Here is a 288,358-nt window from a genome sequence, read left to right as displayed (position 1 = left end):
CTACTACGTGCGAGATGCCGCACGGAATGGACAGGAGGTAGCACATGTAGCTGCCAAGCGCCGCCCTCAGACAGCCTGGAAGCGAGCCGAGTTCCGCTGCGTGCTCACTGTCATCTTGGGCAAGTCGCTTTGACTCTTCCCGCCTCGGTTTTCTCACCTGTAAAGTGAGGATAATGACAACAGAGTTACGTGAGCATGGAATGAAACAATCCACGTGAAATACTTTTCTCAGGGCCTAGCACCCGGTACACACGGGGTAACACGAATACTTAGGAATTAAACAACTGAGAGGGGTAGCCTCTCTTCCCAAGTAGCTAGGACATCGTAAGTGACAGTAACAAGAAGCAAAATGTTCCACACATCAAAAGAACAGAACAAACGAAGTGCAAATGGGGCTTCAGCAACCAAAGGTCACCAAACAGCTGGAGAGGACAGGGTCACAGCAGGGGTGTCCACCCGCAGCCTGTGGGCTGCCTGCGGCCCAGAATGGCTGTGAATGTGGCCCAACACCAAATCGTAAATTTACTTAAAACATGATGAGATTTTCTTGTGATTACGTGTCACAGTGTATTTAATGTGCAGCCCAAGACAACCCTTCTCCTTCTGCTGTGGCCCAGAGAGGCCAGAAGTCTGCACAGCCCTGGCAAAGGACAGGAGAGTAGTTCAAGGGCAATCAAGGAGGCAGAGGACACCTGGAAGGAACAGCGGACCCCGAGGTGCCGAGGTGGGGGGGTCCTGGGGCCGGGCTGTTCAGTGAGTAGGGTGTGTGGGGAGGGGCCATGACATAGACAGCCAGAAATGCACCAAGAGGACCCTGCCGTTCCAGCTGGGGGTTTGGAGGTTAGATGGGGCATCAAAAAGTTTACTGAATGAGACTTTTACCTGAAAGCTGATGGTTTGTTTTTTGTTTTTTAGATTTAGGATCCAAAATCATTTCGACTTAAACAATATCTTAAATTCTTGGGGAGTCACTGATCTTTTTGATCCACGCAAAGCTAACTTGACGGGAATTTCAGGGAACAACAGCTCTTCTGTGGTTTTTGACATTGTGTTAAACATCACAGGAAGCTTTAGCCCTGGCTGGTGTAGCTCAGTGGATTGAGCGCGGGCTGCGAACCAAAGCATCACAGGTTCTATTCCCAGTCAGGGTACATGCCTGGGTTGCAGGCCACGGCCCCCAGCAACCACACATTGATGTTTCTCTCTCTCTCTCTATCTCCCTCCATTCCCTCTCTAAAAATAAATAAATAAAATCTTTTAAAAAAAATCATAGGAAGCTTTACCGTATATTGATTAAGGGATTCTCCCTGTTTCAACAGAGCCTTCAGGGGTGATCGGACAGAGCCAACGTTACTTAGAAGAACCCACAAAGTGCTTCGCATTCCCTAGGATGGTGAGTGCCTTAGAACAGTGCGATTTGGGTCAGACTTTGTGTGTGGAGGAGCAGCATTTCTTGAGCCCCCTGAGCGCTGTAGTCAGAGGCCACATTCTGAGCGAGGTCAGCGACCACAGAACAGCACGAGGCACCCCGACTCTGCCCGTCCTGACCAGGGGGCAGCCGGAGACACAGGAGCCCCGACACAGCTCTGCACTCCGACCTCCCTCGGGCCGGCCAGCCTCACTGTCCCCCTCTGCTTCTCCTCCCTCCCTGCCTGTCCCTATTCCGTCCTCTCCCAACGAGCTAACCTTGGTGCGTCCCCACATCCATCCAACTTCCTGGCTTCAAATTACGCGAGCAGCTGCGACCTTGCTCTCAAGTTTTCTCCTTCTCGGAGCCCGTATTGAATTCCTCATTAAACACACATGCTACTACCAACCAGGAGGAGCTGTGTTTGCCTGTATCTGAGAGGGGACTTACAACAAATATTAAGAGAGAGTGGAATGCCAGAGCCTTAGGTTCCAGAATTCTCTCAGGAGACCATCAGCTAAACTATTGCCAATGCCAAAGGCCCCCCCCCCCCCGCCCCCCGGTTCACTCTGCTCCAGACAGTCGTACAGGGTCTGTACGAAAATGACACGCAGCACGCATTTTCATTGGCCTCAACAGGCTCCTTGCCCGATGAGCTTGAGAATCTCTCTTTTGAATTCCAGAGCCTCGTGGCACAGAGAAGTCTTCTAACTCTTTGCTCGGAATCTCCCTCCTTACGCAGCCCCAGGAAATACGGGGGTTGGTCTACAAGGGAACTCTTGGACTGCGGATGTGACCAGACTAGCTGACCAGTTGACTTACCAAATGCAACACAGGAGGAAGACTCCATTCGAGAGCGTTTAAAATCCACCGACGCGGTACTCATTTCCTAAGCGTGCGCAGAGATAAGCAAGGCCACCGTCACGTGCGTGGGCACAGCGCCTCTCACAGGGCTGGGCACGCAGTGCATGCCCGATAAATATGCACTTGGTGGAATGACCAAGCCAGACACTTTCCCTGCTGATACAGGCATAACCGACCCCACAGAAGTCTAGAGGGCGAGGAAAGAGGAACGGATGAAGAGCCTGCGTGCACTCTGTCTTTAATATTGTGCAAACTCCAACCACAGAGTCTTCTTGCGACCCTGGAGCTCAGCCATGGCATCCCTGCTGGTGACGGCAATACCGTGTGACTTCAGACTGTTGCAGTTCAGATCTTTGGGGCCATTCTTGACCTTTTCTTCCATGTCACTACCATGCGATTCATCACTATGACTCAGTGATTATTTCTTCCTAATTCTTAAACATCTCTGCCTTCGTGTCCTGGAAGAATGTCTTAAATGCCATCAGTCCTGTGTCCTCAACAGGACTGAACTTAACTCCCACCATGCAGCTCTGCTATTGATAAAGACTTTTCAAAGTTTTTAAGCTCTTCTGGCAGGATCTAATAATCAACCTACTTTAAAAAGAACTGTTTTGCCCTGGCTGGCGTAGCTCAGTGGATTGAGCACAGGCTGAGAACCAAAGTGTCGCAGGTTCAATTCCCAGTCAGGGTACATGCCTGGGTTGCAGGCCATGACCCCCGGTAACCGCACATTAATGTTTCTCTCTCTCTTTCTCCCTCCCTTCCCTCTCTAAAAATAAATAAATAAAATCTTTAAAAAAACTGTTTTGATACCTAACCTCTTCTATTATAATGCAGTTAAAGTCTACTGGTATTTGTTTAAATCAGGAGATATATAGGCTCATGGATCTGGCTTACTAAATAATCATTGATCAGTTACCATACGCCAAATGAGAAGTTTGCATTTATGTTTCTTGCTAATAAAACACACCAGCCTTACCATCTTCTATCATAAAGTTTTGTTCATCTAATGTAGAGGTCACCAAACGATAGCCCAACACCTGTTTTTATAAATAAGGTTTTACTGAAACACAGCCTCTCCCACTTCTTCACAAATTAGCTACGGCAGCTTTCTTGCTACAAGGACAGAATGGAGCAGTTGCCACAGACACCGCAGGGCCAGCAGTGGCTAAACTGTTTAATAGCTGGCCCTTTAGAGATAAAGTTCGCCAGCTAAAATATTGCTTCCCAGCGGCCCTTCTTTAACTGTAATCGAGAGACTAGACACGTCTGGGCCCAAGTGGGCTATTGACTTAATTCTGGAGACATGGCCACTGAATCCAACAAACATTTCCAGCATTCCAAGGATGGGCGAGCTACCACCCACCTCACCTCTGACTTGTGCAAATGAAACTCTGCAACGTACAGCAAGACATCAGCAGGGAGCTCACCAGAGGGCGAGCGATCAGATAGCGCTACCCACCCCCACACAATGAACAAGAGGTTACCGTTCAGCTGCGTGCTCGTGATGGAGGCTCCGCAGCCACGGGAGACCCTGGTCTTTTCCTTTCCATTTGGTTCCAAAGCCCCAAATCATTTTACTCAAGCTCCCCTTCCCCATTCAAAAGTCACTCCTCCCTTCCTGCACGTCCTTAAATCCTTTTTTGCTGCCCGAAGAGCTTGCTCAATATCACGTCAAGGCCCTACTGAGGCCAGAAGGTGGTTCTTCTCCCCAAACGTCCACGGTGCTGTATTTCATGAGCTTTTAAGAGTAATTCCAGTGCTGTGCACACTAAAGACACCCTCCAGAGACACACTTTTTGAGCAATTCCACTTCCTATAGGATCTGCAGGCTTGATTCAAGCCCATGCTCCCTAATCCAAGAAATCCTCACTGTGCCCAAACTTGAAACTTTAAAAAACTATTTGATTCGTGGCTTTGATAAGGGAGTAATTCGTTTCCAATCTCTGCTCACCTGGAAGTGCAAGCTTCCCGTTACTGTGGCATAAACGAGCACATCAGCCCCAGCTGCTCGGCTGTGCCGTGACGTTGACTCAGGTCACACCTGAGGGCTGCTCAGAACGGCAGCGGGTCAGTCCCCATCCCAAGAAAACCAACGAGCAACCATCCACAGATGAGTCCCCATTACAGAAATCCCTGCGCCCGGGGGTGAGGCTGAATGAAGCGCTCTCTGAAACACGGAGACTGAAGACTCCATTGGAAGGAGAAAAGGAATGGCCACCGCTGGGGACATCCCCCTCCTCCAGGCTGATGTGGCACAGCAGCCACAGCGGCCCCAGGGCCTGGGGACTCGCCAGGGGAGACGCCAGCCCAGGGCCGACAGCCAGCTCACCTGAAGTCGCAGGGTGCTCCTGGACAAGCCCACGCAGCTCCTGCCCGACAGGGACCACTGGGGGTCCAACAGAGACAGAGAAGGCGGGGGACCCGCATCTCGGCAGAGCATGCTCCTGCTCACAGGGAGCCTCCGCAAAGGCTCCAGCCAGCAGCAGTGCTCATCGGCGGAGTGGAGCCAGTGGCCTGGTCCGGCCAGAGAGGCCGGTTGGCAGTTCTGCCTGGTTTGGATCCCCAGGCCATGAGCCATTCTGCTACCCCACTGAGGCAGGGAAGCAAATTCATGGGCACACACACCACTGAGCATAGCTTCCAGTCCCAGCCAGCAGGGACACTTGGCCAGAGAGCCCAGATAGCCGAGAAACCCACCCGACAGCCCCATTTGGGCAGAGAGTCGAGCCAGCGGCCCTGCACAACTGCTGAGCATAGAGCCTGGCCCTGCATAACCAGGGAGCCTGAGCAGTAACCCTGGAAAACTGCTTACTTAAATGCACAGATACCAGAGCAAGGAATCCAAGACTCATGGGGAATCAGGAAAACGATACCACCAAAAGAAAACAATAAATAAAGCTCCAGTAACTACCCTAAGTAAATAGAGACTTGTGCACTAACAAAGAATTCAGAATACTTCTCCTGAAGTAGATCAGTAAACAACAAGAATACACAAAGAAACTAAAAAAGGCTAGGAAGATAATACACAAACAAAATGAGAAGGTGAGTCAATGAAAGAAATAGAAACTATCAGTAAAAAAGAAACACAGCCCTGGCCAGTGTGGCTCAGTTGGTCAGACCATCGTCCCGTAACCTAAAGGCTGCAGGTTTGATTCCCAGTCCAGGCACGTACCTAGGTTGCGGATTCGATCCCCCGGTCCGGGCGCATACGATCCCCAGTCCGGGTGTGTACGGGAGGCAACCATTCGATGCTTCTGTCTCGCATCAATGTTTTTCTCTCTCCCTTCCTCTCTCCCTTCTTCTCTCTCTAAAAGCAATGAAAAAATGTCCTCAGGTGAAGATTTAAAAAAAAATTTTTTTTAAACCCCTGAAATTCTAAAGCTGAAGAATACAGTACTTCCACGGAAGAACTCAAAAGAGAGTGTAAACAGCGGAGCCAACCAAGCAGAGGAGAGAATCACTAGAGTAGAAGAGAAATTATTTGAACATTTTACCCCAAGGAACAAAATGAACATGAGAGCGGAGAGACTGTATGGGAGGGAGCTGGGGACATCCGTAAAAACAAACAACATTTGCATATGGGAATCCCAGAAGGAGAAGAGAAAGGGAAAGAGAAAGGAAGTCTATTTAGAGCAAGAATGGCTGGAAACCTCTCAAGTTTGGGATGAGAAATGGGTTTCCAGATGCTTCAGGCTAAAAGGATCCCAAACAGGTTGAACTAAAACAAGGGCCACACCCAGAGACATTATACCTAAATTGTCAAAGGTCAAAGACAAAGAAAGAACTTTGAAAGCAGTGGAAGAGAAGAAACAAATTACATACTAGGGAACCCCCATAAGATCGGTGAATTTTTCAACAGAATAGGAGAGAATGAGGTGTTCTAGTCAAAAATTTGAAAGGAAAAAATGCCAGCCAAGACTACTGTAGCCAGCAAAGCTGTCTGTCACAAGCGAAAGGAGAGATAAAGACATTCATGAACCAATAAAGGATATGGGAGTTCATCACCAGGAGAACTGCCTTACAAGACATGCTAAAGAACATTCTTCAAGCTGAAACTTGAAAATGCTAACATTATGAAAACAGATGAATGTGCTAAAAATCACTGTTAATGGTAGATAGGTGGTCAAAACCCAATTCTCTAATACTGTAATGGTGGTGCATCATTAGTTAGCACTAACCAGCAAATCCAGTAAAGCTGCAGGATACAAAGTCCACATCCATACACCACTTGTGCTTCTATACACTAACAATGAACTACCTAAAAAAAAATCCCACTTACAATTGTATCAAAAAACACTCTTAGGAATAGGTTTAACCAAAAGATAAAAAATTTCTACACTGACAACACATTGATAAAAGAAATTGAAGAAGACACAAATAAATAAAAGGATATCCTGTTCATGAGTTGGAAGAATTGATCTTATTAACTGTCTATACCAAATCAATCCTCAGATTCAACATAGTTCCTATCAAAATCCCAACAGCATTTTTCACAGAAGTAAAAAAAATAAAACCCTATAATTTGTATGAAACGACAAAAGACCCTGAATAACCAAAGCAACCCTAAGAAAGAACAAAGATGGAGGCATTACACTTCCTGATCTCAAACTATGTTACAAAACTATGGTAATCAAAACAATCTGGTACTGTTATAAAAGCAGATATATAGATAGATGGAACAGAACCAAGACCCCTGTAATAAATTCATGCACAGTCCATGAATATTTGACAAGAGAGCCAAGACTACTCAATGGGGAAAGATAGTCTCCCATAAATGATGTTGGGAAAACTAGATATTCACATGCAAAAAAATGAAACTGGACCCCTATCCTACCCTACTCATAAAAGCTAACTCAAAAATGCATTAAAGATGTAAACATCTGAAGCCATAAAATTCCTAGAAGAAAATATTGGGAAAAAAGTTCCTTGAAAATGTTATTGACAATGATTTTTTTTGGATATCATACCAAAAGCACAAGCAACAAATGCAAAAATCAATAAGTGGGGCTACATCAAATGAAAAGTTTCTTCACAACAAAAAAAAGTAATTGATAAAATGAAAAGGCAACCTACGAAATGGAAGACAATATTTGCAAACCACATATCTGTTAAGGGGCTAATATCCAAAATATATAAAAGGAGCTTACACAACTCAATAGGAAATAACAACAATCATCCAATTAAAAATGAGCAATGAACCTGAATAGACATTTTTCCAAAGAAGATATTCAAGTGGCCAACAGGTATATGAACAGGTCACTAACCACCAATGAAATGCAAATCAAAACCACAATGAGACATCACCTCCCGTCTGTCAGGATGTCTATTATGGAAAAGACCAGACAGGACAAGTGCTGGAGAGGATGCAGAGAAACCCTGTGGGTGAGAGTGGAAATCGGCACAGCCACTACAGAAAACCGTGTGGAGGTTTCTCTCAAAATTAAAAATAGAACTACTGTACGATCCTGCAATCCCACTTCGGGGCCCACAGCTAGAGGAAATGCAGTCACCACCTCGACACATCTGCACCCCATCTTCATAGCAGCAGGGCTTACATACAGCTGGGACAAGGAGAAAGACCCACGTGTCCACGGACAGATGAACGGATAGAGGAGTTGCGGTGTGTGTACACGGTGAAGTATTATCCGGCCGTAAGAAAGAGCAAAAGGCTGCCGTGGACGACGACATGGGCAAACTGAGTGAAGTCAAGTCAGAGAGAAAAAGGCAAGTACTGGATGTCATTCATATGTGGAACCTAAAGAAAAGAAACTAAACTCACAGAAACAGAGTAGATTGGTATTTGCCAGGGGCAGCGGGGGGGGGGGGGGGGGGCGGGGGCGGGTGGAAATGGGGGAAGGTGCTGGCGGGGGGGGGCACGTTTCCAGGGTAAGTTCTGGGACGTAGCGTGTGTAGCACGGTGGCTCCATCCTGCGTATCTGAAAGTCGCTGAAAGGGTAGATCCTAACAGTTCAACACAAGGGCCCTGGCCGGTGTGGCTCAGTTGGTTGGAGCTTGTCCACACCCCAAAAAGGCTGCAGGTCTGATCCCCAGTGGGGGTGCACACGGGAGACAACCCATCAGTGTTTCTCTCTCACATCAGTGTGTTTTTTTCTTCCCCTTCTTCCCTCCCTCCCTCTCTCTCTCTCTCTCAAAGCAATAAAAAAAAACGTCCTTGGGTGAGGATTAAAGAAAATTAATACACGAGAAAATCGTAACTATGTGAGATGATGGATGTCTTCACTAATCTCATTGGGGTAATCATATCTCACATCATTATACTGTACACCTTAAACTTGCACCAAGTTATAGCAGCTGTATCTCGGTAGACCCTGAGGAAGAACGGTGCAGGGAATGGAGAACAATGGAGAGAGCAGCCAACCACAGCCCGGAGCCAGGGGCCAGGGGCCAGGTCAGCTTCCTTCAGGCACACTATGTGTGCCCCCTGGGCCGGGGCCTCCGTGACGCACACTCTCCATCTTCACAGCTTTTTACAGTTAAAAAGAGGAGAAAAATAACCAGACACGACCTCTGGCAACAACTTTCTAAAAGGCCACGGACTCTGCCAACAGTGAGTCATAATAATTTAAATACAGAAGACACAGCGGAGGGTGTATTTACTCTACTTTAGGAGCTGCAGACCCAAGGTGGCGACAGCGATTTACGATTTGCAATCTCGTGTTTGCACAATGTCATGGTATAAAGACTCTTAAACCTTTTTATACAATGTTTAAAAGATTTTGTTTATTAATTTATTGTTAGAGAGAGGGAGAGAAACACAGATCGGCTGCCTCTCGCAGGCCCCCAACCCGAGACCTGGCCCGCGACCCAGGCGTGTGCCCTGACGGGGAATCAAACCCGGCGACCTTTCTCAGCATGTGGGATGCTGCCCAGCCCCCTGGAGAGTCAGGGCGAGACTCTCACACCTTTAGGGAGTGCGACCACCCACACACACAGAGTGGTGGTCTCCAGTGACAGAGGAGAAGGGGCACTGGCACAATCAGTCGGGTGAGACTTGGCCAAGGCCCACCCCGCCCGGAGCCCCGGAGTCTGCAGACACGGCCGGCACCTCCTTACAGGTGAAACCGGACTCAAGCCCGGGAAGGCAGCTGTTTGTACGGGGACGTGAAACCCTTGTGCAATGCGAAGGGCCTGATATTCATTCGTCCAGTGTTCACTGGACGCGAGCGGCATGACCCTCGTCGAGCGACATATGAAGTCCCTGGAAGTACTGAAACAACTTCTGACTCCAGAGAGTGACAGTCTAAAAAGTGAGGTCAACATGAAAACGTGTCAGACGACGACGTTATGGAGGCAGAGTGGAGGTTATGCCAGGAGGGAGAGTGAGGAAGACACTCACCCCTTTGCTTTGGGTAATGAAATGTAATACAGGAGAGAATGGGTTTACGGCGAGCTACAGCTTCCCACAGCACGCTCCCCAGAGAACCAATCTGGTCAACTTGGAGAAGGGACATGGGGGGGTGGGTCCCCGATTAACCACCACATACTCTAGTCCTGTTGGGATTCACTCCCAACATCAGCGAATGAGCAGCTTGGAGAAGTCCGCCACGAAACACAAAGGCACAAAGCGACCTGGCTCGCACTTCCCGCCTCGAATACACCAGGGAGCCCTGTCACAGAGTAGCTAGCGCCCATAAAGAACCTCGGGGGCAGATTTCGGGAAAGGAGGTTGCCTGGCCTCAGTGGTACCAAGAAGCTGCTCCCGCTGCGGGAGAGGATGCGCCCAAAGCCGGGAGAACCCCCCTGTGCCTGCCCCCCATCAGCTGGCGTCCTGAGCTGCCATTTCAGCAGCTGCTGAACAGAAGTGTCCAGGCATCCGTCACTCAAGGTCAAGGAAGAAGGAAAACGCACGCCTACAGACGACTCCTGAATCCTTACTTCGAGTGTACATGTTGTTCTTCTCAAATGTTAGCTCTCACCGGAGATAAAATTTAAGAGACGCGGATGCTGGAGCCCGAGTCTGGGCCTGCAGCTGTGCCAGCACTCAACGGCAATGACTGGCCCGGCCCCGCAGTGTGGCAGCGAAGAGTTCTGTCTCAAGAAATGGGAATGGCTGGGCCCAGCCAACCGAGGACTCACACTCATACCAGCTGGTCCCATTGCTCACAGCGGGCCAAGGCGCTCAGATTCTGACACAACCCCTTTACTGTGTTTCATTACTTACTGCATTCACTAAGGTATTTACTGTATTAATTATAACCCTCTGCTCATTTAGTGAACACTTATCTAAAATGTTCAGATGCCATGCCAGATAGTGACAAAGCCACAGATGACTAGGAAAGCCTCATGACCACCCAAGAAGCCTTTTTTACCCCCCAGGTCAAGAAGATCCCGCAGAAAGAGACCAGCTGCTTGACTGATCAGGCTCGTCCCTGGTTTTAGGGCCAGGGATGCCAGGTGCATGTTTCCTTCGATTTTCCCTTTCTCTGGCCCCCTCTGGCCCCCTTCCCTGATGCTGGAAAAACGACTGTTCCTCACGGAGTTCAGCCAATGCATCACGCCCCGTGTGCACCCAGTTCACTCGGTGGACGAAAGGCTGCAGACCCTGCGCTGTGGGCTGGTTTTATTCTCTCCTGCCATTCACATGCCATCTCCTGGTATGGGCATACAAACGCCAAACGACCTCCCTCTGGTCTACAATGAACACAGAAACGTCTTCCAAACACGCCTGCGTCAGAAGGACCCCTACCACAGGGGCCTCTCCCTCCGCGGCCTGCGGGAGCGGGCTAGAATGCCTCCTGGAAGGCGCCTGTTCACGGGAAGGCGTGTGCCCGACTCTACCATGTGTGTGACCGCAGGGGATAACGGCCCACTCTAGCACGAAAGGGCGGGACTGAGTCATTTCTCAAGGCTTCCCTAGTTCTAAAGATTCTTAGCTGTCAGTCCTCATTGTGTCAAGGAATTGATGGAGTCGTGGAGTTGTCTCAAAATGACTCGTGGTAAAGTTGCATTGATCTGGTAACTCCCTCCACTCACTACACCCCTCTCTGCCAGGCTTACCTCTGAAACCGTGGCCACACCACTGCCACAGTCCTAGTCCCGCCCTCTCATGGTCTCTGCAGATCCCTAGCCCAGGGAGCAAGTCACCTGCAGAGCCAGAGGCACCTCGGCACACGGAGTGCAGCCCTGCGGCGTCAGACACACTTTCCACACTGAACTACGCCGTCAAAAGCCCGCAGTGCAAACCGGCCACTCAGGCCTTCACAAGTGGCCCTCGGAGAGCAGCCCAGGGCGGCACTCAAGAGAAAGCATCTCAGAAGCTGAACATGCACATTCCTGTGCTCCTGCATCTGCGCTTGTAACACGTGCCTACACCGCCCAAGTGTTAGAGACACTACCTACCTGACGAAAAGATGACAATCTGGGCTGGAAATTGTTTCTGAAAATAACTATTGGAAAATGGGGCTCTGAATGTTAACTGGGGATTTCTACATCATTTATTAAATTGGAGGTTTGGAAAGTTTAACTAAACTATTGCACCTTCAGAATTTTCCAATAAGCTCTCTCTAGTGATACAGCAAGCGACGTTAAGGATGTGGCAAAGCACATGCTTTCTCTAAGAAGTGTACTCAAATCCCTAAACCTAATGCATCAAAAATGCAATAAGCAATTCACAGGTTTACTTCCTAGGGCCAAGATGGCTCCTCTGCTTCTGCAGTGACCCACAAGGCCAAGGTCAGGTGTCCGAGGAAGGCACCAGGGCACCTGCAGCCACAAGGTGTGTCCCTAAGGGGAGCTCAGCGGCCCAAGCAGCCCACCGGGGCTGCTGTGTCTGCCTTTGTTCGATTTAGCCAGTTCGACCTCCCCACTTCTAAAACTTCCCCTTTAAACCCCGGGTCCGGGCTTGGTAGAGCAGCAACAGAGGAATGTTAATAGAGAACCAAGTTTTTGAAAAAGGACGGGAGAAAAGAGACATCCATTTTGAAAAGGGCTCGTACTGCCAACCCCATAAGCAAGGAAATAGGGTCATTCTGAAAATTTCCTTCAGTTAAATATTCCACAAAATATTTAGACAGACAAGTCTTGCTAAGCGTACCTTTTTAGTTTCCCCGTTTCACTCCACTGACTCTCGATGAAATATTAGGATGCTTTTATTCACCAAAAGTGAAGCGGTACAACGGACTTCATACCCAATTTTAATAGATGCTTCTAGTTGCCTTTCCTGCAGCTGTTGTTGCTAAAAAGGTCTCCGATTGTTTTTAAAGCAGATTGACCATTCCTCCTTTTTCTGAGAACACAGGTATTACTGGGTGGCTTTTATTTAATAGACGAAGCATCTCTCAGTGTCTCTCTAGCAACAAGGGCTCCACTGTGCACTGCGGCCTGAACCCAGCGCTGCCCCCGCTAGTCCCTGCGAAGCCTCAGAAGCTCCCCCCGCGCCGGGCGGTGCATCCTGAGCAAGGGGAACGTTTGAAAACTGAAAGGCAACCTGGTGTCCTCTGCGGGGTTCCCCCCTCCCTGTCAGCTCAGTTGTAGTTGCTGCACATTTTTAGAATTCAGGTTTCTACTTCTGGGGAAAGTTAGAAACATCATGAAAAGTAAAATCCATGATAAATCTTGACTTTTGCCAGTTGTTGGCAAATTCTGTTGTCAGGGTAGGATGAAAGGTACTTCCTTTGGGCCACTGAGTATCCAAGAGGTCCTCCGACTCTTGGCAACCCTAACGGCCTGGCGAATGCACCTGGATTTCTACCGTCTTTCTGCTGATCTCTCTCGAGCTTGCTAAAATCACACAGAAATCAAATGCTTGCCCTTGTTCATTTTACTTCCCACTACGCCACCTCATCTTAATCCCCCGAAATGGTATGGTACTGGCACATCCTTAGCACATCAGAAGCAGCAGAGGTCCTTGAGCATCAACAACATTGAACCTTTAAACTATTTAAACTATTTAAACTATTCCTCCTCGTGTCCCCCCTCCCCCTCTGATAATTATTTATCAGCCCAGGAAGGAAAAGAGATTCTCAGTAAAGAGTTGTTGGCAAGTTTAAACAATGTGTTAAAAAAAAGAAATAGGATGGAACAAGACTTAATAAAATCAAGCAAAAGTGGATCTACTTTAACTAAACATCAGGCATTGTTTTTATTTATGGAGAGAAAAAAAGTCAAAAGTTAGAATAATGAAAATTATGCATAGGCTTTACACAAATTTTTAAGGAAATACTGTCAACATCATTTTATCTGAGAATCATTTGCAGATTGCTGTTTACTTGTGCTAGAAATCAAAGGAACGCTTTTGTGACAAAAAGAATGAAAATGGTCATTCACTAGGAAATCATCTATTTGGGGATTATTTGGGGAGAAAAGGTCCATCGACAGAGTATGTCCTGCTAGTCATCCTCCCAGCCCCATATATATTAGATGAAAATGTCACCTATCACTCCAAACAGGCAGAGAGCCCTCTCTGAGAAAGAATCCATGTCAAAACTGAAAGATGACAAAATGACAGGTTCTACTCCCCGGAGAGACAGCAATCCATTTGAACGGAAAGGTCAGTGCCAAAAGCCGACAGCCAATCAAGGTCGATGGTAGTTAAGAGAGAACAATTTCTTGTTCGGAACCCGACTGCCTCCAAGCGACGGAGAGCCTCACTGCAGCAGTGCGGGCCACACGGCAGTCTCCACGGCGGGCGGGCGTCTGCGGAGCTGCCCCAGCACACAGACAAGGGAAGCGGAGGCCAGTCCAGAGCCAGGGCCACCACCCGCCGCGCCTCCAAACATCGCCCCTGCGAGTTCGTCTGCCTTTCTGGGGGGGACCCGCCCACGTCGCCCAGAGCAAAGGGGGCGCCCTTCCGGGGACAGGTGCTGAAGAGATAGATACAGATGCGTCTCAGCCTTCAGTACACTGAGCTGATCAATCTCACCAATAAAGGCAAATGATGACTCGATCAATGGACAAATGAGACACAGGAGACCGTGAAGGAAAACTACCTTCATCTCAAGAGTTAGCTGTTGGAAAGTACCATTTGTCCAGCCTGGTCACCCAGTGACCGAAAGGGCCCAAAAGACCTGGTTACTTCCCTCAAATAGCCTCCCCTTCTCCTTCGCTTATAAGAATGCTACAGTATTTCACTAACTGAACTAATATGCCTGGCTTCTTAACACAGACACGGAATATTAAGCTTGAGTTTCAACAGGTTTCCAACCTTGCGACCAGGTTTTGGGATGAGGGCGTGGAGCGTGGTGGCAGAGACTGAGGACAAAAAGAACAGGCTGAACAGACTGCTTCTCCCCAACTCCCTCTGGGGCTCATCCCCCGAAATGGATGAAAGATCAAGGGTCTCAAGGATTACCAACCACCTCACGAGCAACCTTCCAAACGGAAGACTGGTAAGGAAGGCCACTGAAGTATCGGACTAGACCGAATCCCTTTCCTAATCATTCTTAAGCGTGAACTTTGAATGACTTGTAATGTAATCCCTCCCATTACTCTCAGAATCTAAGTATGCATATAATTTAAGACCAGACAAGAGATTCTGGATTTCGTGCAGCTCTTGCTGAATGCAGCAATGTGACTGCAGGTAACCACCTTAACAGTTCCATCTACTAAATGGTATCCTGCTTCCCTGACAGGTGTTGTTCGGGAGAGAAAAGAAAAGGCTTCAAGTGCTACGTACGAAAATGCTACGTGACATTTCATATTCTTCCCTTTCTCAACAGGCTCTGTCTTCAGTACTGGGGCCGTGCCACGCGCCCTGGACTAAAACGTATTCTCTCCCCACTTTCATCTATGATTTCCTGCATGAAAAGTTAAATTTCCTCTTGCGATACCCCTTGAAATGTAAAGTGTCCTGCTACAGTGTAAAAAGATAAGGGTATGTCATTTTCAAATGTTATGAACCTAAAAATACTTCAAATTTACTATAACTTTATAAATTTATCTCACCCACATAATCTAAGTCTGTTTTAACCTCCCTTCTCTCACTACCGGTCACCCCACGCACGACAAGGCACAGCAGTGAGAACATGGACAGTGAGTGAGTCGGGTCACGGGGTCACGTCCTCAGAAAGGGCGCACGAAGCCATGTTACTGAGCTGAGGGTGGACAAGGGACAGTGGGGGTGTTCCCCGGTCCCGGGTAGTCGGGGGGTAATGCAAACGAGCAGTCATCTTATAAATGTGTTTCCTTTCCATTTAGCTCCTGAATAAAACGGGGAGCTTAAAGGCGAGAACAGCAGAGCAGAACAGAGAGACCCCTCTGGAGCCCCCAGTTTGTTATGGGACTTCCGGAAGCCCGGCACCGGACTGCTGAAGGCTAGATGTTTCGGAGGAGAACGGGTGATGCGCCCCAAACTGACAGCTCCCCAACTCGGGGCCATCCACAGTCCTGGTGAGAAAGGAACAGGGGTTGAAGAAAAGTAAGGAGACCAAATAATGTCCAAAGGTGTCTGCTTTTTAAGCATCTGCCTATCCCAACAGACATTGTTTCCGTTGCCTCGGCGGAAACAGGAGGATGTTGTGTGACCAACAAAAACTAAGAACATAGAGTAAAAAGACAACGCAGACCATGTACCATGTAATTACAGTTAGGGTTAACAAGTACGAACTTCAAGTGGTGTTATTTTTCCAATGCTAAAAAGCAAAGCTTTTAAAATTCCATTATCTCCAGATGGTTTTAAACGATTACTTTAAATGTGACTATTTCCTAAACCACACAAGAGTAAAATAGAGCATTTATTGATGGAATAACAAAAGTGCTTTTCTTAAATATTCTTCAAAATACATTTGTACAACTTACAATAATATATCCAAAATAACTGTATATACAAAACATTACCTAGTTTTAATGTATGTGCTTTTTTCCCCAAAAATTACAAAGTAACTTCTTTTTTATTTTTTTTTTTTGGCAAAGTTCAACCTTAACAGAGGTGACAATTTTAAAGGTTGGTTTAAGAAAATAGAACCTGAGGGAAATTGACACGCAAGAGTCAATGACAAGCAAGAGATTTGGAGGAATATTTTTAGTTTGTTAAATAAAAATTTTTTTAGAGTGATACTTTTCACATTACAAAAATAAACAAAAATGAAGAAAAGGTCACTGTAAAATGATGAGAAAAGGATCTGCAGACTTGCTCTTAGTATCTCAAATAGCCAACAATGCATGTCAAAAAATGAATGCAAAATCACAACAGTCTTGTATTTACTTTGTATTTGGAGAAGATATAGTGAAATAAGTGGCCACATTCTGTTTCCTTTTAATTGCTATTAATATGGTTGATCTGATTGGCTCTTCGATGAATTTCATCCAGGAAGTTCTCCAGTTGTTCTATTAGCATTCTTTTTTTAAACCTGTGTAAAAAAAATAATAGCACTCTCAATTTCTTGTTAACAGATGAAGCTATGTATCAGTATAATGTTTTTGTTAAAAGAAAACTGCCTTGGCAAGATTTTTCAACGTGAAATGAAAATTAAAAATCAACAACTGTATATGTAAAATCTGCTGGAAGAAAGAGGTTACTCCTTCCACAATCAAAAAGAGAAAGGAAAACAACCTAATGTATACAAGGATTACTAACATCCCAGCAAAATCAGGGCTCCCAGAGCAGTGGGGGCTCCAGTCACTGCTGCTTACTTAGGCTCTTTGAAAGCCGAACGTTAAAAGGAATGTGAACCAGGTACGAACCCAACTCCCCCACAAAGTGTTAGACGACACGAACGCGGGGCAGTGGCACCTAAAAACTGTGGTGTCCTCCTATCACACTCTGAAAGCTAGCAAATCAACGATCAGACATCTTTAGTACAGAATAAGGCCAACAGCTCAAGTTCAAGTTGCAACTTGAAATTTTTTTCTGTTAACAAATATAGCACACTAAAATTGCATTCATCTGCATACGTACTAATGCTGCTGATGCTTTCCAGAATATCCCAAAACACCGCCTAATCTATGCCCACTTCCTCTTTGCTTGTGACCACCATATTACACAACTCTAAAACAGGGATTTTTAACCTTTTTTAGCTCATGGTGCACATAAACCAATGGTTAAAATCCTGTGGCACATTAAAAAATAGTTTTTGGCCACCTGACAAAAAAAATAGGTGTTAATTTTGATTCATTCACACCAGACAGCTATTGTCGTGTCGGCTGATGTCATTCTTTTATCTGACAATCTAAGGGAAAAGAGGTCAGCGTCTCTGACCGAACAGGCGGGCGCTGCGTGTTTTACCCCAGCTGAAAGCTGCTGCTTTGAAAGACGACAGAGGCACAGCGAAGGCACCAGGAATATAACTAAATCCACGAAGACGTCTGAGCTGACAGCATGTTACACTAAGAGCAGAGTATGTTAAATATACAAAACAGACGATATGAAAAGTTATCACCTCCTTCAAAGGGGCCTAAGCTCCAGCGCCCCGCCAGCCCACACGGAATTAACTGTCCGATGGAAAACAAACTTTAAGTGTAGCGTGGAAGAAACTGGAGGACCAGAGAAGGGTCTATTTGGAAGGTCAGATAAGATAAACCCTAGGATTCCTTAAAATGCTAAAAATCTTAAAGGAAAAATAAAAACTAATTTTTGTATTCACTAAACTCATGAAACTTTCCAGTTAAGCACACTATGGAGTTACCATTCATAATCCTGACCCACATTCCCTGTACTAGAACACATAATCCTGGGCAGCTGAGGCAGGCAGAGTACGGCCAGTCTGTCCAGCTCTGGTCCTCTTAATCACGTGCTTTCCCACGTACAAAGGAACTGCGCTCAACTGTTGCCTTTCAGGTCACCAGTTCGATTCTCAGGGCACGTGCCTGGGTTGTGGGCCAGGTCCCGGGCGCGGGGGCGTGTGGGAAGCAGCTGGTCCGGGCATCTCTCACATACTGACCTTCCTCTCCCTCTTCCTCCCTCCCCTCCCCTCTCTCTAAAAAGTAAATAAAATCTTTAAAAAATAAATAAATAAAATATTGCCTTTCAAAATGAGTGATTATTTCTAATCACTCATTAATATGCAGAGCAGCCCAAATATAAAAAGGAGAAAAATTAAAGACCATAAAATACAAAGACACCAAAGCCAGAGTAGGAAACAGAGAATTATGCAAGTAGGTATAACGTGCAGGAAGAAAAGGTTTGATTTCTAAAGAATTTCTTCCAATAAACTGGAACAGGGAGAAGTGCTGTTTTACCCGTACACATACAACTCAACAGACACTGTGAAATACTGACCATAACGTTCACAGACTATTTACCTGGATGCTTCTTTAATGACGTTTTGTAAAAATATTAGTCTTGTTTGTAAACTGCCTTGCACGTGCTTCAGTAAAGTGAAGATTCTTTCGTATTCTTAAAACAAGAGAGGCAAGAAGAAAAATTAAGTGTCCTTCCTTTGCATTCTTAATATTTTTCTGCTGCAGTTTACAAGTCGTACTAAGACAAAACAAAAACATCCTACGTCAAGTTTTCACGGCTCATGGAAGACTTTCTAATGCATATACACAATGCGTCACACGACAACAAGATAAAATAACTTGTCGAACACTGCTTTTTTGGTAAAAGTTCCCACTACGGAATCGAGCTTAGAAGGGTGACTACACAGCATTTCGGTAGTGCCGCTAAAAAGCGAGAAGCAAGTGGCCTTCACAAAACCCTACCCCTGTCATTTAAACTCTGAACTGCAGCTACCGTGCAGAATGGGGGGCGAGGGTGGGGAGCATGGGAGACACGGAACCGCTGGAGAGCCCCACCTCAGTGTCCGGTCTCACGTACACCTCCCCGGCACTGCAAGGGCCCAACTGGCAAGGACGGAGTCTGCGCCCCGTCCCGGCCCGTGGGGCGGGGCCTGCCCCCACCTCCGGCATGGACGCCGGCAATCCTGGAATTATCCCGCGGAGTTCTTTGTGCTCGGCTCGTGGGTAGCTTTCCTAACTTCAGTTTTTTGACCTAAACACATCCCTGGTCACTGCCACGGCTTCAATCTTAAACACAGGGCTGGGCTGCTACCGCACAGCCGCAGGTGCTGGCTGGAGGAACACGCGGGACTCTGGGCCCCCCCATGACGGCAGCGCCCTGGATGCAGCAGGGCGTCAGCGTCCGCCACGGCACAGAGTCAAACCTCACACGGCTTACACGTTGTTCCAGGCTGATCTGGAATCGCGTGTTTTCAGCTAATCTGACTTTTTTTTGTGAGCACACACAGAAATTAAATCTGGGGTTTGTGTCTAATGGTACGTACTTCTTCCTGGCTTCCGAATCTCTTTCATTATCTGTGCTTTGAGTTCAGTGTTGACCTCCTCGTGGCTCCGGCAGTGCCCCAGCTTCTTCCCCTTGCTGAGCGAGGAGGCCGGCGCGTTCTCTTCGGGGCACTGGACTTTACTCCTCGGCTCCTCGTGATTTTCCAAAAACCCGCCGACGGCGAGGTCGTTAGTTCCTAAATGATCGTGACCGAGGGCCTCCGTGTGGTTGGTCGGCCGCTCCAGTAAACCGGCTGGGGAAGATGCTGCAAACTCAGCATCCATAGCATTTGCTGTGGCGTCCGATGAGAGTTGGTCGGCCACGTGATTCTCAACCACGTCGTCTACTGTCGAGTCGTTACTAGCTTCTGGAACTAAAAACGGAGATAAGAAGAAAAAACTCTGAGACAATTTCAAAGCACAGAGCAATGAAGACTTCAAAGAATATTACTGCAGAAAACCACAAGTGATCTCCTTGACGGATGCAAATTAACAAATAACGTGATGTGATTCTTAAGCTTTGGTAAAGATGTGGTGGATTCAATGTGAAACATTCACAGTATGTACACAATCTATACAATTTCTGTCCTTAGGGAGGAAAAAAGCTAAAAGCCAAATTCACTTTCACTTCTCTGTCTTACTCTACGGCAACTTTGCTGAACGAGCAGGGTGTCATGGTTCGGGGAGATGCGCAGGACTGAGATTACCGTGCTCGCCCTCTCTCCAGCCCATGCTCGCCCTCTCCCCGGCCCTGGCTCGTGCCAGCCAGCCCCCACTGCCTCAGACCTCTGTCGCCACAAGGAGGCAGAAGCACAGGCGGCGAGTTTAAAACGCCCCAGGTTCTCCAGGGAACAGCCCGCCAAGCAGGCCTTTCACGGCACGCCCTCCTCTTGCCCACACTCACCCGCCTGGTAATGCGGGACCAGCCGGTGTCCGCGTCAGCCCACCGGGCAACTGGACTTCAAGCCTGCCACCTTGCCCCTTCACAGGAGATGGCTGAACTTGCTCCCCACCCCCAGAAAGCAGCTGAATTCTAAGTTCCATGACGCTCACCACACCTCTAGGACAACAGCTGGGTACATCTCCACTTCCCCCACTTACCGCCCCAAATGGACTCATCCCCACAGACCCCCGACTCCCCCATCAAGTCTGTTCCAGGACAGGCAAGCCTCACTGTCTGGTACAGCTTCTCTTTAACTGGAACGGCCTTCCTGCCAAGACTCCGCTCCCCTCCGCAGACTGGAACAGAAACTGCCCTCTCTAACGCTCTCCGTGAAGGTGGACTCACCGATCCCCCGCCGCCCAGCGCCACCTCAAGACCCTACCTCCACGCACTCCTGGACCAACCCCCGCTCCAGACTCTGCGGCCCCTCCGAGTCACTTCACTCCTCCTCTCCCCACACCACGGCCGCTAAGGGTCCCCAGGCACGTCGGTGTGGTCACGGTGTCTCCAGAACCCAGGTCGCAGACTCCCTCCCACCCCATGCCCTCAGGACAGCATTCTGGGGCCTTACTACTCAAACAGCGTGGTCCGTGGGCCAGGCGCACCAGCGCCACCAGACGCCTTGCAAGAAACGCTCACCGAAGCTCTACTTCAGCCCGCCCAGTGGGAACCTTCTCATCCACCCTTCAGCGCTGCTTCAAACAACGTCCTCGTCAAGGGCCTTGGCCCCACAGACCAAGTCGAACCCTCAGCACCAAACCTGCCCACAACACACTTGACTTCCCTTCTGTGCAGCTCACCACACTTCTAATGAGGCGTTCCATGGCCTTCTGTCCTCGCGCCTTGTAAGTGACAGCAGAAGTCCCTGTCCCGGCCACAGCCCCCGCCCCCCCCCCAGTGCCTGGTGCTGTCTGAAACAGCACAGGTCTTTAGCAGTGAGTTGCTGCACTACACTGGCCTTGAATTTGACAATGCCATTTTAAAAAGACTTTGAAAGACTTAAGATGTGCAAATACTTTAGATCACGACTGCTAATAAAGCATAATGAACATATGGAATGTTCTACAAACACGCATTAAAAAGACACAAAGACAATTACATGCCAATTCAGAATACACAGGTGTTCTCCCGCTGTTCCGGGACAGGACAGAAACACCCGACTCTTACTTTTATGAAGAGGGAGGGGTTTGACGAGGTCTGGCTGTGCCTGGGCCGCGGGGGCGGGCGGCCCTTTCCCCCCGATGTGGTTGTTCACGACCGGGTTCTGCTGCCGGCCTCGCAGCAGCGGGGACATGCAGCGGCGCCGTTTGGGGATCCCCTGCATGTTGGGCTCTCCGGGCCGTTTGTGTTTATTCTGCGGTCCGGCCACAAACTCGTCGGCTTCGTCTATCATCATACCCTGCAACGGAAGGTAAGATTCCCCTGGGTTTACATGCAGCTTTTACTGGCACAACTAGTTCCAATTCCCATCACAGCAACTAGATCTAACTATGCTGACATTTATTAGATGCTCTACCGGGGAAACGGCTTTAGCTTACTTAAGTTAAGTTAGGAACTTTTAAGCCCACAGTACCTAGCACAAACGAATTATATAGTGGAACACTTCCATATGTAATACAATTATTTAATGGAAAACTTACCTTTTTATCCAGCTTAAAGGGGTTGCCAAATGTATGCAACCTTCGAGGCTGATCAGGATCGAGCTCCCTCAGCGGAGAAGGTACTTGCTTGAGGTATTCCTGGTAGTTCCCCATCTGTGCTATAGGAACGCTGTGCACTTGATCTTTCCAAACAAACACAGCAACAACAAACGTTAGCGTCACTAATCCCTGTTACAGTTAGCACCTATCTTCTTTTTTATGATTTTTAAAAAATATTTTATTTCTTTTACTTTTAGAGAGAGAGGAAGGGAGAGAGAAAGAAAGGGAGAGAAGCATGGATGTGTGGTCGCCTCTCACACGCCCCCTACTGGGGACCTGGCTCACACACAGGCACATGCCCTGACTGGGAATCCAACCAGTGACCTTTCGGTTTGTGGGCCAGAGCGCCATCCACTGAGCCACGGCAGCCAGGGCAGCACATATCTTCTTATATATGAAAGCTACCTGGTGTCATTCTAGGCAGTCTTCCCTTACCACATACTCTAAACTAATTTGTTGCCTTTATAAATATAGTGACACAAGAATCTTTGAAAATTTTAAAATAAAATGAAAAATCACTGATTTTATCTCTAAAAACAAAAATATTGCATCTAATTACAGTGCACGGAATCATCAGTATGTGTCATCTTACCATGAAAAGGAATGCTTCTTCTCCTCTATTCCAAATATACAAAACTTAATTATAGCAGAATTTACAGAGAAGAGAAATCACATACATAACCCTTTAATATACGGGTACAGTTGGAACGCTTACATCAGAGAGCGCAAGGGTTACATTCTCCTCTGACTTGATCTGTAGTAGGTGCCAATGAGGGGGCTGAAGGAAATGGCAGGATGTGACAGCTATTGGCCACCCAGAGTTACACCATCGGATATCAGCATATCGTTTAAGAAAATAACTACATGTGTAGTTATTGGCCATCAGATATCTGCACATCTCAAGAACATAACTACACGTGTGAATGGATGAAAAGCCAAGGAAGAAAAGCCAAGGAAGAAAACCCAGCGGCTGACAAAGGCCATTACTCTGGGGAACGGAGTCAGGGGCGAGAGTGCCGGGGAAAGCAGTGCAGCCTCGGGGACGACTTTTTACTCCTTTGTTCGAGTTCACAATGAGGGTGCCACACTGCCACAATTCCTTCCGAGTTACAGCACTGTTATTACGTTTCAATGCTAAGAAGAAATTTACAAAAGAAACGCCAATATGAGAACGGTGATCTAACCTTCATCCTGCCCTTTAAGAAACCTGCGGGTGCTCTTCATCAGATTAAATCTCATTCTTGTCAAGTGATCCAAAAGATTCCGTCTTGGTATGTCGTATGCATTTCTGAATGTCTGTGGCTTTAAGTCCTATTGAAAACATTCAAAAACAAACAGAATTAGGAAACTAACTGTCTAGCCTGCAGCATAGGTTTGAAAAAAAGATATGTAAGTTAACAAATTTAGCTTAAAAACAGAATAGAGGTATGATGTCATCTTAATGTGCTATTTTGAGAACCAAAAGATAAAATACTGGTAGTGAATTCAACCAAATAATCTTAAGCTCACATCTAACTCAAGATTTTATTATATAATTCTGGCTAAAAGAAATAAATACCCCAATTTTTCAAGGTTTGTTTTTAAAGCTTTGCTATGTAATTGACACACCATACACCTGCCTACGTAACCACGCGGTTCAGTGAGTGTCAGTGAGTTCACGGCTGTGCCGCCATCACCACGACCCAATTCCAGACCCTCCCGGCCTCCCGGAGAGTCCTCGTGCCCGTCCGCAGCCGGTCCCTAGTGCCGGCCCCAGGCAGCGGCCCACCTGCTTCCCGTCTCCGCGCGGCCCACCTTACACAGGAAATCTGGCAATATCTAACACTGTGCATCTGGCGTCCTTCCCTGGGCACGATGTTTCTGAGACGCATCTATGTTGTTCATGTGCCAGGAGACTATTCCTTTTTATTGTATAAAGTGGTATTCCATTATATGGATACACCGTACCTCTCATCTATCTGTCTTTGACAAACACTGGATTGTTTTCAGTTTGGGGGGACTATGAATAATGCCGTTATTACATATGTTTTCATTTCTCTTGGGCAGATACACACAATTGCTGGTTACATAGCAAGTATGTATTCACCTTCTTAAGAAACTGCCCACTATTTCCCATCAGCAACGTGGGAGTTCCAGCTACTCTCCATCCTCACCAATACTTTGTATTTTTCAGTCTTTTAACTTTCAGCCATTCCAGTGGCTGTAAAGTGGGGTCTCGTTATGGTTTTAATTTCCATTTTCTTAGTGGCCAATAAGGTTGACCATCTTTTCATGTGCCTGTTCAAGTTTGTATATCTTATTTGGTGAAGTATCTGTTCAAATATTTGCCCATTTTTTTTTAATGGGGGTACTTGTCTCTTTGTTATTGAGCTGTATTAAGTTCCTTATGTATTTTGATATTAAGTTCTTTATTCAATATATGCTTTTCTCCCAGGCTTATGACGTCCTAAAGTTTCTTTTGAATTAAAAAATTTTAATTTTAATGAAGTTTGATTTATCAAGTGCTTTCTGTTCTGTATTTTAGAACTCTTCAGTGATCCATGACCCAAGGTGATGTTGATTTTCTGCAGTTTTCTTTAGTTTACAGTTCTAGATCTTACATTTAAGACCACGATCACTTCAAGTGCTGTTACATAAGGGCCAGGATCCTACTTCTGAATATGGACACCCACTGCTTGTTGAGAAGACTGTATTCATACCCTCTGAGTCACCTTGGCACCTGTGTTAAACAGTGACCGACTCTCTGTGTGTGAGGGTCTACCTCTAGATGGCACTCCGTTCCAAAGGCCTGTGCGGTCACCCTGGTGCCGACAACAGAGAGTGTCCGTCACTACAGTTTTAACACTGACTTTTAAAGTTAGATCGTGCAAACTGTCCAATTATATTCTTTCCCAAAACTGTTCTAGCTATCCTAGTACCTTCACACTCCCATGTAAATTTTAGAGTCAGGTTGTCGGGTTTTACAAAAAGGCTTCTGAAATAAAGATCTGTTTAATGATGAGTGTTCACATCAAGTGTCCCAGGACCACAGCATGCACCCCAGGTGGAAAGCGTCAAACCGCGGTGACGCCACCAAGCTGCATGACTGTTCGCAATCTCTAAGCCTCTGCTTATTCACTTATAAAGTGAATGGGTTGGTTTACTTTGTATCAGCACATCCACTCATTCACTCACCATGGACAATGTCTATTTTCATCCTGAAATTCAAAAATTCAATGATAGTGCGAGATAATGGTCGTTACTCTGCAGAGGTATAAAAGTACCTCCAAAAGTCTGGACGAACTGAGTTTCCGTTAACAGAAAATGTGATCTCTATTCAACAACATAACAACAGAATATAACTGGGGCAGTCTTAAATTCGAGTAACCGTTACCTTGTTGAGCAGAGCAACCTGGAACCCAGTGTATTCTTTCATGTTCAGGTCCAGCAGCCTGTGAGGGACGTCCTCTGAAATCCCCTGCAGCAGCTGCTGAAAATCTTTCCTGTAGGCCATCGACAAACCGTGCGACCGGCTTCGGACTTTAATTCCAGTTTCCTGCACCACTTTCTTGCCCACAGACCCGATGACTCGATCAGATTCTATTTTGGCCTAAAGTAAAAACAAACAAGAACTGCCTTGATGTAATCTAAATTGGTAACCTAAATTCTGTAGCTTTGGTCCTCTATAAGTTAAATATTTGTATATTTTAAAAATATGTAAGAAATGAAAATCACGAGTGGCATACTTTATGTCAAGTACTTGGTAAATTAAACATAGTTTGAACAATGTCTTATGATTTTAAATTATTACAATTCTAACCTTTTGGAGCGGGGCAAACAAATACAACTCTAATGGTAAATACCCACTACACTTAAACCATGAAATGTAAAGATACCCTAAATGAAAATATGCATTTCTAATTCAGAGCTGATAGAAAATTAGAAAAATCCTCTCATCGATATTTACTTAAAGACATTAGCATATAAATACATGTTCACAGATATGGCAAATAATGATGCCGTTTTTCACTGGAAAGCAGGTAGCATATATTTTGACTCTTTCCACCTGCATTTCAATTAGCAGTTAAGTATACACGGCGGCAGCACCGGGAAAATGATGTATCTTGTACAACTTTAATAACTTGGCAGTCAGTTCAAGTGTACACTGCTTAACCACCATAGTGTCTGCTAAGGTGATTAATGCCCAAAATGACAAAATTCAATGTCTCTTACAAATATTTCAAAAGAAATTCCCATTTTGAAAAAAAAATCGATAGGTTTTAAGAGAAAGCAAAAGGAACTGGCATTTTTTCTAAGAAAAAACAACTTTCTAACAAATTTCTCAAAAGAAAACAAAGAATGTTCACAAACTGGAAGTCTATGAAGCCATTTCATAAACTAGGAATTATTATTTGAAGTTAACATTTCAAAACATAGCATACTGTGCAATTGTGTTAATATATGATACATGTGGCTTTAAAATGTAATATACCAATAAAATGGAACTCTATTAGAACCATCAAGAACATCTGGCCTGTTAACCATCTTAGCCAAAACCATTCCAAACACACGAAGGCCTCTACTTCCCAACGTTACCTGCTGACTCAGTTTTTTGAGGTATGAAATGACACTGTAGCTGAGGCCGTACTCCATGCTGTCTGCTATGAGGTTGGGTGCCCCCATCATTCGAACAGCTTTCTTCAAAGGCTATGGGCAGGAAAGAAAACGCCTCTTGTCAAAAATGTCAGGCTAGACGTACTATGTCAGTTTTTAAAACTTCTCCCCGCCCCCAATTTCCCCTTTTCTGCAGTAAGAGTAATATCACATCTGTATTTCAGTCAACTGTCTGTCAGTGGTATGAAAGGCAGTTTGAAAGTGTTGAAAGGGATTAGAAGCTAGAATAGTAACACCCAGGGCAAGACAGGTGAAGACCCAGTCTCCTCGGAGATAGTGGGTTGGGAAGAAAAGGGCAGGAGGTGCATTGCAGAGGCGGATTTGGTAGAACTTGGGTAGTAACTCCAACGGAGTCCAAGAAGGGAGGAGATTCCCGCTTCGGGTTAACGGCACGGGCTGTGGCTCGGCCCCGCACTAGCTTTGGGACCCCGTGGTCTTGGGTTCTGTAGCCTCTCTGTGCCTCAGCTTCTGATTTGTAAAATGAGAGTAACAGTGTCTACCTCGTAGGGTTGTCATGGGATTAAATGAATTAGTATATGGAAAGCACTTATAAAAGAATCTGGCACGCAGTAAGCATTCAGAAGGTATTAATCATGACAATCACCATTAGCTGAGCTGCAAGGAAACAGAAGGAAAAATAAAGGGGGAAGAAGAACAGTCTAATATGTACTGTGGATGTGGTGTAATGAAACAATATTTAATTGTAAGGAGAGACCAATGGAGAACCACTTTGGACAATGACAAGCATCACCGGCAGGAGTGTCCAGCGCGCATGAATGGGACAGGGACAGAAAAAGGATGATATTCACTGACATATCAGAAAGTGGGTGAGCACTCGTGTGAAACTAGAATCAACTCCCAGAGATGTCACATCTCTGGTATTTCACATCCGTGCAGCTCTCTGGCTAAGTCCTCCAGGTTTCTATGAAATATAAATGAGTCAACATATGTAACATTTCATATTCGAAGTGCTTCTTCCTTTCACTCTTACATGGCAGGCATTATGTGCTAGACGCTCATACAATTTATCTCTTAAAACTGTAAAATATGATTTTTAAAGCTCAAGAAATTAATGTTCTTATAAGGGGCCATTTATGAAGATCAGTCATAGTCAAATGCTGAACTGGTTCTTGAATCAAAGGCAGAAGTAATGTCTCAAAGTGCTTTCAGTGTGGATCTTTCTGTTAAATTCCTTTTCATAAAATAAAGTAGTGAACTTACTAATATACACGTTACCGGTCTTATCTACTACGATAAACTAGATTTTAAGTAATCAGAAAATTCATGCCTTTAAAAATATAGGGTTCTCTGTGAATATACACTTATGTGCCTAAGAACATATTTCTGAAGACTTAGAAAATAATGCAACAAAAATGATTTTGAACCATTAGAGAGAAATAATTCTGAAACGGCAATTTAAAAAGATAAAGATAGTGCAAGGGCTGAGATGAAAAGCCTACATTCAAAACAGGCTGCCTGGGACTGAATGCCAGCCCCCATATATTAGCACTGCAACCCTGGACCACACAACTTATCTTTTAGTGCCTTCGTGTCCTCATCTATGGAACAGGGACAATGACCATTTCTACCTCCTAGGATTACTACATAAATGAAATTACTACGTTAATACATGTAACGTGCATAAGATCATAGTAGGCATAGGGTAGGCACTGTCTATACTCAAAATCACCATTATTTTGCAAATCATTGAAACATTTCTTTCCTATTACATCTACACTGGCCATGTGTACACACAATTTTCATGACATTTAACCTGTAATGGCAAAAAAACAGGAATACTTACAATAAACTATAAGCATAATATAAAACTTTATAACAAGTGCTATTTTTAACAATAATATTCTTACCCCAAGGTAGTAGGGAGGCATTGTCTTCAAATAACTTTCAAACGACTGTCTCCATTTCAGTGTTGGTTTTGCTTTATGCACTTTAAACAAGTCATCTATAAATGTATAATGCAAACAAACTATCATCACTCATTTTCACAGATAAAAATCAGGGCAGATAAGTTTCTTATTTGTGAGAGGAAGAGTAACATGAGATACAAGCTTTTAACAAAATAAAAGTGGTAAAATTTTGGGTTCTGTAATTTTCAATCAGTAATACCATTTCAAAAATGAAAAGATGCCAATTATGGTCTAAATTTCAGGTAAGGACAAAAGTGGAATCGGGAAACACGAAGAAAAACTACACCCTTTCTAGACCTAGACACGAGACAGGTTCCAGGACAGAAGCAGCGCATATACAGAGCTTTCTATAAATATATCTACTAATACTGTGACTGTAACTTTCAAATCTGAGGAGGCTCCATAAAGGAAAAGTAGCCTTTTCCAGCAGTACTCAAAAATTACAGCCCGATGGTGCCCAGAAACTAACTTCAGGCTATCATGTTATTTTGGAACAAACTCATTCAGGAAACATCTGCCAGGTGGAAATGTGCACTGAGCCCAGGAGAAGGCGACGGGGTGACTCACCTAAAAGGGGAAGGAGGACAGGGTAATTGTAAGGCATCACAAAGAGGTTGACACAGTTCAGCGCTGTACTGGCTTTCAAGTAACCAAACGGGTGACCCAGTTCACTGTATTTCGCACTATTGCTCACATATACCTGTTAAAAAGGAGTGATTAAAATTTCCTATTTTTATGGAAATTTTAAGGTTAAAATCTTTACAGATTATATAAACCATTGACTCAATCTCACTTTTTAAGCAACACGGAACTTAGGTAACTGATCAGCTCACCTGCCAGCACGTTTGAGGAGATTTCCTTTCCAGGATAAACTGAGTCAGGGGGGAAGGTTCCAACTCGTATTTGTCAAAAGGCAATTTGTCAATAACCATCGGTTCACAGTCTGTACAGGAAAACTTCACTATGGGATGAGACGTACGAGGTGGCTAGAGGGGAAAGTCTCATTAGTCTTCATGCAAAGTACCAGAGACAAACTCATCTTCAGTATCGACTACCAAAACGAGCTCTAACTAGCAAAACTAGTTTTGCTAGTTAGAGCTCAGTTTACTGGGCAAAGCAACTTTAACTGAAAAATCTTGGAAATGTAAAGCTTAAATTATTTACTATTCAAAAGAAAGACAAAGCACTTCAAAATGAAAATCTCTTTAGGTTTAAAATATAAATTTTTGGAATTAAGTACTCATTTCCATATCCAAGGAACACAGAGAAACCTTCAGTTTTAAGTACTCACTTGTAGCAATTTAATTTCTTAGATAGTGGCTTCCAAACGGATCGATCATACACCTTGGTCAGTAAAGGTCAGTAAAAGGTGTTGAATGTACAGTAAGCAGGACATCACGTATTTAAACATTATTTGTAAGTCTGGGACAGGCGCCAGGCAGAAGGCGTGTGTCCTGGGCAGATCTGACTGGCCCCACCCTCCTCCACTCGGTCCTCTGCCTCCGGCCAGGGGGGCGAGGGGAGCGCTGGGGACGTGGTGATTCCCAGCCTGCGATCCTGAATCGTGACCTAACTACTAATACTGGTTGGAAAGCGGAAAATAAATAAAGAAAACCTCACCGATCCGAGACTGGTGAAGACAATGTGAGCCATCGGGAAATAATTTGAATTCCACAGCTATAAAGGGTTGTCAGCCCCAGCGACTCTGCGCGCTGGCGGCCCCGCGTCCGCTCCCTGCCCGCACGCCTACGACAGCTGCTGCACGTGCCCCGGGCCCCCAGAGGCCCCACACCACAAAACCTATTCTAACCACCTGGATGTCATCCTTCAGACCCTGCCCTTGCCCTCCCCATGCAACTGTCACAAAGACCAGGTGAAACGATCCCACAGACTCGAAGGCACCGAGCAGAGGACACACACGGCAGGTGCGCAGGGCTCAGTTCCCGCCCTGTCGGCGCTCAGCGTCCGTCTCTCCGGAAACGTGTCTCCACTTCCTACCACGCCGGTCCACGCCTTCATTCCCAGGCTACACCGGCATAACCGCTTCTTTCTTATTCGTCTCCCTAACCAAGTAGCCCCCTCTAATCCCATGGCCATCAAACTTAATATAAAAGTTGATTCGGTGCTTAGTTGTCTTTAACTTCATTTAAAACAATTTTGTTAAGACTGTCTTTTGGCAGCTGTCATATCAGTGTGCATTTTAAAAAACATATCAAAATTGGTGAATTTTTGTGTAGCCATTTTAATGTTGGAAGATGGAAGAAAATACACGTTTTCGGGATACTATGCTTTATTATTTCAAGAACGGTAAAAATGCGACTGAAATGCAGAAAGAGGTTTGTGCAGTGTGTAGAGAAGGAGCTATGACTGATCGAATGTGTCAGAAGTGGTTTCTCAGGTTTGTGCTGGAGATTTCGCTGGGTGATGCTCCATGGCCTGGCAGACCTGCTGAGGCTGACAGCGATCGGATTGATACATTAATTGACACCAATCTATGTTAGACCATGTGGGAGATATCCAATATATTCAAAATATCCAAATCAATGGAAGTTATTGGTGCAAATTAAAAATGTGTTTTATATTTTGTGGAAAAAACCACATGGATGTCTTGGCCAGCCCAATAATTATGCTATCTAAAATTATTTGGTAAAAGTAATAAACAATCACCTAAAAATAGGGTCCAAACTCTTAATATGATACACAAAAATCTTTGATGGTCTGGTCCATACCCACCTTTCAACCACCACACCGTGTGCGCCCTGTGCCCTAGCTACGCCAAACTACTTGCCATTGCTCAAACAGACCATCATCTTTCATGGCCCCAAATTTCATATGTTATGCCTGACTGCTTTATTATTTCCTCTCTTGCATATTGCAAATAAGGTTTTGAAGTCTGAACCGGCAAATTATCAACCACAAAAAGACTTCCTCCCTGACACCCCTTCCCGCCCTGTATCCCAAGCATACACCAGGCAGTTAGGTACCACTTCCCCGTGGGAGGGTTCTGCTCTGCCCCTCGATTACAGTTTACACGCTGTACTCTACTACGTTTCTTCTATTTCTGACCTTCCCATAAATGGTAACGTCCAACAGGGTGAGCAAATGTTTTACTCAACTTGTGCCATTCACCTCGTGCTCCTGTGAACCCAGCATGTACCTAACACACAGCTTATCGCATCAGTCCATGGAACTCGCTCCTTTTCTGGATGAACACACTGAGGTCCAAGAGGAAAAAGGAGGGGGAAGGAGTCCTCTGGAACTTGGCAAAGACACTCTGAATTCATTGTTTCATTACTCCCCCAAACAATCCTATGGGATAGGAGCTACTATCATCCTTTAACAGATGGAAAATTAAGGCATAGAGAAGGTAATTAACCTAAGGTACATAACTAATCATTGGTAGAGCCACGATTCAAATTCAGAATCAGTCTCTAATAAATGACCCTTAAATTTCAATATTATTACTTATCTGAAATAGTTATTCATAAAAATGTCATTTCCCCTCTAATATCCTTCAGTTACTAAATTTTGCCAGTTCTTTCCAATATTATCTTTCTTATGACTCTCTTCCATTATCTCAATCCAAACTCTTAATATGTCTTATGTAACCATAATAGCCCAACAGGAAACCTGCTTACCTTCCAACACATCTCCTACTTTTGCTGCACATAACCACCACCAGATTAACTTTCCTAAAGCAGCACTCTATAAAAATGCCTTCAGTTATTCTTTGAGCTCCAGTGAAAAAAGCTTAAATTCCTTAACCTTGCATTTAAAATCATGAACAATTTGGTTCATTTACTAGTACTCTCAATATTCTATATGTTATGACACACCTATACTCAGCTACTTGCTAGTCCCCTAAATATACCTTGTTCTTTTTTACTTCCACATTTTTTTTCTCATTCATTTCCTCCTCCCACTGAAATCCTACCCACACTTAAAATCCTCTATGGCTTGTAACAATTTACAATAGACAACTAGAGTAATATTAATAGATAATGCTTGTGATATTGATTTTGAATTTCTATTATGATTAGACAAAGTACCATACATACTACTGAGGGTATTAAATAAAGACAATCAAAAAGAATACCAATAAAGCAATATTTCATACAACTATGGTATCTGTTCTGTAAGAGTCGGAAAAGCTCCAGAAGAGAAAGTAAAATGAACAAAGAACCTGACTTTCTCTGTAAGGCCAGACTAAAAAACTGTGACAGTTCAATCAGAGCAAATAGAAAATGAATAAAGAAGATACTGATATTTATTAACCTTAATTTTAAATTAACCCCAAATGAATAAAGGAAATATCACTTTATAGATGTTATATAGATTAAAAGTAACTATTATCCTGAAAAATTGATATAGGTTTAAAGTATAAAAGATGTCAAATAGGACGCAGTTTAATCTGTCAGTGATATCTGGGTTTTAAGTGGTATCTGCCTGACACCTGAAATACAATCTTGTCTTCTAAGGGTGGGATGTCATCTCTCCCACAAAATTGCCCAGGGTGTCCTCATGTACTGGAAAAAATACTGATGTGAAAGGACATGTAGTAACAAGATTAAGTAGGTAATCTTGTATAATTTTACCCTATTGTCAGAAAAACTACACAGTGAACACCGATAATTCCCCACAACCTTTCAACAAGCTTTACTGTTTCCGAAAAATAATTCATAGGCAAGACCAGAAAGCCATTTCTATCTTAAACCTCCAGACTGATGGAAAATATAACTAAAACCATGCAAGTCAACATAAATTTGTAAAACTAAATCCTAAAAGACTGCAGGCAAATGGTCAAAATGACTGTGTAAGCCTTCATTTAAATTATAAATTGTGTCCCTGGGACAAATCTTCACGTTGTATTATGTTTAGAGTCCAAAGAGAACTCATGAAACATTTATGATTCTGTACCCAGACGCTAAAAAAAAAACAACAAAAACCCATAAGCAAGTATTAGTTCCAAAGGGACCAGGTGCCTTTTTCCCATTACTACATAATGAACAATCCAGTATACTAAAGCAATTAATAGCTTATCACAACACTTTGAACACTGTAATTTCTGTAAATCAGCCACATATTTAATTGAAAGTAATACTTAACACTAATATAAAAAGCAGATAAATGGTTACTATTACAAAGTCACAGTCTGTCTGGTACTTACTAATGTTGGTGAATTCTGATCTGGCCAAAAAGACTCTGGAACCGGCCAATGACCTATAGGAACCCCCGTTTTAGGATTTGGTCTGACATATATGAGTTTGTGACAGCTATGCCAAGGCTGGGATCCGAAAGGTCTTGATATATCTGGCTGCCCATCTACAGCGAAGAAATTAAGACAAAAAAAAAAAAAGCATATATCATTAAGGAGAAAAAGCATCATCAAAAGTTTAGTGATATCTATTATTACTTAACTTAATAAAAATGTCCTAATACTCGTTCAATTCTGAACTTTCCTATTTTCCTTAAATGGTAGAATACCATCATGACCGCTTAACATCTAGATCAGATTAAATTTCACTAGAGAGTAAAGCCTGCAAACGCCAACCATGAGTTCAACAGCTGAAGAGAGGTTCCACAGCATCCTTTTCTTGTCCAATCAGAATATGTAAAACATACTTTATGGTAAATAATTGTTTAATGAATAATACGCTTCTCCCACCAGATTATAAGGGCAAACACTTAATTTCTTCATCACTGTGCTTGGCTTAGTAAATACTACGTAAGTATTGCTAAATGAATAATCATTTCAACTAAAGCCTAATAACTTAAAAAAAAATGAATAAGCAAATCCTGAATTGAAGTGCCTATCCTTTATCTGAAATAATTCTATCAAAATAGCAACTCTCTTCAAGTAAACATTTATTTAGCACCCAACTCTAAACCAAACAATAAAATAATCTAAAAATAAGTACATTCCATGCTTAACTATTCAATTAAAAGAAAATGTTTAAAGAAAAAGCAGAAACAGGGAGACAATTTACATAATCTTGCCACCTTCTGCTCCTTGCCTATAATCCCCCGCTGAGGGCACCCAATTTTCCATCTCCATGGCCCCTCTCTCTCCCACTCTGGTGGGTCGCCTCTGCCAAATGTCAGTACCGGCCTTCTAATTCTTGCTGCCCGCTGCATCCTACAGCGCAGAAGGTCTGGGTCTAAGAGCTGTCCATTGGCTCTAACGCAACTCCTTAAACACTCTGACATAAACAGTTCATGATCACAGAGTGTTAGAGCATAGCCAGGTGGAGCTGAGCTAGAGATGAGTAATCAAGCTTCACAGTAAAGGCTGGGTCCTCGTTTCTGGAACCACATAAACTGTTTGTTTTGGTCTAGTTTGGTCCTTAGAAAAGATATAGCTAGGCAACTAAATAAACACACTTGTGAATTCAGACAAATGGGGGAAGCATATATATCCTAGTCAGGGCACATGCCTGGGTCGTGGGCCAGGTCCCCAGGAGGAGGCACATGAGAGGCAACCACATATTGATGTTTCTCTCCCTCTCTTTCTCCCTCCTATCCCCTCTGTCTAGAAATAAATTTTAAAAACCTTAAAAAAAAAAAAGTGATGTTACTGAACCACTATCAGTTTACCTTAACTTTCCTAATTAATCTTCCCTCTTTACCAATAGCTGTTCTGTCATCTTAATAATCTGGTCTTGTCAGTCTTAAGGCAAAATCATACTTAGTTTTCCAATTCTAGTCAAATAACTGACACAACAAGTTCAGAATGCCTGTAATAAAAGTGCAACGATACCTTCTACCGGGGAAGGATCCGGTCCTGCCTTTTCGAAGTTTATGACCACCCCACTTTGCACCTTCTGCACCAAGGACTCCAGACACTGATTAAGCATTCTCGGAGAACACACGGAGTATGAGCGGCCTGAGATTTAAAAAAGAGAAAAGGTAAAATAAAGTCTGTTGCACAAAGTCCTACCTTTAGCAAGAAAGAATAATAGTGGCATTTCTGACAGTAATGATTAACAAAAGTTCAATGGTAAAGTTTGACTTACTGCATTATCTTATGGGAGAATAAACAAAACAGTTACTTTCAATAAGCCAACAATTCCATATAAATTTTTTCCAAATTGTCAGTAAATGGAAAATACAAATCTTGGTCTGAACAAATCACAATAAAAAAGGTCTTTTACTTATTTATGTATATTATATAAAATGTGATTTACATAAAATATACATTATCTATGTGTATTATAATATGATTTATATATAATATACATGATGTATGTGTATTATATAAAATATGATTTCAAAAATATATACATGAAAAACTATCTCTGGCTGTTATCCAATACAATTTATCTTTACTATACACACACAACATCTAGTATCTAACTGCCCCAAATCTTATCCCTGCTTCACAAAAGTATATTGTCAGTAAGATTAATGCTAAGCACATAGTAGATACTTAATTATTTAATTAGTCTGCTGATAGTTACTGCTTGTTTTAAATATTTGCATTTTAATACACAAAGGGTAGCATATGCTTTTCTAAATTTCATCTGTTTTACATACTTGAGAATCATCTATCTTAAGTAAATTTCCCTTCTGAATATTTTATGATCTATAGGATTTTTAGTTCAGAAGCATTAAAATGCTAGTGATAAAAAAATACCAATGAAAAGACCTCTTAAACAGAGAACTTCAATATATCTAGACCTGTGCGGACCTGAGGTGGCTGGCCACGTGCAGCTATTAAGAATTTGAAACGTGGCTAGTCCAAGTTGAGATGTATAGTAAATATAAAATATGTGCCAGATTTTGTAGACTTAATATGAAAATGATGTAAAATGTCAACAATTTTTAAATATAGACTTCACGTGGAAATAATATTTTATATATTGAATCAAGATATTAAAAATAATTTCACTTGTTTCTTTTTAATGTGACTACTATAACATTTATAAGTACACATTTAACTTATATCATATTTCTATTACATGTGCTTATGTAGAACAATACTGAAAACTTTAACAGCTAAAACAATCTTTAATAAAACACCTTACAACGTAATTTTTAATGAGCTCAACATGGAATTTTACAGATTCAACAATTCAACCAAACGCGGCTGTATCATTACCTCCAACATACCAAATTACTCACACCAATTTATACTTAACATGTGATTTGCTAAAGGCTACTCAGAAAAAAAACATTAAAAAGCAGTGGGATTCAAATCCTCAGAGTCAGCTTTACTGAGAAAAACAAGTATCACGTAACAAACACCTTACCCGTGTACGGTAATGATAGTAATCATAAAAACACCTACCAATTACCGAGCGTCTGTCTATGTGCCTGGCACTATTCTCATCACTTTATTGTATTTATTTATTAATCCTAGCAACAACGTGTGAGTTACTTTCTCCATTTTGCAAATAAGAAAACCAAAGCATGCAGAAGTTAAATAATTTAACTAAGGTGGTACAGTAGTACAAGGCAAGATTCAAACCTTTAGGGTATTAGAAACTTCAATCTGGGTATACTTTGTTCCCTGGAAGTCAGAGTATTAATTTGAAATCAATGTTTAAAACAGAATGTCTATATGGAGTCACAGTTATTTGAAAGAATTTGTCAGTTAAAACATTTCTTCTCAATTTAAACAGGTACATAAAATAATACATAAGAAGGCTGACCATCTTATCTTAACACACAAATGATGTAGAAGACTATATAAAGGCTGAATATCTTGTTTCATGCCACTTAAGCATATTCCCAAGAAGCCATTAAAAAAACAAAAGTTTTAATTGTGGCAATTCTCTCTACTCCCCTGACCTGTGTCATCAGTTCACTGACAGGAAAATGTAAGTAAATAAGTAATGATCTTAGTATGAAATAAGACTACTAACAAAGATGTTTAACAAAAATTAGAGAAAAGAGAATAAACTTGAGTGTGAATAAAATTAAGTCATCTGGCGAATAACAAAAACCCATTAGTTCTTTTGCAACTTAAAGAGAAACAGCAATTTTTGCCGTCTTTACATAGTGAGCCATATCCTATATAATGTGTCTCTTACGCTTTATGTCAAAACTCACCTCTAGGGATGCATGATACTTTGTCTAAAGCATAAAGTTTCTAGGACCACTAATTATATTTGTGTGAAAAGCACACACCTTTAAGTTAAGAAGCTGGCTCACTTGTGGTTGCATAGAGCACACACACACACACACACACACACACACACAATCAAACTAAATATAATGAGTCTGAAGGCAGTAAAGTGGGAAAAAAACCAACTTTCCCACAGAAGTCTACTATTTAGCATCTTAGTATAAGAAAGAAGAGACAAAAAGAACATTTCTAAACTTGGCAACAGTCCTTACAGAAGCTAAGGAAGTCAAACTGATTTAATGGAGAAAACTATTTTATGAAACGCTTTTGACCCTCCATACTCCCACCACCACGTCTATTAGACATTTTTTAATCTGGTACGTTCCCTCTGCTACCCGCCGCCCCCACCCCCGACCATTCACCCCCTTGTCCGGGCCCACTGGCCAGCCTCAGAACCACCCCAGGCCCCTCCTTCCCTCTCCGCGCTCATCCCTGGTTCTGCACTGCATCGGCTCCCCTCCCACCCCCACACCCAGCACTCTGGCCCCAAGCACTGCCATCCCCTACTAGTCCCCGCTGCCGTTCCTGCCACTTTACAGTGCATTTCCAACCAGCAGCTCAGTGATCTTTCAGGAACAGGGGTCAGATGTCGCCGCCTATAAAAAGCCCTCCAGTGGCTTCTCATCACACTAGAAAACAGCAAATATTTCTTATGCCCTAAAAGGCTATTTGAGCCCTGGCTGGCGTAGCTCAGTGGATTGAGCGCTGGCTGGGAACCAAAGCGTCGCAGGTTCAATTCCCAGTCAGGGTACATGCCTGGGTTGCAGGCCATGACCCCCAGCAACCGCACATTGATGTTTCTCTCTCTCTTTCTCCCTCCCTTCTCTCTCTAAAAATAAATAAATAAATAAAATCTTAAAAAAAAAAAAAAAAAGGCTATTTAATGTTTGGTCCTCACCCACCTCTCTACACCCGTCACTCTGCCCTTCCATGTCAGAGACAGCCACACCCGCCTTCCTGCTGCCCCAAACGCACTGGGCACGCCCCTGCCCCTACTCCCCGCCCTCTGCCCAGGTCTCTGTGTGGTTTCCTCCACTGCTCAGGTCTCAGCTCGCCTATTAGAGACCTACTGTGGTTACCACCTCGCCAATATATACAAATCCAGACTCACTTGTGTTATACACCCAAAACCAATGCAACACTGTATGTCAATTTTACATCAGCTGGGAAAAAAGGTGGGTCGATGGACATGCAGTAACAATAATTTTACTGGGATTAATATCTTTAAGACACACCAGGGATGATTTAATCCCTTTCAAACAAGTGACATTAACTTCAAGATTAGAAATATGCAAATGTAATTTATTTTAAGAACTGCTGTTTTATTTACTTCTTTACACAAGTCTCACAATCTCCAAGGATAAGCAGTATTTCAAACTGATTCAAACTGGGGCAAGCATAATCCCTAGGTTTGTGATAAAAAAGGGGGGCACCTCCTCAGAAGACTCTCAAAGAATACTCATTGTCTGCCTCAAGTTACTCTCTCTACCCTCACACTTCTTTCCCTTCACATTAAGGAGCACTCCTTAAAATAATACTTAGTCATTTCACATGCTTTTATGTCATCCAGTCCCACAATGTGAGCTGGCTGTTGCTCCTGTTGTATCCCGGCATCAGAAACAGTTACTTGGCATCGAGTGGGCACTCATAAACTACCTGACAGTCAAAGAAAAATGCTTGCAATGACAATTATATATTTGTTTAAAGAGCATACATAAAAAAATATAACAAAGTATTAATCAATTATTTTGGCAACACAGCAAAGTTCTTTCCAATTTTTCTTCAGCAAGTATAAGTTACAGTGGAAAAAATAAATGTATACACACTGCTCTTATTAAGTTTTAAACAACACAAAAATGCACAAGAATTATTAGCAGTGATTACATATTGCATAGTTCAGTGCCAACGGATATTAGCTTTCCTGCTCTTTCTACTTTTTTCATGTCTTATCCTCAAAACTTTCTTCAGTGAACAATAAAGAGAACATATTATCGAGATACATGAAAAGCATATGAGCAACTTCCCATTATTGCTTAGCAAGAGCATGAAAAGAGGCAAATTGTCTGGTACATCCGGAGAGACTCAGGATGTGTACTTGGGGAAGCTCCTAATTTCTTAACCAACTAAGGTTTCTGGGTCATTAGAAGAAATGACCAAGAATGACTCTGGAACCTTCACCCCGGAGGTGTTCCCTTCCAGGAACAAACAATGTAACGTTGGTGTACATCTGCCCAAAGGCAAGGACATGAACCACAACAGGACGTCTCCAGTTCTTTTCAGACCCTCTCTGTGCCACTCACTGCATTTCACATTCTGAATAGTCTTGATCCTAGAAGACAAAATGCTGTCCCATAACTTTACCACGATTCTAAGTTCGGTCTAACTACTTTATAGTAAGGCTTTCCAATGTGAGAATGTTTCAATTACAGACCCTTCTCAAGGCCCCTCTATAATCTGCTAAGTGAAAACCCTAGAGTTGAAAAAAAAAAGAAATAAAAATCATCATTTTAGCAAGTGGGTCAGTTCAAGGCTGAAAACTAGAATTCCCTGAATACAAAGATGTGCATCACCCACAGAAACAACTAGGACTATCACTGACAAATATTATCCACACGGAGAATCATTAGCAGTGAATCTTCAAGTTGGGATGACAGGTTTCCCTTTAAAAGTTTATGCACACATCTTTTTTGCTTTTAGATTAAATTGTGAAGGCATTATAAGAGTTCACCAAAAAGTGCTTCTATTAAATGGGAACATTTAAAAATAGAATACCAACTTCCTAACCTATCTACTTCGCACACCCTTTTTGTCTGTGAAGTTCGCAGAGTTCAGAAACTCATGGAATTTTAGAAGAAAAGCAACTACAATATCCAGCAGACCTTATACTTTCCTTTAACTTCCATAGCTGGCTATGACGGAATCTCAGGAGAGCACCAACTGTGTCTGGAGACCCTGCCACAGGTCCCTGACACAAGGGAATTAGCAGTGTGCCACACGCGGACCTTTTAGAGTCAAATTCTTTCAGTGAGAACTAAAATGCTCCGTGCAAACAAGAATACGGAGTCTGCCGTATTCACTGCCGAGGTCATGGAGCAGCGGCACGCAGTAGGGGCTCGACACATGTCTACACAAATTAATCCGCCTGTTAGCCAGTTCCCCATCAAAGACATTCTGTGCCTATCACGTATTCCGTTTCAATCGTGTTATTACTGCTCACTTGGCATAGGGACCGCCTGGCCTGGCTGGATACAACCTGGGCCTCCTCTCACCCATCCAGCTTCCCCTGTGCCTCTGGGGAAACCCACACTTACTACCAGGCTTTAACCATTACATGCACAATGGGCAACGAGATGACTCTCAAAACATTTTTCACAGAAAATAATTCTACATTTGTAAATCACTGACAAACTCTGTAGATAAGAACATAAGCTCAACAACTTCAAATACCAGCATTTTCTATGTAGAAAAAAAAAAACACTGCTCATTATGAGATCCAATAGTTTTCACATCCTGTTCAAATCAAATCACAGACCTTCATCGATGTAGTTTTAAAACCATGCATGTCTACTAATTACTGTTATCATAACTCGGCAAACACAAGCAAACACTGAGTTCCTGAAATGCACGTTTTTAAACCATGCCGATGACCGGCTCCGTCGCCGACTTGCTGCCGGCAGAAACTCACCGCCTGTCACTTCGCACATGGGTGTGATCGCAGAGTCATCTAGGGGCACGCCGGTCAGCTGCTCCGACTCCACAGACATGGTGCCCGGCAGGCGCAACACCAGCGCGAAGAGTCTCTGATCCCAGCGGAAAGGTTCCTTGGTCAGCTCACTCCCAGGCAAAGGAGAATTAAGAGGTAAGTGGAGCTGAAAGGGGGAAAAAAAAAAAAACGGTCAGATTTCCACACACTATGAAGGCCACATCAATCACACCTACGTTAAAACAACTCGAGTCGCTCATCACCCAGAAAACAGCTCAACAACGGAAGGGTGTGCGGGCACCGCTGAGCGGCACACGGGACCGCCACTTCAATTCTCTGAAGCTCTCCTCTGGAGCCCTCAATTGGAAAAAAACCTGCTGCTGTAATGCTTTTCAGGTTCTAATTCTACTTACCCCCAGCGGCTGGACTGCCTCCAAATGTATCATTTCATTTCATCTTAAAACAACACTTATTATTCCTATTTTCTAGTTTTTTAAAAAATGGGTCTCTGAAAAAATAAATGGATTTTAGCCCCCTGGGTCGAAGTCCGCACTTTTTCTATTACAGATAAGCAGCCTTAATTAAACACCTCTAACATCAAAAATTTAAATATGCCTCATTGTATACAAAAAGTATGTTTTATGAAATGCTTCCAAAGCATTTGCATAAAAGTAAATTTTGTCACTCTAATTGCATATCAAACGTATTAAAGATAATGATTCTTGCCACATCTGATTAAAAATAGAGGGTTTGGGGGCTTTTGCATTTGTTTTTTAATGGTTCTCCCCATCCCCATCAGATCTGCTAAATCAGAATCAAGGATTCTTAAAACTCTTAAAAAGCTTTTAAGTGACTCTAATGAGCACACCTACCTAGGGCCAACAGACAGTATGTGTTCTCAGGGTGTAAGGCAACAGGAGTAAAACAGCAAAAGGAAAGAAAAGGGGAAAGGAAAGAAAGGCTGACCCTGCCTCTAACTGAGTCTCTAGTCCTAGCGGTCCGTTTGCAGGGACGAATGGGGAAACGGGAGGCTTGCATTTACCGGGGAGCAGTCAGTGAGACCCAGCGGGGAGACATTCTGCAGAAACTGACGTGAGAAAGCGCAGGGGGGGTGGTGAGGGAGGCTGGGGGAACTGTCCTAGAACATAAGACAAAGCCATCAAAAGCAAAGATTTTTGAAACAACTGGGGAAATTTGAAATATATGTTACTGGAATTATTAACAATATTTTAAGTGTGATGATGATATGGTGCTTAGGAAAACTAAAATCTTTTAACACACAAAATTCTTAAAAATAAAAATAAAGCTCAGGATCACTGTACTCGGGAACTTACCTACATAAATACTAGAGTTTTCTTCAAATTACAGAACACACGTTAAAATGATCACTGGCAAACTCAATGCCAGAGTTTATGCTACTTTCTTCATAAAGACCTACTTGTATTGCTTGCAGCCTCTCTATTTCTCACCTCCAAGATTTCCGAACTTTAATAAAGTACGGACTGAAGTCATTCTACACGAACGGAAGACGGTTTCTTCGCTGACTCACATCAAACCACGGCAAGAAAACCAGATTCTGAGGAGGGAGCACCAAGTAAAGCCCTGCAAATGGTCACCGCTCTCCGAAAGGCCTGCGCCAAGACACCATGAATCCTTTTCCAAGATCGGCCAAGGTTTGGGGGCCATGGCCGGCCAGGAGTCATGAGCTCTTCCTCCAGCTCTGACCCTACTCCAGGCAGAAGTCAGAGCAATGAGGAAGGAAGGGTGCAGGAAATCTGGGCCAAGATGTTCTCTGAGGAAGGTTCTCAAACCTCCGAAACATCAACACACCAGTGGCACTGGCAGAAAAGAGTTCAACTGCTACTGCTTTGAGAAGTGATGAACACGTGGAGCTGCCTCAGGAACCCAGTGGGCGGCGGCACTGCCGGGACCTCACATGTAAGGTAAGTGGTGGGCAGAAAAATGACAGAGACCTCATGCTATAAACACACACACACACACATACACATACACGAACAACTAATCAGGTAATAATCTGACTCACACGAACAACTAATCAGGTAATAATGAAAATCTACAAGGCAGACAAACATACAATAAAATAATTGGCCTTTGGCTGTATCATGCAAGACCTGGAACATATTTCAAGTAAAATAAACAAAAAACCAGGAAGGATCACAAGCATATTTTACATATAGCTATATCAATTTTATAAACTTGCCACATTTTATTCATTTTTCTTTCTTTTATTACTTCCGAGTCCCATATCACCACTATCTCTCATCACCGAAGAGGAAGAGGAAGAGGAAGAGGAAGAATCCTCTACAGCTGAAATGTGCCCGTAAAACAGGAAGAAGTGATGGCAGGCAAACAGGGACAGGAAAAAAATTAAAAGCTTGAAGAAAAATATTCTTAGAAGGATTAAGTTACCCAAACTCTCAAGTCTACAGGTGAAATTCTAGCAAAATCTTACGATTAGAAGGGAAGGTCTCTCCGAATACATGGGCTTGGGAATCTAAGCAAACTGCAAATCAATCAATAAGAAAAACATAAAGTATTAGAAAAGTGTGCCTTAAAAATAGATAATTCCCAAATGTGAAATATGGGCAAAAAAAAAAAAACCCAAAGAATTCCATATGGCCTATAAGTATGTAGAAAGATGCTCAAATACACTATCATCAGATAATGTAAATTAAAAAATCAAAGGTGCCATTTCATGCCCACACCACTAGCAAAATTTAGAGCTGACTACACCAGGCGGTGACCAGTACACGTGTACAGGGCAGCGGGCACTCCCCACCACTCCTACACAGCCACTCTGGAGAACAACCTGATGTCTGGTCAGCTGCTCAGGAGCACAAACTAGGGTCCAGCAAGGCCACCTCTGGTTGCAGACGAACTGTCATGTATTTTCATAAGAGGTCACGTAAAGGAACACTATCTACAGCAGTATTTTAAATGGAGGAAAAATGGAAACAAACTAAAAGTCCAATAAGGGAATCAATAAACAAACCATGGTCTGTCCATAAACCAGAGTTAAAAACAAATAAACCAGATTTCCAAAATCCAACACACATCGATCTCAAAACAGTATTTTTTGGATAATACACCCTTCAAAACATCCCCGTCTGCACACATAAAAGAACATAAACCGTGACCGTGTAGCCGGATGAGTTCTGACAAGCCGAATGCCCCTGTGTAACTAGCACCTTCCTGATCGATGCCCCCTGAGCCCCTTCCCTTTTCCAAGTGAATAGTTGTGTCTGATTTTGAACTTTGTGTAAATGGAAATGCAGAGTTTGGTCTCTTTGGTTTATGGCTTCTTCCACTCAATGTAATGGGGTGAGACTCACCCACACCACTGCATGGAGCTGTAGGTTATCTGCTCCCATTACCGTACAGCTTGTGTGTGTGGTGGGGGAGAGCGGAGAATGAACTGTAATTTATCCATTTTTTATTGATAGGCATTTGGGTCGTTTCTAGTTTAGGTATATCATGCACAGCAACTATGAAATTATAGGACGCATCTTCACGGAACATATGCCCGCATCTCTGTGTTTCTGCTGGATGTGTACCTAGAAGCACTGTCACTGGGCTCACGGCGTCTGAATATATTTACTTTTATTACCGCCGGCTTTCCAAAGTGGCTGCACCAATTTATCCTCCAACCCGCAGGGTACAAGAACACCGGCTGCTCCGTATCTCCCTGCCCAGCACTCGGTATGGCTACCTCTCCCACCGCAGCCTTCCTGGGTGCGTGTAGTGGTGCCTCGGTGGGACCTGAACTTCCCTGAAGCCTAGGGAAGCTGAACATCTTGCGTATATTTCTTGGCCATTTTTGCTGGGCTGCTCTTTCATGGGGTGCCTATTAATTTCTGCCTGCTTTTAAAAAGATCCAGTTATCTTTTTCTTATTGACTTGAAGGAGTATTACTATATTCCAGATGAGTCCTTTGTTGGATATGAGCATTACAAATACCTCCTTCCACTGGGGGAGGCCCCCCGCTCTGAGCTGAGCCCTGAGAACTCCCAGACCGTCAGAGGCACCGGCAACAGAGGGCAGCCAGGGATCCTCTCCAGAGGCAAAGGAAAGGGGGATATTCCTACCCCACTAATCACGGAAGTGCTCGGGAAATGGGGAGAAATGCAAAGTTTTCTTGAGAAACATCACCCTGATAAAGAAGTAGCAAGCCACACAATAAATGTGTTCATTGACAACGCGATGTTTCGCTCCAGGAGAAAACAAACGTCCCTGGTTCAAGGCTCTAGTGAGCCGGAGGCCCCGTGAGCCTGGAGCGCGTGCTGTGGGAGCCAGGAGCCACAGGAGAGGGAACCCCTGCAGAGCAGCTGCCTGGGCTCCCCTTCCAAACAGTGACACGCGTCCCTCCCTCCTCTCCACAGTCAGTCATCAACTGCCCTCACAAAGGCAAGTTCTGGTGTGCACGTCAATTTTTATTTTTCACTGCGCATTTCATTTCCTTTTTGTTCCATTTACATGTTCCAGTCCTTTTTGTTTTCAAAGTGTTTATGTACAGATTAAACAGTATACCAGACATGTACTATATATAAGAAAGATGAAAACAGGGGATCATTTGGGGACCTGGAACAGGTTAATTCAATTTGCATGCTTTCTAATGGGAAAAATAATCCAGTTTTCAAACAAATCACTTCTCAAACAGCCTTTGGAATGAACTAAGTTCAAGAACCAAGGTTCCACTGTAATGTTAAAAAATTAGTCATTGACAACAGCCACACACTTACCATTAGATGGCAGACACTGCCCTAAGCCCTTCATGTACACTAATCCATTTACTCCACAGGCACCACCATAACTCCTACTTACAAACGATAAAAACTGAGGCACGGGCGGTTCGGTAACTTGCTGGAAGGTACATGGTCAATGAAGAGGAGACAGAATTGAAACCAAGTAACCCAGCCTCTGATTCTGTATTCTTTTTTAAGATTTTATTTATTTATTTTTAGAGAGAGAGGAAGGGAAGGGGAGATACGGAAGGAGAAAGAGAAGGAAAGAAACATCAATGTGTGGTTGCCTCTTGCGTGCCCCTTGCCAGGGACCTGGCCGGCAACCCAGCCACGTGCCCTGACTGGGAATCGAACCACGACCTTTGGTTCGCAGGCCGGCGCTTAATCCACCGAGCCACACCAGCCAGGGCTGAGTCTATATTCTTAAACAAGGCCTAACCGTTAATGAAACCATAATCTGCATTTTTAAAAATCAAGTGCTTAGATATTAATATAAAAAGAAACTAATTCTATTAAGTGGAAAAAAATCTTCATTATAAAAATAACCACTTTTAGAAAAAAACTGAAATCACTGCTTTCTGAATCAATCTGGTCATTTTAATGTTACGAACACTTCAGATTGCTTATTTGCTTTTATGAAGCACAGCCCCACGCTTTCGCCCCCTCGCGGGCCTCTCCCCCTTCTCAAGTGCATGGGCAATGACAACAGTAAACGCAGGCAGCAACAGCTAGCGCACTGGGTCCTTACGAGTGCCAAGCACCACTCTCTGATCTTTCACGTGATATTCATAACAAGCAGTGAGGCAGGTACTCCTCTCACCCCCATCTCAGGGGTAAGTTGTAGCACAGGGCGGTATGCCAGGAGACATCTGTTTGGGGAACACGTGCTCAGATGGCCCCTGCTCTATAGTCACGTTCAGAGCATCTAAGGGAGACCTACAGTTTGAAGAATTAGATAAATCATGTGTAATTCAGTAATATAATAATTACCCAGAATCACTGTATTATTGGTCTTCATTAGGGTTTTCATAAGATTATACTTGACAAAGCTTCAGTCTAAAGGACTAATAAAGCAAAGAAAATTATTGTTTATACTAAGTTTTATTTTCACTTGAATACAATTGGGGTTTTCTATCTTATTATTATTTTTTCTGTGCAACATGTTTAATTCAACCCGTTTTGTTCAGGGGAGTCACATTTCAGTGTGAATTACTATTGTTTCAAGAGTTCATTACTGTCCATTCTGAGAGAAATGCACTTTTTTACAGAAAATGGACATTTAGATTCATACTCACATTCGTATTCACAAAAGTGTCTTCTACCAGTCTGTACTGCTCAGTACACTCTATCTTATTATTTTTAATGATTAATTTTACGGATACCACCAGCCCAGGTATCTTAAGCAATTATCTTAACAGCTAACAGGAAAGGAAATGCAGCTCCAATTTAAATTTAGGAAGATTGTGCTCTTTCCTTTGGAGATCTCTCTTATTGCCCTTTTACCTTTAAGTCCTTCTTGAACTCCTCATTTAAAAAAGAAATTTTTTTCTCCATAGACATAAAAGACGATGGGCAGGTTAGGTCGGTGAAAACCCACTGTTTGTTACACCCGTATTTGCTGTGCATATAACAGTGCAATTTCCCCTTTATTTGGTTGTTTTATGTTTAATTATAATTCAGACCCTAATTATTTGTGACTTTGCTAAGAATAGACTAGGACTCAACTTAAATTTTAATTATTTAAGTTATTCACTGAGTGCCCATCATAAGCATGGCATTATTTCAGGGTTAATAAGGGTTACAGCAGGCCAAAGAAGATCTGAGATAATATTTTAGCTAGTCCACTTTAAGAGAAACTATTATGAAACCTCAGCTAATGAGGATTCTCATACAGTGTTACTTATTTTTTAAACTTGCAGAATGTAAAAAATAAATAAAAGTCAGCCAACAGCAAGAGAAGATTAAAGAAATTTATTTTTCAAATATCTTAACTCAGGAACCAGTTATTTCTCTGGGCACACAACCTAACTGGCTCCTGGGCAATGCTCACGCCAGGGCCCATCGTGAGACTCGGGTTGACTGATCTGTCCCACACTGAGGGGGGTCCCCCCTGCACTCGGGTGTCCTGCCAGTTTGTTCTGTGGGTGGAGAAATTCAAATTATACATCCTTTTTTACACACTTTTTAGTTCTTGATATGAGAGAGAGGGAGAGAGAAAAAAAAAACATCAGTTTGCTGTTCCACTCATTGATGCATTCATTGGTTGCTTCTTGCACGTGCCCTGACCAGGGATGCCCCCCTTTGCGTATCAGGATGGCGACTCTAGCCAACTGAGCAACCCGGCCATGGTCACTTTTAGTAATCATACCTCCCCTGTTTTAGTGACCTATTGTCTGGCTGCCTATCAGACCATGTTGAATTGAAAGAGTGCAAGGAGGGGAATCTGATTCTTTGCTTGTCCCCGCCACAGACAGTATGGGTATATTTGTCAAATGAGAGAACAAATAAGGCCCCTCCCATTCCCACAGCCTAAGGAAAGCACAAGAGTAAAAGGGGCAGATTAAGGGCAACAATCAGAGCACAAGCCCCCCCGCTGTGCCCCGCCAACAACAACTGTACCTCCCCCCCCCCCCCCACACACAGACAGATGTGGGTTCAGACACACAGATGCGGGTTCCGTGGCAACGTTTGTGAAACATCACAGAACATCACAGAACCAAACTGTCTCATCTCCAAGAGCTGGGAGTGCTAGTCTGCCCCATGTGTGTAGGCAGCTCATCCTTCCGGCCCCAGGACGTGCTCACACACAGAGGACACACAGACATGGGCTGCGAAGCCTGCCTGGCACCCAGAGCAAGAGTGGACAAACCACCTTCCCACAGGTCAAGCCCCAACAACTACTCCAGCTAACTCGGTGCACCATGCTCACCATGCTAATCTACCTGTGGACACACCTCCACTGTGGCCCACACAGAACATAACCTCATAAATTCTTCCCTGATTCACAGATAAAAAGGACATGACCGTACAGTTTTTGCAAAAAAAATTTTTTTAACTTCTCACACCAAGCCATCACACTTCTCCACAGTTTAAATGCACTCATACCAGTGAGCTTGGCACGGCATGAAAGAAGCAATTAGGCCATTATTAATATTCAATTTTCAATTGTTATCATGCGAGGCCTTTATAAAAATAAGAATGGGGATCACAAATCCAGCTTTAACACAGGAATGATTTAACACGAGGCCACACATCAGACACTGTAATTTCACACCTCCGAGAACACGTAAATGACCAGCGGCAGTACACTCGGTGGCACGGACAACAGCCAACGCCGCCCGAGGGGCAGAGGAATGCGGGGGTACCTGGGGGGTGAATGGGGCAGACTCACAGAGCAGCAGCATCTGAGCGAGTGTGAAGCATGAAAACTGTACTGAGAATCTAGAAACTCTTGCAGGTTAGAGGGAACATGCAAAATGAAGATCATGATAAAAAAGAAATAATAAAAAAACACTGGAATGAAAAACTAAATTAAAATTCAGGACTACTGGAAAGCAAATTGCAAAAAAGAGAAACTGAAGATTGTAAGAAAGCCTGTAAGGATGGGGAAGCTTTTCATATGCGGGAAGTAAAGGAGTGACATTCAGGGAGAGGAAGCGTGCAAGGAGAGGAACTGGAACCATTCAGGAAATTTGGGGTCGAGTTTAAAGAAAACACAGAGGAATGATAATGAGTTTTTCTTCATCTGCTAGTCTTTCCCTGGTCTTTGCCCTCTACTAAATCAACGCCCACTACAAGCCACGATGACCTTTTTTCGGTCCATGTGGTGGACGACACACGGCGTGGTTAACGTGTTCCAGGCCTACGTCTTACTGAACACAGGCCTCGCAGCTCTGCCGTCACCCCTTTCCGGAGCCAGCCGTCATGCACAGAAGCTTGAGCTGCACCATGACTGATGACAGGTCACTGGGAGAGACAGAAGCTACAGGGTCTAGAAGCAAGGTGCCCAGGCAACAGTGGGCGGCAATGCCCAAACAAGTGAGGCCATCCAGGGTGTTCCAGCCCCAGCCAAGCCCCCAGCTGAATGAAGCCAGCCCACAGAATCACGAGAAATAATAAACTGTTGTTACTTTAAGCCACTAAGATTTAGGGTGATTTGTTACACAGACTAAACTGAAGGAGTCATGAAAATGAGTAGAGATTTTTCAGATACGGCTTTCAAGGAGCACTCAAAACTATGTACCACTTTTCAGAAAGACCCTTTTCCTTTGGCTTTCACACTGAAATATTTTCATGGTTTTCCTCCCCTTCTCTGGCTGCTCCTCTCTCCGTATTCCACCCCAGCCTCACCCTGCAGTACCTGGCTGTTAAGTACTGCAGGTCCTCAGGGGTCAGGCTCAAGCTTTTGCCAACTCATAAACCCTCTAAGCTCTAAGCCCTCATCCCTCCTTCCCACAGCTTCAATTACTATCCATGCTCAGATAATTAAAAATTTTATACATCTAGCCTAGATCTTTCGAGTGTCAAAGATTCCCTTCCAAATGGCTCTGAGGTACCTGTAACGTGCTCTAAACTGAACTCATGATTTCCCCCACCCAAAGCGGTCCTCTCTCGGCATGCCCCGGCTCAATGAATGGCACCGCGCTCTACCCGGTTTTGTGAGAAGCCATCCTCCTTTTGCTTACAACCCCAAATGCAAGACGAGTCAGGAAATGAGGTTGCTTTAACCTGCTAAATATCTCCTGAAAGTTGCTTCTTTCTACCTCTTCTACCATCACCAACGTCTTGGCCAGTACAACATCCACTTGTCTCCCTCTCCTCCACACCCCTCCAGTTAAAAGCCCTGCTTTTGTATTAATGAATTACCTAGCAGACCTCAGAGCCCCTGTGTGGTGTCAAGCCCAACAGCCTTCCCTTCCACTTCTCACAATGAGTCCTCTCCTTTTGCTCCAAGTCACTTCAGCCTTCTTCCTCCCCTCCTTCTCAAACACACTCCCGGTGGGGAAAGAGCCTTCGTCCAGTCCCCGCCCACCCGGCGTGACCGCCCTTCCATGTTTTGTGCAGCGAATCCTACTCATCCCGTTAGATCTTAGCTTTCCACGACCTCCCGCCTGAGTCTGGAGCACCCTTATTGCAAGCTCCCGCAACACAGAGTCCTCCCTTTTGTTGCCTTTGTAACCACCTCAATTCCACTTTTATCTGTGTGATATTTTTATTAATGTTTGTCTTGTCAAAACTAGACCTATAGAGGCCTGCTCCTGCTTGTTTTCGCTTATCCTTGGATCTCAGAGCCTAGTACGGTGACGGGTTCGTAAGAGAAACGCAATAAATATGCTAAGTAACTACACAGACAGATGGATAATGAAGGTGACTGGCCAGGTTGTGAGGGATACTAAGGACGATGGAAAGCAATGAAACTCTGTCAACAGCAGAAAAATAGACTCAAGCAGCATGCTTTAAAATAGTTATTGCTGCAGTATGACAGATTGAAGGAAACTAAGACAAGTTGGGAAGCTAACATAATAATTTTAAAAAAGCACCAGTGTAACTGACAGCTAAAGGACTAGGAAGAAAAGGAAGAAACAGATTAATAAATGCAAAAAGCAAGGAATTGATACCAAAGACAATTACAGAGGAAAGAATATGTATGTCCCAAGGCCCTGGCGCTTTCTCTACCTCTAATGTTAGTGATGATTTAACGTGTCCGAGTGATGGCAAGGTCCTGTAATGTATGAAGAATGACTTTAAAAACAAAAAAACTATAAAGCTAAGCTCCAGATCATACACACTAGAAGAGTATATTTTCTTAAAAGTACAATAATGTTACAAATTCTAATGTATAACTACACATAATTATTAAATAATATCCCAAATTATTCAGAATCTAACATAAAACATTTAAACTAGAATAAATTATAAAGTATCAGGTCAGAAAATTAACTTAAAGCATGTCAGTAAAGAAACTTAAAAAAAATGTAGTAAAAGCTTTATGAACCACGTTGAGAGCCATTATTTTCTATGTACCTGAGAGCACTCAATGCACAAAAACACATCAACTCATTTCCACAGTGTTAATATGCAGGGTCCAGCACAAACGGTGCCTCCTTTTCGTTACAGTCTTTTATCACAAAACCATCAGCATGTCATTCTGGAACATAACAGTATCACACGCAAGCACACCACCTGACATTTTAGGTGAAATGCTCACATCAAAACTATACATCCTACACCCACATTATTTATCACCCTGCCAACCACACTCACGCTGGCGTTACTTCTGCCGGACCCTGTGTGTGTCCCTATCTTCTAGAAACAGACTGTAGACGATAAAAATAACAATAACCGTTGCTTATTTAAAGAGGTAGGAAGCAAAAGAAGCTTTAAGATTTCTTCACACCAAATATTGCCCCAAATCACGTAAAAGTTAAGGGTTTCGATTAGACATCCTACACTGAATCGTCTTATTTAACCCTCCAACAAACCTATTACTTATAACTTAGACTATAAGGTGTATCAATGTAATATATTGCTTTGCTTCCCCAAAATTTAACATTAAATGTACGTAAAAGTTTTCCCAACAGTAGCACCTTAATCACTCCCACAGCTGCACAGCTCCTGCTGCTGCACAACAGTCTCCCAGGATGGCAGTATCGCAGGCTTCGAATCTAGGTCTCCTCCTCACTAGGCCTCCTCCTCACTAGGTCTGGAGGTTCCCCTGAATCCCTCTTGGCCATTAGATGTTAAGCAGAACATCAGAGTCACATTTTATAGCCCGTGCTTGTGATCTTGACCTTTGGCACTTGGGATCTTTGGCGCTTTTAGTTTGAATACTGTAATTTCATGGTGCATCAAAGACTACTAGTATTTCATTTATATTTCTACTTGATTAACTTTAGAATACTCTTTTATTTTCTTAATTTCAACTATAAATTATTAGAGGCTAAAAAGGTTGCTGGGTGCTCCCCTTTAAGAGGTGGGCTTTGGGCAGATGTCTGGTTCCCCAGTAGGGGTTCCCCACACTCCATAACACAGTCACACTGCCGTCCCTCACACCTGGAAATTTTACCTCTCACCTCCAAAATCCGGCAATTTCAACTGCTTTTACTTGCACTGCCTATGGTACGTTAGCTGATCTAATGCCAAATCTTATTTTTGTTTGTTTGTTTCGATGCTAATTCATCGTAAAGTACTAATTTCCCTAATAAGACACATTCAGGGGTCCGAATTGGTCTTAAACTTCTGAGACTTCAGGTTACAAAGAGGTAACAATCAGATGTAAAGTGTGAACCATGTTTGCATTCTGATCCAAACAAAATAACTGTGAGACAAATAGGAAAACTGCGATATAAATTGAATAATAACATTATTTATTTGACCCTTTCAAAATCTGACTAAGCCATAAAGACAAATCACTCATGGAGAGAGAGAAACAGCAGATTAAGCAGTTTCCAGGGTGCAGTGAAATGCCAATGGAGCATGGGAGAACTTTTCTGGGGTGACAGATGTATTTCTTCTTCTTATTATTATTATTACTGTACTGTTCATAACATGTTTACATCTGTCAAAACTCATCAACTTTTACACCTAAAATTGCTATAGCTTGTTGTATATAAATTATAGCTAAACGAAAGGAACAATAGCGACAAAAGAAATACAAACTAGTGCAAATTTGGGGTACGGTGTATTTAATGGCAAAAAAGAGGGGAGAGGAAAAGCTCTGGAATACACATGCCACTTAATTTGGAGTCTGGTGCCTGCAAGTACTCTCTCTGCCTCCTCTCTAGGAGGGACTCTGTAAAGCCCCAGGTGAGAATCCTCACTCTCAGTCCTCTCCATGGAACAAAAAAGACGTGCATGTGCACACACACACACACGCACACTCTCGTGAGAGCACCAGACCTAAACCTCAGACAGATAATTAACCATGTTCCCTGCTCTCTCCCACTTAAGGCAACATTAGCAAAACCTAAGCACCAGAGTGGCTTCATTATGAAGGGTCCTTGGAAGCACTTTACATTCTTAACAATAATTTACGTGCCTGTCCCCCGCATTCTTTACTCCTTCCCACACGCCGAAATGCAGCTGTAGGGTCGCACTAGGATGTGTTGGAAAACCATTACCAGCCGTCCCAATAAAAGCAAAGGCAGAGCAACAAAGTAGAAGGAACCCAAGGGCCCAGGCAGCAGCTCAGGGCAGGCTCAGTCTTTGGTGTGTGAGAAAAAGAAGATTTCTATCTATTTTAAGCCATTATTGCTTTTGTCCCAACTACAGCTGCTGAACCAATATCCTAAAAAAAAAAAAAAATCATCCCTGCTTCTCAGAACCCTTGAAGGCCTAACTGACTAGATGCCTGTGAGCTTGTTTTGCTGTGCTGCAGAAAACGTGTACTCAAACGGTCACAGCATGTGCACTGAAGGCAGGGGAGCACACGTTCCAACCAAACTAACACTACACACAGTTGTGCCTCGGAAGATAGAGCCGGCACCGCCAGGGTCAGCTCCCACCTATGACAGATCTGACTGGCTAATACCGACGGGAAAAAGGCTTCAGGTAAAATTTTAACATTTTTGGTGAAACTGAGTGTGTATTTCTTAAATCTCCGTCCTCAAACATAACACAGCCTTAGCTCCTACTCACAGCAAATGACAAACAAACCGTACGTCTAAGTTCAGGCCCCGAGAGACTTGTTTCCTGCTTCCCCGCAGATTTAAACGCAGTCCTAAGACTCAGGATTCTGTCCTTTAAATTCCCGCCTCTCCCTTCAGTAAGCATAATCCTTAGTTGTTTTTCAGATTATTTCCAAAAAGAACAGTTTAAAATCCAAGCATACCCCAACTGAAATCACCTGGTCGAGAAAAGACACACGAAAGAATCGGCCTGTTCCCGAGTCTGCCGCCTGGGATTAGAGAAAACCAGCGCACTCACTGTTACGGCACCCTCGTGTTTTTGTCTAGTATAAAAGTTTTAATAAAAAGGAAGGTATGTATTCAATGCCACTAAACTGTCCACTTTAAAATGATTAATTTTATGTTATGTGAATTTCACTTTGATAAAAAAAATCCACAACCCTTGATGAAAGTCACGTTCTTTACGAACCCAGTTAAGGAAAATCCCAAGAGAGGACAAGAGAGATGAAGTAGGAGACAAAAGATAAATAATGATGGTGATGGGTGGATTCAGAGTCTGATATCCAGAGAGAAAAACAGAGACACAGGTGGGAAAAAAATTTTGTCAAAGAAGTAACATTTCTGAAACTTAAACGATATGCATGTTTACTGCATGGGGTGGGGGGGACAACAGGAGATGGGGGCGGGGATAGGGGTGCAGGGTCAGTGCCCCTAATCCCTACATCAAGTGATGACCAAATACCCAAGATCAAGAATTAAAATGGAACAAAAAGCCAAAGGAAAACAAAGCGAGTGTAAACCCAGGAGCCATGAGATACCTCAAGAAAGCATGCTCATGATGAACATCATGAAAGGGAAAAACTTTAAACCAACTACTTGAATTGGGAAATGAGGGGGTCGTCAGGGACCTGATTAAGAATGGTAGAATCGGAAGCCAGAGTGTAATTAAGGGCTAAACAGGAGGTAGGGCAGTAAAGGAGACACCAGAATCGATTTCTAAATTTGCTGTGAGAGGAAATACGGAAACTAAAGTCACTAAAGAGCAAAACAGGGTACGTGGGGGTAAAGATGTGAGTTTTCCTATTTGTTTTATTGCATTTATTTAGAATGGTTGCACCAGAGAGGTAGAGCTGCAGGACCAGAACATTCTCATCACCCAAAAAAGAAACCTCATACCCATCAGCATCACCGCTTACCCCCACAAGAGCTAACAGCCACTATTTCTGTTTCCATAGAATGCCTCTTCTGAATGGTTCATATAATAGAATTGCCCCGTAAGCCGCCTTTTCTATCTGGCTTCTTCCATTTAGCACGTCTTTGAGGTTCATCAAGCTCTTGTGTGTGTCAGAATTCCATTCCTTTTTAAGGCTGAATCATGATCCATTGCATGGATACTCCGCATTTTGTTTATCCAACAGTCAATGGACATTGGGTTGTTTCTACTTTTTAGCCATTAGAAAAATGCTGATACGATATTTATATGGGGCATGCTGTCATTTCTTTTGGTTACTTACTAAGGAGTGAGGAATGATTTTTGCATCATACGTTAAGTGTTTCACTTCTTGAAAAAACTGCCAAACTCTTTCCACAGCAGCCGTATTCCTTTACATGCCCCTCAGCGGTCTATCAGGGTTTCAGTTTCTCTACATTTCCAACACGTGTTCTTATCCATCTTCTTTATTATAGCCATTATGGGTGTGAGTGTGATCTCGCTGATTCGCATTCCCTTAATTACTAATGATGGTGAACTTCTTTTCATGTACTTATTGGCCATTTGCTTGTCTTCTTGGGAGAGGTATCTTTTTAAATCCTTTATCCATTTTTTAATTGGGTTACCTTTTATTGCTGTATTATAATACTTCTTTGTATATTCTATATTCTAGGTCCTAATCAGATATATGATTTGCAAATATTTCCTTATTGTTCCTGTATTTTCTTGATAATATCCTTTGAAACACAAATGTTTTTTCATTTACATGAAGTCAAATTATCTAATTTTTCTTCAGTTGTGCTTTGAGTATCGTCTCTAAAAAACTGCTGCCAAATCCAAGACAATGAAGGTTTTAACTCTCACGTTTAGTTGCTCACCCATTTTTATTTCATTCTGGTATATTCGGTGTCAGGTAGGAGTCCAGCCTCTTTCTCTTGCATATGGGCATTCATTATTCCTTCCCCATTAAACAGTCTTGGCTCCCTTGTTGAAAATCAGTCGACCATAAATGTGTGGATTTGTTTCTGGACTCTCAATCTTACCCACGGATCTACGAGTGTATGTTTATCCTTAGGCAGCACTACGCTTTTTTTTTATCCCACACTAGAGTGCAAAGAGCAACAGACTTGAAATAGAAAAAAATGGTCAAGCTCTACCTCTTTCTTGGGATTCAGCTACACTAAGATTCATTTTCCTTACTCTCGCTGAGTTGGAAACTGAGTTGTGAAATTACCTTATAAACAATAAAAAGTAACACAACTAAGTTTTATACATATTTTCTTAATGATTACGCTCAACCTCATAGATTATTCTGGCACCCAGGAATAGAAGACAGTAACCGAGTAAAGGCCACCACTACCTGTTCCTAAGGAACAGGGCCTGCCACACAGAAGGCCCTCAAGAAGTATTATTGAGTGAAACCAACCATTTTCCAACCGTTTTATATTCTCTTTTTTGTTTTCTATGACAGTTACGATTATGAAGGAACAATTTATAAATTTAAAATCACCACACTTCAGGTTCTTTAGCAATTATTTTCTTGAAAAATAATATCAAGTAAATTTCCCTTAGCATATTTCTAGCTGCTTAATATTATTATCCAATGTAAGCATTTAAGGTTCTCCTCATATGGTATTTAATATGGAAAGAATAATTAAAAAATTATTAAAGTCAAAGTGAATTCTATAAACTTGAGTAACAATTGGACTCACTTAGTTGGTGGTTCCTATAGTTATGCTTTATAGTCACAAAGTTTTAAGTTTTAAAAAACCACTTTTGGGGGGCTCTAGTAGTTTAAGATTATTATTTGCTCAGAGGAAAGGGCAACTGCTTGGCAACCAGAAATACGGAAATAATTTCTTTACGTTTCACTCCAACAGATTTTAAAGGTGAGGTCATTCTACTTTCTTAACAACTTAATTGAGGTATAATTACCTTCCATAAAAGTTACCCATTTAAAAAGTGTCCAGTTATTTTTAGTAGATTTAAAGCTATACAACCATCACCACCACCCAGGTGTAGAACACTTCCAGCAGCCAACGGGGTCCCTCCTGCCACCTGCAGGGGGTGCCCAGCCCACCCCCCCGGCAACCACTCATTCACCTTATGGACACTTCACAAAAGTGGCATCACACAGTATGTCTCGTGTGACATGTGGGCTTTTGCATCTAGCATAATGTTTCAGAGGTCCATCTGTGTTGTAACATATCAGTAGTTCATTCCTTTTTATCGCTAAATAGTATTCCAAGTTTCTTTATTTATGTCTGGTATAAAACAACTCACAAACAAGTGTGTCCTCCTTATAAGGAGGTACAAGAAATGAGTTGCCAAAAACATCCCCTCACTGTCCATTCCCCACCACTGCCGCTGCCTCTCCACAACCTAAATCTGATCATTTCAGTCTCTCCTGCAATCTCTTCCACGCTCCCGTCAGCCGGTAAGGGCAAGTCCAAGTTCCTCGGAAGGGCATACACAGTGGGCCACCTCGGTCTGCCCACTCTCACGTCTTGCTGCTGCGTTCCTGACCATTGCCAGCTATCAGCACCGAGGTAGATACAGTGCCCCCGGTCTCTTTCAGCACCTTTATGCCCTTGCACCCACCTACATCACAAACCTGAATTAATCTTTCCAAGATGAGACACCATTCCCCAGTGCCAGCCTGACCCTCTCAGCAGCTTGTGCTGGGTCATTTTACTTTTTACATCATTCCATTACTGATTCCCTAGCTTTCCAACTCGTGACCTCACCCCGCCTCTAACTTTGTGTCCAAATCACTGGTGTTCCCGTCAGGGTTTGTTCTACTAAACTGAGTACATTCTGACTGCTGGTACTCATCTGCTCAGTAAGGAAGACCAAACACATTCTAGAACTGCTGGTGGAAAGGACCCAACACCAGCAGTGTAACAATTTCAAGGTCTAGGCCAGTGGAGTATACAAAACGGTGTTCTCCAGCAGTCCACAAACTATGGCTCACCAGCCAAATCCAGCGCACAGCCTGTTTTGGCAAATAAAATTTTACTAAAGATCAGCACACTCATTAGTTTAAAATATCATCTATAGCTGCTTTTGCCTTACAGTGCAATTCAGTAGTTCCGACAGAGACCATATGGGCTGAAAGCCTAAAATATTTACTCTCTGGCCCTTTGAAAAATGTTTGCCAGCCCCCATACACATCATAATGCATGGTATAGAGGAAGAAGATATCAGAACCTCCTTTCTATAAGATTTTTCACTTCGTCTTTTTAAACTTTTTTGGTATGTTTTCTAATATTAATATAGCAGTGACAGATATAATTTCTAAATGCAAAATGTACTTATATTGAGGATGGTGCAAGCCCCTATTATTGTTTTTTTCTAATACTGGTGACTCAAAAAAAAGTCTAATAGGCCTTAGGACAGGTTTTAGATTTTGAAATTTTAGCAGTAAAGCTTATGGTACAAACAATTGGGTTCTATGAGTGCTTAAAGCACACAGAGAAGCATGGGATTAAACTTTTCTCCAAGCCAAGGTGCTCAAAACATCTCTAAAGAAATCTTTCATAGGGCAAAAAATGTTATTTAAATGATGCAGGCAGTCCAATAATCGTCAAATAGAATGCAAGAAAACATGACCTACATAAATCCAAACTGCTACACAGATGGCTGCTTTTTAACCCCGGGTTCTGAAGGGCCCAGGAAATAACCAGTTCCTCCCTTTATAGGTCCTAAGGTTAGGAGGGCAGTTTCTAGTAACTCCAAAGATGGGGTCTGATCATCATGAACCAGTTTATAAACTGAAGGTTATTCACCAACTGAACCTGGGTGTGGCAGGTCAGGGATGTCATCCATGTTGAATCAGTGTCCAACACGTAGTCACAGCCCCCAGAGAGAACTACACTCTACTCTGCTCACCTTCAAGGCTTTCTCTGAGGCCCTCCGAGATGACTAGCACCAGAGTTTTGAGGAAGGCTAGCCATCAGACAAGGCTTTTCCCCACGATCTGCCTGCTTGAAGTGACATCCAGGATCAGGTCGGTCCTGGATCCAGGAACCACGACCCTCCCTGAGGCACCAGTCACGTGGGACAGTCAGTGCACTTTGGCACTTCTCGAAAACCACTGGGCTGCTCCTTTAGCTGAAAGGAAAAAGAACATCAAAACCACAACAAACAAAACAGAGGGGGGAAAATCAGTAATTCAACCTGAAAAGACAGAGCGTGGGGAAAAATAAACCAAAACAGCCTTGTCTAGATCAAAATGTAGCCTTGCCTGGGTGTAAAAATCACAGCGTCAAAATACCTTCCAGTCACTGCATAGTCTATTCCTAATATACAAGTTTAAAATTTTTTAAATCTATTGTATAACACCGGGAAAGAACTGAAAGTGGAAATGACGTAAAAATAACTGTGGAACACAGCTAAGCAAGCATAACAAAGGCACTTACAGACAACCAGCAAGCAGCCTGTGGTGGGGGGGGTGAGGGGGTGGGGGGGGTGAGGGGGTGGGGGGGAGGGCCCGCATCAGGAGCCCGGGCACTCAGCCCCTTCAGGCTCAAACTGTAATCTCACTGAGAGAGGCAGGAAGTGCACCCAGCAGGCTGACTTGAACTCAGTTTAATTGGCAGAAAACTGCCAATGCAGTTAAAGCCAATCTACTACTATTCTTTTCTTTCTTTTTTTTTTTTTAAGTCAGTCACAGTGGAAGAGGAAGTGAGCCGTCAAAGAAATGGGTTCAGGAAACAAGTTACAGAGGCAAAACATGGGGCCTATGGAGCTCAGGAGAAAGGTCAAGATAAAGGTCAAGGTCACAGTAACAGGCCTGGTGGGGGGGGGGGGAACAGGAAGGATCAGGCTCCAGACAGGGAGCGTGTGCTCCTTCCTCCCTCCCCCTCCCTCCATCTCTCCCCCCCACCTTCTTAAATCACATACTTAAATTAAAATTAAAAACAAAAAAGGAATTAGTCTGGTACCCTCCTTAACTGACACTAGCACAAGGTGCCCCCACACGCAATGCTCTTAGCCCGGTGTTCTGGATTCCAACGTTCATGCTCGTTTGAAATAAGCAATTCTACATGTCCCCAGCACTGTGGCCTTCAATTTAAAAACTTAAAAGACCTGATAAATAGACAGTAAGGTAACTTAAGGTTTATTTACTCTGCTTCAAAATAAAAATTCTAACTATAGGAAACCAGAGATAAGATTCTACTTATTTCTGTTTGTAAATACAAAATATTCTAAGGCAAGAAAAAAAAAAACTCGGTGAAGTTATTGTTTTAAAAGTTGGCTCACAACTCCTTTAAAAACACTTGCACCCTAAAGACAGACACTTTGTCAAACATTTATTTTACAATCTTTCCTACTACTTACCCAGTATCCCCCACTCAGTTAAGACTGCCAACACAGATTCCCAAGTTGGAAACCTCAGAAGACTACCTACTAGACAGTCAGTTTGTTGTTGTTGTTGTTGTTTCACCTGTCTGAGAATATGATTAACCCCGTAAGCCACTGTCCCTGAGAAAACGTGCATACTCGCGGCCGGACAATGTCTGGGTGATATTTTAGGAAATTCACAGAACGCTCTGAAGCCCCCGCCTAGACCCTGGGTTCAAAACCTCTTGTCAGGAACAGCTTTGTTCTCCTGCCACCACCTTTAAAGACCTGACCGGCATGCCCACGGACTCTCTCAAACACCCGCCATCCTAGCCAGCACTAGCTGAGTTTTAGCACGCCCTATGTGTTTTCCAGAACTGTTGCGTGTAGTTTGCAAAAACTTCCCAGTTTACTATTCTTCGATCTATCTTCTTTCCCTTTGCTGGCAGCATAAGCTCATTAAGATGCAAATATGGTGGTGTTACCCCCCCTGCTTACCACATCCAGTACCTCCTCTGCAAACGTTACCCAGAGTCATGCTGTCTCCTGGGGGGGGGGGCATGTATCATGTGGCCTCCACCTACGTTTCAGGCGCTCCCTCCTCCCACCTACAACGTCTACACTTCACTCATGCGGTTCAGCCGCCCAGCCCAACACACCGTCTCCATGCCTTCACCCCCGTGCACTGTCCCTCTTCCTGCAGTGCCACGGCTCCGTCCTCTCCTCACCCCTCAAAACTAAGCTTCTCCCTTCACGCTCTCAGAACCCTGTTTGCTCGTGCCCCGAGGTTCCTCTCACTGCACAGCAGTAGCACAAGTGCTTGTTCACGTGCACATCCTCAGACCATACGCGAGAGTCTGCTAGGGTAGGGGCCTCGCTCAGTCCGCCTTTGTGCTCCCAGTGCCTAGAACGCGACAATACTAAACACAAGGGGGCGCACGCCAATTCTTACACACAACCAGTTACTATGCATCACAGGAAAAACTCCCGCTAAATTAATCTACACAGCCTTTTAAGCATTCAGAACAACTTGTTATGAAAGGGTATTTAAGCAGCAACTCTACAGAAAGCAAAAAAATTAAGTGCGACTATTACCAATTCTTTATAAGATGCCCTCACCTAAGTCAAGTATGTGTATATGTGTATGTGTACATGTGTGTGTGTGTGTACGTGTGTGTGTATAAAATAATGTCAGTTATGGACATCCAAACCAGGAATTAAGGCACAATAAGGACAACGCAATACTATGTATGTATTCCTTTGGATGGAAATTCCTAAGCCCGGGACAGCAAGCACGTGACAGATGAGAAGCACAAGTGACTCCCCTTCCTTACCCTCCCTTCCTCTACCTCATCTCGTGCTCTGGGTCTAAGAGTCACCCTCAACACCGCAGACCATGAGCAGTAACTACAGGCTGCAACCGGCACTGAAGTTAATGTTCCAAGGCTACCCGATAATGGGTTCTCAACCAGCCCAAACACAGTAAGAAGGCTGATACGAAATCTTGTATTTACAGAAGGCTGATTCCGTATCCCTTGGAAGTCCATTCTCAGATTTAACAATTCTAAAGGTCAAGGATTAATTTTCATCTTGACATATTTTGATGGCCTTGTAAGTCAAAACAGTTTTAACTTGTTTTGTTCAAGTTACTCATTTTTACATGTACTTTTTTTTGTAGTTTAAAAATATATATATATATATATATATATATATATTTGTAGGTACACTGTGCTCTAAAACTATGCCTTCCAAATCTGTGCATCAGAATCAACTGGGAAACTTCAAAAAATATAGATCCCCAGGTCCCTGTCCAGATCAATTGAATGAAAGTTTCCAGAATCAGAGCTGAGGCCTGTGTATTTTATAAAACACCTCAGGTGATTCTGATGCAGCCATTTGAAAACTGCTGTCCTAAATATCACAGTGGTTTATATATGGAGGAGCTCGGGTCACAAGAGTAATAGGAACGTGTCTACTAGAAACTTTCCTTACAGGTAGTGTGTCTCAGTGCTCGCTGGTTCTGACAGGTTGATAAATGCAGGGTAAAGATGATTCACCCTCTGAATAAAAACAATTTTGGTAGATCTGACCACAGATTTCTAGATAACAGATTAGTTATTGCAGTCACAGAGTTTCATTAAAGAGTAATCAGCCAGCATTTCTTTTTAATTATCCCACTGTAGTGTTTGTCATGAGGTAATCCTTAAGAACATTCCCTTACATATGACCTTGAAAAAATAAGAGTACTGCAAACATCAATTGCTGAAAATCCACTATAGATATTAAATTGAAATATTTCCTCAACTCCTTTTAATTGTGCATGTTTATTATACGTATTTTTCATATACTTATAATTGCGGATGCGTATTTTTCTCTAGTACAGCAGAAGCAATAAATCGGGGGTTGACAGAACAGGGCAAAAAATACAGGTTAAAAAATACAAATCATTTGCATGCAACAAATTCTTATTAAATGTTCTTAAGAAGTTGTACTGGTAGAGACTAGCATACAGAGCAATGCGGCACACGTGTGCAGAACAGCTGACCCACACGCCAGCAACACAAACACAGGGGCTAGTCTTGCTGCTGCTGCTGCTGCTGCTGAGCCCTGGTCCCATCCCCATGAACAGGCGCCACCACTCGGAGGCGGCGCGAAAACGCAGAGAAAACGCAGAAACACACTCGCTCACAGGGCTGCTGGGCACATTCTACCGCACTACAGCGATGTCCCTCAAGGTTCTGTAGGGGGCTTTTCAGAAAGAAAAAAGAAAGAGAAAGTACCCCGAAATTGTAGGAATACTAGAGGGAAAACTATTTTAAATATTTGTTTCAAAGACTTTACTGACACAATTCAAACGGTATTGACAGCTTCTGGCATGTCTTTTTAGTAGTTTTAATGAAACGCAAACACTTGGGGGAGGAGAGATGTGGTGTCGGAACTGTTCCAGACACTGGAAACAGACTGTCCTTTTAATCAGTACAGACCCCAAAGAGTTAAACAAAAATCATAATTATAGGTCCTAATCACAGATTATCCTTGCACAAGGTAAAGCTATTTACATTGCCCAGCATGATCCTGGAAAATCACTAATGCCAATCAACATCTCAGAGTCGGCGGAGGCTTCTGCATCAACTCGGAGAACTGAGAGGGTGCAAGACCCCCATTGGTAGCTACTTGACCATGAAGCTGAGATTACGTACTTTTCTTCTACACCACATGCCCTTTCTGAACATCTGCCAAGAAGTTATAAAAGTAGTTGTCCCAGTTTGTCTTAAAAAGCTGGGAAAAGCTCATTAAAGGCAGAACTTACAATGTCAAAAACCAATAGTTGTTTTTTTTTTACTGCAAATATTTTCTTTACAATGCTAACTTCCAGTGCAGTCATAACACTGATAGAGATGCAGAAAGATTCTCAGCATTTAGAAATCTCATATGTGAAAGATAATACTACTATTAGCACTTCCAAGGAAGAGAAAAATAACCGCTCCACTTCCTGGAATGCCATTCACCACCAGGAAGGAGCTGGCAGCACTTCTGCAGGCCCCTTTATTGAGCAACGCCGTTAGCTAGCCACGTGCTCCTGGAATCTCCAGTACTGAACAGTTTTCCATTGCAAAACAGCACCAGAGGGGATTGTTGCAAGAAACAAAGACCAGAAAAAAGTGGTTTTCAGCAACTCTAATTATAATTTAGTGAATTCTACCAAAACGTTTCACACATCCGTACATGGCACCATGATTATTTGACCACAGTATGTTTTTCAACATCGAAGATTACTACTAAGGAGAAAAACAGTCTAGTTTTCTCATGTACCAGAATTTAAAGTCCCATCTAACTCCTCATGAGCGAAAATACTGCAAACAACCAACTTTATCAAATAGCTGCATATAAGAAGAAAAAATATTTTTAAAATACACACGTGCTTTTCCAACACAGTCATCAGAAGTCCTAACAAGTGCTCAGAAACACAACACTAGAAACACACCCGACACCTCACACAATGGCCTGGACTTCATTAAACAAAGCCAAAAAGATAATAAGGACATGGATTCAAGTAAAACGATCACACACATCTCAAGATTATGGTCCTCAATCCAAAGCTGCCACTCTTCTAACCCTAACACACTGCTGTGAGAGGGGCTGTCACAGAGGAGACGGTATCCCTGCATCATTCTAACAAACAGGTTATAAGAAATTGGGTTATTCCGGCCAGTATAGTCTTAACCAGGTCAAGAGACAATATGGCACCAAGTTTTTCCATTAACTATTTTCTAGGCTTAAAACAACTTCATACCAGGCTTCTTTATAAATTTCACACGTGTAAACTATAAGCCACATCCTCTACCAGGTCATCCACGAGACCCTTGAACTTAATCAAAATTAAATGACTATAAAAATTCGCATTACACAGAATTGGACACACACACAAGATGGGTGGTATTAACCCTCCCCTCCCCCGCTAGTGCTGATACACTCAGTATGTATCTCTATTTCAGCATTCGTAAGCCATTTAACAGGCGAGCTCCCCATGAGACTGTGGACGTGAGTACTGGAAAGCCACCCTATTTGTCTTGGTTATCCTCACTGCCCTGGTCATCAGTCACTCAAGGTACTCTGCGTGAGCAGGAACGTGTCACTTCGCCACAAGTGCACAGAGAGCTGAAGTAAATGAAAAGGAAATCAGGTAAACAGAAGGTAGATTTTGAGAGCACACAAAAACAGAATCAGAGAGGCAGAAGATACATCAGGAAAAAAAGCACTGGTCTGAAGGGGCTGGAATGTCTTTGGAATTTAGACAAATTCTAATCCACATTCTGGCAACAGCAAATGTTATAACCTTTAGCACATCACTTTGCCTCCCCGGATCTCAATTTCCTCATTTCTAAAATAAATAGTATGACTAGATGAGCTCAAAGTTCCTTTTTACGCCATAAGGATGATTTTAAGGCACAGGAACACTTACTCCTGAAAAACAGCACTCACAGAACAGATATAATACGCCATGCGAGATCATGTGACTCTGGAGCAAAACGTATCACATGGGTGGAAGGCACAACTGTGCAAACAGTAACAGGTCTCATCAATGGCAGACACAGGCATCAAAAATTATATACACACATACCTAATACAAAAACTACTGACATTTTCACTCGTTCAATAAACCTGAACAAGAGTCAAGTTCTGCCGAAGGCAAAGGTTACGAGACCTGAAGAAAAACAGACATGAAGGCAAAACTCTGTCTGCTACTCCTGAGAAGGAATCAGCACAGACCACATGCAGCACACATGTGTGTGCACGACCGTGCACACCAACACAGACACAAAGGAGGGAAACAAGAAGCATCCTTATGCTTTTTATGAATTGAAAGGCTCTTTAAAATGAGTAACATAGGCCCTGGCTGGTGTAGCTCAGGGGATTGAGCACCAGCCTGCAAACCAAAGGGTCACTGGTTCAATTCCCAGTCAGGGCACATGCCTGGGTTGCAGGCCAGGTTCCCAGTGTGGGGTGTATGAGAGGCAACCACACATTGATCTTTCTCTCCCTTTCTTTCTCTCCCCCTTCCATTCTCTAAAAATAAATTTAAAAAAATTTTTTAAATCAAAATAAAAAAATAAAATGAGTAACATAGTTTAATTATTTGGACTAGAACAAACCAATGCTTCACAACATTTTAGCAAAAATTAAGCCGCAACAACATGCACATCAGGGGTACGTTGTCTCTCTGCCCCCGAAGGGGAGTCTTATTGGGACATGGAAAACCATGCATGCATAGGATCCAAGACTTTCCTAAACCATAAACCATAAACTCACAGACCTATGTTCCAACTACATAACCTAAATAAAACTTCGCCTTAAAACAAATAAGCACCCATTTATGATACAAACACTGAGCAAAGTGGGAGCAGAGGGAGCATACCTCAACACAATGGCCACGTATGAGAAACCTACTGCCAACATCACACTCATGGGCAAGAACTAAAAGCTTTCCCACTGAGATCAGGAACAAGACCAGGGTCACACTCGCACCACTGCTATTCAACACAGTACTGAGGCCCTAGCCACAGCGATCAGACAAGTAAAAGAAATGGGGGCATGCAAAGTAGGAAGGAGAAATAAAACTGTCATTATTTGCAGACAACATGATAGCGTACACAGAAAATCCTATAATCTCCACCAAAAAACTACCTGACCTAATTAAGTGATTTGGCAAAGTGGCAGAGTACAAAGTCAATATTCAGAAATCGATGGCACTTTAATCTACCTAAAGTTTTCAGCTCTAACTCCATGCATTACAGCCTAAATTCCCTCTAACTTCGACTGCTCACACAAAACCATTCTGGCTTTCTGCACCCCGGTCAAGGTCAGGCAATCACAATTCTTTACTGGCTCCAATGCTTCATGGTAAACATGTTCTTCTCCTTACAGCGCACCACGCACTCTCGCATACATCATTTCATTCAGTCTTCCAACAATCCTCCGCGGTAAGGCATGAACTACCCACCATCTTTACATCGTGGATGAGAGAGAGACTTAGAGGGGGCACAGCGTGCACGGGCAGAAAGCAGCTGAAGGTCGGCTAAAATCCACACATTCTTATTCCAAGTCCAATCTGCCCTCCACAATGTCACACATAACAAGTACTGCTAAAAACTACTGAACTTAAAAACTACACTTTTCCTACTTAGTCAAACCCTTTCTAAATATAATGAGAATTAAAGTTAAGATTCTAAAGCAAATACAAACAGCAAAGAGAGTAGTCTAAACCATCTCCCGTCTACAACATACTTTAAAAAATAAATATAATGTTCAAGAGCAGTTCAAAAACAATAAAAACAGCTTAAAGTTAAAGTAATTCTATTGTATTCACGCTATCACACCACACAAAACCAATTCTGCATAATGTTTGCTAATAGAAAATAGATAAGATTAATAACTATTATAGAACATTTGACTTGGAATAAAAATGTCCGAAGACCTTCCCTCTTCCTGGTCTTAACCTCCTCGCGGCTTTGCGATTCTCTAGTTCAGTAGGGCCCACAGCGGGGTGCGCGTGGCAACCCACTCAAGCGTGGGAAGAAATTATTAGAATTCTGTCCTCATTTTTTTAACCTGAAAATAAAGATTAATTTTACTAAATGTACTGTATGAGCTGATACCGTCACCCTCACATAAACTCAGAATTACACATATGATTGGGCTGGGGTAGGCTCCAAATTTTTTCACGGAAGGGACTAATACTGAAGAAAACTCAGAGACCCACTGCTACAGACACCAGAGAGGCAGGTGAGCACCAGGAGACAGGTGACTCTAGCCTGCGTCAAGGAGCCAAAGAGCACCCACTGAAGGGACTCGGTGTCCTGCAGCGCGTACAGACACAAAGATTTCTCAGCTTCATGTTCACAACCTGTGCCGACATAAACATAACTTACCTCGTCCTGGACCCCACTGGTGGTAGTCAGCTTGCTCCCGTCAGTGATTGTGATAATTATTGCTGGTTCCAAGAAAAAGGGGTTTCTTCCCTAATGTCAAAAAACAAATTAATTATATTAAGATCTATACATTAGCTTAAATTTTCTGAGTAAAAAATCAATTCTCAGAACAGTGCGTAAATCCCCCTCTTGTTGTTGAATTTTGCATGTGATATATAGCTTTGGTACATTAAAAAAATTAGGAGGAAACATAAACTAAACAGAAGATAACCTTAAAGGAATGTAATTAGGTAGATTTCCATTTCTTCCTACATTGTTTTAACTCACAGTGAGCATTTATATTTATGTAACTAAAAGGACTTATTTCTTAAAGGGGACTTAATAATTTAATAATTTCACATATTTAGATCTACAAAGTAAAAGAACAGAAAGATAATATTTTCGGAGAAACTTCTTTAAAAGGCAGGCAAAACAGCAGGCGAACATTACCACGTAATTCAATCTGTAACGTAATCAATGGTCCCACCAAGTGAGTAGGTGGATGGATGGAAGGGGTCTGGGAGCTGCTTCCATGCAAACACTAAGGCTACTCTGGGCTTAGCAAAATTAGTAACAGTCCAACATGAAACATTAAAATTAAGAAAGAACGTGACTTAAATTGCTCGGCGGAGGGTACACAAATAACAGCGGCAGTGACAATGGAACGCCAGGCATACAGCTCTCAAATGCTCCGCACCTACGGAGCGACAGCCAGCTTCCACTCACATCTCCGGTCCTGTCGTTCTCAAGCGATTCTGGGTGACCTATCTTCTGAGAGGCTCCTGTACACACATAAGCTTATCTTTTGCACACAAACGGCTCTCATTTGAGATATTAAGCACATTCTGTGCAAAACTGTAACCAAAGGGCAGAAGTTTCCAGAGGATAAACCTGGTGCTTGAAATCAGAGGCATCAAATTCTCAGCGACTAACCACGTCCAAGGACAGAATGAGGTTGTACTGCAGATGACGTGAAAGAGCACACAGGTTTTAACGTGCTCGTGAAGCACCTGATGAAATGCAGGTTCTGATTCAGGAGGTCTGACACGGAGTCTACTGCTCTACATTCTAACAAGACTGCAGGCTAGGAGGTGCCAATGTGCGCAGGCCACACTTAAGACCAGCAAGCATGGAAGGGTTTCACACACACGCAATACTCTATGGTTCTGTAATCCTCCCCTTACACACTTCTGCGAGTCTCGTCACTAGCATATCACAATACATGCTCAGTATCTGCTGAATTTACGGACACTTCTTACATACAGTAATTGTGATTATAACCCAATCATCATCAAGTGCTGGGGTGGAGGCCCTGCTACCGTTTCTTGACCAAGTTACACAACTTCTAAGTGACATATACATTTTTCAGACTAGTGTCCAGATGAAGAAAACTTCCTCTGGTCAAATTTTTAAAAATATGTTGGATATAACCTCCAGAAGATTTTGAATGCATGGTAGTATTCAAACGTTACAGAAGTCTTGCAGGAAAAAAAAACGAATTTACCTTCCCTCCTCCATTCATGGGAAACAGAATACATTTTTAGAAATGTTACACTATAATTACTCTCAAACCATTTACCCCCAACATAAATAATACATTCTAATAGTACAGGTATTCTCACGGATCTAGAAACAGGCAGTGCTCATACCCATCTCTCACCTCTGACTGGTTCCCTAGAGTGGAATGCTTTTCCTTTTCCCTGCCCACCACCCACCCAATTCTTCATCAGTCTTTAAGGCCCAGCCTAATTCTTCCTCTTTTTCCATGAAACCTTCCCGGATTATTCCAGCCTTAAATAATTAACACCCTTCCCCTCCTCCACATCCTAATAGTAGTAGTTTCCAAACCTAAGTTAAATAAATATGTTTATATTTTAAAAAATAGAATAAAATACAGATAAAGAGAATTTCTTCAAGTAAAATTGTTTTTGGAGTGGTTTCATGTAGTACATTTTGAATGCTACTTCCCCACAACATTTATCCTCACTCCTTAACAAATTATTTTTAATTTAAATATACAGCACCTTGCACAACAAAGTAATTCAATGCTACTAAACTCTACACTTTAAAATGGTTAAGATGGTAATTTTGTTGTGTTTCTACGACAAATTTTTAAAACTCCATCATCTTGTATTGTTCTTTTGTGTTTCAATACAGTGAAGGCAAGGACCTTGTCATATTTCTTCCTTAGCCCTAAGCACAAAATATTAAAGAACTGGGCACTTAAATATTCATTATTCACTAATTATACAGCCTAACAGAAACCTGCCCTGGTTCACAGGACCATTTACAATAGCTCAAACTTAAATAAGCTTCAAAAAATACAGAAATGCTACCTTTGCCTCAACGTAAATGGGTGCTGCCCACACGACTGGTGAACCCGCTAAGCTCCAAGGGCGCGCCACCCCCTCCTGTGTCTGCCCAGCCATCCCTGTCCATGCACGTTCATGCCTGTCACCCAAACACATCAGCACGAAATAAAATAGTATCACGTTCTTCAAAGGCTTTAAACTTTGGAAAATTCAGGTAAGATCAAAGGCAGAAAAAAGTAAAGAAAAGTACCACCGTTTCATTCCACCTATTTATGTGAGGTATTCTCAAATCTTTACCTTTAAGTGTAACTTCTTAAAATTTTTATTCTTAATAACTATGTTTATGAAGTTACTCAATTAGGAAACAGTCCATGCACCTATATTAGAGTTTCCCTCAGAACTCACCTTGGTCATAAAGTAATTGTAAACAAACTCTTGCTTAGTTACAAGACCTCGGAAAAGAGCTGAATAACCCCTGCTACAACAAAGACGGCCAGTAGAGGGACTGCAAGTTTACTGCTGCCATTAGCCAAAGTAAACTCAAGACCGCTTACTCTGAGAGCAGTGGTTCTTGACAAAGAAATCTGGATCTGTCACCAAAAATATAGTGCAAAGTATAATATCCTACCTCTAGAGCTATATGCTAATAGAAATCCTCTCATTCATAAAATTTGAGTTTAATATTGGTCAAAAGGCTCAAGTAAAAGTTTTTATAAAGTAAAAATGTTCACTTAAGTTCTGTCAATAATTTTAAAATATCAGTGTTAAACAATTCAATTAAGATTTATACCCGTAAGAAAACTTAAAGAATATAATTAAAATAAGTAGAACTTGCCCTGGCTGGCGTAGCTCAGTGGAGTGAGCGCAGGTTGCAAACCAAAGCATTGCAGGTTCGATTCCCAGTCAGGGCAGGGCACATGCCTGGGTTGCAGGCCACGGCCCCCAGCAACCGCACATTGATGTTTCTCTCTCTCTCTCCGCGCCCCCCTTCCCTCTCTAAAAATAAATAAATAAATCTTTAAAAAAACAAAAAGTAGAACTTATCCACTAGAACCTATTTCATTTTCGCACCAAAAAATACTCTTGAAGTGTTAAAACATTTTGCTAAAGTTTTGAAAATGTTAAAAATAAGGCTAATTTCTCTCCAAATATTAAACTAGTCTGATTTGCAGAATCAGAATTTTTTTTTTTAATCCTTACCTGAGGATATGTTCACTGATTTTTAAAGAGAGGAAACTCGAGTAAGAGAAACAGCAGTGTAAGAATGAAGTATCAACTGGTTGCCTCCCGTACACACTCCAAATGGGGATCGGACCTAGGTAGGTGCCCTGACCGGGGGTCAGACCCAAACCTTCTGGTGTACATGTGATGCTCCAACCAACTAGGCCACCCAGCCAGGGCACAAGGATCAGAATTTTTAATTTCACCCCCAAATTGTCAACAGACCGGGGGAGGGACATTTTACCATACCCTTAAACAGGTCTCAGCTATTATCTTCTGAAGCAAAAATAAGGCCACTGCGCATTCAGAAAACCTGTCATTGCCGCTCTGCTGTGGGACCAAAGGCTCCAGTTTTCCTCCCAGTCCTCTGAACAATCTCACGAGGATGGCATGGGCCTGTGTCAGCTGCACTCCCCCTGTGACTCACGGGTGGGGACGCGGGCACCGAAGGCCAGCAAGCATTCTGACGCCCCAGGGGCGACATCTTCGGTGAACCCACACCTGGTTCTCAGTGCCTGGCTATTTCGCTGTGTGCCGGGAAAGCTGCTGTGGTCAACAGCAATCAACAAAACACACCTAGGCTAAAGAGCATCTATCACCTGGCGAGGACATCAGAAACTTCTGAAACAACCAGCGCTTTTTCAATCTGAAACTCCCTTTCAAGTGAGTAACAGGAGCACCGCGCACAGAAGATGGGAAGGGCTGTCCTGAGAAACGCGAGCTACCCCACTGCAGCTCCGCACGCACGCCCTCCGCACGCCCTCCGCAGGACTGCGGGTGACACCTTTGTCAGGCTTAGGTTGCTGGATCGGATCTTCAGGTTGTCTTTATTTACCTGGTTGTGGAACCTACTGAAACAGTAAAAATGTGAAACGCTGCCTGCGTTACCTACCCTTATTTTCCTCTATTACCATAGATAATTAAGAGGTAACGATGACAAACCACCTCATATCCTTTTAGAAACTTTTTATATAATTTCATATAATTTTTCAAAATTCAGATCCTTTAAGGAAAATATAAAATATAGACATTTTAATATCAAACATAATATTCTTCTACTTTAAGCTTATTTCTAAAAAAGAAAAGAATCTGAGGATACGATTCACATCCAATGACTACTCATTAATGCTGATAATAATGAATGTTATTATTACAGCTACACATAATTGAGAAAATAAGCTTCTATCATACTCTGCAACAGAACTAAAACAACATTCTTTAGCTCAGTATTGCTAACTTTCCACATTTGCATACCACAGCCAGAATCTTTTTCAATACTGCTATTACCTATACTATTACTTACATACTTAATATTTTCCTTTAAATCAGCTCCATTGTTTTTATTTTAGCCTAAAACTATAGTAGTAAGATCTGTGAAATCGTAGTCCTAATCATATTTAATTATATCTTCTACTCAATAATTCCCTGTCATTAATACTGCTTAGCTACTTTTTGAAAGAATGGGGAGGTTCATTATATTACAGGGATAAATACACAACAAGTTAATTACATATTCCAAACAAAATATGGTAATATTTAAGTCAATAAAGACATGACAGGTATACATTTAAACCAATATTCCGAGGCCAAAATTACAAATTTTGTTTGTTTTAGAATTCAGCAAGAATTCAGTTAAGATCTCAAGCGATATGCTGTAAATGAGTCTTTCGACATAAAAACTCTAAAATACTCATCTTAAAAAATTCGTGCTGTTAACATAATACCTTTGACCCTACACAAAAGACCTCTGAAGGATACGCTACAAACCGACTAACCACGGCTGCCTCTGCAGAATGGACATGCGCGTCTGCATAACTTTCTACAAAGCTTAAAACTCTGAACCAGGGCAGTCACTACATATTCAAAACAAGTAATGTTCAAAACAAAAAAGTGATTAGTATCCAAAAATAAAAATTTAAAAACCTGCTAGTAATAAAACCTAGTATCTTAGAATATATTAAGGTCTATAACTATTTTTAAAATGTTAAAATTACACATTAAAAGAAATATACTTTTAGTTTCAAGCAGTTCCACTACGTAACTGTGTGCAAATACAGTTCCTTTACCTAGATATGTAATTTCTTATGTTAAAAAACAGCACTGCCCTGGCCATGTGGCTCAGTTGGTTGGAGCACTGTCCCACAAACGGAAAGGTTGCAGGTTTGATTCCAGGTCAGGGCACATACCCAGGTTGCGAGTTCAATCCCCCATCAGGGCGCATAAGGGAGGCAACCCATCGATGTTTCTCACATCAATGTTTCTTTCTTTCTCTCTTTCCCTTCCTCTCTAAACATATCCGCAGGTGAAGATTTTAAAAAGAAAAAAGAAAAAACAGCATTAAAAATAGATGGAAAATTAAGGCAAGCAAAATCAGGAGAGAATCTTATATATTCATTTTAACATAGTAACGAAGGAGCAATACCTAGAATTTAATTTAAATAATAAACCAAATAACATTGTAAGAAATACTAACTATAAGAACTTGAAAACTGTGTGAAAAAGATTAATGTTAAGGACACTCAGTACCTCGTAAGACTAAGTATACTGCATCAAAGGATAATCATGTAAATTCGACATATTTAAATAATTTCACAGAATTTGAGTTCTACATTTGAACTGGAATGTAAAATTTGAATAAAATTACTCTAACAAATATATAGCTGGTTATGGCAGTGTTTAAAACTATTAGCAGCCAAATAGTGTTTATATTGGCATAAAAAGAGTAATGAGGTTATCAGAAATATAATTTTACTTAAGAAATACTAACATTCTAGATAAAGAACTTAATATACTTATTATACTAATTGTATTGGGTAATATTAATTTGGGAAAATATTATTTCAGCAATGCATGTAATAATAAACATCTTAGAAACATGTCAAAAAAGCAAAAAAATAAAAGCCAAGATGAAGACATATTTTCAAAGATAAGTGAAGTCATATAGCATGATGCTGAATATTGATCTGACTACAATAAATCACATAGATCTGCCTGTTTTACCGAAATCAATCATCTAATTGGGTTGTTGTTACCACTAAACCCACAGATGTTACCTTTGCAAAAGTCTGGTTAGGTCACATCTTTAACCATTATGGTTACTTCCTTCTAAATACACCCGCACTACAAATATGAATACGCTCTCAAAAGAATCATGCACATACACAACAGCTGTCCTACAAAAAAGATGGCATTCGACCATAACATTCTACATAAGTATCCTCAGAAGAGCAATTGAAAATGAGCGGAAACTGCCTAATAAGTGCTGCATATCAGTGAAGTTAGCAATAAAGCATGCAATTTAATAAAGGGAAAAAACTAACGATAAGCACTCGGGAAAACTGAATCTATTGTCTCCCATATGCTACAGCTGAAGGCCAACCTGAAAATAATGTAATTAAATAAATCATAATGCGAGATTAATGTTAAGGGTCCCTATTTTGTAAAAAATATGGTTTTTCATTTTCTAGGAGAATGAGTGATAATCTAATTTCAGTAAGGTTTTTTAGAAAATATTTAAATTTCTCTAAATCCATTACATACATACATGTGTACATATATGTATATGCTCTCAATATGTGTGTCTATGTGTATCTATGTATAGATACACACGAGTAATGAGTTTCTAGAAATCTGTTCTTGCTAGATACCAATTCAAACATTTATCAATGCTTATGCTAAATACCTTCCCAAGTGTATACAGATTTAAAATTTTCATACATTACACTTTGGGGAAACAAAATACTATCCACATATTTGGAACTACTGTTAAAAAAATTTATATAAGCCTTCCTAAGTATACCTATAAATCCACCAAGGTTTTACCTTGGAAATGAACCTCATGAAAAAGCAGGTGTCATATATGGATGACTGCAAACTGTTACTTTTTAGATTGTGGCTATCACTCACCAAAATGGAAGCTCTAAGAACAGGACAAGTTAATTTTTTCATTGGATGTACGTTCAATAGAGAAATCTTGCTTGGCATCAACACCTTATCCATTATGGGTTAACAGTAAAATTTAGATATAAAGACCTTTACTCTTTCTGCTACCTGATTGCGGCCCAGTTTTCTAGAGGTAATTTCTTGGTTTTTCTTTCTAACTTACTGATTTGAGAAATGGGATTGACAACTTGACAACTGAAACCGCACAACAAAAGAAACTCATTTTACATTAGTTATTACCTGCAAAAGTACATCAATAATCAGGAACCATCACAGCTAAGGCATTACCAGGGGCCAAGGCATCATTCTGCTTATTCCTGATAATCCAAAATACTACACCCTGTCATTTTCTTTCAGACCTAGCCTTTGTAACATCAGCCACTGCGGTTTTTCAGAGCCAGCCCCTCACAGAACAGTGCATCCTCAACCATCTTCAATTCCAGTGATTACAAATAATTTATTGTCAAAAATAATAATAACCTGCCCTGGCTGGTATGGCTCAGTGGACTGAGCACTGGACCACAAACCAAAGGGTCGCCAGTTCAGTTCCCAGTCAGGGCACATGCCTGGGTTGCAGGCCAGGTCCCCAGTAGAGGGCGTGCAAGAGGCAACCACACAGTGATGTTTCTCTCCCTCTTTCTCCTTCCTTTACCCTCTGTCTAAAAAAATAAATAAAATCTTTAAAAATAATAATAATCTATTGTTTTGAAACTTTCGGAATAATTGTTTGGATGCTTCCAGTGTTTAAACTACAGAATACCTGGAAGGCCTTGTTGGCGTCTCCTAATACCTAATTAGGTTTACCAAATTTAAGACAAAAGGAAAGTATTCATTCAACATGCTAGCATCAATCCTGAAACTTACTAGTAATAAACTAATCACTTAACAGCTAATGCTACAATTACTTTTTCTCAAGTACAAAGAACTGTTTTTATTTCTACACTAAACTATTTTAGAAGATATGACTCTTCCAAGGGCCTTCATCAAGAGTCCCCTAGTTCATCTGGGCAAAACTACGGATTAAAAAATGTTGAAACATCATACCCTTTTAAGACACAGATTAAAAAAGCAAGTGTCTATAGAGAGTAGGCTGATATAAATTTGTCTGTTGGTACAACTAATCTTATTAATTATAAGTTAAAATACAGTTTACGAGCAAGTATCTCTCAAATATACCAACAAGCAAATTTAAAATCACATATACCCTAAGAAAGAAATATTGTCACATAACAACTCTTTAAAAGGCTTGTCCTATTATGTTTTCCCCATAATAAATATGCATTGCAAGCAACAGAAGGGATCTCACGTTTTCACACTGGACCTTTTGTTCTGCACAAAAACCACCTCCCTTCACCCTGTCCAAACCACCGGCAACGTGAATTTTACAACATAGTGCCACAAAGCCCTAGAAACGGATTTTGGGGAAAAGACTTCGGTAACACCAACAGGAAAATACTTTTGGAGCCATCTACAGGGATTCGATTTGAAACCAAAAATCATTGTATTCCCTATGGCAGGAAATTTTATTTTAGCTGGAACTATTAAATAGCTAATTCTAAGCTTCTTGTGATGGATTATGACTTTTTTCCCCTCAAAAATCTCAAATTAGAAAGCTTTAACCCTGTTACGTGTTTACCATACTATTGGGAATGATTATCATCATCATCATCATCTAAATTCCTACCACGTACCAAGCAGACACTTTGCTAGATAATCAACAAATATTATTTCTACACAGTCGAGCTTAGACTTGGGATTCCCGACAACAGTCTAAATAAAATTCTTGTAAAAATATATATGTCATTTCTAATTCCTATACAAAATTCCCGAGACCGGTAGCGTGGCCACTGGGCAAGGTGCTGGGACCGTGGGCACCCCAGCTCGTCAGTGCGGCGTCCGGCACGGCCGGTTCTGACGGGCAGCTCTTGCCGTACCGCGCTCGTGTTCCAAAACAAGCTGGGTGAGATCCTACTCTATGTAACCACAGTTCCGTTTCTTAAATTCAAATAAACATTCAAAAACATGGTAGTATGTGTTAAAATAATAAATTGTGTTGTACATCACTTAATCTTTACCACAATCCTGCAAGACAGACCCTTTTATCCCACTTTCTTATAGAGAAGCTAAGGCTGAGAGGCTTTGTCAGGAACTCATGCGCGGAGTGGGAATACACAGGGCCAAACAGGTCTTTCTGAATCTTAAAAACGCAGTGATTAGAGTATTTCAGAATTATCTCCTTTGAAAAGAAATATAAGTTAACTAATTACAAGACTGTCCGAAGTAAAAAGTTATAATTATAGTACTAATATTGGCTGGCACACTACAGTGACAAAGTCAATTAATTTTAATTAACTGACTAGGTTAATAGCCCTATGTTAACTAACTATATCTAAAACGTAATAAACTGAAATAAAATAAAATAAAAAATAAAAAAGTACAATTAAATATACACATATATTAGCATCTAGGCCTACTAATGGTAAAAAAAGGAAAGAAAAAATCTGTCAATCAACCTCCACATTTATGTTCTTGTATTTTTCCAAACAAGGGAGCGGGGAGAAAACTCAGCTGACTCTAACACCACGCACGTTAACAGGGCATTATAAGACCAAACACAATGCACTGGCAAAGGGAAACGCCTGGTTTTCAGAGGAAGCTCAAGGATGCCTATTTCATTAGAGAATTATAAACAAACTCCTCACAAAAGGACTCAGATCCACTGCTTACACCTTTAATTAAAATTTATTCTTCAATATTATCTAAATTACTAATAAAATCTGCATAACTATTCCATAACCAACTGCATTCTTTAAAATAGTTCAGAAATATAAAGAAGTTAAGCATTTAGCTTCGCTAGGCCTCACTTTCATCTATAAAATGAAAAAGATGGAGTGAACTTCTAACATCACTTTGAATTCTAAAGCCCTATGAAACAGTAATCACAAGAAACTACCTACAGAAAGTCCAATGAAAAGTTCTGTCAGTAGACACAAAAAATCCAATTTTTTTCAGGAGTGTAAATGTAATGATCATATGTGGAAATGAGAATATTTTGTTTATATCGGATTAAGTAAAATATATCATCAACACAAAAAGAAGTATATATAAAAATTCACCAAGTTTCACACTTAGGATGGGTATTAAGTTGTATCTCAATAAAAGGTTGGTGGAAGAGAGATCAGGGAATAAATATACCTAAAACAACCCCCCCCCCCCCAAAAAAAACCTTCAGTATTTTCTTTATGGTCTGGTGACCACACTTAAGCTAAGTAGGTTAATAATAAGGCTAACCAAAAATTAAGTTCATATAAGCAAATTTTCTTAATTAAAAAAATAACATGGCTGGTTTATGTAATCAACCAAAATAAATAAATAAAAAGTCCACCAAAACAACTTTGGGTGAAGGATTATAGGATTATGATGGTTAAAAATAACTTTAAATATTTAGGAAAACCTCAAGCTATAAAATACTGTGCAATCTCACTGAAGAAATCCATGACATGGGCATGGGCAAACTATCCTTTTAGCTAATTCTGACCACAAATGACCTTAATTCAAAATATTTGAGTATGTGAATTCTTTCATTCAAATATTAGATTTCTTACTGGCTTTTCAATTTTCAGTTGTACATGGTTTAATACATAGTTATTGACATCCTCTTTCATGTAGGGAAAATAAAATTCTCTTTGAAGAAATGGAACCTATTATTTTTGCCTTTTGTAGTTATTTCTTTTTAATAATTTCTAATTAGGAATGCAATAATGCCCTTATTCTTTTTCTATTTCTTTTGAAAGATCATGGCAGAGTGGTTTTGGATCCTTTAGAAAACAGACTTAGAGTGTAAAATTATGAAGAAAAATTAGGGCTAGTGTTTTCAAAGAAAATAAAATCTTTACATTTTTTAAGTTACTGCCTTTAAAATTAATGCCCAATGACAAATAAATCATATCCCTTTTATGCTACTCTGAGCTCAGTCAAACCTTATTAAAATATCCCTTGATTTGCCCAACAGATGTGCCCCTCAACGCTTCCCTGCAAATTGAACGTGTTTAAATCTCGATTTAAATGCACTAGGGGGAGCTCCCTATTTGAAAGAACGTTAAACCATGTGCTTTTGTCTCTTCAGGGTTTCTTTTCTAACTTTTATTCCTGCAAAACAATGACTTTCTGATTTACCTACTGAACTATTTACATCCAGCTTTCACTTAAATTTTTTTAAAAATACTATCCCTGTATTTTACCCCATGCTTATCAACTGCCATTATGACAACTCTGGCCAAGTTACAGTATTTACTTTTCACACTGCTTCTCCAAAAAGAACACAAAGCCAAAGAAAAAACATACACTTACTATACCACTAATAGATTTTAAACCATGTAATAAAAGTCAGCTTTAAATATCATCAGATCTTTAAAACTGTAATTTCAAATTTTAAGATGAAAAATGATGAAAAACTAAAGGTAAATAATCTGATGAAAAAAGTATGGTTTGTGTCTTACTGAGCAAACACTTCATAATTTTTAAAGTATATTGTACTCTATCACCCCATTTAACCCTCTTATTGATTCTTTAATAAGGGTACAATCACTTCATGATTGGCAATCTGGAATAGGAAGGGGGGGGGGGTGGTAAAGGGACTGCCTGCCCAATGATACAAAGTAATGCAAATGTTGTGGTCAGGGGCAGGGTTCCAATTTTCACATCCCTAGCCAACACCTTCTTTTACACAATCCAGTCAAGATGGAGAAAAAACATTTAAGCAAGTCTGACTGTGAAGTCCCCTATCAGCCAACACTAACTGCTGAAAACCATTTTAGGAGGCTTCGAAGACCAGGGGCTTGCTAGGACCTGAGTGGGGAAGGGACAGTCAACTAATGGGGCTGGGACTACATGTCCGCATGCAGAAGGAGGATGGAAACTTACTCTAAAAATACACAAAAAATTTACTCAAAATGAATTAAAAACTTAAATGTAAGACCTAAAAGTTCTAAAAGAGAATATAGAGGAAAAGCTTCAGAGACACTGGATTTGGTAATGGTCACTTAGATATGGCCCCAAAAGCACAGGCAACAAAAGAAAATATCAATACACTGGACTACATCAAAAACGAAAATTTCTGTGCACCAAAGGGCACAATCAATAGAATTGAAAAGGCAACCCTGGAATATGAGAAAGTATTTGCAAATTACCATATGTCATAAGGAATTAATATTCACAACATTTAAGAAACTCCTACAACTCAGAAAAAAATTTTCTTAAGTTAGCAAAGGTCTTGAATAGGCACTTCTCAAAAGCCAATATACCAAAGTCTAACCAGAATATGAAAAGATGCTCAACATAAAAATTAGGTAAATGCAAATAAACCAATGAGATACCACCTCACATCCCTTAGGATGACTAATACCAGAAAAACAGAAAGTAGTAAGTGTTGGCGAGGATGCGGAGAAACTGGAATTCTTGTGCACTGTGGAAATATTAAATAGTGCAACTTCTGTGGGGAACAGTATCACAGTTCCTCAAAAACAGATTTCATACATGACCCAACTGCACTTCAGGGTATATATTCGAAAGGACAGAAAGCAAGGCCTCTCACACCTGCACACCAGTCCACAGCAGCCCTCCCACAACATCCAAGGAAGAGGTGGAAGCAACCCAAGTGTCCGTCAACTAACCGGTAAGCAACGTGTGATATGTCCAATGAAATAGTATTCAGCCTTTAAAAGAAATGAAATACTGACACATGCTACACGTACTAATCTTGAGGATATCATGCTAAGTGAAATAAGCCAGTCACAAAAAGACAAATACAGCTGACCCTTGAAAGTGGGCTTGAACTGTGTGGGGTCCAATTATATGAAGTTTTTTTGTGTTTGTTTTAAATAAGTATGTACTCATCAGTACTAGTCTTTTCTTTAACATTCTTTCCCCTAGCTTACCCTATTGTAATAATACAGTATGCAACGCATATACCATACAAAATGTGTTGACTGTTATCAGTAATACTTCCAGTCAACCACAGGCTATTAGAAGTTAAGTTTCAGGGGAGTCAAAAATAGGGGTCAGTGTCCCTAAACCCAGTGTTGTTCAAGGGTCAACTGTTCTGTGAGATTCCACTTATAGGAGGTATCCCTAGAGTGGTCGAATTCATAGAAGAAGAATGGAGGCTGCCAAAGGCTGGGAGGAGGGAAAAGGAGGAATTACTGTTCAGTGGGCACAGAGTTTCAGGTTTGCAAGATGAAAACGTCCCGGAGATTGGCTGCACACAACTGGCATGTGTATATACCTAGCGTTACTAGACAAACACTGAAAAATGGTTAAGACTGTAAATTCGATGTTATATGTCTTTACCACAATTTTAAATTTAGGGAAAATATTCAGGGACTTAAAAATTTACCGAATACAATTCACCACTGTGCTTCCAGTCCATATTCAGCACAGTAGTGTGTTCAAGTATGATCTACTTTCTTTGGAAAAGCTGTCTATAGGTCAATAAATACCAAGCAGTGGTTAATACATTTGTTGGTAGCCTATGGGAAAACAAAAACCCAAATGGGAATCAAGCTTTCATTTCTTGACCCACCAATGTTAAAAGGAAGCCTGCGTTTGTACCACCTGAGTACTGCATGGATACGGCTTGGGTAAAGGACAGAAAAAGCAGCACGGTACTTCTAGAACTCTACCCGAATTTTCTGCTCAAGAATGAAAAGGTCTTTGTGGCAAAGAATAAAATTGGTTAAATTAGTCTCCCTAAAAGTCATTCTATTTGACCTTATTTAAAAGCCACCATTTTTCAATGAGTCAATACTTGGCACTGAAAATCCTCAAAAAAATTAAACATGCATTGTATCTCATTTTAGGGTACTGGCCAAGGATTATCTTTACAGAGAAGGTAGGACACAAAGTAGTAGGTCAGGTACCATTCTAAGTCCTGGAACCATCTAATCGGCACCAGCACTTTGGGTAGTAGGAGCCTGGCATCAGTCCAGTGACAAAAACGATGAATGACAGGCCGGAATAACATCAAGCATCTAAACCTAATGGAACCTAACTTCAACAAGGGGGCGGGGGGGACAACACTGAAAACAGTGACAGAAAACAGAACAATCTGGGACAAAATGAAAAATAAACCAATCTACATATAAAACTTTAATCAGACTCCTAAAACTTTAGATGTGCTCTAACTTTAGATATTAAGGCTGCTTCAGATTTTCAGTGGCTCTCAAAAGGTCCGCATTATTTTTGAAACTCTGGTGAACACATGTGAAAAAACATACACACACACACACACACACACACATATATCAAATTTAGCTGCAATAAGCAATTTAATGACGTGCTACTGTAATTAAGGGAAGACTGACTAGAAGCTACACATTGTTCCCATGACTGTAGAAATATCAGCACTGATTATCAAAATTAAATATTTATAAGGACTTCTTTTTGTGTGTGTGTGTTTTGTTTTGGGGTTTTGTGTTTTTCTGCAAAAATTTTTTAGTAGGATATTCAAACTGCTTGGGGGGAAAAAGTGCTTGGGGAAAACATTCACCAAGAATCATTCTTTGTTCTCTGATACTCTAACCTCACTGAGACCATGCAAATTCTGTAAGTATCCTAGCTAACATCTCAACGACGTTTTATATGTAAAGTGTGCTAATTTAGCAGATGCAATATAGGTATTAAAAATACATTTGCTTATGGAAAAATCACATATGTACCTATGTATGTGGGGGGAGCAGGGGATCGATACACACAGGCACCCACATTTAGATATTTAACAAAATTATTTAGAAACTTAAAAGGCTTTCAGATGCCCTATAAAATCAATATGCTTTCACCTAGCTCACCTTTTCTCATTTCCTTCAATTATTGTGATTGTTTGTAAGTATTTAGTACTGTGGGCTCCACAGATCCCAGTATAGAGCATGATCAAAGTGAAGTGTTTACATAAAAGCACTGAGGTTACAGAATAAAGGTACTCCACAGAAAACAGGCAGATAGAAAGTACTTTTAGAATAAAAAGAAAAGACATGAACTGAATTTAGTCTTAAACATCTGAGACATCCAAAATTCTTCGCAATTTATCCTTTCATTGAATTGTAAATGTATACTATCTAAATCAGTAAGAGAAAGTCTTAAGATGAAAAATATCTTCTGGAAAGATGTCGTCTTCTCACTAAACACTTTACTCAATCATTTTAATTTGGAAGCTGTGGCTTCTTCCTGAATTAGTGTAATGCTAGTGTCATTTTTTTTATGTGCCAATTCAGGACTTAAGCATTACTATTACTCCTGGCCTCCTTGCTTATTCATCAGAATAGCTGAGAAGTATTACCCCTCCCCATTCTTCAATTAATAAATCCTAAAGTGCAAAAGCCTCCTAATCTCCAGGCTCTTCTCTTGTTCAAAGTGGTAACGGCACAGCAGGACCACCTTCCACCTCAAACTTTCTGTAAGTTTTATCAGCAAGAACTTAAGAGACTTCCAGTGGAAGATGGCAACTGGGAAAAGGAAAATACAGGTGTAAATTACAAGTGCCCTCAGCCTCTCCACGATAATCATTTTTTCTAAGAAAGTATCCTAAGAAATATTTTTAATTAGCTTGTAGGAAGTGCATGTGTCTGTCTTCCTCACTTATGAAATGGGATGCAGAGAGATAGGAAATCATAAGTCCTGCCATAAACCTGACAATCTGACAACCAAAAAAGGACCCTAACCCTAACTAACCAAATAATGGCACATTTTAAATTTGTTTTTGAGCTGAAGGAAATTTAGACCAAAATCTGAATCAATGAAAGACTGTAGAGTACTACATATGACAAAGGACTATGAAAGGGAAAGAAATCCATTATTTTACAGAAACAAACTGAAAAATTCATGGTAAATCTGCCTAAATTACTGAGTTGCAAAATAAAGCAACACAGAAGGGGAAGACAAGAAGATTAATGTGCCAAGTTTACCTAATTAAACAAAGGAAGAACAATTAGATAAAAACAGAAACAAAGTGACTCTGAATTGCAACTACTTTAAATGTTGTATGGTTAAATTTCCCCTAAGAAGTAAAGTACACACATTTCTAAACCAAAGGAACAATTCAGTTTCTTTCTATATGAATCCACCACAAGTTGTACTAACATTACTCCCCCCTGAAATTTGTGAAACTCATTAAAACAGTGGCTCATGAAACTTGCAAAAAGAACAAAATGTATATCTAAATGTATCATTGTGATAAGTGCTTTGCACTACAGCATAAAAATTCAACTTTCGGTTTAATAGTCTTCTATGTGTAACATTACACACACATCTTTTATTTTCCAGGCCTGCAATCTCAGGAAGTTGTAACAGACTACCTTACATTCTTCCCCAGTGAACCACCATGTGATTTAAAGCTTTTGTCTCACCTTCTAATAGATAAAAGCAAGTGCAGTAGAGGGAGGAGGTGGCAAGGTGGGAGGTAAGGGAGTAAGAAACAGCCTCTTTTCCAAGGTTTTAGAGGAAAGTAAATGAAACCAACGAACTGGACCTGCCATTTAATTCAGGAACAAATTCAGGCTGCATAGTAGCATGTTGTGTAAGCTTCAAAAAAGCTGAGAAATTCTAATATATTTGGCCAATTATTGCACTCCAATGAAAGTCTTACCTTACAATATGGCTAGGTTAAATTAAACCCTGATACAACAAACAGAAGAATTTCCTCTAACATTTTTACTAATATAGAAATGAAGGCTACTATTTAACTAGTAAAGTACTGCAGACAAATTGCCTGTAGGTAACCAGAGAAATTTGAGTGAGTCTTTACCCTTTTGTGTGATGAGTGCAAAGTATTAAAACCAAATTCATGTCAACATTAGAGCAAAGAATTCAGTTTCTAATTCTGAATACAGGTACATTTTAAGAAGGAAAAAGGGCCATAAAACCATATATATACAGTATGGTCAGAGTTTCACTTTCATGTTATGTGTGTGTCTTACTTTACTCTGAAATGTTTTATACTTGTACTTCATGTCATATAGTTTTTGGACTGGACTGGGTTTTTCCACAAAAAGAAAAATCAACTTTTTTTCCACCTTAATGTTCAACCTACCTGCCCATAGTTGTCTATGCCAGTTACTAATCTATTTAAATTTAATAAATCAAAAGCTGTCCTTAGGGATTGGCCAAGAGTCGTAAGTCCTTCTGCCTGCAGGTTTTTCAGTTCATTCATAAACGTTGCATGGTTTTCTTTCCATCCGGCCTAAAAAGAGAAATGTAAGATTTTTTTTCCCCTCATATTTTAAAGGCATGTATACACGGACAACCTTTCCAATCTGTGGCTGCTCAAGGGGCTGTTTCACTTCCCACTACGGTGTGATTCACGTGTCGATACCTTACCACCGCTGCAGAAACTCCTCCAAAGGGGGCCAAGAACAACCCTGCAGCTTCCGACAGCCTAACTGCTTGCTAACTTCCCTGGGAAACCGACTCCCCTGACCTAATACCCAAAAGGTGGCGATGCAAAGTGCTCGTGGAAAACGGACGTGAGCAGGACTTCCGAAGTTAACCGACAGCTGCCCCTCGGACCCGCGGCCTCTCCGGGAGAAGCCGAAGCCCGAGCTCTGCAGCCCCCTCCCCGGCTCCCCTGGCTCCCCCGGCTCCCCCGGCCGGGTGGCCGGCTCGCCAGCCTCGGGCCGATTCCCCTTTAACGCCAGCCCGGGCTCGGCTGGCGGCGGCCGGGCCCGCTGTCACTCGGGCTAACTTGAATAAATATCCCCCACAGTTCATTGCTGCCGCTCCCGCCGCGGAGGGGAAATGTCGGCCATGTTGATCGCAGCGCCGCCGCCGCCGGGCCGGGCTGGGGAGGGGACGGCGGCGGCCCCGCGACTCCGCGCCGCGCCGGGACGCTTCGGGGCGGGGGAGGGGGTGGGAGTCCGTGGGGGAGAGGACCTCAGCGCCTAGAGCACGGCGGGTGGGGGAGGGGAGCATAATGAAGGGTGAATGGGGGGGTGGGGAGGGCAGCGAGGAAGGAACAGGGAAGGGAAGGGGGAGGGCGAGGGCTGTTACCTTGATAGCATAGGGCGGCTCTTCGAAAGTGACCAGCATATACCTGTCTCCTCTGCTGGCAGGATCCCGGGCCCGGAGCTGCGGGAGAGCGGGTGGGGGACGGGAGGAAGAACAGGGCCAGCGAGAGGGAAGCACACAGGCGAGGTTACAAGGCGGAGAAGGGGCGCCCAGCGGCCCGCAGCCCCCCCCCCACAGTACCGCACACGCAGCGGCCACCCCTCCACGCCGCCCCCCGACACACAGATCGGCTCCTCCACACCGCCCGGGGCCGAAGCCCGGGCCCGGGCCGAGCACGGCTCGCAGCGCCCGCCCGCCCGCGCGGTGGGGGAGGGGGTCCCCGAGCCCAGCAGCTCCCGCAGTCAGGTCCCCGACACCTCCGCCTCGCCGCCCCCGGCCGCGCTCCCCGCCACCCCTGCCGCCCGTGGGCTGCCTGGCCGGGGTCGCCGCCCGGGCTCGGTCAGTCGGTACCTTCATGAAGGTCTCTACCGCGCCTTTGGCCGTGTCCAGGTAGGTGGTGCCCAGATGGCTGCGCTGGTTCATAGAGGCAGACGTGTCTATCAGGAACAGTAAGATGGGCATAGTGCTGGCCGGGGACACCGGGGCCCGAGGTGGAAGAGAAAGAGGAGATGGTAGAGGTGGAGGCGCCGGTGGCAGCGACCGCCGCTACGCGGGGCGGGGGAAGCGCGGTCCCCGAGTGGAAAACACCGTCTGGGTCTTTCCTCCGGCTGCGGGGAGTTTCTCCCCCGATAGTTGAGAGGAAACTCCCAGACCCAGTCCTCCCCGTCGTACCCCCGTCTCCGCCTCCTCCTGCCTGCCTGCCCGCTGGGGCGGGCGCCCGGCCGTCTGTCGGTCGGTCCGTCCCCCCCGCCTCGGGGGTCCCGTCCCCGCTCCCGGTCCCTGTGTGTGTCCCAGCGGGAGACGGGCCTGGCTCCCCACCCCACCCCCGATGCAGGGAGTGGGGACCGGGGAGCTGACGAAGAGGGGAGTGGGCTAAAGGGAGATTGGCCCTGGGGCTGTTGGGAGAAGTTTCAGGGACTCCCTCCGCACCCCAGCAGTGTCACCACTTTCTCAGCCCCTCTCGCTACTGAAGCGCTTTTCTCTCTCACACTCCGGTTTTAACTCGGGCAGGGGCTGCAGAGGCACCGCCCCCTGACACGTCCTCGCGCCACGTGACGCACCGCTCCGCCGTCCCATTGGCCATTCCCTGGCCTCTCATTAGCATATTCAAACAGCTCAGGGTGAGGGCGAAGCTTGTAGGCCGGCTCCGGGAACTGTTAGTGAGCACGCGTGAAGGCGGGGAAGGCGGGAGCGCGCGGGAGCGAGCGTGAGGGTTAAGCAGGGCGGTCGGCAGACGCGGAGGCGGGCTTCGGGAAGGGGCGGGGACGACGGGCCGCGGAAGGATCGCGGGGTGGGGGCCGTAACCGCGTCGGCGCGCGCAGGCTGCGGCTGTGAGTCTGCGCGTCAGAGCCGCGGGACTCTCCTTGGCCGGTGGAGGTGACCGGGGTCGGGGAAGGGAAGTGGACGCTGGCCTCACCTTCCCTTCCGAGGTCGCTGTAGCAAACCCCTTTCCCCGGGGGGCGAGAGAGGCGGCGATCAGTTAAGGGTCAGACGCCCGGCCAGGGGAAGGAGGCACGCCCGCGGCCGGCGGAGGAGTTGCCGGGGCCTGGGAGGGCCGGCCCCCGCGTAGGCGGGCCGGGGGCGGGGGAAGGGAAGTGCGAGGTTGTTTATGACCGGGGACTCATCTCCGCGAGTCGCGCCGCTCCCTCCGGGGAGCGAGGTCGGGCGCTGCCCTCTCCCGTGCCGGCCTCTCTCGGCCTCGGGGGGGCAGCCTGCGGTGAAGGCCCGACCCCGAGCTGGTCGGGAGCCTTCTGGTCGGAGGACCTCCCAAAAAGGGAGCAAACCACCGTTTTTCTAACTCAGCCCTAAAATGGCTTTGGGGGGGCGGGCGGGAGTCTCGACAAACAGTTTGTGTCCCAGGTTAGTCTCAGAAATAACCCGTGTTACCCAAAGAAATACATTCCCAAACCATGTTTCCTGATGGCCGTAGGCCTATCCGGCTCAGAGCTAAAAGGGGCCTGAGCAAGCCAACATGGAATAGACTTTTAAAACGAAGAAACTAACTTCAGCTTGCTCAGGTGACCCAGAACGGGTCCCCGTAACCCTACCTGTCTCTGTCCTTTCACTCTTGATTGTCTCACGCTTGTCCAAATACTGCGCGAGGGACGAGGTTCTGGGTTACAACAAGCCCCACCACGCCTGAAGTCATGAATCCTAAGTGTCGAAGGAAAACGGTGTCCTCAAATACACTCGTTAAAAACCGAGGACCACCTGAAATACAAGTTGAATCAGGGACATATCATCCTTTATGAGATTAGGTATTTATGGGGCCTCTCCTACCAGCTTTGTATTTTAATTTCTTTTTTACTCTTTACGCTGGAATTCTTTATTATTTACCTACTGTTCTTTTTTTTAATTGTCCCTATTGACAGTAACGCAGGAGACGTGCCTTGTGGCAATTGAAATACTGAGTTTCATCACTTGGACTTTTTCTAATGTTTAAGACAACCTCTGAGTTTTTCGTGGTAATAGGGCTATTTCAGTAATATGCTGTATGTACCATAAAAGAATGGGACATTTTTAAGAAATTTGAACTACAGAATAAGATGAAATACAGGCTTTACTTACATCCAGTATTTGCTGAGGGTCAGTGGAGTTAAATTATTAAAGTATGGTCCCTGCCTTCAAAGAGTTTATGGTTTTTCTTTTTAAGAAAAATGTTATTTACTACAAGGCAGAAAGTGATTAGGTAGTAAGTAACTCAGAAAAGACAAAAAGTTATTACCCTGGAGACACACGAGACCATTTCCCAGGATCTTTCCCAGGATCGGCTGTGCCTTAAAAGCAATGCTTCTAAAACTGGGATTCAAGGCCTGGAGCCACAAGTCAGAGTCCTTCAATGCTGGAGAACATTTGTCTTTGTTTTAACAATAAACAGGTTGTTTGAGCAGTTCTAAAGACAAAAACTAGGCCTTCAAAGTGATCATTTGCAACTGAAAGACTTTCATGGAGTTGGTCTTGAGCTGTCCCTGTCAGCCCTCTTCCTACTGGCCCGTGGACCCCTGCCTGTGCAAAGATGCGTACCCTTGAGTCCCTGGGATGTGGTGGAGCCAGGAGATACAGCCCAGGAGAGCCAAGTCCAGTGAGCCAACCTGGAGCACACATCCAGAACCTATGCTTATGATGGCGCCTGGGGTCAAAGGCCAGGCCTCCAGTCCAGAAGCCCGGAAGCGCTTGGAGGGCAGGGCCCAGAGGCACAACAGCAAGGAAATCAGGACAAACGTAGCAAATCAAGAGGCAATCAGAAACCAGGAGCGTTGTGTTATCCCTAGACAAAATTGTGAAATAGGCCAAGTTTATTCTTAGTGGTTCTGGTTGGCAGTTAAGCTGTTGATTGATGGTGGCTTAAAGCAGTGGTTCTGGGCCAGGAGGTGCCCATCAGCACTACCTGTAGAGCAGAAACCCCATAATAAATGTCCCAAATCCCTGTACCCAGAGGAAAGTGATTCAATAGAATCAGTATGGGCCCTAGTTCATCTCATTTTTTAAAAAGCTCTTCAGATTGAAATAAAAAAAAATAAAAAATAAAAAATAAAAAAAAAAAAAAAAAAAGCTCTTCAGTTGAGGCTTACAAACAATGCCGATTAAAGTATAAAAACTATGTATGTATCTAGCATTTATTATTACCTTTAGAATTATTACATTTCTTAAACTCCTAAAATCTGCAAACTAAAGGGAAAAAAACTATAAATGTGACACCAATATAGTTAACAGTGGATTTGCATCATATGTTTATGTAAATTACTTGAATTCACCTATGTATTACAAAAAATAAAAAGAGAAAACTAAATAGTGCTGGAGATTCCCACTGTTCTCCATGGTGAGCTTAGGCCTTGGAGTAAAGCACGAGATGGGGAACATGAATTTGTTCTTCCCTCAATCTCTCTGATTCTAGCAAGATTGTGGTTGTGTTATGTGCAGGCTTATTTTTGTAAAGCATGGCTTCTAAATGCAAGCCAAGCATTTCATCAGATTTCAGCTGAAGAAACTGAGGTCTGCAATGCTGGGGGGAGAACTAGTTGGAGTCCTGTGTGCTAAGCCCTGGGCCACCACAGCCTAGGGGGGGTAGGTAAGACATTTCTGGGAGGCCATTGGTCAAAAGAGGTGAGTGGGAGAAAACTTGCTTTAAAATGCTGCCCAAATGCTAGGGCTCCAGTTTTCAAGGGAATGGATGAGTTACGCGAAACCTGAAAGAATAGGGACTACATTGTTGAAATGGAGCTATTCTAACAGAAATAAAAACGGATGAATTAGATGCAGTTGAGGAAGGCAACCACATGTGGACGTGGCCACAGGGAAGGTAAAGAGGGGCGTGGAGGGATGGAACTGACAGACCTTGGCGATATGGGTGGAGGCGGGCAGAATCATATCTTTTAGATTAAACCCATCCTGTGTCATATAAAGTGGGTATCATCCCACTACTGGTAATGACAAATTCTAATAAGAACCAGCAGTGTTTATTCAGTGATTTTCCAAATAGTCATTGAATCTCAAATGTGTGCAGGAGTGGGAATTTAGCAGTGAAGAAAACAGGAAGGAAAAGGCCTGTCCTTACGAAGTTTACATTCTAGCAGAAGAGGTGGACAAGGAGCTAAGTAAATTACATGGCATATTTACTCTAAGTGCTAAGGAGGAAAAATAAAGTGGGGAAAAGGTAACTAAAGTGTTGCAAAGGGAGAAGAGTTGCAGTTTTGGAGAAGAGGGAGGGCATCAACGAGAAAAAGGACACTGGAGACCTGAAAGAGGAGAGAGACAGCTGTGCGGACGTCTATGGAGAGACAGGTTTTATCCGTTTACTGACATTTAGCAAAACATCCGTGGTTTGAATGGCTGACACATACTAAAGTCTTATCTGTTGATACGTATTCTTTGCGGATAGTAATCTTATTCTTACAAATTTCAATAGTAAGTATTCTTTGAGGATAGATAGTACATACTTTATTAATAGCAGTAGTCTAATAATAAATATTCTTAGCCGATACAAGTTCTCCTTGATAGGCAGAACACCAATTATTCATTAAATATTATTGAGAGGTTTATTTATTTTAAAGTCAACAGGTATGTTTGTAGATTCTAAGGATTCAGTGTTAAATGAGGTAGACTTAATACCCTCAAATCATTGCAAGAGAAAATACAGGACTCAAAGTAGAATTTCAGATAATGCCTAATTTTTTAGTATATATACCAACTATTACATAGAACATACTTATAGTAATGTTACCAAATTTAACAGGGCATCCTGTATTTTAATTTGCTGAATCTGGCAATTCTAAGCCCTTACTGAATTTACAACCTAACCCCCTGAGGGCAGAGATTAGGAAATAAAATTAGCGTTCGGTGGACATACTGTATGGCCAGGGAAGCCCGAAAATGGAAAGCCCTGGAGCTACGTGTGTGGAGGGAGCCGGTCTGCCAACCAGGAACACCCACCCCTAATTAAGAGCAAGAAATAAACTTGTCGTATTTCAACCATGTGTGTCGGATGCGTTTGTACTACGGCCTCTTTGTTATTCCAGCTTAACCTAACTCAGTGTGTCTGTCCACGGGCCCACATTCACTCCAGAATCAAAAGTTGTCATGCACTACACCAACAACTAATTTAAAAAATAGGAAATAAAGGCAACAGAGAGGTAGGCCATACCCTAAACATGCTTGTACTGTAGCCATCATTCTAACCTGGCTTTAAACATGAGCAGCATGAGGGACATGAGATCACTCTAAGAAAACCACATGATTTGATGTTTTCCCCACACGAAGAACAGTGTATGTTATTTCTGGCTATTAAAATATTTTCAGTATTTTTTCTTTTAAACTTACTGAATATAAGTTATTGAATATAAAAACAAAGTGTTGAAGGCTCTGAGAATTATAAATAAGACATGATTTCTGACTTCAGAAAGTGTAGGGCCTAGTAGGGAAACTCGGGGTACATGATAATAGCCAACATGTAATCAGTGCCAAAAGGTAAGTGTAAATCGTTATGGAACTGAAGTGGGAAACTCAGACTGGAGAAGGGGAGAATAAATCAACTGGATAAAGAAGCATTTTCTTTCAAAGCTTTGTAATTCCCTAACTTTAAATATATTTAAAATGTTTAAGATTTTTCAAAACTGCAAGAATAACAAAAACAAAAGTCAATATCTCTACCCAGATAGCTACTGATAAACATTTATATTAAATAAAATTAGGGTCATTTAATATATTCTTTCCTATCCTGCCTCTTTTCTACTATTAATGTTACCATTTTTCATTAAATATTTTTTGAATAAGACTTTTAGTAAATGCATGATATTCCATCTTATGGATATATCGTCATTTATTCTCTTATTACTGGGTTTTTTAAAATTTCCCAGATGTTTTACTTTTGTAAATAATGATGCATGGAACAGCCCTCTAAGTAAATCTTTGCATTAATTCAGACACTATCGTTTGGACACTAGTTACTGCTCTGAGTGTCAGAGATACATCAGTGACCAAAAAGTCCCACATCCCGTCCCTAATGGGGAGGAGCAGAAAGAGATACTAACAATGGAAGTGACATATTATGTCAGATAGTGACAAGTGCTCTGGACAAAAATAGAGCAGAAAGAGGAATAAGAAGTGGTGGGGCCAGGTGTTTTCCTTCTAAACCTATACTATAGAAATAACCAAAACACGGAGTGGCACTCGATAAATGCCAAAAAACAGAGGTTCAGAAAACTGGGGAACTTTTACACAAGAGGGCAAGACAAGAAAGAGAAACCAAGATAATTAGGAGAGAAGAAGGTGGACAACCAAGGAACTCAACTTGCCAAAGCAGTTTCGGAACGGAGAATTTTTTTTTTTTAAATTACTGAAACATCAAAATGAAGCCTAAACAAAAGACATTCGATGAGAAAGCCTGGTTGACTTTCGTAAGGGTCTTGTTACTGGAACACAGAGACAAAAGAAACCATGTTAATTAGATCACCAGGGATTTTAGGAAATAACTGAAGGCGGAGACTATAAATTTTCCTTTCCGCACTAAAAAAGAGAATGGGTTGGTATTCCACGGGGCCAAAGAGGACCTTTACTGTAAGGGGAAGGAAAAACCTAAACATGTTTTTAGGTAGAGAAAGAGCAGGGGGAACCTAAAGACCTTGGAGAGGTGTGTCTGGTACGTCTCAGGGGCGGGCAGGGTCAGGGTAGAGGTCACAGGTGGGGAGTTGGTGGGGGAGGGGCAAGTAGGTGGAAGTTACACTCACCACCTCCCAAGGCCAAACTGGAATAACAGCTAGAACATGAAACAATGCCCTGGCTCAGGGCTCAGTGGATTGAGCGCTGGCCTGTGAACCAAAGGGTCACTGGTTTGGTTCCCAGTCAGGGTACATGCCTGTGTTGTGGGCCAGCCCCCAGGTTGGGCGCATGTGGGCACCTCATCAATTTTTCTCTTGCACATCAAAGTTTCTCTCCCTCTTGTCATTCCGTCCCCTCTCTCTAAAACTAAATAAATAAAATCTTTAAAATAGAGAACAATCAACCTGAATAACCAGCTAGACAGAAGTCTTAGAATCAGGGATTTGGAGAAGAAGCCACATGAAGACAGGCAGGAAGGGCGGAGATGCGGAAAGGGCGGACCCTGCTCCCACAGGCAAGCAGCCAAGACTCTGGAGGGACACTCAGCATCAAAGTTTCCACCTGAGGTGGGGGGGGGGGGGGGGGGGGGGGGGGCAGCTCCTTTCAAGGCTCCACAGCCCAGAGCACCAGCGGCAGAAGAGGTGCCCACATAATAACATCTGGCTGTGAAAATCAGCAAGGATTCCGTCCGCCTGGGAGAGACAAGGGTCTGCTAGAGATGCAGGCGCCCTCACGAAGGGTCAGTGCACAAAGTCTCATTTGCAGCCATTCGCCCTGGGCTCCCACAGGGGCAGGGCAGGGCCGCCCAGTCACAGGAGGCCAGGCTAGGGTTTGTGGCTCTCGGGCATGGATGGGGGGACAGCCACCGGATCCCCTGTGCTGAGTCCCTCTCCCACAGTGCAGACCCCCATCTTTCTTGGGTGGAGCACTCCCCTCCTTAGAACATCAGCCTGAGGGGCACAGCAGCCCCACCCTTCGGAACTCACACTCGCTGAGAAGTCCCCTGCCTCCGCCAAGGATTAGAGGTATAGAGAGACTGGGGGGGCAGGGGGGGGTGTCCATCAGGGACTGAGTTGTGTGGCTTCAGGCCAGGGCCATTTCCCCCGCACTTCCCTGAGAACCTGGCCCGTGCCTCTCCCCTCCACCCTCCCCTCCACCAGAGATCTGCTAGCCCCACCCTTGGGGCTGCTGGGGGGGAGGGAGGAAGAGGTGGGGATGCCACCCTCCCACCTCCTGGTGGTCCAGCTCTGCCCTGCCAAGCAGGCACCCCAGGAGTTCTGGGCATAGTCCAGGAAAGACAGTTGCGTGGCCCCGGAGCAAGGGCCACTCCCCCCAATTTCACCCAAGCCACCCCAGCATGGCAGTTTCACCAGCCCCACCCTCCCAACACCTGGCGCCCCTGCCCTTCCGAACTGGGACCCTCGGCAGAGTCCGGAGCAGGCTGACCGGCGTGGCTCTAGGACGGGGGCCGTCTTTCCCTCACATGCCCAGTCGATGCGGAGCCTTCCCTTCACGTGGCCACACTTGGGTCTGTGCCTGATAAACCACGCTGGCCTCACCCTGATGACTTTCTGAGGCCCTTTCCTACCACAAAGGTCTGCAGGCATCCGGCAGGTGGCAGCTGGACTTGGTGTACCCTGGGGCTCCTGCTGAGTGGCCCCAGACCCAGCACTGGCACCAAGTGTGAACCTCTATCAATCTGGTGAACGCCACTCGCCCTGTCTGGTGACTCACTAAGGACCTACCTCGTACAACTTGAGTGCCACCGTAGGCTTTCTCAGTGGCGGAGCTTAGCAACCAGGCAGAAGGCGAAGGCAGGCAGAGGTGGATCTCAGGGTGACTGGGGCCTTTGCTAACCTGTTTCAGAGTCACCACTGGTGGAAGCCGGCTTTGGCACACAGCTTGGTCCTTCCCACGCACACCCAGGCCCAGCAGAGGCGGCCACAAACCGTGGATCGCATTTCAGCCCCACACAGGTTGCTTGGGGCCAGACCCAGACAGTGTCTACCATTGACCAGCACCAGAGTTCCTCCCGAGAGCCCCCACAACCAGCGGCCAGCTTCAGACAGCATCGGAACAGGATCCAGTTCGCCCCACAAGCAGTGCATCCAAAGGGCGGTCTCGGCAGGCACCAGACCCTGCTGAGGTGAATTCCGCTTCACGTGCTCAGCACCTGCACGACAGCTGGTGTATTGTGATTAGGGGCGTTCTCACACCCAGCCTGAGGGTGGACCCCACACACAAACAAGCCAATAGCAGTCAGGACTCAATTATAACAAGAAGGTTTCCTTAACCCAACGAGGGAAATTTCTGGCGCACCCAGCTCAGGTGATCAAGGAGACTGCGCCACTGGGTCCCACAGGACACCTGCTCCATGAGGCCACCCTACCAAGACTGGGAGATGTGGCAAATCTGCCTAATACACAGAAACAAACACACAGAGACAGCCAACATGGAGAGACAACGAAGCATGCCTCACATGAAGGAACGGGAGAAACCTCCAGAAACAGAGCTAAGTGAGATAGAACCAATTTACCAGAGAATGTAAAAAAAAAAAAAAAATGGCTACAAGGATGCTCAAGGAACTTAGGGAGAACTCCAGCAGCATGAAAAAGAACACAGAACCCATAAAAAAAGACCCCAACAGAAATGAAGAACACAATATCTGAAATGAATACACTAGAAAGAATAAACGGTAGATTGAATGAAGCAGAGGATCGAATCCGCAGTTTGGAAGACAAGGTAGCAGAAAACACCCGATCAGGGCAGCAGAAAGAAAGAAGAATTTTTAAAAATGAGGCTATTTTAAGGAACCTTCGGGGCAATGTGCAGCTTGACATCATCTGCACCATGGGGTCCCAGAAGGAGGAGAGAGACGGCAAGGAACGGAAAGCCTATCTGAAGAAAGAGTGGCTGAACATTTCCCTAACTTGGTGAAGGAAAAACACATAAGCCCAGGAAGCACAGACAGTCCCAAGCAAGATCAACCCAGAGAAGCCCACACCAGGACACTTTATAATTGAAATGACAAAGGTTAAAGACAGAGAGCGAATCTTAAAAGCAGCAAGACAAACAGTTAGTTACCTGCAAGGGAGTGCCCATAAAATTTCAGCTGATTTCTCAACAGAAATATTTCAGGCCAGAAAGAATTGGCATGAGATATTCTAAGTAATGAACAGCAAGGACTTACAACCAACACTACTTTACCCAGCAAGATGAAGAAGGAGAAGAACATAGTGAAAAGAATAAAATGGCAATAAATATGTACCTATCAGTAATCACTTTAAATATAAATGGTTTAAGTGCTCCAATCAAAACACGTAGGATAGCTGAAAGGATAAGAAAACAAGACCCATCTCTATGCTGTCTACAAGAGACCCACCTCAAAAGATGCACACAGATTAAAAGTAAACAGGTAGAAAGAGATATTTCATGCAAATAGAAAGGAAAAATCAAAAGCTATAACAAGAGACACAGAAGAACACTTCATAATGATACAGGGATCAATCCAAGAAGAGGATAAAACCCCTGTACAGATTCATGTACCCAGCATAGGAGCACCGAAATACATAAAGCAAATCTTTTCTCTTTTTTAAATTCATTATGTAAAGCATATCTTGATGGCCATGAAGGGAGAGATTGCCAGTAATATAGTCATAGTGGGGACCTTTAGCATCCCATAGACATCAGTGTATAGGTCTTCCAGACAGAAAGTTAACAAGGAAGCAGTGAACTTAAATGACACACGAGATCAGATGGTTTAAAAATATCTTCAGAGCATGCATCCCAAAGCACCGGAATATACATTCTTTTCAGGTGCACATGGAATATTTTCTAGGATAGACCACATGTGAGGACACAAAACAAGTCTCAGGAAATCTAAGAAGATGGAAATCATATCGAACATCTCCTCTTACCATAATGATATGAAACTGGAAATCAATCACAAGAAAAAAAAACTGAAAAACACACAGAGACATGGACATTAAATCATACGTACAGCGAATGGGTTAACAAGGAGCTCAAGGAAGAAATCAAAGGACACTCTGATAAAAATGAAAAGGAGAACACAACCACCCAGAACCTATGGGACACAGCAAAGGCAGTCCTGAGAGGGAAATTCATAGCATTGCAGGCCTACCTCAGGACATTTAAAAATCTCAAGTAAGTAATTTAACGTTACACTTAAAGGAACTACAAAAAGAACAACAAAGCCCAAAGTGAGTAGAAAAGAAGGAAATAATAAAAATCAGAGCAGAAATAAATGAAATAGAGTCCAAAAAAATAATACAAAATAACAATAAAACCAAGAACTGGTTCTTTGAAAATATAAACAAGATGGACAAACCTTTAACCACACTCATCAAAAAGAGACAGAGAGAGTGAGAGAATTCAAATAAATATAATCGGGAATGAAATAAGAAAGAACAACTAACAGCACAGAAATATAAAGGATAGTACAAAAATATTATGGACAACTATATGTCAACGAATTATACAATCTGGATGAAATGGATAAATTTCTAGAAATGTATAATCTCCAAAACTGAATCAGGAGCAATCAAATCAAACCCACAATGAGATATCTATCTATCACCTCACACCTGTCAGAATGGCTGTCATCAATAAGTCAACAAACACCAAGTGCTGGCAGGGATGTCGAGAAAAGGGAATCCTTGTTCATTATTGGTGGGAATTTAGACTGGTGCCGCCACTGTGGAAAACAGTACGGAGTTTCCTCAAAAAATTAAAAATGTCTTCATGACCCATTGATTCCACTTCTGGGAATATATCTGAAGAAACCAAAAACACTACTCTGAAAGAATACATGCACCCTATGTTCACTGCAGTGTGATTTGCAATAGCCAGGATCTGGAAGCAGCCCAAGTGCCCATCAGAAGATGAATAGATTAAAAAAAAAAAAAAAAGCTGTGCTATATTTATACAATGGACTACACAGCCATAAACAAAGAAGGAAATCTTACCTTTTTTGACACCAGGGATGGACCCGGAGAGCATTATGCTAAGTGAAATAAGCCAGTCAGAGAAAGACAAATACCATATGATTTCACTTATATGTGCAATATAGTGAACAAAATAAAGAAACAAAATAGAAACAGGCTCATAAATACAGAGAGCAGCCTGACAGTTGCCAAAGGGGGGGAATTGGCGGGCTGAGTGAAAAAGAATGGATTAAGGGGGGGAAAAACCCAACAACCTCATAGAGACAGACAACTGGATGGTGATTCCCAGCAGGAAGCGGGGGTTGGAGGATGTGGAAGAGGGGAAGGCGGGATAAACGGAGACAGAAGATGACTTGACCTTGGGTGGTGGGCACACAGTACAATATACAGGGGTTATAGAACGGTACACTTGAAACCTATATAATTTTATTAACCACTGTTACCCCAATAAATTCACTAAAAATTTTTAGAACACCAAAGACATTTAACAATATGTTCATGAGACTACAGTCTGTTTTTACTGTCTTATGTTGTTTAATATTTTTTCAATTTTCTGTAATGAGCAAGCAAATTTTAAAACGCTAACTAAAATTAGTGTCTTACTTCAGTTCATTGAGTTATAATATTAACCTTAAATATTTTCTTTTGGTTACTTTTTTAATAAAAAAAAGAGAATTGAAAACTAAGCCTTTTGGGGCCGACACTCTTTTGGATAACAGACACTGAAAGTGTCCATGTTTCTTTTTTTTTTTTAATTTTATTTATTTACTTTTAGAGAGGGAAGGGAGGGGGAGAGAGAGAGAAACATCAATGTGTGGTTGCTGGGGGCCGTGGCCTGCAACCCAGGAATGTGCCCTGGCTGGGAATCGAACCTGCGACACTTGGGTTCCCAGCCTGTGCTCAATCCACTGAGCTACGCCAGCCAGGGCTCCATGTTTCTTTTATTACAGTCACATGCAAAGTCGTGTCTTTCTTGCTTTAACTGAACGCAGCATAGCCTGGTGGTGAGCACGTGGGCTCACGACTGCCCCCGCGAGTGTATGGACTCAGCTTTGCCTCTTCCAGCCCCCGACTGTAGGCGGCTGACTTACCCACTCTGACCTTCCGTGTGTTCCGAATCAGGGGTGATTACAGTATTCGCAATAAAAATCACTTATATTTTTATGAATGTAGAATATATTACTTAAATAGTTTTAAGTAATATTTTAAGTAATAAAAATAGATTACTTAAAAATGTAAGTACATTTTGTTATCGTTAATGCTATGATATACGATCAAATTGCTTTTGCTCTTTAAAAAAAAAAAGAGCATACTTGGGAACATCAAGGATGGAAAAGAAGGGACAGTGACTTCTCTGGGACCAGAGATACTGACCAGAATGTGAGCAGTGCCCAGCACGACAGTGCCCAGTGTGACGGTTAATTTTCTGTTTCAACTCGATGTGCCTCAGGGTGCCCAGGTATTTGGTCCCACATTTCCCTGGGTGTGTCTGGGAGCCTCTTTGGGGGTGGGGTTCACATGTGAATGGGCAGACTGAGTAAAGTACTTTAGGTGGCCCTCCCCAACGGGGTGGGCATGTGGGCGGGTCTCCTGCAATCAAAGGCTTAAATGGAACAGAGACATTCTTAGGGTAACCTCTCAGGAGTAAGAAGGAACTCCTTCTGTTCGAGGCCTTGAACTAGGTCTTTTCCTATGAGACCAAGACCGTGGCTCCTCTTGGGTCTCAACCCTTCCAGCTTTCACACTGGAACAGCCCCATCTGCTCTCCTGAGTCTGCAGTTCATCCACTGCAGATAGTGGGACTCTCAGCCTCCGTAACCGTGTGAGCCAATTGTCTCTCTCTCTCTCACTCACTCATTCATTGTTCCCCCCCCTCCATCCATATATGTGTATGTTGTTTCTACCAGTTCTGTTTTTCTGAAGAATCCTACTGAATACACCAGTACATAGTAAATACTTGAATGTATGTTGAATGACAGCGCCAATTACAGAGACATTTTGGAGGTGGAGAGGATGGAGACTGAGGTAGCCGTGTGGGAAATGGGTGGTTGCCCAAACTGCCTTGTGAGACTAGGAGCTAAGCCACCTGCTCTAGTAAAACCCTCTCAGTGGCTAATAAAGGGGAGTATGGACCAGCAAGCAGGTCACCGTGGCTCTTACCGGCAAAGATCCTGGCAGGCAGTGGTCAACCCCAAGGAGAGTCAACAGCATTCCGCTAACCACTTGGAGCTCTGAGTAAGGAATAGGATAGCAAGTAACGTCAAGAAATGGGAGGAAAACAAACATGGTACTGCCTACCTATGCCAGGCACTCGCCAGAGCTCCCTGTGATCACTGAATCTTCTCACAAACCTACAAGCTAAAGGCTCCGGTCCCCGAGAAGACATAGAAACAGGGGTACCTGGCATGGGCACCAGGCAGGGACTCCGCCATGGAAGAAAAGGACAGGGGGACAGAAACGACAGGGAGACAATTAGCACAATATAAGGGGGGAATTGGTTCACAAGAACAAGATAGGAAGGATCAAAGGGTGAGAGCTTCTAAGAGGTTAGTGAGAAGATCGTTTTAATATCCAATTTGCTAGTCTCCAAAGACTCATGTTCTGAAACAGCAAATAAAATAGTTTTAACATCCGATTACGCAGTATCTATTATTGATAATGGGCGCACAGGGGCTCTCGTGACTTACACTTGTTTCGCTGGTTTAATGGATGTTTCTCGTTCTCCCTTTAAAACCTTCCCACAGCGTGGTATGTACTCCAAACTGGTAAGATTCTCTTTAATTGTGAATGTTCTCACGACGAGTTCCTTGCTTGTAGAATCAATCGTGTTTTTCCCCCAAGACCTTTTATACCAGTGGAACTCGTTATTGTAATTTTTTAATTAATCAGATGTTATGTAAAACAATGGAATGTGAAACAAAAATCCCTAAAGAACTTGCTGTCAAATTGGGTGAATCAAGAAAACGGCGAAAGCCTACAAAAAATGAAAATCCACAAGTGTTTTCCGTGTCAAAAGATCGACCAATAATATACACTTGTAGTTCAAGTGAAAATAAAACGTTTAAGGCATGTAGCATCATTTTTTAAATTTCTTTGCTTCGGTTGACTTCTTCCATCCACCAACCACCTACCAGTGTTGGATGCGGAAGCTTTCACTATATACTCTGCCCTACACACATAGAGCACTTTTCCCTCTTCTGTCTACGAAAAGGCACAAGCTGTCTAGAAAAGTAGAAAAGCAAAATTCAAGACCGGAGTTCACGATCTTTTAGTGCCCCATGCAGCACGTTCGCATGGACCTCGGTACGGAGTATGTATAATATCACGTGTCTGTTTGCACTGTTCCTCCAAACCTCAGGGCCAGGGGGACTCCTTTGTATTTCATTTTACGTTGTGTACACTTACAGCTCGCTTGTATTCGTAAGATTACCGGGAATAATGCATTTTGGGGGCAGGTTGTCTTTTCACGCTGGGCCAATATGCACAGCATTTAAATAGTTCTCTCCGCACGGAATCTTAGAAATAACCGAGTGCAGTTAGTTCTCTTGTGTTAACGATAAGGAAACGGAGGACTAGGGTTGAAGGCACTTGCCCCAGGCGAAAATTTACGGAAATAAAGTTAAGGGAAATGTTTAAGTAGCCTCTAACATCGTTACACTTCCAATCCAAGGTTCTCAAAGCACGTTTAAATCAGATCTAATTAATGATCCCGAAACCTATCTATACCCTCGTTGTCCCATTTTCTCGCAGCGGGCTGCCTCCTCTCAGACACTGCCGGGAAGGTCAACGTTTTCTCTGCAGGCGGGCCACTGGGAGCTGCGTCCGTCCCGAAAGGGAAACCTGAAAAACAGGAGTTATGTTTATCACGTGTGTCAGCGATCGGCAGTCCAGGCAGGCTGTATTGGTCCACGCTGAGTTTTATAATGTCATTAAAAACTTGAGGCTTTCTCTGTGTTCTTGTTCGGCCAACCTTAATGGGTGCATGTCGACTGGAAATTATCTATTGTACCTCAAGTGTTGTAGGTTTGCTTTGGTAGAAGTAATGGGAAGGAGAGGAGGAAGCACATCGGCTGAGCTGGCCTGCCTTAAAAACGAGATTTTCTGGAACCACTCCTGGCTGCCCCCCTGGAGCCTGATTGGCCAGCTGTGTTACATGGCCACTCTTACCTGAGTAGCGGCTGTGCTGTGTGTTGGAAGAACATGTGTGTGGTGCCTAGCGTGTGCTGGCTGCCTAGTAAATGCTAAACAGCTGGTAGCTCTGATTTTGTTAGGGAAAAAAAGCAAAACTAGTGGTGATCTCCAAATTTCATCCACAGAAATTAAGAAGTGTTTTCATACATGTAAAAACTTCAACATGGTAATAACATAATTTTTAGTAGGAAACAAAGTTTTACTACACTTCCATTTGGCATTAAAATATCGGTATAGCAACTTTTAGAAACTTATCTGGTGAACCAGATAAGATTCACCACTAGTGATGGACACTAGTCCATTAGCTATGGACTAGTGTCATTTTAGACACTAGTCCATAGCTGATGATTGTGCATTGTCATCTCAAAAGTTTTAAATACAAATGACCTTTTTCTCTGTGTTTTATGAGCTGGAAAATATTTGTTTATTGTATTTGATTATCATTAAGATATACTTAGCATAACTAAAGCTTGTTCAAATCGTTGACATGTTGAAAAAAACATTTGCTGAACCATTAAAATATTATCATAAATATGTATCTGTATTATTCATATATAGTTAAGTAAAGACCTTGACCTTCAAAAGATGTATCTGTGGGATCACTGGGTTTCTGATTCAGCTGCAAGCATTTCTACTTGCTTATAGACATTATTGCTAGAATGGCAGTAACAGAAGTTTTATATAAGGTACCTGATTTTGTGAAGCAACAAGAGAAAAAAGACATATGTATTTCATAGGAAAGTTAACCATTTTTTACATACAAAAAAATGAAGAATATTTCAGGACTTCCTAGATATAAAAATACCAAAAGGCAGCATCTGCCCCAGACGTGTGGTACATTGTATACCTCGTCAATCCTACGATAACAACAAGTATGAACACTGGAGGTGTGAGTGTGCGAACTAAAAGGGAATCATCATGCTTAGTGCTTTACAAATACTCACAGCTCTAAATCTGCATGACCACTCCGACAAGTCATTCCCCCAGCAGAGGCGAATCACAGGGCGAGGAGACGTTGGTGGAGCCAAGAGTCCCAAACAGGGACTGCAGAGCTGGGATTCCAAAGCGGATCAGAGGGGCCACCAGTCTGGACTGATCCTCTGCCCCGCGCCCTGAACGTGTAATTGTCCCATGAACATGGCTTAGCATCTTCATTTTTCATGTAGCAGTATCATGACCTTTCGTGTTAGTTGATATATTGTGGTTTTAATGTTCAGATCTGTGAAATGTGATGTTGGTTGAGGTGTGCTGTCCAAAATACAACCCAAGGTAATACAAGCAATGTTAATGTGAAGAAATTAGTAATGAAGTGAGGAATTTAACCAATTGATAAAGTTTGAACCCAAATTACCCCTTGATTGCGAGATCTGTCTTTTTTGTCTGTAATTACCAAAATACTTGACTCAGTTATCCAGTTAATTATATATATAAATTGCAGTTTTTAACTGTTATAGGTCCACCAGGACACCCATGCACAGTTTTTTTTTTCTCTTTTGAACTTTTTCTTGCTTATTTCCCCTTTGCTGAGATTTACCCCATCATGCATAGTCAAGCCTGTCGAACAGGAAGTCTTTGTCTTTCTTTAAATTATTTTGTTCGGTCCCCCTCCACCTCCCTCAGCTCCCTGCTGCTCCCCCTCAGCTCAGCCTGTGCTGAGCACACGTCTCACCCTCACCTGCTGCGCCAGTGTCACCGTGGTCACCCCACTGGCCACACTCGCACCGCCAAAGCCTCAGTTGTAAAGGAGAATGCGTTGAGGCATGACAGTATCAAAATTGAGAAGAGAGTTTTAATAGCTTTTGAAAAACAAAATGCATGTCTCTCTTTAATCCATCGTATCTTTGGCAGTTAAAAAAATTTAAGGTCAAGGTGCATTTCATTTTTCTCACTAATGCCTCCAACACGATCCTCTGATACTTCTAAGGAGTGCCATTTTCACTTCCTGAAGAATTATGGGAACTGTGAGCTACTCAGACCCCATAGTTTGCTCCTTCGCACAGATCGGGCTGAGCAAACTCCCCCGGCGGTGAACCACCAGCAATCACAGGTGAAGGCGATGCCCCTCTTCCTTCAAGAACAGGGTCCAGAAAGTGCCGGCCGCGCCCCAGTCCTCCGGGCCACCCCTGACCCGGACTCAAGGAACAGGTGAAGGCCAAGGGGAAGTATCTGGCATGGTAGCTGTGTTTTTAAATAAGCACACTTGGTTCATTTCATATAAAAGGCTACGTTTACAACTAAACTCCTATTAAAAGTTTAGCATAAATAAGCACACCATTACACTTTGTATGCAGAAATACACATCTCTGCCACGGTTCAAGAGTTTTCAAGGTTTCACTCAATATATGTGAGTATATATTTATATGTAAATATATACGCAGCATTCAGGAGGCTTGCCTCCGAATGGTAATTTCTGACAAAAGACTTCATGAAGTAACTGAATGCTGGATCCTTCTGCCATTCTCGCTCCACCTTTGAGAAAAGGCAAAGTCTGCTTAAACTGGGCAATTCCTTGTGATTTTCATGTTTCTGCTCCTCATGGTGGGAATGGTATAAAGAACACCTTCCGACTGCAGAAAGGGCATTACAGGGCTTTTTCAAAAATACCAACTTTCACAGTCCAGGTCAGAAACTCCCCAGGGAGGAGGATGTGACCCTTTTTAGTTGTGCCTCCATTTGTTAAAGAGCTCCGTTCAACTTTATTGTCCTCCTTGTGAAATGTTCGACAAATAAGTTCCTCTGGGTTTGTTGTTGTGCAAAGAAAAAAAAAGTCATAAACGCTGTTTCTTCAGCCACAGAGTGCTGTGCTGTCTTTGGACATGAACTCGGAAGGGACTTCTGAAGCTCACAAGGACAGCATGCTGACGTCCGTGTCCAGGGTGGTCAGCGGCGTCCTGGACGCGCGGCTCCGCCCGGGTCGCTGGTGGTGCCGGCTGACAGTTGGTGGCGTGCGCGGCCAGGGCGATGTGCAGGTCCGAGACGTAGTGGATGGCGTGCTGCGGGGTTTCCATCTTGCTCACCTGGTTTTGGGGGGTGCTGGGCAACAACCAGCTCCCTGAGCTCGGAGGAGCAGTGCTTCGCATTGCACCGCAGGCTCACCGGTGTCCACCGGGGTTTTGCTCTGGCAGCTGGATGCCCAGGCTGTGGTCCCGAAGGCCGTTTTTCCTAACGCACCTCGCTGGACCGCAGGCTTCCATGCTGACGGCGGGGGAGGAGGGAGAGACTAGGGGCGGGGAGCTGGCTGCCCAGAAGCTCAGCGGCACGCCCCTAATCCACGGAGCTCCCAGCGCTGGGCACCACCTGGGCTCACAGATTTTTTTAAATAAAATTAAAAATGTATACTCATTATGGACAAACTACTTTTTAAAGTGTTCTGCCTCATTTTCTCAGGTGTAAAAATATTCCAAAGCAATTTCAATAAATCGGATTTCAGGAGACTACTAAAACATATTTTTTGTTGGTGGCTTTCATTTTGTCTGAAATCATAATATCTCAACACTTTTGTCACATCAGAGTATGTAGGTTTGCCCTTTTCCAGCTATCAAAGGAAAACTCTTGTTTTAAATACATCGTCGTTAAATAGTTCTAATAACAAAAGGCCTAAATTTCAAGTCCGTAGGGACATCGAATTATCTCATGTTGTCCAAGCTGGGACAGCGTGTTGCAAAACAGACGTGTAGCAGGCAAAGAGGGCAGGGACACAACCCAACGCTGTTCCCTGGCTGCTGGCAACACCCGAGGTATCGCATGAGATTATACAGTGTTTTGTGTAAGGCTGGTAGACTATTTTAACAAGTGAACCAAAAGGGAGAGGGAGGAGTTCTCGGCATATCTGTTTCAGGATACATCCTATCATTGATCCTTTTTCCTCCTTAAGTAAATGGAATCCTCCCAATACTGTACATAGCTCTAGGCATTGCTGTAACAGCCTTAGCAAAGCAGTCCTTTAAAGATGAAGTTGATGCCGGCAGCCCCCACGTTCCTTTGCTGAGCCCTCTCCCCACAGAGCCAGCGGGTGGGAACCACTGGCTCCTTCGCTGAGCTCTCCCTGAGTCCAGCCTGCAGGCGAAGGTGGGCACCACGTCTGAATCTCCATCAGGTGCACCTGCCCTGGTGATTCTCTGAGATACAACCCATGCACCACCCGGAACCTCTCTCAGGGGCTGTTCCTCAAAAGCTGCCAGCCTTGGCCCAGGCTACAGATTTTCCTAAAATCTCCCAAGGTCTGCACACCTCAGACAAGCAGCAGCTGGCCTCAGCGTGCCCTGTGCCTCTTGCTAAACAGTTCCCGGCATAGCTCTTCCGGGACCTCCAAGCCCAATGCAGGCAGCTGCCAATCACAGATAACAGCGTAGCTCCTACCAGGTGACCCTGGGCAGGCACAGGCAGAGGCTGACCTGGGCCTGCGTGAGAGCGCCTCCCGAAAGTCCCCGCCCAATGGCCACCCCCACAATGGCCAACTTCAGAGGACACCAGAGCACCACCCAGTTCGCTCCACAAATGCCACGCCCAAAGGGTGGACTCAGCAGGCACCAGAGTCCTGCCACAGTGAACCCTACTTCGTGGGGTTGCCCCCCCCCACATGACAGCTCATGTGCTGTAGTCATGGTCAGTCCTTATAGCCGGTCAGCCAAGATATGGAAGGAACCTAAGTGTCCACTGATAGACAACTGGATAAATAAGATGTGGTACGCATACACAAGAGAACATTACTCAGCTGTAAAAAAGACTGACACCTTACCATTTGAAGGAATATTGATGAACCTAGAGGGTATTATGCTCAGCGAAATAAGTCAGACAGAAAAGACAGATAACCTATGATTTCACTTGTGTATGGAATCTAAAAATAAACAGTTGAATATACAAAATAAACAGTTGAAACAGAAGCAAACTCATACATAGATGGTTGCCTGATGGAAGGACAGTTGACGAGTTGGGTAAACAATGGGAAGGGGTTAAGAAAGACAAATTGGCAGTTACAAAGTGGTCCCAGGGATGGAAAGTACAGCATAGGGAATATAGTCAATACTGTAAGAAATGTGCATGGGGCCAGGTGGGTAGTAGACTTAATTAGGGGGGTAACTTCACCCCAATTAATTGATATATAAATGTCTAATCACTACACTGCACACCTGAAACTAAAATAACATTGAATGTCAACTATAATTTAAAAATAAAAAAATTAAAAAATAAATAAAAATGAAGTTTCATGATGATCTTAATGATGTAGCTTCAATTGGGGACCCAGCATAGCTTAGGAAATACAAAACTTCAAAATTTATCTGTATTATACTAAATATTTTTACTTGTTATGGTTTCCTTGACAAAAGGCTAGGACTGGTAAAAGGGCAACAGGTTTGCTTAATGGTCTGAAATTTGACAGACAAAAATAAACATAGGGGAAAAATCATGACTTTCAAATGCATGACTTTGAGATTTGACCCAAGCTGAATTCAAGTTTACCTTTGTACTATAAAAAACGAGCTCGCTAGGCAGGTGGGTAAACAGTACAGTTTACCTTACTTAATGTCAAACTACCCAAGATCATTTAGGCTCGAAATTGTTTATTCAGAAATAATAAAGAAGAGCTAACACATCTAAAAAATCACTTTATCTTTATAACCGGATCATTCTTTACCTATCAGCCATGTTTTTAAACACATCAAGGTTTTTGAAAGTTATAAAGTTATAAAAAACTTAGGAAAATTTTAGAAAAGTTGCAAGATAGATGGAGTGAGAGAATGTATGTATGTGCTTATTTTTTTACAGATCTTTCTCCGGGTGATTCCCAACTGGAGACATTTAACTGGGATGCATTTGGAAGTTCATGAGGGCACCGCTGGGTTTTCAGGGTTGGAGGGGTGCCGGGGGCTAGGGTGTGGGGGGGTGCCTACATCTTGGATTTGCTGTTTGCACACAGGACCTTGCTTACGTAACACTCGTCTTTAACTATAATTCAGTCTTGAACACATAAAGGAAAAGCCAGGGAAAGCCCATTTTGCTTCTACTTAGGCTTTATAAATCCCAAAGTAAATATCCAATTAATCCTACTGTTTTATACATTAAAAAAAAAATAAAACCCTGAATCCAAACAAAAAACGAGGTTAGCGCCTGTGGGAAGAATGGGATAGCTCACCACAAGCGGATGTAACACATTTTTCCTAAGTACAAATTAAGCAGCCCGAAACAGAAGGAAGTAAAAAGATCAAAGGGTACCAGTCGCCCTTTCGATTTTTCAAATCAAAGCTCCGTCAACTGTCAGATGTTTTTGCGATCATTCAAACGATCAAATGCTGTTATCACAGACAGAACCGTGTAATATCGCCATTAGTAGGAGACTCCCATAAAGACAGCAGTACTAGAGCTGTCTCGATTCATTCTCTCTCGAGGACGGAGTCACCAGGTACAAAGTCCAGTGAACGGGAGGTGAGGACAGCTACCCTCTCCCTCTCTCTATCTCGGCTCCCCTCCCAGCCCCCTAAGCTCCCGCCTCGCTGAAGCGTCAATATTCTCCATTCTGTTCCCCGGCCGTACACGGGCATCCTGCACACACACCCGCTCGTGGGAGACTCAGAGCCCTCCTACCGGCAGGCACTCCTGGGAACGTTTGTCCATTTCTCGGCCCAGCACTGTCCCTCCCCTGGTGCTGCAGTCTTAACGTTTCCATGAGTGTCAATTTAAGGTGTCACCACTTAAATATACACACGTCACCCTCAGATTCATACAATTTTCCCCTTATGTCTCCCATCCAAGCCATCCACAGACCTGGTCTCTCTTCCAAACGCATCCAGACTCTGACCACTTCCCTCTGCCTTCGTCCCGGTTCAACCCCCCACCAAGCCTTCTTGGATGGCGCAGCGGCCACCTCACCGGCCTCTGTGCTGCCACCTCGTCCACTCACTCCTCCGAACGCAGCAGCCAGCATGGCGCCCGGACATCTCTGCACAAACCTTTCCATTGGCGCCTCATTCCATTCAGAATAAAGCCAGATTCCTTATGATGCCTAAGGTCCTTCCCAATGAGCCTCTGACCTCTCTCTTCTTTTTCTCTTCCCCATTCTCTGTTCTTGTTGCACCCCGGGGCTGGAAGGCTCACTCCCAGACACCTGTATAATTTGCTCCCTCCCCTCCTTGAGGTCTTGAGTGACTATTCAGTGAGGACTTTTTTGATTGTCCTGGGTGCTCCTGACTCCCCTTTCCCACTTTATTTTTCCCCATAAGACTTATTTTTGGCATTATCTGCAACTTACTTATGTATTATTGATTTCTCAGTCTCTCCACACTGGAAAGTGTGGGGACAGGGCTAGTAGTCTGTCCCATTCACTGACAGATCCCCCATGCCTAGAGCAGGGCCTGCCACACAATTGTCATTAAATGAGTGTTTCTTGCGTGAATCCAAAATTCTCTGACTCCTCCAACACCTGCTTCTAATACATACTGCCCTATTTTTCCTGAAAGTCCTCAGGCTGTCACTAGGACATCTGATTATTCACACCAAATTCTTTCAATTTCATGATTTTACTAGAATCCGTTCCCCTCGTTTTTATTTTTATTGGTACCGCCCTTGCCAATGACAGCACGGGTTGGAATCTGACAGCCCTGGGTTTGAATCCCAGTTTACTGGTTATACGATCTTGGGCAAGTTCATCTGGGGACAGGCTCAGTTTTTCATTGGCGAGTGGTACCTACTTTATAGAGTGGTTATTAGTGTTCAACGAGACCGTGCGTTTGAAGCCTATCGTCGCACCTGACACACAGTAAGTGATCAGTCTGCTTCCTCATACCCGACTCATGGCAATGGACTTCTAGCTTATATCCCTTCTCCTGGTCTCATCCCTTTTTAATGCATCATACGATCACTACCAAAAATACATTTCACAGGTACTGCTTTGGTCATGCTACTCAGTTACTCAGCAACTTTCGAAATCCTCCTACAGGTCAAAGGAATCACAAGTTGAGTGCCTACCATGTCTCGGGTGCGTTATTACACACTTCGTTATTTAATAAAGCCAAACCATTCATCTAGCATTCAAATCCCCCCCAAGTCTACCTGGCCTCTCCCTCGCTCTGATGGTTCATTTTATGTGTCCACTTTGCCAGCACGGTACCCAGATATTTGGTCAGCACCAGTCTAGAAATCACTGCGCGGGTATTTTTTTTTAGACGAGATAAACATCTAACTCAGCAGACTCTGAATGAGGAGGCTACTGCCCACGGCGTGGGGGTGCCTCGCCCAATCAGTCAAAGGTCTTAAGACACAGGTCTGAGGTTCCAAAGGAAGAAGGAATTTTGCCTCAAGGCTGCCTTCAGGCCGGGGCTGCAACACCACCTCCTCCCTGGCCCTCCAGCCGGCCCCTGCCCTGCAAAACGCAGACCTACCAGCCCCCGTCAGCATGTGAGCCGGCATTCCTTACAACAATCTCTCTCTCCCTCTCTCTCTCCCCCTTCTCCCCTTCATCCCCACCCCCTCCCCACACATCCTATTGGCTCTTTTTTTTTTAATTAAAAAATGCTTTTTTTTTATTGTGACTACAAACTACTAAAGAATGATCATTGTTTTTGTTGTTGTTATTATTGTTAAAATATAAATAAAAACCCCAGCCACTTGAGCCGTAAGTTGAAACATCCCAAGTTTGAAACACCCCAACTTTAGCAAATGAGTGTTGAGTGAGCGGAGCCATAGACGCGCAAAATGGGAAAGTGTTCGGTGGATTCAGAACTGCCAACACTATCCCTCTCCCCACCTACCATTCTGGCCTGACGACAGTCCTGAGTTCGCTCCTTCTCCCTAGCACGGCCTGGGTACGTTCTCATCAGTACAAACCGGGATTTTTGAAAGTGCCAGTAGCGGTCGATGAGCAAGTTGTATTACTGCTTCCTTTCTCTGGAAAAATGTCTCCACACAAAGGAGCCATATTGTGTCCTGCCAGACTCAGGAATGGAGACAGATCCTCAGGGGTGGGCGGTTACTCAGCATCTCTGAGCCCCAGCGATCAGAGATGCTACGAGAGAGCCAACAAAGGGACCAGCAGGAGTCAGAGGGCTGACTGGGCTCGACACTCAAGAGCCAGCGCCTCCACCCACGTGCAAGCAATCACCACATCTCAAGCAGACAGGATGCTCAGGTCTGGGAGCTCCAACCTTTCCCTACACCAAGTAAACCCCCGAATTTTAGCTGGACGTGTGGATGCTTGGAATCGGTTCTATCACCCAGCCTCCCTCGCATCGGAATGTTCCTTGGTCGTGCAATGGAAGCAGAGTGACATAGGCAACTTTGGGGTTGCGACTTCAAAGAGAAAGAGCACGCATCCCACTCCCTTTTCTCCGTGTGGCTGCTGGATGTAATTAATTAGACACCTTGGATGCTGATGACGGGGACCGCATCCTAGGTCAGCAGAACAATAAGGTGGCAAAAGCCTGGGTGCTGGCCATCGTGAAGCTGCCACCGTGGCCTTGAACTGCCTACGCACATACTCTAACCTTGTTGCATGTTACGACAGTCAAACTAACGTATAGCAGGTGATAGGGAAGTCTGTCAATTATCTAGCAATAAGATTTTTTTCAGAAATAGCTTAGGTCTGAAGGACAAGCTGAATGTAGGGACCCAATCAGGACAAGCTGAATGTAGGGACCCAATCTATACTTTCCCTGGGAGGTGCCAGCTCTGGCTCCAAGCTGTGGTCTCCAAATTACCCCCTTACATTACAGCCACGCCTGCAGACCGCTGCCCCAGTCAGAGCTCCTGGGCCTGAGTTCCCTTCTGCGGGCCGCTCAGGCCCTCTCAGCCCTCAGAGCCTGTCCTAGGCAAGCACGAGGTTGTGACGGCACGTCCCTAGCTCTGCTCCTGACGTTTTTCCCCGGCCTCTGGTGGAAGATAAGAACTGGGTATTCAGGGACCACTGTGGTGAGTAAGAAACAACTTATCTGGCCCTAAAGGCCACGGGAACGCCCACTGATTAGTGCTGTGCGGGCTCTTCCGGCGTGTGCTTCAGCCGGAGGCCAGCACTTAAGAAATTCCCTACACCAAAGTGGAGAATTCCTTTATCATTAGGTGTCTCAAAACTCCTTCTGAGTGCTACGAGCATTATGTAGATTTTCTATACTCTGCGATAATCCCAAGACTGATGCATATATTCTATTTCTGTCTCTCAATTGTCTGGTAATTTTTTACTATGATAAAATAGACATAACATAAAAGGTGCTGTTTTAACCATTTTTAAGGATACGATTCAGTGGCATTAAGTACATTCTCATTGCTGTGCAACTGCCCCCCCCCAACAACCCCCCTGTCAGCCCAGACTCAAACACTGTTCACGTGAAACGCCAGCTCCCTCCCTCCGGCCCCGGGTGACCACCACTCTGCTTTCTGTCTCTGTGCATTTGACTCTTCCAGATACCTCATGTAAGTGTGAGACATGAGAATCTCATGTAAGTAGGAGATATGAAAATCTCATGTAAGTATGAGATATGAAATCAGGCAATATCTGTCCTTTTGTGTCTGGCTGATTTCACTTAGCACAATGCCTTCGAGATTCGTCCGTGTTGTAGAATATGCCAAAATTTTATTCCTTTTCGGGACTGGATAATATTCCATCGTACACATAAACCACACATTGTTGGTCCATTCCTCTGTCAGTGCATACTTGGGTGCTCTCATCTTGAGGTCACATGTACTCTTGGTGCTGTTAACGTGGGTGTATGGAATCTGTGCAAGTCCCTGTTTTCAGCCCTCTTGGGTCCATACCCAGAAGTGGAATTGCTGAATTATGTAGTGATTCTATGTTTAGTTCTTCGAGGAACCGCCATCCTGCATCCTGCAGCAGCTGCACTATTTTTCCAATGTGCCTTACATCACACTGACGTGCCTTACAAGGCAAGGCACATCAGCAAGGCACAAGGATTCCTATTTCTCCACATCTATGTCAACATTTGTTATTCTCTGTATTTTTTAAAGCTTTATCGTAGTCATTCTAATGGGAGTGAAGTGGTACCTGCCTCTAATTTTCAATCTCCTCAATCAGTTAGAACTTTAGAGATGGCCACCAGTCAGCACAAATTTGAACCGTTGAGCCCTGACTGTGTTGTCTGATGAAGAGGTTGAGGGAGGACTCAGAAGCAGAGTGTGCTTTCAAGGTCTTCCGGTTCTCATGCCTCCTGCCTCAAAGCTCCTTCCCCAGTTTTCAACCAAACCTCTTCTGACTCTGATTTTCTCAGTTTTACATTGTGCGCGTTCACGGAAGATTTTTGTTGGATGAAAGAGCTCCTCAGCTTAAAAGAAAAGTTTGACAGTTTAGACCTAGTTTGCACTCTCTAAGTTTCAGAGAAATTAAATGACTGTCCCAGGGTCTTTTCCCAAGGGCCGGCCCACAGCAGCAGGAGCAGGATGTCACAGAGACGGGCCCGATGAGATAAAGCAGGTCTGGTGGCAGTCATGACATGCGCACAGTCTGCCGATCATCCATTCATCTCTTCAACATACACTGCACACACAATTGAACTTCAATGGAGAATTCACTCGCAGAATAGACGAGGCTGGTTGGTCTTCATCTCTCAGCAATTTGACGAGAAGTGGGGGAGACGAGGCACGCTCTGTAAATGCCATCATCTCAGGAGACAGAAGACCAATCCTAACAGCAAAACTCCATCCCTTCCTACCACGGGGAGTACACATGAGATCGGGTCATGTTGAGAAAGCATGGGGATGTTTAGTTCTTCCTAAAAGAAAAAGTATCATAAATCAAAATAATTTTTAAAAGATTTTATTTATTTACTTCTATAAAGAAGAGAACGTAGGGAAAAAGAGACAAAGAGAAACATCAATGTGTGAGAGATACACTGATCAGTTACCTTCCACACACCCCCAGCTGGGGACCTGGCCCACAACCCCGGCATGTGCCCTGGCCAGGAATCAGACCAGTGACCTTTCAGTTCACAGGCTGGTGCTCAGTCCACTGAACCACACCGACCAGGGCATAAGTCAAAATTTAAAACAGTTATGGAATTTAAAATAGTTCTGTGAAATACACTGCATCAATACTATCGGAGATGTAAAGTTGAAGGAGATGGCATAAACCACACACATCAGAAGCATATAATACAAGATGGAGGCATAGGTAGAAACCCTTCGCTTCCTCGCACAACCAGAAGGAGGATAACAACCAATCTAAAATCAATAAACAGCCAGAAGTGCCAGAAAATCAAACTGCATGGAACTCCGACAACCAAGGAATTAAAGAAACAGTCAAACAGAACAAGCAAACCGGTCAGGTGGGCAGGTGGAGAGAACCCAATGCAAGAGGCGGTGGACCATGCAGGCGGGCCTGGCTGAACGGGAAACCAAGACTCAGAGCTGACTGTGGACTACAGCAGTTCCCGTGGTGGGAGGGACTCCCAGTCTCACACAGGAGAGTCCTTGAAAGGGGGCTAGAGACAAGCAGGCGAGCCGCACTGTTCCCTCTCGGGCCCCTCCCCCACAGGCAGTGCAGCAAGGAGGGTTGTCCTGCCCCTTGGAATACCTAAGGCCCCACCCCCTTACAACTTAACAGGGGCCCTGAGCAAAGAAATAAGGCTCAAATGAAAGAACAGAGCAAAGCTCCAGAAAAAAACACAACTAAGCCTTGAAGCGATAGCCAACCTATCTGATGGAGAATTTAAAGCCCTGGTAATCAAAATGCTCACAGAACTGATTGAGCTTGTTCGAAAAATGAAAGCCACCCAAAGTGAAATAAAGCAAAATATTCAGGGAACCAACAGGGACAGGAAGGAAATCAGGACTCAAATCAATGATTTGGAACAACAGGAAGAAATACACATCCAACTGGAACAGAATGAAGAAACAAGAATTCAAAAACTGAAGAGAGGCTGAGAAACCTCTGGGACAACTGTAAACGTTCCAACATCCGAATTATAGGGGTGCCAGAAGGAGAAGAACAACAGCAAGAAGTTGAAAACTTATTTGAACAAATAATGAAAGAAAATTCTATTTCCTTCCCCAGTCTGGCAAAGGAAATAGACTTCCAGAAAATCCAGGAAGTCCAGAGAGGCCCAAAGAAGTTAGACCCAAGGAGGAACACACCAAAGTACCTCATCATTAAGTTACACAAGATTAACGATAAACAGGGAATCCTAAAAGCAGCAAGAGAAAAGGAGACAGTTACCTACAATGGAGTTCCCATTAGACTATCAGCTGACTTCTCAAAAGAAATCTTATAGGCAAGAAGGGGCTGGAAAGAAGTATTTGAAGTCAAGAAAGGCAAGGACCTACACCCAAGATGACTCTATCCAGCAAAGCTATCTTTTAGAATGGAAGGGCAGATAAAGTGCTTCTCAGATAAGGTCAAGTTAAAGGAGTTCATCATCACCAAGCCCTTATCATATGAAATGTTAAAGGGACTTATCTAAGAAATTGATGAAGATCAAAAACTATGAACAGTAAAATGATAACAAACTCACAACTATCAATAAAATGAACCTAAAAAAAAGAAAAACAACAAAAACAAAAACTCAGCAAACGACTAGAACAGGAACAGAATCAGAGAAATGGAGATCACGTGGAGGGATTTCAGTGGGGAGGGGAAGGGAGGAATAGAGGGGGAAAGGCACAGGGTAGAAGAAGCATAAATGGCAGGCGTAAAATAGATGGGGAGAAGTCAAAAATGGTATAGGAAGCAGAGAACTCAAAGAACTTATATGTACAACCCATGGAGGGTCAGGGGTGCAGGGCGGAGGGTAGTAAAGGGGGGAAATGGGGAAAACCGTAATAGCATAATCAATAACACATACTTAAAAAAAGAAAAAAGAAGCATATCCTGCAATAAGGGGGTAAGACAAGTATACAAATAACCATGAGCAGGGTAATACGAATACAGGACAGACCTGGGTAAAATAACCGTGCTGAAAGAGTTTTGTTTGTTTGTTTGTTTGTTTGTTTGTTTGTTTGTTTTGCTTTGGGTTTTTTTTAGAGATTTTAAGGGGAGAGATGGTGTTTGGTTGGGGTGAGTCCAGAAAGGCTTCGTACAGGACTCGATCAAGGCGGATTTCAGGGAAGCGGTGCGGTGGCGCCTGCTCTGAAAGGTGACAGATGTCTAGACAACAGGTGGAGCCTGAGGAGCGTGGGAGACAGAGAAGGCCGACTCGGGTGAGGGAGACTCTGTGCAAATGCACGACCAGGGACCCTCATGCGCTGTCCTCCAGAACGCTGACTAGAGGAGGGGAAGAGGCTGCGGGCAGGGCTGCCGCAGGACCAAGGCCTGAGAAGATGACCCGGGAACGACACCTCGTGGAAACAACTCGGGCTCCGCTACCTGGGCAAGTCAGGCAGAGTCATCCTCCAAGGCTTCTTACAGAGCCCTGGGTGTGCAGGCGGGTCGTGTGGACCCGGGGTTTCTCTGGGCCTCAGGCTGACAAACGCAGAATGAGGGCACGGGGCTGCATGCCCTGCTTGGGCAGGTTGACCTTACAGAATGTTCCGTCCCCTCCGATGTCCTGTTTCCAGGAGGTGGGAGGCTAAAAACCGTGGCTGTTTCAGTGAGGCAACCTGGTGCAATAAACGTAAGTGTGTGTGTGCATGGGACTGGACTGGAGCCAGGGTGGCTGTTAGGAATTTATTGCCGCAGTCCAGGTAGAGGCCCCCGGGGATGGTCCCGACGTCGGATGCACCTGGGAGAAAAGGGCACAGGACCCTGCAGGCAACGGAGGGCAAGGAAAAGAAGGGGCAGGCGTGGGTCCACAAGCATGAACCTGCAATACTCGGTGCTTGGGGGTGACGGTGCTATCACCAGGCGTAGTGTCAGTGAGGAGGAGGAGGAGCCCATTGGAAGTGAGGTGGTGGGAGAGGGTGGGTTTGGTGTGGGGTCTGTTGATTTCGTGGTGCCAGTGACCCTGTGGGTCAAGTCCTCCAGCAGGCACGTGGATGAGGTCAGAGCCAGGAGCCCGTTTTCAGGAATCACGTGGAGTGGTGACAGGTAAGTCCGTGAGTGCGAGAGAGGGAGCGGGAGCTCTGAGGGGGCCTTTCGCAGGTGGGGTCTCGTGGGCAGCCAGTGAAGAACACGCCGGAGGAGAAGAGCTATGGATTGTCGATCAGAGGGGCGAGGAGGGGAAGATCCTATTGTGCTTTGGAAGCCGGGGGCTCCAGGTAATTCATACTGGTTCTCCCACATTCCCTCCCCGCCCTCTCGTTCAGCGCCACGCCTTTGGCCTCAGGACGGGTTTGGTCCAGGGCGAGATAGGCAGGGAATCCAGAGGACAGGGGAGGGGTTGCCTCGGGCGGGCGGTGACCCTTATCCTCAGCTCACTCCTCGCTCCTGAGGAAGCACCTACTCTGCACGGTCCTCTCTTTCTGGCCTCTGTGACTTCCCCTCACCTGCCCCTTTGGCCCCCAGGTGGGACCTGTTCAGCTGCTGCTGTATCTTCCTTGTCTTCCTGCACCGCGTGGTCCCCGAACCCACCCTCACTTTTGTACTTATCCTCTCACGAGCCTCCCTGAGTTTTCCTAACCCCCCAAGTTTTGTTTTCTGGTAGAACCCCGACTGCTGTGTCGGCGAAGCCCCAATGTGAGCAGTGCAGGGTGATTAGAACAATGACCGGGAACGCTGGTGGTGTCCCGCCCCCATCCTTTCATTTCTTAAAATCGATAGCAAAATTTAATTTCAGCCATAATTCTGCGTGGTGTTTGGGCTCACATCCAGACCGTGCTGTGCAATGAATTCAAAGGGACCTGTGGTAATTAAGCCAAGCCACCCACAGCCCTAACACATTGCCGCCCTTTCTGTTACAGACGATGGTCTGTGCTGGGCATGAAGGAAGTGAGCCCCCCACCCCCGGGGAAGAGGGAAGCATCCGACGGATGATGTGCTCCCGATGGGCACAGCCAGCAGGCTTGGCCAGTGCTGCCCCGAACAAAGCACGCCCTGCTCCTGGAGCGGCCGGAACACGCGGTGCTGACCGGGAGGCCAGTGGCCACTCGTCGTTGGTAGCCCAGCTGCTTGGCAGCTTCTTGGCATTCGGAGTCGGATCTTACACGGGTCTCACTGGGGCAGAGAGGCCTGCCAGGAGAGGGCTCGCCAGCTCCGGCCATCTAGCCGAATCCACCCTGGGAGCCCAGGGGGGCAGATGAACTCAGGAGGTAGCGGTCTTTTTTTCAGAGGCGATAGTTTAGTGGTAAGAAGTCTACAGGGAAAGTCCTGCAGTTCTGGGGAGGGAGGGGTCTGGGGAGACTGGTTATGTCTCTGGAGCCTGGTCTGTCCCTGCCATGTTGGAGAGTTTCGCAGGGCGGGGATCTGTGGCCTTGGCAGGGACGGGCCTCGGGTGTCCGGGGGCTGTCTTGCATCGCTGAGGAAACGTGTCCGAGGGGTGAATGAGCACCAGCACTGAGGTGTCAAGGTCAGCTGGGCTTGGGGGAGTGTGGAGCTCTTCCTCCGCTTCTTATCGCAGAGAGATAACTTCCAAGGCCGCCAGGCATTTCTCTCATCACTGGTCAGAACTGTCGTAATGCCTCCCGATCCCCCAAAAAAACACTGAGAATGAGCCATCCCAGGGAAGTTTTCAGGTCCTTTGCCTTTGCAGGGCTGGGGGTGGGGGGGGTGGATTTTGGGGGAGTGGCAGGTCCTGTGGTAGGGGTTCTGCATCGAGAGTTCTAAGAACTTAGATGCACGACCCATGGACGTGAACTGAAAGGGGGACTGTGGGTGTGAGGGGGTGTAAGAGTCCTAAGGTTGGCAGGTGCTGCAAGAAAAGCAAGAACATTCCATTCAAGGCTGTGGCTCTAGGATTTTGCAGCCGAAAAAGGGATGTTCTCTGGGTTGTAGCCAAGGCTTAGCTTCGAAGACAAGAGTCACCGGGTGGATAAAGCTTGACCTTGCAACCACTCAAGAAGGAATTTGAAACTGTGAAACTGGTTGCTGGGGTTGCTCATACCCAGCCTCCCCCTGAGGTTTAGGGGTGAGCATGTTGTCCTAGCCACTGGCAGTTTGACGGGTGTGTTTTAAGTTATTTCTTCGGTGCATTTAGTACTTTCAGCAGAGGTGCACGCCAAGATTGGCTATCCATAATCCTGATCAGAATAATCAAGAGCTGGAGCCACATGACTTCCTGTGTGTTTTTTCACTTTGATTTATATCTACTATGTTCTTTGAGATATAGCTACTCCTATTTATTACAGCTAATTTTTTGACAGAATCTTCCTGGAGGGTATGTATCATTTTCCCTTTTTCCCCAAATGTACATACATACTAAACATCTTCCCTGTAAGTGGGGAAATTTATAGCAAACAAAAAAAAAATGCTGCCTTTTCAAAGAAATCCTAAAGGAATTCTAGCCCAGCTGAGCAGCAGCACCGCAGCGATAATGCTGGGGAAGGAGAGGGGAAGTTGTACCCGGGAAAATGTAGCCCACCGTAAATGGACGGTCTCAAAATGATGACTCTGTGACGTACAAGTGATGGAAAGTCCACTTCTAATAATCAATCAACTGTCTCCGTTGCACGAGCGCTCATTATGCGTCAGACACCGCTGTGAGCACCTTGCACACGCCGTCTGAGCCGCTCAGACCACTGCGAGGTGGGTGCTGCGGTGGTTCACGCTCACGAGAGGTAGAAGCTATGCCCAGGTCGCCTTGTTTGTAACTAGTAGATCAAGTGTTCAAATGTAGGCCTGCCCGACTCCAAAGCTTATTTATTTCACTTCTTCAACAAACGTTCACTGGGTGCCTGCTCTGAGCCAGGCATTGGTGAACAAAGGCAGACGACGGTCGCTGTCCACATGACATTTACGGTTGCCCGTTAAAGGTAGACTTTGGTAACTTATTTGAGTTCAGATTGTGAGAGACACCGTGAACGAACGGTACGAGATAATCTCTGATCCGTTCCTGACTTTCAACAATGCCTGTGTTAGATGCCAAGTAAATATCGGAGGAGTACTGAGGAAGGTTGCCGTGAAGGTAAATAATGGTGGACTTAGCCCTGTCTTGGTGGGGGGACAGGCAGGCTCTTCCCGGCAGGTGACAGAGAAGCTGAGACTACAGAGGATGGCACTGGGTGGGAGGCACGAGAAGCTCGCAGGGAAGGAGCGTTTGAAGCTGCCTGCCAGAAATGCTGATTCAGGGAGCCTTGGTGGGCAGGAGGCCAGAAAGTGGCCAGTGAAGTTCAAGTACACAGGGTGGGTGAGAGTAAGTGAGAGAGGCCTAAGACGAACCACAGCGCTAAGAAGGGTTATCCTCCTCCAAGGTCACGTGAGCCACAGAAATGTTTTATCTTGATTCGAGGAGCAATAGGTTGCCAGGGAAGGGCTTTGGTAAGGAGAAGGTCATCAGCAAATTTCTACTGATTAGAGATCCGCTCGGAATCTACTGCAGTAGTCCCAGTGTGGGCCAGGATGGTGACCCTGGAGGAAGGAGCGCGTGAACAGATACTTCGGAGGCGACTGCCTGGCCGTGAAGGGCAAGAGAGAGGGCCTGCGTGGGTCAGGGCGCCAGCGTCAGTCATCTGTTGCTGTGTAACAAATGAGCCTGAACCACAAATGTTGCTGGTCTCACACACTATCTTTAAAGGCCAAGAATCTGAGTGCAGCTTACCTGGCTGGTCCTGGCTCAGTCGCTCATGAGGCCAAAAGCAGGCTGCTGGCGGGTGCTCCAGCCCTCCAAGTTTTGACAGGGGCTGGAGGACCGGCTTTCAGGCTGTCTTACGTGGTTGGTGGCAGCCCTCAGCTCCTTACCATGTGCGTGATGCTTGACTAGAGGACTGTCTTCCCCGGAAGTGGATGGTGGGGGCGGAGGCAGAGAGAGACAGAGAAAGAGACAGAGAGAGAGAGAGAGAGAGAGAGAGAGAGAGAGAGAGAGAGGGAGAGAGAGAGAGAGAGAGAGGCTGCACATGACCGAAAGGGAAATGATAGCAGTTTGTGTGATCTCAGAAGTGATATGCCATTACTTCAGCCGTATGCTACTGGGAGGGGACTAGACAAGGACATGAGTACTGGGAGGGACACCTCAGGGGGCCCCCTTGGAGGCTGGTTACCACCGTGCCCATATGAAAAAGATGGTACTTTCAAATTAAAATGATTTGGGAAGGGGTGTGTGTGTGTGTGTGTACACGTGATTTATTTTCTTACAAAAGGACCATTTACCGAGGTGTGTGCAGGGAGCAGGGAGGCCACAAGGGGTAACGCAAGTGCCCAGAGCTAGGAGCAGTAGAGCTGTCGCTACCACTCTGCCCAAAAGGACGGGAAGAGGGAGAGGTTACTGGGAATCCAAAGGAGAGAGAATCGTGGGGAGCAGGCCCACGGGGAGGAGGGCCGTGTTACTCTGTTGGAGAACACAGCCAGCGACACGAAGGGACCTGTGGGTGCCAACTGCGGGCATCTCTGCCAACCTGGCACTCAGTGGTGTCACCGGGTGGCCGCACAGGTCGTGCTGGTAACGGCATACCAAGAAATCAGCAAACACTAAAAATCAGAAGTCTTTCTTCCTGAATCTCTCTTTCCCTTCCTCCCTTCCTCCCTTTCTTCCTTCCTTCCCTCATTCAGAAAGCCAGTTACACATTTAAGAGCACACTGGGGAACACAGGCAGCCTGACAGGGCGTCTGAAGGCAGGAGCTAAGAAAGCGCGGGCCCAGAGCTCGCTCTCAAGACAGAAGGAGGAACGGACTCAGCCAGGAAGCCAGAAATGCAGGCACCTCTGGACCCGTCCTCTCCACCCACCTGCTGGGGGAGGCGGCAGCAGCCAAGGGAGGACAGGAGCGGGTCCCACGCAGCACGGCTTGCCTATCAAGCCATGAGGCTCCAGTTTCTCCTGTCAGCAACTGTGTGGACAGTGACTAAGTTCCCTGGAAGAGAAATCGAGAAAGCACCATTTGCCGTCACAGTATCTCTTAATTACACTTTCCCACCCATTCTTATCACTTCTGATCTCCCACATCCATGAAGGTAACCTTGGCAAAAGATGGAAAACTTTGAATTTTCTTAGTAAGATCAGTGAGAATGTCTATCTGTTTGTTTTCATTTTTAAACCTTTTTTAAAGATTTTATTTACTTATTTTTAGAGAGGGAAGGGAGGGAGATAGAGAGAGAGAGAGAAACATCAATGTGCGGTTACTGGGGGTTATAGCCCATGACACAGGCATGTGCCCTGGCTGGGAATCGAACCTGTGACACTGGTTTGCAGCCCACGCTCAATCCACTGAGCTATGCCAGCCAGGATTTTTAAACTTTTTAAACAATAGAACTAACTCCAGGTTAAGAAAGAATCTATTTAGAATGATGTCAGAAAGCTCAGGGACTCGACAAAGAACCTGAAGAACAAGACGCACGAAGGGCAGACCCAGGGCGGCTCTGTCCGGATTGTTCGAGTGGCGGGACGTCACTGATGGTCTCAGAGCATCGCGGCTGAAGTGAACCCTCTGCCAACTTTTATTTTAACAGCCCTTGAGTCACTCTGCTCAAGATGCACCACTGTACAATGAAACATGGTTGGCCAGCTTCGCTCAGTGACTACTCTGGGCAAGAAGAAGGCCGTCTTCCTTGACCCCTCCCACTTGGCACTGTCACAATAAGGAGCTCTTAAGAACAGGAGGGCGAATGGGTGCTGGGACGCCAAGGAGCAGCGAATGTCCGCTATATTCTGTAACATGATCTTGCTTCGGCATTCCTCCTGAGTTTGGGGTAGGTCCACTAACATAGAAGTAATTGGGAATTGCCCTGGCTGGCGTAGCTCAGTGGATTGAGCGCAGGCTGTGAACCAAAGTGTCACAGGTTCGATTCCCAGTCAGGGTACATGCCTGGGTTGCAGGCCATGGCCCCCAGCAACCGCACATTGATGTTTCTCTCTCTCTCTCCCCCTCACTTCCCTCTCTAAAAATAAATAAATAAAATCTTTAAAAAGAGAGAAATGTTTAAAAAAAAAGAAGTAATTGGGAATTAATCGTTCTTTAAAAATCTCTAGGCGTAATGTCAATAGTGCAAGAAGCCACACTGGTTGACATCAAGAGAATGAACACTGAAAAAAATCACAGGCATGGAAATAAATCTTGGAATTAAATGAGCAGGAAAGGGAAAGAAAAGCTGGAATGTGCTGATGTCTGAAAGGAAGATCAAGTGCAACCGTTTTTTATCAAATCCGGGGAAGAGTTAAAAATACTCCGGCAGCATTTGGAGGAAGCAGAAAATTCAGAGTAAGAACGAAGACAGGCTGTGAGGATCATGAGTCTGTGGGGGACTTCCAGGTATGCCTCGGGTGTGAATATGAGTTAGGAGAAAACTCTGGACCTCTAAGGCCACAGGCCACCTGACCTGCATGGCTTTCCCGCCCTCGTCTCCGCTCCCTCAAGCTTTGCTGTCCTTCGAGACCAGCCTGGGTCTCTCAGAGCCTTCCCGAAAGGGCCCGGTCCAGGCCAGTCTACAACGAGATAGTGCTTCTGTCCCGTGCACTGGCGCTTCCCAAACGTCCCTGTGGGTTGGGAAGCACCCTAAGGCTCCCTGATGGGTGTGCCCTAATCCTCGCCTCGGGGCCAAGAATGTTGGAGGCAGGATCTCTGTTAGATGATATGCTGGCTGTTGGAGGCTTGATGTAACTTAAAAAAAAAAAGAAAAGAAAAGGTCTTTCTTCCCCTTTCTAGTTCCTCTTCAGCCTAAACCTTGAATACACCGACCTTAACAAGGACTTGCCCTTCCTCCCTCCTTTCTTCTGCCTCGCAGGGTTCTCCAGAGCAGCAGCTGGAGGCCTCTCCCAGCAGCCCAGGCCAGGCTACTCCCAGATGGTTTACTCTCGTTGGAGGCTCCTTCCCCGATCAGCTAAGGTCTCCCCAAGCACACGGGAAGATTTTTGTACCGGTTACTAATACTGGTAATATGTTCTCATGCTGCGTGCTCTTCCTCGATGAGCTCAGCCACGCGGGCAGTTTCCACTGTGATTTGCGAGGGAATGACTGTCCATCTGCCTCCAGGTGACTCCCCTCCCAAGGCCCAGGCCCTTGTTTTCAGCCGGATGTTCTGTGTGCCTCTCGGACCCTGCACCTCCTGCACTGAACTCGTCGCTTTAGACAAGCTCACGCCTTGTTGTTGAAGCACTAGTCACGAGTCTTAACTGGGCTAGACGTGACTTACGCTCGAAATCTCAGAAACTTCCAGCTCCAGCCCCGCCCTGCTGTTGCACGTAAACAATCCAAGCTGTCCACAGTGTGTAGCTGCAACCAAACTTTTTGGTCCCATCTCCTCTATAATGCCCCAACCTAATGCCACATGCCTGGTTCCCATTCCCAGAGTAACCCCTCCACGGTCCCACAATTAAGCTGGCTGGCTGCCTTTGCCTTGAATAGTCCTGTCACCAGGATCTTCCTAATCTTGCGTCTTCTGAGACACTTCACTAATTTTAACAATGAAAGTTCATTGTTCCTTCCAGTTCTCCACAGCTAGCCATTATAGAGAACTGAATGTGTACCAGGGGAATTTACCTACCCTTACTCCTCATAATAATGAGCAAGTTAGCTGTTAGGCCGAGATCCCTTATCGAAAGCCACGAGTCCAGATGCGCTTACAAATTCAGAATGTCTTGTTTTTTAGACAGGTCATAAAATGGGACGTTTGTCCACTTCCCAATCCATACAAGAGACAAGTATGGGCACACTGCCTCCTTCTTGGAACTGTTGTGAAAGAGGCAGCATGCTCCTTCGGAGAAGGGCCCGGGGAAATGTCCTCATTAAATGCGCTTTGGGAGTCTATTTGTTTGACTGTAATAAATAGGACATTCCAGCTTGTGAACAATACCTCCCCAGGAAAATAAACGGATCTAACTTTTATAGTTACCCGACTCATACCGGGAAAGTAATTTGGAGGATTGATAAGAGCCCTCATTTTGTTGGATGTTGTATTTCTTTTTCTTTCTTTACTTTCAGTTCCTTCTGCTACTTACCACACCCTTTACTCATTATTTCCTAGTAAAATCGCGGGCCTTCTGTTACCGCAGGAAGAACTTTTTTCAGCTTTTTTGCCTACTCTACTATGAAGTCATCATTTTCTACGGCAGAAAAAAAATGCTAAGTAATTATTCCCTTCATGGCAATTGCACTGATTTTTCCGAATTCGGTGTAAACGTACTCATTTCCGTTACTCATCCATGGACCCAGATGCAGAGGAGACCGACAGTATAGTGCTGGCGGGGCCCGTGAAGTCCAGCTAGCACATGGGACCTGGGTTTGTTCGGTTCTCTTTTCTGAGTGAAGAAACCGAGGAGCAGGAAGGTGGGGTAAGCTGCTCAGGCTCACACAGCCAGTTCCTGACACGAGACCAGCGAGATCCCTGCCGCCCCCACCCTACCTGCACCCACCTCCGCACCCCCAGGCGACCACTGACCCACTCTCTGTCCCCACAGACGGTTTTCCTAGAATCTCATGGAAACGGAACCACGCGGTGCATATTTATTGTAACTGGCTCCTTCTACTCAACATAATGGTTTTGAAATTTATCCACATGTATTCAAAAAGTGTTCTTTTTATTGTTGAGTAGTATTTCATGATAAAGATATATGACAAACTTTATTTACCCATTCTTCTGCAGACAGACATCTGGGTTATTTTCAGGTTTTGACTAGTAAGAATAAAGCTCCTATGAACATCCTTGTATATGGCTTTTGTGAAAATGTGTATATATATATACACTTATATATTTCATTTGCCTTGGGTAAATTCTTACGAGTAGTTTGACGGGTCATAGACTATTTCATTTTCTGAGACATTACCAGTTGCTTCCTATCTTCATCCAAAATAGGGGTTGGCAGCTGCAATAGTGTCAGGGTTCTTCAGAAAAACAGAACCAATATGACATAAAAGAGAGTTACAGTGAGGAACTGGCTCACGCGATGGTGGAGGCCGAGAAGTCCCACGATCTGCCAGCTGCGGGTGGGGGTGCGCCTCCTGGGGCCTGAGAGCCGAGGGAGCTGGTCCCGTCGATCCCACTCCGGGAGCCAAAGAGCAGAGACATCCAGGCTCAAAGAGTGAGGCCGAGAAAAGGGGGGAATTCCGCCTTCCTCTGTCTCTTGTTCCACTCAGGTCATCCACAGACTGGAAGATGTCCACCCCCATTGAGGAAGGCGATTTACAGCGCCCATCAATTCAAATATTGATCCCATCCAGAAACACCCATACAGACACACTAAAAACTAACACTCGACCAAATACCTGGGCATCCTCTGATCTACTCACATTGCCACACACATTGGATGATGACATTGTTCTCTTAAACTGTAGTCTTTCCAGTGGATGTGACGCTGTATTTATCGTGACTTTAATTTGCATCTTCCTGATGACTATTTTGTGTCTTCCTGATGAAGTCTGAGGTGATTATTGGCCATTTGCTCCACCTACCTTTGTGAGGGGTCTATTCAGATCATTTGTTCCTTTTTAATGAAGTTGTAGTTGTCCTTTTATTTATTCGTTAGTTATTTACTTGTATATATATTTATTATATTTTTTCCGTTACCATTTCGCCCCCCACCCTATCTCAGTGCGTAAGCATCTCCTCGCACACACACTCACACACTCCCCCCGGCACCTCCTCACCCTTCTGGCTCTTCTTTCTCCATGAGCACTTATCATCTTAAACATACGACATAAATAATTTACTTTGCTCATCGTCTGTTTATCCCCATCAAGCCAAAAGCCCTAGGAAGACTCATCTGTGCTGTTCTCCACTGCTTTCCCAGCATCTGGGACGGCAGGCATCCAGTAAAAGGTTTGAAAGAGCATTTGAAATGGGCCCAGTACTCTAGGAGAAGGAAAGAACCGTGGGTCTTCCTCTGTGACGAGGCCGGGCTTATCTGCTTGCTTGCTTGCTTCGCAGGAGAGCAGCTGCGGCGGGGGAGAAGGCTGCTGGCTGTGAGGGACGAGCTCACTGTGGAAGTGACAGTGACACTGAGTTGTAAAAGACGACCGAGGACTTTCCAGATGGCACATAGTGAAAGCCACTCCAGGTAGGAGGAGCAGCACGTGCAAGAGCAGAGTATTTTGCACAAGCACGGCACGGTCGTAAAATGCCCAAGAGCTGGGTGTTACATCAGGGGAGTGCGGAGCAGGAGGAGTGGGTGCGTGGGTTCAGGGACAGCCGGGAGGGCCAGTCAGAGCGGCCGCTGCTCCTCACAGGCTCCCCTTTCCACCTAAAACCTGTCTTTTCTTTCAGAGATGGGGGTGAACCATGCCACCCACAGATTCCTTTATGAATAAAAATGCACTTACGATCCCAGAGTGTGAGATTTAAGGCAGGTGATTTTTTAAAAAATGGGCACATTTTTAAAAGCAGACAAACAGGAAGGGTTTCTATTTTGGAATTGATTATCGATTTTTGGTTCCTTAGATCCCAAAGGCTAACATAATGAAAACTTCCAAAGAAATGGCAGCTGGTGCCCAGTGCGAGCTTATTTTCTTCATCGACTTAGAGTTCAAACGCCGCAGGAGAGCAATGCCAGTGACGTAACACACGGGTGGCTGTGAAAATGGATGTAAACCTGAGGCCGTTGAAATCCCTTGGAACTTTTTACCAAGTGGCAGCTGTGGAACCCGCATGGATAGTATATTAACTATTATGTATTTGAATTGTTAAATTAAGCAATAAGGAGTAAGAAATTGTATGTGACAAACTGATCAGGACTATAATATTCTTTTTTTATTCTTAAAAGTGATATTTCTCTTTTTTTAATTTTATTTATTTTAGGGAGAGAAGGGAAGGAGAAAGAGAGGGGCAGAATCATCAATGTGAGAGAGAAACAATGATTGGTTGATTGCCTCTCACACGTGCCCTGCCTGGGGACCTGCTCTGCAACCCAGGCAGGTGCCCTGACCGGAAATCGAACCCATGACCTTTCTCTTTGCAGGATGACACCCAACCAACTGAGTCATGCCACTCAGGGCAAAACTGATATTTCTTATACTTTGGTTCTCCTTAATTTGATTTGTAAAGCTAAGATCTTGTACCTTTTATTAATTTCACTAGAGTTAAGTATTAAATATTAAGAATAGGCAATGAGCAGAACAATCATAGATTCATTTACTTAACAGATGTTTGACAGTCCAGTATGAGCAAAAAATGTGATTTGGTTTTAGATTCCAAATGACACATCAGCAAGTAGCTATTACTCTTTGCTTAAAATAACATGAGGGATACATTGATCTTTAATTCGGAGAATAACCATTCGAATGAATCTGTAAATGTACAGTCTTGTTTGGTTGGGATGAAACAGTTGTGAGAATCCCCCAGAAGTCCTATGGAAATTGTATCACTTCCCTTGACTTCTACCTACAACAACAGACTAAAACTTTTTTGGAAGTTGTATCTGCCTGTATTTTCCTCCCAACAGAAATGACACTAAAATTCTTTACAATGGAGTCAACTCAGCCCTATCCAAGACTTGGGAGCCTGATACTACTATAATAAGACCCGTTTTCTATGTGTAAACTTAGAAAGTATTTTAAAATTCCTTGCCGTTGCAATAGGTAGCAAGAGCCAACAGATGTTCTGCCTCTTTGCCCTAGCAGCCCTGCTCCTGAGAACACATACAAAGGAACTAACTCCACAGAAACAAAGATCTATAGGCACAGGGATGTTCATTGCAAGAGTACCTGCCAGAGCCAAAACGTGGAGGTAACCTGACTTTCTACAACAGGCAAGTGATTGAGGAGAGTGCAGCACATGAACAATGTGTCATATTGTGATCACTAGAAGCCAAAACCGTGAAGGCTGCAGAAATGTCAAACATATTTTTGATAAACCTGAAACTTAAAAGGCAGTATTTTTAAAACGGTGTTACATTGTGATTGTAAATATGTAAAAAAAGGTGAGCATGTGGAGGACTGGAAGATAAAATGGAAAAATGACAACAACGGTGTTAGGATGGAGAAATTAGGAGTTGGTTTTACTTCTTTCAGGCAGGATCAAGGTTTGTTTCACATCAGCTTTTCAACGGAAAAGTATGCCGTGCAGAATCAAGTCACGCCACAAGGGCGTGTCCGCATGGATCACAAATACAGCCCGGTCTTTACCGAGTGGACCGCTTGCGTTCTCTGGGAACTCCCTCCTCCAGCTCTCTCTCCCTCTCTCGCCATCGTTTCTACCATTGTTCCCACCACGCACAGCTGTTTCCAATGCACGTACGTGCGTCCCACCTCCAACGTGCAAAGCTGGACTTCTGAGTCGCAGCTGGGTTCAGAATCACCAACACCACCCGACAAGAGAAACCGTGGCCTTAACGATGGCATTTCTGAAAGTAAGTACATTAAAAGCTTGATTTTAAAGAACACTATAGTTCATGTTCAGGGGACTATTTTCAACGTTGATCCCCTGAGATGTAGGAAAAAGAGGCAAATGCGTTCATACTGCCAACTCCAAGGCGTGCTTTCATGCTGTCCTCGGGCCCCGCCCCGCCACCGAGGGCAGACCCAGGGACGGCGGAGGAGCCCGTCCTGGACCACAGCCATGGGGAGGGCCCTGGTGGCCACGTGGCCACGAGACTTTGCAAGGAAGCAGCTGGCGGTTGTGGAGGAATTCCCAGAAGACAAATATGTCCTTCTTCATTACATCTACATATGATGTTCGGAAGGCTCTAGGGACCCTGAGTTTTTACTCAGATTCCAGCAGTTTTCACTCGGCTGCTCCCTGCAGCATCCCGACGGCAGCCCCGGGGCAGGCGGCGGGCTTTCGGGGAGCCCACCATAACGGGTCCTCTGAGACCCAACCCGGTGGGGAGGCCTCTCCATCAGCTTCTTTTTCCAAAATGAGCACTTTCTAACCCAGTCGCTTGCTGGCTAGTGGTTCTTCCCTTTCCTCTTTGAGATTTCCTCAACATATTAGAGTCGGCAGGAACTTGCCCCAATCCTTACATTTTTAAATTAAAAAACCAAGGCCCAAAAGGACAAATGCTTTGCCCACAATCACAATCACAGTTGCTTTCCTGCCTCAAAGTTGACTCTGCAGCCTGGTGGGATGGCTGCATTGGTTGGAGCGCTGTCCCGTACACCAAAAAGGCTGTGGGTTCATCATCAGGTCAGGGCACGTACCTAGACTGAGGGTACAATCCCCAGCCCCTGGAGCGCATACAAGAGGCAATTAATTGATGTTTCTCTCTCTCTCTCCCCTTTCCTCTCTCTCTAAAAGTAATAAACATATCCTCAGGTGAAAATTAAAAAAATCACTCTCCCATATGGTCAACCCACAATCTGCAGGGCATGCACTCTAAGTTCTAGCAGGGGGACGATGCGCAGTGATTCATCCACACCCTGTTGCCCAGTCACCGGGTGACAGGTGACACATATCTGAGACATCCGTGGCGGTGCATGGCAAGCATCCAGACTGGGTCACGCGGGGAGGGAAGTTCAGGGGAGACAGCCTTTGCTGCCGGCCCTGTGAGCAGCGTGTCTTCTTCAGAGCAGACGGCCTTGGAGCAGAAAAGAAGGAGGTACGACTCATTCGTGACCCTAACCCACCCTGGGCTGCACGACGCACCCTTCGTCGCAAAGTGCCGACGGGAATAACGTGACCCAGAGTGCAAGGGCTCTGTCTCTGGTTGTCACTCACCTCCATGCCTGCATTCAGGCAGCTGCCACAATCCACGCTGTGAGCGATGACCTATGTCACCTGAAAGCATTTAGTATTTGGGATTCTGTGTCCGCTTTGGCCAGAGAAAAGCCCACGGGATGCTTCTGAACAAAAGGCAACTCAGCCCCCTCCTTGCTGGAGGTGGCGCCGGCGCTGCTGGGAACCGAGTGAGGCTCCCCAGCCTGCCCCCAGGTGTGGAAGCCCTAGCACCCTCCCCCCACCAGCCGGGCCTGCAGACGAGGCTTTGAGGAGGTTAAATGAGGTCATCAGGGTGGAGCCCTGATCCCACAGAACCGACTTACAGGAAGAGGAGGCGACCCCAGTGTCGTCTGTCTGCCACAGGAGGACACAGCGAGAAGGCAGCCGTCTGCAAGCCAAGACAGGGGCTTGCACTAGAACCTGACCGTGCTGGCACCCCGATCTTGAACTTCCCGGCCTCCAGAACTGAGAGAAGATGCCTGTCTGTTGTACGAGATACCAGGTCCAAGGTGTTTTGTGATGGCTGCCTGAGCAGCCTAAGACCCTGTCCTCCAAGAACGACCCGGGCTCTGTGGGAGGGGCCTTTAGGCTCCACAGCACGGACACCAGAGACACGACACCCGGTGCTCCCTGCCTCGGCTGCCACAGGTCCAGCTTCGGGGGTGGGCCTAGAGTCCGCAACAGCAACATAAGTCCCGAGGCCAGCTCGGGCAGCTGCTCCCGTGCAAGGCACCCAGAAAGCAATGCTTTCCCAGCTACACGGGCCAGCATACCTCATACCGGGGTACGCGTGCACTCACCCAACAGAGGTTCACCGAGCGTCAGCTCTGCGTCAGGCACAGGGGTGCTCGGGTTACTGTAGTGAACAGGATGGGCAGAGCTTGCCCTCTGAGAGCCGACTGTCTACTGGGGAAGACGGGGCGGAGGGCAAATGAAGTAAGTCAGGGAAATACATGACATGCTGGACAGCGCTAAGTGACGCACGCTGCCCTGGTTTCCGAGGGCTGCGGCAACCAGCACCACATGCCGGTGGCTTACGGCAACAGAACCGGACTTTCCCGTGTTTCCGGAGGCCAGAAGTCCGAGGCGAGGGTGTCAGAGGGGCAGTTCTTTCCTGGCGCTTTGAGGGGGAATCTGTCCCCTGCCCTTCTCCGAGCTCCCAGTGGTCACGCCAGCCCTTGGGTCACAGCTACCTCACTCTGATCTCTGCTTCTGTCCTCACCTGGCCTCTTTCCCACTACATGTGGTTTGGTATCTCCATCTCTGCATCTCCCTCTCCTTGGTCTTGCATAGACACCGGTTACTGTATTTGGTGCCCACGCTAATCCTGGATGGCCTCTTCTTAACTGATTGCTTCTGCAGAGACCCCATTTCCAAAGGACATCACATCCACAGGTTCTTAGGAGGAATACTGTATCATTCACTCCATGTGCACATCATTAAAATGCCACATTTAGGTTCACAGTCTGAAAATAAAAGCCACTGTTGTTTTTTTTAAGTCAATGCTAAATTCAGGTCCTGTCGTTGATGGGAACGACATGGGAGATGAAGACCGATCCCCTCTGCAAGACGGAGCTGGTGGGGACCCGCGAATCGGGGGCCGAACACGGCACAGGTCTGAGGGGCCATCTGATTTTTCCGTGTAACGGGGAATGTATAGGAACACACACGTCTGATAAGAAAACAAAAGAGACCCTTCCACAAAACTACTTTGAGTGACAAGGGTGTGAGTCCCGGCCCTGGGAGTGAGTGGCTGTGGCCCTGGCCAGGTGGTCTGGCAGGTCTGTGCGGAGTGAGGGGGCTGGGAAGGTGGGGGTGGTCCTCCAACGCAAAGGCAGGGCAAGGGCTGCCGATGCTTTTTCCTGGGGGCTTTTTAAAGGGGAACGTGTTCCTGCTCCACGAGACGAGAAGGCAGAATGTATTCAACCTCTAAGAATAATAAACACATTCTCCACCGACCACAGCTCTTTCCCAGACTCCCTCACCGGCCACCTCCCTCCCCCGTGACCTCTGCGCCGGTTTCGCGGAGGTCCTGGAAGAAGTCCCGGGAGAGAAGGGCAACCGGGGCAGCGCGGTGCCCCGCCGCCTCTCCCTGCCCGGCACACTGCTGCCAGCCCCGCTGCTGCCAGCCACGCTCCTCAGGTGGCAGTGTCTCCACGCGTTCCTACATGTCTGTGTCTGACGCAGCACCGAGTCCCTGAGCCCTGCAGCAGGGGACGCTGAGCGCACGCAGCCACCGTGCAGCCGTGAGCTCATGATGGCTGGTGATCACGGGGCTGTCGTCTCCCCGTGCCTCTTACACACACACACTCACACGCACGCACCACACTTCCCAGGCTCCTCAGTGCCTTGCCTCGTCAGTACACCTGCCCTGCTCTTCTGGTCTTCCTCCGCGTACCCTCTGCCCACACGTGCACAGTCCGCCCCTGCAACTGGCCTCACCGCGGGCCGGTGCCTCCAGCCTTGCACCCGAATGCTGCCTGCGCAGGCCCTAAACAACGTCTGTCCCCGCTCCCTTTCAGAGTCACGTAGAGAGCGTTAGCTGGGTCGCACTACAATCACCCCGCCTGCGACACAGCTCTACACACAATTCAAGACAGGCCGAGAGAGAGTCACCCCACCGCAGCCTCTCGGCGCCCCGCCAGCCAACAGCCGTGCAGATACCTTGGCCTCTTCTCGCCATAGACGACCCCTTGCTCCAAGCCCCTACTTTTGGTATTTCAATACTAAATTCCAAATATAAGGAAAGCTAACCATTTTCACTAAAATTCTTTTAATGAGAGTTTGTGTTCCTTCTCATTAAGATTCACCTTTTTTTTGCCTTCCTGTTTGGGTTTCTGCTTTTTTATTTAAACAGTGGCATATTAAATACACTGTTGTAGCCCTGGCTGGTGTGGCTCGGTTGGTTGGAGTGTCCTCCCGCAGCTGAAGGTTGGGGGTTTGACTCCTGGTCAGGGCACAAGCCCTGGCTGAGGGTTCAGTCCCCGGTCCAGGCCTGTATGGCAGGCAGCTGATCGATGTTTCTCTTTTGCATCAGTGTTTCTCTCTCTCCCTTCCTTTCTCTAAAAGGAATGAAAAAATGTCCTTGGGTGAGAATAAAAAAAAAACTACATTGTTGTACACCTTGCTTTTTGCTTTATCTTTATTGGTGTATATTTTACGTATCATAAGTCCCCCATTCCAGTGTCCCATTCAATGCTGTTTTAGTGAATTGGCAGGTTGTGCAACCATGAGCAGGAGTCGGGTTGATGGTTCCCAGCGCTCTAGCAAGATCCTCCACGCCCATTACAACGAACCTTCCCCAAACAACGGCTTTTGCTTGCTGATTAGCAACGGTGATAAAGTTAGTTTTGATACTGTCACGAGAGTCTACACCGGGCCAGTCTCCTTGCCCTCCTAAGAAGCAGGGAAGGCGTGGAGGAAGTGGGGGCGGGGCCCGCAAACCACGCCCCTCTTGTTGCCCAGAACAACTTTTCTTTAAGCTTGAAAATAAAATTCACAGGAAACATGACTATGTGCCTGTCTTAAATTTTCTTCCAATTAAAAGAAAAATAATACTCTGGTCTCTCTTCAGATCGTATAAATCTTTTGCCTTTTACAAATTAAAAGAAAATTCACAAAAGAGAATCCTGAATTGTTACAGCCTGAAAGCTTTTTCCTAACTAAAGAAAAACAATTGAGACAATAAAAGGCAGGCCCATGCTCGGGGACACCGGGAAATGCCTGTCACTGACCATTTGAAGGTTGGATTTTTGTTTTTGTTTTTGTTTTTTTCAAAAAAGAAGAGTCAAAGCAAACACAGGCATCATGAACCACAGAATTCAAGTTAAAACCCCAACAAAGCTATTTTGGAGAGTGACAGTGGATCAGAAAATGAAAAGAAAGGCAATTCGACCAAGTTGCAATGCGATCTGATTCAAAAACACACAGCTGTGCCTGCCTCCGGTTGCCCCTGTGCTCCACGGGAGTAGGAACACAGTAGGTCCTCAATTAACATTGGCCTAAAGACTGAATAAGTGAATGACGGCTTATTGTGTTCTAATCACTGTGCTAGAAGTTGGGGTCAAAAACAACAAAGGCCCTGATGTCAAGACATCCGAGTGCAATAGAGAAGCAGGCACATAAGCAAGTAGGTGCTGTGTAGCACGATAATCAGTAGAAGTAATTGAAGATGTGGAGACAGCCCGGAACGGGCAGTGGTTAATACGGGCTGAGGGGGGGAAGTGATTAGGGGAACTGTGCGTATGCTGGTATTCTCCAGGAAAGCAATGACAAAGAAGGGGAATGTGGGCAGAAGAAACAGCGTGTGCAAAAAGAATAAGTAGTTCACTCCAACTAGAGCATAAAATGTATCAAGATAGGCTTCCCCCCTGGAGCCTCGGAGCATAGTCTTGGGTGAGGTCAGACATGGGGAGCAAGAAGCAGTTTGATGGTCAAGTGCAAGGGGGGAGGCGAGAAGCAAGAACTGGGTACCAAGCAAAGGGTCTTCAACAGGAGACAGACCGGATGGTATGAGCATCGGTGTGCAGAACAACGGAGCACATTTCTTGTGCCAGTTTACATGGAGGAGCTCGGTGCTGAAGACGGAGAAACATGGCAGGAATAGAAGCCACCGCTTTGATGAAACAAGACTGTACATGGAATTGTATGTGAATTTTGTAGCCGAGAGGTAGATCTACCAGGTAGGAGTAAAGGGATGCATTTAAACGGTGTCCCCCAAACCAACAGAGAAGCAGATAAACTGCACGAGTAGGTGTGTGGGTGGGCTGGATGAGGATACATTGGCATCCTGTCAGATGTGCACACAGGGGCCTTTGTCGATGCAATGCAGTGCCTCCCTCTTGACAAAATCAATTGCAAGGACTGTATGAGCAGAGAGATAGAGAGAGAGAGAACTGGGACACACTGGAAAACCACGTCTCAGTGTCAGCCAGGATGCACAGCCATGGGCAGTAGCCGCTGAGTGCTGCCCAGACCAGAGCGCCACGAGACATGTGAACCGTTGCTTTCCGAGACCAAAAGGCATGAGGAATGCCGGTCTTTCCCCCCGTAGCCTAGGGGAACACCTTCCTTGCAAGCAGAGAATCCAGAAAGTCTTGGGCTAGTGCGCAGAGACTCAGAACTGGATGCGGGAGGACGGCCCTTCTCAGTGGGGTGACAGATAAAAGGAAACAAAATCCCTGGCTCTGGCAACAGGGAACTTGGGGAGAAAGGGACAGACTGAGGTGCCAGATTCAAAGGGGCGGGTGCAGAGCAAGAACCAGACACCGATGGACGTGCAGACTGGGAACGTGCCCCGAGACTGTGGTGCGTGGCGCAGAGGCCTGTGGTCTGGTGGTCTGGTCCAGGCACAATGGAGAGCTACTTACGACGCTGCTGATTGGAGCCCTCCCCCTATCTCACCGCCCCCCCGGAAAAAAAAAAAGCCAGAATATTTTCACCACATATTTGAGGTTTGGAAAGCAGAAAGTTTTTTTTTTAAATCATCCTAAGAGTTCTCACTAGAAAGATCTGAAACTGTTGAAATTGTTTCAGGAAAAAAACAGTACAAAGCAAGTTGTATGTTTCTACACGATATACTTCTAACTCCAAAAGCACCTTCATGAGCAACAACTCTTTCTGTGGTCTTTACAAAGCTCCAGGCTGACAAACACCTCTGGAATTTTATGTATATGCACCTCGCCGAGGTGGGCAATGTGTGCGGGGCCAAGGTCTAAGTTTCCAGCACGGTCAAAGCTAAGTAAACAGTCCCCTAGCAAAAATCTTTCATAAAACATTTCTCAAAGTGTCGCAGGTTTGATTCCCAGTCAGGGTACATGCCTGGGTTGCAGGCCATGACCCCCAGCAACCGCACATTGATGTTTTTCTCTCTCCCTCTTTCTCCCTCCCTTTCCTCTCTAAAAATAAATAAATAAAATCTTTTTAAAAAATTCTTATGTGTTTTTAGGGGTTTTTTTGTTTTGTTTTGTTTTGTTTGCTGTTGTCTCCTTTACGGGATGGGGGGATCCGGATACACCCATGTCCATCTACACAACACCATAACGACCTGTACACAAGATGGTTGCTTGGTTCCTTCATGAAATGACAAACCATGAGTAGTTCTGTTCTTGTGGGGACGAACTCCCCATTGAGGAATGACATCGGGTAACAGAGTGAAGACAACTCATTCAAAAAAAGGGAAGCAGGAAAACTTAAAGTGCAACTTCACGCTAAGGGTAAAGGGCGGTAGTTTGGAAGATGGGCTGGGGGTAGTTGCCTTCCTTTGGCATTGCGAGAGCACGCACTAGTGACAACGGCTTCCACTTCTGGAACCCCACGGATCCGGAATTCCAGCCAAGGTCCCCCAGGTCCGCCCGCGGTGCTGCGCAGGAATGTGGGCGGGAGGCCAGCCCCGGCCTTTACTTTGCATCAGAAATTGTCCAGCAAATGATTCACCAAAGCAAAAAATTATAAAATGATAGTCCTCTTGAGCTCTGACAATGTGTCCACATGATGTTTTCCTCTTAGAAACTAAAACTTGGCTCAAGTTTCAAGTGGTCGATTCTTTGGCATTTTCAGGAGCTGTCATTCAAAGAGCCCCTTGCTTCATGCCACCAACCCTGAGACCACTGAGGCTCCTCCGGGGCGGGGCGGGGTGGGGGAGGGGGAGGGCTTCTGCGGCTGCTCTTTCAGGCCTGGGACTGAGCAAGGAGGTGTCCTGCCCCCTGCACAGGGGGAACCGCCACGCTGTGGCCCGTCTGCCCTTCTGAATGTTCCCCAGGCCTGAATGGCTACAGCCGGGCCTGCCAAGGAGACGCTTTCGAAACACAAAAAGCCTTTTATGACACATTCTCACTGCTGGTTATGTGTCATACTCAGTTCCCCCGTTTTTACTGTTATCCTTGAGGGTTGCTTCTCCTTTGCAGCACCAGCTAAAACTTGGGGACATCTCTTCCTCAGATCAGAGTTATTCCATGCCCACGGGCAGAGGCCCGGGAGGACACCGACCACAGCTCCGGCGCAGGTGATCTCCCAGGTGCGGCGGGAGCACCGACCGGAGCTGCTCCACACCAGCCCGCACGTCTGACAAGCGGCACACGGACTCCCCTCGTAGTGTTCCGTCCTCCCGACTTCAGGCTTCATCCTACCGTAATGGGAAGATTTCCTTTCATCCCGTTTCTCAGTGAAAATATTAGGGAGATAAAAAGTTTAGCGTTTTTAAGTGTATGCTGCAGGGATATTGATTTATTCACTTTGTACCAAATAAAATAGGTGAGGCACCTAGAGAAGGATTTCGGGAGAACTTAGAAGTTGGCGGGGATTTTCCCTCTTAGGCACTGGCGAAATTAATGAGGACGCCCGGAAACCTTTCATGCAAGCTGTAACTGCAGGCTGGTTCTCATGTTCTTTCATCTTAATGCAATATGTCGGTTTCTCATCCTCCCCCCCCCAGTGACGGCCCCCCAGTCATTTTCAGCCAGTCAAAAAGCAATGAGATTTTATAGTATTACAATGAGGATGTATTTAATGTCAAAGTTAGCTTTAATTCAGGAAAAAAATGCCACGTAAGTTACCTTCTTCAAACCACAGTTCATATTATAATTAATTTCTGTGATTGCTATCCATGAATAAGTATCACGGAGTTCCCGGCAGGGTCTTAGCTGTATGCTACATGTTACGCTTCCTTTTAGCCGGATAAAAATCGGGTATCGCCTGGCAGGTGCGGCTCCGTTGGTTGGAGCATCATCCTGTAAATCAAAAGGGTGCGGTTTCGAGGCGAACAATCAACATTTCCCTGTCACATCGGTGTTCCTCTCTCTCTCTCTCTTCCTTCCCCTCTCTCTAAAATCAATAAGCATGGCCTTGGGTCAGGATAAAAATAATAAAACGAAATGAAATAAAATAAAATCGGGGACCTATGGGCGGGAATCGTGTTGACCAGCGGGAGCAATCAGGGGCAGCTCTGCAGGGGCGTCATCGCAAGCTCGTGTTCGGCGCGGTGGTGGAGGCCGCGGGCACCCTCCCTCAGCCCCGTGGCACTCTGCCCCCAGCTGTGGGGGGGTGCTGGCTCACGGCCTTGAGCCGACCTCTCCCCAAATTGCCCTCAGCCAAAGACTACCCCCCACAAAGCCGTGCTCCCTCCACGAAACCAGCCTGCGTCCAAGGACTGGTTGATGGGGAGGGTGCTAGAGGCCGCAGGCCCAGCAGGGAGGCAGGAGAGCTCAGAAGGACCGTCCCAGCTACTGGACGCCCTGTGGGGCCACGTGCCCTTTGTTGCGATGACTTCACTCCTCCCTCGGCCCCTCTCCCCCTGCTCCACGGCCCCAGAGCTGTCGATCCCCAGGGCACTGCCCATATATTCCCGGTACGTTTCTCAGCGTACTTCCCGGATGCAAACCTGTCTCAGAGTCTGACCCCAGGGCCCAGCCAGAGCAGCACGGGATGCTGATGCGATGACATCAGGAGGCCCGCCCTGCCCCCGAGGCGTCACCTCTGTGTTCCCCTCTAAGGGAAGCGCTAACTTCCAAAGTGACACCTCTCTGCAGTCTGAGATAACTGTAACAGAAAGCATTCAAACCCGAGTGTTCTCCTGCAAATTAGAGCTAATACCCGTCAACGTAAGAAATGCCCAAATGTGTGGAGAATTTCGATGAGGGCTTATGTGAGCCCAACTGGTGGCAGGCTGGGCGGCGAGATGGAGAACGCTCCGGAGCAGGACGGTCTTGCAGTTCCTCCTACACACGTGGAACGAAGGAGGGAACGGAAGGAGACAGCAGGAAGGTGGGAGACAGCGGGGCAGGCAAACCTCCATGACTGCCTTAGAGGATAATTAAGATTCCGGGCTCCCTTGGCGTGGTTTTTGCCTTGGAGAGGGCTGGAAACAAGGATACGTGTGGCGTTTCTAAGGTGAGCTGACCTAGATGGACAGGGCTTGCTTAAGGAGGGTAAACCTTTTAAACCGTGGCCTGGCCGGTGAGGAATGGATGACCAGCTCACCGCGTGAGGTTACTGTCAGTCACTGGGCTTATCCGCTTTAGGACAGAGCCCCTCTTCCCCTCACATGTCGAATGAAAAGAATTCAGAATCCAAAGTCAGTGCCTAGGAATCAGTTTTCCGGTTCGACGATTAATTTTTGGCGATACAAAACAGATTTTCCCCCAAGTGTGCACTGGATAGCAGAAAACGTTCTTGTGCATCACCCTACACGGAGTTTAATTCAGCAGCCACCACTCCTCTCCGCCCAGGAGCACAGGTAAATCCACGCAAACCGCCTCATCTCCATCTGGAGCCAGGTCCGCGCGTGCACAGAGTGGGTGGAACCCATCTGGAAGCAGATGCTCCAGAGAGCATTCCATCATATAAGTATTCTTCAGTGGTGAGCACGTGAAGGAAAAAGGGACTCCTTTAAAACAATACACAAAGGTAATATGGCAAGAACTGTAACCAATTTATTGAATGACATCCAACTAGTTGTGGAGTATGACGCCATGACTTAAAGTCCCAAGTCCTTTGAGTCTTGTTTTACCCTCTTAGATTCGTTTTTTGATGTCGCTACTGTGAACGCCATTGCCCACGCGCATTAACTCTGCCCTGCTTGGCAGGTGCCTTGAGACACCTACGCTCCCTTGCAAGAGGCACGTGTGGTTCCTGCCAAGGGCACCAGGGCGATCGTGACCTTAGGATGAAGGTTTCCATACACCCACTTTTCCTCCCTCTTTGCCCCTTCCTGTCTCGTTTTGTTGTCCTGGTTTTGGGTCCTCCCCTCGGGAGCGCGCTGCGCTTGCGTCTTCGCTACAAGGCCTTCCTTCGCGCTGGCGGGGTGGTGGATCGCCGCTGCTGTCCTTGCTTCAGCCCTCCCTCTCCCTCCGCACGACTCCACAGCTCGCGGTGTGCTGCGGGGGTCACTCTTGCCAGCGCCTGCCCCAGCGCCCACGCACGCCGCCTTCTCCCAGTGGGGGGAGGGCGTGGGGCAAGCGGGCCGGTGATAGGAGACGAGGTGTGGGGGCGTGTTCCCAGACGAGGCACCCTGTCCGGAGTGTGGAGTGATGGGGAGGAGAGCGGGGCGAGGTGTGGTTCTCTTTTCTCCCAGCCGACTCAGGGCACAGTGGGAGGAGCCACCACCTGCTCTGGAAAACCGGTCATTTACCCAAAGGGCCTAACTTTCTGGCAAAACTTTCCGGTTATTGGTCGACCTCAGAAAAACAAACACAATCTCTCTATGATTTGTCTCCCTAACATGGGAAGGTGTCCTGGATCACCTTAATGGCACTTTTGCTTTTATTTATTTATGTATTTAAATGTTTTTAGAGAGGGGGAAGTGAGGGAGAAAGACAGGGAGAGGAACACCAAGGCAGGAAAGAAACATCCATCGGTTGCCTCTCATACACGCCCCAGCTGGAGACCCAACTTGCAGCCCGGGTGTGTGCCCTGACAGGGATTGAACCACTGGCCTTCAGCTTTGCGGGATGACTCCCAGCCCACTGAGCCCCACGCCTCAGAGGAGTAGCACTCTGCTTTTAATCTCCTACAGCCCAGGAGGTTTGTGCAGACTTTTATCAAAAGCTTTTGAGCAGGTCTTGGGAGGAGTTTTTCTACCCCATTATCCCTGGACTAAAACTGCTACATGGAGAGAAAGGAAACAAGTCAGACCTCACATCCACTGCTACTTCTATTCGCCAGCTTATCTCCTGCCCTGCCTGTTTTGCTCACTTTCCACCCCCATCCACCCCGTCCAACGCAGCCGTAAGATTTGTACGCAAAAAGGACAAAATTCGCTGTTGAGGTGGTAGGTGATGCATTTAATTTTTAAGAAGACTTTAATTTTTGGAGCAGTTTTAAGTTCACAGCAAGCTCGAGCGAAAGGTCGATTTCCCGCCCCGCTCCGGGATCTGATGTGAGGGCAGCTGGTTTCGTGAGTGGGACGCCTGGGGAAATGCTGCTCGAAGGGAGTAGCAGCAGATGGTGTGTATGTTTGTTTATGCTTCTTTGTGCCTAAATGGGGTTCTTTCTCATTGTTGCTCTCAATTCTGGAATCTGGGAGGAGGAGGCAAGTGGCAGCAGAAGGACCTAAACCTGTTCGTACACTCTATATATTTTTCTTCATTTTGTTAAAATGAGATATAATTGACATACAACATGCTTTCTTAGAACATAAGCACCGCCATAGCACGGGAACGTCTGTTTCGGACACTGTCCCCTCACCAGTGCCCAAAGAACAATAAATCTTTGCAGTTTAGTTCGTTTTAGTTCAACAAAAGTGCACGAGAACAGCGACACACCTGGCGGAGAGCAGAGGCTCCGGGGTGAGCAGGAACCGGGCCCTGCCCTAGAGGGGAAACCCGGCAGGAAAGTGTTCCCTCTCCACTGCGTCTTTGCACGGGCTGTTCCCTCCGCCTGGAACACCGGCCACCCACCTTCGTTGGGTTGATTCCCGCCTGGGTTGTTCAGTCCGTAAAACTCTCAGCTCAGACTCCACATCCAATGAATGCCCTTGGACAGGGGAGGGACCGTCCCCAGCCCCTGTGCAGACTGTGTCGTGTTCTCAGAGGGCAGCGGCTTGTCTCCAAGCAGGGCCTAGATCGGGCGACCTGAGGTCAGGACAGTGGATCTCAGCTCTGTGCACCCAGCCCAGTGTCTGCTACGCACCGTGTGCACGATATATGGTAAGGAGATTAACGACCACGAGAAAACCTAGGGATCTGCCCAAGAGGGCTTTTTGCATGGCCGTGCCATCGCTTTAGGGAGCAGAGACAGGTACCAAACTGCAAACCATCATTTAAAAATGGCTAAGGAGCCCTGGCTGGTGTAGCTCAGTGGATTGAGCGTGGGCTGTGAACCAGGCATCACAGGTTCAATTCCCACTCAGGGCACATGCCTAGGTTGCAGGCCATGACCCCCAGCAACTGCACATTGATGTTTCTCTCTCTCTCTCTCTCTCTCTCTTTATCCCTCCTTTCCCTCTCTAAAAAATAAATAAATAAAATCTTAAAAAATAAAATAAAAATGGCTAAGGAAGCCAAACTTTATAAAATCTCTTTTTTTTCCCTTCCTAGGTGCTAAATTGTTTTACAAGTTTCAAAGAAGGAAATAATTCACTTAAATGGTGAGGAATGAAAATAAAATGTCCCTGTTATCTCAGCGAGGTGACCATGGAACCAGTGACATTAGTCCAAAGAGTTGGACAGACAACTGCCAGGCCGGCATCATTTTTACATAAATGTCACTCCTTTATAAAACCGTGTGATGGAGAGACTAATCCCCCCACATCAAAAGTGTTCGATGGAACACCGTTTAAAGTGATAAAGACATTCTGACATCTGTGGTTGTGGCGGAGAAACAATAGGTATTAATCAAAGTAAGCAAGCGGTTTGGCTGCTGCAAGGGATTAATTGCTGTGATAATCCTGATTGTGCTTTAGGGTCACCTGAGACCCTAGTGTACGAGCTTTCTTGGGACAACCTTGCCACCTAAACCTCCTGTTCCTCCAGGAGGCAGGGAGGGAAGACGTTAGTAAGAATGAGCAAAAATGGTTCCTACACGAGGAAAAGGTTTTACATTCTCTCCCCTGCACTCCCTCGCCTGCTGGTGATCTCCGATGTGCTCCTCCAAGGGTGGCTGTCCCCTCAACCCCCACTCCCTTGATTTCGCTCCATCTGCTTGGGAAAGTCTATTAAACCTGGGGACAGCAAGGCCGTAACCATTTGGGTAAAATGTCCCAGAGAGTTTAATGTGTGACCCTGAGTAAGGCTGTTAGCATTTCAGTAGATACAATCTGAATCTGACATGGTGAATTCCTGATTTCAAAGCTTCAGGCTTCAACAAGCAAGAGGTGGGATTGGTTTGGAGGTCTGGCCCCCGGTAGCTGTCTACTTGACCTACTTAGATGACTGCTGTGTCTTCAATCTTAGTTTCTTTTCATTTAGTTAGTTTCTTTTTTTTTTTAAGTCTCTTCCTCCTCCCATAAAAATTTGCCTAGCATTCTGGCCCCTAAAAAAATTACAATCACATACAAAGGTCTGTCCAGAAAAAGCCCATCCATCATTAATATAATGAGAATGGTTTGCATGACATTGATGTCACCTGGCAGCCAAGGAGAGTGGACTGGAATGTGCATGTGTGAACAATGATGACTTCACTGCACTAGTCAGTGGGGGCAGTAGATGCTATTGAGTGAGCATGTGAGCTGCCATCACATTAAAAAATGACTGAGCGAGTAGAGTAGCAAATCTGCAACAAATTTTGCATCGTGAACATTCCTCCATACAAACTATTCAGAAGGCTGCAGCTATAGGCAACTGGTGATTGGTAGCTTCATCATGACAATGCGTCTGCTCATACATCATGTCTCCTGCAGAGTTTTTTTGTGAAACATCAAATCACCCAGGTGACTCAGCCCCCCAAAGCCCAGATTTGGTGCCCTGTGACTTCTGGCTTTTCCTAGAGATTTCAGACCACCAGTGAGATTCAGGAGAATATGATGGGGCCACCGGTGACGACTGGGAGGACTGTGTGAGTTCCAATCAAAGTGCCTGCTTTGATTGGGACTCAAAGTCCCAGGTGCCTACCTTGAAGGACTGAGGTGTCCTTGTCTGGTGTACAAAGTCTCTTGTATCTTCTTCAATAAATGTCCCTATTATTCATAGTGCAGGGCTGGATACTTTCTGGACAGACCTCATATAATGCTTTGAGAAAAACCACAGTTATGAAAACACTAGGGCAATCTTTCATCCAAATACTTCATGTTATCTGCAGTGATCACAAATTAACATGGTTCCTACATTGTCCTCCCCAGATCAGAGCAGAGGGAAGTGGGGTTTGAATCTGACAGTCTTGCTTCAGCTGAAATCATTCTGGAAAGCAGCCAACATTCAATCAAGTTCAGACAGGGCCTTGCTGGTTGTTCGAGATTGCTGTCGTGGTTTCGTGTTAGGGTTTCTCTCCCATTCCAAACAGTTGACGAGGGCCCCTCCCTCCCCGGGGGCTTCGGAATGAATCATCAACTCCTCTGTTTCAAGTGCGCTATTCAAGGACGCTCCGGCCTGGGAGCAGACATCGGTCCCTACAAGCCCTCCTCCCCGGTCACCCGCGGTGCCGGAAACCACAAGGTCAGACAGGTAGCCCCTGTGTCCGCCCCGGCCCGCGCTGCCGCCGCCATGCGCCACTGGGACCCATTCAAACGTCGTTTTGAAGGCTTGGAAAACCAACGGTAAAGTTGGAAAAGGCTCACTTAAATATATGTATGTCTTTTCTATTGAGGAAGAAGTTGAAAACAACTTCTTTCTCTGAATCTCAATCTTAAGAAAGCTTCCTGAAAGGACATTCACACATTATAACACACACAGTGTTTTTAAAATGCCGGTTTCCAGAACCTAAAGGTGTTTTCAATCCATTTTCAATTTCAGGAAACTGCAGTTTTGGAATATAAAAATACGTAATTATAATAACAACTACCACATAGTGATATATCATGGAAGTCAGACTTTTACAAGGAGGGGCTTGAGTAACATGTAAAAGCACCTATCAGCATCCAGGTGCTTGCTGGCCATTCCAGGAACAGCACCCCGCTGGGGCGGGACAGCCAGAGTGGGCACCAAAGGTGTCCGGCTCCACCCCTCCCCTTGCGGCCCAGCTGGAACATCAGGGATGTGACTTGTGCTGACCACCGGTCCCCCACTTCCCCCTCCTCAATTCCCTGTAGTTGAGATAAAATCTGGTCTCAACCAGATTTGGCAGCCACGCTGACCTACAAGCGACCAGCAGGGCCACTATACTATCCTTATAACAAATCCGTACTGCCGTTTCAGGACCACTCCGTCCCCTGCATCACCGCGGCAGCTCTGGGAGGACCAAAAAGGACACGGCTCTCTGGAGAGGGGGAACCAAGACTGTCACGTGGCAGTCACCCCACCAGCTTCGGAAGCGCGAGACCGCCGCAGCCCCCGCCCAGGCCTATGGGTTAATGACACCCTTCTGCCCTGATCCCACGCAGACCTCTCGTCCCCCGAGGCCACCCACTCTCACTTCGCGAGTGCACAACTTTCGAGTCCATAAGTCTCCTGTGCACTTTGCTGAACCCATTCTGTTCCCGGGTTCTCTCTTGTGCAGTGACCAGAACCCGCACCCGATACCCGCAGTGGGCAAGGTTTCTCTTGGCCTCCGCGTGTGCTGCTCAGCATCACCGCTCTGCCAAGGGGTAACGATGCAGCAATCAACAGAACATAGGAAAACCCGGCTGTGGAGCTTACATTGTGGGGGGGGGGGTAAGATATAAGCAAAACAAATATGGAGAGACATACTATAGGGGTAACACAGCAGGGAAGGAGACCATAATAAAGTGGTGGGGTGGGGAAGAAGTCACATTTCAAATAGGAGGGGCTGAGTAAGGCCACAAGGTCACACAGGAGATGTGACTCTGAAGAAGAGGACTCCGGGCACAGGAGACCATGAGTGCAAAGGCCCTGAGGCTGAAGTTCCAGGCGTGGTTAAGGGACAGTGGAGTTCCGTGGGGCCCGTGCTGAGCAGACAGGCAGAGGATGTCAGGGCATTAAATCACACATTTAACAGGAGGGGTTGGGGCCGGGAGGGGGAGGGGGTGGGCAGCGTATACAAGGCCCGGTAGGGGGGCACTGTGAGGACGATGACTTGTGCTTGGAAGGGGGTGGGGAGCCACTGGGAGACACTGAACAGAGACGTGACTCGGTCTGCTTTAAGTCTTCGAAAGACGATTTTGGCTGCTGTGTTGCAAAGAGATTTAAGAAAGGCGAGGACAGAAGTAGGAAGACCAGCTGGGTATATCCTTGGCATTCCAGAAATAACTTGTTTATTACAAAGTGCATCTTTATATTAAATTTCCTCTCTCTTATTGCATCCTTTAAAATGTACTCATTTCCTGACACTCCATGTTATCTGCAGTTGTAACGCACGCAAATCGAGAGCAGTACAGGTGCATTTCTTTGAAACATGGAATGTATTTCCAACTTTCCACCATCAGGTCGAACTGGTTCCTCATTTGACGTCATTTCTTTTCCTTAATTTGGGCAAAGACTTAAGTACAGCTTAATCTCTGTGAGTAGAGACAACAGAACAACAGAAGTGGCCTTAATACTAACAGCTAACATTTTTGTGCATTCTTACATGTGTGTTCTTACATGTTGAATTACGGTAAGTGTTCGGCATGAACTGGTTCATTTAGTCTTCACGACTTGCCCAAGTACATATTGTGACCAATCCCACGTTCACGTGAAGAAGGAAGTTAAATAACCACTTGAGGTTGCACAGCCGGCAGATGACCAGGCCTGGAGTGGGCCTGAGGCCGTGGAGCTCAGATCCTGTGCCAGTGACCACCACAGTGGGTCCCTGTGAGCCCCCAGCCATCCACTGAGATGCCCGCTCTGAAAGCCTGAGAGAGGGGGGAGGCCTCAGGGAAGCGTCGTGACGTTGTGAAGTCACTCTGGTCCACTTGATCATCGTGGTCTGTGTGGTTAACGAACAAATGGCACGGCTGTTTACATTGGTGTTGTTTTTGGCCTTTGGTGACTTTGGGTTTTGCCTGGATCGGCATGTCCCCATCCCCTTCTGCTTCCCACCCCCTCACCTCCTAATCCCCTGCTGCACCTCCGCACCCGCTTCCCCCGCCCAGACCAGAAGCCTCGTCAAGCCTGAGCCTGCACGACGGCATCTACTAGAGGTGCCTGCGTGCGCCAGCCAGCCAGCCAGCTCACCCTGCACACACCACGGTTCCAAGGGGCTATTTGGAGTTGTTTACCACATAACACACACTTATTTGGGGAAAGGCTTTTGAGTTATTTTTGTGCCATGGTCTTGATTTATTTAGACTTCTCCCATCCAAACAGTAAGAAGCTCAGTAACATTCTGGTACAGAAATTTGATTTGGCATTTGGCTGCACCCCTGATCTGTCGCCTCTCGGGCACGAGTAGTCCCTCTTACTTGCCACCTGAGGCAGGGGAAGCTGAGGTGGCGGGCATTTCTATTTCATGCGGAAAGTGTGGCCTGGGTTCTAGATTCATCTCTTGCTGTATCTTGGCAAGAAAGCCAATTTGAGGTTGAAACGAACTGGTAACTGACAACATTGGACAAGATACCGAACCATTTTCTCAGCCGCTTTTCTCTCTTTTTGTGGATTCTTCATTGGACCGCTGCCTCCCGTCTGACTCCTTAGGCCTGCTCGGCACATTGTTGTTCTCCTGTGAACACTTGATATGTTTTGTACACATGACATGTCTTTATGAAGTTGTGTGTGTGTGTGTTGTACCGTATATATTTTATTTTTAAACATCCTGCTTTCTAACAGAACACAGTAGTTGCTTGCAGGGAGAAGAATATGACTAGGAAACAGAGGTAAAAAGGAGATTTTATTCCACCATATACACTATTTTCTACCTTTTGAAACCTATATAGTATTTGTGAATCATCCATTCAAATTCATTAATTAATTTACTTTTGAAATAAAACAGCTGAAGCTTAAAACACGTTCTCTATGTAAGGTTGAAGGCGCCGTCTTGTTTATAAAGAAAAACTTACTTTTAAAAAATTAGAATAATGAACTGCTCTGGATACATATTGTCTCATAAAAGTATTCCTCAAAAATGATTGTTAAACAGATATTATATGCTCTCACTTATATGTAAAATCTTTTAAAAAATGTATTTTGAACTCATAGATACAGAGAGCAGATTGGCAGTTGCCAGAGATGGAGGCGAGGGTCCAGGGGGGTGAAATGGATGAATGTGGGCAAAAGACATAAATTTCCAGTTGTGAAATAAGTAAGCCCTGGGGATGCAATGTGCATTATGGCGACTATAATTCATAATACTGCATTGCATATTTGAAAGTTGCTAAGGGAGTAGATCTACACAGTGTACCTGTGTTGGTGATAGATGTTAAGTAACTTAAAAAATAGCTTGATAATCAGGGTGACAAGGATGCGGGGAAAGAACATAATCAGCCACTATAAGTGGGAATGTATTTAGCAATAAGTATTTTTATTTTTTAATTTTTTAAAATTTAATCTTCATTGTATGTTTTTCCATCACCATTTAGTCCTCTTATATCCACCGGCCCCCTGCAATCCCCACACTGTTGTCCATGTCCATGAGTCCTTTTTCTTTTTTGCTCAGTCCCTCCACCCCCTCCAGCTGTCACCTTGCTCTCCATCCCTATTTTCCTTGTTAGTTCAGTTTGTTCATTAGGGTCCACACGAGTGAGATCATATGGTGTTTGTCTTTCTCTTGCTGATGTATTTCACTTAGCCTGATGTTCTCCAAGTCCATCCATGCTGTCGAAAAGGGTAATTTTTTCTTCTTTTTTATGGCCGAGTGGTATTCCATTCTGTGAATGCACCGTAGCTGTTTTGTCCACTTGTCCACTGACGGACACTGGGGCCGCTTCCATATCTTGGGTATTATAAATAACACTGCAATGAACATAGGGGTGCTTATGTTTTTTTGAACTAGTGTTTTGAGTTTCTTTTGATATACTGCCAGAAGTGGGATTGCTAGGTTTAAAGGCAGATCCATTCTTAATTTTTTGAGGTGTCTCCATACTGCTCTCCACAGTGGCTGCCCCAGTCTGCATTCCCACCCGTAGCGCACCAGGGTCCCCTTTCTCCACGTCCTCGCCAGCACGTGTGTGTTGATTTATTGATGACAGCCATTCTGACAGGTGTGAGATGGTATCTCATTGTGGTTTTAATTTGCATTTCTCTGATAATTAGTGACGCTGAGCATCTTTTCATATGTGTACTATCCATTTGTTAGTCCACTTTGGATGGGTGTCTACTCAGGTCATTTGCCCATTTTTTAATTGGATTGTTTGCTTTTGTGATGTTGAGTTTTGTAAGCTCTTTATAAATTTTGGCTCTTTACCCCTTATCAGATGTATCACTGGCAAATGTGCTCTCCCATCATATGGGCTGTCTTTTTGTTTTGTTGATGGTTTCCTTTGCTGTGCAAACATTTTTTAGCTTGATGTGGTCCCATTTGTTTATTTTTTTCTTTTGTTTCCCCTGCCTGGGGAGACACAGCCGACAAAATACTGCTACAAGCAATGTCTGTAATTGTGCTGCCCATGTTTTCTTCCGCGATTTTTATAGTTTTGGGTCCAACATTGAAGTCTTTGATCCATTTTGAATTTATTCTTGTGTGTGGTTATAAGAAGGTGGTCTAGTTTCATTTTTCTGCACGTATCTGCCCAGTGTTCCCAATACCATTTATTGAATCGACTATCTCTAGCCTATTGTATGTGCTTGCTTCCTCTGTCAAATCTTAGTTGACTATAAAGATGTGGTTTATTTCTGGTCTCTCTAGCCTGTTCCATTGATCTACCGTATTTTTTGGACTGTAAGACACACTCCCCCCCAACTTTAGAAGGGAAAGTGGGGTGCAATATATAGCCTGAATGTAGCTTACCCGGCTCATTGTTGGGGGGGTGATGGTGGAGCAGGGTCACAGGTTATTAAATATTTTACCACATTTTTTGCTTCAAAATTCTTTCCCCTATTTTCCTCTAAAACCTAGGTGTGTCTTATGGTCCAATGTGTCTTATAGTCCTAAAGTATAGTATGTGTCTGTTTTTATGCCAGTACCAGGGTGTTTTGATGACTATGGCCATGTAGTATAGTTTGATATTAGGTATTGTGATTCCTCCAACTTTGTTCTTCTTTCTCAGGACCACTGAAATAAGTGTTATTGTTGTTTTTAATCTTAAATATATACTTGTTTTTTTGATCTAGAAATCTCACTTTTAAGAATTTGTTCTATGGAAATAAACTGTCATTTGTACAAGGCTTTATTTGCAAACATTTTCATTTACTTATTGTTCATAAAATTAAAAATAAAGACAATATAAGTGTTTAGTAGTGTATTGATTTAAAATTAGGATATGTTATAAAATATGATGTATCTATTAAATAATATTTACATAAAAATGTATTTATTGACATGGGCAGTGTTTATGGCATGTTGGTAAGTAAATTATAAAGTGGCCTGAGTACATGCTGTAGAAATTGTAAACACTAGACACACACCATTTGGGAAAAGTGTGGAAGTAAATAAACCCCCAAGGTTGATTCTGGTTTATCCTGGTGGCAGGATTAGGGATAATTTTTTTCTTTTTTCATGTATCCCATTTCCATTTTAAAAATAAAATATGTAATAAAATGATTTCTAACAGAGAATGACAAGATGCAAAAATTGAAAAGGTAATACATAGAGAAATAACTATTCAAAAAAAATAAGAGAATCCTGAAGACACATTTTCTTTGTGACCAAATGTCTGAAAGGCTACATCGGTGATGAAGAGCATCCTCTGGCCTTCGCCAAATGCAGACCGTTACTCAGCAAGGGACCACAGGGGAAGAGGAGAGCCTGGGCATTCTTCGTGAAAGACTGCCTGCAGGTGCTATTTTTAAAGGCTTCGTAACGGTCATGAAAGATCTCAACAAGTGAAGGCTAAATAAATTACAGTGACGGAAATAAATTGGCAGGAAGAATGTATGATCTGGGTACTGTTATGGGTATGATAAATCAACTCAGCAACGAAGTCCTGTTTTTTAGATGCAGCCACATAACTGCTGCTGGGAGATCCTTCAGGAGTGTTGCTGAACTGGCTGTTTTGTTTTATTATTTGCTCTTCATTTCTCCTAAGAATATTCGGACTAGAATTGGACTTCCTGTTGTTATACTTCTTTAAGGAACAAAAATAAATTCTAGCATAATGGAATCAAAACACGGCTCTTTCTCATTGTCATGAGGTTGAGATCAATTATAATGAGCAAAGAAACTTCTCCCTGTGATAGAAAAAACATGTGGCTCCAAGTGGGCCTAAGGGTGGTCTTTCTCTTCCACAATGTGTGCACAGTATGTGCACGGCGCATAAAGCGAGACTTTGAGGGTCCCATGGTGTGCACCACACTCGGGCCATTGTCCACTGTGTTTGCCTTTCACATGGTGTCTCAATCTCACGTAGAGATTTGGTGCTCACCAAACGTGGGGAAATCTGCATGACTTGGTTATCTGTTATTTGAATATGCAATTAATGAGGCCTCCTGGCATCTCAGACTGGGTCCCCCAGGAAAGGGACTCTGAGACAGAGATTCGTGTGCAGGACGTCTGTCGGAATGTCTCTCGGGGAGCAGGCAGAGCAGAACCCGGGCGGAAGTCTAGGCTCAGCCGCCCGCATCGGAGCTCAGGAGGTGGGCCGGCTCTCCCGAGTTGTCTCGTGTTGAGGCGAGGGAGCTGGATCTTTGTACTCAGCCCGCCCTGCTCTGCGAGGGTCTCTCACCCCCCATGGAAAGGGCACCGAAACAGGAGGAGCCTGCTTCCTGCAGGCCAGTCCTTGGGCGGACTCCGTTGTAAACTCAGCAGCCAGCACTCCAGGCACCTGGGGGTGTGAGGGTCTCCCACCTGCAGGGGGACCTGGGCCGAGTGCTGTGGGGGCCTGAATGTTTGTGCTGCCCCCACATCCGTGCACTGAAACCCTCATTCCCGACATGATGGCCCCTGGGGAAGAGACGTTTCTGAGAGGCAGGTTTAGACGAGGTCATGAGGGTAAAGCCCCTGTGGTGAGTTTAGTGCCCTTTTGAGAAGACAGAGGCCCAGGAGAGGTCTTTGCACGCACAAGCGCACTAAGGGCAGCGAGAACGCAGCCCAGCCGGGATGATGGCCCTCGCCAGAGCCCGGCCCTGCGGGCGCCCTGCTCTCAGACCCCCAGCCTCCCGTCCCGGGAGAAGTAAACGTTTCTTGTGTAAGCCCTTCAGCGGATGTAATTTGTTGTGGCAGCCCACGCTTTCTGAGGGGCCGAGCATCGCAGCAAATACTACAGGCAGTAACACTGGGTCATTTCCAAAGCCTGTCGTACTCAGGGTAGACGCTCAAGAGACAGATTGGTAGTTGAAGGTAGAATTCTTAAGACAGAAGTTTTGCACTTTCATAAAAAATGTGTAACTTTTATAGTGGTTAAGTAGAAAAAATGATTACCCTCTATTTCCTGCCCTGTTACCAGTCTAGGATGTGTAGGACATTATTTTATTAATAATGACGTCAATTCAGTGTCCAAGAGAAAAAGTGTAAGTTCCCTTTATTTTCTTGTGTTTCTGCCACTGCAGGGTCTGTCCTTTCTTACCAAGTCCACTTTTCCCAGTACCCGGCGCCAAGGCAGGTCAGAGAGAGTCCCTAGGAACCCCAAGGTCGCCTCTGCCTGCTGGCCGCCTGTTAGGCTCAGTCACTGAAAGAGCCTCTGGCAATACTCAGGTCACATGCAGTCACGTTTCAGAGTCACCAGGTAGGCGCAAGAGGTGTTGTCCGGATCTGTGCGGGGTCCATCTTGGTGCCAGTGCTGGCTCTGGGGCCACTCAGCCAATGGCCCAGGGCGCACCAAGTCTAGCTGCCGCCTGCCGGGTGCTCACACACCTTTGTGGTGGGGCGGGTCTCAGGGAGTGGTCAGGGCGAGGCCAGCAGAGTTCATCAGCAGGCTTCAGCAGACCAAGGTTTGGCCCTTTGAAGGGAGGGCTCTGCACCAGTTGGGCACGTGATTGGAAAATTTCCCCATTTCAGAGCCATGCAACTCAGTCTGCCCCATATTCTGCCAGGAGCCTGATCTCAGCAGGGAGGGGCAACTGGGAGTTGAGAGAGGGGTGGTGCTGGTCAGGTTTGGGGCAAGTCTGGGGTTGTGGCCCTTGCCCCAGGGTCACACAACTCTGACTGTCCTGAGTTCCGTCCAGACCTCGGCAGGGAGGAGCCACCAAGAGTCAAGATGGTGGGTTGGCTGGGAGCCTGAGTCTGCCCCGGCCGCTGACTCCTCAGCAGGGTGGAAGCTCCCCAGGGTGGGATGTTGGGGAGCCCAGAGGGTGGGGCTATTGCTTTCCCCCAGGCCAATGCCGCAAGAGGGGCGTGCTCCAGCCGAGAAAGAGGCGCCTGCAGTACAGTAGAGGGACTCAACACAGGCAGTTCCGGTGGCGGTCCCCTTGGCTCTCTCTCTAGGGACACAAACTCCAGTCTCTCCTCACACAGCTCCAGTGGCTCCTCCCTCCCTCTGCCAGAGCCCAGGACGAGCAGCTGCAGGTGAGATGCTGTTCATTGGCCCTTCAAGAAGGTGCCTGTGTTTCTGGCTGTCTCTCCCTGGCAGACAGAAACGCTGCTGCTTTTCAGAGCCAGATGTCCTTTGGGCATCTCTTCCCAGCTCTGGGTGCTCTGGGCTGGGGAGCCCAGATTGGGCTTGAGATGCCATGCTTGCAGGGGGATCCCCCAGCAGCTGCAGGATCCCTCTGGAACCCCAGCTGCCGCCCACGGGGGTGGGCCAGCCCTGCGCTTCCTGCCAGTCTTGCTGTGGCTTCTTCTGTAACTCCTTGGTTGTAAGACTTCCTGTCGGCTGATCTTCAGTTAGCTATTTAGGTCTATTTTTCTCTATGTTTTTAAAAAATTTTTAATTTTGATTTTTGATTTTAGAGAGAGGGGAATGAAGGGAGAAAGAAAGGGAGAGAAACACCAAGGTGAGAGAGAAACACTGATTGGCCGTCTTCCATGAGCATCCCAGCGGGGACCCAGGCGTGTGCCCCGACTGGGGACTGAAGTTCCGTATTTTAGTGGTGATTCCGGTTCGGTCCTGGGAGGGTGGGAGTGTAGCTTCCACCTGCTCCCCCGCCACCTTGGATCCCCGGAGTGTTTTCTATCATCTTAGTCCATTGCTTAAAATTTAGGAACAAAACTCTCTCCCCCCAAAATTTGTAATAACAAATACATTTTTCCTTTATATTTTATTTGTGCAGCAGGAAAATAAAGATGGAAGTTTATTTGAGGATTTTATTAATTTGACCAGGGTCTCCCAATCCTTTAAGTTGAAGTCATGGGGAATTGAACTCATCTTTGGAGAAATCTCTCCAGGCATGTCCTTAAGGTGTTTGAAACAGAGCCCTTGATTCCTGGCTCTCCCTGCCTGTGCCCCCTCTGCCCCGTCCTCTCCCCGCTAGTTGCTCAAGACAAACATCAGGAATTATCCTGGACTTGTTTTTCTTCTCCTTCTCACATACTCCATCCAAACCACCGACATGTCCAGTTGCCTCTCCACCCCAAACCAATTCCTCCTTAGCATCCCCACTGCCGCCGCCACTGCTGCCCAGCGCAGCCGCCCCCACCTCTCGCCTGGACCACTCCGGTAGCTTCCTAAGTGGTCTCACAGCTTCTACTTTTCTGTCCCTACTCTCTTCACAGAGCAGCCAGAGTGAGTTTCAAATGTATTTTGATTAGGCACCACATTTGCATGATCTGAAATTTAACGTGCTACAGAGATAATGTGCCCAGAGAAGTCCCGCCCTGCCTTCTGCCCTCCTCCCCCTCCCCCATCTCCTAGGGAGAAGCACTCCCAGGATGCTGGAGGCAGACGCAAGCACAAATGAACACACCCCCCACCTCATCACACACAAAGTAGCCTTCCATACACACTGCTCCACATCACCGTGGGTTTCACTGACCAGTAAGTCCTGAAGTTCTCCCCGAGTCAGCACACAGAGATCTTCCTCGTTCATTTGTTCGGTTGCACAGCATGCTGTCATTTGTGGAACCAGGTCCCTTTTGCTGAGCATCACAGCTGGGCCCACTTTTTGCTCTTACCCACACTGCAACAGTAAACCGCCTCGTGGAGGTGGAGCTGCCTCTGTGGGACAGAGTCACAGAAACACAACGACAAGGTCGCATACTCTAGTGTATCTGCCGGTTCAAAATAACAATTGCAGGGACACATCTGACCGTCACTTCCCCTGCACAAAGGCCTTCCAAAATCCCGGTCCCCGATCCCCCTCTGTGGAACGAAACCCACCGAGACCCACAGGGCCCTCCCTAACCTGTCCTTGGTCTACCTCTCCGATATTACCCCATCTCTCCCTCTCTTTCACTGTGGACTAAGCACGCTGGCCTTTTTTCATAAACCTCAAAAAAGTTATCTTTTGCAGGATGTATGATTTTACTTAGTACAATAGCTTGTTTGCATCGCAATGTACTGTATTGTCAAATGCGCATGAAAATCCGGTCATCAGCCGGAGACCTGACAAAGAAGTTGATTTTGGGAGGGGAGAATCTATGCTAATGTGGAATGGGGATGGAATATTTGAATGGGTTTTATAATCAGGCATTTGATAAGTAAGCATTTCTATGTTATGATAACGCCTGCTCTCCTACACAACTTCAGATACCAGGGATTTGGAGAACGCACGTTGAGATAATGAGGATGTTCTATCAATCCATAGCTGTGTGACCATGAACCCCGCACCACATAAAGGTAAATGCCTAATGTGATGTGGAAGTGCAGCGTGGCCGGGAAAGGGCGCTGGGCTGGAAATCGGGAGTGCCGTGCTCCCCTGCAGACGCCGCCACTGAGGCAGCGGTGCGGGGTCGGGCAGGCTGCTTGACCTCTCCTCGCCTCCTCTCATTTGTGTGAGAAGAAAATGGAATTCACCGTTATTCTCAACCTTTCCACTCCCCAAGGATTCCTTTTACTAAACCCCTCCATGTTCACAATATGTTGAGGAATTCTGTCTACTGACAAGTGTAACTTACGTTACCATGTTCATTGTTCATTGTTAACATGTTCATGTTCACTGTTAATATATCACAAAATACACAGCTTCCATTCTGGTTGGCATGAACTAAGTAATTGACGTTGGGTGAGTTGACGTAATTCCATCCAGAGAAAAGAGGCGTCTTATTTTAATTCGCCTGGGTGGCTCTACCCTGTTTAATGAAGAGCCTATAGGCTGGGAACCTCTGGTCCCAGTCAGCCATGTTTCCTTGCGAGTCTGGGAGTCATGTTATGTATGCGGCCGTGTGGTCCGGCGGTTTTTAGGTAGCACCCCACACAGTCCTGGGGCTCAGGAGGAGGGCTCACAGCAGGAATGAGGGTGGGGAAGAGGAGGTGAAGCAAGCTGTCTCAGCACCCCCAAAACTGTTTTACCTAGAGCAGCCCCACGTTTTTCCTGTTCGATATATGGGGTTCTGCCTAAGACTTTGTTTGAAAAAGGGGTTTCAACTACCAAAAATAATTGGGAAAATATGACAATCGAACTGAACTGCACAGATGAGGATAATGAGGCCTAGAAGAGTTCGGTGACATCTGCCCAAGGATACAGAGCTAATTAGTGGCAGAATATTCAGCTAGTCCATCAACAAACATCTATTGAACACTGTGGAAATAAAAGTTATACATATAAAACTTTGATTCAGTCTTAGTCGGGGACAGCCTGTGGGTCACCATGCTATCTGACGGGAACCCCTGGGATGAAAGAATCTTACTTGTCCACACTGATGGAGAACTGACATTGGTGTGTGCCTCTACCACTGGCCAGTGAAACGAAGAAGAGAGGGCAGGGGGATATGGGCGTTCTCAGTGTCAAAGGAGAGCAAGGAACCAAGAGCCCTGCTCTGAGACAGGTGGGGCGGGGCAAAGGCCTTCCTCCAGCTTCAATCCGCAGGGGCTCTGTCTCCGATGCTCACGCTACCGCTCCGGCCGCCGTTCACAGAGTGGGAGCCGCGGCCCTGCCTCCCCAAGGCTGTTTATAAGGTCTTGGTTTCATTTCCCAGACTGAGCAAGGGACGACCACTACCCTCGGGAAAACCTGTTTCGATGGAAAATGTATTAATTGAATCTATAAAATACAGTTGTAAAAGTCAACGGGTTGAATTGGTTCAATGTGAACTGTTGATAAGTTCACTGGTTTTACGATAATTGACCCATGGCTGGGTACGGGGAATGTTCTCTCATTAGTCCAGAAGCTCCAGACCCTCTGCTTCTAGCTTTCCCCTGGCTGGAAATGTTTGAAATGAAGGTCGTCGTTAGCAGAGTCAATCACGAGCATAATGCAAGGCCTCGTGGTTCCCAGCCCCGACCAAGCACCGCCCTCCCAGGCTTTGAGGATGCAGCAGTGAACGTGCGGGAAAAGGCCCCCCGCCCGTGCGGACCAGCGGGCTCTCCTGACTGCTGAGCCACTGCTGTCCCCACTATGCCATGCAAAGGTGAGGACTCATTCTCATGTTTCCCAAGCACTTGTCACTACAGAGTATGAACATGCTTACCTCTCCTCCTCATTACGTATTCATTTATTCCACAAATATTTATTGAGCAGCTTCTATTGCCAGGCTCTCTGCTAAGTGCCGGGCGTCCTGGCGTGAGTCAGCTCTCAAGGTGCTCGCGGGCTAGTGGGAACACAGGCCTGGAACCAGATTTCAAAGCAGCACGATAAGCACCACGGTGGGGAAGGCAGGAGGCACAGACACGCTACACGACAGCAGGCACTGGGGTTAACTCGCTCCGGCCTGACATCCAAACTTGGATTTGACAGGTTAACAGGGGGGTTCCCAGGCAAACCAAGGGTGGTGGCAGCAGAAATGGCACAGAAACAAGCAAGACCATGCTTGTCTGGCAAAGCATGCGCTGGTATCGAAGGAGTGTGAAGTGCAGGTGGGTGGGAGGCAGAACGTTGATGGAATCTTTACCGAATGGTCTCTGTTTGCTCTGTGACTTAAAACAGATGGACTCTTTTTTTTTTTTTTCCTCTGGCACAGGCTGGGTAAAAAGTTTGTAGGGAGGTTTGAAAGAGCTGCTAAATTTTTTATAAGATAGAAAAGATTGAGCCCTGGCTGGTGTAGCTCAGTGGATTGAGTGCAGGCTGCGAACCAAAGTGTCCCAGGTTCGATTTCCAGTCAGGGTACATGCCTGGGTTGCAGGCCATGACTCCCAGCAACCGCACATTGATGTTTCTCTCTCTCTTTCTTCCTCCCTTTCCTCTCTAAAAATAAATTAAAAAATTTAAAAAATTTTAAAAAAGAAAAGATTGGAAAAACCCTAAAGGTCCATTGGTAGGAAACTGGTTTAATAGATTACATTCTATGCAGCGAAATGCCACATGGCCAGGAACAAAGATATACACTCATATGTACTGATACAAGAAGATCTATAAGATGTATTGTTTAGTGAAAAAAAGCAAGCTGCAGAACTCTGTGTACTAATTTCACCTTTGAGTTAAAGGCAGTAGGAAATAAAAAATCCTTTCTGTTTTTAAAATTTTATGTATTGATTTTAGAGAGAGGGAAGTTGGGAGAGGGGGACTTCAGTTCATTGCTCCACTTATTGATGCATTCATTGCTTGCGCCCTGACTGCGGAATCGAACCCACAACCTTGGCATGTTGCGACAATGCTCTAACCAACTGAGCTACCAGCCAGGGCCAAAAAATACTTCTTAAATGCATAAGATATCTCTGGACGAAAGCACAAGAGAGTAGTAACAGCTGTGATTGCCTGTAGGAAGAGAAGCTGGACAGCCAGATACAACAAGGAGGTGGGGGGGGGGGGGGTGGATGCTTCATACTTTTGAATTCTGGATCCCAGAAATGGCTTGTGTATTCAAACGTGAATTAAAAATAAAATTTGTAAAATGTTTTACATAAAATGGAAAAGACTACTTTTTAAGGGCAATAGAAAATTAACCAAACGTTGCTTCATGGCTACGTTCCTCTGGAACTTTGTGCTTTGGCCTAACTTTGGGAAATATGAGGAGGAATATTTATCTTCACCAGCAGTTCCCATTTGGGAAGGGCCAGTTGGGTCACTCTTGGGCATCTCCAGACACACCTGAGCAAGGCTGCTGCTGGCTTGGACCCTTGAAGCCAAGTCTCCAACCGTGGTCTTTTCGCCAAACCAACGGCATTGTTCCGATTAAATCAAAGCAGCACCTCAATGAGGATCCCAGTTCCTTTATTGTACGTGTTGGTGCAGAACCCTGTTGGTACAAAGTGAGTTAAAAGGACCCTAATTAGTACTTAATGCACAAATAATGACTGTGACCGACTTTCGTATGTGAGTTGCCAAATCACATTTGTTATCTCACAGTCGTGCCCTTTCATCTCTAACCAGATCCGCGCAGGCAGGTTCTGGGTACTCGGCACCGAGCCTGGGAAGGCCTGTCCACCTGCCGTGGTGTCAGGCAGTGGAGGCACCGGGATGGCTAAACACTCATCCGCGGCATCTGGGGCGGCACGGGGCAGTGAAGGAGCGGGCAGAAAGAGAACACGAGAAGAAAAGGCGGTTCTGCCAGGGAGGCACCAACAGAATTCTGCGGGAGCCTAGAGCAAGGGGTGAGCAGGTCTGCCCTGAGGGGCTTAGGGAGAGCTCCCTGGAAGGGAAGGTATGTCACCCGAGTCTTAAATGAGGAGTCCATATTGAGGGGGGATAAGAAGGACGTTCCAGGCAAAGAGAATACGATGTACAACAGCAGGAAAGCTCAGAATAATGCGGTATGTTGGTGGGACCCCAGGCAGCCTGGTCCGACTGCAGTGTCAGGCGCTTTTCGGGGAGTGGTGCGCATCAGGCCAGAAGGGCGGGTCCAGACAGGGTTACAAAGAACCCCGGGGGCTGGGCTGACACGTTTGGACTTTGTCACGTCAGGGAAATACCGTGGTCTCAGTCGCCGTGCTGCTTTGCCGTGACTGTCTAACCCTCCTGCAAGCAGGTCACCCTCCGCTGGTCTCTGTAACCTTGTTAGAGGCAGGACAGGATGTGGAAGGCAAACTCCTAAACTCAATGTTACCTCTTCATTCTTCCTTCTCACTCTGCTTCCACGTGTAATTAGTTATCAAGGCCTGTGACTCATCTGTCACAAATTCTCTCTTTATGTTTTCTGAGAGCAACAATTCAGTAAGTACTATTTACCTGTGTCAGGTACTGAGTTTAGGGCTTTATATGCACGGTCTATATGCCATCTTATTCAGTCCTCAAAATAGTCCTCTTTTAGTCAAGGTTTTTGGTAGCAAACAGCAGGTAACTTAAGCAGAAAAGGAATTTACTGGAAAGATATCGGGCCACTCACAGAATCCATAGGAAGGTGGAAGACTGGGTTTCGGGGGGCAGCCAAGAGAAGAACCAGAGCACAGTTTCCCAGGACGTGCCCCTCTGTGCCTCTGGACTCTAATCTCCCCTGGAGTCCTCGAAGATTCTCAAACTGACCCCGGTGCCTTTGCATCACTATCCCCCTGTGCAGAGTATGGTGAGCAGCAGCTGGCCCTGCTCAGAGCACATGCCTGTGGCCCAGCTGCCAGAGGCTGGCACAGGGACAGCTCTCCCTTGAGGCTTTCACTTCCACTGGGATTCACTCACATCACATCAGCAAAAATGTTCAGATACTGGACAACAAAAATGACACACATCCACAGTGCATTCTGTAGACGAAGGAACTGACTCAGAGCAGGTAGATTAGTTACCCACGTAACGTAGCTACTCAGTGGTGGAGCCAGGCTTGGAGCCCGAGTCCGTTTGTCTGCAAAGCCCACGCTGTTACGCAATCCTCTGCATTGCTATCTCTAAACCACCCCAGCTCTGTTTCACAGCCCACACACCAGTCCTGGCTCCCATCCCCCCCGTCTGCATTACTGCCTCCTACCTGGTCGCCCTGCTTGTGCTCCCCCAACTCAGTTCATTCTCCGCACAGTTGCTAAGATGATATTTTTCCACTGCACCTATATCGTGTCAGCCTCTTATTCAAAAACCTGTGACTCACCCCTTCAAGAGTATTTCCTGACTAATATCATTGCATGCTGGACACTCCCTCAGTAATCAGGCAAATAATGTCCCTGCAGTGCCATAACAGATGTCTGATTTATACTCTACTATCTTGTGCATATTAACAGTCCCTAGCTATCACATTTATATATGACTTCACTGAGGTCTGAGAGCCTGTTTTCTGCTGTTTTTACAACGCTGGTGACAGACACTAGCATCTTGCACAGTGAATGGCTTCTCATTTCTGAATCCCAAGGCCTGCTAGGGTACTGCATTACTATCATCAATGTTATTATCTGCCGAGCAGCATTATTTGCTAATTCATTATTAGCTTCCCTGAAATATCCCAGTTGCTTCCTATGTTTGCCACATATATCATGCCCTACCAAGAGTGTGCTTAAAAATTGCTCATGATAATAATTTCATTTCATTTTTTGAAAATGTTTCTTTACTCCACCCTCAGCTACTGTAAGCTGAGCAAAAGTAAAAGTGATATTCTTTTCTCCCAGCTCTGAGGTGAGAAGAAATAACATTTAGAGCATGCCGCACCCCATTTCCAATGAAGAATAATAAAAGTAGTCCTGGTCAGTGTGGCTCAGTTGGTTGGAGCGTTGTCCTGTAACTAAAAGTTTGTGGGTTTGATTCCCGGTTGGGGAACATAGTTAGGTTGGGGGTTCATTGCCCAGTTCAGACATGTATGATCCCCAATCCGGCACGTACAGAAGGCGACTAATCGATGTTTCTTTTTCATGTTGTTTTTTTTCTCTCTCTCCCTCTCTCTCTAAAAGCAGTGAAAAAATATCCTTGGGTGAGGAAGAGGAGGAGAAGGAGGAGGAGGGCGGGAAGGGGAGGTAGAGAGGGAAGGGGAGGAGGAGAGGAAGAAAAGCATGGAGCATTACATGCAATAGGGTACTTTGGCTGGCCAGCTTACTACCCTGAGGCTCCAGCAGGAGAGCCCCTTGCCTGGCTCCTGAATTGCCTTCCTTCGGCAGAGAGCATCAGTTAGCAACTAATAATCCCCTGGACCCTCCAAGACCTCTAGATTCCTCCAAATCCGGACCAAGATGCCCAAGAACCAGAGTGACACAGGTGTTTCACCTCCAGTCTGCCTGTGCTCAGTTCCTTCTTTGGAGGACCTGTACTTTTTGAGTTTATGACATCAAAGAAGGTCACACCTACACACAAGGAAGACGACTTGTGATCAGCGCTTCCAGTATAACTAACAAAATTCAGAATTTATTTTAAAGGTACTCCTATATGCTCTGATCATTTCATAGGTGTCAAGAGTAAGGACAAAAAAAAATCAGGTTTCTGTCCTCAAGGAGTTAACCTTTATCTGGGGAGACAAATCTATTAAATAAATAACTGATGGGCAGTTGGATAAGGCAATGAATTAAGTCTGTACCGGGTACGTGAATGGTACATGAACGGGAGTAATCTACTCTGTTTGGGATGAGGGATCCCCAAAGACCTTACAGATGATGAAATGCCTGAGCAAGGGTTTTGTCTGACTTACTGTCTGACAAAAGTCAAAGTTTGTCAGACAGATGAAGTGGGGAAGAACATTCCAGAAAGAGAAGTGAGGTGTACTATGGAATGAAAGGAAGGCACTTAAAACGTTGTTTCTAAGCCTCACAACAACCTCCCAAGGGAGGTGTTATTATTCTCCACTTGCTAGATGGGGAAGCCAAGGCTTAGAGAAATGGACTCCTTTGTTCGACATCCCAAAGTTGGAAACTACCTCAATCCCCCATTCAAGGGCTTAGAGAATTTCTGCAAAGGCGAGAGGTGGTGCCCTGGCTGGCTTGTATCTGCCTGATATGCTGATGTTGCAGGGTATGTGCCCTGGCCAGGGCACATACATGAATCAACCAATGAATGCATAAATAAGTGGAACATCAAATAGATGTTTCTCTCTCTCCTTTCCTCTCTCTCTTTCCAATCAGTAATAATGATAACGATGATAATAATAATAATAAAAGACAGGAGGTGGTGAAGAGCTATACTGTGCTTTGAGAGAGGTCCTTTGTAGCAAACTGCCTGGCCGCCAAAAACCTGTCTTAGAAATGCATTCTCAGAAGGCACGTCCTGTTTTTTGCCCAGCTCTAAAATATTGGTATTTTTTTGACCTCCAGAGACCTTGTCAGTCCAATCACACCACATAATGCATGACTGTTCCTCAGTCAGCTTGCTAAATCTTGGATGGCTCCGTGGGGTTATCACATAATGAAGGAGGTCACGTGCCAGGCCTGCACCCAGAACCTAATATTCATTCAATAATCACGATAACTCTCTCCATTGACTCTGGAGTAAGCTAGAAAGGCTAGACTGCTGGGGAATGGAAAGAAATCAGGACCAGGAGCTGGGGGGCCTGGGTTCAAGTTTGGGGGACTATGGCCAGGAACTTAACCATCCAAGAAAACGGGGAGGTCGACACCACATATGTTTACTCTAAACTCCCTCAAAGACACGTGTATGAGCGATTCTTTTCTTTGCCCATCCCTAGAATCTCACCATTATCAGCAGTGGCCTGAACCAAGGTCACAGGACAGCCTGTTGATTCAGGGCTGCCCCTAAGTTACCTGCATTTAGAGGTCAGTCCTGGCCGTTATTCGGCCAATGGCCAGGGAAGCTACCGAGGTCATTCAAGGACAAGGGAGAGAAGGCTCCCAGAAACTACAACTCCCAAGAGACCACGGATGTCATTCGGTGGCGAGGCCTGGAGCAAGTTGTGAGAAGTAAGCCACCAGCCCGCCGCACTTCCCTGTTACGACCGCCTGGACAGGTAACTTGTGCGCATGCCCAGTTACGTCCCAAAGAGTTCGGCTTCTCTACTTCCTGCTGGTGTCTTCCCTTTCCGGCCTCGCCGCGGCGAGTTTTTCCCCGCCCTACCCTCTGCCTTCTTTTCAAGGCTTTGGAAGGGGGCCGAGATCTCTGGCAGGCGTGTTCCCGGGAGTGTGCACACGCGCGTTCACGGGAGATTCAAGGGGGAGGGGACTAAACCCTGGGTGTGGATGGTGGCAAGGATAGGAGGAAACCGCAGAGAATGGAAGGCGCATGCGTTCTAAGGAAGGCGCAGCCAGGGTTTGGGAATTGCAGAGGGGCGGGGCGGAAATTGGCAACTAGCAGACGAAGCGCATTGAGCCGGCAACGCCCCACCCCTTTTGAGGTTTCGCTCCTCCCCCACCGCCCTTCCGGAAGTGCAGTCTTACACCCTGGCGCCGACCAGCGGCCGCCCCCTGCGGCAGGCCCCGCCCCCTACGGACTCCGCCCCCTGGCTCTCCGCCCCCTCCGCTGGTTGTGGCGCTGGGTTGCAGCGCCGGTCGTGGCGGTTTCGGTACCCGAAACCGGGATCGCGGAGTCGTTCCCTGGGGCGGCGGCCAGGCTATGATCGCGGGTCCCCGGCGTCCCTCTCGGGTCAACCAGAATCCTTGTCTCAGCGTGTGCCTGTGGCCGAGCGGTCTCCTTCACCCGGTCCCACTGCGCGGTTGGCAGCGGCACTCCCGGCGCGCCCCCTCCTCCGATGGCGGCGGAGATCCAGCCCAAACCGCTGACCCGCAAACCTATCCTGCTGCAGCGGGTCGAGGGGTCCCAGGAGGTGGTGAACATGGCCGTGATCGTTCCCAAGGAGGAGGGCGTGATCAGCGTCTCGGAGGACAGGTACGGATCGCTGCCCCTGGGCAGCGAGGAGGGGCGAACCGGGACCGCTGTCCCCAGCCTGCGTCAGGGGCTGTGCCTCAACGTCCGCCCAGGTGTAGACGTGCTCCCTCAAGTTTTTATCATACTACGCATCCTGGTGGTGCCGGTGTCCAGCTGCGTGCCTCCGCCCCTGTGTGGCTCCGGGAAGCGGAGCTCGGACAGCGGCCGGTGAGCTCTTGGGCTCCCCCGGGGCTGGGTGACGCCTGCAGGCGCCACGGTGGCCCTTGCGCTAACGGTACGCTGGCCACTGGACCTTGATCCAGCCCTGGGAGGCTGGAGGGGGGGAAGGAACCGCTCGACCCTGCAGGTGTGTGTTTGGGGAGGATGCCCCGAGCTGCCTCTGCGAAAAGAACGGAGTACTCTGGTACAGTTCTTAGGGCTCCAAGCTGAGAAAGCAAATGCCACTCTCTTCTCCCAGACATTCCCACCGAATCCAGATCTGCGAGACATCTTACACTGAATGCAATGAATATTGCGAGTTGTGAAGCGGAACTTCAGGTTTCTGTCCAAAGGAGAGGTGCCCTCTCCTTTGCCTTCTTTTTCTTTTCCATTCGAGCTCAAAGGGAGGCGCCTAGGACAACTTGCAAGGGGCCACGGCTGCAAATAGCTCTTGAGTTTCTTCCCTCTGCTTGCTTCCTTTCTTTTTCCTTTAATTTTGCTTAATTTGCAGAAGTGAAGCCAGTTGTTCTGCCTTCAGCGTTCTCTCTTATTTTTCAGAGGAATGCGTTTTTGATTTAATTTCGTTTCCGTTAATATGCAGAAATTAGGCTGACAAAGCTGATGATCATATGAACGCTGCTTGAATATAGTAGTTATGGTGTTTTCTGGAATTGTTGCTTTGATAGTATGAACTAGTGTTCTAGAAAGTGCAGCACAGTAGAGGTATATGACAGAGGCTTTAATCTTAAAGCAGCAGTTAGGTTTTCTTACTGTGAATTCAAATTATGCTGAGGTACAGAAGGTTAAGCAACAAAGTGTTCATTACTGTCTTTATAGTCATTTCAGCACTTTCCATACAATGTAGCCTCAGAAAATTTGCCTGATAGGTCTATTCATATCGTAGATTCTTCAGTATAACTAGGATGAGTATAGACTCCATACAAATGGCCAGATTTATTATCTGTTCAGATCCAGTTGAAAAGATTGTAAACATGTACCAACGGCAAGCAGTGTGCAGTAAACAAACAAATTCATGGCTGAAATGGAATATATGGATGTAGAAACCTTTTGAAATTCACAAAGAAGTCTTATGAGCGTTTACTTTTTCGATGGAGGCAAAATTCTGTGACAGAGATTGCTTCTGGACCTAGAGAGTCATTTGTCACAGGATTGTTTTGATAGACGTCATTTCTTCCCAGCCTGTAACTACCAGCAATGAAACTGCTCAATGTAACCTCTGATAGGAAATTCATAAGTAAGTTGGTTGAATCAAGTAAAAGGTGAAGGGTAGTTTAATCTAAGTTCCTTTAATATTTGTTTTGAAACTTCCTGTTTGGGAGTAGAGCTAGGCTTTTGTAGTCCTTTTTAAGTTCAGAGGGATCTTAGAGGTTATTTGCTCTAACGGCTTATTTTATAGATGAGAAAATTTAGGCCAGAGAATTTACCTGCTCAAACTCCTGTAGCTGGTGGTTTAGCCAGGCCCATCTCCTAAGCCATTATCCCCATATCAGTGGGCTATCTCGATGGAAACAGCTTTTGTGGGTGCATTTCAAACTATTTGGAGAAGCTAAAGTAGCTTATATGAAAGCAACTGAAAGATAAATTTCATTTGATTACAGAACAAAAAGAAATGTGATTTTCACCTGTATATTATCATAACTTTCACTTTCCTAGTTTACGGTGTAAATAATAGAATTTGTATGACAGAGTTAGTGTTCAGTAAGGCTCACCTGTATGTCCAGGATTATTCTCTACATATGTTTTCGTATTACTCAGATCCACCCGTCTCTTTTTCTGTAGTCGCACATGGAAATAACTTTGTTATTTAAGAGCTCAGTTTCGATTATGGCCTTCATTAAAAGGAGAATTGATCTGTATTCTTGCTTTGCAAAGCCCAATCTCACTGTCCCTAGAGATATGAGGATAGAATATTGATTTTCACCTAAACCTGCAAAGCCATTTCCACTCATTGCTTCAGCCGGCCCCTGCCAGCCTTCCTTCCTTCGCTGCAAGGTGACACCGCAGATAATGTCCCTTTTCCGAGTGGCAGTGTCCCATGCGTTCTTTGGAACCCCTGGTTTCCCTTTTTGACCTCTGGCCCCAATAGCCTTTATCTATACCTTCAGAAACATTTAACACTTTCTGTTTTGAACAGTATTATAGGTCCTTGTCCATTTGTTTTCTTTTCTGTAAGTTCCCTAAGGTGCTATGTGTATTCCCCCCGACCTTTTTTTTTTTTTTAAGAAAAATTGAGTCTTTAATAATCGCTGCTAGGACAACCGGTTAGTCATTTAGATTAAAAATAAAATAAAATAAAGCTAGATATCGTCCTTCATTCTTAATTTGTGTTCCAGGTGGTACATTACTTAGAGGTAAAAACTAAATGCATAAAAACGCTAGAAGAAAACGTGGGTTACTCGTACGATGAGTCATGGAGATCTTTCTAAGTTAAAAAAAAAAACAAACAAACAGAAACCATAAAAAAATTAGGTAAATTTGACCTCTTAAAATTTTTACTTTAAACTTGACTAAAAAATTTCAAACTTTTGTGGAAAAACCCCCCCAGCTAAAGTCAAAAGGCAAGTGACAAAGCGAGGGAAAGCAGTCACAGCACGTGTGATAAGGACTGGTCCCCTCTGTCTCACGCGTTAGTAAGATGCAGCATAGCTAGCTCGTAGAAAAGAAATAAAAATGGCTGATAAACTTAATGTTAATTAACAAAGAGCAAATTAAATCAGCAAGGAAATACCACGTCTCACCTGTCAGATTGGCAAACATTTTTTCTCATTGAATTTGTTGGGGTGATAGGTGCGTCTTCCTCGTTGTGTACCTTTTGGGGCCCAGCGTCGCGTTTGGCCCCGAAGGCCCTCAGTGAACGTTGATGGTACCAGCGACCGATCTGTTTTCGTTGTTCCTGAAAGCGTAACTGCTGTCGACATTTGATTGGTGTTTGTTGCATGAATCGTGTGACTGCCTAGAAAGCACTGTGCGGATGAACGTATACACACTTGTGGGGAAAGGACTGGGCCGGGCGGCCTTGAAACCTTGGAACCCATGCGTTAGTTCGTTCATTCCATCAGCAACCCTCTGGGTTGCTGCCGTGTCTCCAGCGCGTGCGCACGCTGCGTTGGTGAAAGTGACCAGGTTCTTTCGGGAGATTGTGGAAGGTAAAACCGCAGAGCATTTTCAGATGTGGAAGAGGGCCAGGATGCTGCAGTGCCCGCTGTCCCCCACATTTTACCCTCACGAAGAGGGCTCTTTCACTTGGACTGCCGTTTTCGCCCCCTGGTCCGGAGTGGGCGGATAATACTCTACTCTGAGGCTCAAGAGTGGATGGAACCGCACCCTGAGTTCATCTTGGGACACTTAAAGCAGCCCGGAACTTTCCGGGAGACCAGCGGAGGGAATATAAGAAACATAAAACAATCTGACTTAATGAAGGCCTAGCTTTTTGTTGCTGTCATTCAACAGAGCTTGTTCCCAGCACTCACTGGCCTCATCAGGGTCTCTCTGCTTTGGCTGCAGCCCGGCTCTGTCTCCGAGGACAAACCCATGGGCGGTGTTTTGGGTTCCTCACTTCCCAGCTTCTTCCTGGGCTGCGTTCTGAATGAACGCCGTTTTAACATTTCTTGCCTAGGAGCTTCTTCCTCCCCGACGTCTTGACTCAACTTTGGGTGAGACCGATGTCTCTGTCTGCAGCTCACCAGGGGCTCCCTTGTCCAGGGGCAACTCCTTCTCAAGCCTTGAAGGCCCGGCCCCACCCAGACCTTTATCTTTGTAAATTCTTTATAGGCACATCTTAACCCAATCTGAATATTCATACAGAGAGTGTCAGTAACTCTAGGTGGTTAGTATTAGGCAACTGTAGGGAATTGTTCCTTTTCTAGGAATCTATTCCCGTGCCATAGGTAAAGGGGGTTTATCTCAGTAAGGAGAGGTGCTGAGTGAAAACAGGTATGAACCATGTCCTCTGGGGTTGTAGAGGAATCTCCCATTCGTGGCGGTTAGAGGAAAGAAGTGGTGCTCCATTGGGTGTTGCAGGATGAATAGGAGTTCCTGTGAAAAAGCTGGAGTAGGGGCAAGGGCATCCTGGGGAGAGGAGGAAGAGACAACTCCCTTTGGGTCAGAGGCGCTGGAATGGCCTGGGTAAGAGCATACACTCAGGAGCCGGTCGGCCTGAACTGAGAATCCAGCTCTGCGGACCATACTTTGGAGGGTCTGGAACAGGAGTGTCTCCAGGCAAATAACTATAGTAGCGAACATTCACAGAACCTCTGGGTGCAATAATTAGGACTCCTTTTTTGGATAAAAGGCCCGAGGATGTGGCGGGTGGCGGGGGACGAGGCTGCGTGGGGAGGCGTCTCTGGGGAACTGCCGCTGTATATTCTGACTTCATTCAGGACCAGTTTATGCAGTAGAGCCGCACTCTGCAAGCCTTGAGGGCAGGCGGAACCTGCAGGCAAAGGGGAGTCGGATTCTTTACCTCAGAGGAACTGCTCTATCTGGTCCCAAGGGCTTAGCACAAAGGAGACAGGCAGTAAAAAAATACCACTAATGCAGGTCCCATTAAAATGATATCTTTTAGCTGTATCACTGAAGAAAATGTAACCCTGGCTGATGAATCGTCTGTTTGGAATGGCGTGGTCCACAGGAGGTCGTGGGTTTTCAAGAGCAAAGATAAATTTAAGCTGAGCCAGAGGGGAGTTCAGCATTTTTCTTCAGACCAGGGTAACATTACAGAAGGGCAGGGGGGCGGGATGGGGCGGGGCAAGAGAGGGGTTCGATGTTATCATCTCTAAGGCCCTTTTTTCCCAGCTTTGAACCACCAGGATTCTAAGTGGCCAGGACTACTTGACTCTTTCTTGAAAAGATCTCTTAAAATGTCATTTCATTTTATTAAATCTGCATAGTATTGGTTCATTTACCATTGATTCTTTTCTTGGTTAAATTGCACTATCTCAGTTCTCTGGTTGAAGCCATTAGCCTCACTAATACTTAAACCTTGACCCAGTTCAGTTGAGTGTCTGGTGGAGTTTTATGTATCATGCATTTTATAAAACTTGCATCAGAAAAAACTGAATGCAAGTTTTTCTTACAGTGCAAGCATAGTTCTGAAAGTTGAGGACTTCTTAGAATGATGGTGTGAGTCTCTAAAATTGACGGAATTAGAACCCGTCTAAACCAATTTTTGAGTGTGTCTCTACTTAAATGTCATAAATTTAATCAGCTTTCAACTCTGCATTTGAGACTCAAGTCAGGGCCTGGGTTGTCTTGAGTAATGCCTTTGGAACCTTCCTAATCACAAATCACAGTATGAAATGCATTTAGCATTGCTACCCAAGATTCACATACTTGGACACATACACACATATATAACCGAAACAGGTCCCATTAAAATGATACCATTTAGAGAATGGTATAATTTTATTTTTATTTATTTTTAAAGATTTTATTTGTTTATTTTTAGACAGAGGGGAAGGGAGGGAGAAAGAGGGAGAGAAACATCAATGTGTGGTTGCCTCTTGTGTGCCCCCTACTGGGGATCTGGCCCAAACCCAGCAAAACCCAGGCATGTGCCCTGACTGGGAATCGAACCCTTGACCCTTTGGTAAGTAGGCTGGCACTCAGTCCACTGAGCCACACCAGCCAGGGCTATAAAATGGTATCATTTTAATGGGACCTGCATTGGTGGTATTTTCTGTTGTGTTATAGCCTTTAAAAAATCCTAACTGTGATTCATTCCGTTGATTTCATGACCCATAATGGGTTGAGAACAATAGTTGGAAATTCAGTACCTCAGAGCAGCGATTTTCAACTTCTGTGCCCCAAGAATTTGTAAAACGTGCCGTACCTGATTTTAGTCAGGGCACTGACCTCTTTTCCCTTTAGGTTGTCAAATAAAATATGACAACAGCCAACGCAAAAATAGCCATCTGGTGTAAATGAATCAAAATTGTACCTTTTTTTTGCTAGATCGGCAAAAACATAGACTTTTCAGTGGGCCACAGAATTTTGGAATTAGTTTATGTGTGCCACGAGATGAAAAAGGTTGCAAATTGCTGTCATAGAGAAACTGTTGAAGTTTTGTACCCTCTTTCTCAGCGTATAGTTTTAGTGTTCTAGAAGACAAAGATACGGTTCACCTCAGGGGCCACCACCCCACCCAGGCTGACCCATCTCTGGCCACCCTGCCTTTCTGAATTCCCACTGGGATCATCATAAAATCGTCTCACCAGAACCCTCCATGTCAGAAGGTACCAGTTACACGGCCTCTCAGCCCGGAGTTGGAGCGAGTCCAGGGCAAAACCGGGAGTGCGGCGACCCAACAGGCGTTTTGCCCTCCTGTGTCCTTTCACTGCTGACTCAGGACTGAGAAACGGGGTCTCATCTAAGTTACGGGTGTCCGTTGTTAACCTCTCTGTGTGACCGTGCTTTTAGCTGGGCGGGTCTACCTGTCCTGTGGAGCTGTTTAGGGATTTTATTCATTTTCCATTAGTCATTATGTTTTTTATCTTTTCAATTTCTCAGGATCAAGTGATATTTTAAGTAATCATAATAGTAGTCATCTGGAGTATGTTTACATTTTAAATAAAGGTAATGTAACCATAATAAAGGATAATGGCCTTGAGAAGTATATGCACTAATTCATGGAAGGTGCTCAACCTGGTGCTTGAAGTGTAACAAACATTGAAGGTAAGACACAGAACGCAACCGGTCATTGTGATAAGAGGGTTGATAAGCAACTATTTTTGAATACTGATCACTTACTTTTTTCCAGAGGAAAACAATATCTATTGAATGTTTTTTACACTCCAAGCACCAGACTGAGCACCTTACACCTGGATTTCTCATGAAGTCTATCCCCTATATACGTGGAAAAGTGAGGTTAAAGCTGGTGACAGATACTGGGCGGATTTGTTGAGAAAATGGATTAAAATGGCGAAACATTTACTACCTATTTGAAATGGGAGTTTAGCTAGGAGAGTGCCACGATGCAAGAATTAAATAATCACGGTGCAACAGAAACGAGGTTTGAAGGTTAAGAAAAAAGGTTAGTTATTTGGTCATTCATTTCCCACGGGGACTAATTAATTCATGCCACAGCTGAAGTTCTGAATAGTTGAAGGCAAAGTAGCATGTAAAATAGTTAGATACTTACAGTTACCTTTAAAAAATCATTCCAGTTGTTTTTAAAGTGATGGCACATGCCAGTATGAAAATCCAAAGGCTGTCCCGGGAAGAGTTAAGCTCCCTTCCACTTGGGGGTTTTAAGATTTTGTGAGAGGAGAACTGATAGGGTTTGCACAGGCTCTGACAGCGCCCAGATAAGGAGCCCTGGGCATTCTTGCTTTAGCAGCTGTGAACTTGTTACTTGTAAACTGCTCTGGGGATTAGCGGTGCTTGCACGTGGCTGCCGCTTCCTCCAGATCTCCCGATAGCTGCCCTCCCTCAGCGCGCTCTTCGTGGATTTAATAAACACTTCCTCATGTGCACTGAACATTTTTTATTCATCTTCCTCTGTGGTCCCCTCATCACTGTGTTTCTCAAGGCCTCTGGCTCAGGACTCGGAACATAACAGACAGAATGGGGGCCGTGGAGTTTTGTGTCGTGTGTTAGTTCATGGCGCAGGAGAGGTTCACCGTGTCACCCAGGCCTCTTCTCATAATACCGTGTCACGTGAGGTCCCTCAGGCTTGCGTGGTACTGTGCACAGACACCAGCCCTGGCGTGGCCTGGCAGGAGGCTCAGGCGTCTTGCAGAATCCAAGGACGGGTGCATTTGGGCCCTAGGGAAAGAACTAAAGGCGGGAGCCTACTCGGAACCTGGAATTTCCCTCTCTTCGTGGCCCTGTCTGCTCCATTCTTCCCCTGCTCACACTGGCTGCCTGTGTTTCTTAGCACAGGGGTGGGACAGGGCCGCCAGCTGCCTCTGAGGCTCACCTGTTACAGTCTGGATAGGCAGGGAGAGAGGGGTGCCAGGGCCCAGTCCCGGCTCCAGACTTCCGTTGGAAGGAAGCGATTGGTCAGCTGTCCACGCCAGGTTGGGGCCACAGGTGTGGTCCTGCTGCAGGACTATGCATAGTCCTGCTGCAGGACTATGGCAACTACTGTTGCACCTGTGGATGGGGGGCGGGGAGGGTAAGTCTCAGGAAGCAGATGCCAGTGTCCAGCCCCGCACGTGGCCTCTGCTGGGGTGCTGCGGGTGCGGGGAGCCCCTGCCCTCGTAGCTGGTGCGTGCGGGTGACCGCGCCAGTGGCCGCAGAATAATGAGTGCCAGTGCCTGCTTGCCTTTCTCACAGCTGTCGTCGCCCCGTTTTTGTTCAAACCCGCGCATTTAGCCTTGACGCGTTTCAGATAACTGTCTTCCCTGCACTTGCTTGCGGGTTTGACTGTGGGCTGCTGCCTTCCTGGAGGAAATGGAAAGTGAGGAACGGGTAGACACTTCACTACGAACGTTTGCTGAGTAAAATGGTTACGTGGACAAATTTTTGAACTAGTGATGAGAGTCCATATGGTTACCATATTCTCTGAGCTCCAAGTCAGAACACATGGGGAAATAAGAGATTTTTTTTTCCTGCTGGAAAAAAATCGATAATATTTCATTGTGCGTTTAACAAAGAAATGTTTTTAAATGACATAAAACTGGCCTGTTAAGCACACATGGACACAGTATGTATCCTCTTTCATGGAGGGGGCTGAAAAACTCCGAGGATATTAACAGTAATTAATACATAAGCGGAGTGTGTCCCGTGTGCCAGATGCCGTGTTGAGCCCTTTACGTGCCTCTTCTCACTGAATCCTCCAGATGGTTTTATGAAGCTCGTGCATCACTCTCCTTTGGAAGAGGAGGGCACAGATGTGGGGGCACCCCAGCTGGCGGGTCCCCATCGCCCTTCCACGCAGCCCCACCACACGCACCAGCTCTCAGGCTCTGCCGGGGAGGGTGCAGAAGGACCAGCGTTTGGCTCCCATGGAAACCACAGGAGGCTGGACTTGGTTTGGCAGAGGAAAAGCTAGCGTTTTGGCGGACCAATCAACAAATTATGATTCTAGTTAAGTAGACAGAGGGTAGACATCCCTATATCCATCCTTACGATGCCGTTCTTTACCTGCTCTAAGTATTGGCATTACCAAATTGTAGATAGGACTTTGATATCAGGAAGGCCGGGCATTTATTGGTGGACAGCAGCAGGATCTGTGAGGGCGGGAGGCCTTGGACCTGAGGGGGCGCGTGAGTGAGTTGGGCCGGAACAAGTGCCGGCTTCTGTCTCTCACCTGACAAAGCATCGGAGGGGGGTGGCCTCACCTCTGTCTGCTGTGCCCTCTCCAGTGTGTGGCTTTTGTCCCTGTGGTTGAAGGTGGCTCTTCGGCTTCCAGCTTCACATTATAACTGTCTCAAGACCACCTGGCTACAAGGGAGGATGGGGCATTTGTTCATTCATTCATTCATTCATTTTTATTTTTTGAAGATTTTATTTGTTCATTTTTAGAGAGAGGGGAAGGGAGGGAGAAAGACAGAGAGAAATGTCTATTGGTTACCTCTCAAATGTTCCCTGCGGGGGACCTAGCTCGAATTCAAGGCAGGCGCTCTGTCCAGGAAACCAACTCGTGACCCTTTGGTTTGCAGGACGAGGCCCAACCCACTGAGCCACACCAGCCAGGGCTATTCAGGAGTACGGCAGTTACTCATTCTGTTGTTTACTTACCTTCAGTGATACACCCAAGTCAGCTATTATTACAACTAGTTATTTGGGAAATGAGCCCTCTGTAAATGGCAGCTATTATGATAATCCAGAAACTAGATCTGAAAGTAACAGGTTAGGGGCCCCAGCCGGGTAGCTCAGTTGGTTAGAGCATCATCCCCACACGCCAAGGTTGCGGGTCCAACCAATGAATGGCGCAAATAAGTTTTTCTTTCTCGGCCATACGAACAACAAATCGATGTTTGTCTTTCTCTCTCTAAAATAAATATACTAATAAAATAAAGTAACAGAGTATGAAATTCATCTTTCATCATGGAGCTGTCATTTGACCTTTTGTTAGCACAGTGTGCGCTGTTATATCAGAGGGATACGAACAAGAAGGTCACAACGTGCCTATCAATGCAGCATTGTAGTGAGAGGAAACTGGGACCTCTTGTATTTAGAATCGTTTTGTCCAAAGAATTGCAAAAGTAATAACACTACAGCTCCCACCATGCCATTATATAAAACTAGGAACTTTGTATAATAAAACTAAGAGAGATTTGCCAGCATTGCCACTTGTAATTCATGATTCACAGTAACTACCTGAACGACAAAGCAATGACTTTTCACCATTTAATTCTCCTAGAGGTGGTGAGCTGCTTCGCCACCGAAGGGACAGGGTGACTGATCTTGCTCTGAGGTTCCGAGGCAGAGAGCAGAGTCCCTGCAGGGCCGGGGGTCACTTACTCATTGTCTTCGCTGAAACGTGGCATAAAAACGCTGCTCACTTTCTACACGCTCCTCCTCGGTCTGCCCTCCGTAGACCCCTTCTTATGTTCTGATGTTACACTGAAACGCCACATTTCACCGATGTGAAGATCCACATCCTTTTCACCGTTAGCTTTCCGACGGCAGGATTAGTGGCTTCAAACAATTATTATCTTTTTTTGCGCAAGATTCGGTGAGTCGGCTGGGGCCGCTGGGGCGGCAGGCGGGCCTGCCTGGGCTTGTTCCCCGGGGCTGAGGCGTAGCAGCAGGAGAGAGAGGACCAGCCCCACTGCGCTTCTGAAGAGTCGCTTTCGCTAGCACCCAACTAGCTAAGCCAGTTGCAAGGCCAAGGCCAGGGTCAAGGGGCGGAGAGACGGACTCTGCCTCTTGATTCGTGGAGCAGTCAAGTCACGTGGCAAAGGGGTGGGATTTCTGAGGGCATTTTGCAAACCTTTTACCGTGGCACGACAGTGAAAGTTGTGGCTTAGTCAGTGTTGTTTTTCTTTCTCGGCCATACGGAAAGTAATTATCTTACCATCAATGGCATCTTAGAGCTGGTGAAATACAGTGTATGTATTGGGGTTTTAATTAAAACAATGTGTATTCAATGCAAGAATTTAAAATAATAATGAGTTGAAGTGCTTACCCACACCCCAGCCCTTCCCCCACATCTTAAGAGGCTAGAAACACCCTCCAAGGACCTTTTGGGTGAACACTGCCCTTTCCCTCAAAGATGCCCTGGACCTGATCCCTGCATCCTGTTGTGTTACACAGTGGAAGGGACTTCCCAAGTGTCATTAACGACCTTGAGATGGGGAGCTGGTCCTGGATTGTTGGGGCGGGGCCAGAGTGCTCAGAAGGGCCTTAAAAAGGGAGGCGGGAGGATGAGCGCCCAGATCACACAGTGTGCGGGTGGACTCCAAGTCCGGGGATGCCCGCCGCCTCTCGGAGCTGGAAGAGGAGCAGACTCTTCCCGGGGCCTCCGGGAGGAGGCTGCCGTGGACACCGTGGTGTGAGCCTGTCAGTGAGGTTTAGACTCCTGACCTCCAGCACTCGAAGAGAATACAGTTGTAGGATTTTTTTTTTATAGTAATTTGTTACAGCAGCAACTGGAAGCTATTAAGTTTCTTTGTTTAATGTTTACTTTTAAAGGAATACATGGTGGTTGGCTAGGAATTCAAATAGCATCAAAGAACAGAAAGTAAAATTCCCATTTTTCTCATCGACTATTCCCGCTTACTCTGGGGCACCACTGTTAATAGTTTCTCATCATTTTTTTTTTCAGAAATAGTCATATTTATTCTCATGTCCATACAAATAAGATATATATATATATATATATATATATGCATATTTTATTCTGCAATCTTATTAACTATATCCTTGGACATATTTTCATATGAGGATAAGGTGACCTACCTCATTCAGTACCATGATTTATTTTACCACCCCCCTTGTAGGGAGCATTTAGGTTGTTTCCGTGTTTTCCTCTTTTCTTTTCTCTATCATGAACAGTGCTGAAACGATGTGTGTTCTGCAGTTACCATGGACCAGGGTCTACAAGTACCGTTGCCAGCAGTGGCATCCGTACCGGGGCGGCACTGTGTGTCTCTCTGCGCATGCGCGTGCCTGCGCTGGCGTGAGAGCCGGTGAAAGCGCGTGTTCCGTTCCACTCTTTGCCTGCAGTGCGCTATTTAAAAAGTTGTGAAGAGCTCGTAGAACACATGAGTATCTACAAATATCTAACTAAGTGCACTATTGAAAAGAAAACATGTTATGAAAATGAACGTGGTTCACCCTCAGGCAGGCCCTCCTTTGCGGATCGCCAGCGCGGACAGGTACCTGGTGTCCTGGCTTGTTTACTTCTGTTGACTTTGAATAGAATTCTGACACCCTTGGTCATCAGGCCCTCAAAATGTTAGGATTGGGACAACAGCTAATAGGGGTTTTTTTTAAATGATTAATTGATTGATTGATTTTTAGAGAGGGGAAGGGTGGGGAAAAGAGGGAGAGAAAAATCAATGTGTGGTTGGTTGTCTCTCACACACCCCCTGCTGGGGACCTGGCCTGCAACCCAGGCGTGTGCCCTGACTGGGAGTGGAACAGGCGACCCTTTGGTTCCAGGCCAGAGCTCAGTCCACCAAGCCACACCAGTCAGGGCTGGGGTATCCTTAATGGTATGATCAAGAATTGACAGTTCGCCTGGGAGAAATTTTAGAAAGTGGATATAAGAACCCAAAACGAAGTGAGAGTTTGGGACAACTAATATTGGAACGGCAGCCCTTGTTGTAAGACTAGTGCCTGGGACATCTGTGTGTTAGGCATCAAAAAATGTTCATTTATGTTTAAGAACACAGGAAAGTATTTTAGAAAGAATACCATGAAGGTGAAAAACGTTTACCGTAAAAGAAAAAGTAGAATTTGAGAAGACAATTGTCTGTTACCTTGGAAATTCGCTCGGAGGGATTGCCTCACTGTGCTGAGGTATCAGACAGATGTGTCCATTATACGGTGTGTTGGGCCATCCGATCTTGATTTTTAAAAGCTAAATTGCTTCTAAGGGCAGTTCCTAGGAGACTTGATTTAAAGCAAGCCCAGTTCTTCATCCGTTCTGTTTTGTAAAGTCCCCAAAGGAGTCCTTTCTGACAGTGCTGATTAAAGCTGGAATTGAACCTGAGGCACATATAATTCTTGTCCTTTTTTTCAACTCATACCCAAGCCCTGAGGGCTGCACTAAAAAGGACAAATGTGAGTCCCAGCTGGGAGGAAGTCTTGGTCGGGTGGTGAAGTCTTGGGGGTGGGTGCACCTAGTGAAAAAGGTCCCACGTCTCACCCCAAACAGCTCGGGCCTGGGAGTGTGCTCTGAGTCGGACCCAGAGTCTTATCGTCTTTACTGATTTGTCCCCAAACTCATTTGGCTTCCTGTGGCCTACTGGTCAACCATCTTTATTCCTTCCATTGGTCATTTTTATGGATCTAACGTTTCAGGGATTTAGGTAGTCAGAAAAAAGTTAAAATTAAAAGTTGAAGGGAAGAACAATAAGAATCTGCCATTTGGTTGTCACTGGGTGTGTTGCACACACTAGTGGGACCAGGGGGAGTGGCTTTGTTAGCACAAAGTAACGCTTTCATGCTGTCCTTCTGTGTACAAACAAATAGAGGAAATCAAGTGTCTTCCTGAGTGAAAACAGAAAAGTTGGAATGACCTTGAGTATTCCTAAAGGAGCTAAGTAAAGTGAATCTTTAAAGAGCCCAGCTGAACACTGTTTTTTTAGGAAATAGATTCCCCCCCTTCAAATGTGCTTAAGTGTTACACACTTATTATATGAGATTATTAGAGGGAATTCTTTTTAACTAGAACCCAGGTGATGAATATTTGCTTAAACGCATCTATTTCATCCTCTTGTCTAATTGGTGTGACTCTTTGGTGTCAGACAACTTTGTCTTTGCAGATAACCAAGCTCTGGTTGCATCCAGTAATGCTGTTTAATTGTTTGGTAAGGATGGGTGTGAATGTAACACTTACTTGTGAGATTCGGCCCCAAAAGAGTATAATGTCGAGTCTGTTCATGGACAACGGTCATGGGAAACTTACATCGTGGGCTTGTTTTAGGGCTCCGTGGCTCTCCGACTGCTTTCCGACAGCGGTCGTGCACTGCATGACAACGCTTCGGTCAACAGTTGGCAGCAGACCGGACATGGACGGTGGTCCCATGAGATCACCGTGGAGCTGCGAGGAAGGAATGAAAGGATACGTGGCTCAGGAGCAATGTCTTTCCTCTCTGACACGGGCAGTGTGTGTGGGGCCTGGCAGTGGGTGCCCTCTCCCTCACAGCACCCCCCTTTGGGGGCACAGCTTGTACCCCAGTGGTCGGCCATGACCTGTTTTCAGCCCCGAGGAGCTGGTCCCCACAGAGCTGCATAGTCAGAGGGTCCCACAGGCCTCCCCGATCTAGCTGGACGGTCCCGCGAATACACTGCTGTCAGTTCCTCGTTGAGGACCTGAGAGTCCTGTGCAAGGACACAGGTGCGCAGCAGCCACCTGAGCAAGTAAGCAGTGCCACCTGGCACTTCAGTAAAAGCCTTCTGTGTTCGTGTGGGGCCACCTTGTTTCTGTCTGTTGGAGATAGTCGCAGGTTGTAATGATGGAAAGCGTGGATACATTTTATTTCTTCTATCAGTTGACTGTCACAGAAGCCTTTTGTGCCAAAGAGGACCAATGAACCAAAACCAAATTTCCAAAGTCAAAATATTGAGTCCTCAGTTTCACACCCTCTCCATGTTAAAACACCGTCTTTTTTTTTTTTTAAAATGAATACCACATAGTTCCTTAATCCAATCTCTGCTCCAATGTGCAGCAGTCAAAGCCACAAGGCCATGACAATCCCCGGTTCCCTTATCTCTCCGTCTGGATTGCTTGTTCCTACGGAGCCTCGGGCCCCCTTCCGCTGCCTCCCGACAGTCACCAGGATGAATTCAACAGAAGTTCGTCTTTTTATCCTCAGGCCACTGGGTTAGTGCTACATCTTGGCAGCGCTTTTTTTTTTTTAAAGAGAATCAATAAAGAGGAAATGAAAGATAACTAACGTTTTCTGAGCACGGACTGTGTGCCAGCGTGCCGCCTCATTAGAACCGTGCCCCAGGCCAGCAGAAGGCTTGCCTCTGGTGCTCGAACCAGCGCTGATGACAGCGGACCAAGAACCGGCGGTACGGCGCTCACCTAGTCCGCCTCTGCTCCCGGCTTCGGAGCTCCTTCACGGCGGGGCGGTGTCTCGTTCTTCTTCTGTGTGTCCCCACGTGGGTCCCACCCTGTGGGTCGGTGAAGCCGGTGACGTGAATGCCCGTGTAAGTGGCTGGACGAGTGGACTCAGCCAGATGGCCTACCTGGTGTCTGACCCGGAGGACTTCCTGACTCACAGATAATGAACGGCTCTTGCACGGAGCGGTGGGTGTTGGCAGGGTTTCCCAACTGTGTGCAGCCTGCCCGCCTTGTACAAGGTGGACCTACCTGTTCCTGCCGCCCTCGCTGTGCGCACACCACCCTCTCACAGAACGTGGCTGCAATGCCTCTGCACATAGAGCATCAGGGAAGCTGGCCAGAGCAGCTCAGTCGAGGCTGGGAGGGAGTGCCCCCCACCCCCGTCTGTCGCCGCCCCCCCGGAATGCTGGACAAGGGCGCCTTGGAGAGGGAGCGGGCAGCGCCCAGTGCCTCTCATCAGACAGTCGTCCGAGACTGCAGGTGCGTCCCCAGCTTTGGGGAGGCTAGGGCAGCGGGTGGAGCAGGTGCCACCCTGCGCTGCCCTGAAGATGCTGCTGCCCTAAGGTGCGCAGCAGAGCTCGGAGCAGGAAAAGCAGGCCCTTTCCCCACAAGATCCAGGACTTCCGCCTCCAAAGGCAGCCCGATGTAGAAGGGTCTCCCCCTGACCCTCCCAAAATTCAGTAAGGGAACTGAGGTTCTTCACTGAGGATTGGGGGTTATTTTCCCCAATCTGACTTGCACGGTGGGCCATGGAAGTGAGGGTGAGAAACTGCGGTCCCTCACGGAACGCACAGGCAGAGAGAGAAGGATTCCTTGTTTTCTAATCTGGGCTGGTCTGCCTGTCAAGCCTTTCCCCAGTAGGAACTTGGAGCAGGGGGGTGTGGCCAAGATAAGTAAAATCAGTCTGATGCAATAGTATAAATTCCTTTTAGGCAATGCTCATTAAATTTTAAACGTGTAGAATGTTGTGGTTCTCATATTTCTTCTCCCTCCTGGTTCCTCACTGAGGTGGCATTTGGGTGAAGTGGCGGGGGAGGGGTGCAGGAGTGGGCAGGCCCACACGGTGACCTCCAGCTCCTTCCTTTATGGCTTTGCCCCGTGCAGCTGCCCTGGCCTGGTTCCTGGCTTGGAGATTGCGGAGGGGTGACCTTCCTGCCAGGAGCTGCTGCTGAAAGTCCTTGCTGGGAGGACAGTCAGGCTTGTTAGGGTCAGCCCGGCCCAGGTGCTCCCGGCGGGCCCCGCTTTACATGGGCGCTTTCAGGCACGCCCGCCCTCTGGGTGTCTGCCAGCCACCTCCTTCATGCAGCTCACGGCCCAGGGGCCTGGTCCCCTGGAGTCCTCGTAGTGGCGTCCCCTGGCCTCTCAGCAGGTGCTCCTGCCGTCCTCAACCTGCCCCACCCCACCTGCGCCTGCCCACTTCCATCCCACCCCACCCCCACCCCCACCCCCACCCAGGCAGGATTTTCTGGGTTTTGTGGAAACAAAACAGAAGTCGGCCACAGAGGTGAGAGACAGACTCTGCCCATCGCCCAGCCCGAGTTCACCGCAGCAGAGCTTTCGGGACCCACGAAGGCCGTTTTCCCCAGAATCCTAATGGAAAGCACGGCAGACAGTCTGCTGTCCCCGGTGCCCGTCACCCTGTGGTGAGCGTGCCTTTGAACAGGGGTTGGCGGGACCCGCCCACCCCACCCACTTGCTCTGCTGACTCTGGCTCTCCTAGTGCCGCCGTCTGCCTGCCGGCCTCCCCTTTCCCTGCCTAGGCTGACGGATACGTGGCGGGGTGGCCGCCGTGTCCAGCGCGAGTACACTGATAGCTGGAAATACTTTTTTCATGACATCAGTAGGAATTAAATGGACTTGGGGAAATAGCAGACCGTAACGCAGTGACAACTATTTTGAATTGAAGATTCTTACGGACCTCATAACCTAAAAAAAGTCGCAGATAATCACGTGGTAGCTGCCCCCATTCTGAGTCAAGTTTTAAAAGTACACAAAGGGACAGCTGGCCAGGTGGGTCCTTTTGGGGTCCCTCAGACACAAGTAACAGCTGCCACTAGGAGAGAGAAAGAGAAGATTAGATTGGTTCTGGAGCAGCCATGTGGTTCTAGTGACTTCAAAACTTGAGTAGAGGGTAAAAAAAAACTTAAATAAGCCCTGGCTGGTGTAGCTCAGTGGATTGAGCTCGGGCTGCGAACCAAAGCACTGCAGGTTCAATTCCCAGTCAGGGCACATGCCTGGGTCGCAGGCCACGGCCCCCAGCAACCGCACATTGATGTTTCTCTCTCTTTCTTTCTCCCTCCCTTCCCTCTCTAAAAATAAATAAATAAAATCTTTAAAAAAACTTAAATATTAGTACAATGTGGATGAAACTGTTAATAATGCAGTGGGATTTTCTGGGCACTGACCTCTTTTTCCTTAGATTGTCAAACAGAAAAACGATGACAGCAGCCAACACAACAATAGCCGTCTGGTGTGAAGGAATCAAAATTACATCTATTTTTTTGTCACATTAGCAAAAAAAAATAGTTTGGTGTGCTGCAGAAGTTTAGTAGTTAGTTTATGTGTGCCGTGAGATGAAAAAAGTTAAAAATTGCTGGGTTATGAGATAGTACGCAAGATTTTATACTCTCCTGAGGGTTAATGCTCCCTCTGAGGGGAATTACTTCTGATATTTCACAGGTGTGCTACCTGGATGCGCAAGAACAATAGGCAGGGCTGGCTTAAACCTTTGGCTAAAGCAGTTATGCGCCTGGGGCCTGACTGTCCACCACGACCTGCCCGGTGAGGAATTTAGGATCCGATCACCCTGCGAGGTTACTCTCCATGGAAGCCCCGTTTCTTTTGTCTGCAGCGCAGAAAGGAAGGAAGGGGGGTGTGTCTGTGGGAAAGAGGTGGGGGAGGGGGATGGAGGGGGGAGAAGATGGCTTGTCCAGCTTCCTATTAAACTTTGCATTTTAAGTTTATCAAATCGCACTGATATTGGGTGTCATGACGGCTTCCCTTTTCACAAAGGGGCAGGACAAGCCCAAGTGCATTTGTGCTGGAGACCACTGCTGACTGGGCTGGAGCGCAGTGGCCTTTGCGTCCCTAAGGTCATGTTTGCGTTTTAAAGGAATGTGTGAGCGAAGCACTTAACATTCCTCTCTGTGCTGGAGCCCTTTCTTTAGGTAGTTTCCTTGTCTTATTGTCTCTATTCCAGTCTTGTGAGTCTGTCCAAATAGTTACAAGCCCACGCGCATGGTTTTGCAGCCCCGTCTCCAGGGGCGGGGGTGGGGGGGGCGGTGACTGACCTTCCCTGGGGGGTGACTCATGCTTCCAGAGTTCAGTGGTCTCAGATGAGCTTCAACTTCTGAACCCGGTGGAGGCCAGACTCCCTCTGCAAGATGCAAATTAACCAGCAGGGATTTGGGGGTAACACTTACTCATTTACTAAACATTTTCTGACAATACGGCCTGGCCCGTTACCAAGCTGGGTTGCAAACTTAGAAACACAGGCCATGCAGTTCTGGCCTCCGGGAGCTCGCAGCTCATCGGGGAGGCAGGTGAGGGAATAACAGTTCCCGCAGAGAAGTTAGCGCAGAGATCGGTGATTGTATATACAGCGGAACCTCAGTCCTTGAACTTCATCTGTTCCGGAAAACTCTTCGAGAATGCATTGTCCAAAAACCGAATCTCCTTCGTCTCTGGAAAGACGTGTGACTGATCACACAGGCATCAGTGTGAAAGGGTTACCCGGGAGGGAACTGAGGCCCGAAGTTCTGTTAAGACAACCGAGACATCTTGTCCATGAACCACGTGGTCGGGTTGTTCCGTTTTTCCAGTTTTTCGAGAACCCAGATGTTTGAGAACCGAGGTTTGACTGCAGTCCACACTGGGGCAATGTTAAAGGTAAAGGGACAGTTAAAAATGGTAGGACGAGATGGTCAATTTTATGTTACGCGTTTGTCCTACAATAAAAACCACAAAGGGAAGGCAGGTAGGTGCTGGTTGTGCGTAGGCCGGGACAACAGACACCGATAGGGCAGTTCTGGGCGAACCGGAGGGAAGGACCAGCTGGTCCTAGGCAGACGCCAGGGAGCCCAGAGGCACACGCAGGGCAGGGACAAGGACACGGGGCCTCACTCTCCTGTCCTCTGAGGCGGGATGATTCTAGCACCTCTTTCCCAGGGGCCGTTGGGAGGGGTCGGTGAGTTAACTCCAGCCCCTGGCGTCCTGCCGAGGAGTTCAGTATTCTTTACGTCTTCTCACCCTTTTTTCAGTAGTCACCGGCGGTTTTCCTTTGCGGTAGGTCTCCAGACTTTCTGGTGGTGTTTTCGCACAGTAGCCTCTCAACAGATGTCTGTGGTTTGAGCTTTCCAGGCCTCGTCGGTGCAAACCACTCATCCCTCCAGCACACCACATGTCGGACACGCGGCCCGTGAGCCCTGGGGAGCCGCCTCACTTCCAGCCTCTTCTCGCTCCCTGCAGAAACGCTGGGTGTTCTCTGGCCCCGGTCCTCCGGATCTTGTGGTTGTTTCCGTCTTTTCACAACAGGCAGCTGTTTTTAAAGGGATGGGTCCTTTTCTAATTTACAGAAGCAATTTCTTGACTGTCCCCCCTGCCCCCATCTTTTAAAATAAAAGGGCAGAGTAAGGGAGACGTAACTAAATGACTGTGCGCCCCCTGTCACTTAGCATCCCTTTCACGAGCTGACTCTGAAGCGACTGGACCCTGTCTGGAGCTAATGTGACGAAGGGCGAAGGATCAGAGAGGAGGTCGGGTTGGGAGAAAACAGCACACGGTGACCCCCTGTTCACTCGGGGGATGGTTGAGGGCATGCATATCCCCTCTGGATTCTGTGAGAACGGAGCCGCTGAAAGCAGGAGTTCAGATTTCCTCCGAGACACTCTATCTCTCAGGCCGTGCCCGAGTATTTATGGTCCCGGTCCCAGGAACGGTGGTGCAAGCCACCGCTCTTGCACGGTGGTGGCGACTCCCGATTAGTGTTTCCGGATTCCATTCGTCCCTGGCAGTGGCAGGAGCCTCGTGTGATGGCATCTCTGTGTGACCGCATCGGGCTGCTTTCGCTCTGTCTCTTTTGCTTTAATGTAGCACATGGTCGACAAATATTAGTTGAGTCCTTGACTGCGGATCAGACACTATTCCAGGCAGGGGATACCATGAGTAAACAAAACAAAGATCCTTGCCCCTGCGGAGCTTATGTTCCGGCGGGGGGGGGGGGGGGGGGGGGGGGGCGGAAATAAGCCATAATAAAAGGTGAGCACGTAGTGCGTTAGAAGGCGATAAGCACTGCGAGGAAAGACCAGCAGGGTGAGAGGACTCAGGGGTACAGATACGGGGTGGGGGAGGTGAAGTTTCCACCTTTTAAAAAGGATTGGCCAGGGGGGTTGGTCCTCACTGAGAAGGTGGTATTTGCATCAGAGTTGGAAGAGGGAGGGGGTTAGCCATGGGGGTGCTCTCTGGGCACAGGTTTTGTTGGTAGAGGGGACAGCCGGGGCCACAGCCCTGCGGCAGGAATGCCCCGGGTGTGCAGCAGGGAGGCAGTGTGGCTAGCGGACGAGGTGGGGGGTGTCACAGGATGAACGACGGTGTCACAGGCCATGGGGAGGATGGTGCCCTTTGTTCTGGTCAAACAGGGGCCACCGCAGAGTGGCGAGCACAGGAGTGATGCGACGGTGACTTGTTTCACTCGTACGGACTGACTGTCGTGTGAGAGTCAGCTCAGGGCAGGGGACCGGGAGTGAGGACGGAGGCGGGAAGGCCAGGTGGGGGGCCGTGGCAGCCGGAGAGGTGATGGTGGCCTTGGCCGGTGTGACGGCGGCAGAGTAGTGAGAGGCGGGAGGGTACCGCTCTCGGGAAACTGTGATTTCATAACCAAGACTGAGTGGTTTCTGGTCAGGTGTATTCTGATTAAACGGCACGTTAGCCACATACAGTTCTAGTCCTGGCAGGGTGGGTCCCCTCTCTGTTAAGCACACGAGTGCATAGCGTTTGTTTGTGTGAGACGGTGGGGTGCACAGCTCACGTTTCTTGCATTGAATCTTGTCGTAATGCCGGAAAGAATGAAGCCATCCTTCAGCCCCAGTTATGTAATAAAAGAGAAAATGTATGTCTTTACACAGTAAAAAAATAATTCTTTAACAACAAATAGATATTTATAACACACAAAGCAAAACTGCTCCACCCTACCCCACAGCAGCCACTGCTAAAACGTGGTACCTATCCTCAATGAGTGAATTAAAACATCCCTCCGTCGGGAGGGTTTTAGAAGTTCGGTACAAACATGGCAGGCATCTACAGAACAAGTACCCCCGGACTTGAGAACTAAGCAACAATATCCCCGCGGCCCTGTGGACTCAGCCAGGATCAGCCAGCTCGGAGCACAGCCAGCCCTGGCCGGGGGCCACGTGCTGACGGAGCAGGACGAGTCGCAGCCGGGGCTTCGGGAGGGAAGCTGCTGTTGAGGGAGGGAGTTTTCACCTGACGTAGCATTTAGTACTGAGCTCTGCTGGGTTGTCTCACTGTCCTCCTGCACTGTGCGTGTGTTGCTGAGTTCTGGCTAAGATCTTTTTTTTTAAGATTTTATTTATTTATTTTCAGAGAGGGGAGAGAGGGGGGAGAGAGAGAAAAACATCAATGTGTGGTTGCTGGGGGCCATGGCCTGCAACCTAGGCATGTGCCCTGACTGGGAATCGAACCTGGGATGCTTGGTTCGCAGCCAGCGCTCAATCCACTGAGCTACGCCAGCCAGGGCAGCTAAGAATCTTTACTGAGCTCTCTGGGGACAGATGGGTGGCCCGGAGCCCCCAGCCACCCATCTGTCCCCTTGGGTGCCTCACGATGAGGATCTGAGGGCGGACAGGGGCTGAGGGGGATGGTTAGCGTGTTAGAATTCACGTGAGCTCTCCAGCTCCTGCCTAAGTGAGGGCGAGAGGCCCCAGGGCGTCTTCAGAACATAAATTCAGCAGTAAGGAGCTCTCGGTCTTTTTGCGTTCTCGTACGCACTCCTGGCAGCATTTGCCCAGCTGAGGGGAGACAGGGTCTGGAGTGAGACTGGTCGGGTCCAGATTCCGGCTTCCCTTCCTGTTGTTGGTGAGGCCTGCACAAGGTGACCGTCCTAAAGCCTCAGCTTCCTTCTCTGTACATCAGGGTTGTTTTTCATATCCAGTCGCCAGAGGCGTGGTGAGGCTCAGGCCAGGCCACGTGGGTCGTGGGAAGCATTTATCGCCTGCCGTGCGGGGCTGGTCACATAGCTCTTTCGCCACCAAGGGCTCAGACCATTGATTCTGACTGATGATTACCATCTTAGATACTTATAGCTTGTTTACTTTTGTATGAAGAAGTATATGACGTTTCATAACCCGTGTGATGAAGGTGGCAGGTCCTGAAACAAGCCTAACACAGATTTGTATCTCAGCTTTGGTTTACAGTTTGCTGTTTACAAATTCTTCTCTTCAGTACCTCGTGGCACAGCGCTGAAGACAGCAACGAAGGAACCGAGAAGGCAGAGATCAATCGTCCTTTCTCGGGGACAGGGAAGAGGAGGCAGGACCACCTAGCGCCAGATGCCAGTAGCCGCCTGGCCCGCACATCCCGTTTCCCAGGATGGGGTTTGCCGTCTCTAACAGGGCCTCAGGAACCGACGGGCCAGCATTTTAAAAACGGGTGTAAGGGAAGACCAGGCAGCAGGATAAATCCTCACAGGGTCTAGACCTCTTCTGAAGGCATGGTTCCGTGCTCAGTGGGACGCTGCTGGTGTTTCCGACTGGTCCATTGGATGGTTTTAAACTACGCGCTGCCGGTTTCCTTGTACGTGGGACAAGGTGTTCGATCAGATGACTTCTCCCCCGGGAAATGGAAGCCATCCCTCAGTTTTACATTAAAGTTCTGCATCCCAGACCTTTAGTTTTACGCTCTTGGGAAGACAGTCTCGGAAGGCACCTCTGAAATTAGTGGGCAGGTGGTAACCAACCGTGGGAAAGCCCCACGGCGGCGAAGGACGCCACAGACGCACTCCGAAGGGATGGCGGAGGCTTCTCCTCGCCGGCTTCGGTCTCTAAACGTTCATTTTTGTCTCCGGTAGATTGAGGCGTACAGGTGGTTATTGGTATTAATGAAATGCCAAAAAGAATTTGAGCTCCTTGGAAACCGACGCACTATAACCATGCATTTATTTTAATGCTATCTTTATGAAAGATGGTAGATGAAAAGAGAGTGTTATTGGGGTAAATAGTACCTAAGTTTCCCAATTGATGTGATTCTGGGAAAAATCTCTTGAATGATTAAAGCTTTGAGTTCCTCATTGCAAAATGCTCCGTTTTATCTATTTTTATTTCCCTGTATTTATCGTTAAGGGCTATCGACAATAATAATGAGATGAAGTCATGTGCGAAGGAACTGTTCAGTATGTGTTCTGCCCCGCATAGACGATAATCGTGAACACCCGGAGCTCTTTGTCCTAAACCTAGTGTGCTGCCTGCGGTGGAGAATCGGAAAACACGGGCACGCGGCAAATCACCCGGAAAGAATTCTAACGGGAAAACAAGGAGAAGGTACCCCTGTGATTATGGCCAAGGGACACCCGGGCTTCTTCCTTAAGTGGCACTTGTCTTTTAGTTTTATACATGTATGACATTTTTTTAAAGATTTTATTTATTTATTTTTAGAGAGGGAAGGGAGGGAGATAGAGAGAGGGGCGGGGAGAAACATCAATGTGCGGTTGCTGGGGGTTATGGCCTGCAACCCAGACATGTACCCTGGCTGGGAATTGAACCTGCGACACTTTGGTTCGCAGCCCGAGCTCAATCCACTGAGGTACGCCAGCCGGGGGGGAGTGTCCCTTTTGGATAGGAGGGCATTTTATCCAGGGGTACTCACTGCATCGTTGGTCTTACCCTTGGCATCTCAGGTTAGGTTTTCAAACTATTATGCTTTCTTACCATTTATCTTTCTTCTGAGTTTTGCCTTGATTTATTTATCAAGTTTTCCTTTAAGTAATTCTCTTTGTCCTCGATCAATATTTGCATCGTGATTTCAACACCATCAGTATACACAATTTAAATCGCTCTTGTTTTGTCAGCTTTCTTGTGCACTGCTGTCTGTTCTGTACTCATCTGTATCCCTATTTTCTTACATCTTCTCCTTTCTTGAGTTCTCTATTCTAATTTTTTTCAGCTGATTGTGTGTCCCTGTTTCTTAATAATTTTTTCCATTAAGGATATGTGCAAAGCACATTTTTGTCCTTCTGTGTCTATTAATATTTTTATTTGGCTTATAATCATGATAATGACAGTATCGATCATTAAATTTAGGATCCTCGGGTCACAGTCTTTTCCCCTCAGTGTCCTGTAAACCTGCTCCATGGCCTCCCACCACTCAGCAGGGCAGGTGAGAAGCCCGATGTCCATCTCATTCATATTACACTTTTTAAAAAAAAATCTTGGTGGAGGGTCACATGTCTACCGGATTTTTTTTCTCCCTGATACTCAAAAATTCTGGGGTGTGCAGATCATTTGTGATTCATTCCACCAAGCTGTGAGCGAATCATTTCTATTTGAAAAACTCCTTTTTAAGTCCCTTCCCCCCGTTATTTACTTACTGAGTATGTATCCTTTCCTTGTCACCTCTCCTTTCTGTTTCATCTTCTCTCTCTGAAATTCCTACCGTGTACAGGCTTGATCACCTGGACCTGTGGTGCGGGGTTCATCTTGTTCACCGATAAGTTCCCGTTTTGTGCTGTTTTCCCGGGACTTCTGGGCGAGGTTGTGGAGCGGCGGTTCCCTGCAGGGGCCAGTCTGGATTTTGCTGCCTCCGCATCGTAGGCCACGGGGTTCGCTTTTTCCTTCAAACACTATTTCCTGTTGCTCTCTTTTCCCTTTCGCCTGAGTCGACGTTTGCTATCAGTGGTTCACTGTCATTCTGAAGCTCCCTCAGAATGTACATTTTATACTTCGTAAGCTTGTCTTGTTTCTTGTGGTCACCCTGCTTAATCAGATTGTTTCACTTTTCTCCAAATATCTGAATCTGTGCTCCCGCCCAGTTTGCTCGCTCGTCTGCTTGCTCATCTGCCAAATGTGGGCCAGTTTGTTCAGGATCGGGAACTGAAATATGCTTTGTCAGAGGTTGTGTAGGTCATTGTTCAGTTCTTTTCATTACGGGCAAAAAATAGGGGGAAAGTTAGATTTATGGTAATTTCTCATCAACAGCTTAGGGTTCTAACAGTCCGTGTGGGGCGGAGCTGGAGCCGTGGGCACAGCTGCAGGGAGGCCGAGCTCCCCTTTGTGTGGCACAGTCTCCCCTTTGTGCTGCCTTGGCAGCCCCCGAGCCCGCGGGGTCTGCCCCTGCGCCTTGGGTAGCTGGTTGGCCGGCCTGGCATTCAGGGAGAAGCTCCAGCATGGCTCTTTGTCCCTCCCTGCCTCGCTCCCAGCCTCTGCTCCTGTCCAGAAGCTGCCTGCAGGCTCTGAAGATGGGATCCTGGCGGACTCGGCCCCTCAGTGTGTAGTGGAGAAATTAGAGAGTTTTGAGTTTGAGGCCAATAGCCATTGTGGTCCAGTCCTGGCTTGGATGCCATGAGCTGTGCAACATGGGACATCTAGCTTAACCCTCTGAGCCCCGGTTTACTCGTGTGTGGAATGGTATCGAAATTTATTCGCACCTTAAGGCACTGACTAGGGTGTCTGGCTCTCAGTAACGAGTGAATGGCAGCAGTGTTGATGGCGAGGTTTGGTGGCCCGGCTGCTGCGGGCTCCCTGTTCCCTACGCTCTTCTCCACACTCTTCCTACTCACCTTCCTCCAGGGCTCGGGGTGGGGGATGGGGCTCTTGTGGTCAGTGGGTGGGGAAAAATTTTCCCTCCCGAGTCAGTTGGGTCATTTTAGCAAGAAAATGATGAGGAAAAGGCGTGGTCGTGGCACGCGTTGGTTCCAGGTACTCGCACGTAATTCTTTAAAGCACTGAAATGTATTTTAATACATTGTGTGAGGCGAGGGTCACTTTTTGTGAACTAATTAGGGCAGCACCTTTTATTGTTTAATGCATCTCTCCCTCGGTGTTCGTGAGGACTTTTTAGTATGCTGACTAGCATATACACTTGAGTTTCTGGGCTTTGCGTTCTGCTCAGAGGTCAGCCTGTTGGGTCAGGTTCGGTGCCGTGATACTGGAGTCTCTCTCCAGTGGCAGGAACAGCTAAGAGCACAGGGGTTGGAGACAGGCTCCCCGGGTCTGAATGCTGTCTCAGTTCAAGTGCCTGAGAGGTTAAGTACATTCGTTCATCTCGCTGTACCTTGGTTTTATCGTCTGAGAATGGGCGTGGTGCTAGTGCCAATCTATAGGACCCATGTACAGATTAAATCTAATAATTCTCATAAGGTAATTAAGACTGAGCTTGGTTCGGTGGAAGTGCTCAATAATTGTTAGTTCTCATTACACCTTATCGTCTCCCGCCAGAGCCAGCACAGACGTTTGTTTCTGAGTCTAGACGCCGAAACTGGAGATCACGGAACTGGAGATGCGCCTCTTCCTTTCCGAACTTCTTTCCCCCTTGTCTTCCGGCAGAGACGCATCTTAATTCTGTAAATAGCAACACGGAGCGCTAACAACGTGGCCCTGCGAGCTCCGGGGGTGTGCCGCTGGGGAAGAGGGGCTGGGCCCCTGGCTCGGGGGCTGTGCAAGGGCCAGGATCCCATTCTTGCTCTCTTTGTGCTCCCAGCACTGGTCCTCGTTTGTGATGAATGCTTCACTTTTTCCAAAATGAATCAAAACGAATATCTTCAGGCTTTTAATAATCAAAGATTTTTAAGAGATCATGAATCCAGGTTGGGGTCAGTTAAGCTTCTGTGAATTTACAGTACCTGTTAGCACATTAAGATTGGAAAAAGCTCATATATTCCATACCAAGAAATAACTTCAGTGGAGCGAGGAGAGCTTTTTTTTGCTAAAACGTTTATGTGTGATCCAAGTGGTCGGATGTGGCTGTATTAAAGGGATTTCACACACACGGACAAAGCTCGGAGCTGGAGCAGGCAGGGAGAGATACAACATTGCTGCCCCGTGAGGAAGCCTGGTCCTTTTAAATGGCATGAGAAGACTGGAGAGAGTAATCATGAAGAGGTCATCCTTCTCCTTGCCAGCCTGGGATGAAGAGCAGCAGGTTCGTGTAACTGAGAGAACCTCACAGAGCAGCGAGGTTTCTTTGGGGCTGCTGAGCCCCCGGGCACGCTGGAAGCGATCGGGTCAGAACTCCCCGGTGCACTAGGCAAGGGGCTCCGGTGCCTGCGAGCCGCCGCCTCTGGCCGCTCTCTCCTGGCGCTGTCTGACTGATGAGGAATTCTCCGGGCTTCTTGCGTTTCAGCCTCTGTCCCAGCAGTCTGGCTTTGTTCTCCTGGAGCCTCAAGACGGCCTCAGAAACAGCACGCTGGTGACCAGGACGGGGTAGGCTTCAGAGGCAGGCTGGGGTGACTCGTGGCTGTCTCTCGGGTTTGGGGTTTGGGGACAAGGGTGTCGTCTGCTCCCCGCAGTTCTTCACTTCTAACATGCAAATGAAGACGGGGCCCCTCCGAGAGCTTGGGCGAGGAGTAAATGACAGGAAGCACGTGAAGCACAGTATGTCTTCGATAACAAGTGTCATCTTAGTTGCTCATGCAGCGGTAACAAGTTAACGCAGATTGAATGGTTTTCTCCCAGTCCTGGAGACTGAAGCCTGAGATCGAGGTGTCAGCCTAGTGGGTTCTTTGTGAGCCCCTATTTCTGATCTACAGGTGGCTGTCCTCTCATTGAGTCCTCATATGGTGGAGAGAGCCAGAGAGAGACAGAGAGAGAGAGACAGAGATCATCTCTCTGGCGTTTTTCTTGCAAGGGCACTAATGCTATTCATGAGGGCTCCACCTGCGTGGGCTAATCACCCATCGAAGGCCCCACCCCAATCCTCAAAGGCTAGGATTTAAACGTATGGTTTCTGGGGAGCATGCAACATTCAGTCTGTAGTCGTTGCTACTCTTCCTCCCACTACTGCTATTTAACTTTCTCAGCTAGCAGACGGAGACATGGCAGCCTTCCTCCAATCATGCCGTCACTCTCCCTTTCCCTCCTGGTGTCCCCATGTCCGGGCCGTGCCAGCGTGGAGCTTCCTTCTCAGAGTCTGCCTGTGCTTTATTTCCGCTTCACTCTTGATGGAAGGGATACCCACCGGAAGTTTCTCCGTCTTTCTCACAGCGCGCCACATGCCAGCTCTTCACCTCCGTGTTCAGGGGGTTAGACAGTTGTATGTTGGGCCGGTGGAGCTATTTCTTTAAAGATTTTGGCTTTTACCCTGGCTGGCATAGCTCAGTGGATTGAACTCGGGCTGCAAACCAAAGCATCGCAGGTTCGATTCCCAGTCAGGGCACATGCTTGGGTTGCAGGCCACAGCCCCCAGCAACTGCACATTGATGTTTCTCTCTCTCTTTCTCCCTCCCTTCCCTCTCTAAAACTAAATAAATAAAATATTAAAAAAAAGATTTGGGCTTTTGCTGGGTTTTGCTCATTTTCAGGTCAATGTGTCAAGCTACCTTCTGTAGCTTACATTCATGTAAGCACACTTGTACTCACACATTGGCAAACACACTCTGATGTGTACACGTGCTTTAGAGGACAAAACTCCCCATTTTACAATGATCTTAGTTACCTTGGCCACAATGAACCACTTACTGTCAACACAGACCTGCAGGCCGTGATCAGGAGAACTTGGGAGGTTCCAGTTCTAGCAGAGAGGAGGGCAAAGAGGGCACTGACCTTGACCCATCTAGACAGCCTGGAAAACAGCCAGGTCTTTGGCTGCATGTTGTTTTTCAACACAGAAAGTGATCATAGTAATCAAAAGGACTCACAGGGCTTCACGAAGTAGACTTGCCTAAGCCTTAGGAAAGGCCAGCGTACAATATAGCAAGAAAACGAGAACACGGGCAAACGTCAGGGAATCCAGAACATTCCAGATTCTTTCTCATTCGCACAGAATGCCCTTTGTGTTTGGATCACGAGCCTCAAGATACATGTAAGACAGTGAGAGAAAGAGAGAGAGCACAGCTTAGGCAAACGGTTTGACGAACAGACGCGAGTCCAGGAAGAGACCAGCACATGTGTCATCCACGGATTTTGACAAGAGAGCAAAGACAGGTTGTGGGAGAAAGAATTGTCTTTCAACAAGTGGAGCTGGCACAAATTTGCATAGTAAATGAACTTAGATACATGCCTCATATACATACAAAAATGAGCACAAAGCAGATTATAGACTTAAATGCGAAACCTGAAACCATGGTATGAGACTAACATGAAAAGCGGAAAAGAACCGCCCTGTAGGGTGTGTGCGTGTGGGAGGCTGAGCTCCAGTTACACAGGCCACGGAGGGCAGTCGGGCAGGAAGGTGCTTCGGCAGAGGGTCAGCACATGCGGGGGGCATGAAGGTATGGCTGCTAGTGGACAAAGAGGGGGTCCGGCTGCCCGCTGCTGTGCAACCCGAACTGGTGAGGCAGACGCAGGTGAAATAATAGCAAAGGGGCTTTGTTCAGGTGCTGCGCGATCTGGGAGGGTGGTGGGCTCTGGTCTCAGAACTCCCTTCTGTGGCTAGGTCAAGACAGAAGTCAGTGTCCAGAGTTCCCATTCCAGTGTAAAATGCAGCCCTTTGAAGACCTCAGGTGGCAGCTAAGCGGTCACCCTGTAGCTGAGCTTGTCCCCAGATGCTGTCTGTCCCAGGTTCCTTCCCGGAACCTGCGTGTGCAGCGCAGGCGGCCATGGGCCATGCAGCTGCTAGGGCTTCAGCGTCAGGTAAATACACCAGCCACTGCGTCCCCAGGTTGGGGAGGGAGCATTTCTTTGGTCCCCTGGACCAAAGTGCTTTCTCACACTTTGGGCGGGCCCAGCTCCCAACCTATCCCTTCCTTCCCCAGGCTAGACGGACAGACCTCTTTGGCCCAGCACCTCCCCCTGCACCATTTTGACTTCTGCAGTGCAAGCGCCTGCCTTCCCTTGGTCCCACCCCCAGTCTGGTACCAGAGGTGGGGGGAGGGTTTTTCTCTCTAACCTATTATTTTGCTAGCTTTGCGGGCACTCAGTGTAAGAACCTCCCCAGGCTACCATCTTGGATGATGGGGGACCCAGGTGCTCCGTCAGCCCCGGGTCCCCATGCCCTGGTCCTGCCCACAGCAAGTCGCCTGCTCTAGGGGCCCACTGTCAGAGAGTGGCGGGAACAAAGGCCTCAGGAAAGGAACCCTGGAAACCCTGCGTGGCCTCAGTGGCAGGGGATGGGGGAGGCATCTACAGCCCGGGACAGGGAACCTGCAGGGGGCAGGGGGTGGTGGCGCCTCCACAGGGCTCGGGTTCAGTGAGTTGGGCAGTGCTGCCTCACACCTCCCAGAAGTGCCACCAGGCCCTGGGCTGCGACACTCAGTGTCCTTGTCGTGACCCTGGGCGGTTTGGGAAAGCACGCTTCGACTGGCCACGTGCCAACTGTACCTCTGACCTCCGTCTACCAGCAACGTGGTTAGTGGGGGTGGTGATTTTACTGAGCAGGTTCCCGCGAGAGTTTTCACCCATGTCCAGTGAAATCAAAAGAGCACAATATAATGAGCTTTTTTATATCTAAAATCTATCAAGTATTAGAGTTCTAAGATCATGTCCTCCTTCACTTTGTAAAATGAAAATGCCAGCAAATTACAGGTTTTGTTTTCATTTGAGTGGGGCTTTTTTTTTTCCCTCTTGGCAAAGTAAAAAGCGGGCACCCCTCTGTTTAGTTCACCGGAGCTTTAGTTTTAGTTCCTGTTTTTTCCCCCCCACCTGTGACATCCAACAAAAAGCGTACCCGTTATCGAGACAGAGAATGAAGAGCAGTTTCGACAGAGCGCTGGGCAGCTGGGGTGGGTGGGGCCGGAGGAGCAGACCGGGGCCAGATCCTGGAAAACCTGGTAGACCACGGAGCTGGACCTGACCCCCGAGTCTTTGAAGTTGTGACACAGTCGGATTTGCATTTTAGGAAGATGACTCGCCAGTGACTGGGTGAAGGGATCGAAGAAGGATGGACAGGGAGGCAGGGGAGCGGCTAGGAGGCCCTTGTGGGTGTCGGCCCGAGTGTGCCTAAGGCCACGTGGACAGCAGGAGGAGGGTAGACTGTGGTGACGTTAAGGAGGTGGGATTGACAGGCATTAGGAACGTATTGGGTGGAAGAGGTAACTTGACGTTATTTAAATTATTCTCTGCCTTTATATGTTGGTGAATTTAGCAAAAAGTGCCCGAGTAAGTGCACGTCAGCCCAGCTCTGAGAATTCTTCAATGGACTGACGTCAGTGACTGCAGAGTGACTGAGCATCCGTGGGGCAGTCCCTCAAAGACAGAGAAACTCATTAAAATGAGATCAGAGAGTTAATCTTTCCGCACGCTTACGTCCCCCATTCATGAAGAGCTACGGTGTGTGAGTCAGAAAATACTGATTTCATTCATTTTATTACACGTGTAACTCCTTGGAGACTGCTGGCTGGTGGGAGTGTGAGGTATGGCTAAACTTTTCGGACTTGTATTTTGGCGGGGATTAATTCCACCCTGCTGCATATCATGCAGAGCAACGATTTACCCATCATGCCTGCTTTACAGAGTGGCTTTTGGGGGAGGGGCTATGTGATATTCGGCCTTAGCTCAGGAGTCTCATGAGCTCTTTTGAAACTAGTGAACTCTTGAGAAGAATATTAGGAGATAACTTCGTTTCAGCCATTACTTTTACCTGACTTCCCCCACAAAGATATACACGAGGGTTGACGAATGAAATGGAAGGTTCTGTCTCCCTGGTTTCTGTGTGCATTGAATGCATTTGCGTGTAAGCTTTTCTGCTTAGCAGGGCTTAAATCAAGCATGCTTTCCCAGGGAGGCCGAGCTATGGTGAATGATTTGTGGAAATAGACTTTTCTTCAACCAGCATCTAAAGAATTTTTGCTATCGTAGGTTCATCTGCACTTTGTTACACCATGTACTTGGATATGTCAAGGAAATTCTGTGGAAGATTGTGGGGAGCATTCAGTGTGGAAGAGAAGTTAATGTGATTTTGATTTATGGGATTTATTAACATTCATGAGTATGCATTATGTATCTCAAGAACCCACGGGAAGATGGTTGATTATAAGAGGGGAAGATATCTGTATACAGTGTTTTTATTTTAAAGATGACATGAGATTTTTTTCAACTATCTATGCTAACTCATCACTTTATATCAGCAAAATTGTAAAGGGCGGTAGCTACTGTTATATTCGACCTGGCAGAGTAAAGCGTTTGTCTCATTGTTTTTTTTTTTTTAATCCTCACCCAAGGACATGCTTACTTGTGTTAGAGAGAGGGGGAGGGAGGGAGAGAAACATCCATGTGACAGAGAAACATTGATCGGTTACCTCTCAGAAGCGCCCCAGCTGGGGATGGGACCTGCAATCCAGGAAAGTGTTGTGGCTAGGAATTGAACCTGTGACTTTTCTGTTTATGGGACAATACTCCAACCAACTGAACCCCATTGGCCAGGGAAGTCTCATTGTCATTTTGATTTTCCTGTTTTAAGCCTCCTTGGTACTATATGACAGAGCAGGTGAGGTGCGTGTAAAGTTGGTGAGAATCATGGTTAGTCTCAGCTGCGTATCACCCAGCTTCAGTGGTCAGCCTTTTGCCAATCTCGTTTCACATGTCTTCCCACCCCATCCTTCGTTGGGAGGGGTGCTGGGGTTTACATTAAGTGAATTTTCGGTGCTTTATTATTCCACCCATTAATACTGCAGTAAATATCTATATGTGGTAACTTGTTCTGCATTCCATAATGCAGAACATAAATTGTCATGCAGAACTAAATTAACCATAATTTTCTTAATATTCTCACCATCACTTCTGACCAGTTCCTCCAGAAGACGAAATGATAACTTCTGACCCGACTTGTCATTGATTGCCTTCATCTTCAAGCCCTCCTTGAAGCTGAGCTTCTCTAGAAGACTGGGTGTGCTTGTGCTTCTAACTGATTGCCTGAGGACATTATAAATCCAGAAACACTTAAAATTAAATTCTCCACTGGAGGCTGCTCAGATGGCACAAGGAGATTCAATCTGTGCTGAATTTTTCATTAGGACCAGCGTATGGGGAACGGCTTGGTTTTAGAACGTTTTCCCGTTTATCCGAACAGGTTTCCTTGCCGTCCCGTTTCTGCATGGGCGGACTGATTTCTCAGGAACTCTTACACCAAGTGTGTGGGCTTTGGAATCCCAGTTTAAAGAGAGTCTCTTACTGGAGTCCCTGTGTTGGCCGGGCCCCAGGCACCCCGTCCCCGCTGCTGCGGCATGTGGAGCGGATGCTCCAGGTCTCTGGGACCCCACGGAAGCTCTTCAGGGTAAAAACTTCAGAGTTAAAAATGCCCTTGTTCTTTCGGGGCCTGGCGACCTGCAGACTCCTCGCTTTCAGATAAGTTGGCGATGTTTTAACACGACATAAAGGAAACCATCTTCTACTAAATTGTACCTAACATTTTGATTGTTCTCATTCGGAAGGTCTTTCACTGTTCCGTCACGCTGCTGAAAATCAATGACGTTTTCTAACTTCTCTCGAGAAAAGTGACTTGACTTCGCGAGGCCTTTCCTTGTTCTTAAGACACGGGCCAGTCGCATCGGTTACAGCCCGTCTTGACCATCAGCACGGCTCTCCAGGCCGGAAATGTTGTAGCCACCTTAGGTTCCTCTCCCATCCTGTGATTCCTTCTTAGAAACCTGGCCAGGGTTTGGCTCTTCCTCCTTATTGCCCTGCCACTACTGTATTTGAACATGTCGATCACGCTGGTGGGCTCTCAGAGGGTCTTGCAGCCTTTAATCCGCGCCCCCCCCCCCCCCGTCTGATCCAAGTCGCTCTCTGCCGCCAAAGCAGTGTTTTGAAAACACCCCCTTTTATTACGTAACCGTACCCACGTACACATGATTCAGAAACTCTCCTGGTTCCTTGGTTCGTAGGATGTCAAGTCTGACTCCCCCAAACTCTAAGTTGGAATTAAATGCGGGGTGGGTCCCCGCGGCCCTTCCCTGCTGCGGCTCATGAGTGAATCCCTTTTGCACGCTCTCGGGGCCGGCCTGTCCACAGCCGTCTGCTAGCGGCTGCATCTTTGGCAGCTCCGTGAAGATCCCAGTTTCAGCGAGATCGTCATTCTGCTGTTTCTTTCCCTTCTAAAAAATGTTTGATTTTTCCTTTTTTTACTATGATAAAGCAGGCAACATAATATCGACCACTTTAACCATTTTTAGGCGAATAGTTTAGTGGCATTAAGTGCATTCGCAATGTCGTGCGACCGTCACCACCACCCGTGGCCCAAACATGAGCTCCACTCCCATTAAACGTTGACTCCCTGGCCTCCCCTCCCTGCAGCCCTGCTGTGTTTCTAAGGCGTAAAATTCTCGGCCGTTTCGCTGCATGTGACCACCCTGGACAGGAGCGGTTCGTCCATCTACAGGTCAGAACAGGGGCAGCCAGAACAGGGGCATTCCCTGACTCGCCGCTCTTTCCGTCCACTGTTTCCTAAGTCCCGGCTGAGCCTCTGTCCCGTGCCCGCTGCCCTCGCAGGCTGTAGGGACACGGGGGTCACTGGGATGGCCCGGACCGTGCCTCCCCGCTGTGCACAGAGCCAAAGCTAGACTTGAACCTCTACTGTCCGCCTAGTGACTCCATCCACATTCCTGCTCATGGGTGATGCTGGTGAGCACTCTTTGTGGTTGAACGGCTCGGGCTGACAGTTCAAGCCCCGTACTCACCTTCCTCTTGCCTTGGGAGGGACTCGGGCACTGCTGGGGTCATAACCAGGAACCCACCCGGCCTCTCTGGTCTTCTGTGCGTCCCTAGTGCTTCCCTGTGGGTTGTTCTGTACGGTTGCACCGGGAATGTGTTCATTTTTCTCTTGTATTTCCTGTTCTCTTTTCCTCTTATGTGTTTATAGGACCCCTTCAAGTACCTCCTCTATGCTAAGTCCCGTATGTGTTCAAAATAAAACTATTGTAGGTATTAAATCAAAGATAGAAATACTCAAGAGAGACATTTTTAAAGTCCTCAGGGAATCCCTCATCCCGTGGGGAGATGGACGTGCTAAGCAGCACTGGCAGCCAATGTGAGTGCCCTGACATGCGCAAGAGCAGCGTGACCCTGGTGCCCAATCTGCCTGGGGAGTCCCAAGGCTCGTGGGGGAGCCGTGCTGATGTGGGAGGGACAGATGCAGACGGCACCAGGAGGGGGTCGGCAGTCCGGGAGCTCCGAGACCCATAACTACGCAAGGACAGGAAGCTGTGTTCGAACAGCTCCTAAGAATTACATCGCCAAGAAAACAAAATATGCAAAAACAAGTCTCGAGTGGGAGGAAACTATTTGCAGCCACAGAATAGTATTTATGAGTGATAAGACTTCTCGGTCGGTAGTAAACCCGAGAAGCTTTATTACTAATAAACTCGCGGGGGCTTCTTTTCCCCCAGACTCGGCGCTGACTGGCCGACAGAGAGCGATCCCATGCACTTGGTGTGTGTTTGCAGTTTCTCACTTGACCTAGGGGTTCATTCGACTTCATTTTGCCACTTTGTAGATTTCAGAAAAACAATGAAGATCTTGCCTCTTGGTTGTGATTTTTAAAATTCAGGATGACGGAGGCTGTCACAGCCTTTGACCTGCGTGAAATGACTGTGCTGGTTAAATGCCACGGGGAGGTGGCTCTAATTAGCCACCTGGCCGAGAAGTGCGTGACCAGAGTGGTGGCTATTATTTTCCAAGCAGGGATGCCCTTAAAAGCTCAAGGTGTTGAAATATGAAACGGCCACATCTCCTCCGCAGCCTCTGATGGCTGGGTTGCGACAGCTCTGGGAAGAACATCGAGGCGGCTGTGATTCTGCAGTTGTTTAGGTCTGGCACAGTGGGGCCACCGAGGCTGGGGGCAGAGCTGCGTGGCAGCTGGACAGCGCCCAGCCTGAGCCCCAGGGTCTCACTTCATGCCCCCCCCCCCCCGCCAGCAGCCTCCTTCCGTCCGTGGAGAAACTCTCAATACAGAGCTACAGCGTTTTGTGGAAGATCAGGTTCAGTTTATTTACTCTGGGTGATGAGAATGCGTGTAATGAGAATCCGGCAGTTTGTTCTTATTACAGATTATCATAGAGAAAGAGGTTTTCAAAATATCTCTCGTCTTTCAAGTACGTTTTCCAAGAATGTCTGCAACATTCTCTGCATTAGAGGCCCATTTCCCCCTTGAAACTAGTCACTGTAAAAACCACAAAAAGACATTGACATTCTGGCTCCAAGTTTGCCTGCCAGTTTGCAGCTCGTTGGAGACCGTCTTCTGCTTGCATTGAGGCTAAAATGTGTAATCTATTAGGAAAGTATTCCCTGAAAATTGAGGGTCCTGCAAACACAACAGGATTTATTATGCAGGCCCCTTGCCCCCCCCCCCCCACCAGTTACTTCATTGGTAGCAAAAATAACAATGGTCCCCTGGGAAATGAAGCTCATCGCTATGGTAACTAATGAAGGTTACATCATTCTAAGGCACAGTTTTCAAAGCCTGGATTTCAACATGGGTAGATGCCCCATCTTATTTTATTTATCTAGTAGCTTAGCAACCTGTGGTACACTGCTTGTCACCACCTCAGTTTCTTCTCTCAGAAGAGTGACCTATATAGATAGGTCTTTTTTTTTTTTTAATTGTAGGCATGTTCTTACTGTGAATGTAGTTCAGTTCTTAGGTATGTTTATAATGACCTTATTTTCTAGACCAGAAATTAGGACACAGGCGGTGCCTGAGACGTCAGGGACCTTTGCTCAGCCCCCTGGGCGGCCCACGCAGAGGCCCCACAGAGCCTCTCTGCTCCCCACCTCGTCACTGGTGGAGTCCGCCAGGGGTTGTCTTCGGCCCTTCTTCCTGGTATTGTTACTTATTAATCACTGTATGATGTCCTTTCTCATTCTGTTTCATTTTCATGGAATTGACTGGGGTGACACTGGTTAATACAATTATATAGGTTTGGGGGTACAGTTCTATAACACATCATCCCTGTATTATATGGTGTGCTCACCACCCCGAGTCAAGTCTCCTTCCATCACCATTTGTCCCCCCTTCACCTTCTCCCACCTCCCCTCTCCCCCAACTGCGCTCATCACCTTGCTGTTGCCTGTGTCTGTGGGTTTTTTTTCTCTGCTCAATCTCTTCACCTTTTGCACCCTGCCCCCCAACCTCCCCCCCCTCCGACAGCTGTCGGTCCGTTTCCATGTAGTGTGTTGGTCTGTTCGGTTCATTGGATTCCACGTGGAAGTGAAATCTTGTGCTTCTGGGATTTCTCTGACTGGCTTCCTTCACTTAGCAGGCTTCTTTCTGCACTGTTGCCAACGGTACCATTCCCTTGTTTTACAGCTGAGCACTATTCCGGTGTGTGATTGTACCACAGATTGTTTTTTTTTTTTTTTTAATTTTACCCTCTCTTCTACTGATGGGCACTTAGGCTACTTTCAAATCTTGACTATTACAGATAGGGTAACACAGGGTTGCAGCCAACATCGGGGTGCATGTGTCCTTTCACAGTAGTGCTCTGCGTGGGCGTGCCTTCGGGTGAACCCCCAGCAGTGGAATGAATCGCTGAGTCATGAGGCAGGCCCACACTGCTTCCCCCGGGGGCTGCGCCGGCCTGCCCGCCTCTCACGGTGCGCGAGGGCCCCTTTTCTCCACATCCGCACCTGGCTCGTCTTTTTGTTTCTCAGGGCCCCCCCCACCCCATGTCCTATGTTCGACTGAATTGTTTGTTGCCTACCCTTTTGATTCCTCCCTGTTCTCTGCTATGTATTTTTTAGTGGTTACCAAGGGGACTTCTAACATCCTAAACCTGTAGCAGCCTAGTTTGAATTCAGACCAGCTTCATTTCAATAGCATCCATGAACTTGGCTCCCACTCAGCTCTTTCCCCTTCTCTTTTGTTGTTGTTGTTGCCGCAAATCACCCATTTCTTGCCCATCAACATAGCGTTCTCCATTTATGCATGTGTCTCTTGCTCGTGCAGGGGACAGAAAGAGAAGTTATAAGCAATACACCATATTAGCATTTACATTTACCTGTGTATTTGCCTTGATCAATGATCTTCATTTCCTTGTATGACTTTAAGTACTATCTCACGCCCTTGTTTCAGCCTGAACAATCCTTTGAATCGTTTCCTGTGGGGAACATCTGCCAGCAGCGAACATCAGCTTGTGTTTACCTGGAAATGTCTTACTTTCTTCTTTACTCTGGAGGAATAGCTTTCAGCCAGAGATAGAATTCTTGGTTGATTTTTCTTCCTCTTAGCGCACTATCATCATCCCACGGCCTCCTGGCCTCCAAGGCTTCTGATGAAACATGTCGCTGCTCTCCAGAGTTTCTGTTTGGCTTTCAGCAATCTGATGGTGGTGTGTCTCGGGTGGGTCTATTTGAGTTCCTCCTTCTTGGAGCTCGTTGAGTCCCTCGGCTGTGCAGATTCGCATCTTCGGATCAGAGAAGTTTTCAGCCTTTTTCCTTCAAATATTTTTCTGTCCCCTTGTCTTCTGCTTCGCATATTCTACATGTTGTCATACTTAATGGTGTCCCGTAGGTTCCTGGGGTTCTATTCATTTGTCTTCATTCTTTCCTCTTTTATCTCTTTGAAGTTCACGGTTATTCTGTCTCTCAGATCTGCCGTTGAACCTCTCTGGTGAATTTTTCATTTCATCTGTTGTTACTTTTCAGTTCCAGAATTTCTACTTGATTCCTTTCTGAAATTGTTCTCTTTCTGTTCATATTCCCTACTTGTTCGTAAACCCTTGTCCTGATTTTCCTTAGTTCTTTGTCCTTCTTTTCAAGTCTTTGAATGTATCTAGACAGTTCATTTAAAGTTTTTGTTTAGTAAGGCCAATGTTTGGACTTCTATACTGATGATTTCTGTCCCTTTCTTTTTTATTTTTTTTCCTGCGAATGGGCCATTTCCTGTTGCTTTGTATACTGCATGATTTTTTTTATTTGCTGTTGAGAACTGGATATTTTAAATATTGTAACGCAGTAAATCTGAAAACCACAATTTCTCTCCTCTACAGAGCATGCTTCAGTTATCTGTTTAGCATTTTCCAACTCAATTCCAAAGACTGTATTTCTTGTCATATGTTACCATTGAACCCTCCGTTCTATCATCTCTGAGAACAACCAGTGATTTCTTTTAATGCCTGGGTTTCATAAGGGAAAAAAACGTCTTCTGTCTCCTTACATTCTTTCGGCAGACCTTGCCTGGTGCCCTTCAGGCGGAGGAGACAGAAACAATGGCCAGTCTCTTTTCCCGTCTTTCAGTGGACTGCCAGGCGAACCAAACCACACTCCCCACACTCTGGAGGGCAGCGTCCCCACCTTGATCCCAACACGCCACTCTGAGAGCGTGGACCACCGCCCCCACCACTGCCCGCCCCGGGGCGCATGCGTGCAGGCAGCTGCTAGCAGAGCATGCCGTGCACCCACACACGCCAGCCTCTTTCCCCATCAGGCATTCCCTTGTACGTGGCGAGTATCTATCTAACTGGACGGCAGAGGTTTGAAATGGCGATTCTGATGGTTCTTGCCAGCTCAGTAGTTGATCTGGTGCAGGGACTGGTCCCAGGGGCCTCCCACTCTGCCATGTTTCACGATGTCACTCCCGGAGCTATTCTTGTTGCGGTATTGATCTCCAGATGGAAGCGTACTGGCATATATTGCAGAAAGGACTCAAGTGAGGACTGATATGTATATAATAATGTACGTACTGAGTTACTTCTTACAGGTTATTCTATTCACCGCGATGCCTGTCCATCTCACGGGTTAGGATAGTTGACCCAAGACAGAACTTTGCACGCGTGGGTAGTGTCACCATACTGTCACTACCTTGTGGCTATGCGGGGAACGTGGCATTTATTTTGTCTGTGATTAGCCTTCTAACTAATACTTGTGGGCGACCTACTGACTGGGTGGGAAGAAAATCTGGAACTGTCAGTCTAGTGCGACGACGGAAGTAGCCTGTTCAGGCAGAGTCGGGGTCTCAGAGACGAAAAGCCCCGACTCTGCCTCTTGTCCTGGGGTGCTGTAAGGGTGTGTGGGGAGGGTGTGGCGGACGTGGCCTCGTAGCAGTGGGGAGCTGCCCGTTCCGCCTGGCCGGCTATCCGCCACTTCCTCTGGTCTGCGGCAGGGTCCCGGCGCCTCCTGGCTATGCTTGCCTTGCTGGCTTGGGCAGAGGGTGTCGTGGCCGGTGTCGCTCACGCAGGGCCAGGATGACTAGCCAGAGTCTGACGGCCGCCCCTGACCTTGTCCTTCTTCCTTTCCCTCCTCCTCCCCGAGCTCTCCGTGGGCCTCTGGCCTGGAGTGTGCCTCACAGCCTTTGCTGCGGGATTACACCGCTGCGTGGCGGGCCCCGTGGCAGGCCCTGCAGCTCGGGAAACGTGATTCCCAGAGCTCACGGCTGCCTGGCCATGCTTGGAAACACTGTCCCTGGAGCCAGTGGCCCAGCCTAGCCCCTAAGTCTGTGGATTCACTATGCCGGGCTTCTCCGGGTGTCAGATGCTGCGTGGTGCTTCATCGTGTCTCCCCGTTTCTTTCCGTGGTGAAACGTGACAGCGCCCCAGGCCAGTGAGTGCTCCCAGCACACTAGGGGAGGAGAACCACACACACGGAGAGGCCAGCCAACAGCACAGAGATGAATAATCTCAGGCACTATCACAGTGACGTGTGTGCATACAGACATATATGAGGATCATAGTTAAAGAGTCATATGTAATTCTTAATGTGTACGAGCCTTAAATTTAGGGTCTTTAGGAGGCATAGGTGGTACACATGCATATATGTGTGTATATATAAATATTTTACGTATGTAGTTAAGATCATAGTCTATATACTTAGGATATGTTACATATACACACACACATATGTGTATAATTAAGAAGTTTCTTTTCTTCTGTTGCAGGACCGTTCGCGTGTGGTTAAAGAGAGACAGCGGACAGTACTGGCCAAGCATATACCACGTGATGCCTTGTAAGTATCCGGATTTCTGTCTTAAAACCAGACATTGACCCCCCAACGCCCCTTCCCTCTGGGCTTGCCTTGTCTGTGTTTTGTTCTTGTGTAGGGATGCCCGAGGGTCGGGAGCATCATGTAAGGGACAGCACCCTAGTACCTCACTTTAGGTTTTCTAAGGCTCTCGGTATGGAAAATAGGAAATGTGCTCTGAAATCCGACTGCACACGCCCAGTTAGTGGGAGAAGGACTGCGGCAACAGGCCTCTGGTGACAGCGGCCTCCCTCTGTTTTCTAGCTTTTTCTTTAACTTGTTTTGTGAAGCTGTTCCTTAGGCAATTTAAAATCATGTCCAGTGACCGCATGTGTGAAGTCAGTTGTTCTTGCATCGTTATTGTATTATTTATGCAAATTCAAGACATTCAGCATCGAACATTTAGTTCTCAAAAGGGTTTGCTAGGGTGAAAACATTCTAAATATAAGTCACCCTCATTTCCTCAAGATCTTGAGAAATATGTCCTTGCACTGATAAATAGAAAATCTTTCAAATATGCTGTTGACAAAAAAAAAAAAGATATGACTGACTCTCAGATTCTTACATGGCAGAAGTTCCCCTATAAGGGAAGAAGAGCCAGCTCCCCCAAAAAGGAACTTTCTTTTCAGCCTAGTGATTTATTGTTAAAATTAGTGAAGTTTGGACATCCTGTTCCATGTTTGTTTTAGGGTAAAATAGTTATTTAAATTCATTATTAGTTATATTAGTAAATATTTTCCACTCTGCCTGGTGTGGCTCAGTAGACTGAGTGCCTGCCTGTGAACCAAAGGGTCGTCAGTTCGATTCCCAGTCAGGGCACACGCCTGGGGTGTGGGCCAGGTCCCCGGTGGCGGGCATGCAACAGGCAACCACACATCGATGTTTCCCTTCCTCCCTCCCTCCCTCTCTCTCTAAAAATAAATAAATAAAATCTTATAAAATAAAATTGTAAACCATTCCCTACAATAAATAAATAAATAAATAAATACTTTCCTTATTCTCCTTCCTGCAAATCTTAATTGAAATTGACCTTCTAGAAAAATCCCCGAGGTTCGTTGTTTGGGCCCACGTACCCTCTGGCCTGCTACCGTGTGCAGCGATTCCCTTGATACAAATATGCAGCTTGGTTATGCATGCCGTCGTGTGTGACCAAAATAAATTCGTGCTGAGTTGTAGATGGGATCGAGTTTATGCCTGCGGCAAAAGAACATTTTAATAACATAAGCAACAATTTGCCTGTTTATGAACAGATGAATAATTAAGGATGTAACGGCTTTCTGTGATTTTTCAAATCATCTCGGAGGTTGGATGTGTCTTTAGAATTTCGTGTGGTAGCCACAGAGCTAAACCGAGTGCTCAACCTCATGTTCCTGAAGAGGCAGCTTCTTCCCGTTATGAGCACTTACATGCTGCTCAGCACCCCCCTTAACTGCTGTGCCTCCGGCAGACACCGTTACACGGGGGCGGCCCGAGGTGCACTTTCCCCGTAAGCTGGGGTGGTCGTGGGGGCTTGGAGAGGGAAAGGGACTCTCTGATGGACTGTCCCTCTGGTTCTTAAATGGTCTGAACCAGTGAGATCTACGGTCTTGCCTTTTCATCCGGGCTGTCACAACATCTCACTCTGAAAGGGATGGGGGAGGGCTGTCACCCACAAAGTCGAAGCTGACCCCAGAGGCTGGTCACTCCCGGGACGGTGAAGACCACGGAGGGGCACACGGGGCAGGATGAAGCGGGTTTGGGGATGAGGGGCGAGGGAGGTCCTTGAGGTGCACACTAGCGGCACCCTAAGTAGGAGCTCACCCACCCCCTTCCCCGTACGGACATCCCTAGACATTTAAGTGCCAGTCTCTGATGCTTTCTTTACTTGAATTATTTACTTCACTGAGAAGCCTTGAGCTGCATTTTCATCGTCTGGGAAGCTGTAGGCAAGGACAAAAAGGCGGCTGTAGCTCCTGCACCTGGCACCGACGCCCAATAAACACCTACCTAGTGATGTCTGGAATGTGGTCATGAGCTTCCCCGGAACATCAGCATGATCTTCCTAATGCCTGAACACAGTGTTTGAGAAGAACGACCCCTCATTGTTTGTACACTTTGCCTGTGGTGTCCTAAGGGGAGTAAAAGGGGGATTACCTTGCTATTGAAATGTGGCCTGTGGCCCCCTGAGAATTTACTAGAAATGCAAATATTAGGTTTCACCCCTGACCTTGCAAATTAGAGTTTGCATTTTAAAAATATCCCTAGGTGATCTGAATACATCTTATACTTTGAGAAGATTGTCTTGTGGCAATTTATACATGTTTATATGAACTCATGTGCAGGGGTGTCCAACCTGCGGCCCACAGGCGGCATGCAGCCCAGGATGGCTGTGAATGTACCCCAACACAAAATCATCAATTAACTTAAAACATGATGAGATTTTTTTGTGATTACGTGCCATGATGTGTTTAATTTGTGGCCCAAAGACGCCAAAAGTTTGGACACCACTGGAGCCTCATGCACACGTAATACTGATTTGTAAATGCACATACAGAAGTACACATTCTGGTCCATCAAACATCTACTGTGCACCTACTGTATACACCGGCCATTAAGTCAGGTGCCAGGATTTGCAGATGAACGAGGTATGGGTGATTTCTATAATCTTTTAGTGTTGGATGGCTCCATTACCATGGGAAGGTGAAAGAAAAAAAGGCCTGTTTTTCACAACTGGCCAGAAATTCACTTTGCTTGTAGGAACCACATGCATTGAGCTGATGAAGTCACTGAACTCTGAGCAAAAATGTAAGCTTTGTTTAACTTGAGAGAGGCAGTATCTTATTGCGAAAGGAAATATGCGACATTTTCAGTCATTTAGAAAACCTGAAATAGCTTTGAATGTCCAAAGGGTTGTTCTGCATTCCTTTCTTTTCAAAGATGTTTTGTTAAGAGGTTAGTCAGCATGATCCTTAAATGACAGTCATGTGGTATTAGTCACAAAATGAGGGGAAAGGTACAGTAAGTCCGGAGGCTACAGTATGGAGACCACAGGGCGGACAGGGCCGTATTGTGTGTTTGTAGTGGCATATGATACATAATATTCCGAATCTTGCAGAAAACAAAACATCTTGTACGTATAATAATGGCTCATTTGTTTATTTTGTCCGTTAAAACACCTTCTAAATATAGTATTTGTCACATTCTGGGTAGGGCACTAATGTTGTGTGGCACTACACAACAGAGAAGACGTTGATGTTTAATGGAGGGAAGGGAACGGAAGGCATTAGATGAGAAAGAATGAAGAGTGAAGGCGCAGTTTGATGGCAGGGAGTGAGCCTGCAACGCTGAGCAAACTCGAAGGAGTGGGAGAGGAAAGAAAGATGAGAAGCAAACACATCCCAACCAAAAACACAACCGCTGCCGCCCTGGCCGAGGGGCTCAGTGGCTTGGAGCATCGTCCCGTACTCCAAAAGGTGGAGGGCGGGTTTGATCCCTGGTCAGGGCACATGCCTGGGCTGTGGGTTTGATTCCTGGTTGGGATGCATTTGAGAGGTGATTGATTGATGTCTCTCTCGCACATCGATGCTTTTCTCTCTTTCTTCCCCCACTTCCTCCCTCCCTTCCACTCTCTCTAAAATCAATAAACATATTTTCAAGTGAGAATTTTTTTTTAAAGATATTTTTTAAGAGGCCACAACCGCTGCTTTGGGACGTCCTCAAACCTTGTCTTTTCCGAGGAACTCCCGTGTCCCCTGTGACGGGGAGCCGGGAGAAACCAGACTTGCCAGGTGAAGACTATTCGCCCCTGAGCCAACCTGGTGTGTGCGGGAATTGGGAATCTGAAGTAGGAAATGCTGGTCTCAGCCCAGGCTGGTCCCCGAGGCTGAGAGCACGTAAACCCCAGAGCTGTGAGGCTCTCCTGTGCTTAAAGAGAGCTGATCTGCTTAAAAGAAGGTGGGGATGAGGGAGGGAGGGAAGAAGGAGCACTTGGCTCCAGAGGGAGAGAACCCTGCACAAATGAGGCCAAAGGTCTCCCTCCTCATCCTCCCAACCCCCAGCAACCTGGGTGTGCTTCTTTCTCCGAGTTCAAGGGGTGCTCCGTCTCCTCCAGGATATACCCATCTGTGCCTGAGTTTGTTCACTCTGGTGGGTTTCTGGTTCTCACACCTAAAGGAATGTGACCCAGCCAGCCCCGGCTGGAATCAGCATGCCTCCTGATTTCTCAGATCCGTTTTGCTGGGATCTCTTATCACAAGGACTGAGCCACATCCCTGGTGGCGTCACTGTGGTGTTGAGCCGAAAATAGTCTGGGAGAAGTGAGGGCAAGAAGAACAGGAGAAAGGAATAGTTACCGTTTTTCTTAACTTCTTTGGACAGTCCACTCAGCAGATGTTAACTGTTTCTGCTGCAGTCAATCCCATGCAGTGTGCTAAGGGTATGGCGGTTGAGCGTGGCAGACGACCCCTGTCTCCGTGGTGTGTCCTGTGTCCGTTCTGGTGGGGAAGGCAGACCGGAAACTCGGGCCACCCAGGGTGCAGGGTGGGGGAGTGTTACCACGTGAGAAGGAGATACGATGGAAACACGGTCCCGGAGGTTCCCCAGGGAAATTCCACTCTAAACCCCTGCTGTCTGTAGAGAATTTGGGGTGACGGATGACTTGTTTGGAAGTTTTCCATAAGCTGATTTCTGTGGGTGGGTAAGAGCATTTCCTTATCAGATATTCTTTCAAAAAATGATCTCTTCTTGACGTGTCTCACGTACTCCCTGCTCGTTGCCTGCGACAAGATCAACTGCAGGGTTCCCGGCGGGGCCCCCCGCCTGGGCCTGAAAACCAAACGCTACGGAGCTGAGGTTTCCCTTGTGCCCAGAAGTGTGGTTACTTGCTTCAGGCTCCTAACAGGTGCCGTTTCAACCGCTGCATCTGCGCCCCACTGCAAAGGGGAAAACAGACACCCTCGGAGAGCGCAGGCGTCCGTGCGGTCACGGTGGGGACGCTCTACATGCACTTTTCCAACCAGGTCGGCAGAGGAGGAGGGGGGGGACAGAGAGCTCGAGCAGGAGCCCGGTGGCGGTTGTTTGAGATTTTTCTTATTCCTTTAGAGTACTGGGTATCACGTCCGGGCCTTCATTGCCAATGTTCCCCCCTGGGCACAGAGAACAGGGAAAAGGACGAGGTGGCTGCCAGGGATGCGGTGACGAGGAGCAGGAGACGGCCTGAGCCCCCGGGCGGAGTGGGGGACGGGGCCGTCGGGAAGCCCCTGCGGGGTCCTCTGCTGCCAGGGCAGGCGCAGGGGGATGCACTTCTGTGCCTAAGTGCTTATGAACTTGTCCCCAGAGCAAAAGCAAGAAAGGTTTTCCAAGATGACATTACAGATAAAAGGCACACCTCACCGAACCGTAGAGTGACCGCTTTCGCTGTACCTCCAGCTCTCCGCCAGGGCCCGGTGGGATGGCACGGCCCACTCTGAAGTCGTGGGGTGGCGGGGGTCTCATCGTGATGTGTACGCACCAGTCTGGTTGCTCTACCGTTTGCTCAGTTAGCTTTTAAAGTTAGGCACCCTCATCTTCCCTGGAAAACATAATCTGGAAGCATTTGCTTCCCAGTTTTTATCAAAAGCCTGGCCGAAAGGCTCTTCCTGGAGGCCGCGTGCAGGCTCCGCAGTCCCGCTGCCCGTCCGTGCTCTGCCTGTCCCCACCTCGTGCCGGCCCTGGCGGACACGCCTGCCCGCACTCTCGTGCCGGGGTGTACGCTGTGGCTGTTCTTGAAGACTTTGTCCCCCACAGTGCCGTGTGCCCTCGTGGTGAGAAGCACGAAGCAGTAATACTTTTCAGATGCCAGGGTGAGAAAGCCTTTGCTGTCTCTGAGGGGGAACTTCCCAGCCGGTGTGATCCCGCAGGCTGGGGCGGTCCACGCAGCTCACTGCCTCCAGGAAGCGGCCCCTGTAGCCGGGCGGCGGTGAGCCGGGCTTCTGAGCCCCGAATTCTCCTCCAGTTACTCCCACCTTGAGGCGGAAAAGGTGTAGGGGAACAGCTCTGAGGACCTGGTGCATGTTCTGAAGGATCGACCAACAGATCTTTCATTCTAATTGTCTTTCTGTTCTTATCTGTGTGTATTTTCTTTAGCAGCGGCTCTTTATTTCTGTTGTTTGCTTTTATTGCACCTGTTTTATTAAGCCATTTCAAACTCCTTGTGACATGAGCTGGGGAATGCCTTCAACAAGGGACCTTAGCGAAGATGAATAAAGCGATGAAGTTAGAGCACAGTCTTGCTATTTACGTGACATTCACCCCAAAACATGAGTTGTCAGATTGCAGTGCGGTCCTGCTCCCTCCTCTGCGGTTTCACTTTCCACAGCTGCAGTCCACGCGGTCAGACGTGGCCTGGAAATGCCAAACGGAAAATTCCAGAAATAAACAATTCATGAGTTTCAAGTCGCGCGCTGTCCTGAGTAGCGTGATGACATCTCTCCCCGTCCCACTGGGGTGGCCAGTCACCCCTGTGTTTCGCTTCTCCCGGCCGTGTCCGCTCCCAGCGTCCAGGTGCACGGTGGCAGCGCCGCGGCGCCTGTGCGGGCATCACCCTTACTTTACTTGACCCTGAACCCGAGGGGCAGGAGTCACGGTGCTGGCAGTCGCTCCCTTTAAGGGAGAAGATACATGCGCGGGAGAAACATAGGATGCATGTGCTCACGAGTCTCTGCGGTTTCGGGAATCCGCCGGGCTCTTGGGAAGCGTCCCTGCAGATGCGGGGCGGGGGAGGGTGGCCGCTGTGTTCAAGGTGCCGCGTAGGTTAGAACCTGCCTGGGCGGGCAACCGGTGCTTGATTTTCATTTTCGCTACCGATTCGCTGAGTCAGCTTTGGGGCAGTCCTTCGCATTTTCTCTGCTCTGAAGCCTCACAGACAAGCTGTCCGTTTTCTTGGTTCTCAAACGTGCAAAAGCATTTTGGCTATGAGCTATGTCAGATAAGTATTTGCAAAGTCTGTTCGGGTGGGTGGTGTTTAGCAGTGTATACACACTGTCTTCACCCCAGAGGGCTGGGGGAGGTTTGCTCGTTGGCGAGGCCGTGGCCGCCGTGGCTTCCCTTTCCTGCCTGCCGGGGCGGTGGTCCCGGAGCGGCAACTTCCCACCAGCGCGTGGCAAGAATCTCTGCAACACGCGGTGCCTGACGACGCAGTCCGGGGCGCGGACCTGTTTTCCCTGCGACTGTCAAATAAAAAAGTGACAACAGCCCTGGCTGGCGTAGCTCAGTGGATTGAGCACGGGCTGGGAACCAAAGTGTCCCAGGTTCGATTCCCAGCCAGGGTACATTCCTGGGTTGCAGGCCAGAACTCCCAGCAACCCGTACATTGATGTTTCTCTCTCTCTCTCTCTCTTTCTCTCTCTCTCTCCCCCCCCCGCTCCCTTCCCTCTCTAAAAATAAATAAATAAATCTTTAAAAAAAATTTAAAAAAAAAAGTGACAACAGCCACCACAATAGCCTGGTGTTTTGGTTTTTTTTTATCAGAGCTACAAAAAATAGATTTTTTGGTGTGCCTTACTTAGACTTTTAATGATTAGCTTATGTATGCCACGAGATGAAAAAGGTTGAAGATCGCTGTTCCAGAACAACAGAAAACCGGCAGTTTGAGGATTTAGAAGATTGAAATGGCTTACAAGTTCGTGTGCTGTAGGTCTGGGGTGGAAGGGAGCTACTCTGCACGGCAGCTGCAGCTGTGAATTTTCCACTGGGGAGCTCGGGGGACACCCTGCAGCGGCCGGGCCCAGAAGGGGGCTCCCGGGTCGTCCCCCACCTTCCGCGGGGTTTACTGGGGTGTCACAGGGAGTTCATGTGGGTCGGTAAGTGACAGGGAGGTGTGTAAAACAATGGGTTCGGCAGTTCTGTTTTTACAAGGCCGGTTTGTCTGGTCACTTTCAGACTGTGTCTTTGATTCAATTGAGGGAGGTTTTTGGCAGACGGGGGTACATGTACGATTGGGAAAGGCCCACCCATTGTTTAATTTATATCTTATTTCAGAATAACTTCTTGGTTCCTAACTCTGAAGTATATTGTTCCTTCATTGGCTTCTCTTTTTTGTTAAGATTTCATTTATTTATTTTTAGAGAGAAGGGAAGGGAGGGAGGAAGAGAAGGAGAGAAACATCAATGTGTGGTTGCCTTTCACGCACTCCCTACTGGGGACCTGGCCCACAACCTAGGCCTGTGCCCTGACTGGGCATCGAACCAGCGACCCTTCTTTCTTGGCTTCTTCTGGTTTAGGTTATATTATGGACCCACGTGTAAAAACAATAATGGATGGTTTACAGTGTTTGCATTTTTTAAAATAACGTTATCTGATCTTTTAATTTTGTGTTTACCAAGGTGCCCGAAAAACTTTTGATTTTTTCAATAGAAATGAAGGAAAATGTAGATGCTAATTAATCTGAGTAATTATACCACTTATTTAGCATACTTTTATTTGATTTTCATCTGACAGAGTAATTTAAGATTCGCTGTAGTCAGATCAATTTACTGGAGCTTCACACTTGTCAGGGAGGAAACGTGACCATTGCTAATTCACTGTGATTTTGCTGATGTCGCTCAAACTCAGTTAAAAGAAAACAAATGGTTAACTTTATTTGAGTGCATAAAATATTAGATTTAAATGAAACATGGGTTTAACCTCTAGACAGCTGAAGTCCTAAATATAAGTGGTCTTAAAATAAAATATGGCTGGAAAAGTGTAAACATAATAAATATTACCTTGTGACAAACAGGGCTGAGTGAAATGATATCAGTAAATTAAATCTCTGCTCTGTGGGTCGTGGGGAGCTCCCTGAAGGCTCTGGATTCAAGACCCCTTTAACTTGGGATCTTGACATTGAACTTTGCCAGGGTGCATTTAACAACTACAGCTTTATTCAGGGAAGTGCCATCGTTTATTTAAAGTTCCCCCCAGAACATCCCAGGAAGATGGGTGTGTCCTGCCCAAGTGCACCCTCAGCACTGTGAAGCAGTCCATGTGATGGAAATGTGTGGGCTACCCTTCAGCGAGGCTTGTGTTGGTTTGAGCAAAGTTCAACCAATCAGCAAAGGACGGAAAACAAGCCATAAAATAAAAGATTTATAGGTATAAGTAACAGAAATGAGGAAACTTTTCCCCAAGTAGAAGTATTTTGAGAATGCCTCCTCCCACCTACATTTTTTTTTCAAAGCAAGAGCAGTATTTTTTAAAAAGCAGGTGTGGGATTGAAGTATTACAAATACAAGTGGCCAGTTTCTCTCTAATCCATTAATCATGGACTCTGCTGAGGTCAAAGTTGGTCACTTCAGTTCCCTTTGCCTAGGGCTCACGTCACTTGAGCTTTTGGCTTTTCAAATTATGTGGTCGTTAATATCATTGCCCAGGCTGGAGTTTCTGGTGATTTTATTTTTTCCCAACCTTTAAGCTGAAAAGCTGCCTGAAACTACAAAGGTTTCATTTTGAAAAAACCTCTTAGCATTATGAAAGTGTTTAATTTTAAAGGTAAGATTTTGGCAGGCAATCGAGGTCTAAAGTAAGAGACTATTATTTCCCACTGCACACAGATCTACATGAATTTCTTTTCCTCATTTTTACCTTTCACTTTTCCCCTAAAATCTTGCCAAATACACTTTTCTGACTGTCATTAGTCTGAGGCAGAGAAGGGAGCTGAGAAATTGGAATCAGATAGCATGGAAAATGAGTTCTTGCACTATTTTATCAAGACATTGAGGTCAGTTTTTTCCTATATTTATTATTTTTAAAAAATTTTTAGCATTTAATTTTCAATTACAGTTGACTTACATTATTATATTAGTTTGAGGTGTATAACCAGTGATTAGATGCATAACTTAATGTCTAATCATCACCATAAATATCACACCCATCTGATGCAATACACAGTTTCGGAATATTGGCGACTGTATTCCCTATGCTGTAATACTGTTCTGTAGCAACCGATTTGTGCCTCTTAATTCCTTCACCGTTTTCACACATCCCCTCAACACCCCTCTCATCTGGCAACTGTCAAAATGTTCTCCATATCTGTGAATCTGTTTCTGTTCTGCATGTTTGCTTGTTGTGTTTTTTAGATTTAACTGTTGATTGATATGTACTTATTACCATTGGACTATTTACATTTTTAATCTTGTTTTCCTTCTTAAAGAAGACCCTTTAACATTTCATTTCATAAAATAATGGTTGGGTAGTGATGAACTCCTTTAGCTTTTTCTTGTCTGGGATGCTCTTTATATGTCCTTGGATTCCAAATGATAGTTTTGTTGAGTACAGTAATTTAGGTTATAGGTCCTTGCTTTTCATCACTTTGAGTATTTCTTACTAATCCCTTCTGGCCTGCAAAGCTTCTGTTGAGAAATCAGCTGACAGTCTTATGGGAGCTTCCTTATAGGTAACTAACTGCTTTTCTCTTGCTGCTTTTAAGATTCTCCTTGATTTTAATGGTTTGCATTTTAATTATGATGTGTCTTGGAGTGGGCCTCTTTGGGTTCATCTTGTCTGGAATTCTCTGTGCCTCCTGGACTTGTGTGTCTATTTCCTTTACCAAGTTAGGGAAGTTTTCTGCCATTATTTTTTCAATAGGTTTTCAGTTTCTTGCTCTCTCTCTTCTCCTTGTGGCACCCCCAGGATGTGACTGTTAGTAAGCTTGAAGTTCTCTCAAAAAGGAGCTTGAAGTAAGCTCCTTATACTATTCTCATTATTTTGGATATTTTTTCTTTTTTGCTGTTTTGATGGGGTGTATTTGCTCCCTTTTTTTTCCAAATTGCTGATTTGATTCTCAGCTTCCTCTATTCTACTATTGATTCCCCTGTAAATTATTCTTTATTTCAGTTAGTGCAGCTTCCATTTCTGACTGGTCCTTTTTTATACTGTTGAAGTTCTCATAAGTTCATCTACTCTTCCTTTAAATTCACTGAGCACCCTTATAACCAGTGTTTTGAACTCTGCACCTGGGAGACTGCTTGTCTCCACTGTGTTTAGTTCTTTTTCTGGAGTTTTGTTTTGTCCTTTCATCTGGATATGTTTCTTTGCCTCCTCATTTTGGCAGCCTCCCTGTGTTTGTTCCCAAGTATTAAGTGGAGCTGCTGTGTCTCCCAGGCTTGGTAGAGTGGCCTAATATAGTAGGTGTCCTGTAGGGCCCAGTGGCACAGCCCCTCCTGTCACCCAAGCTGGGCACTTGAGGTGCACCGCCTACGTGGGCTGTGTACACTGTCCTCTTGCAGTTGAGCCTGGATTGCTCTTGGCACATCAGTGGGAGGGATTTACACTCAGGCCCGTCAGCTGCAAGGACTGGCTGCAACCACAGACCACTGACTTTTAACCACTGTGGAGGATCAGCTGTGCAGGGAAGGGTCCGCCCCACAAAGCAGAACTGACTTCAGCAGGGCTCTGGTGCCCGCCAAGTCCACCCCTCGTGTGTGTCTCTTGGGGAGGTGGTTGGCTGCTGGTGCTTGACATGGTCTGAAGCCATCCACTGGGTGTGCTCCGGGCTGTGTAGGCTAAGGGCGCCACCTGGCATAAGCTACAAAGTGGTATGCAGATGGCTGCTACTTGTGCTGGGCTTTGAGGTGCCCGGGTGAGGCCACGCTGTGCACCAAGAACACCTACTGCCAGCAGTGGGCCTGGGGCCACTTAGTGAGAGGTGAGGGACTTCCTGAAGCCAGGTGCTGTTGGTTTGAGAGATTTTAGGGAAGTCTGAGAGCAGGAACCAAGACAAGTCATTTCTACAGAAAAGCCACTGGGAACAGCTTGGGTGGACCTGCAAGTTGGGTGGGGCAGGGCCTCAGGGAGTCACCAGGGTGTGGCAAGCAGTGTGAGCCCGGTTGATAGAGACTCAGCTATGGAGCCTGCCTGCTGGCTCTGTGGAGGGAACAGTGGCCTCTGACAGCACTTCTGACCTGGAGAGAGCTGTCCACACCCACCGCCCTGCCCCCACCTCACCCTGATTCCAGACAATTCAGTCAGTTCCTGCCTGTTCCCTTCAAGCTGTTGCCCCAGCCCTGGAGCCGAAAGGGAGTAAGTCTGAGTAATGTGAGGGCCCTTTAAGAGGAACTGCCTCGGACTCCAGCAGCCTGAGTCCGGCTCAGTCACAGTCCCCACAGGTTTCCAGCCACTTTGCTCAGCTTCAGGGAATGCAGGTTTAAAGTGTTTAAAGAGAAGAGTCTCTCAGCCTGTTCGTCACTGATGAACTTCCAGCCATCAGCTCTAGACCATCATGTTTCTATTGACTTGTGATGATTGGTTTTATAGTTCATTTCGATTGTAGTTTATCATAGGGTATTAGTTGGTAGTTTCACAGCAAGCTGAAATCTTATTTGTGAAACCTCACATTTTTGCAGCCTCGCTGCAAATGTGATGCTTCGGTCACATTTTGCTTTGCTTCCTCCCTTGTTTCCTGCCAGTGGACTCCCTGGGCCGTGGGGCTATCAGTGGCCTTCCGGGCAGTTTGGGCTCTTTCACACGCTCTCGCCGGGGCGGGTGGGAGCCCGTTCTGTGAGGCCCGGAGCACCAGTGGTTGAGAGCTTTCTGTTTGGAAGAGTTTGGTGGGTTGGAGCTGGAAGGATCTCGGCATCAATCTCTCTACACCCACCCCCCCCACCCTAAAAGGAAACACATTTACTATAACAACAAGTCGGGACATAAATATTTTTTCAATCACTCCCTGCCTCTTTGGCGCTACTAACCCAGGACCTGTTCCTTTGGGAGTGTCGCAGTGGGGAGACGATTTGAGGAGCACCAAAAGGCTCATGCACCAAAAGTCACTTTTCTCTCTCTGAACACACACACATACGGGTTTGCTGGGTGCTTTACGGCGATGCTGCTCTGAAGGGGTGCTTATGCCTTTGGGGCAGCACCTGGGCGGTACTGCCCTCTGTCTCTCTGCCATTTCCCGCCTCTAGCCACCTTGTGCTCGCGCATATGGGGTCTAGAACAGCGGCATCTCTGTTAAACTTCCTTTTCTGTATGGTCCTCTATAGGAAGTGTCTTTTCCCTTTAAATTCAGGTGGTGTTTCTTACTATCAATATAAAGTAACTTGAACTGAGGAGGAGTGACATCGGGTACTAATAAGTCTTAGATGTTGTTGGTATCACAATCTATAAATTCCTTGATGACAGCTATAATACCTTACATATATGTCATTGAATCACATGCCAGAACACAGTAAGCATTCTACATTTGACAGAATGACAAGAAGTTCAGTAAATGGAGGGAAACAATGACTAAAGAAATGTTAGCAATGTAGATTGAAGGGTAGGCAGTACAATATTATAAAGTGTCTTTTAAATCACACTCGTGGACCAGGGGTTTTCTGACTGTCACGTTACTAGATACGAACTTGGAGGAAGTTACACAGAGTGCTGGTCAGTCAGGGAACTGAGTGGTAAGGGTATTCTGAACTAGTCCGTAATTTTGGGGTTGCAGTTGAGGTAAGGGTATTCTGAACTAGTCCATAATTTGGGGGTTGCTTGCTTTATGTGCTCATGCTCATAGTTACTAAGTAACTAGATATTTAGGAATTATATAGGAATAGCCGAATACCAAATAAAGACAATGTTATAAATGTAATCCTATCACTCAAACGCAACTGTATTTAGTTTTTCTGTGTATGTTTGTATGAGTTTACCTAGTTGTAGTCACATTGTTTTTTTTTTTTCAGCTAACAGGATAATTTTCCGCGAAATGATTGGATTTTAATTTTACCCATATGTAATGGGATAATGAGATCTGGAATCTTAGCATCTGTATAGAAATTTTGCCAACATAGCTTGTAGGTCAAGGGCAAGTAAGGCTTTCTTAGGGTCGTGCACTAAATATCAGTTGATTACTTTTTTCCAGCAGTGTTCTTTTGGGAATCTCATTTAATTTTGTGGCTAAACTGAAGGAAGATACTTTGCTGGACTAGCGAAGTTGATGGGGGGCGTTATTTTTTGTATGTGTCTATTTTCTAAATGGATCATGATGGAAAATTAGAAAAAAGTGATTATGTAGTTTAGAAGATCATTTTGTTGTTGTTCAGGGCCCTTTTATGCAGAATGAAAAACAATGTTACTAAGTGATGTGTTTGTGGAAGGGCTCTGTTAGTAGAACTTGAAGTTCCTTTATAGTTTAAAGATAATCTGAGTTGGGTGTTTGAGAATCGGACTGGGTCTGAGTGACGGTATGTCTTTGAACTTTCTCCAGCTTTTCCTTCCTGTGTGGCCTTGGGGAAGACATCTCATTGTAACTGAGAACGTAGGAATAAAAACACCTGATGGCACTTATGATTATGATGAATGGTTCACCGTCTACAGGGCTCCTGGGAAGATGAGCGAGGGATTTTTAAAAATTGTGTAGGACTCTGTAGGGCAACTATTTCAGCCTGGGGCCAATGGTCAAAAGGGCTCCATTCTTACAAGCAAGCCGAGGTACAGAAGGCAGACACCTTGAACTTGACTGCTGAGCAAGCCCTTCTTGAGCACGTGGGGCTTCCACACATGCTTAATTACCGAGCTTCAGGCCAGTGTGCAGGACCGGGAGGCCCTGGCCCCGGCCTGGGACAGGGTGAACTGGCCCGTCTGACTTCCTCCCCGCAGAGCCTGGCCCTGTGTCAGGTTGCTCCTCCTTCAGATGAAGACCAGTCAATCCCCAGCCTTTTTCCACGACCAGCTTCCAGCCTGGCCCTTGAACACCGAGAATAAAAGGCTTTTCCGCTGGTCTTCATCCCCAAAATCAACTTCAAATCAAAAAATAGATTTGGGGACTGGTGTGTGGCTGTGTGTGCATAGGGGAATAATAAGGTCTTTCTTCTGGTTTCCCAGGGCAGGAAAGATGGGTGATTTCTATGAAAGTCGGGGTTTGAGTGGAGGAGACAGGTTGGTGCCAGGAGGACCACACTGCACAAAATATTATTAGTCTCGTCAAGCAAACTAGGACACAGGGATGAGAGAGCAGCTGAGACCGGGCCCCTGGGGACGTGTCCAGTCTGAGAACGTCTTATTGTTCGATTGGTTAAAGGCTAACTGAGAAACTAGGGTTGATTGTGAATGTACCATTTTTATGTGTGGTGAGTGGGAGTTAAATGAACTGTTATTCAGGACATAGTGGCCAAAAAATAAAAAATAGCCACACACTTTTAGCTAGTCACCCCTGAATCGATGAGAATCACCGTTGTGTTAATTTCATCAACATGTTCATTTCTTTCAGCTCCATGTTCATGCATGTCTTTTAACCCGGAAACAAGAAGACTGTCCATAGGTCTAGACAATGGTACAATCTCAGTAAGTACACATAAATAAGATTTCCAGTTGAAATAATTCCCTTCCTGTGGAGTATGTATCAATATACATGTATTGTGATAAGAGTTATTTATGGATTTTCTTGCTAAGTAAACTAGAAATTGCAGTGCAGCGCACTATGGAGAGGTGGAGGGAGAGCGGTCGGCAGCTTCAGCTTCGGTGGATGAGGCTCAGCTTTACTTACGAGGCACACAGCGCCTGGAACACGGCCAGTAGGGGGCCTCCCAGTGAGCTGCCGGAACCCGTGTGTCAGTGGGACGAGCTGTGATACCGGGGGCTTTGATCAGACGGTTCATCGTGGTGTCATACGCTTCCCCACACAGGGACAGAACTCGAAGGAGATCATTCCTTTAGCCTGCATATCTGGTCATCTTGAATACTCGATGTTCTTCTCCTTCCCCTCTGCTGTCTGCTCCTTGTTGTCCCCTCAGCTGCCTGTAGTGTGTGAGCAGAATTCTGTACGTTTGCGTGCATTTTGTAAAGCAAGCACTACGTGTAGTCTGAAGAGTAGATGCAGATGAATGCTAGACCTTCGATGATAGGTCTTGAGGGAACTGAAGTTATTAGACATTGGGATCTCAGATTTTTCTACTTAATCTTCTTTTTACCTATTTATTTTCAACTAGTATATTAACTAGTGACAAACTTATCTGGCAAATCCTTCATTTTGGTGAGTTACCCAGTATGTGTGGTCTTGAGTCCAGGGCAACAGGCCCCGCTCTGGGACCTGTGAACCCCAGGACTTGACTCCGGCCACACCTCACCACGGGGTGAAGGGGCCAGAGGGCCCGGAGGGTGTGTCCATCTCGATCCCTCACCCTGTGTATCCCCACGCTCGAGGTCCTGGGTAAAACCAGTGGCCTTCGCCTGAAGGGTGGCTGGGGTCTGAGGTGGGTAGGATGCCCACGCGTGTGCACGAGGCCCCTCCAGGTGTTGGTTGACGTGGGGAGTGTGAAGGAAAGCGAGTGGGCTGGCCCTCCCACGGCCCCCCACCACGGTGTGGACCTGCAAGGGATCTGAAAATTCCAAACTTGTATCTGTACCTCCAGCGGGTTGAAAGTGTATTTGTCAAGACTGGAGGAAGAGGCCGTATTTAATTTGATAGTGTAACTGGATGTATGACTTGGGAAAATTTAGACACATGGAATGTAGGACTCCATTTGTAGCCTGGCCCTGATCCCCGCAAGGAGTCTGAAGAGGTGGACCTGAAATTTTCCGTTTGATCTTCAGTCACAACGTTTGTTTGGTGACTTTAATATCGTTGACTACACATCAGCCGATTGAAATAGATCTATGGAATTTCTATAACACCCTGTGCATTTGGTAGCTCTGCAAACTCTATTCCTTAGGAGATATCCTCAGTACAGATCTTGTCTATTATAAGGAGAGCCATTTTAAAAAGTGGGGCGGGGGGAATAAGTCCATTTTTAAAAGATAACAGCAGATAGTTGGATCGCTTAATGAACTGAAGAATTTATTACGGAAGGAATCCGAGAAAGTGAAGTGAGGCCCATCAATTGCCCGGCATTTCATGGGATAGTATGTGTCGTACTGTCCGTGAAAAGACTTAATGTGTACGTAACATATGGGTTAGTCTTCGCATTTTTGAAATCAGTGTAGGTGGTTCGTGGAGGCTGATAAATTTGGCTTCGAAGGCAAGAAGGGTGAGCGAAGTAAGTTCTGGAAAGTTCTGGCTGCGTGTTGTATGTAACCCACTGTTTTTCTGCCGAATAAAACAGGTAGAGAGCTGAACAGGAGTCAGGGACGCACCCAGTGGAGAGGCTCCTCCCAGTGCAGTGTCTTGGCAGCAAACCCCGCCCCCCCCCCCCCCGGGGGGCTCTAAAAAGGATGAAGGGCCCAGCTTGCATAATATAATTTCCTTGAAAGTACTTCTTTTATGTTGCCAAAAAAGATGAGCTGCATGCGCTGCCTCTTCTCAGACTTGCGAAGAGCTCTGAATTGGGGGACGATGCGAGGAGAAAACAGCGTGTTTACTGTGTTGACGGTGCGGAGTTCTCACTGATCCCTACAGCAGCGGTTTCTCCACCGGAGATGCTTCTACCGAGTCTCCGCTGTGTAACAGTTTACCCTCTGGACGTGAGAAATCTATTCACAGACCGCAAATGCTCTGTCCCCGGAAGACAGCAAGTCAACTTTTAAAAGAAATACTGGTTAACTTACTTGAAAACAAAGAAAGGCGGACATCAGACAGCAAATCCTTATTCTTACACTGAATGAAAAAGAGTTAAGAGGCAGTTAACCTTATGTAACTGAGTAATGAATTAGGAAGTGGAATTACCAAAAATAGACCATTCTTTCAAAAATCTGGCCACAAAAGGAAGGTGAGAGACGGGAGCGCTGGAGCAAGATACGAGAGGAGACGAGACGAGTGACCAGAGCGTCCAGGACGAGCTGGGGACTTGAGCTTTGGGGAAGGATGGGGAGACCGTTCAGACAGGAGGGGAGGGCGGAGACAGTGTCGCGCTGTAGGAGAGGAGTGGCCTTTTATTTCTCCCAGAAGTAGCGAGTCGGATCACCCGCTGACAGATGCTGAAATGGGCCAAGGGCATGTTTTCATGGCTGTAACTTGCTTTTTCTGATTTTTATGGCCCCAGACTCCTGCTATCCTGGTTTACAAAATCTCTCAAGGCTTTGTTCAAATGCCCCTCCTTTCTTTTATCTTTTTTTTTTAATCTTTTATCTTTTTATCTTCAGGAAATACCAGGGGGCGGGTGTTTTCTGAGCCCTGCCACCTGAAATGAGTCACACACAATACTTGGTACAGTAGCAAATGTATTGTATTTGCTTATTTAACTTGTTTTGTAAAAGGCTTTGAAGTTTTCATCCTTCATTAACTGCAGTGTCGAACGTTAAGGACTTGGTCAGTCTTGTATTCATCTCCTCTCCCAGCAGCTTTTAGTGTGGTTTCTTGTACAAATTGGGGACACAATGAATAATTTGTTCAGTAAGTCGCTGGCTAAAGTACAAACACTGTTATTATTTAATATGGCTGGTTGTGGTAAGTGCCTGCTTAAATGCTGAGGTCGTTTATTTGTACCATTCTATTGCTGTTGAAAATATTTTTCACAATGAAATTATCCTCTATAGGGGAAGAAGTAATGCCAGCACTTTAATTCATCTTGAGTTTGCATAAGTGCCTCCCGGGTTAAGGTTGAAAGAAGTCAGTCCGCTTGTGCTAACTGCTGTTTACGCTGAAGTAGGGCTTTAAAATTTTCTGGCATAATGTATCATGCATTGTAGCCAACCGACAAAGATTTTAATATCAACTGTGTGCAAAAGATTACGCTCAGTCCTAACATGTGGCTTCTGGTCTCAAAGTGCTGATCGTTTAGTTGGGGAAATGAAGTTATGAAAAAAGCAACACCGACTAAAAAGAAGTGACAGCAAAAGGAGCAGCATGCCGACGAGTGTGCTGTTGGCAAGGCCAAGGTCCGCGAGAGCTGGAGGGAGCGGCCTGGCCTGGCTCAGGTCAGCTCCGTGGAGATCGGATGTGAGCCGAATTTAGAACACAGGCTAGGATTTGATTAGCTAGAGTAGAGATAGGAGGGTAGGGTATTTCAGGCAAAGCGAACCGCACAGGAGAAAAAAAAGTGGCAGTGAGACAAGGCAAGGAATGTTTGGAGGGAATTGTTTGGCAAGAAGTCAACAGTTTGGGGAGAGGATTCATGGGGTGTAAAGTAGGAGACATAGTTGAGGTTTAATTCTGAAAAGCTTGCTGCAGGATGAGTAGTTAGCATTGTGTAAAGGCACTGAATTCCCTACAGGGAAGAGCTCCCCCATCGTCACATGGAGAGACTTTCTAAGGTCTTCAGAAGGGAGAAGAGACTGGTGAGGAAATGTCAAAACACAGAAATGAAAGAATTTCCATGAAACTCATTTTTACCAATCCTACTGAATTGTAGCTATAGGGTAGTCACAGAGGTATATATATATATATATATATATATATATATATATATAAAATCATCTTTATAAATATATTTCTCTTCATCAAAACTACTAGTAAGCCAAAATTCTTATTAAAATCTTGCCAGGATAAATGCATAATCATTGAAAATATTTTGAACAAGTCCCAGAAGTGATAAAATCTCTGCTCTCCGTAGATTAGTTTCATGTACGTGTTACAGGAAGTTTGGGACGAGTGGAACAGATTGATTATATAAAGGTTAACATTCAGAATAGTGGTTGTTGTATAAAAATAAGTGATACTGACCAGGTATGCATTTGTTGCTTGGGTAGTTCCTGTGGTTATTATATTCTTGTAGTACATATTACTGTTAGTTCCTGTAGGTTATCCAAGGAAATGAAAAAATAGAGAACTAAACACTTATCAGCCAGCTACTCTGCACCAAGCACTCTGCTTTACATACATTGCGCCTTTCCAGCTTTCCCATAATCCTCCTGTGGAGGGGGTGCCGTTCCTGTTTCTCAGATCAGAGCACTGAGGCCTGCAGGGCACACCTGCCTTCCGGCGCACCGAGCCAGAAAGCCGCTCTCAGCACAGCCAGGGACCCTGCCTGGGTTCCCTCATTTGTCTGTGGGCCTGTCTCGTCCACTAGATGGTGAGCTGCCTGAAGGCAGCGGCCGCGTCTGCTTCAGTATCATGTCCTGAGAGAATTCCTGGACCACTCGCTGTAGGTGCTTTGTAACAGGTCTGGCGGATAAGTAGAGAAGGCATTTCGGTTTCAGTTCATGCCATCAGGACGCTAAAACCAAAGCTGGGCACTTGGCTGGCAGGATGAATTGCTCTCAACGGTGGACACAACAGAAGTGCACCTGCATTTATGCTCGGGCGGTCATTTAAGAATTCGATGTTCGCCCTGGCTGGCGTAGCTCAGTGGATTGAGCTCGGGCTGCGAACCAAAGTGTCCCAGGTTCGATTCCCAGTCAGGGTACATGCCTGGGTTGCAGGCCAGAACCCCCAGCAACCGCACATTGATGTTTCTCTCTCTCTCTCTCTCTTCCCCCCTTCCCTCTCTAAAAATAAATAAATAAAATCTTTAAAAAAATAAAAAAATAAAAAAAAGAATTCGATGATCAATTCGGCTTCCTGAAACTTACATGCAGAGACGCACTAGGCAAGCCACTCAGAAGCTTACGCAGAAATGTAATGTGTTCTTGAGATTTTGTGGGACCCCAAAATATGCTGTTACTAGGTCTTTCGCTGCCTCTTTTTCAAGTAGGACTAGATGTGAGGAACGTTTGAGATTGTTGAAGGAATATGGCTTCTTTATCATTTATTATTACTTGGAGATTCGTATTTTTCAGTTAAGTTAACAACCTTCCCATAGCATTGCTGTGTGTTTACTGCTTCGGCAGAGGCATTCCTCAGTGCTCTGAAATTGCTTCCCGTGATGGAACTCAGCCTGGCGTGTGTGTTGACAGAACCCCGTGGGTGGGGACTCGGTGTCACAGGTCCCAGTAGTCACTCGGGCACAGTGCTGCTTGTGACAGGGGAACAAAACATGTCCCCCTTCCGGAAGTCCTGTGGCTTCAAGGTGGAGGAATGTAGTTTTTGTAAGAGAGGGTGTTACTTTTCCAAATAAAAGGAAAAATTACGCTTTTTAAACGTTGGCCTTTAACAAATAATGAGATCTAGTTTTTTTTCCAGCAAAATGGGTTTATGTGGGAACAACAAAACATTACAAAGTGGGACATGCGTTGCAATGGTGACCCAAGCACAAGTCCAGAGAAACAAAGGAGAGGAACACCCCTTTATTGGTCGTGGGAGGAGCTGTTGTAAACAGCGAGAACTGAAAATTTGAGGTACAGCGACTTTCCTACCTTATGGCAGCCTCCCACTGGCTGCGCTGTGGCAGGGTTCCATTGGCTGAGCTGTTACTAGGCAAAGAGGAATCCTTTCCTCCTCCTGCTAAGGAGGTAGTCAAGTACAATGGTATCACTTCCCATCAGAAATGCAAGGTGTGTCTTCCTGTTGTGGTCAGTGGTGTGTGTGGAGTGATTTGGGGATGAGAGCTCTCTTTTAACCTTCTGGCTCCATTGTAAATGTGGTTTCTGTTTATTCACTTTCACAAAAATATCTTCAGTATCCACTGGAAGAAAATCTAAGAATCGTCGTAGCTGTTTTTATCCCTCGAAACCAGGACCGTGAATGGTTTTATTATATTCAGAAGGTCCAAAGGTATTGTCGCATTTGTTGCAGTCTTTGTGTATTGCCATGACAGCGAGATAAGTAAGTCACTGCCAGTTGCAGCGTGTCAGTACTTGGTATGTAACTTTGCTAGGGCCACTGTGACAAAGGACTATAAACTGGTAGCTTAAAAAACACACACACACAGAATTTGTTTTCTCACAGATTTGGGGCCTATACGTCTGAAGTCAAAGTATCAAGAAGGCCATCCTCCTCCTAGAGGCCCTAGGAGAGAACCCCTCTTTGCCTTGTCCTAGATTCTGGTGGTTGCTGGAAACTCTTGGCCTTCCTTGCCTTGTAGGTAGGTTACTCCAGTCCCTGCCTCCATCTTTCCTTCCCCATCCTCTGCGTCTCTGTGTCTTCACATGACTTTCTTATGAAGATACGAGTCATTGGATTAGGGGCTCACCCTCATCCGGTTGTGATCTCATTTTAACTAATTATATCTGTAAAGACCTTAGCTCAAAGAAGGTCACATTCTGAGGTTCTAGGTGGATGTGACTTTTGGGAGGACGCTATTCAACCTAGTACATCTGGTGATATATCTACCGTATTTCCCTAGCAGTGTTCTAACTATTGATTAGGAGTCAGTTTTGTGGGTGTGTAATATGATGCCCTCAGGAAGAGGTTTCCAAAAATATTAGAAGGTGATTCAAAATCCCCTTGGGGGAGATAAGAAAATATTAGAATTCAAAGGAGCCTTAATCTTAATCTAATGCCACCCTCCCTGCGATTAAGTGGTACATTGGGCAGGTCACGTATCAAGATAGTGGTGGCAGCTAGCATTTGCCTGACCCTTGGATAGATTTTCTCATTATACCAGGCTGATTACTTTGTACAACTAGGATAGTCCAGTTGCCAGGAATTGCCACAGGTTGGCCACTAGTGGTTGGAAGCTTGTGTTATTCCATGCATCAAGCCATTGCGAAAAGAATATTTAAAAAATTTTGAGCATTGACCGTAATGAGGCGTTTTGGATGAGTTGTTTGTGATTGTGGTTTATAGTCAGCCTACAGGGAGTGAGCCCAAATGGTGAGATCACATTCTACAGTGATGACAAGTGGGAACCCTGAGAAAGATGCCTATAAGAAGGGCTCCTAGTGGCTAACTGGCTAAAATTAAAACAAACAAAAAAACCACAAAATAATTAAAAACAAACAAGCAAAAAACAGAGCCTAGCAGCCATTTCTACACAGGGGCTTCTCATGTGAACTGCACTTCAGGGAGAAGCCTGCCCCGAACTGCCTGCCTGCACTGTGTCTCCACCATCGGACCCGCCTTATAGAGGAGTCCCTGGAGCCCTGTTTCAACCTACAGGACTGAGGCTTTTCCCACCCAGTCAGAACTGCACAGCTCCAACCAATGAGTAGCTCTATTCTGACCAATCAGGACAGCCCCTTTTGGACCAATCGCACTGCAAGGATTTGTAGTCCTCATTTGCATGAGGGCAGATCAATCAGGGACCAGGAGCAGGGGCTTCTGTCCATATAAGCCAGCTCCCCTCTGTTTCAGAAAGTGCATATTCCCTTCCCAGGGAGGACTGCAGACTGCATTCTCGCTGGTAGAGAGGCAGACCCGCACGGAGCTGAGTGGAGCACTCCAGGGCCGCCTAGCAGATGGGGGCCTGGCTCCAGGACTGCGACATGGCCATGCCCTTTTCACAGCTGTGCTGTGTCACCATTGAGCTGTTTGCACTGAATAAAGTTTCCTTCTTCACTGCACCCCAAACTGGGGATTCCTGTTGGCTTTGAGCTGGTACCTGTGACCATTGGTTGACACAAGCAACCTATGAATAAGGCACTTGGGTACAGTCGGGCCGCTCCTACTGGAAAGTATTTTGAAAACCTTCTTGATTAGCTCAGAGACAGCAGTGCTCCGGCTGACTTGTCCATCTTCACGATGCATCCTAAGCGTGGTTCTTACGGGAAGAACTGATGTGGCTTATGGAATTTCCCTGCTTTCTAGGACTTCTAGTGTGACACCTTCCATGATGTAATATCCTCATCATGAGGCCAACAGAGGTGGATTTGAAGGAAGTTTTGGGAAGTCGTGTGTTCAGAGAAACGTGAACCTGGACCCCATAGGGCCTCCCTCTTTTAAACTCTTACATGACTTCGCTGTTATTGATAGTAATTTATGACTCATCATGCCATGGTTTCTGCCACTAAAGACCATTGTCATTTCATCATTTTATGGTACTGGACTTTCTCATTTGAGTTTTGTTTTTTTTTTTTTAAGATTTTATTTATTTATTTTTAGAGAGGGAAGGGAGGGAGATCGAGAGAGAGAGAGAAACATCAATGTACGGTTGCTGGGGGTTATGGCCTGCAACCCAGGCATGTACCCTGGCTGGGAATTGAACCTGCAACACTTTGGTTCGCAGCCCGAGCTCAATCCACTGAGCTACGCCAGCCAGGGTTTGAGTTCTTTTTATAGACTGCTACACAGTTATTCTCTTCTGAGCTTGGGCTAATAGATTACAGTGAACTTAAATATAAATATATACATTTACATATATACGGCTTTTTCTGCTCAGTAGCAAGGGTGCCAACATGCCAGATGCTTCCTATTTACTCATTTAGTATAACTCACTGAAGGTGGTTCTGTCATGGAAAACTCTGTCGCTGTGAGAGTAAGTGCACCTCCAGTACTCGCGTGCACCATAGACCTTCTTAGGCCCTCTCAAGGCCACGCTGACCCTCCGGTTACATCGCTGTGCGTGGCGCCCTGCCGTCTGTGGTTCAGCACCTGCTTGGCATCTGAAAACCAGCTCAGGTTGTGGTGAATGCAGATGCCAAGAGCATTCTGTGGCCCAAGGTTATTTCGTGGCATCCCCACGCAATGATACATTTCTGAAGCTCCTCTCAATCCCCCTTTTAGGCTGATTCTGCAGCATGAATACCCGCAGCAGCACCCAGATTGCCCTGCATTTTAAATTGGGTGCTGAGGGGATCCCATAGAGCGCACGGTGGATAGAGCTCATTTATCCACTGCCTGCAGGAGTGATCTGCCACAAAGGATGGCCTTCTAGGGACATTGAGCCACTGTGTCGGAAGGTGGACATCTTACCGTGGCCGTATCAAACAGCATATCCATGCTTCAGAAAGGCCGAGGCTAGGAGTTGACGAGTGTATTATGTTTTGAATTACCTTCCTTTTGTCATATACCTTATAATTGTGCCCCCCACCCCCACTGGGATGCTTCCCATTGACTTTTAAACACACTCAGGTTTCTTTTTATTGGAAACAAAGACTAAAACATACCACTCTCTTTCCTGCCCACCTAATGTTCTGTCTCATTCTCTCCTTATAATCAAACTTCTCACAAGAGTTGTCAGTGGTCACTCTTTACCCCCGCCAGCTTCCCCTGCCCAGACCTCCGCAGTCTGGCTTCCAGCCGCGTGGGTTGCCCACACAGCTCTGGCCGTGCCTTCAGAAGACGTGCGTGTGGGTCTGCCCACCTGGCGTTTCTCGGTCCTCGTCAGGGGTGCCCTCCCTGCAGCCTTTAGCGCCGCCAGTTCTTCCTGAAATGGTCCGTTGATGTACACCCGACAGCACAACCCTCCCCTGGGTTTCCTCCTCCTCCTCTCTGGCTGTCTGTCTCTGTTTGCCTCCTGGAAGGTCGGCTGGGCAGCCCTGGCTCAGGGATGGAGTTCCCCTGCGCCCAGGCCCTCGCCGTTTCCTGCCAGACAGCCTCGCCCACATCATGGCTGCCAACTGCGACAATAGATCAACCTCTCATCTCTGTTTCGCTCTTTTCTCTGAGGTTCCCACTCCCTACGTAGCATTTCCTGTTGCGTGTCTCAGAGAAACTGCAAAGTCACCAGGGCCGACGCTGGACTCCTTGCTCCTCCCCGCACACCCGCTCTTTCTCGGTGCTCCCGCTTTTAGTGGCGGTCAGCACTGTTCACCCTGTCGCCAGAGCCCGGGTTATTGGAGTGGGCTGCCCTCCTCTTTGCTCAACCCCACCCAGTCCATCACTTGATAGATTTGTACCTCTTAGATACCTCCGCCCACCCCTCTCTCTTCCCATCATCAGCATCTTCGGCATCATCACCCCACCCCATACCCGTTTCCCACCCCATCTTCTTCTCCTTGGACCTCCAGCTGACCCTGTCACTGGTCATCCCACATCCGTTCTGCCTCCTCCTGTCTGTGTTCCGTACTGGAGCTAGAAGGAATTTTTTGAAGACATCTGATCTTGTTAATCCCCCTTTCCACTGTCCTTCCCTCGCTCTCAGGGACACAGGCTGGAATTCCTCACATGGCCCCGGTGACCCTGCCACGTCCGGCCCTGCCCTCTGCAGCCTCCTTCTGTGCAGAGCCCTTCCTCCTGGAGGTTCGACCTCGGTGGCCCCCTTTCGGTCCCTTGTGCTCCCACGTCCCCTCCTTTCACAGCCTCTCTTCGGATGTGCCTCCCTCCTCTCTTCTCCTGCTCAACCTCCACCCTCCTGCTGTCAGTGTAATCGTTACTTCCTGAGGGGAGTCTTCCTGATCTTCCAGCGGGTCCCTGGTTCCAAGTGTTTGTGGCATCGCATGCTCCGCTTCTGTGGCATTTGTCATAGTTGCCATTTTATATTCCTTGGGTGATTATTTGATTTATGCATATATTCAGCATAAGCTCCGCCAGGCAGTGGCTATTCTGCTTGACTTCTATCTACTACACCCCCAACACCCAGTGCAGCACCCACGAATGGCAGGTGCTCTGTAAGTACCTAGTGAATTAATGAGTGAGTTCATCGGGACAGGCTGCCCTCACGCTGACAGTGAAGAGAGGTCAAGAGCACAGGCTGTGGAATCAGACTGTCTGCGTCCAATCACAAGTGCGTCACCCTGGGCGAGTTGCTTTCCTCTGTGTGCCTCCGTCTCCTCGTCTGTAAAATGCAGGCAATCACTGTATCTGTTTTACGGAATCGCTGTGAGGATCACCTGACGTAGCACAGGCCAAGCTGTTAGCACAGTGCCTGCACAAACCAAGCGTCCCGTGAACACCAGCTCCTGTCAGCGCCGTGTCATTAGCAGCAGCACCTGCCCTTGGTGGTGACCAGGAGCCTCGGGTACAGTCTAGGTCGTGTGGGTCTCGTGGGCCCGTTCCAAGGAGAGGAAGTGCGTGTATGATAGCACACGCCTTAGGATGACTCCACCTGTGTCTGGTCCCCTCTCCACTCAGTCTTTGCTGCTACGTCACGGTGATCTACCAGTCGTCTGTGAAACACAGACTGTCAAGTACAGTTTTTTGCCCTGGCTGGCGTAGCTCAGTGGATTGAGCGCGGGCTGCGAACCAAAGTGTCGCAGGTTCGATTCCCAGTTGGGGCACATACCTGGGTTGCAGGCCATGACCCCCAGCAACCGCACATTGGTGTTTCTCTCTCTCTCTCTTTCCTTCCCTTCCCTCTCTAAAAATAAATGAATAAAATCTCTAAAAAATATATTAAAAAGTACAAATTTAAAAAAAATAGTTTTTTTTCTATAGAAACATTTCTTATCTACGTTGTTACCATTTGCATTTTCATCGCTCTCAGGAGAAGGTTGGGCTCAGAGGAGCATGCAGATTACTGAAGGTGCTCTGGATGGTGGACTAACAAGAGGTAGCGCATCTCTCCCAGGACACAGCTTTACTCCAGTGGGCGAAGAGCGTGGGAGGGGGCAGGGTACCAGCCGGCGAGGGCTGTGGCCCTTACTCTGCAGTCTGGGAGTCTGGCTGGTGCAGGCCAGTGTCCAGTGAGCTACCTGTGGTCCTACAGACTTTTTTTTTAACACCAGGCATCTGTCCCAAATCCTTCATTAATTATTTCCATGTAGACATGTGAAAATAATATCCTCTGTATATACAAATACCTTTCTCATTTTTATTTTGAGTTAACGTTCCATACAAACTTGGTGTCAGGCCGTGGTTCTCACATCACAGTCATTCAGATCTCAAGGTCAGAGCCTACAGGGACTGGTGTGGCATTTCCCTGTCACCTCTGAAGGCATTCCTCCCCGAGTCCCTCGATGACAGCGGAGTTGTGAAACACACCCCGCGAAGGGCCACCTGACACTTATATCTCGCCGTAAAGCCTGAGAGCTCACGGGAGCCAGAATGGGGGAAGAAAGCAGTTACTCTTTTATGGTCCCTGCGTCGCTGAATCACCATCCTCTGGCATGACTGTGCCTGCTTGGGTCCGAGACAGCCTCGAAAACAGGCTTTTGCTGGCCTTGCTGCCGAGGAGCTTACGTCTGAGCGGGGGGAGACACTGGGCCTGCCCTGGGCACAGGGCGCCGTGCCGGGCTCCGCCCCTGGGCTTGCGTCTCTTCACTGTACTGCTCTCGGGCGCTGCAGCGACTCAGGGTGGCGGTCACCCAGAGGAGGTTCAGTTTCCAGAGTGGGCGCCCCTCCCTGTGTACGCACAGGTCCTTCAGCACCACCCCTCGAAAGTACGCACCCCTAACCCCAGCCCACGCATCTCCTGCCCCACAGGCGGGAGCATAACCACTCTCAGTTACCGGTGAGTGCTCCAGTTTCATAAACACCCTTTCCGTGCAGGAAGAGAATGATCAGGCAGCTCACGGGGGCAGATTACACGGTGGTTGAAAGACTGCTGGCTGTCCTGGGGCAGGGAACAGCAGGGCTTGACCCTCGGCAGCAGCCACGGGGTCCGGCGGGGTCCTGTGGTGGAGAGGGGGTAGGCTCTTCGCCCAGAGCTTGTCTGTCATGAGTAGGAGAGGAAGGAGCTGGCAAGGTGCCTTCCAGTGGGTTGCATGCTGTCACGGTTGGGTAATTGGTGCGGCGTTCTCAACTGAGTAAGCCCGAGCCCTGTCCACGTTCCCCCGCTGGCTGCTCCTCCTCTGGCAGAGCGTCAACGCCCGGTTCCCCACGCCCACCTTGTGCCGCACACGCCGTCCTGGGGATCTGCTCCTGCGGCTTCATCATCCCCCATGCACCCAGGGTCCTCGGGGTAGCCCGTCCTGCCCTCCAGAGGCGGAGCTCAGACTCCCCGCTGCTCACTGGGCACTGCTACCTGGGAGTCTCTGAGACACGTGCTTAGCCTGTTCTAAGTGGAGAGGATCCCCTCTCCCCCAGCGCAGGCCCTTTCCCCCTCCTTCAGTCGAGGGCACCACGGAGGGCCCACAACCAGAAGCGGGGGCCCACAACCAGAAGCAGGAGCTACAGGAGACGCACGTTTTCCCCACGGACCCCCAGCAGCAGCGCCCTGGCCTTCCCATCTCCCTCAGCACTGCCTCCCGGCGCTCAGGGCCTGTCCCCACTGGCACTCTAAAACTCCCCGGCCCTCGCAGCTCTTGCCTGGACTCCCCCGGTGCAATACGCCCCAGACTCACCCTCCGGCCCCTGGTCTATAGTTTCCTGCAGCGACTCTGCCGTCACACGCCCCAAATTCTAACGCGATCACACCCCCCGCTTGGTGTGTAGACTCTCACCAACTTCCGGAAGGATGCGATTCTGGTTTCTTCTTCCCACCCACTTTGTCAGTCCCATCTCTTGCAGACCCTCCTGCCCAGATACCACACTTGCTGGGCTCACCAGTGCATGCCCACATGCGTGGGGGCCCCTTGCCAGAAAGTGGTGTTCCCTCCCGCCCACCTCCGGCCCCCTGCGCTCCTAGGAACTCCTCTCACACCCTTAACGTTTTTGTCTGAAAGCCCAGAGCCGTCCTCCCGAGAAGCCTGCCCTGCTCCAGGGCTGAAAGGCTCTTCTCAAGGGTTCTCGGAGCGCTTCCCTGAAATTTCTGCTGTGGTATTTATGTGTCCTTACTAGTTTACACATGTGGCTTATTGGTGTGATTGTATAGTAAGTTAACGCGTAGAGTTCCTGAAAGTGTCTAGTACATAGGAGAAGTTTAGTAAATGCTAATTTCCTTGTTTTCTTTTTTTCCCCTTACAAATAGGATTTCTATCTGTCACCATTAAAAGTCTGAATTTTAAACAGATTCCTGGACTATGGGCTCGTACCCCTCAGCTTGTTCAGCTTCAGTGCCCATCTCATCCCCAGTAGCTTTTCCAGAGCTGCTTCCTTCCTCATGAAACTCCATGAGCTCTCCCGGTTCGAACCGGGGCTTCTTCAGCATGTTGACGTCTCTAACAGACACCACGGGGCAGGTAAACAGACCGGCAGGCCTTTTCTCGGTCTTCCCCAGTGTGATCTGGGTGCACTTATTGCTTGAGTCTTTCCAGTCATCTGTCCGCACCCCTCAGGTCACGATTCACATCATCTCCCGGATCTGGTGAGCACACAGGTCCTCCAATTCTGGTCATTGCGTTTCCTAGTAAAACCAACACAGAGCAGACAAAGCAAATGACAGTTGGGAGTCTTGACCTCAACATGAGCTTCAGTCGTGGCCTCCATTTGTTGACCACGAAGCACATTTTGTCCCAGGCAAGATCCATTCCAGGGAAATGAGTCCAGTAGTTTTTGCCCCGAACATCCTCAGGAGTGTGCTTGAATTTTCTAGATGCAACTTCCTCATGTCGAGGATCAGCCAGGCTCCCTGCAAAAGCACGACCCTGAGACCCACAGGTGCGACTCTGAGTTCCCGTGACTGGTGCTTTCCTGTGTTTCCTGTACTGAACACAGCCGGTGCTTTCACAGCGTCTCAACCTTCCGTAGGAAATGGGTCAGCCACTTTCTTCCTGGCTCCCTTTTCGCTGCCTTTCGTAAAGCACCTGTTGTCACCATGACGCTGCTCAGAGAGCCTAAAGGCGCATTTCCTTGTCTTGATCTCCATTAGCCTGAGCAACTAGAAGACAGGAAATGCTACCCAGTAAGGGCCTTGCACAAATTGGAATCTCAGTAATAGTTTTCAAATGAATGAATACCAAGCTGGCTGCATCTGTGTTCTCCAGAAGATCTCCTTTTACTTTCTTCTTTTTTTTTTAAAGATTTTATTCATTTATTTTTAGAGGGAGGGGAAGGGAGGAAGAAAGAGAGGGAGAGAAACATTGATTGGCCGCCTCTCACATGCCCCCAACTAGGGACTTGACTCATAACCCAGGCACGTGCCCTGACTGGGAATCGAACCAGCGACCCTTGGGCTTGCAGTCTGGCGCATCCCTTTGTCAGGTAGAGTTCACTCAGAGTTTGTGGGAGAAACAGTGTTGAACACACGTTGCCGTGATACATCAGGGGCAGACAGACATCCTGGTGGCTGGGGTATGAGCTGCTTCCGGAGAGACGTGCCTCTGAATCCCAGCCCTGTCATCATTTAGCTGGATGTGATTGACAAGCTCATTCACTCCATTATCAGCCTCCATTTACTCACTGTAGGTTCGGGAGAATAATACGTGTCTCATAGGGTTGTGACGAGGATTGCATAAGGTTATATTACAAAGACCTTGATAAATAATTATTTTTCTAGCAGAAATTCTGTTCAAGAAAAGATGAACTCTAATTTACTTCATGATGAGGTTAATAATTCTGTCTGAACTTAGAGTGTTTTTACATAATTATGTGTCATCTCAAATTTAAAGATTATTTTTAAATACTCATAATTTTTAAACCAGTTTCTTGTGAGCACCATTTTGGTTAGTAAAACTGGGACTTATATGTATTTTTTTTCTATTTTAGCTCATTTCTTGCCTATCTGCTCATTTATTGGTCTGAAAAATGTTCAGGTGGAAAATTTGTCACTCTAAATCCAGAAAAAGTTCCAGCCAAGATGGAGGCAGAGGCAGACATACTGTGCCTCCTTGCACAACCAAAAGAAGGACAACAACAAATTTAAAAACAAAAAACAACCAGAAACTGACATAAAATCAAACTCTATGGGAGTCTGGCAACCAAGTTGTTAAAGAAGACACATTCACCGAGACCCAAAGGAGGGGTGGAGATGGGCAGCGGGGCAGAGAGGACTTGCAGTGAGGCAGTGGCTGGAGGACCAGGCGGTCCCACATCCACGTGCAGATAAACCAGGAGGAACAACTGGGGAGCAAGACAGACCCACAACCCAGGGCTCCAGTGCAGGGAAATAAAGCCTCAAATCTCTGACTGAAAACACCTGTGGGGGTTGCAGCAGTGGGAGAAACTCCCAGCCTCACAGGAGAGTCTGTTGGAAAGGCCCACAGGGTGCTAGAATATACACAAACCCACCTACCTGTGAATCAGTACCAGAGGGGCCCACTTTGCTTGTGGGAAGCAGAGGAAGTGACTGAAAGCCGACAGAGAGCGGAGCAAACCCCTAACAGGTGTGCCAAGACAAAAAAAAAATTGGCCCAAATGAAAGAACAGATCAAAGCTCCAGAAATAGTACAACTAAGTGACAAAGAGATACCCAACATATCAGATGCACAGTTCAAAACACTGGTAATCAGGATGTTTACAGAGATGGGTGAATATGGTCGAAAATCAGAGGAAAAAATGAAGGCTATACTAAGTGAAATAAAGGAAAATGTACAGGGAACCAACAGTGATGGGAAGGAAACCAGGACTCAAATCAACGGTTTGGACCAGAAGGAAGAAAGAAACATTCAACCAGAAAACAATGAAGACACAAGAATTAAAAAAAAAAAGAGAGGCTTAGGAACCTCCAGGACAACTTTAAATGTTCCAACATCCGAATTGTAGGGGTGCCAGAAGGAGAAGGGGAAGACCAAGAAATTGAAAACTTACTTGAACAAACAATGAAGAACTTCCCCAATCTGGCAAAGGATATGGAATTCAGGAAGTCCAGGAAGCTCAGAAAGTCCCAAAGAAGTTGGACCCAAGGAGGAACACACCAAGGCACATCATAATTATATTAGTCAAGGTTAAAGATAAGGAGAGAATCCTAAAAGCAGCGAGAGAAAAAGAAGAGAGTTACTTACAAAGGAGTTCCCATAAGACTGTCAGCTGATTTCTCAAAAGAAACTTTGCAGGCAAGAAGGGGCTGGAAGGAATATTCAAAGTCATGAAAGGCAGGGACCTATATCCAAGAATACTCTATCCAGCAAAGCTATCATTTAGAATGGAAGGGCAGATAAAGTGCTTCCCAGATAAGGTCAAGTTAAAGGAGTTCATCATCACTGAGCCCTTATTATATGTGGGAGGGCTCCACCCGCAGGGCTCCCCACCCCCAACAGCTGCTACAGATGAGAATAAGTCTACCAAGACATGACCTGCTTGGGGAGGAAAGGTGTCTGATCTCTCAAAGGAGAAGGACCAAGAGCCTTTTCCTTAATGGGCTTTTATTAGGTTCATTTTGCACAGGAAGGCAGGTAAAGCTCATTATCATTGTTAGGCAGTAAGGATCAAACAATAGATAACATACCAAGAACTCTGAGGGCCTATTCTCAGTCAGGGTCTGTTAGCTAAATGACTATAAAACTTTGGGAAACAAACTCATTTCCTGCTCAGACCCTTATCATTTAATTGAGGGCATTCTTAGCAAAGCAGGTTTCACAGGAATTTATATATTCTTTTTTAGGCCTGATCACCCGGGGAACCGCCCTTTCCAGCACAGGGCTGCACCACCCTCTGTCATTGTTTCAGGCTTAAGTCAGGCAGGGGAAGTAAGGCAGCCAAGAGATTAGGAGACTTCTCACAGACAGGATGAGGACTCAGGCTTTGTCAAAGCCAAGGGGTGAGGGTCCATCACCCCCTTTTGCTGTAGACCCCCCAGGTCCTTCCCTGGAGCCTCCCTGTGATCACGACTGTCTTAGGTCATTCCTCCCTTGGGGAATCTTACCCGTCATTGGCTAACCAACCAAGCACTGGGGGCCAGGCAGAGTGAAGAAAAAGGAGAAGTGGCGCCCCTGCCAGGGAGATAAGCTTTGTCTCCTCAGTGGCTTCTGGTCCAAAGGTCACTCACTCAGCTGTAGCCTTACAGCTTCTGAAACCAGGCAGGGCGGTTCCCCACAATTATATGAAATGTTAAAAGGACTTATCTAAGAAAAAGAAGATAAAAAATATGAACAGTAAAATGACAACAAACTCACAGTTATTAACAACCGAACCTAAAACAAAACCAGAAACAAACTAAGCAAACAACCAGAACAGGAACAGAATCAGAGAAATGGAGATCACATGGAGGGTCATCAGCAGGGGAGTGGGAGGAGGAGAGAGGGGGAAAAGGTACGGGGAATAAGTAGCATAAATGGTAGGGAGAAAATAGACAGGGGGAGGTTAAGAATAGTATAGGAAATGTAGAAGCCAAAGAACTTACAAGTATGACCCACGGACGTGAACTAAAGGGGAAGAATGTGGGTGGGAGGGGGTGTGCAGGGCAGAGGGGAATAAAGGGGGTGAAATGGGACAACTATAATAGCATAATGAATAAAATATATTTTTAAAAAATCTAGAAAAATATAACTTAACATTTTCACACAAAGACCATGGGTAGAAACAGATAACTTTATAAACCAATACATCACAATATATACAAATATCAAATCATTGTTTTGTACCTCTGAAACTAATATTATGTTTTATATTAATTGTAACTGATTTTTTTTAAAGCAACACATTATTGTATTTTGCTATTGACCTAGGAAGTGAAACATTGATTAGTCCTGAGATTTGAGTCAAAACCAAGTGCTGTCCTATTTTTTGGCATTGATGACAAAAAGCAATAGCTTAGCAGCCAAGCTGTCTTCCTTTTTTCTGTTATTATTTGAATGTCCGATAATTGTACATGTTTTCATTCAAACCTATTGTGATTAGCCTTGAACCCCGCCAAATGAGGTACCTAGTTCCTACTTCCAAGCCTACTACTGATGAACAAAAGACTTAACCCTTTTTTGATGTCTTCTCTATGGAAAACATGAACCTAAGGTCACAGTTATTTACTGCAACCATACTAAAATGTCAGGCAGCTACTGTGTACGTGCCGGTCAGTGTTGAGTACACAAGAAATATAAAAACTTTCATGTATGCGTAGCACACGCATATTACAGAAGGTAACAGATGCTAAGGGGGAAATGAAGCCGAGTCAGCGGGGTGGGAATGCGAGGGCGGGGCAGAGGAGACAGACTGCAGGGTTTTAAAAGGCTGGACGAATGGTAGGCCCCCTGAGACGGTCTCACGGGAGCAGAGAAGCCGAAGGCTGGGGTAGTGAGTCACTGCTCACACCTGGGGACGGAAGGAGTAAGACAGATGGAGAGACTTTGCAAAGGCCCTGGGGCAGGACGGTTTGTGATATCCATACAGTTAAAGCCTTGACATGATAAAGAACACCAGGGAGTGGTCACTCCTCTATACGTATTTATTGATTGTCTCTCACACATGGCATATTGGGGGAGAGGCTGGACGTGAGGGAGATGCGTGTTAAGAAAACAGCTCCGTCTGTTCCCATTTAAAATCAGTAAGAAAAGACGGCACAACCTGGTCACAGACAGCTCTAGTTTAATGCAGATTGTGATCCAGAGCATGAAAGACGGTCTCCTGAATTTCAGGGAAGACAAGGTTTGTTCTACCCAGGGCCGTCCCGTGCAACAGGAGGTGTGAGAAGTGATGCAGGCTGGGAAGAGGGACCAGTTTCACAGCCAAGGAGAGACTAGTGCAAAGCCAGGCGGTGGGGGTGTGCAGGCCACTGTCAAATGCAACAGTAGTGTGGTTGGAAGTGCCTTGGAGGAGGCGTGGGTTCGAGAAGGGCGGGTGAGGGTCCCGCAACTCGGTGTGTGGGAGGACCACTGGAGAGAAAGGGTAGCCGGCGAGGACAGCTCCCCCCGCCTAGCCCACTCCCAGCCAGTACGCTCTCTCTGGCAGTCGCCGCTGTCCACACCGGCATCTGTTCCGACTGGCCGGTGCCCACAGCGTACCCACCGAGCCTGCTTCCTGGCTTCCACATCCGCTACCCAGCCTGGGGTGCCACCGCGAGGGGCGCCTTGGTGGTTCTCCCTGCTCATCTCGTGTGTTTGTTTTCATGTCTCGTCATCCGAAGAGCAGAGGGATTTCAGGATTTGCACTGTAATATTTTCCTTTGCTCAGAGGAATTTGGTGAGCTATTCCCCCCGGGTTTCAATGTCCTTTTGAAGAATAAAACATTGTTTAAAAACATGTCCTTTTGAAGACATTTCTTTGAGGTTTGTGCGAGGCAACAGATGAGTAGATAAAACAGAATGAGTCACTGTGCTAGGCGACCTCTAAGACCCCTTACAGACTCTAAAATTCCAGGCAACCCAACACGGAACTGCCGAAGGTCCGCCTTTCTCTCACCAGCTGCCCTCGTGAGCCGGAGCCGAGGCCGCCAGCCGTAACTATCCGGCTCGACTGCATGACATCAGCTCTCAGTAATTTCCAGTTTCAGCAAGCAGCTTTTTTGTTCAGCAGGATTTTGTCAAAAGGCTTGAGTCTTTTTTTTTTTCAGTAAGTATTAGCAATAAAAGTTTATGTACATGGAGCTCTCGTGTAACTCGCTGTGTAATATTACAGCAGGATTTTTATTATGTCTAGAAGTTATTTCAAATATGCAGCCTCTCTCACTCTCCGTGAAGGGTAACAAGGGCATAATTTTTAGATTAGTGGCTTTTTTTGTGTGACACATCTTTGTCCTGGCTTCCTCCGATTGTGGCCTTGAGCAGGATACTCGCCATTCTTCGAATAACTTCCAAGAGCATTCGTTTGTCCTTAAGATTCTGAAACTGGCCAGAGGCGGCCTTGGAAGTGGTTGATTGCAAGCCTGTGCAGCTTCTCTCCCTTCCGTCCTCTTGGGAGAAGCAGTATCGAAGAACCAATAGTGTCCGTTTACTCGCGCTCAGCGCTGGAGGCCCCGGGTGGGAAAGCACAGAAACAGGTCACCACTAAAGGGAGGTGGTGACGGGGGGACCTTGAAGCAAGCACCCGGCCAGGGTGGACAGGGAGCAGCCAGACCTGCGGTGCACGCGCGGGAAGACCTTGAAGTTGCTTCTGTGTGTCTTGTGTATAAACCTGAGTTTGCGCGAGACTCTATCAAAAGAATTTGTAAGCCTGAATTTGTTTCTCTGCGTGCAGTGTTTTGAACCCAGAGAGGCTGACAGCTGCTCTGTTGCACGAGCCTTGATGACCACTACTCTTGCCTCAGCGGCTCCCATGAATCGTGGCGGGTCCGTCTTCTTAGAAACTGGACTCGGGGTCGGCAGCCAATGTGTTCATTTCCCTCCTTCCTAGATCCCATGTGGTCAGAAGAGATCAGAGTCCATTCGACAGGAGGGGGAAAAGGCACCTAGCCCACCGAGTTCCTGCAGGGTGGAGAGCGTGTTCCATTGTTCAGTGGCCATCAAAGCCTTTATTTATCATTTACAAGCAACTCTCTGAATGATTCTTTGAAGTCTGCAGGCAGATTGACAGAGTCTGAAGTGAAGATTAATCGAAACCGAAAGTGTGATCAGTCACTGAACCAGCACTCACACACTGGTCTGTGAGTTCAAAGCTGTCTTCGTAATGCTAAGATGTTACTTGTCCTTTGTACGCTCATTTTTTAACAGTGTGCAGATTGAACGCAGGAGCAGATATGAAGATCTGGCTGTCTTATATTAATGCAATAAATTTATTATTATTTTAATGAATCAACATTTGTAAATCTTCTTAGTTTCAGTTTCTAATATGATAAATATCAGTAACTCTAACCTGTGGGTTCTCAATAATTTTTTAAGAGCAAAGGGAACCAGAGACCCCAAAGTCTGAGAACTGCTGCTTTAGATGAAAAGACAAGAGGGGCCAGTGCCAGGTCTTAACCTTTTCACATCTATAAAAGGGTGAGGAAATAAAGATACTTCCTCCCACTTAAGTATTTAAGCAGAAGTCATCACTTTTCAGGAATTTCTTTTCTAAATTTCTCAGTAATTTTGAAACTGCAGTCTGATGGTATAAGGTAGTCCTCTTCTGTAGGATCAACCGCTGTAAAATATAAAAGTCAGTTTATTTTGTTTACTTATCCATTTATTGTGTTTCATCTGATTTCAGAGAGTTATCACAGAAGCTGGCAAGAATATATATAATAAAATTAAAGGCGCAAATAAAAAGTGGAGTCAAACCCGGGGCAAATATTTGCGTGTGTGCACGTGCGCACTCAAGGGCGGAGAGCGCCCAGAACCAGAGGCAAAGGAACGTCAGTGTGAGCGTGGTACCTGTCGTGGTCAGGCCGAGGCGGACCAGGTGTGTCACGCACTGTGTCTGCCGGTGCTCAGCCGGCCCTCCGCAGGCCCCGATGCTGAGATGGAGGTGGACATGTTTTCCTGACAGCTTTCTCTCAGTGCCTGCTCGCTGCACTGAGACTGGGTTCCTGGCCGAAAGACTGGCCAGGGTCCTGGTGGGAAAAGATGCGCAGGCTGGTCCAATTCCTGCCCGAACTTTAACCTGGAAGTCTTGAGAGAGCAAGCCAGTAGGTAGAGAGTGAAGCTGGAAGGTTACCTTACAGAGAGGGGCTGTGACGGCCCCATGCGAGCCCCACTAACGAGGGGACAGAAGTTGCATTGTCAGAGGAGACCAGCTAGTCGAGAAAGGGTAACGGACACACGCGGAGAAAACTACCGGGCCGCGAGTGAGCGGTGGCCCCGAGCCTGCAGGGGAGGCGGGAGGTGGCAAGTGCAGCTTCAGCCCCTTCACAGTGAACCCTGCCTGTCCGTCCGTGAACTGGCTGGAGCCCCCGGCAGCCAGCAGAGCCCGAGTGCAATCGAGAACAACACAAGCATGCAGGCTGTAAGGACTGGCATAGGTCCCGTGATTAAGACTTGAATTTGATTCTGAATGACGTGGTAGCCAAGGCAAAGAGGAGACACAGTCCATTATGAAACTGTCCAGTAAAAAGAAAGCAGGTTTCCTCTCTCCCCCCCAACCCCCACAAAACAGCAGAAATCTATTCTTTCACGGCCCCGGAGGTCAGGGCTCTGGAGTCAGCGTGGTGGCGGGTCCACACGTCCTCGGGGGAGTCTCCTCCTGCCTCTGCCTGGCGTCTGTCGCCGTCGGCAGCCTTTACGGTTCCTCGGCTCGTAGCTACATCACTCTGATCTCTGCCTCCGTCAGCACACGGTTCTCTTCCTCATGAGTGTGCCCAAAGGAAAGCAGTTTCAAAGGTAGTAATGGCCCTGGCCGGGTAGCTCAGCTGACTGTAGCATCTCCTGAAATGCCAAGGCAGTGGGTCCACTCCCCTGTCCAGGTATAATGTAAGGGGCAGTCAATGAATATATTGGGTTGGCCAAAAAGTCTGTTTAGTTTTTCCATTTAAAAAAAAAAAAGACACATTTCTCATTTTCACCAACAGCTTTACTGATTTGGATATTTTGCGTATGTTAGCTATCACCCCCATGGCAGAACCTTCAATTGTTCTCAGCTAATGTCTCGATCTGATCGCTATCAACTTCAACTGGTCTGCCCGACTGTGGAGAGCATCACCCAGCGAGAAATCTCCTACACAAAACCTTGCAAACTACTTTTTACACGTTCAGTCGGTCACAGGACCTTCTCCATACGCTGCACGAACCTTTTCTTTTTTGAACTTCAGTTGCATTTTTACCCTTCTTGAAATAGTAAAGCATAATATACAAAACTATTGCATATTTTCTTCCATTTCAATATTGAATAGGCTACACAAAAATTCACCAATTTTGATTATTTTTTTAAAGTTATTTCTTTATTTTAGAGAGAGAGGAAGGGAGGGAGAAGGAGAGGGAGAGAAACATCAGTATGTGGTTGCCTCTCATGTGGCCCCCACTGGGGACCTGGCCCACAACCCAGGCATGTGCCCTGACTGGGAATCGAACCAGCGACCCTTTGTAGCTCAATCCACTGAGCTACACCAGCCAGGCTCAATTTTGATAAATTTTTAAAAAATGAATGCTGATGTGACAGCTGTCACATACAATCTAACAAAATTATTTTGAATGAAGTTAAGTACAACTAAGTACTACTAGGGCCATCTTAAGGGGGAAAACAATGAATTTTTTGGCCAACCCGATATAAATAAGTGGAATAACAAATCAATGTCTCTCTCTCTCCCACCTCCCTCTCCCCCTTCCTCTCTCTAAAATCGATTTTTATAAAGTTAGTAATAATTTTCTAATATTGAATTTAAAATCAATCACCCTCTTATGTATGGCAGTTCCTTAAAAAATTAAAAATAGAATTGTCACATGACGCAGCAGTCCCACGTGTGAGTGTATATCCAAAAGAATTCAAAGCAGAATCTGGAAGAGAGATGCGCACACTCCTGTCCACTGCAGCTCTATACAAACCGCCAAGAGGTAAAAGCCACCCACAGTCCATTGTCAGACGAGTGGACAGAGAAAATGTGGGATGTACATATGACGGGATATGGTGCCGCCGGGAAAAAGAAGGAGACCCTGTCACATGCTCCAACAGCGATGAACCTCAAGGACACTCTGCTAAGTGAAATGAGCCAGTCACAAAAGGACAAATACTGTGTGGTCCCACTTGAAGGAAGTATCAAAAGTAGTTAAAATCACAAAAACAAAAACTGGAAAGGTGATTGCCAAGGGCTGGGGGGAGGGAGGACTTCGTGTATTCAGTGGGTACGGAGTTGGTTTTGCAAGATGAAAACGTTTCCAGAGACCTGTTGCACAACAATGTGAACGTACTTTACACTACTGAACCGTATACCTAAAAATGAGTAAGGTGGCAAATGTAACGTTATTTATATTTACCACACAATTAAAACAGCTGGCTCTGGCTGGTGTGGCTCAGTGGATTGAGTGCAGGCCTGCAAACCAAATGGCCACCGGTTTGATTCCCAGTCAGGGCACATGCCTGGGTTGCAGGCCAGGTCCCCTCTGGGGGGCACATGAGAGGCAACCACACAGTGATGTTTCTCTCCTCTCTCCCTTCCTTCCCCTACTCATAACCTTTTATAAATAAAGTATTTTTTAAATGAAAGATTTTAGTTATTTATAAATAAAAAAATCTTATTTTAGATAAATAAAATCTTCCAAAAAACCCCCACAATCACCCTAATGTAAATGAATAATTAAGTAAACAATATATTTAGACATATCCTGAACATTTCTAAAGCAGATGCGGAAATGGATTTGTGTGGAAATGTAAAATGAGGAGTTTGCCAACACCATGCCCCTCAAAAAGGCTCTGGCGTTAGATGAGTGTATCTTATGGGGGCCGAGGCAGAAAGACGACACTTGCTCCCAACCAGAAATGTGGGACCCCTGGGTGCACAACACTGTGTGTGTGTGTGTGTGTGTGTGTGTCTGTGCACCTGCACCTCCTCTCTGAGCCACGTCTCTGCGTGCACACGCGTGCGAGAGCACCTCAGAGCCGTGTGCTTGGTGACACTGTGGCTGGCCAGTAGAGCCGATGACAATGTTCCTTCCTTCATTCCGTATCCTATTTGGGGGGAGCTGGAGTTCCTGTTTAGTTTTTGGATGACTCTGCCGGTTGGTGCGTGAGGCATTTTTTCCGAGAGGAGAGAAAAACCTACAGAGAGATTCTAATTTAGTTTTCTTCATAAATACTGGGTTTAACAAGCATTAAGTCAATATATATGCTCTGATGTGTGACAAATACGGCAAGTAATCAATAGTTAATAACCAAAATTGCTTTGCTTGTCATGTCCCTTTTTTCATTTTGAGGTGTATTTTATTGATTATGCTGTTACAGTTGTCCCAATTTCCCCCCTTTGCCCCCTCCGTCTGGTACCCCCCTTCCCCCCAGCGGGCCTCTCTTAGTTCCTGTCCATGGGTCATGCGTGTAAGTTCTTTGGCTTCTCCCTTTCCTATTCTCTTCTTAACCTCCCCCAGTCTGTTTTGTTCCCATTTCTATTCCTTCAAGTAGTGCTACATTTTAAGAAAGAAGGGATCCTCGGCAAACTCTCAACCACAGTGAAAACGGTTTCGTTGACCCTAAACAGGTGAACGGGGCCGGGGGAGCCTTGCTCAGCACTGGGTGGCAGCACCGCGTTACTGGAAACGCAGAGTGCAGTGTGCGGCGGCCATGGGGAGGGCAGCTGGGCCAGGCTCACTGCTCCTTTAACTTAATTGTTATTGATTGTTTAAAAGCTCTTACACAGTATTTTGCAATGGTCGAATATCACTTCGAAAGGAGAAGGGGCAGGGAGCAGATGGGTGGACAGAGGACAGGGAAGGGAAGGAAGGAGGCAGAGATAGATCCGTATACAAGTTTGGCCCAGGGTTGGGGCTGCGGCCACCTGTGCTCCTGCTGTGCCGGGTCCCCAGGGGGGCACCCAGAGCTCCACCGCAGGCCTGTGGGCGGACCCCAGTCCTCTGTTCCACGACTTCCTGCTTTCCACAGAAGAACCCAGGACACCCCTGGGAGCTTGGGCGTGCAAGAGTCTCAGGATGACTAGAAAGCAAGGCCCTGCCTTTCATCTCAGTGCTGCCTGCTGGCCTCCTGCTCACACAGAGGAAAAGCTGAGTAACGGCCTGACTCAGTCGAGATGACCTCTGTTGGCAGATAGGAGCCATGGCATCTCCCTGACAGCGCAGTTCTGCAGACCATAGGGGATGGTGGTTGTTCCCGTGAAACACCCCGCAGGAAGCGAATGGCGCGTGCACACACGGGCAGGGCCTTGCGCGTTCTTTGATGGCTGGGCTGCTGGTCACCCTTCAGCGTGGTGCTGCCCAAGCGAAGTAAGGCTGCTGCCATCCAGCTGACTCATTCATTCTGCAGGGACTGCTTTTCCCAAAAGTTCAGAGGCACAGGAGGAGTGGCAGAGGCACTGACAGATGCACAGAGAAGCCCACTGCGTAGCATGCCCCGTTTTTCTTTATTCCACCCCCGGCCCAGAGCGCTGGCTGTTAACGCCAGCTCTTAACATCGGCGCTTAACCAGGATCGCCACTTTGTCCCTCTCTTCTTCTTCTTTTCCTGACTCGGTCTGAAGCATGCCTTCTTCCTTCTAGATTTAGGGATAGAATAGTGCCTTCTTCTGCCTTTGGACTGTGTTAAATGTCCCGTGTAGCAGAGTACCCTTCCTATAACTGTTACGAACAAGATTTCTAACGGGTCCCCGGCCTGTCTCCCAGGAACTGCGATTCCACTGTGTTCTCAGTTTTAGTCCAAAAGTAGCACCTGTAACTCTGTCTTTTTTCACTTGGAGTTTACCGAGTAATAGAAAAATGATCCCATTCACAGAAGTTTTTAAGAATCTGACAATGATCTTAAAAAGAAATATGAAACTTAGTTGAAGAACTTAAGAATTGTTAATTACACATAAAAGACATTTCAATGTCAATTCTTTCTGAATTTAAAGGTTTAGTGTAATTCTAATCAAGATTCTTAATGGGATTTTTCGTTTTTGTTACAAAAAGAACATTGTTATAATGATCTTCTGGCTACACATTATTAAGAAGAGAAATTATGCACATGGCTTCTGTGTTAATACATATTCTGTATCTACAGTGATTGGATCATTTTTGCTCTGATCAATTTTTTTATTTTTCTTTACTGAGTTTATTGGGGTGACACTGGTTAATAGAAGCATACAGGTTTCAAGTGTACAGCCCAGTAACACCTCATCTGTAGACTGCATCACATGCTCACAACCCAAAGTCAAGTGTATTTCTGTCCCCATTTGTCCCCCCTTTGCCCACTTCCACCTTCCCCCACCCCCTTTTTCCTCTGGTTGTCACCATACTGTTGTCTGTGTCTAGGTGCCATATATATATTTTTTCTTTTTGCTTAATTCTTTCACCTTTCGTCACCCAGCCCCTCAGCACCCCTCCCTTTTGACAGCTGTCAGTCTTTGCTATTTATCTATTATTCTGTTTCTATTTTGTTTGTTAATTTATTTTGTTCATTATATTCTACACATAAGTGAGGCTGAAGGTATTTGTCTTTCTCAGACTGACTTAATAGTTTATTAATTAGCATAATAATTTCCAGGTCCACCCATGCTGTCAAAAAGGGTAAAGTTTTCTTTTTTATTGCTGAGTAGTATTCCAGTGTGTAAATGTACCGCAGCTCGTTTTATCCACTCATCTATGACGGGCACCTGGTCTGCATTCAAATCTTGGCTCTTATAAATAATGTTACAATGAATATAGGGGTGCATATGTTTTTTTGGCTTATTGCTTTGGGTTTCTTTGAATATATTCCCAGAGGTGGAATCACTGGGTCACAGGGCGGTTCCATTGGTAATGTTTTGAGGTATCTCTACACTGTTTTCCACAGCGGCTGCCCCAGGCTGCACTCCCACCAACAGTGCACGAGGGTTCCCTTTCTCCACACTATCACCGGCACCTGTTGTTTATTGATTTATTGATGGTAGCCATCCTGACAGGACTGAGGCGATAGCTTGTTGTTGTTTTAATGTGCATTTCTGGGCTAATAAACATTTTAGAGTGTTAAAAAATTTTAATTCCATTTTTATCTAAGTAGTATCATTTTTAGAATACGCATGTTGGCTAAAATCGAATGAAATAGACTCTCCTTGTATAATGATAGGGGGAACACAAACTATTTAGAATATTATTGGTAATATGCAACTAGAGCTTTAGAAGTATTTATACCTTTTATATCGATAATTCCATTTCTAGAAAACTATTCAAAGGAAATAATCATAAAACAGACAAGGATTATTAGGGACATCTCATTATAAGAAGAAGAACCGGTATGTTAGAAATGCAACGATCAGACTTCCGGCCAAGACGGAGGCGCAGGTAGATATACCGTGCCTCCTCGCACAACCAAAACAAGGACAACAACACATTTAAAAACAAAAAACAACCAGAACTGCCAGAAAATCGAACTGCATGGAAGTCCGGCAACCAAGGAGTAAAGAAGAAACACTCACCCAGACCAGCGGGAGGGGCGGAGATGGGCAGCCAGGCAGAGAGGGCTCGTGTTGAGGGGGCAGCCGGTGCACTGGGCAGTCCCAGATTCTCGTGCGGATAAACCGAGAGGAACAACTGGGGAGCGAGACAGACCCATAACCCAGGGCTCCAGCGGGGAAATAAAGCCTCAGACGTCTGATTTAAAATACCTGTGGGGGTTGTGGCGGCAGTGGGAGAAACTCCCAGCCTCACAGGAGAGTTCGTTGGGGAGGCTGGGGAAGCTCAGAAGGCTCTAGAACATACACAAGGCCACCCACCCGGGAATCAGCACCAGAAGGGCCCACTTCGCTTGTGGGTAGTGGGGGAAGTGACTGAAAGCCGGTAGAAAGTGGAGCAAGCAGCACTGTTCCCTTTCGGACCCTCCCCCACGTACAGCATCACAACGCAGCCACTGGCTGCTCTGCTCTAATGAACACCTACGGCTCCGCCCCTAACAGGTGTGCCAAGACAAAAACAAAATGGCCCAAATGAAAGAACAGATCAAAGCTCCAGAAATAGTGCAACTAAGTGACAAACAGATAGCCAGCCTATTGGACACAGAGTTCAAAACACTGGTAATCAGGATGCTCATAGAATTGTTTGAGTATGGTCACAAAATACAGGAAAAAGTGAAGACTATGCTAAGTGAAATAAAGGAAAATCTACAGGTAACCAACAATGATGGGAAGGAAACTGGGACTCAAATCAACGGTTTGGACCAGAAGGAAGAAAGAAACATTCAACCAGAAAAACAGTGAAGAAGCAAGAATTCAGAAAAATTAAGAGAGGCTTAGGAACCTCCTAAGGACAACTTTAAATGTTCCAGCAGCCGAATCATAGGGGTGCCAGAAGGAGAAGAGAAAGACCAAGAAATTGAAAACTTATTTGAACAAATAAAGAAGGAGAACTTCCCCAATCTGGCAAAGGAAATAGACTTCCAGGAAGTCCAGGAAGCCCAGACAGTCCCAAAGAAGTTGGGCCCAAGGAGGAACACACCAAGGCACATCATAATTATATTACCCAAGATTAAAGACAGAGAGAGAATCCTAAAAGCAGCAAGAGAAAAGGAGAGAGTTACCTACAAAGGAGTTCCCATAAGACATTCAGCTGATTTCTCAAAAGAAACTTTGCAGGCAAGAAGGGGCTGGAAAGAAGTATTTGAAGTCATGAAAGGCAGGGACCTACACCCAAGATTGCTCTATCCAGCAAAGCTATCATTTAGAATGGAAGGGCAGATCAAGTGCTTCCCAGATAAGGTCAAGTTAAAGGAGTTCATCATCACCAAGCCCTTATTATATGAAATGTTAAAGGGACTTATTTGAGGAAAAGAAGATCAAAACTATGAACAGTAAAGTGAAAACAAACAACTATCAACAATGGAACCCCCCAAAACAAAAACAAAAACAAAAACAAACTAAGCAAACAAGCAGAACAGGAACAGAATCAGAGAAATGGAGATCACATGGAGGGCTATCAGTAGGGGAGTGGGAGGAGGAGAGAGGGGGAAAAGGTATGGGGAGTAAGTAGCATAAATGGTAGGTAGAAAATAGACAGGGGGAGGTTAAGGACAGTACAGGAAATGTAGAAGCCAAAGAACTTGCATGTACAACCCATGGACGTGAACTAAAGGGGGGGGAATGCGGGTGGGAGGGGGTGTGCAGAGTGGAGGAGAATAAAGGGGGGGAAATGGGACAACTGTAATAGCATAGTCAATAAAGCATATTTAAAGAAGAAACGCAATGATCAAGGACTAACTAGATAAACTCTGACATGGGCACTCAGTGGCATACTATGTAGGCCTGACACACATGTTTTCAGAGAACGTGTAACGACCAGGAATGTCCGTGTGATAGTGTTAGGAGAGCAAGGAGCACTGCCAAACAGCATCAGCGGCGCTACCACGGCAGTGCAATGTGTTTGATGTATGCCAGGGGAAAGACTGGCGGGCAGAACAGTCAAAATGTTAACAAGCATTCTCACCATTTGGCAGAGTGATAGACAACTGAATTTCCATCTTAATATTGTTCCATAGCTTTTGCTTATGGATGGTGAGATATTGCTTTTATAATCAGAATAATAAACACTAAAATTAAAGCCCATTTCTTTAGCCCCATCTCTCTGAATTTGAAATTCAAGTAGACAAATAGGTAAAAATATAGGATATTTGCAAACTAGAGTCAAATTTAATTAAATAGATACATAAATAGACCTAGAACTTTGGGTAGAAAGCATTTTTCTTTTATCTACAGAACATTTACAAAATCATTAATATCTTGACCATGAAGAAAGTCTTCCCTGGCTGGCGTAGCTCAGTGGATTGAGTGCGGGCTGCGAACCAAAGTGTCGCAGGTTCGATTCCCAGTCAGGGTACATGCCTGGGTTGCAGGCCATGGCCCCCAGCAACCTCACATTGATGTTTCTCTTTCCCTATCTCCCTCCCTTCCCTGTATAAAAATAAATAAATAAAATCTAAAAAAAAAGAAAATCTTACTAAATTTTTTAAAATTTAAATTGTTTTCTAAATATAAGCCAGTAAAACTAGAAACTGGCAACAAAAAGGTAGCCATAAATAACACTGCCTATAAATAAGTGTTTTCTAAGTAACTCCCAATTTAAAGAGGAAATCGATATAGTAATAATTTTCTTGTTACGCGGCAGTTCTTCCTTACCTGCAGAGGATCCGTCTCAGAACCTCCGGGGAGTGCCTCACACTGCAGGCAGCACGACCCAGGTGCGCACACACACCTGGGAGGAGTTCTAACTTATAATCGGGCACAGTAAGAGGTTAACAATAGTAACAAATGATAAAGTGGAACAGTTGCAACTATGCTGTCATACACATTGTGTGAACGTGTTCCCAAATACCGTGTCGTTCTGGGCTCGCCCTCCTGGTGCCAATGGAGAGGACAGCGTGCCCACATGGCCCGGGGACATGAGGCGGGTGACGCAGGTGAAACTCGCCCGCTCACTCTTATGTATCCCCACAGCATGCATATGTGTCACACAAAAGTTTATTTGGAGTCAATTTGACATTCACATTAATCTCATCAGATGGAGAGGTGCCTTTCAGATATTCATTTAATCAACATGCGTTGATCATCTCCTGGGCCAGCTGCCCTGGGGTACAGGGATGAGTAAGATGCATCCTTGAGGAGCTTGTGACAAGGGGAAATAGTCACCGATGGTAGAAATAAAATCTTTAAAGTATTTTCTTCTCAGGTAGAGAATTATCATCTACTTGGGCACCAGCCAGGGCCTTGCAAATTTTTAGCTATGGCATCATTGAAAGAAAAATACTCTGCCCCGGCCAGTTGGAACGTCATCCCACCGACCAAAGGGTCGCGGGTTCGACTCCCAGTCAGGGCACATACCCAGAGTGCTGATGTAGCCACTAGTCGGGGTGCACCCAAGAAGGCGAACAATCGATGTTTCTCTCTCACATCAGTGTTTCTCTTTCTCTCTCCCATCGTCTCTCTCTGAAAACCATGAAAAAAAAAAATGTCCTCAGGTGAGAATTAAAGAAAAGAAAGAAAGATAATTTCAATCAGGCTTATCTTTGAAATTTATCAGTATCAAGGCTCTGAACTTGATCCAGGTTTCTTCGCATGCATACTCAAAAAAAGATTACCATCCGTTATCAGGTAAAAATTAGGATAATTGCATCGAGTCACAGTTATGATTACCACCTTTAAAGAGGGACGATAATGCTGAGTTGATTGGCAAAATACTGATGTCAGATGTATCGGTAATTCTGTGATGATGTTTGCTTTATTCAGCCTGGTTTTACCAAAATACATTTATCCACTTAAAGAATTTCCTTTCGCTTAGCATTTTTCTTCTTTTTTTGTAGGAATTCATTTTATCAGAAGATTATAACAAGATGACCCCTGTGAAAAGCTATCCAGGTAGGCACGACAGCGGTGCCTTCCCGGCCCGGACTCGGGAAGGGTTCCTGGTGGCCCCCCTGCCGCAGGAGGGGCCGAGCTTTAAAGCAGGCTCGCTCTTCAAAACGGAGCCAGAAGCTGAGGTTGCAATTACCTGTTTTAGAAGATGCTGCCCTGGCTGGCGTAGCTCAGTGGATTGAGCGCGGGCTGCGAACCAAAACATCTTAGGTTCAATTCCCAGTCAGGGCACATGCCTGGGTTGCAGGCCATGGCCCCCAGCAACCGCACATTGATGTTTCTGTCTCTCTCTCTTTCTCCCTCCCTTCCCTCTCTAAAAATAAATTGTTAAAAAATCTTTTAAAATTAAAAAAAAAAAAGACGCTGAGGCCTAAAGAGGTAAGCTGACCAGCCTGTGGTCCTGCAGCTGGTCCAGTGCAGGGCCTGACCTGGTCGGTGTGGCTGCAGAGCCCGCAGCCTTTGGCCTCCCACCCACGCCACCACCCTGCTCGCAGCTGAGCAGCAGGCGTGGAGACCGGGGTCAGCGCCGGGAGTGAGCCGCTTCTCACGGGCTCAGTTCCCTTTGGTTGCGTGCTGTGAAAGGCTCAGCGCGTGTGGAGTGTAGACCGTCTGAGGGAGGGAGTTACGGTTGGAGTGTAGCTTCACCGCCAACACAGTGCCACAGGCCATTTCCTTCCCGTGGTTCGGGAGTAACACTTGCCACGGGTTTCTCTGTCCTGGCCAACGTTGTCTTGGGATCAGAACACTGGACCTTGTAACACTTGGAGGTCATTTCATCCCAATCTCGATGCCTCATTTGTCCCCAGTGGCCATCCAGCATCTCCTCGGAAGCCTCCAGAGACATAGCGACCCATGCCGACTTGGGAAAACGCTAAGGGTGGAGTTTTTCAGTTGTGGATTTTGAACCAACATTCATTTCCCTGTAGATTTAGTCTCTATTTTTTTCACATGTCACTTCTCGGGAATTTTTTGAATAACCGTGTTTATGGAGCGCCAGTCATTGTTGCAACAACTGAGGACTGCACTCGTGAGCCAGACGTGTAGTGTCTGCCCGGGAGCAGGTCACAGTCACGTGGGGGACACGGACACAGACGGGTGACCAGACCACTGAAGTGCCGTGTGCTGAGGGAGCATTTGAGGCCCGGCTCCCCGGCACGTCATCAGCCTGGCACAATAAACTCCTATAAAGAAGCAAAAAATAATGTTACGTGCCAAGTGCTAGAATGTTCCCCTATTGGTCTTTGCTCAGCCAACTGGAGCTACAAAAACTAAGTATACTCTCTCTCACGCATGGCGGCTTTTTCGTGATTCTAACAGAGCCATGAAAATCCAACCCCTTTCCATTTTTTCCTGGTCCTTTCTGGCCTGCGCATTTTATATTTTCCTTTACATGACCTGAGTTTTTGTTCTTTAACGTGTTTTTTTAACCGTCTTCGTCACAACTCTTGGGCTGTCGTGTTGTGCAGTTGGGGCCATTTAAACAATGTGACTCATTGTGGCATGCAGCCTCTAAGGAGCCTCTTGGTGACCTTTGCCTCATGGCACTCGTGTTTCCATCCCCGAGCGTGGGCCAGATCGAAGCATGGCAGGGACTAAGCATCACCTCCCAGATTAGACTACAGTAGACACAGGGGCTTCCGTCCTGCTCACCCCCTCCTGCTCCCTTGCTCCCTTTCCCAAGGGAAGCCACTGCCGCGCTGTGGGCTAAGGAGCAGAGCGGGGGCCACATCACAGTCACAGGGACCTGAAGCCCTGGGTCAGCAGCCTGCGGGGGGCTGAGTCCCGCCTGCACCCAGTGAGAGGCTTGGGGTCGGCTCCTCCCTCTGCTGGGCCTTCAGACAGGACCACGGCCCACACCTCCATTCCGTCCCGCGAGGGACCTTCCGTGAAGCTGAGTGGCACCCACGTCACATAAAAACTGGGACGTGCCCCTGCAGAGAGGCACCCCCAGCCGCGGACCAGGGCCCCTTTTCCAGCCCGCGTCTGCGGGCTCCGGGGCAGGGAGACGAGAGCGCTGCGTCTCCGGACCGCGCTTCCCCAGCCTCCTTCAGGAGGCCTCCCTCACGGTGCTTCTCTTCCTCTCGGCCTGCAGCGCACCAGAGCCGGGTGACGATGGTCCTGTTCGTCCTGGAGCTGGAGTGGGTGCTGAGCACGGGGCAGGACAAGCAGTTCGCCTGGCACTGCTCCGAGAGCGGCCGCCGCCTGGGCGGCTACCGCACGCGGGCCGGGGCCTCGGGCCTGCAGTATCCTTTGCTGGAGGAAACCCCTCGGTGGGAACTCAGCTGCTGACTTCTTTCTTTCCTGAAAATTTTGGGTGTGTGCAACTTGAAAATTGTTGTTGTTGTTATTTTTAGTTTGCTGACTTGCCCTGCTGGTTAAGATACTCACAGACTTTTTTAATGGACAAACCCTTGTACAGGAGGAGCGAAGTGAGGTTATTTCCCCTAAAGCAACAGACCCTGATGCGTAGAGGTCGTGGTCCCCTATGACCTGACGCCTGATATCTAGACAGAACACAGCCCAGACTCTGAGCCCTAGATGTGGCAGGGAGTTGTGGGACACGGAGAAAAAACCATCACCGAAATGCAGTCTTTTATTTTGTACACAAGTCTAGATACTAAGGTCATGAACACCACCATCAGTGCCTCGCAGAACCACAGCACTCCTGTTCATTTAAAAACTTGCTGAGGGGCTGCCATGCCAGGACCCTCGCAGGTTAGCTGGCACGCACAGGCTTTGCTCCAGGTCCGAGCCTTTCCCGGGACATGCAGAGCGATGGTATTTCTATCTCCCGAGTCTCCGGGAGCCAGGAGCTCCACGCGGACACCTGCTAATGCTGAGCGACCCTCCCGTCCAGCCTGCTGGGCTCCGGCAAGCATGGGCCTGACCAGCACGAAGCCCATCGGGTGATGCTAGCCTTGGAAGGAGAGAAGAGCCCTGGCCTTCGTAACTCAAAAGCATAGAACTCTCTGCACCTTCTGGCAAATGGGGAAGTAGGTGGAAACCGGTCACTTGTCAGCCAGAGCTGGAAGAAACAGTAAGACCCGCTTTCAGGTTTTCATCCCGTTTGTCAACTGCCGATTCGGTGATTCTCAGCGATCTGAAAAGGTGCCTTGCTCTGTCTTGCAGCAGCTGTATTGTGTGTTTCTAGGCCAGTGGCCCTCTTACTTTCCTCCTGGAAGCACAGCATGAAGAAACGAATAGTGGCCTCCGTAGAAGGCTGTCAACGTGGCAAACTACCAGGAAGGCCAGAAGCAAGGACGGTGACGAATGAAGAGCAAGATCGACTGACCTGTGAGAGGGTGGTACCGCCTGTTAATAAAAGAAATTCCAGAGCTTCCCTTTTAAAAGCCAGCTCAGACGAGCCTAGTGCCTGAACTGAAATACAGGAATTGTCCTGCGAGCAGGTCGGTGATTTCTACTGGTGGTTCGAGCCAGAGAGGCCTCAGAGACCATGCCGCCCAGCTCGTTGGACAGGCGAGCCGGCGAGGCCCAGGCTGGGTCACGGGCCTTATGTGCGGCCGCCCACCAGTGTGTCGGGAGAGGGCCACCACCGGGACCCAGGCGTTCCGCTTGGACTGCAGAGGGGTTCCCATCCCACTGCGCTCCCCCTTTGTGAGCAGGACCGAAGGCACCAGGATAATGTGAATGTGGTGGCTTCTCTGTCACCAGCCGAGCGGAACGATGCATCTTCTGTGTCACTTAACCAAGTCAGGGAGTAGAGAAAAAAACACAGATCTCGCCCTTGAGAAGTTTGCTTTCTTAAACTCTCTGAAAACGAAAAACGAAACACAAATACGCGGAATTCAGTTGCTGCTGCTGATGGTAGTCTGGACTCTCCTCAGGGTCTCCGGAAGTCATCCTCCTTTTCCAGTCGTTGCCTTTGGCCACACCGTACGTGGCTTACCAGGCCAGTAATAATGATGATGATGATGGCGATGATGATGACGGTGACGTGACTGGATATCAGACGCCTGTGTGGGTGACACCCAGTGGCTCCATCTCCAGTGTCCGTGACCGCCCAGCCTCGCCGTGCTGTTCAGGCGGAGGGGAGCTGCAGCACCACAGGCAGACAGGCCCTCCCAGAACACGCCCTCGGGTCCACCAGCTTCGCCCTCTAGCTCCAGTCCTGGAGCCGCACGGCCAGCGCTGGCTCCTGGGAGCAGGTGCGCCCCAGGGCTGCACACTGAGGGCGCCACGGAGCTGCTTCCGCCCGAGAGTCCCCCCCGAGACCACGTGACTTTCCCGGGGCTGGACGTTGCTCTCTGCCTGGTGTGCGGACTGTGAGCGGGCAGCCCGTGCAGCGTGGCGCACGGGAAGATCCCGTTTTCAGACCCACTTTCTCATGGGCACCCCCCACTCTCACCTCTCTCTCTCTCTCTCTCTCTCTCTCTCTTCTTCTGGCCACTGATCATACCGACAGGTTTTTTCGTTTGTTTGGTTTCGTTTGTGTGTGTGTGAGATGAGGGAAGCAGCAGCAAATCTGCAGCAACATACAATGTTCAGAATAACAGCATCACCCTTGTTTCTCTTCATCCTGGACCCTGGGTGGTGTAGATGAGAGACCCCCACAGACGAACTAACCCTCCACCACCTCCACCTCTGCCATGCATGCAAGCCACCAAGTGACAGAATGAGTCACATTGAATTCAGCATTTTTTTTTCCCATCAGGCCTCTGCGTGGGAAGTAAATATGCCATGAAAATAACCAAAACTGAAGTAGAGGAATAAGGGGAGACAAAGAGACCGACCAGTTTACGAACGGAATTATCCATTTCTGAACAACCTCAAAATCTTCGGTTGCTTTAGCTCAAGACCTGAAGCTTCAAATATTGAATGGCCTCTAATACCGACACCAACACCAACAGTAACTCTAATAATGGTGCCGAGAAGAGAAAAAGAGTAACTTGCGTTTGCAGCCCCTGAGCGTGTTTGTGGTGCTTCTGTGTACAGTAATGTTCCTCCGTTCACCACGAAGACAGTGAGGTGAAGCGAACACAAAAAGACACAATTCCCCACTTTCATAGTGTGGAACCAAGGCCCAGAGAGGCTCCCGCAGCTTGCCCACCTGCTCTGGTCACAGGGCCGCTCCCTGGCAGCAGCAGGGTGAGAATTCGGGGGTCGGAGGCCCCGTGGCAGGTTGGTGGGAGGAAACAGAACCGTTTCCTCCCCCGCTTCCTTCCTACCGTGTGAGTCTGTCTGGCCTCCCCTTCCCGTCCTGTCGCTGGCCCTCCCTGCTTGATCCGTTTTTCAAGCTCCCACAGCTGGTCTTCATCTGAAGATTCCGTTCACAGGGGAGACGTTTTCGGGATGTCACCTAGGCAGTGGAATGTCTTTCCACCAGATAGCCCCTCGGGTCTAGTCCTGCTCAGGGGAAAGCGTGCTGGAAGGCTATGAAGGTGGCCTCAATGTTCATGTTTTCTCACATCACACTTAGTGCCAGTCACTGGGGCTTTGAGGTTGTGCGATACAATTTTACTTCAGCCCTCTTCCAGATAGCTTGAGTGGAGTTCATATGTTTTAGAGAACTCTACTATTTACCTGCAGTTATAAAGACTGCTGGGTATCGGATCGAGTCTGTTTTTTTTTTTCAAATCTGTTTTCTTATAATTAATCAAGATAAATTGAAGGTGATCTTATTTCATATACATCTGAATATAGTTTTACATACATCTACTTGTTTGTAGAGTATAACTTTTCTCCCTTGTTCTTAAGACTGAAGGATTTGTTATGCTTCGTTCTCCTTCACTTTTTTTTAATTTTATTTTAATCATTGTTCAAGTACAGTTTTCTCCCTTTTACTCCCATTCCAGCCCACCCATCCATCCCTCCCTACTTCCCTCCCATTACTCCTTCACTTTTTTAAAAAAAAGATCTTGCTATGAGAATTTTCAAAACCTGTACCAGATTGGAAAAAAAACATATAATGGACGCCCACATGCTTCTTAATCACTCGGGTCCGCTGTTGATACTCCTGCCCCTTTCTGCGCTGTCTCTCATTTGCTGGGGCATTTTAAAGCAAATTCCAGAGCTGATGTCATTCCATCCTGACAGACCTCACTGGGCACCTCCGAAAAAACAGGGACCTTTGAACATAATCATGATGCTGTCATCACTCCTGGAAATTTATGATCACTCCTTGAGATTGTTGGATAATCAAGCCATTTTTAAAATTGTATTTACCATTTCTAAAGTGGCTTTTTGCAGTGATTTCGTTTGAAATTGGGGCCAGACAAGTCCATGCGTTGGACCAGGTTGTCCTGGTTAGTGCCTCAGTCTCTCCGTCCAGAGCAGGGACCCCCCCCACACACACACACACACCCCGCCCCCACCATCCTTTTTAATGCCATCCTCCAGGTACCGAGTCGGTCCTCCTTCAGACGCGCAATTGACCGCCGCTTCCTGCCGCGGTCGTTTAACTGCGCCTCTGCCCGGAAAGGTGCCTCTACAACCTTGACTCCGTGCAGATGCAGCTTTTGGCAGGAACACTCGGCGATGGTGCAGTCGTGCGGCACGTGGCTCTGCAGCGGGAAGCACCTCGCGTGGGGCTGTGGTCCTTCCGGGGAGGCTGGGCTTCCTCGGGGCGGGGGGGGGCGGGGCTGGCAGCGGCTGCCTGCAGTGCGGCCTCCCGCGCCGGCCTCCCATGGAAGGGTTTCTGCGAGGGCCGATCTGGGCCTGAGCCGGTTCTTTCACCAATCTGCAAAATGGTGACTTTGTAACCCTATCATTTTGCACGTGTATCAGTTGGAATTCTTCTATAAAGTAGAACTTCACCTCTCTTAGGTAGGGCTATCTGATTACCCTGAAATACGACTGACATGAGACAAGCAGCATGCATTCTGAACGGTTTCTCTAATCGCTCGTTTTCAGATAGAGGTTTACTGCCCTGGTTACCTCCAGCAGGGATCTTTTACAAACTCTTAGGGTTTGTTTTTTTAAAAATATATTCAGCGTGTATCTCAGTAAATTGCATTTTTTAAAATGCTCACATTGTTCCATCTCCTGCCAGTGGGAGCCCCTCTTCTCGGCTCCTCTGCCCTTTTTTTTTCCTTGCTAAATAAAACCAAACATTGATGTACATCAAAGAAGTCCAACACTGGATCATCCACGTACGAAGGGCAAAGCATTATACACACACGTGTATACACACACACACACACACACACACAGCAAGGGCTGGCAGGGCCATAACAGGAGGCCACAGCATCTCCCCACAAGGACAGGTCGGCCAGGTCATTGTCACTGAAGACGGTGGCTCTGCTCCTGCCTCCCAGTTACACGCACAAGGCTGAGGGGCCTGCCTCTCACTGGGTGGCATGTGAGGAAAGGGGAGGCCAGGGGGTGAAGAAGGTGGAGAGCTGAAAACGAAACAGTGTGGCCATGTCGCCCATGAGCCCTTAAAGCCTTGTTAGCGTGAAAGCTATCTAGACAATGAGTTTTCTTTTGTAAAAGCAATTAAATTATACCCAGTAACTAACGCGATTCAAAAGGGTGAAAAGTCAAAGAGAATGGAACGAGGTTTTGCCTTCCCCCTCTGACCAGCTGACCAGCTCTAGAGCCTGTCAGGAGATGAAAGGGGAGAGGACCAAGGGATGGAGCCCGGGGGGAAGGCTGTTCGAGTTCTAAACTAAACTGGAACGGGAGTTCTAAGTGCCTTGGAATGAGGCTTAGGTCAGTGAGACGTGACTCATCCCTGCGTGTTTTGGGTACAGCCCCACAGCTTGCAAGGCAGCCTCTTTGCCTTTCGGCAAGCTAGCTCGTCTTCTCCCTTCCCGTCCCGGCCCTGAAAGGAGCTGCTGCTTCTAGTAGTTAGAGATGGCTAGAAGATACATGCCTGTCTGGCTTTGGAAAAGAAACTTAATTACGTATAATACTTCTGATTCAAATGCAACACTGTAAGATTTTTACTTTATTTTTGTACTTGGTTCTTTTACCTTGGGCTGAAAAATCTTGGTCCCTAACACGTTAACGTAATTCCTTATCTGCTGTGTCCTTTGGTTTATTTACGTTGCTTTAAAATAATGGCAGTAAAAATGTAGTAACAAGACTTCTGAGTGAGATTTTAGGTTTCTCTGTGGTTCTCTGTTCCTCAGGCTGTATCCTACAAAGGACACACGGTCAAAATGCTGCGTTTCAGAGTCACTGGAAATAGTTCTGTTTACTGGTTGTATCACCAGTTTGATATTCAGGTTCATTCATTTTACATGACTGTCAGTTTGGGGGATTTTTTTTTTGTTTTAATTTTATAAATATTTCTAATGTGTAAAATAATTACAAGGTTCCCGAATGGAAACTATATGTGATGGGAGAGAAGTCTCACTCCCATTTCTGCCCCCTGGACTCGCAGCCCTTGCTGTCAGAGCCGGACCCGCCCTTCCGGGCCTTCCTTTCTGAACGTGAGCACACACTCATACGTGTCTTGGTTCTTCCCCACTTAGTAACGTACCCTGAACGTTACTGCATGTCCATCTGCTTGTGGCATGGAGGTTTTTTTCTCCCCCTGGACAGTACTCCATTGCACGGATGTGCCGTAGTGGATGGAGTAAGTCCCCATCTGATGGACTTTCACGTTGTTTTCAAACTTTAGCGGTTGCAGGGGTCACGTGGAGTGAATAGCCCCCGTCACGTGTCATTTTGTACTTTGGCCCCTGAATCTCGGGGACAGCTCTCCAGACGCAGGATTGCTGGGCACTCTCCACCTGGAAGTCTCACTGGAGACTCGGCACCCTGGGTTTCTGCTGGAGACTGGTCGCATGGGCAGTCTGCGAGTGGCACGTGTCAGACGTTCGGACCCCCCAGGCAGGTGTCTGTCATGAGCCCTGTTGTTTGTGCAGCTGCGGCACAGGGAGCCACTCTGGTCTGTTAGTGGTGGAAACCCCCGGGGCCCACGTTCCCTGACGCCACGCCAGGCTGTGGGGCAGCCTTTCGGAGGAGAGGAGCAAGGCCTGCCGGGTGAATTCTGTTTTTGCATAGCACCATTTTCATGTCTGGAACTATTTGTATATTTTGCCTGTTTCTCCAGAGCCTTTTTCTTGGTTGCTCTTTTTATACGTTAGGGATTTGCACTTTTTGTGACTTGCGTTGCAAATATGTTTTCCAGTGGGTCTTTTAGCTTTGCTTATGTATGTGTTGGCTGTTTGTGTTTGTGAATAGTAATAGCTGCTCCCACTCCAAGGTTATAAAGGAACTCTTCCATCCAGAACTTACATGTTTAATTTTTTACATTTAGATCTCTAGTTCATGCAGAATGTGTCCTGGTATATAATGTGAAATACAAATCCTATTTCATTTTTTCCAAATGACTATCCAGATTGTGCTAGTATCTTTTTTCTTACTCCATCTTTTTTGTATCACTTGAAGAGCCACCTTTATTAGACATGAAGTGAATTTCTATATGCTTTTGGGTCTATTTCTAGACTTCCTGTTCTGTCACATTGGTCCATTTGTACACCAGCACCCCATTTTTAATTGGAGACACTTTATAACATGTTTTAATATCTGATAGGGCTAGCCTTCACCATCCATGTTACTGTTATTTTCAGAATATTTCTGGCTCTTCTTGCTTATCGATTTTTCTATATAAACTTTAGAATTAACATATCTAGATCTAGGAAAAAGAGCTGATATTTTTATAGGGATCATATTAAATTTACAAACTCACGTTGTGAGAATGGACACCTTTATCCCGTTCGGCCTTACTGTCCGATAATAAATACTGTGCCTTCCTTTTCATTTTTTATGCCTCCTTTTGCATCTTCCCGCGTGATGTCCAAGCCGCCCCCCTTTATTGTTTCCGCAAAGCCCCCCACTCGGTCCTGAGAGACAGTCCCTAACGCCTACATGACAGATTCGATGTGGAGACCCGGCACGTGTTTATCGGGGACCACTCAGGCCAAGTCACCATCCTCAAGCTGGAGCCGGACACCTGCACCCTGGTCACCGCCTTCAGAGGACACACAGGTGGGACTAACCGCAGGACCTGCCCGTGCTCCCTGCCCTCCCGGGGAGCGGGCGCCCCGAGCTGCGTGGTCTGGGGTTAGGGTACCACGTGGGGAAGGTGACGGGGCGCACCCTGGGCTGGCGCAGAGGCGTGCCTGACGCACGTGACTCATTTCCGTGTGGCGCAGTACGGTCTAATGTCAGAAGTTTTCAACATCAGCCCAAACACAAAAATAGGAATCCACCTGTTTGGAAAGTGTGGTGGTTTGGGTCTTGGTCACGCGGCCCTGGAGAAAGACGGCCAGTGTTGGCACATGTCAGTGAGACCTGGCGTGAGACCGTGTGGCCACTGGGCAAACCCCCGCCAGCCAAAGGGACGGCTGCCTCAGGCTGTCCTTGCCCTCCTTGGATCGAGGAGATGGGGGCAGGACAGACCCCCCGACTCCCAAGACAGATGAAATGAGAAACATACATATTCATGGTGGGTAGCCAGGCCACATCACAAGGTAGAAGGTCCTCGTTTGCCGCCCTTCCTCTGGGGCTCTTTCCGGTTCACAGCCCAAGGCCCCTTTGTGCTACTGGTCTGCTCAGGGTCGTTGGAACAAGGTACAGTGGGAGAAAATACCCATGTTTAAGCTTTGAAGGTCTGGAGCAGATGACGAGGACTGATTTTTCACCAGTATTTTTAATGTGTGATGTTGACCCTGCAAACTAAGTCCCTGCCCGTCTCCGTGGTTTCTCAGCGGGCGTCTGCAGATGACACCCCTGCTGAGCACAGAACAAGGCTGATACTGAGTTTAGACATCGTGCAAGAGCAAGAGTAGGTGAGTGGGGGTATAAATGGGATGATAGTACTTAGGTCAGGAAGGATTTCCGAAAGGAAAGCGAGAACGTTAAATCTGGGCAGAAAGGTGCTGAGAAGCTCACCTGAGTCGTCTCTGCCTTTGGGAGCAGGAGTGCACAGGGACAACCCCCCGTGGCCGGGACTCAGTTCTCTGGTTGCGTTTCTCTTTTTTCCCCAGAACACCCTGGCGGAACCTGGCCTGGTCCCACCCAGAACTCTTCCCACCCCCTCAGGAATCTTACCCTGTTTCCTTGCTACCTTCAGCCTCCTGCGCTTTCACTCCCCTAAACCCTTATTCCAACTCCATTTGCTCTCCTCCTTGTTGAGAAGCCGGGTCCTTGACCCCTCACTCCCCCGTGCCTCCTGCCACCTTTCCTCCCTTCCTTCCCAGGTGTGCCTGCCTTCAGCTGTGTGCTCCCCAGCCCGCTCAGCTGGGGGCCCTTTGTTCTTCCTTCCTGGTGGTGCTGTCCAGGATCCACCCACTGGCCGTGCCCCCTCCTTGCGCTGGCAGCCCCTGGGGCAGGACCTGCCCTGCTTTAGAATGTGATTGTGCCGTTCATTTGTAATAATGGCCAGTTCACTTGTTTCTGCTTACATTCCTGTGTGGGGCCGCCACACACACACACACACACACACACTCTCATCGGTTTTAATTATTACTTGTTCATGAGAATGTGCAACAAACTCAGGACCAAACAAAAGCACGCTGTGAAGAGTGTCGCGCTCCCTCCTCCTTCTCCCCAGCCTTTGCACACGCCTGCTGTTGATGAATCTCTTCAATGTCTCATTTGCCCCCAGTTTCTTAGATGAAAGGTAGCATAATGTAGGCGATTCTTTGGCACTTTATCTTTCTCACTTCACAGTCCATCCTGGAATCACTTTCTCTCCATCTGAGAGATCCTCATTCTTCTTCATACCTGCAGGGTATGAAGAAGAATGAAGATCTCTCGGATGGGTGGAAAGTGACTTCTATCTGTGTGAATGCGTCGTGGTTCACTCACCCGCCGCCTTGCAGGGAGCGCTGAGGCTGTTCCCAGTGTCTCGCTGTTTCACACGATGCTGCAATGAATAGCCTTGTGCCTGTGTGTTTTTTCGTGTTATTTGGTGGTGGTGGGGGCAGTAGAGCCTTCAAGACACATTCCTGGACATGAGGTTGCTGAATGACAAGCTGAGTAAACATGCAGTTTTGTGAGCTGTGACCTGCCCGGCTGGGCTGGTTTCCACGCTCCTGGCCGGTGTGTGAGAGAGTTGTTGTTCTGCATGATAGTGGCTCGCACCAAGACAGCAGTAGAGGCTGTGAAAAGTGCTTAGAGTCGAGATGCATTTTGGAGGAAGAACCAGTGCAGAGTTTGTGAGGGATTGCTTTGGAGGCTAAATTCTGTCTAAATTCTAAGCATCGATATTAACGGTCTAAACTAGTAACTTCTTTTCATGCATATGACATTTACGAAGCTCTTGGTGACCCTCCCCTTCCTCTTGGGCCAGCCTTATTCTAACAGTCCACCAAGTACTGTAACAGGTGAAGCTAGCTGCCCTAACAAGTACTTGTCTACATTTCCAGGCCGTGACGCAGTGGCCGTGGGTTTTTCACTCACGTATCAATCCCGTGCAGGGTCTGCTCATCTCCCTCCCGTGGGACCCAGGCTCCCCCTGCAGCACAGCTTGTGCAGGCCGTGGGGTCTCGGTGGCCACGAGGAGGAGGTGGAGAAGGCACATCTTGACTGCCTGGGCCCGGAACAGATGCAGATTGTTAGTGCTTCTACGTACTTTCTGGGCTCCCTGCTGGGTTCTGTTGCTGAGCACTGGCCACGTGCCCCCTAGACCAAGAGGGCGGGGCACGTGGTCCTGGCAGGACAGCAGTGTCCGGGCTGTGCTCTGTGGAAGGGGCCGAGCAGTCTGGTGGACAGTTGGGGGCCTCTGCCTTGGGGGTCTAACAGGAGAAGCCACCCGGGTACTGTGTGGGAATGAACATGCGTTTGGCAGAACGGAATGCACATCCCCAGCTAGGACACGGCCAAATACTGAGGGGTGGTTTTCTGTTTTGTTTTGTTTTGTTTGACTATAACCATGGAGTTTAATAGCAGGGAAAGAAGGAGAGGAGTTCTGCAGAAGGAGGAAACGTTTAGCATTGAAAGGCTAGCTAAGTGTCACAGAGGAATTCCAAATAAGATTTATGGATTAAAAAAAGATTTTTGTGTTTTCATTCATCTGCCTGTTCATTCATTTAGCAGACAATACCAGGGCCTGTCTGCTGCTGGCTCTGTGCTTGGTTGGTGCTGTGGGGTGTGTTTCTGTGAATGTGTGTGTGTGTGTGTGAGTGTGAGTGTGTGAGGTGGGTAGAGGGGCAGGAAGTGGGGAGGGAAGGAGACAATTACATGGACAGAAACATGCATGGAATACAAGTGGCATGTTGTGCAGGTGTAGGAAGACACTGTTAAGCATAATTCAGAATAGTGGAGGGTTTTCTTCCTTTTGGTCTTGAAAAAAAACCCTCACAATTATATAAGAGAAACTTTCTTAAAAGCTTTTAAAGTGAAATACTTTATTAGAACAAATTTATACTGTAAAGAAGAAAAACATCAGATTCCAATGAAGAAGAAGCTGTTTTATGTTCTTTTCAGAGTATACTGTTTTTCTTTTTAAAAAATCAGATTTTAGTATTTTTCAATAAATGTTTGAAAAGAAAAAGTACTTTTCACATTCCTAAGCATTTGTAGGCACCTCAGGGCACTGCCGGAGACGGAGATGACCATCCGCATCTTATTTTGTAGCCACACCCACAGCGCGGTGCCAGCGTCCGTGCTGCACCGCTTACCGGGCGGTGCCGTGTGAGGCCCAGTCCAGCTCCCACGATGCCGGTGCCCAGGGGCCGATGCCGGTGCCCAGGGGCCGGCGCGGCGGTGCCGTCAGCAGCGGGGGTCGCCATCCCGGCTGCAACCCCTGTTACAGCTGCAGAAGCTGACCCGTCAGGATGGAAATGATTTGCCCTGAATCTATATATAAAGTTAAATTTCCAAAGAGAGGAAAGAAATGTCAAATTCTGATGTTCTCATCAAATTATAGCTGATGTTCAAGATTACAAAATCTAACTGAGCTTTTTAAAACCCTGTAAACTTCTCACCTATTGTTGTCTGGGCAGAAGGTAGACAGCAGCTAAAAAAAAAATATGGCTAATATTTCCAGGCAGTGCCGTGTTTTCCGTTCTGCTGAGAACTATGTCTATTGTTTAAAGGTCAGTTAGTTGCCTTTTTCATTTCTCTCTGGTCTTTATAGTGACTGATTTTGTGGCACATTTACATTTTGGGAAAAAGTGCTTTGGAGTGTGGGACTCTCAGTCCCAGAGCCAGTCTTTTTCCCTTTGGGGGCCCATTGTTTGTCCCTCCCAGAGAAACGTCCCTGTGTGCCAGAAACCGCACCAGACCCCGCCCGCTCGCACCCCCGTTGCCCCGGTGAACAGCACTGTCCCTCCGTGACTAACGTGCCGCTTGTCTGGCCTCTCAGGTGGGGTGACCGCGCTGTGCTGGGACCCCGTCCAGCGGGTGCTGTTCTCGGGCAGCTCCGACCACTCCGTGATCATGTGGGACATCGGCGGGAGAAAGGGGACGGCCATCGAGCTCCAAGGACACAAGTAAGACCGCGGGTGCTGCGTGAAGAACGCTTGGGAAAAGGCTCCCGGCTGAAAGCCGGGACAAAGGAGTGTGGGCCGGTCTCCAGGGCACGAGCTCAGCGCGGGAAGGGACCGGGCCAGGGAGCCAAGAATGGCCACTGTGATTTATGGCCGCCTGTCGGTTTGTGTACTCACACCCCACCTTATTCTGCAGAGGGCCTGAGCATCCTTGCAGAAACTGTGAGATAAAACTTGGAACCAGGGGGGTTACTATAAGAGTGCAAAATTTGAGAGTGCAAGAGAAAGAGCTGGAAGTGCAAGCCCTGAAGGGTTACAGAATTTCTGTAGTAGACGTCACATGTGGCTTCAAGACTCAGGCAGCTGAGGGGAAAGGGCAGAGAGTATTCCCCCGTGCACTGCACACCTGGTCCTTCCACACCTGCTCATCGGTACGCCCCTCGATTCCGATCAGGCTCTTCACCCTCTGGGCGGAGCTCAGGGGGCCAAGAGCAAAACCAGAGGAGGCCGGTCGTTTCCTTGGAGCAGCCGTCTGTCCGTCTGACTGGGCTGAGCCCAGAGAATGCCTTCGGAATCTGTTTAGAATGGATTCCTGGGCCCTGGCTTTGGAGACGCGGGTCGCCGGCCCCCCCCGGAGCTGGGGCGGCCGTGGGGTAGCAGGCCTCCCAGGCAGCTACCCCTGGAGAACTCAGACCACACGGGGGTTTGTCCTGCTCCACGCTGTCCACAGTCCCCCAGGAGCAAAGTCGGGTCAAACTGCAGAGAAGGATTCCGGGTCTGCGGCGGAGCTCCGAGTGGTTTCTGCTTGCAAGGCGTTTACACGGCGGTGCGAGCAGCCTGGTCGCCATCTGTGGGTGTCAGCAGTGTCCCCGGGACCTGGCTGGGTGACGCCCCATCGGCTCTAACTGGAACTCGGCCTGGAAACGCCCCTTTTAAGAGTCTCCCAGGTAGTCAAAGCCACGGTTTGGGATTATTGAACTAACTCCGTTTCAGAGGGCCCGTGCCCAGGGAACTATTTTAGTGTTAGAGTTTTTCGTTTTAGAGATGGGGCTATTAAGCCCTCCTTTCCCACATGGGAGAACAGACTGGTTGTCCGGGGCCACAGCTGGCCTGTGGGGCCACTCGGACCTTGTCGTCGGCTCCTCAGAGGCGTCCCTTCCTGGTACGTCTCTCCGTGGCCAGGCGACACGCATGGAGACCATGTAGAAGCAGTGGCACCGTCCACCTCGAATGCAGAAGAGAAACGGAACGAGGTCCTGTTTAGTGCACCTGGTCATCCTCGCCCAGCCTGCTGGGTCACTCCTGTCACCCGGGGCTCGCTCAGAGAAACGGGACGCGGGTTTTGAACACTGGACTCGTTCGGATGAGCTTACAAGTAGTTTTGCTTCACACGGTGGTGGTAGACAAGGGCCGCAGGCGGTGTAGCGGGACCGTCCCTGGGGGGAAGGCAGCATGGCACTCCACACCAGCGTCACTGGGTGCCAAGTGTCTCGGGGAAAAGCTGTAAAGTCGAGGCATAGTCCCTCGGTCCCAGAGAAATGCCCCCTAAAGCAGTAGGCCTCCAGGAGCTAAGAAACGCAGACTTGGTCATTGAGAAAACGGAACAGACGGGACTTGGAGTTGACCCTGAGGAGGTCACACCCTTAGGCCTTACAGGGCCGGAGCCCCAGTAAGTGCTGGCTTTCCCTGGGAGTAGTGGCAGGAGGCTTTTGCCTGGTGCTCCATGGGACTCGGGCTCGCAGGTCTTCGCCCGAAAGGGCGGCCCTGGCATCACGGAGCTGGAGAAGTAAACGTCTTCTGTGTCTGTAGGTATCGCCCCTTTGGAGTGGGTCGGACGCCCCTGCGCCTCCTTCCCAAGCCGTCTTTGTGAACCCCACCCTCCTGCTCCCCCAGCAGCTCCAGGGGCTTCCCCACCCCCGCCTCAGGCGCCGGAGGCAGACAAATGAGGTCGGAATAATAATGTGTGGCCCACACACACACCCTCACCCCCGGCTGTGCCCAGAGGTGTTTTCTGTCTCCTTTCTACTTTAGAAGCCAAAGAGCTTCTGCCCAGGCCCGAGGCGGCCCTGCTGCTGCCCTGCAGTGACCCCTTTTCCCGCCTTCCCCGGGGAGACTAGCAGTAGTCCGGGCTCCGAGTGGGGGGCCAGGTTGGCGAGCTGGAGAACTGGGGGGCAGGGGGGTTGGAGCAGGCAGGACTAGAGCTCCCCGCCCTCAGGGACAGTTTTCTGTGGCTTCTGTCCCTGTTCTGCAGCTGCACGCTCTCCTCCGTGACAGCAGCACCGCGTTCTGGCAGCCGGTGTGGTTTCGTGGGTAAGCATCCCATGGAAGCGGAGAGAGCTTTTCTAGCGCGAGAGTGATTGATGATAGCAAAACGGTATCCAAGTCCAGGGGGAGAAAGAGCTAAGGAAGTTTTGCTTCCATCCAGTTTGTCCGCACTGGAGGCACGTTGGTAGTTTCGGTCCCTGCAGCACAGGGAACGTGCTCATCGCTGCTAGCTCTGTGAAGGGAGAGGCGTGGGAAGCTTCCAGTTTCAAAGACCACTTATGTTTTCCGAGTATCAGTTACCAGTGGGATATTATCGAAGCGTCAATCAGGACATTTACTGCCCCGTGCCCACCTTGTCAAACCCAGTCATCGTGCGTGGGCTTTTAGACCCTTTTTCCGTCTTAGATCGTGTCAAACATTGCATGACCGGCTTTATGACTCTAATTTTTCTTATAAGTGTTTTCCTAGGCTGCTGAGACCGTTTGGCAATGTCACGTAATGGTCCCTCCTTGGGAACTGCCGGTTGGCGGAGGCCCGGTCGTGGCCATGACCCCTGGCACACTTAGCCTGTGTGTCTGCTCACTGTCGTCACGGTCCCAGCTCTAGGTCCCTCTCTTCCTGTTCTCGCCGTGTGTGTGTGACTTGTGTCACGGGCCTCCTCAAAGCCCTTTGGGAAATAAACAGGCTGTTCATAAACACATATGCATAGAATGTGCACTTTTCCCTCCTGTGTCAGGTAAATTGTATGTGAGGTTCTGAAAGGAAGTAAAATTCTTTTTTTCACTTTCGTTTTATTAAAGGTCCTCATTCCCCCCTCTGCCCACCTCCATCACACCCCGCCGCCCACTGCACCACCCCCCACCTGGCCCTCGCCGAGTGAAGCTTTCACGCACAGCTACTTCTGGGTTTGGGGGGACAGACGGGACCCGTGGGTGCAGACCCTCTCTCGGCAAACCCAAGGTGTGGGAAGGCTCCCCACTGTAGCACTGGGGAGTTAGGATGGAGGAGGAGAAAGGTCCTTCCTGGTTTTAACTACTTGGCCAAAGGCGTGATAGATATAAGCATTAGGAACTGGAGTTCTCCTAGAGGGCGGAATCTCACCAAAAAGAGGGGACGGAGAGTGGTCACCGACCCAGCTGCTGCCAACGGCTGTGGAGGCTTCCGTGCAGCAGCCCCGCTGTCTGATCCCGGCTCTCGCCCCTCTGCAGGGAGGGTGACGCCGGAGAGAAAACCCTCAGAGGCCGTCAAGACACGCGAGCGGTACAGTGCATGTCAAACAGTCACAAGAGTGAGGGCTAACGAGTGGCAGTCAAAGTGATTCTTGTTAATAAACATTGTGATTCTTCACAAAGTGAGCTTTTGCTTTTTTTCACCGTGTTTCATCATTTTTGTTACATTTATGGGGGCGACGTTGGTTAAGAGGATCATACGGGTCTCACGTGCACATTTCTGTGATGGGAGATCTGTGTGTTGCACTGTGTGCTCACCACCCAAAGTGAATCCATCTCCTGTCACCACATACCTGGTAGGCCCCCTGCACCCACCCCCAACCCCCACCCACCCCCTTTCCTCCGGGAACCACCGCACTGCAGTCCGTGTCCTCACGTTTCGGTTTATGTCCCACAGATGAGGGAAATCACACGGTGCTTTGCCTTTTCTGACTGTTTCACTTAGCAGAACAGTCTTAAGGTCCATCCACGCCGACAAAACGGCAGTGTTTCGTCTTCTCTTATGGCTGAGGAGTGTTCCGTTGTACACTTTTGGATGAGGTTACCGTTTCTCTCTGATTGTAGCATTTCCATGGAGACCCTGCCACACACACCTACTCCCTCTGTATTTTTTTTTTCTTTTGGACCTGGCGAAGTCTCAACCACCCACTTTAATTATAATAATTAACCAAAGAACGAACCTGTTTTTCATAGGGGAAATCGGGAGGAGGCAGGGTGCGGAGAATTAAGAACTGTCCGTCGTGCATGGGCACGCGGGCACACTCGCAGAGCTCACGGGCACACGGGAATTTCTGCTGTGGCACATCCACCACTCCTCCACCCCCGTAAAGGGCAACACCACGCCCGTTCATTGACACGACTCACTGGTAGCCTGTCCGTAGAATATAAAAATGAGAAGCAAATATGCATGCACTTAATATGCTTCCTAGTCAAAGTGTGGGTATTCTAAGTTACTTAGAAATTATCTAGGCAGGCGCCTAGATGATGATTAAGCTATTGGTTACCTCAGTTTATTAGTCTGTGTTAAGTTACCTGAAGATCTTGGGAATTACCTCTGAGTTGATACGCTATAAAACATAGTTACTATTTATATAAAAGTTTATCAGAAAAATTATGCAATTCAATTGAACACAAATTTATATTTTTTGTAACCTTAAACATAAAGGCATAGCGTTCACTTCTTTGGCCTGTTACCCCATAAAAATGTAGGAGAAATTAACTGATCAACCAGAGGAAGACGCAGCTGTCTTTTACAACTCATCCACACTAGTCTCACCTGCCAAAGCATTACCTTAATTGTGTGAACGTGGAGTCTTAAAATTTTATTAAGTTAGCATTTTCTAGAAAATAATTTTTATGTTTAAGTCTAGTAGTCTAGTAGTAAGTCTAGTAGTAAATTTTTATTTCAAGTTCCTTATTTTCTGTGAAAGCACTTGTGCATCTTCATAAGCCGAGCAGAACAAGTCTGTCATTTACGATGAGCTGCAATCTGATTCGTCGGCACCCTCCGGGGAGAGGAAAGCGTCCCCGCGCCACAGAAGGCCAAGGCCAAGGCCATGCAGAATCGTCACAGACACAGGACAGCTGCTGTCCCACAGCTCCCGCCAAGGGTCAGAGGCAAGCACAAACCACCACCAATCCAAGTTTCAAAGAGCGGCTCTCCTTCCCCGGGGGGTACAGGATTCTTCATTGGTTTGAGCTCAGAAGAGAAAAATATTCAAACAAAAATGACCAAGCAATCGGATCTCCTTTTCTCTCCCACCCGAAGCAAAATATATCTCCGTGGACTCTCTCATTCATGATCATCCACTTGTCAGACCATAAAACTGAGTTCCCCATCGTGGCTGGCGCCAGGAGGGAATCGCTGGTCAGCCATGCGTGGACTAGAAAGAAAAATAAACACAAATCAGTAAAGAGAGAATAAAAACTAGAGAAATCGCTGGTGAAGCTCAAGTCTACTGCTGCTTTGGAGTCACTCGGCCAAGACACCACAGGCCTGGGGCCAGTCCCCCATTCGGGCGCCCCACCGCAGGCAATGAGGGTTCTCTGTCAGGTTAGCATAGTGGGCTTCTCCATGGGTAACCTCCAAAACTCTTAAAAGATACCTTTCGTGCGAGAGAATATCGTGACCTGGCCGGATAGCTCAGTTGGTGGGAGCATCGTCCCGTACACAGAAAGGCTGTAGGTCAGACCCCCCAGTCAGGGAAAAATACAGAAAACCATGACTCCGGAGCAAGTGTAATACGAACGCACGTGACAGAACTGTGTGTTTAACCAGGGAAGGAACCAGTAAGAGGTTATAGCCAATTAGCAATACAGCTTGTCTCCTTAAATGTCGGCGACGGACAGAGATTACCTCTGCTTGGGGCCTCGGCATCTGAAATGTAAGCACTTTGACTATGACACCTCGAGGACCCGGCACGCAGTTGGCACATCGACAGTTCCAGCGACTTTCTAAGATCCGCTCTGGACGCTCAGTGGTGAGCGCAGTGATTCATTGACCGCTGCACCTCCTTCCCTCGGGCCCTTCCCTTGCTGTCCTGAGCTGAGGCTAACGCTTGTTTTCTCCCCCAGTGACAAGATCCAGGCCCTCTCGTACGCGCAGCACACGCGGCAGCTCATCTCCTGCGGCAGTGACGGCGGCATCGTGGTCTGGAACATGGACGTGGAGAGGCAGGAGGTAGGTGCAGGGCCGCTGGGCGGGGCTCCGCCGTCCTGGCCACGCCCCAAACCAGCCCCCGCCGCCCCGCCCACTCGTTCCTTCTCTCTTCCATAATTAACCCGTGAAACAAGACATGCCAGAGAATAACAAATTCTGCTAGAAAAGGAGTTTTTTATTTTTTTCTGACCCTCACACCTTGGTAATTAACATTTATGTAATGGAGATTTCGTAAGAACCTAGACTGACATTAAGCTGTTCAGACTTTAAATCTGCTGCAACATTCACAACAAAACTTCAAGTGAGGAAAAGGAACCTTCTATTTTCAGGTGATCAGCTCTCTGGTGTAAGTTCCCCCCGAAAAGAGAAAACTCGTGTCATTGATAGGAACGGTGGCTCTCGTGTGAGATGTGGCACCCGATGAAGTCCTAAGCTTGGTATTAATGAAACATTAGAAATAATTACTTAATGCTTCTTTATGAGTCACGACCTAGGTAGTTCTCCAGACATAAGTACATATATATTGTCGTCTTTGAGCATATATTACTTAGTGTTACTATGACATTTTTTTTCTACGAGTGTTCTTTTTCTCCTTGGAGCTATGTAACAGCTGATGTGCTACTGAATGTCCCCTTTGACAAGTGCATTGAAGGTGACTATTACCACTTCCCTTGAGTTATGGTGGGTAAACCTTCCCACCGACAGCATATATTTTTCCAATTTCAGAAAAGCAACACTTTAAAAAGACAAAAGTGATGTCCCAACTTCTTTCCCTGTCCTCGCCCGGTCTCGTTTCAAGAGAGCATTACCCCACAATGTAATGTCTCTCAAATGCCAGTAGTTAAATGCTTAAGAAGATTAAAACTTGATCTGCTCAAAGCGTAAATCCACGGGAGTTCTATTAGTAGCTAATGAAAATGATTATTACTGTTAGGAAGTAAGGAATTGGAGAATATTGCTTTTGGAAGTACCCATCAGCACGCAGGCAGGGAAATCGATATGCTGCGTGCTAGCCGGCTGTCCGTGGCCCCGAGATCCTGCGTGGAGGCCCTAGTTAGGTGAGGGACAGTGGTGCCCCATCTGTCCTGGCCTCTCCCCTGGCCTCCCCGTCCTGACCCGCGCAGGAGCGGAGCCGTGGGCCTTTCCCTCGGTGCACCGTGCAGGAGGAGGAAGCTTCCCTCTGCTCCCAGGGTTCTTCCCGCTGGTCTGATTTCACGTTGATGTGAAACAGGCGCACACGAGGAAACCCCCCGATGGAACGCACACACGCGTGTGGGAACGCCACATGCATGAGAGGTTCAAAGACAGGGCGAGCGAGGAAGCAGTGACACGCTGAGCTGAGGGTCACCATGGGGCTTCAGAGGGACGGAAGGCCACCGCGGGGCCGTGAGAGGAGCAGGTGTTCGGTGACCAGGAGTTTGCCCTTTCCTGCAGATTGGGTCGCAAAGTGAATTTTCGGTGACAGCTCTTATGGGCCAGGTCCCTCCCAGAAATTCTTTGAGAGACAGGTGACAGTTTACTGGGAGCCTGCAGGGTCCCCGTTGCCTTTGGCTCAGAATAATCCAAATACCCCACAGAGGCACATCTTGGGGTGAGGGGTGACTCATCAGGAGCAGCACCCCGCCTCCACCCTGGGTGGACAAAGGCCCAAACGGGGAAAGGGGACCCGCCGGTTGGTGGGTGGTCCATTGAGCCATCTCGCCAGACTGCTCCATGAGCGCAGGCACTGGGTGACTGGTTGAAATCTGGTGGAGCAATTCAGAGCACAGACGGGCAGAGGGGATGTGAACAATCACAACATAGGTGTGCCTTTTAGGGGTGAAATGTGGTCTTTAGCTAAAAACTTGGCATTGTTTTATTAAGTCTGTCTGTAAACCAACTAGAACATGAAGCAAACGAAAGCTTACTGCTTTTCGTCAGTCTTAATAAAATAAACAGACCAAGAATTAGAGCCCTTACAGTGTCACCTTTTGACTTCCCTTCCTGAAAACATGTTTGGCTTCAGGTTTATTTCTGCCTGAAGGTGGGAGCAGAGGCTACATCCCTGAACCTGTTCCCAAACAGGCACACCTCAGAAGGGGCTCACAGCCACAGGGCGAGGCCTTCCGGGGCCGGTAGTGCCTGCTGCTGATTGCCGTGGTCTCAGAGTGGTCTCGGGGAGGAAGCAGGCAGGCCCGTGTTCGCAGCGGTTCACCGGCCTGCTTGATCTCAGGCCTCGTCAGCAGTCAGAGTCAGCTTGGAGTTCCCTGGAACTCCCCCTGGGAAGAAGCCCTGGGGTTGGGACTATTTTTCAGGGTTCCTGGGCTTGGCGACCTGTGGAAAGAGGCCAGCGCCTCTGCCAGCTGACGGGTTTACAGAGACGAACGTGGAACTCTAGAAGCAAACGCAGAGTGACTACATGCATCGCCTCTAGAGATTTGCTCAAGAATAGCTTTAGGCCTAACACGACTTCTAACCCTGCGTGACGTAGTTTGAGGTGCTCGAGATGGGGCTGGGAGATAGTGAACAGTAGTTTGAAGTGCTCGAGATGGGGCTGGGAGATAGTGAACAGTAGTTTGAAGTGCTCGCGATGGGGCTGGGAGATAGTGAACAAAGTCAGAATACTCAGACCCTCTGGCCCTGCCTCGCGTGGACAGCAGACAGATGGCGTCGCCGCGCGCCAGCTGCGGTCAGCCCCCGTCCCTCCAGCACGGGTGGCTGTGTGTGCATGTCATGTGCAGTTAGTGCACTTGGACCCAGTCAGAGCAAGTATGAGTGTGTATGATCAGCGAGTGTGAGACACAGTCCTGAGTCCTTGGAGTGGCTATGAAGACCGCTGGCCACACCCCAGCTGCCCCCAAACGGCCCTGGACCCCGGCCTGGGTCTCGGTGCCCTCGGCACCCTGCGCTTCTTTTCAGGCCTCCGCCCTTGCACTCATTCAAACTATTATTAATGATATGTTCGTGTTTTACCTTCCATGATGATTCCCCACCAGATTCTTTCCATGTCACTACCTCCCCGGGCCTGGCACATAATAACAGGCATCAGTGAGTACATTGTAAATGACTGAGAAGTCGTGCTTCTGTTTCTTATAAACGCCTCCTGACCCTGTAAGTTGCGTCGTTGTCCCTGGGGCCGTTGTGGTCGCCGCGTCTCACCTGTGCGACCTGCTCTGTGCTCTCTCTGACAAGACCCCGGAATGGTTGGACAGCGATTCCTGCCAGAAGTGCGACCAGCCTTTCTTCTGGAACTTCAAGCAGATGTGGGACAGCAGGAAGATTGGCCTGAGACAGGTGGGTGACGCGGCGCTTCGTCACCTGGTGACAGTGTGGGAGCGGCTTCACCGCGGGGTCTTGGAGGGAGCAGGGGTGAAGGGTCACCGTGGAGTCGCTTTGGGGCTGCACATTGACTTACTCCCTCTCCCAACTGCAGCCCATTCCTGCCAGGTTCAGTTTCTGTGGTTCCTTGCCCCCAGCCAGCAGTTGGGGATTGGCTTTGGAATTCCAGTGGCAGCTACTGAGATGCACCTTCAAGTTAGAGGGATGGTCAGTTAGTCACGTTAGCCAAGATGAGCCAGGTTAGCTCGGCCCGTCTTGGTACCAAAACATGCTGTCATGGAAGCGGTACCTGTCTCTTCCTCCTAGTTTGGCTTGCCCCCCTTCTGCCCCAGGCCTAGTTACTTGGATCTGCTTAGAACACTTGGAAATGCTTAGAAGCATTCCAGCCTGGTGCCGCGGTTGGCTTTGCTCCTCCCTCCGAAAACCACACGCTCAGGTCACTGCTCGCCCAGGCTGGGCGTGGCCGGAGCGCGGGCAGCAGAGTGGCGCAGGGTCCACTCGCGATCTCCGGCCTCAGGCAGCCTGACGTCTGGGGTGGGGGGCACTGCCTCCTCACCACCCCCAGCTCCTGGATGACCTGGCTGCTGGATGGGCCCTATGGAGTCCCCAGAGAGGACCAGGAATGGGGGAGGGGACGGCCAGATGTGCTTCCCTGCGGTCCTCATGCTGAATGAACGGAGAGCGAAAGGAGACCACACCTGGTGCACCCCCTTCCGCCGGCCGCGGCTCTCCGGTGGAGCACGCTCACCTGGAAGCCGGTGACCACGCCCGAGCCTGCCTGGGGCTCGGGGCTGGGCCGCCGTCACGCACGCGTGTTCTCTGTCCCCGCAGCACCACTGCCGCAAGTGCGGGAAGGCCGTCTGCGGCAAGTGCAGCTCCAAACGCTCCTCCATCCCCCTGATGGGCTTTGAGTTTGAAGTGCGGGTCTGCGACAGCTGCCACGAGGCCATCACCGACGAAGAGTAAGTTCCGGCAGCCCGCGGAGGGGTCACGCCGCAGGGGCCAGTGCGGCCTGGGAGCCGCGCCCGGCACCTCGGTCAGGACTGCGGGTGCCCTGGTTCCTGCGGGTTTACAATACGGATCCTGGCAAGTGCGCAGAGCCCTCCTGTCTGCCGAGAGAGGGTGTCCTCCTGGGAGACAGGAGAGGAGAGAGTACCCGCAGAGCGCACCTCTCAGCCCCAGGGGCGTGCGCGTTGCAAAGGGATGCTTTCCCGGCAGAGCCTTCTGTATCCTCTCCTCCCCGAGAAGCCCCCAGGAGTCCAGGAGCCCGGGGTGTACTTTCTGGCCCCCGCTGGTGTCTCGTGCAGGGGCTGGACCAGTCCCAGGCTCCAGGGGTCTCCTTCGCCCAGAAGAGCTAAGCCCCTGAGCCTAAGAGCAAACACGACCAGCTGCCCGGCTACGCGGTCTCGCTGGTCAGTCTTGCCCAGAAACCCAAGACTGCGAGCGACTGCGTCTCAGCGTGCTCGGCAGGAGGGACCGATCTGAGCTGTCTCTTCCCTGCCAGCTGGTTGGAAACTGGCCCACGCGTGAACAGAGCGCTCTGCAGCGAGTTCCCTTTTCAGTGGATTCCAGCGGCGTTTCCTGGGGAAGCAGCCACCTAACTCTCCCACCCCACAGACCTCCGGCACCTCGTGTGCGGTCACGTAGGTGCTAGATGGGTGTCTTATAAGCTGTGTGTAATAGAAACATTTCAAATGCACCAGCGTTAAAATGTGTTTTTTTTTTTTTCAAATAAAAGAAATGCACCAGAGCAAATCAGCAGTTAAGGGGAATTCTTCCAAATTAATAAAAGAAAGCATTCTTTTACAATAGCCCTAACTTACATGATTTTCACGATCATTTATCAATATCAAGTATAAATTAAGATGCCCTTCCCTTAAGGATTTCTGTTCACTGTTATTTCCCCACTCAGCATACACGAAGAAATTAATATGAATTTTTCTCATTAAGTCAGAGAGCTGCATGCGATCTCAGAGATACTCCCATTCGATTCTTCTTTTCATACATAAAGAGACAGACCCAGAGGGTGTAACTGAGGGATTGCAGATGAAACCTAAATCTTCAGTTCTAAATATTCTAAAGTAACCACTTCTAGTATGCGGAAGATCTATTCCCCAGAGGTAGCTATCGATAAAAAAAAAGAAACAGTCACTTTCAGACACTCCACTGCGGAGGGGTGGGCACCCGCGACCCGAGGTCAGAGAAGAGCTGTGCCCTTCGCAGGTTCCCGCCCCTCCCCCACCTCGCTGGCGCTTCCGCCTCTTCCCTGCGGAAGCACTTGCGCCGCCTCCAGCACACCTGGGCCGCCTCCAGCACACCTGGGCCGCCTCCAGCACACCTGGGCCGCTGGCCGGCAGGCCCTCTCTGTAAAACAGTGCACAGATTGGAAAGCAGAGCACAGTGTCCGGGTGACTGTTTTACCGGGGAGTCCTTCCAGGATCAGACTCGGCCAAAACATGCTGGTGCTGGTGGTGGGTTTTTCTTTTGTTTTGTTTTTTTTAATTTGTCAAAAACACAGAGCTTTTCAAAGACTCTCCTAAAGCAACAAATAATCCACAAGGGACTTTTGAAAATGTCATCACCCCTTTCTCATTTCGGAGAATATGAGAGTCTTTTACTTTAAAAAAGGTCACCGGGGAATCGAGGTAGGTCCAAGCAGCCTTTCTGACAGTGACGCGGCTTCAGCCACTTGGCTGACAATTAGAGTTTGCTGCCACCCTGGATAGCCTTGGTTCCTGTGCCACGACTTCTCACTCCCGGACGCTTTCTGTGCCCCCCAGGCGAGCGCCCACGGCCACCTTCCACGACAGCAAACACGGCATCGTGCACGTGCACTTCGATGCCACCAGGGGCTGGCTGCTGACCGCGGGAACCGACAAGGTTATTAAGGTAGGACGCGGTCTCACCTCAGGGGCTCTCCACCCTGGGCCTTGCACGAGTGGACGGACAGGAGCTCAAGGCCACGGGAAGCTTCCTCGGAAGGTTGCCCTCGGTAGCCAGCGTGTGTGAGAACCTGTTTCGTACCAGGCGCACGCCCGGCACTGGCTGTGCACACCAAGATAAGGCGTGGCTCTTGCCTGCAAGGAGCAGCTGGTCTCTTGGGGCATACTCTTATTTACTGATTTGAGACAGAGAGAGAGAGAGAGAGAGAGAAAACATCAGTTTGTTGTTCCACAAATTTATACATTCATTGGTTACTTCTTGTACGTGCCCTGGCCAGGGATTGAACCCGCAACCTCGGCGTAGAGGGATGGACGCTCTAACCTACAGAGCTGCCTGGCCAGGGCTTATTGGAACACTCTCTTAGAAAGACGGGCAATAATAGGTCACCTGCAGTGGCCAGCTGCGCGATACAGACAAGAGCCCCTCTAAGCGTTCTGTCGAGGGAGATGGTGCTGCTAGAGGGGGCTTCCTGAAGGGGGGGGGGGGGGTGGGGATGAGCCCAGAGTGGATGGTAGGACTTGAATAAGCCAGCAAGCAACAGACAAGGTCTTTCCCCGCAGAGATCAGTTATCCCACGAGCATCCCCCCGGGCCTGCCTCGCTGAAGCCAGTGGTCCAGTGCCAGAGTGGAGGCCCAGGGCAGGAAGGGCAGACCTGTGTCATTTCCTGAAGACACAGAGGCCCACACGGGCCTACCCAGCGCACTGAGCTCTGCTTCCCAGCCCCTTCTGGTCCATCTTTCAAGGCGGCAGCAGGATGCGGTGGTTACAACGATGCCCTTGGAAGCCCCAGGCCTCTGCGACTTGGAGCGAGCTCACCGTGCGCTCCAGGAGCCTCCGGTCCTCTCTTTCCGAAACAGAGGCACCTCGCACAGCTGCTTGGAGGGTCGCGTGAGAAAAGATGCGGAAAGGACACAGCACATGCCTGGCACGCATTCGGTCCCCTTCCGCCCTCAGTGACTCCCCCGCCCTTGCTCTCCACCGGCTCTGTTACAACGTCCGGCCACTGTAGCCCTGTTGTTGAGGTTGTGTTGTCTCTTTCCAAGGAAAACTCTGTGTTAAAGACCTTAGAATCGTGTTAGCACAGAATTTAGTTGCTTGTTCGGTTAAAAACCTCAGCTGAATTTAGTGATGAGGACTGGTTGCCCTTTAATAACAAGGACTTATTAGAATTCAATAAGGACTATTTAATTTCAGCTCACTGTGCATGTTCTTCTCTTCGCAGTTGTGGGATATGACCCCGGTAGTGGCTTGATGACACCCCAGGCGTCAGAAGGATGGTGTTTGCTCCAGAAGTGGTGGCTGGGACCCAGGTCAGGACCGGAACCGCGACACGGACGTGCGAGAGGACGGGAGCTAGTGAAGTCCGCTGAGTGTGCAGCTGCCTGCGCGCACGGCGCTGAGCCAGTGCCTGTGCACCGGCAGGGGACTCCTTCGGCTTATGCACACACTTCAAAGGGAGATATTTTTTTAACAAACGGTTTATACAGTCTGGCTGTGCTGCATTGTTTCACGTGTACGGAAAACTCTTTGTGGGGCGTTTCGTTTTTGTGTCTGTCAAGCCTTCGCTTCAGTTGTCGCGTTGCGCATGGGAGAAGTGGGAGAAGCATCTGCTCAGGGTGTTTTGGTGTCATTACAAAACGGTGGCCGTGTTTCTCACGGCACACGGGCCCTTGGGCAGCGGCTGTCCTCTCCATGTGTCTGTCCGCCCTACCCTTTGTCCGTGTGCTTCCAGTGTATACCGGGGCTTCTGCTTCCATAGAAACCCTCGTCAACCAAGAGACTGGAAGAACTGTCCTCGTAGGTTTACCAACGGACTCCTTAAATCACCTGAAGAATGATCTCTAATGTCTCACTTACTCTTGTTCCCATTGAGTCGAAGGGCCTGGTGTTCCTGCCTCGGTTTTCTCTGTGTTTCCCACGTGAAAAAATGATGTGGGAAAGCTGTTCCCAACCGTTGTTGTCGCGGAAATAGATAGATGACCCGAACTCAGAGCTTCCACGACCATTTCTGACTCAGCGGGGGCCTCCCAAGCCTTCCACGTTTGGGTTTTGCTGACACAGCTCTCCCTCCCTCGGGATGAAAGCAAACAAAACCCTATGTCCCTCAAGGAAAAGCTTTTTTTTAATTATCTTTTCATTTTTAAAAAGTTAATTTTTAAAATGAAATTTAAAAAATCTTTGGATTTTAACTTAAAAAAAACTTTTTTAAGTTGATTTTGGAGGGAGAGAAAGAGAGACATCAACTTGTTGCGGTAGGAATTTCTGCATTCACTGGCTGGTTCTTGTATGTGCCCTGGCGGGGGATCAAACTGGCGACCCGGGTGTAGTCAGGACGACACTCTAACCAACCAAGCTACCCGGCCAGGGCAAAAAAAAACAAACAAACCTGTTTTCAGGGGTGTTTTTCTGTGTGACCTCACCTCTGAACTTGACCATGTCCATCACTGCAAGGTTGTGCCCTGCTCTTCCTCACCATCTTGAGTTTTCTTTCCCTTTGAAAACCAGAGCCCTTCGCTCACTGTCACACTAAACGTTGGGACCTGAGACGTGACAGGCGCAGGCTCCCGCAGCTCCTGACATGTCCTCGTCAGGAGTGTAGAAAAAGGACTGTGGAAAGTCAGCCAGAGAACCCCGTTCTAGAGGAATCCAGCCAAGTCTGGTTCGGTGAAATAGTCTTGCGTGTAGCAACTCAGCTTGGGATATTGCAGTCTGTTTTCAAAAAATCTTATTTGCACCTGTAAGAACAGAGCTTGAGTGAGCAAGCATGCGCCGTGCACCTGCCCCACGCTGGGCTCTTCCCCCGTGCCACCTCAGCCAGCCCTCGCCTGCGGGGCCTTGGGGGGCCCTCGGGGTCTCTCGGGGATCTCCAGACCACGGAACACCTCGCAGATGCTCGGGCCCGTCGCTTGCCCACCCTATCACAGCCTACCTCCACAGTGTCTTCCTCACGTCCGGCTCAACTGTTGTCTGGTGGTCATACCTTAAGTCCTCCTTATTTTTTTTCTCTTTTCCTGAAAAGCAAGTTTTTCCCCTCATGATCATTAATCCCTTTTCTTTCTAACCAAGAGAAGTACCACACTACCGGCCACACTTGGGCCCCACCCCTGACGCCGACCCAGCATGCTTCCTGGGGGTGGGGCTTCCTCGAGATGACTCTGCTGCTACAGTGTGGGTGGGCCGGACCCGTGGGTGGGCCTCAGTCCGCTACCGAGGCAGCTGCCACCCAGACACCAGGCCAGATCAGCCCATGGGACCCCCCTCGGAGGTGGTGTGTGTACACGCGTGCACACACAAGCGATTCCCGGTGTCTCTTCGCTGGCCCCGTCCACACTACCGTTGCTTGCCTTCTTGCTGTTCAGGTTCATCTGAGTCTTTCCCGCATGGTTGGTCTGTGAGAGAGCTTTAAAAAGGGAACTCAATTTAAAATATTCAGGTACCTATTTTGTAATTTATTGCTAGAACCTGCAGCCGTTATTAGGTTGTACGTAATAGAGGACTACATTGGAAATGAGTAACAGAAATGGGTTGTTCTGTTCTCCTGTTCTGAACTCCGGCACGTGCCCCTGTACACAGAAAGGAAAACCCGGAGCTGGAGAGGCAGTGGGCCAGGCACCCGCGAGCCTGGCGTGGGTCTGACTTAGGTCCAGGGGCGCTCGCACCCCATTTGGGAAGCTGATTGTCCCTGTTGGACCCCTTGGCACACCGTGGTGGCTGTCTGTGGCCCTGCACTTTGCTGTCACCACCTCCCTGCCAGCATGGCCGTACCCCAGCCTGCAGAACCACTCGGAGACGAAACCACCTGACACTCAACTGGTGATGAGAGCCCAAGGCACGGGCCGCAGACACGTCAAGGTGCCTGCTCCTCCGCCCTGTTCTTCCCCTCGTGTGAGCGGGCGCTGCTTGGATTCGGTGAGGAGCACCTAGCAAACCGGTCGTGTGTGTTGGTGATACTGTGAACTCATGAGTCTCACTGTGACTCTCTACCACTGTTGTGACTCAGATATGGGTGCCGGTGTTGGGTGCCTGTGGTGGTCGTCCTCCACGCGTGTTGTGGAAACGAGGCTCCGTTCACCCGGAGAGGAAGCTGGGCCAGCACTTGCCTTTCCTCCTGTCCAGCTAGGTTGGCTGTCGTGGGTCTGGTTTGACTCGATTGGATTTGCACGTTACGTACATTTTTGCCCTGTTCAGCGTGAGCAGCTCTGGCAAGCAGTGCCTGGCAGGGCTCAGTGGGGAAGCCTCAGTTCCCACGCCCACAGTTATTCTTTCTTTGGTTGCATCAAACTCACCGCGTGCTCTCGGTACCTCCAAAGGAATGACGTTTCTGGAACCTTTAACCCCTGGGTGTGTCTCCACGGTATCCAGAGTGGTTTTCCCTCACGTCCTTGGAGTCCTGTGTCTTTTTGTATGAAGTCAACCAACCGTGGTGTATTTCTCACTTGATTGTTTGAGTTAGTCAAAGAATCATGACATCCTGAAACTGGAAGGGATCTTCAGAGATCTAGAATGTTCCAAGCACAGAACACTTTAGCCCTTTCGCAAGCAGTCAGAATAGCTGAATTGTGAACAAGAGAATCCAAAAGGATTTTTGAGGACTGACTGTTTTTGAGCGTGAACTGGGAAGGGCGACTTCCAGGGCCTCGAGGCAGGGAGCGCTGGGGACAGGTTTGTTCCTCGGTCTTGGGCAAAGGTGACCCGTCCTCCGCCCCCAGCCCCGTGGTCATGAGACGGGCAGGTGCAGTGCAGTGCGACAGTCACCGCAGCTCTTCGTCAGCACGCGCCCCCTCCGCGCTCTTCCCCAGGGACCCCTGGCGACAGGGTCTCAGTGGGAACCGGGGCCTGGGAGGCCCCTGCCTCGCTCTCCTCATCGGTGCCACCTGAGCTCGGGCTGGCCGCGGGGGGACGCCGGGCCTGCAGCGCTCACCCTCCCTGGGGAACCTGGCCTGTCCGTGGTCTGAGGGTCATTGTTTACAGGCAGAATTTATTTTTCCTTCAGACTAATCTATTTTTAAATCCCGAGTTTTGACTTCGAAGCAAAGAGATAGCTCCAAACTATGTTTCAAAGCCGCTGGATGTAAACTGTTCATTAAACGAGATTCTTTTGGTTTTGCCTTTTCACGGCCGTTTAATTGCATGTGAAGACCTTGTTCACTGAGACTTACGTTTTAAAGTGAAAGAAAGCGTTTCACCAAAACATCCCCGTGTGTCTCTCAAAAACAACACCAGGCCGGGTTTTTCCTGACGCGAAGCTGCTAATGGAGCTGTCTAGCAATTCGGTCGGACAAGAAAAAAAAAAACAGAAATCAAGTTCCTTGTTAACTCCCAGTTATCCGTGTGGCCCTGGAGATTCCGGAGTCCAGTTCACCCAACCAGTCGCTGAGGGCCCACTCTGCGCCAGGCACTGGACCGGGCCGGGGACCCGGTTCCCGCCCGGGCAGAGGCCCCGAGGGTGGGAGGATGGGTCGGTTCAGGGCGCTGTGGTGGATTTGGTGGGGGTGGGGGTGGGGCCCGGGGGCTG

At 46.8% G+C, this 288,358-nt stretch overlaps 2 protein-coding genes and 1 pseudogene across 4 annotated transcripts; 1 reads left to right on the top strand and 2 right to left on the bottom strand.

Annotated features, from left to right (window-relative positions):
* Positions 1-15,947: 15,947 nt before the first annotated feature.
* INTS6 (integrator complex subunit 6) lies at positions 15,948-89,132 on the bottom strand. 3 transcript variants are annotated; one of them, XM_028526428.2, is made up of 19 exons: positions 88,969-89,132; positions 87,903-88,017; positions 87,435-87,512; positions 86,479-86,628; positions 68,884-68,973; positions 41,490-41,673; positions 35,435-35,560; positions 33,845-33,999; positions 29,511-29,663; positions 29,245-29,377; positions 28,618-28,712; positions 26,672-26,782; positions 25,470-25,685; positions 23,281-23,407; positions 22,037-22,179; positions 21,564-21,795; positions 19,456-19,827; positions 18,473-18,566; positions 16,120-16,581 (listed from the first exon to the last, which is right to left on the bottom strand). In XM_028526428.2, the coding sequence occupies exons 2-19, from the start codon at positions 88,011-88,013 to the stop codon at positions 16,488-16,490; spliced, it is 2,664 nt and encodes an 887-aa protein (XP_028382229.1). In that variant the 5' UTR covers positions 88,014-88,017; positions 88,969-89,132; the 3' UTR covers positions 16,120-16,487. The 3 variants fall into 3 exon arrangements, with proteins under 3 accessions (XP_028382235.1, XP_028382229.1, XP_028382233.1); XM_028526432.2 differs by lacking the exons at positions 87,903-88,017; positions 88,969-89,132 and adding an exon at positions 59,999-60,220 and having other exon boundaries at positions 16,148-16,581; XM_028526434.2 differs by lacking the exons at positions 68,884-68,973; positions 86,479-86,628; positions 87,435-87,512; positions 87,903-88,017; positions 88,969-89,132 and adding an exon at positions 59,999-60,536 and having other exon boundaries at positions 15,948-16,581.
* A 16,852-nt stretch (positions 89,133-105,984) lies between these two features.
* LOC114508955 lies at positions 105,985-107,031 on the bottom strand (annotated as a pseudogene).
* Positions 107,032-166,144: 59,113 nt separating this feature from the next.
* On the top strand, positions 166,145-287,946 carry WDFY2 (WD repeat and FYVE domain containing 2). The gene is made up of 12 exons (XM_028526574.2): positions 166,145-166,535; positions 207,910-207,977; positions 223,174-223,247; positions 255,969-256,023; positions 258,113-258,263; positions 265,868-265,980; positions 270,305-270,431; positions 276,497-276,602; positions 279,753-279,854; positions 280,731-280,861; positions 282,680-282,788; positions 284,066-287,946. The coding sequence occupies exons 1-12, from the start codon at positions 166,399-166,401 to the stop codon at positions 284,093-284,095; spliced, it is 1,203 nt and encodes a 400-aa protein (XP_028382375.1). The 5' UTR covers positions 166,145-166,398; the 3' UTR covers positions 284,096-287,946.
* Positions 287,947-288,358: the final 412 nt, after the last annotated feature.

Source organism: Phyllostomus discolor, chromosome 11, assembly GCF_004126475.2.
Source record: "Phyllostomus discolor isolate MPI-MPIP mPhyDis1 chromosome 11, mPhyDis1.pri.v3, whole genome shotgun sequence".
Classification (NCBI taxonomy): Eukaryota; Metazoa; Chordata; class Mammalia; order Chiroptera; family Phyllostomidae; genus Phyllostomus; species Phyllostomus discolor.
The sequence above is the reverse complement of the archived record's forward strand: the minus strand, read 5'-3'. Positions and strand labels throughout refer to the sequence as shown.

Excerpts from the sequence above, each read along its gene's own strand:
- INTS6 (XM_028526428.2), bottom strand. The coding sequence starts at position 88,013 with ATGCCCATCTTACTGTTCCTGATAGACACGTCTGCCTCTATGAACCAG. Across the intron at positions 23,408-25,469 it reads AGGTTGCTCTGCTCAACAAG|GACTTAAAGCCACAGACATT; the intron begins GTAACGGTTACT and ends TGTTTTCAATAG. Across the intron at positions 16,582-18,472 it reads GTCATTAAAGAAGCATCCAG|GTTTAAAAAAAGAATGCTAA; the intron begins GTAAATAGTCTG and ends TTTTTTACACAG.
- WDFY2 (XM_028526574.2), top strand. The coding sequence starts at position 166,399 with ATGGCGGCGGAGATCCAGCCCAAACCGCTGACCCGCAAACCTATCCTG. Across the intron at positions 265,981-270,304 it reads CGCCTTCAGAGGACACACAG|GTGGGGTGACCGCGCTGTGC; the intron begins GTGGGACTAACC and ends CTGGCCTCTCAG. Across the intron at positions 276,603-279,752 it reads TGGACGTGGAGAGGCAGGAG|ACCCCGGAATGGTTGGACAG; the intron begins GTAGGTGCAGGG and ends CTCTCTGACAAG.